The sequence below is a fragment of the Gavia stellata genome, chromosome 16 (assembly GCF_030936135.1).
Source record: "Gavia stellata isolate bGavSte3 chromosome 16, bGavSte3.hap2, whole genome shotgun sequence".
Classification (NCBI taxonomy): domain Eukaryota; kingdom Metazoa; phylum Chordata; class Aves; order Gaviiformes; family Gaviidae; genus Gavia; species Gavia stellata.
The window spans coordinates 21903656-22186591 of NC_082609.1; the positions used below are offsets into that span (position 1 = coordinate 21903656).

The following is a 282936-nucleotide window of genomic DNA, read 5'->3' on the forward strand; positions in this document are numbered from 1 at the left end:
AGTTTCCTGCCCTCAGCTGTGACTCAGTACTGGCCACATTGCACTCACACGTAAGTGTGTAGTGAACCCTGTGTGGGAGCTCACATGAACCCATTAGTTCTACATGTGTAACACCTCCAGGATGCTCCCACCGCCTCTCAACTAACTTCTGGGAATGTGCTAACACACCTGACGGAAACTGGGTGAACATACTCTCCACGTGTCCTTGCTCAGTGGGAGACCTGCCTCTTGTCATCCCAGGGAAGAGCTGGCTTGTCTTCTCTTTGTAGGAGCTAAATCCCAATTTGTTGTATGGCATTACATCCCAGCCTCATTTCCAGGGTACAGTAAAGATATCTGCACCTACAAATTAATATATAATTTCTGTTGGAGGGGTAATAAGAGCGATAAAGCCTGGTCTGCATTAATACTTGAAGTATGTGCAAACTGGGTAATAAGGAGATTAAAGTATCAAGTGTTATTTTAAGATTTTAATGAAGCCAAACAATGTTTTTCAAGCTGCTTTCTCAGTTAATGTTTAACAAGACAACGGTGTGTGCCCACTGGCACTGGAGTAAAGGACCAAGACAAGTTTAATGTCAACCAGCGGAACAATGCATATTGTGTCTGCTGCAAAGTACCTGGCTAGGCAGTATCATTTACAAATGCATATGTAAATAATATTGTAGGGCAAAGAAAGCTGCATGTGAGGGAATTGGTCTGCAGCTTTCAGGGCAGCGGAGCAGCAGCCCCTCCTCGCGCCTGCCCATGCGGTGCTTTCCCCTCGGCCCCTCCACGCCAGCTCTCCCACTCCTCACGTCCTTTGCGCGAGTCACTTGGACTCACTGGCGTGGCACAAAAAGATCCAGAGGATTTTTTGATTTGTTGTGATTTGTTAGTTTTCTCCCATTTTGTGGAATAGACTGCCTCCTGGGAGGCTCTGCCAGACGCGAGGAGGGCAGCGTGGCTGGGGCAGACGAGGCTGGGGAACGGTGGGCTGGCGATTCACACCCTGCATCCAGGGAACTGCAGCCTCCACCGGAGCAGCCAGTTGCCTGGAAAGGGCTCTCTGATGTCTCCCACACCTCCCATCAGCCAGAAGGTTTCATTTAGGATGCACTTAGGGTCGGGGTTCTTCATACAGAGCAGTGGTAACTGTGTATCTTGTTTTTCTCTTGCCGAAGAATACAGCATGTCATATAACTAGTTTAAATAATTTCTTCCTGGCTGAGCCTCATTAGGGACCCAGTATTGAACTGGCCTGATTAGATCTACTAATCGATGAAGGGGAAAAGGAAGATGATTTTGGCACGCACGGCAGCACAGGAGCAGGATCGCGCCCCTCCGCTCCCCGTGGACCACCACCGTCCCCCAGCTGCAGATGCCACCGCAGCCCCCAGCCCTACAGCCCTACCTCGCACCCGCCAGGCACAGCGCCATTCTGCGGGTGGCAACGGCCATCCCCTCGCCACCAGTCACCACCGTGAGTCACGGTCGTGTGCGAAGGGCAGGAATGGTAATTTAATGCTTTGACCTGTGTCCCTGACCTATTTTAGCTGGGCAAACCTGAGTAATTGCTTTCCCAGTCTCTGCACACGGACCTTCTCCTACGCACGTTTCCCGCTGTCAGCAGAAGGTGACGAGGCACCGCTCGCCGAGTCACGGCCTTCGTGCCCCCTTCAGCCCCAGCGCCCCAGGGAGAACGGGAAGGAGACTGGAGGCGTCTGGGGGGCTGCGGGTGCCAGGCCAGACCCCGCCGTGCCCGAGGGGCTCCCTGACAGGGAAGGGGCTCTCCGAGCCCCGCTGCTGCCGGCACTGACCCCGACCAGCCCTGTGCTGCTGCCTGCCCTGCCTGCACCCGCCCTTGGCCTCGCCGGGGGCTGAGGCTGAGCCCTCGTTCCATTCCAGGGGCTGAGCCCCCCCATTTCCACCTTCACCCCGTCTCCGCGCAGCGGCTTTGCTTCCTCTTCCCTTCTCCTGCTCTTACTCAGCCGCACTTTACTTTTTTAGTTGAGTTCCCCTTTTAAGACCTCGCTTGGCTTAACCGTCGGTAAGTCCCCACCTCGCACGGGCAGGCACCCGCTCCCTGTCCCCGCGGCTGCCGGGGCGAGCAGGGGACAGGAGCCCCGTGGCCCAGGCGGGCCCTTGTCCACCGCACGCCCCTCAGACGCGCACTCCCCCGCGGCCGCTCCCCTGGCAGGGGCAGGGGCAGGGGCAGGGGCAGGGGCAGGGGCAGGGGCCGGGGCCGGGGCCGGGGCCGGGGCCGCGGGGCAGGCGGGTGAGGGCGGCTGCGAGGCCGCACCGGGGCAGACCGCGCCGGAGAAGATCTCACCGCCCGCCGCTCCCTCACGGGCGGCGGGACGCCGTGAGGCGATCGCCGCGGCCACGCCCCCCCTCCTGGCCACGCCCCCGAGGAGGGGCGCGGGGCCCGGGACTTGAGACGTGCCCGCCCCCTCCTCATGCCCCGCCCGCCGCGAGGGGCGGGGCCTCCGCCCTCGCTGCCTGACGTCACCGCCCGCCGCGGAGTGCGCAGCAGGTGCCGGCGGCGGCGCGAGACGGGCAGCGCCTGAGGTAGCGGGAGCGGGGGGCGGCTCTGTGGGGGCCGGTGGAGCTGCGCGCGGGGCCGGGACCCCCCCCGGGTGTGCGTGAGGGGCTGGGTGAGCTGGGCGTGGGGCCGGCGGCCCCCTCCGCCTGTGTGTGGAGGCGGTGAGGGGCCGTGGGAGCTGGGCGTGGGGCCGGCGGCAGCCGGTACCCCAGCGTGGGCCGGGGGAGCTGTGGGCCTGCCGCCGGGCTGAGCCGCCCCGGCTGTGCGGCGGGGGCTGGGGGTCAAGGAGGGCCCCGTGCGGGTGGGAGAGAGCCGCGGTGCTGGGGGGCGGGGAGGGTCTGGGTCGTGGACGTGGGGCCTTTGCTGTGGGGAAGGTGCTGGTCAGCGTGGCTGCTCCGAGGAGGATGAGGAGGAAGGCGTCTCGGGGTGAAGAGAGGGACGGCGGCGGGGGTCCCCGAGGTGTCGGGCCAGGTGGACACTGCTCTGGAGCAGGAGGGGGGATCACCAGTGAGGCCCCCCCAGGCAGGCCGGGGCCACGGTGCTGCTGGCCTGGGGGGGGGGGGGGTGGGGGGTGTGTCTCTCCCAGTCTCCCAGCTTTAACGATGTGTTTGTTCTCAAAAAGTTGCTTTAAAGTCTTTCAAGCTTTCGTTGCAGGGAGCGAGGTGGCTGTGGGGTTTTACAGTCCCACCCTGTGCGTCAGGGAGGACAGTGCTGCTGGGCTGCGATTGTTTATGCAGCGTGGGGGGAGAAGGGGAAGGCAGGCATCTGTGCTTAAAGCAGATGGGCATGTTTAATACTTAGCGTAGAGCAAGAGGTATGCCAGCACTCTCTGAGTAAGAATAATAATATTGCATCGTGTATTTAAAAGTCATTATGGTTGCCCTGGATTTACATTTCCTGTTCCTATAGCTGTTGGAGACCTCATTTGGTTAATGAAATGTCACGGTGAAATAGGAGACTAAGGAAAGGAGAGTACTCACCTTCTTTCCTCTGCCACATGGATCTGGCAGCCCCTTCCAATAGCAGCAGGGAGACCCTCTCTGTCCGGGGCAGCACCAAGATCTGACCCAGTCATCCCAGATTCATATTTAGCTCTATCTGAAAGGGGGGGGAAAAAAAAAAAGTGTTTTTTGCTTTTGGCGCTTTCACCTTTGCTATGAGACCTGGGTGAGCAGAAGGTTCAACCTGATTGTCTAAATAGGGTAAGTCTCGGTAAGGTAGTAAGTGTGGGTGAGTGAAAATGACTGTGCGGAGCAGCTGCCTCCTCCTTTGTGCTATGGTAAATATAGTGGTGACGAGATACACGGTGTGGGAAGTGCTGCTGTCCCAGAAAACGGATATTTTTCTTTCAACTGCATCAGTTGCTTTAATAAAAAGACTGACTGTTCCTAGAAACATTGGGTGATAAGAATGCTGTTACTATATCAGATAGACAGAGGAGGAGGCAGAAAATGCTGAGACTTGATGCATTTCAGTGATCATATGTCAGTTCTTTTTGGGGACAGTCAGGAATTAGCGTGCGTGTTGGGTAATAAACTTCTGCACTGCGCAGGACAGTGTTTTTAGCAAGTACTGAAACTTCTTCAGCACTAAGTCTGTTACACTCTGCCTCTTATTCAGGTGCTATAAAGGCCATCTTTGTTAAAATACTGATTTGTCATTCCCCTAATGGTTTGAGAGCAGTAATTGATAATCTGCAGAGGCTGGTGGATGTCCTTGCTGCGAGGCCGAAGAGAAGAGGATGTCCTGTAAACGAGGGGCTCTGACATGGGTGGGGGGCTCTGACGTGGGCTGAGCAGACCCTGCAAGGTGGTACCCCAGCATCAGTTAGAGGAGAGGGCTCCGGTCTTTTGCTGCCATGTTTCCCCCCAGGTCCATAATACATTTAAAATTGGCAGTAGCTTGCTGCTCAAAAAAATCAGAGGTGTTCCTGTAAATGTAAGCAGCTATGTTCCTGCTCATAGCATTGCGGCGGGATGATGCAGAACTATCTGGAGGGCTGTGTTTATGATAAACAGAGGAGCTACCTGTTTTCAGGGTAGTTCTGTGCATGATCAGATTAATATGTCACTTAATTTTTTTCTAGGAGGGCAGAGCAAGCTTGTGTAACTCTGGATTTTCAATAAACAGGTCTGCATTTCTCCTGTTACCTGTTCGTGATCTCCCTGTGGCGTGGGTGTAGGCTTAGCAGGGGGCCATGAAACCTTCTAGCAGGAGTTCAAGACTTGAATGAGCAGGGTTCGGATGCCTGCCTTAGATATTGATGTTTTCTACTCTCAGTTGTGTATTGTGTCTTTCTCAACTTCCTGTTTCTGAACTGAAACCGTATGGCTCAATGAGTAGAAAATAGCACTCTTGTCATTTTTGGGAATCGGGGAAGGTAGCAAGAAGCCTGAGTCATTCAAGCAGACGGTCCGTATTGCCAGGTCTGGCATCCTGCCGGCTGCAGCTTGGCTTCCCACAAGGTGGCCTGGGAGTTCGCTCGCTCCTGGATGGGAGAGGTTGCCTTCCTCCAGACTTTGGGATGAAGTCCTTGTGTCACCCTCCGCGGTCGTATATCCCAGGGAGCGTTTCCCAGCCGGGACGTGGTTATGTGGAAGCGCGTGCGTGCATTCCTGCTGCCACCGCATTGCTTTCTTCGAGAGGGAGCTGTGCTGTGCTTCAGCGCCTGCTCACGGCCTGTCAGGGTTGCAGGGGCTTTGGGGAATGCACCTATTTGGAAACGTCTGGTCTGTTGTATTCCTTACACCAGGCACCACCACTACTAAACAAAAGCTGCTGTTTTCTTTTGCTGGCATATCAGAAAGTTGTATTTCTACGTTAGCATTATAATGCATTGTTGCAGCTTTACTCGGTCTCATGAGCTATTGAGGGCAGTGCCCTGAACTGTAATAGCTTCTCTTCAACCTCTGACAGAGTAAGGCAAAGGCTTTCTTGGTTTCTTGACAACTGGTGTCAGAGGTACTTGCTTGTGCCCTGTGACAAGCAGCCATTAAAAGATTCTTCCATATGCCCTGCAGGCAAAGTAAAGCATTGTGTTACAACTGCATGTAGAATGTGGAAAAGCAGAAAAAGTGGGGAAATGTGAGGAAGAAGAAATCTCTGTCACATTCCATTTTCCAGCCTGTCATGAAAATATCTTTCTGAGCAATGAGAGCTTAGCTGTAGAAAATGCATGTATTTCTGTCTGCATACACTGACTTTACTGTGTCTTAGAAGCTGTATGCTGCTCTTAGGTGTGTTTCCTGCTTGAGAAGGTAGAAAATAATCATGCAGTCTGGGTAGTATCTTCCACTAAATCTGTCAGTGTATCAGAGCTGGGGAGGTTATCGTGAAAGACTACTGCTGTTTCATTACTGGGATGCTGCCAGAACACCACATAAATAACACATATGAATGTATTAACTGTGCTTATTAATTTTCTTGCCAGTCATACTGTTTGTTTCACATTCTCTTCTCAGCTGGACCAGCAAAGCTTCTTTCTTTAACTGTTATTTGCAGGGTCTAGTTTACCTGGACAATCAGATGTTTTCATTGATTTTTGGTTTTGGTATTTGTTGCACCTTAAAACTGTCTTAATACAACCCTTTAAGAACAAAATATATTTACCTATTTCTGCAAGTATCTAATGTAGCACATTATACAAAGACTTGAACAAGAGCAGTGTGTGCAAAAGCATTCAAAACGTGAAACCGGGGTGTTAGTGTCCATATCTGAAGTGATTTCTGTGTCAAGGGCTTTGCTTTTTCGTACATTTTGCCGCCGGCCCTTCTGTAACTGAGCAGAATCTCAGCTGGTGTGTCAGCAGCAAGTGCCTTGGCTTATAACACCAGAGGGGCTGTCCTGTGGTACTTCCCGGCATCATAATTGTTGTCTCTGGTGTTAAATCATATGTTCTTAAAACCTTTCATCAGATGTCTGAAAAATTTGAAAAAATTTTCTCATAAGGGTGCAGTTCATGTAATAATAGCAGAGCATTGGGTTTGATTGGGTGGGGTTTTTTTTCATTAACACTTTTATTGTAGGAATTACACAGGCAGCTATTTCAGCACCATACTTCTCTTCTGCCATGCAGAATACGTAGGTGGTCAGCATATTGCAAGCAGGAAAACTAGGCAATAAGTTATGAGTAGTATTTCTGAAGAGGTTTGGTATGTTCATAACAATTGACAAGACATTGAAGCTTGTCTGCAGAAGGAAAATCCTGGCATTCAAACCTGTGTGGGAATAAGGCTGCGTTGTTAGAGAGTCCTGTGAAGACAGATGGCCAAGCTCTACAAAGGACATTGCATCTGAGGCAGATACTGTCAACATGACTACGGGTCCTTTAGAGCTGATCAAAACCCTAGGTTTTGAAACCAAAATCACCTGGAAACATGCATATCAATCATGGTTTTGCCAAGAAGGCAGGACAGACGATAGGACTGGAGAGGTGGGACAGTTTGTAGGGACACAAGCGTCAGCCTTGCACATCAAGTGCGCTCTCCGTTTGCAGAGACAGGCAGACTTCAGGCCTCTGGAGGGTAACTGGGAGGAGGGAATACCTGGCTCTGGAAGGTTAAATGCCTGTTCATCCAAACCACTGCTGTTCCCTCCACTGAGCTGCCTGATGTGGTGGCTTCAGCCACTCAGAACAGCAGCTGAGTTCTTTTGTGCAGGAAATGCCTGGCAGCCACTGGAATAAGGGTGAGGAAATGCACATCTTCCTGATGACGGTGGAGTATCCCATAGCCCTGGAGACCTCCTAAGGAAATGGGTTTGAGCAAAGCAGCGTTTTCTAGCTTTTCCTTTGATGGCAGAAGTGTAAAGCCCAGCTTTTTGCTTAGGCCTGCATTTTGGGAAATAAACCAGTTCTGAGCAGCTTTTGTCAGAAAAGGTGGGCGCAGTTCTTGTGCGGTTCTCCTTCAGCTAGTACTCTAGGCTGATGGTGCTGTTTGGTGAAGTGGGTGGGCAAACCTGGGAGGAGGCTTTTCCTGGAAGCGGACTGAGCAAGAATTTAAGAAATTAGAGTTTATCCTTAACGTACCTTTCACGCAATCACTAAATGGAGCTTGCAAAGAATCTGATAAGAGGGAAACACAGAACCAATGCCATTTAAAAGCCACTTGTGCTTTTTTCATTTGGATACTGTTCATATGAAATGTAATTTAAATTCTAGGCTGGTTGCCAGGAGTTGGATTGTTGATGTTAAATGTACTTTCCATTAGAGCTCTGTATTGGAAAACTACTTCCTAGCGCTGCAGGCATTGGAAGGGGTGGGTTACATCAGGGTGCCCCCATTGCCCTTCTCAGGATCTGTGCCTCTCACTGTGCCCTCCATCTTCATCTGTGCAACGGCCAGCTGAATCAGTATCTGACATGCCCAAAACGTGATTCCTCCTGACTAGAGGAGTATATGAGGTGCGGTGCTTGTTCTGCTGTCCTAAAAACAAACAACTTCTTGTCTTGAAATTCCTAAAATCTGCTAATTGTTTGGGGGGGGGGGGGGGGACATTGTCTAGGTGTTCGACTGCTGATCTGCTTTGTTTTTTTAACTTATTAATCCCCCATTTGTTTTCAGAGGGCTATTTCTTGCACTGTTCCCTGTGCAACAGAAGGTGTTTAGCCCTCTTTCAGTACCCAGACTAGATTGTCATCTCCCCCCACATACACAGCTTTTTATTTAATTGATTCAATTGCATAGAAGATAGCATTTGAATGATCTGACTTGCAGGCAGCTGTCTGTGGGGATTGGTATTTCTTTGCAGGTGGATTAGCAGCTGTGAACACCTACTGTGTAAAAATGCAGATGCCTCTTCTATGCATGCTCTTTTCAATTTTGCGAGATAACGAGGTGTGGTCAGTGCCAACAGGTAGAAGCAGATTCATACTGGTCTCCAGTCACTTTGAAGGCTGGAATTATGCTGACCTCAGAAGAGATGCTTGGGAGCGCCAGCTGTGTAAGTGGCCTTTTGGAGCAGGGAAAAGGGTGAAACTGGGTCGTCTTGGCAGGGTGTGAAGGCTCTTTGTTTGGGAACCCCTCGTGCTTACAGAAAAGCTTGCCTTCCATCATGCTTTCCCTTGTACTCTTCTTGGTTGTTTTCCTGCATCATGTTATCTTGTGACCAAAAGTCTTACCTGTTCAGGCCCTCATGCTGTGCTGTAGGGCTGCTCTTGTGAAGTGAGATGGTGGTCAGGTATCTAAATGAGGCTACCAATTTCTTTTTTCCTAGTTTAGGGAAAAAATAAAAACACTTCACAGTGATTCCTAAACATAGATGGACTAAAGGTAGATCTCACTTGATAATCCACCATGTGCTGATCTGTGAAAAGGGGTAAATAGGTGGCAGCTTGTGGATGATGAGACTTTCCCAGGTTGAAACTAAGGCTGTTTTCGGAGACTTGTGGAAGAGTCTGATACTGGGTCAGTGAAATGGTGGAGGAGACTGGGGCTTGGTACTTTGGTAAGCAATGTGTGTGTGAGAAGGATGACAATCCTAGCTGTACGTGTGCAGTGACTCAGAAGGATCATGCAGTTACATCTGGTACAGCGCAGCCTGAGCACTGTGTTTTGGCTTGATGTATGGCAAGAGCTGTCCTGGGAGTGCGCTAGGAAAGGGAGGGAAAGCAGATGACTGCTGTAGCACTGCACAGCAGGGCTTCATGCAGCCTGCTCGCTCACTCTCAGACAAACAGTAAAACTAAAGGCACAACAATGGGTGGCAAGAGTGACCAAGGAATAGGACAGGCTTTGTAGAAGCAGAAAGTCCTCAGCTCGGGAGAGATGCCTGGATTAAAAAAGATAATAAATTCATGAGTGTGCTGGAAGAGGAGAGTCAGGAGCAGAGACCAACTAGTTCTATAACAGCTGCATTGGTATGCTGACCTTGTATGAGGCAGTAAGTTTAAAGCAATCAGAAAAAAATAGGTATTTTCAAAGCTTAATGATGAAATTTGTTTCTCTAAGCTGTATTGGTTGCCAAAATGGCCAGGTTAAAAAAAAAAAAAAATATAGCATATACAAAGCATCATAGTTCTGTATACGTATGTGTATACAAAGCATCATAGTTCCGTACTTGCACCTTTTGCTGAGCCTTAGTCAAAGACAGGTTACAGATGTAGAGGGACTTATGTTATCTCACAGGATGGTGCTTCTTACATATTGATATCTCTGTGTGTGTCTATATGTATACATGCACATAGAGTGCCATACGTATTCTCTATATGATATATTGTGTGCGTACCCCTACTTCAGTGATTTCTTTTTTGCAGACCTTATGGGAGACGGTGCAGCCTTTTGGGGTATGGTAAGCAGCTTGTTTAAAAATAAAACCCTTCTGTTAGGGTAGGGGAAATGTTTGCTCACAGTGTGGAACAAAGGAGTTTGAAGACAGCTTAAGGGTACGTAATGATATATTAACGAACTTGCCTCTTAGCAAAAGTACTAATGGGGGGGAGAGGAAGGAATGGGAACATGTTTTGTCATTCTCTTCAGGTGGACTAGTAATTTTGCTATCGCTAACCAGCAACAGATAGGGCAAATGCTTAGTAACAGTCAAGGAAATCTCTTCGTTTGCTGGGTTTAGTGTTAAATGAAGTTTCACATCGGGTGAGACTGCGCAGTGCTGTACTGGCTCTTCCTGATGGACCTCCTGCAGTGCTGTGAAAAACAAAGGGCTCTACTGATGCGTTGGCCTCTTTCTTTTGAGCTTTGTCTTTGAGACGTGCTTATTGGGAAACCCACAGATATGAGCCCTGATGCAAGCTTATAGGAGTTGGTCTTGCTTGCAGCTCACATGGAATTACTAACTGGGGTGAGAACCCACAGCAAAGCTTGATAATATGTTTGACTAGGAGCTCAAGTATGTTTTTGAAAAGTATCTGCTTAATGATTCAAGGCTCTGCCTTGCAAACATGTAGCCAGGTGAGTAAGTAGGGCTAGTAAGCATGTAAAATCATGTATGAGTTCATAAGAATGAGGAAAATCTATATTTTCACACAGTTCAAAAAAGGGCAAGCAGGGAAGGGTATATGCATGGCAGTAACTGATAGTGGAAGTGGGAGACAAGGGAAAATTCTTCCCGAGAATGTAACTGGGGACAAAGACCATTGCAAGGCGGCTGACCTTCACAGCTGAGGTGGAGCTGGGAGGGATTGGACAGAAGCAGCACTTGGGACATCTGGAGGACCTGGTTTCCACAACCACCTCCTGGGTTTGCCGAATGCCTTGATAATTCTTCAGGAGTTTTCTCTTGTGATTCATCACAGATAAAACTCCAATACAGTTGCTGCTGAAACTGTTCTTCCTGGATGCTCTCTTTTACTTCTTGCGTAATCTCAGTTGTGTTACTTTACCCTCAACTTTTGCCCTGGTGGAATATGCCCTTCTTAATCTCATTTTTCATTCTTTCCACTCTTCTGTTGTTCTTCTGAGGTCCCTGCCCAGGCTTCTGTCTGGCTTTTAGTAGACTAGTTTTCTCCTCGGTCCCTCTCCTGCATTAACAGGCAGAAGCTCAATTACTAGCTCCACTCCAAACCTGCCGCCTCCTCAAAAACTATTTCAACATGGCTAACACGGAGCTGCTAAACAGACAAAGAGCACTGGTATTTCTTTCTTGTTCCCTATGCCACCATTTCCCTGTTTGCTCAAGCCATTGTCGGACTTAGATTTTTAACGCCTTCTGTCGGGTTTCTCAGACTTTTCTGCAGAGCTGCTGATGTGCAGTTTTCTTTACTCATCCCCCATGGCTGTTGGTTTTAGCCAGGCTCTCATCTTACCACACTCTTTTGGTGGTTTCTAAGCTTTACCAGGTTCAGCCTTGTACAGCTGATACCTCAGACCTTTCTGCAGAGATGCTTGTCTGCCTGTGTGGTTCCACCAGCGGTTGTACCAGCTCTCCCGAAGGGGTTTTGGTATGGTCCTGTGCTGGGTGCTTGTACAGAAACCAGGCAGCCACGGGATAGTGGGCAGGCTCCCTGCTTGGGTACTGAAGGGAACAGGGAAGGGAGCGAACGGCCAGCCCTGACAGTGGAGTATGGCCCCTGGGGTCCCAGCACAAGTCCCCGTGGCAAGGGAGCAGTGTGGTGGCTGAGTTTGTTACCCACTGCCTGATTTTGAGTTCACAGCCAACTGAAGAATTGCAACATCTTCTAAGCCTTGCTACAGCACAAAAATGGCAATGATATTGAATGTGGATAAATGAATTGATGCATATGAAGGGACAGAAGGGAAGACTGGACTTTACTGAACTTCACTGGAAAGGATGGGCTGAGCTGACCATCCTCTTAGGTAGGAGAGCTTTGGAAGACCAAAGTAATGAATGCGACTCTTGGCTGGAGCTTGACAATGATCACCAGAGCAAGCTGAGTCCTGGGGGTTCTTAAAAGTTTTACGAACAAAAAACATGATCTGTGGTTTGCAGCCTTTGAATGACTTGTGTGTGTTTATATATATACACACGTATATATGTATCTAGGATGCCAAATTACAGCCTAGAACAGACCTGGAGGGGCTCAGAGAAGGGGGAGGTGGGTTGGAGGGGCTGGCTCCTGCCAGAGTTGTGGACAGTGGGCTGGAGCTCTTCAGCCTGGAACAGGGGGCTCCCACATGTCTCCTCCCTGGTTTGGTGAATCCCTAAATTCAGGAGGGTGACCGCTGATCCCTGCCTCCTGCAGTCACCCCAGTGGGGCAGGAGGCAGTTTGTCACAAGGCACGCGGTAGAACTTTGGATCCCCTCGTGCGGGAGCAGGCACTGCAGCTGTACACCAGCTACGGGAGGCTGAGCGATCTTGGGGGGGAGTTCACAGGGGTCTGCTGGTTACCTGGCTTCGGGACCAAATGATTACCCTGCCATGTGCAACAGTATGTAGGTATACACATGTACTCGCTCTGGCCTTGTTCTTCCCTGGGAACTTGCTTTTGGCTGCTATTTTGGTATGATTTTCTGGGTTAGATGAATATTAGTGACCCATTATGTCCCAATTCTCTAGTTTGTTGCATTGAAGTGAGTTGTAGAACTTGCTGCCTGCCCTTCACTGGCTCTCTGAAGTGAGAATTACCTTCCTGCAGACTTGGTAGAGGCATTGTATGCAGTATGGTGGTTAATGAGCCTCAAGTTAAACGGATGTTGTGCTTGTCCATTTTAAAATAAGCAGTCTGGCTGGCCTGGCAATGAAAAAAAAAAAAATTTCTCTAATCCCTGGCATTGTTAAACAGCTAAAACTCATGTCAAAGACATTAAGAAATATAATTTGAAAGGTAACAGCACTGCCTTAGCAGTTAACTGGGACTGTGCCTAGCTTGCACAGCAAGAGGAGCGTTAGAATGAATTCAGGTGAATGACAACTGCAGGCTAGCAAGGCCTGGGAAGACCCAGCCTGCCGAGAATGAAGGGCTTCTCGGTGTCATCATGGGAGGGACGTCAGCCCTGTTCCCTTGGAGTGCACTTCTGAGTTGTTTCGAGTTGGCAATGCTCTCCTGGGCACTGTGTGTGATCATACTGGCTGTTGCTGTGGGAGTGGGATGGGGCTGCATGCATGGGAGAGCCCCGTGGTGCCTGTACAGCAGTGAGCATCGTGCTAGTGATGTTTGGGCAGGAGTAACGTGTAAATAAGCAGAGAGCCTAGGGATTCTTCCTTGGGGAGGGACAGTTGGTGCTCTCTGAGGTGATGAAATAAAGCAATAAACAAACAAAGCTCACTTCAACACTGTCAGGGACTGCGGCAGCTGAACATAGCCCCAGAGACTTCACTCGCTTGGCTTCTGCCCGGCAGATGACTGCTCTGGTTTGCTATAGAGTTACAAAGGTGAAATTCTTTAATTTGCGTCACCCCAGAGCTCAGTCTGGATGTGCTAGTGGTCTCCTCTGGACTCAGAATCTGCACGTCCCCAAGAGTGGGTGAACAGTACTGAGCATGCAGGTCAGTCTCGCCCAGCTGCTTGTCCTTTCCAGCACCATCCAAAGAGAATCCTGCTTGTCAGCCTCTCCTGCTCCATGCTGGCAGCAGTGAGCCTCCGCACAGGCAAATTACGCTGCTGGTATTTCTCCCTGAAGCCTGTGGCATGTGGGAGGAGGTGTGCAGCAAAGGGGAAATGGTGAGCTTTCTGCACCCTGTAATGGTAAAAGGAAATAGCAGAGTACAGCTACTTCAGTCAGTATGGTTCCTGAACACATGGTGTTAAGGACACTTCTGTTTCTTGAACAGGGAGAAGCTTCAGAAAACTGACGTAAGAAATGGTTTGCTTGGTCATGCTGCTCAGAGGTTAATTAAAGTTGCATTATTGTGACAGTCTTGTCTTTCGATGGCTGTACCATGAGTAATACATTAGATAGGTTTTATGAACATCAACTCCCTTTAATGTTGCTTTTTGAATAAGACTGAGCCCGAGGTCCTGATTGCTTGTGGCTGCTTAATGATTCGATTGCATATTACTGGAAGAATACGATGTGCTGGGTTACAGTGTCATCAGGAAATTATTCATATACAGTCTTGCTCCAGAGTGCTGGTCTAGATGCTTGTAACAAATAGCAGACGTGATGGACATCTGTGTTCATTCTTTCTCCTGTCAAGGCTATCAAACATGTCTGGAACAGGCTGCATTTCTGCATGTTTTTCTTTTTTAATATTGACAGAAACCTGAAGTAATCGCTTCTAAATCTCTCTTAAAAGCAATTTAATCGTGAGCGGAAGCAGAGGATTTTGCTTTGCAGTTGCAAGACTGTTAAATGTCTTAGGGTGAACAGCTGACGCGTGACTGGAAAGCAGCAAGTCACTCTGCTGCTGAGCTAAACTCATGTCACTTAAAAGAAATCACTTCAACTCAGTCTCTGCCCCTGTGATAGGGTTAAAAATAAACTCACTGCTTGACCAGGTATTTTGAGGTCTGCTTCTCACACTTAATGTAGGAGAGCAGTCTGAAATGGGAATTATATGGTCATGGATGAAGCAGACAAAAGCAAACCAGTTCTTTTGTTTTCCTTCTTCTGCAGGACAGATTCTGCATCCCACATGAACTACGAAAATCCTCCACCTTACCCTGGCCCGGGCCCGACTGCCCCTTACCCACCCTATGCACAGCAACCGGGTGGTCCTCCTGGCCCATACCCAGGCTATCCTCCCGGACCTACTGGGCCGTACCAGCCAGGCCAGCCAGGTTATCAAGGTTATCCCCAGTACGGATGGCAAAATGCACCTCCGCCTCCAGGACCAGTGTATGCAGATGGGCCTAAAAACACAGGTACGCCTAGCAGCCATGGTGCGATGTAACTGTGACCCTTTCTGCCTTGCAGATGCATGAGTACATGTTGACCTTGAAGTAATATGGTTACCAGCATCTGGCCCTAATGGGGCTGGGGGAGGTGGAGGCTTGTTTGAAGTAGCGATTCTGTTTATAGCCTGTTTTCCTGCTTTATTTTGCTGTTGTGTCTCTAACAGTTCTCTGGTTGTTGGAAGATACTGTTGAACATCCTTAATGCTGATCCCTCAAGGGAATCCTTGTGCTGAGCTTATTATACATGCTTTTTGCTGGCTTTAGATTTGCCACAACTCTCGTTGTGCCTGTCTTTTGGTTGATAAGTTTCAACCGAAGGCTGCACGGTTAAAGCTTGTAATATTCAAATGTACAGTTCCTACCGAATTAATGTGCATCAGTTTTCTTGAGCCCATCAGTATCTGTCCAAGTGATCTAATAGTGCCATTGGAATCATTCCTAGGCTTTTGTTTTTTTCTGAAGCTATTATCGTTCTGTGGAAAAAACACAGATTTCTGGGGAAGGGAAGGAGGACGGTGTAATTTACCTTGGCAGCTAGCTGATCCATCTGTGTACTGCATCCCCTCAATATGGTATGCTGGTTTACTCTGGCACCCATAGCTCTCGTGGGGCTCGCTGCAGTGCTTAGTGCAGGCTCGAATTGTCAGAGGAGGGCCGAGAAGATGATTAAGGGACCAGAGCATCTCTATCTGAGAAGCTGGGAGAGGTGGGACTGTTCAGCCTGGAGAAGAGAAGGCTGAGGGGGGCCTATCCATGTGTATAAATACCTGATGGGAGGGAATGAAGAAGAGCGAGCTGGACTCTTCTCAGTAGTGTCCAGTGACAGGACTGGAGGCAGTGAGCACAAACTGAAACACAGGAGGTTCCTTCTGAACACAAGAGGACACTTACCTACTGTGAGAGTGATCAAACACTGGCACAGGTTGCCCAGAGAAGTTGTGGAGTCTCCATCTGTGGAGATACTCAAAACCTGACTGAGCAGTGGTCCTGGGCAGCGTGCTGTAGCTGACCCTGCTTGAGCAGGGGGATTGGACTAGATGATCTCCAGAGGTGCCTTCCAACCTCAACAACTCTGGGATTCTGGCAAAGTTGGGTGTGGTCCCTGCCTTTTCCTCATTGGAAAGAGGAGGATTTAGCTTGGGGTTTTTTGGTAACTCTTGGTCTTGCTGGTCAGGACACTTGCCTAGAGGCCAAGTTTATTGTCATTGGTGTTTCACAGGCTTTGGTTGTAAAAATCTCTGCTCATACATCATGGGGGTGTACTCACCCCTTCACCATCAGCATGGGGACTCATGCCGTCATGCCAACTCCAGTGCCTTCTTTCAGGCTTCTTCAGTGATGAAGATACTCATCCAGGCTAGGAAGCCAGAAACCATCATCGCCTCTCTTCCTCTGTTGCAGTGAATATCACAAACAGACCTGAGCTGTTGAGAAGAGTCTTAAGTACCTGTAGCTGTTCTGGCTGCTTTGGGGTGGCAGAGGATGTGGCCAGAGCTACCAAAGGGGCTGTTCTGTGGGAGGGAGTGTGGGGAGCACTTCTGTAGAGGTGCTGTCCAGGCACTATGATTTAGGTGGGAGCTGCTCTCAGGAAGGAAAGGAGACTCAGGGTTTGTATGTATTGTGTGTGTCTGGCATGGTCATGGACGGACTAACCTGGGGTGGAAAGAAATGAGACTAACATGTACCTCAAATCAAAACCTAAGTCAGTGCTTTACAGCTATGCAAGACACAAGCACTTTGGGTGCTACTGCTGTAAAGACCGGCTGATAAAGTGGGTATCAAAGCTGACATCACTTGGAAAATTGTCAGGGCTCAAGACGATGCCCCCAAGGCCTTTGCCACTAGATGAAGCTGGTTTTGGCCATTGAACATTAAGGTTGTTCTCCACATACTGTTGTTGCCATGGCTTGGGACAACGTGCGCTTGGACTTGGGGCCTGCTCAGGACCGAGGTCTATACGCATTTGCTGCATCGTGAGGTAACTGCCTGCTGTGCCCCTCTACCGCTTCACGTTGCTGTGACTCAGCAGCACGCTGTGACAAAGGTCTTTTCAAAGTCCTCATTTTTTGGGAAGTTGGAGCTTGAGAAGTTCCCAGTAAGAGTTTTTCACTTCAGTGAATCCAAAGGAGACTTGACATAGATGGGTGGACAGGCTGAACTGTGGAGAGGACATTTTCAATAACTTTTTTTTTCCTGGTATTCTTAGCTAAAATGGTGGCCTACTGGACCAGTGTATGTAAAAGCATCCCTGCATTTACAGCTGATGTAAGATGTCAGGAATATTCTGGTGTGGGTCTGGCCAGAGGACCCAAATATAAGCAGCGAACAATTGGTGTGAGTGAATAAGAACCTGAATGAGTACAAGTCATGAGTTCAGCTTCCTCTGTAAAAGAGTGACAACCACAAGGGTCTCCCTTTGAGAAGGAGGCAGCAGCATGATGATGCTTCCCACCACTACCACCACATGGACCCAAAGTATAATCAGGGTTTTCCCTGGGAAGTGCACATAGTTTTGGGGTGGCTAACAGGCATTTCTGGGGGGTGGTGGGGTGGAATTCCTAGTCTCCCATGTAGAACATCTTTGGTTAGTGCAAGTGTGGCTTTGTTGCTATAGCCATGAAAAGGGATATGCTAGCAGAAGCCGAAGGGAGAGTGGGTCTGCTGCTTTGGACAGTCTGGCTTTGAGCCAGATCTGCTGCACTGGAGGCTTAAAGGATCTCATATCAGACTGGATCAGGGAACTGATGACATTGAATGTCCTCTGCTCAGATCAGGTCTCTGCTCTGTTCACAAACCTGTGGACCAGCACAAAGGAGTAGGCTGGGAAATTGGAGAGGACAAGTAGCTAAGAGTGCGTCTTTCACTGAGAGCCCAGGCTTATGCTGCAGGAGACGTGGTTTTGTTGTTAAACCTAAGCTAACGCAACTGCAGTTCCACAGAAGCAGCACCCTAACCCACAAAGCAAAGATCTTCTGGTAAGTCCTGTCTTTGAACTGCCTTCTTGTAGCCATCTGCGGTCTCTTAAACCCACCTTGGGAGCCTCCACTTTGCACTGCTTTTGCTGAAGTGGATGTAACATGCAAAAACATTTATTAATGTGTGTAAAATGAAGTCAGGGGTATACCTTCGTGTTTGTCTGCAAAAGCTTTTCCTTTTGTCTTGATTCTCCTTCTGTTAAATACCCTTTTCCCCCCTTGTTCCTTTTTGGCCAGTCCGTCAAACTGGAACCTGATCTCTGTCCTGTGACACTTTTGACAGAAGTCTTCTGAGAGAGCTTTCAATTAGCCTTTGTTTAATGATCACCTCCAATAGTGTCTAATATAGAACGGATGTCCCTAAAAGAGCTAATTTTTTAAAAATCTGTTATACTAATGCTATATATCTATTGGTGTGGCTGAACCTCTAATATAAAAAATTGACATCTAAATTTAATCAAGTCATTACAGTCTGCCTAGCTGGTCTGGCATGATTTAATGTGGCTTGTCAGTTCTTGCAGTGTTTCCAAGCAGTTGTCTGGGAAGAGCTACTGTGTGGATGTTTTCCTTTCAGAGCGGATGTTTTGCTCTCCTAGATGACTTTGCTTAATCTAATAAATTAAGCTACTCCAAGTAATGCATTAGTATTTCTGAACAAACGTGTCCACATTGAAAACTAGGAAATTTGCTATACTTTAAATTTTATGCTTTATTTTACTGTGTAGGCCAACTGCAAAGTGGGCTCTTATGTTGTGGATCATAGCTGGTGTGCTAATGTGGAGAAGTAATTATGCATCATACTTTGGTCTTGAGTGGATCACACAGATAGAAATAATTACTGTTGAGCTCTCAAAATCTGATGGTAAAGTAGCATTTCATGGTGATGGTGTTTTTTAATCTAACAATTTGCGGCCTGCCTGGAGTAGCAATGGACATAGCCTGTCCAACTGGCCCTTGGAGAAGAAAAAACCTCATATGGCTTGCTCTCTGTATTAAAAAGAAAGCTGCTTCTGAGATGTAACAGGTAAACAGCTTAAACTTAGTACTGGTTTTGTCGCCCATGCTGCAGAAGAGCTCGTGAACCAGAGCCTTGTTTCAAAGGCTGCTGTCGAAGGTCTCTTCAGGCTGAGCAGCACTGGGGTGAGTTACCCCACCCGCGTGCTGCAGCCGTGCTTCTCCCCAGCCGCAGCACCCATTCCTCCGCCTCCTCAGGAGGTGGGAGCTGTAAGCCCAGAGTGAAGAGTTCAGTCCCTCTTGTGGGGGTCATGCTTGGCAAGGGTAGGTAACATCTAGGCTGGAAAGAGACAGTTTACTGTTAAGCAAGCAATGACTGCTAGAAATCGGTGAGAGAGGGAGGATGTTGTCATCTTTTAAATATCACATTGGATAGGGGGACCTATATAAAGGCTTGTTGGAGGAAGGTGCAGTCCAGAACAGCGCTGAACAAGGAGAACAAGTGTATTCCACTCTAGACTGTCTGTGTAGGATTAGTTGGTCATGACGACAGTCTGAGTTGCAGAAATCAGCTTGCGGCTTACGCATTAAGACTTAGTGGAGTTGACCATATGACTCCCATGTATTACAGTGCTGTAGAAGAGGGAGACTGCAGCTGATGATGGCAGCTGGTGGTCCTTTGTCCCTTCTCCCAGAGTGGATGGAGTCCAGCGTGTGCAAGCTTGCAACCCCTCAGAGTCACCCTAGCTACCTCAGCACTGTTTGGTGTGAAAGACCTTGAAGCATATGTTTCCAGATGGAGGAGCAGTGACCCAGAGAGGCTAGATGACTTGCTGAGGTGGCACGGAAGACCTCATGGCCATGGTTTTCTGTTTTTGTTTTGGTTTTTTGATAGCTGGCTTTTGGGCTTACATAAGCTACGGATAGCAAAGTCTCCAAAGAAACAACACTTCTTGTGTCTCGCAAGGGCTGATAACTGACATGGCTGTTGTTCATTAGAAGTAAACAACTTGATCTTTACCTTTAGAGCTGATAATTTATATGCTGACCCTGAGGGATGTTTGCCTTAAGGGTGTCTGATTCAGCATCATAGCTCTGTGAACTGACTTGTGCTGATTTCTGTCTGCATCTTTCCTGCTGTAAAAACTGAGCACTGTCTTCATTTCTGTCCACACGAAGTCTGTCCAGTCATGAGGTCCTGGAATACTGTAGATCTGCCATTCGGTGTCACGCAATACTTCGGGTAGCTAGAGACAACTCGCCTGCACCAGAACAAAGCCGGAAAACGCACAGCAGTAGGAGTGCGGTGCGTGCATGGAGCATGGCGCAAGGAGCCGGGCCTTCTTGAGCAGCAGGGGCTTGCTTAGGAGAAAGAAAGGAGAAAATACCTCATTTCCCCACCAGTATTTTCATTATAGAGTAAGTCGGTATCAACCGGCATAAGGAAACCACAGTATCTGCTGACTGGTCAGCAGGTGCTTTCTTGGCTGTGTAAATTAGAAGTGAAATGTAATGCTGTTGATAATGGCGTGCTTTAAAAAGAAGTGAAATGAGCCAAAGTACGAAGTGACATACTAATTTTGAAAGCAGTAGCTGATGTTAGCAATTTGCCCAGCTTAATTCCCGCCCCCCCTTCCCCCCGCCCTGTTGATACATAACAGCGTAATGGATGAGGCTATTCCGTGCTGTGCCAAAGGGAACCAGGCTCTGTCAGCAGCCTTCCTTCCAATCAAAGGCAAACAAAGCTCAGTATTGCATTTGACCTATTGTACGCACAGGGTGGAAATCTTATTTCTGGAAGTTGATTACTTGTAGCAAAGCTGGCTGTGATAAGAGTAATAGTCACAGTGATGCTGCCTGCCTCCTAATGTTTGGCCAGCTGCGAGAATAAACAGGTCACCTAGATACAGTCACTGCTTTCTGCTAGATGGGTGGATTTTTCCTCTTTACGGGTCTCAGTGTGGAAAGGAGGGGATCCTAATCGCTCTGGTTAGGCTCTCTGATGCCTTTCAGTGGTTACCCCCTTCCTTCTCACAGTGCTGAGCTGAGCCTTCCCCAGCAGAAGTTTATTTGGAGGGCAGCATGTAGCAATTCCAGCAGGCTTCTTTCTGTCTGTATATTGATCCTTTCCAAGCAGTCTGTTGGTGCATTTAGTTTAACTGTTACTGTACCTTCAGGACCTGCAATTCCAGACAGCTGGTGTCCTGCCAAAAAAAATAATTAAATCTCACTTGGCAGTTGTCCTCTTATCTGCTTCTCATACTGTAGTGTGCATTAAAACCTGGTGTTCCCTCTCCCCCAAGACTGCTGTATCATACCTCCCTCCATCCCTGGCTCGTGTCAGCTGACTGCACAAATAGTGAAGGCTGTTTGCTGGCAAACAGTGCTGTCCTGGGGTTGGTGTCTGACCTTACCTTTGCTGCTTTTCACCCCCAAGGAGGGGATAATCTGAGAAAAGCCTGATGCAAAGAAAAGGATTTCCAAATTCAGGTCCTGTATCTGAAAATGTGCTTCAGACAAACTGACTAAACGAGGCTAAGGCTGGCTCCGTAGTGGACCGAATTAAATAAGGCTGCTGTTCTGGGCAGTCCTTGTCAGTTGGGCACCTAGCCTGGGTGAGAAGCAAATTGTGTAAAGCCTTTTTCCAGCACTGCAAGTGCTGCACAGATTGTGGTACTCGAGCCCTGGGGGGATTGCTGAAGGAGAGTCTCGCTACCCTGAGTGACTACTCACTGTGGCATGTTCCCTTTGCTTTAAAACTGGACTTTGTCCCTCCTGTCTGTCACCCAGAACACTCTTGCAAGACCGTTGTAAGACTGAGTTTTTGCTGTGTAGATCCCCCCAAGCCAGGTCTTGTTTAAATCTGGGACTGATGCTGATTTTTTCAATGAAAACACTGACTCAAGCTGAGGAATGTGCTGTTCTTAGCCCTGCAGTTGACTTGGTGGAAAATGCCTCCTTGCTTTAACAGTAAATTAAGATTTCACTGATTAAAAAAGAAGTTAGAGGAAGTTCTCAAATTCTGTAATTTTGGGAGGTGTCTCTGCATCTCTTGCAGTCTAGAAGAAAACTGAAGGGTCTGAAGCCCTGAATTACTGTATTTTTGAGCTGGGGGAAAGCTGATTTCTTATATGACATGTTCTCCTGTACGCTTTCTAACCTATGTCATGAGGTTTATAGTGCTTTGGAGAGCTGGTCGATGCCTGCTGACATCCTGCGGAGACTCAAGTACTTACTACAAAAGGTGTGCTTTTCTCCTACAAAAGGTGTGCTTTTCTCCTATAAGGAGTGCCTGTAGCCCTGCTTTTTAGGGATGTTGAATCCTTCCTGGGCACATCTATTTTCCATAAATGCTGATTAGTATCGCTTGAATTATCTCAAAGATCTTTGAATCCCATCCCTGTGTGCTCAGGTGAGGAAACTCACCACTTTCCCAGCCCTGAGCTCAGCTGCAAGAAAAATCTTCTGCACAGTTTATGATCAGACATAACCTGTGCTTGGAGCACATGCAGTGTGTGAGAGGAGAACAACTTTACCCTTGTGTGAAATGTGGCCAGTGCAGCCCTGGCTCTGGAAAGTGCTCACTTGGCACGCCTGCACGGTAATTTCCCTGAAATGTGTTGCCTGTTCAGCTCCCTGAAAGCTGAAACAGCTCTCTAGGGTGACCGTAAGAGCTTCTCAGACTTGCAGGAGCTGAAAAGCAGGAATTTTCCTAACCTGTTGGATATAGTCATGCAGCCATGGAAGAGGGCGGGTTTGATACCAGTGTGGGTAGTTACAGATCAGTGGCTTCTGCTTGAGTCCAGGCTGAAATCTGGGCTGGGTCAGCAGCAGCTGTCTGGTGGCAGAGGGGATTTGCAGGCGAAAATACCCGTACTTACTGGCATTTTACTGCCTTGATACTTGATTTTTTTTTGCTCAGGTGGCTTTGGCAGTAGAGCTGTTTGTGCTTGGAGCTGGAGATTGTGAAACATGCTCTGAGCGTTTTGCAGCTTTGGAAGATTTTTACTTGGAAGTAGGCTATTGTATTTTCATCTGGCTCTGACTGGTATCTGTTTCAGGAGTGTGCTAAGGTATTTCCTGAAATCTGAATATGGTGTCGGTAGAGATTGTGTGTACAGGGAAAGCCTCTGGGCAGGAAGGAGTTGGGGGGCTGGGGAATGTGATGTGACAGGCATGAAGCTGTTAAGCATGAGCAAATATCCCCAGAGAGGAGAAAGAATAATCAAATGCCTTTCTTGCCAAGGGAGTTATATCTCATCTCTGCCCAGGGTCTGCCCTGGAGGTCTTGTGGGCAAGAGAGGAGGCCTGGGGCAGAGAGGAGCCTTGTTGGCAGTTAGTATTTAGTTGAAGTCCTAGGGTCCCTGTTCCCCAGTTGTGCAATCTCTTCTGCACTTGCTGCCTGCGTGGGATTTACTCCAGGACATGTGGCTGTCTGGGAGGTCAGGTCTGGGTGTTCCTCCTGCAGTGCTGGGTCTGCAGACCTGGAGTGTGCACCCCAAAGAGCAGCTCGGAAACACTTGATTTGTAGTCACTGTCACCTCTGCACCCCTTGGCTGCCACTTAGGCCCTTGTGCTGACTTTCCCTTCTCTGGCCTCCATCCTGAACAAAAAGACTTTCAAAGGAGTTGGGCAAGAATGTTTTGAAGGTAGAACCAGATGTACAGACTGACTTGACTTAGCAGTCTGCTGCAGGCAGCACTTAATCCTGTAAGAAATTATTGTTAAAATGGTGTTGTGCAGTTTTAAGCAAGACTTCTTGCTGGCTGGACAAGAAATAGCAAAACTCTTGGTGCAGAAGTGGTTTGTGATAAAAACTACTTTATTCACATGTGGGAGAAGGCTTATTGGTCCTTTCTCTGCTGCATGCTTCCTCCCATATGAGAAGATTGTGGTATTAATTAATACTTCTGCTTTGAACAGTTGTTACTATGGCAAACAGATGTTCAGCTACCATGGGAAGAGTTTTTGGTCTGCAATAGCAGTGGTTGATAAACTGCTTGTTCCTGCTTCCTCTTGTGTGCTCCAGGCCTTGCCCTAATAGCTTACAGCAGCTAGAAGTGTAAGTAACTTGTTTGCATGCAGAGTGGGGCTGTGTGCTAGCACACAGCTGGAGCTGAAGAAGAAGTAAACTTCAAGACTTACTGCTTTTCTTGTGCTCCTAGCCCTCTCGCCTTCGGAAAAGGAAGGAGCCCCTGCAGCTGGCTGGTGCTAGGCTGGGGTGCATGCACCTCGCTTCTCCCCGGGCAGCTGACTTCTTGGCTGAGCCTGCCCTTCGGCTTGCCTTGAAGTGAGCTTTTGCTTGCTAGATGTCATACCTGAAATACCTAGATAAGGGCCAGGGCCCCCAGTGACATACAGCAAGATTTCTGGGAGGGCTTGCAGAGCTCGAGGGCTCTTGGGTGCAGTTGCTGCCTGCTTTTCAGGGGGGGTCCCCAGGTAGGTAAGTCAGTACCTTAACCGTGATGTCTGTGCCTGGGCCCTGGGACAGGATGGGCTGGTTCTGTCATCAAAGCCAGTGTCCTTGTACTGCAATCCTTGTAGGCCCAGTAAAGTACTGCGATAAGGAGCACTACAGTATAAGGTCACGATTTTAGTTTATACCAAACCGGGTGAAAAGTACTGCTCATGCCTTTCCTTCATGGAGCTAATGATTAACATATCAATTAGGTATGAGAAGAAACAAAATGTGTATGCTTAAGATAAAGCAGAGTGTATGTGAAATAACAAGGTATTGTAGTATTTGTTTTAAAAACAAAATGGGAGTTATTTGCACTGGATTGTGCAGGCTGGTACTGTGTGATTGCAAGGGAGTGCTACCATTGTCAGGGTAAGCATGATTCATTGTGATCTACACTCTTTAAGGTTGATTAGAAGATGGGAGGGTCTGCTGAGCTTACACCCTCTCCCATCCTGTTTTAGAAAAAACAATGGAAGCATCAAAACTTGAGCCTAAAACTGCATGCTGCTTAGTGCCTCTGAGAGAAATCGCCCTTGTTTCTCTTTATTGGACCACCAGTCCCAAAGTGCTAATGGGCTTCTGCTCAGTGGCAAGTACCCTGGCATGCCATAGGAGATCTTTGGAGTGCCTGACCTTGGACAAAAGAGAGGCACAAAGCAGCTAATGAAGTCCCCAGTAAGGCTCACCACAGGAAACTGGGTGGCTTTAGCTTGGAGGCATTCAGGCTTCTGACAAGAAACAAAACCAGCAGTTCCCTTAATTGACATCTTTTGGGTTGGGGTTTTGTTGGCAAAGCTATTCCAGTAGAAAACCTGATCTCTGGTAACGGAAAACTGCTGGTTGAAGTGAGGTGGGAAGACTTGCATCAGTAATGTGCTGTGCAAGGCTTCCTAACGAAATGATTTTAAAAGGTTTGAGTATGGTGCTTAGGGTTTTGCTACGCTCTTACTGTGCTGTTTACAGGGGATCCTCTACTTTTAAAGTAGTGCTAATGTGTAGGCTGGGAAGAGTGAATAAAGGTGCTACCACGCACTCTTGAATTCCTTGGGTACTTGTGTTGCTGTGTTTGTGTTAGTGCTTTGAAGCTGATGTTCGGTTGTGCAGTGTCCAAAATGAGAGGATTGGTGTACGATGTCCCCAGCTTAATGAGAGGCTTGGCTGGGAATAGCTTATCTATCCTTCCTTTGAACTGTTTTTTACCCTATGCACTTTGGTAGCTATAAGTGAATAGTTGACCAAGCTTCACCTGTTCAGCTCTTATCTTCTCCTGTGTAAGCCCCACACCCAACTGGTTGATGAGAAAAGCTTTTTAGCTTTAATGCTGTATGGCTGTGTTTAAAGTTTCTCTGGCAATTTGTCTGGTGACAGCAACAGAGCTACAACTTCTGAAGTATTGATGAAGCTTCAAAGAAAGTGATCATTAAACTCATACTGTAAGGGAGAGGTGGTTGTTATTATTTAGAGTATTGCCCAAATGCTCTCAAAGTCTGAAAACTTTAAGTGGTGGCTGTATTTCCTTTCCAGGACAAGAGGAAATGGCCTCAAGTTGTGGCAGGGGAGGTTCAGGCTGGATATTAGGAAAAATTCCTTTACTGAGAGAATGGTGAAACACTGGAATAAGGTGCCCAGGGAAGTGGTGGAGTCACCATCACTGGAGGTGTTCAAGGAACGCGTGGACGAGGCAATGTGGGACGTGGTTTAGTGGGTATGATGGTGTTAGTTGATGGTTGGACTTGATGATCTTACAGGTTTTTTCCAACCTTAGTGATTCTGTGACACTACAGCAGCAGTTGACACCAGCTCCCATGAGCTAGCAGTGGCAGAGAGCTCCCCTCTTGAGACTCTTGCTCTCTCTGGGAGAGGAACTCTGCAGTGGAAGGCAGTGACTTCTCAAATGTGTATGTCAAATGGTCGTCTTTGGGGCTTTCTTTGGACTTGGAAGGTGAATGAGTTTGGTAAAGTACTGTAACCCCCTGCATGGGGGAAATCACAGCTTTTTCTCAGAGGGTTTCTGCAGAAAGGTACTTGTGCCACAACGTGCTGCTGGTTTAAATGACTTCCAGCTCTTAGCAGAAGAGAGTGAAAGGACAGGGTCACTTTCCAGTGCTGTTTCACTGTTTCTGAGAGAAAGGCACACCCCCCAAACCCATGGCGAGTCCCGGAAAGGTCTTGATGTGGCTGCTGTCCCTTCTCCTGTCCCAGTCCTGCCCTGAATTGTTAGTGGGCAGTTGTGCCTCTGTATCAGCCAGTTCAGTGCAGACCTTTCTAGCACGAGCTGCCAGCAGCAGTGCCGCGCAGGCAGCTGAAGGTGCTGGCTGGCAGGGGAGGAGCGATGCCTGCTGCCACTGTGACCCACTTGTGCTGAGAGGCAGCATCCGATGCGAGTCAGCTGAGCAACCGTGTAGTGAACGTGCTGATCTCCCACTGCACAGGCCCAAATTTGGAAAAGCCATTTTCTTTAATATTTCAGCAAGTGTTTCATAACAGCACTTTATGCATGCTTTGAACATGCTCTGTCAGTATGTCCTCAACACTTGGCTGTAGTTTAAAACTTCTAATGGATTAATCATAAATACTTCAGACAAACTCTTCTTGTATGCCTGAGCCATGGACAGCTTACTCTAAATTGCACAGGGCAGCATCCATTTCAATTCTGCTTTGAGGTGGGGAAGGTTATACAGACCCATCCTCCAGTAGAGTAGGCAGTTAAGACTTGATTTTACGGACTTCTATGAAAGTTGCTGACGAACTAGCAAAATCCTTTACTAGTTTGTGTGCTATGATGGAGGACTTGTCAAATGATACACTAACATTAACAGCTTGTGTCTTCTGCATGCTCAAGCATTGCTCCTTGGTAGCTTAATGCTGAGCTACCAGAAAGCAGCATTGCTTTAACTCCAGCAGTAAAAGGGAATGGTGTTAGAGCTCTTCCCTGGATGATGCCTTGGCTGCGGCTACAGATACAGCTGCCTTCAACCAGGGTGAAGATGGGCTTGACTGGGGTGGCTGAAACTAGAAACTACCCTCTAGCCCGTGGTTTGTGTTGCAGTGGCATGGCCTCCTCCGGTCGGCAGATGCCCGCCGCAGGCATGCCAGAGCAGCTGGCTAGCTGGGTCTGCCTGCACTCGGTGTGAACTGTGGTACCTTAGTGCTCGGAGGAGAGGGTACCTACCCACAGGCCAGGTGATGTCAGCCTGAGAGCTCAATCCATCTCAGCTGCTCCAGCAAGGGAGCTGAGGGTAGGTGAGGCACCCCCAAAGCAGTGTAACCTTACGCTGTCTGCCAGATTTGGGAGTGTCACATGCTGCAGAGCTTTTTCTGGGACAGGGAAGGGTGTCAGGTTCCCCTGGGTTTCAGTCAGTCTGAAGCTTCAAGGACTTTGCTCTGGAGCAAATTCTGTGGTATCTGTTCTTGCTGGTGTTTTCCAGAGGTCAGAGTCGCCCTGCTGCCTTCAAACGCCCAGAACCCAGCACTTCCCTAAACATCCTGCCAGCCCCCTTCTGCTGTGCAGATCTGGATATCTCAGGGTGCAGTGGCCTGCGGTTTTGGGTATGGCAATGCTCTGGCAACAGAAATCCAGCTCTCCACTGCTCTGAAGCAGGACAGCTTGAATGGCACCTGGCAGGCGGTTACAAACCAGAGCTGCCTCAGGGCTCCAGCACAGGGAGCTGGTTTGATAGGTTCCTGAGCAGCCATGGGAAAAGCACCCTCAGCTGTTTGCTCGGAGGGATGGCAGGAGCTGGCTAGCATCCTCTCCCACCTGAGCGTAGGCAGGAGAGCATGGCTGGTACCCCACTCTGGTGAGGAGCTCTTGGCCATCTCTGCCTGTTGTGTGTGTGCTCTGCCCTGCCGAACAACTGCATGTCATCATCTTTTACAGGACTTTTGGAGCATTTGGTATGTATTTTGCCTTCACTTATTGTAACAGGACATTCTCAGAGGAAACAAAGGCACCAGAGATGTTCAGAGCTCCTGGATCCACCAGGGAAAAAAAGCCCAAAGGTTTTTCCCAGCCTGAAACACACCAGTGCCTCCTTCAGTCCTTGCAAGCTGAACTTGTTCTGCGCAGCTCTGCCCTGCTGCTCTCTCTCCTTCCCGAACAGCTCGGTCGTATGACTGGGTTTGCACAAAGGCGTTGTGTGGCACCAGGGCTCGCTTCTCGTCACAGCCCTGTGTGTTAAGCCAGACAGAAGGGCAGCTCTATCTGCTGCAGGGGAGAATGCTGCTCAGCCGAGGAGGGTAAACGGATCAAACGTCAGGGTGTCCAGCCGCTCCCAGCAGTGCCAGTCGGGGAAGGAAAGCAAAACAGTGTGGGCAGCTCTGCTAAGTCAGCTTCTCCCCTGGACAGCAAGGCACAGCTCCCTTCTTTGCCGCTGCTGAGCAGTCGGTGACCGCTGCTCCGGGGACCTGACCGGCCATTTGATGACAGCTGGCACTGCATGGAGGTGTACGGGAACGAGTGGACTTGGGTCACCTCACCAAGGAGCACAGGCAGTGAATAGAGAGCTGTCAATATAATGCTGTATAAGGTCAAACGCTAACAAATCTTCATGCTTTTGAACGTGAAGACTTTGCAAGTCGTCCGTGCACGGTTTTGAGTGCAAGTTTGGGGCTGCAAGCAGGTAGGAGGGAAGGGCCTGACCAAGTCCTGTCTGCCTTGGGACAGGTTCCCCCTTTGGATGGGATGGGTCTGTGGTCGACCCTTTCAAAGGGGTGAAATAGGCTCTCTTGGATCGCAGGAGGAGGCCAAGGTGCTGGGCTCACAAGTCATTGACGTTGTTCTGCACTTCTTGTCAGTGTGGCAGGGCTGCTGGCCCTGGGCACAGGCTGTGGGGAGGAGGTCGTGCAGCCTCCCCCACCACTGCAGCACTGCCCAAGAGCCCGCAGGGCCCTGGTCTGTGCACGGGAGAGAGGTTTCCATCAGGTCCTGGTCTGCTCCTGCCTGGAGGTGCCTGCTTTGGCTCTGCAGGGGTAAGCAGGGCCAGCAGCTCTTGGGGGGGAGGAGAGCACGTGGCACCTCTCCTGCTCCAGCGCAGCCTGTCACAGCACTGCAGCACGCTGCCACCTCCCTCTGGGGCTGTCTGGAGAAGACATATGCTTCCACCCCGACATTCCTGGAGCAAGGGCATCACATACTGTGACTGAATGCTGCCAGGCAGCTGCAAAGCGCTAGAAGGAAGGATGGACAGTGGTGCTTTGCCAGCGCCATGCAGTGGCTCCTCTGGAGCTGGGCTGTACCCGCACAGCAGATGCCTCCTCTCTGTGTTACTCCTGTTGGCAAGAGGGAGGCTGCCTGAGGCTGGGGTACAGACTGTACCTGAGGGCAGATATTTGGCGGGGTGGGGGGGTTATGGGGCCTTTCATCTCTCTGCCCCACCCTGACGGTGGCAGGATTTTGGTATCATGTAAGCTGGAGCACATCATCCTCCATCCATTGCTCTTGAGAGAACTGAAGCGGGACGGCGGGGAGTGTGAACATTTTTCTGAGCACAAAGCAAGCCTGGGGTAGGACCAGGCTGATGACATGAGCTGTCTCCTGCCCAGGCCTCTGCCTGTCAACACCACGTGTTCAGCCACTCAACTTAGAGCACCAGCTGCCTGCCTGGGTCAGACTCCCGTGTGAGGGCACGTTTCCCATGCAGGCCGTAACAAACGGACCTGAGAAAGCTTTAAGGAAGAAAGGTCATGTGCCTGCCTTCAAACTGCTGCACTTCTGGGCGTGATAGCCCAAGCTCAGTGAGGAGGAACTAAAGGTAAACTGCTAATCTGTCCCCAGTGGGCTTCAGGGGCTGGCAGAAAGAGCAGGCAGCACACTGGCCTTGGGTAGCAGACCCTGCTGGGAGAGCTCCAGCCAAACCTGGGGCTCCTGCTTGTGCTTTCAGGCAGCTGGCAATGTGCAGAAAATCCCACCAGCCTGCTGGGAGCCTCTGGACAGCCCTCGAGGGACAGAACTTAAATGGTTTATGTCCATGAGGCGATACCCTGAGTGTTTGCGGGTATGATCCAGGCATCTGCCCCTGGGCCGGTGAGGTGACCGAGGACTGCCGCCTCCTAGCCTGGTAAGAGCTGGCTGTGCCTCCGGTGCTGAGCAGACAGAGCTGGAAGTCCCCTAGCATGCAAGATAGACACGGAGCTGCAGCAAGGGCTGATCCCTGCCCTGACTTCCTAGGGGAGGAGGCAGTTATGTGCATGATAGGGCTGGAACAGTGTCAGGGAACAGCTACTTATTATAGCAAGCTGAGCTAGTGGTGTCAGGCTAAACGGACAACAAGCAGACAAACTGCAAACGCACTTGTAGCTACGGAAGCTGGCATCTCCTGGAAAACTCTGCCCTGGGTGCCTATTCAGCCTCTCCTGCCTGTGGCCCAGCCAGACCTGGCAGCAGGCAGGTTCTTGTCATCTTCACTGTGCTAAAACTGTGGTTTTTGATTGCGCACAGAAGTGACCCAAGGGCAAGGAACCCACCCGCTTGTTTTCCAAGTCAGCCTGCTGCTGATCCTGGAGCCCTCTGGACACAGGCGCTGTCAGTGTTCCTTGGCAAGAGAGGGAGGATCTGAAGGTGATGCATTCCAGCTCTGCCACAGCCTCCTCCTGCTCGCTCTCCTCACAGTGACCAGGTGGCTTTATAATCGGGTAGGAGCAGCCAGAGCTGATCCCTGCTCTTTCTGTGGGGCCTGCTGCCTGGGAAGTGCTGGCTGGTGCAAAAGCACCCTCTGCCCAATGCCCGAAATGCAGAGTGAGCCTTCTCCCCTTGACGGCAGGAGGGACGCTGCTCTGCTGCTGACCTCAGCTATTCCTGTGACTTGTCTGTACCCACCTTCCCACAGCCATTCACGCACAGTAGATGAATCTCACCTTGAGACCATCTCCTGTCCCTGGGACCTTACCTCTTTGTCCTGCCGTAAGTGGCAAGGCTCCACAACAGACTTACGCAGGACACTGCTGAGCACGTCAGCAAAGCTGGTGATGCCTCTGCAAGAACATATTTAAGAAAGGGCAGAAAATGCCAGAGAGGAGGGAACAGAAGAGTGAGAAACAGTAGAGGGTTGGAGGAGGTGCTCTGGGTATTTGCTGCAACCTGTAGAGGACCATGGAGCAGATGGCTGTTTCCAGAAGGATGTGTGGAGAGGACCCATGCTGGACCAGGTTCTCCTGGTAGGGACCCTATGTCGGTGCCCAAAGGCTGTGCCGTGTTGGAGCTCAGGCCAGCTGGGAGCTCTGCGACAGCCCCCAGCAGCGCCTGGTCTGGTCCAGGGCAGCTGCTCCCACTGCTCTCAGCACTGTTTGCTGAGAGCCTTGAGCCGCCTTCTCCATCGCCAGGTACCTAATGATCCTTCCAAAGATTAATGTTCCCAGAACACAGGTTGCTTCGGGGGGGGGGGGGCATGGGCTCTGCCAAGGCTGCAGGGAAACAGCTTCAGCCCGCAGGTGTCACCTCCCTATTTGCACACATGGTCACACAGCTCACCTCTCTCGGCAAGAGCGGCAGAGAGGAGAGGAGCTGCTGCGTACGGGCCACAGCCCCCATTCCCCATCCCCCTGTGCTGCGAGGGGGAGGAGGCAGGAGAGAAGGTGGTGTTTTAGTGTTTGTCTTTGTTCCTCATTACCCCAATCTGTTTTAATCGGTGATAAATTAATTTCATTTTCTGCAAGTTGTCCCTGTTTCGCCCATGATGGTAATAGGTGAGCAATCTCCCTGTCTTTATACGACCCACGAGCTTTCTCATCCTCTTTTCCCATCTTGCCCTGCTGAGGAGGGGCAGCAAGCGAGCAGCTGGGTGGGAGTTTGGCCCTTAGCCATGTCTGACCCACCACCCTCCTCACACGTGCTCCCTCCCCAACACCCCAAGTGCTGTAGGAGCGCAGGGTCCCCTCCAGCACCGCTGTCTGGACTGGGTACCTCCCACCCCAGGAAGGGCAGCTGTGCCGGGCCCGGAGGGCCATTGGCTTCAGCCGGGGCAGCCGTGGGCACTCGGCTCCAGGGATGTCCCACTGGCTCGGGGTTGCCAGAGGGCAGGGGAAGGCGGCGGGGCGGGCAGGGAGGCTTAGGCACCAGCGTTCCCAGGAGGGCAGCTCACATGGAGCAGACGTCCTCCAGGCTGAGCCTTTCTTGCTCAGTAACTGCATGCGGTCTAACAGAACTCCAGGCCTGGCTGACCTGCACTGGCTGATCTTAACGTTGCACAGTCTCAGCAGCCTTGGCCTGGCTGTGGAAAGAAGTGCTTCATCTGGGCACCCTTCCTGTCCAAGGGGTGCTGCAGTGATGGGGGGGGGCAGCGGGTCTTCACAGGGTGCTGCCACGGTGATGAAATTGTGGCCTGAGGGGCTATGGCACCCAGCACAGGAGCTTGTACCTCCTCTCCTGTGAGTGTTCATCCACACACCAGCTTGTCTCCAGCAAGCGTGGGCTACCCAAAGTGAGCGCTGGGGTGCAGAGGGGGCACCGCCGCTGTGCCGGGGACGGCAGATGTGGTTGGCTGCTGCGGGCATTGCTGTGCTGCTCTTTGACCGAGCTCTCCTGTCCTTGCAGTGTACGTCGTGGAGGAGCGGCGGAGGGACGACACGGGCGAGAGCGCCTGCCTGACGGCGTGCTGGACCGCGCTCTGCTGCTGCTGCCTCTGGGACATGCTGACCTGACTCCGCTGCAGCCGCCTCCCGTACCTCTCACTGAGTGCTATGCAGGCTCCCCACTCCTGTCCTGAGTTCTTTCTGTTACTGTAATCAACGCTCTGCTTTGCACAGCCAAGAGTTCCCGTCTGTCAGTCCTAGCGCCTTGTTGGGGTGGGGGGTGCACTCCTTTATTTTAGTAAAGGAAAAATCCCTTTTTAACATTTCTAAGACTTTTGTTGTAACTTTGAAGAATGTGCTAATGGTATATTTCAGCCAAAGGCATTCTGATGAAATGTATATTTATCAGTTGAAATTTTCCTAGTCCTAGAAATGGAAGACATACGCAATAATTAAAGCCAACAGTTGATTTTCTTCACTAGGTCCTGACTGTTTCAATAAATCTGTCCCGTAGAGGGTGTGCTTCCCCCGTCGCTGTCTGTTCTCAGCCTCCCTGATGCGCTGACTCTGCAGCAGCAACGATGGACTGGGCTTCAAGCAGCTTCAAGCAGCTTTGCTTGCAGAAGTTCGTGCCTCGACCCCTCGCTGGGGCCTGGGCTGGGGGTGTCTGGCCCTGCTATTACCAGCATCTGGGGAATTTTCTGCAGCAACCTGGTGTGTAAACCATGAGAGTGCAGTTGGAGCACCTGTGCCTGCCACCACCAACCCCCTGGTCCCACACAGGGCAGCTCAGTCGGGTTTTCATCCCTTTGCTTATTCAGGGCTGGACATGCAGGTCCCCTTCTGGGTCCAAGGGCCTCTCCAGCAGCTCCTGGGATAGCAGAGAGCTGGGGAAGCACATGCTGAGATGCTGCCCTTGGGGAGGACTGAGCCCACTCGGGTTCTGAGCAGTGATCCATCATCCCCCCTGCTGCAGTGTATAGGCTTGCGGGGGGGTAAATTAATGAGTAAGAAGAAACAAGACCATGGATTAATTTAGTACGGAGCATTTATAGCTGAAGCTGTTTCATGGCGTGCCTGGCCGGAAGAGTGATAAAAAGCTTTCGTCTGCAGAAAAGCGGGGAAACCTGCTGCTGGTCACCAGGGGGAATGGTTCCCATCCACCTGCCAACTGCCCCAGTTTGCTGCTGTTCTCCCTGCTTTGGGAGCAAAACCCATCCTGGTGGACTGACACACGTTGGCTTTGCTTTGTATTGCCTGAAGATCACCTAGTGATCTTGTACCCTTTTGCAGCAGGGCCTCAAAGGGCGCTGCGCTCGCCATCCCTCTGTTTGAGTATGCTGCATCCAGCCCCCCTGGGACCTGGCAGCAGGTGCCAGAGAGGGAAGGGTGGCCTGAGCTGAGCTAGATGAGGGTTGTGTTTGCCTGGACCCCCAAGGCTCTTCCTGCGCTGCAGCCGATGCAGCAGCTCTGCTCCCCTGCTCCTGCGTGGGCCCTGGTCCGGCATCCAGGCCTGAGGGAACCAATGTAGGGACAGGGCTTAGCTGCAAACTGCACGGCAGGGCCACGGCTGTGACACCGTGAGGTTTGCTCAGGCCTCGCAAGGCACCTCGCTGCGTTCCTCTGCACGTTTTCGTCTGGGAGTGCTGGCACAGCCTGGGCACTCTGTACACTTCTGCTTGGACCTTAGAAATGCAGTTTTGGGGTTCTGGTCTGGGGCAAGACAATTACTTGGTTTGGGTTGATGAGGACCCCTGGCAGCAGCCGGTCCCTGGGAGCCTTCAAGCCCCTTGCTTGGGGGGCTGCCCCCCTGCAGGCTGCAGCCCTAAGCTCAGGTCTGCTGTGGGGCTCCCTGCCCCAGGAACGGTCACTGTCACCTCCCTGCCAGCTCGGCAGCCATCGGGGCTCACCCTGCCTTGGCAGGGAGGTAAAAGTGGAGTGTTCCACTGCCCTGCGCCCATGCCTCTGCCTGCCCGGCTGCCCCCTCTCCCCTCCCTCCAGCCCCTTGTCCCAGCGCGGTGGTCAGCCTGGCCTTGGCTGCTCCCCAGAAATCACCTTGCCAGGCACGAGGGGAGCCCTCAGCGCTGCACAGTCACCTCACAGCCACAGGCTGGTTCTTGTTCTGCCGCAGGTAGGAGCAGGAGCTGGTCTGGGGCCGTTTGCCTCTGGCCCCCAGCGTGCAAAGGGGGGGGAGGACTCAGGTTTGCTGCTCTCTGCCTCCTGCTCCAGCACCCATTGCAAACACCAACAAAGTGGCTGCGGTCCTGGGCTCGTGGCCACAGCAGCACACACCCCTGCAGCACCCTGCCCTCCGTGCCACAGCGCCTGTCCTTGCGGACATGGAGGGGATGCCACATCTCCCACGCTCCATTGGGAAGGGCTGCCCCGAGTTCCAGCCACCCTGCACCATGCGGGGCACCAGCTGCCTGTGGCTATGGGGGGGGTGGGAATCGGGCTCAGGGTGCTGGAGGAGAGGGCTCTGCCAACCCCCCCCACAGTGAGCCTGGGCACCCCCTTCCCCATTCCGGTGCCAGGGCAGGGGGTGAAGCTCAGCCCAGCCTGGTGCAAGGCAGCCCCTGCAACGGGGGAGTCCCTGGCCGCTGAGCCCAGCTACGGGCTGAGCCTCCCTGCCCAGGCCAGACCTGTGCCCTGCCCCAGCACCAAGACGGGTGGACACCTAGTCCAGGACCCACCTGGTTTGCCCACCCCTGCACCTTTGCTGGATGCTGCCAAGCATGGCAGCTGGCAGATGCCAGCAAGTACCAGAGCCAAGGTTGGGAAACAGCAGTCGTGGCAGTTTGTGGCCGGTTATGGGATACAGCACCTCTGCCTCCCCACGCAGGAGCTCAGAGAGCCCCAGCAGGAGGGGAGCCCCAGTAACACCCAGCTGGGCCACTCCCAGGCCCCCCACAGGGTTTGTCAGCCCCTCACAGGCCCATCCACACGCCGGGAGGAACACGCAGGCAAGAACCCATCCCCAGGACACGCAAGGCATGGACACCTTGTCCGGGGCCTTTCCCAGGGCTGTCCCCACAGAGCCTCAGCCCCATGTCCAGGCTACGCCCAGCCCCATGGCTGACCTAGAGCAGCTCACCACCTTCCGGAATAAGGGGTTGATGCCTGGAGTTGGGATGGATACATTATTGCACGCAGCACAAAGCTGTTTGGGATTGCACAGCACTTTGCTATGGGATGTTTAGCAGAGGTCCCTAAGGTAGAGGAATAGGTGATTTTGGGAGGAACAAGCACGGAAAAATAGTAAGGTAGAGGGATGAAAGGACCAGCTGGTCAGTACATTTGTCCATCGCCTGATCAGCACAGTCTGTCCGATCTTACTAAATTCCTCTTAAACTCTGTCCCGGGTGAGGGGTCCCACTGAGTGCGCACACGTGTGTGCAGGGTGTGAGTGCACCAGAGGATCAACCCATGGGCCCCCGTGTCCGTGGGGCAGCGACTGCAGCCAGTGCAGGTGTGTGAGCACCCACGAAGATGGACCAGCCAGGGAGCAGGTGATGTGGCCTGGGAGCCCGGGGGAAGCGGGCGGTGAAGGACCAGCCCGGAGTGTGATAGTGCCTGTGTGTCTATGGCATGGGAGCACGGGGAGGGTCAGCAATGGGACCTGGAAACTCCTGCCCAGCTCCAAGGTCCCAAGGAGCTGCTGGCAGGAGAAAAGACGTCCCTGAAAGCTCCATTTCAGAAAAGCACCAAAGCCAGGAGCAGGGGAAGAAGGCTGGGCTGGTGCACTGCGAGCATGAAGCACAGGGTGGCACTGGACCTCCACGAGCTCGCTGCCGTGCTGGGGCTCTGCCAGGCCCGTGTGTACAAGGAGGGAACCAGGACCTGTCACCGCTGAGACAGAATAAATGACACCCGTCGCAGACCTGGAGGTGCCTGCGACAGCCAGCCCTGCCCTGCCAGCCTCCCTTTTTCCCCACCACAGTTTCGCCAGCCCCACTCCAGCAGAACAACGCAGCGAGCCTTCCCCCGTGCCCAGCACCGAGCGGCGCGTGGGGTCTTTCCAGAGGGCGAGGGCTACAGCTGCTTTAAAGCGAAGCAGGATTCCAGGAAGGACCCTCACCCCAAATCCCACCCCCGCCTCCTTTCTCCATCAAATCCCCCCAGGGAGAGCAGCTGCTGGGAGACACGGAGGCAGCAGGCAAAGGAAACAAGCTCAGGCTTCGCAGCAGAGTTTTATTGAAACTGCCACAGAACGGTGCTTGTGCGGCTGGGCGGTGGTGAGCAGTGCGCGCAGGCAGAGCTGCCCAGAACCACCCAGAGGGTGTCGTGGGAGTCCTGGGGGGAACCGCACAGCTACTGCGCCCTTCGGGCCATCAGCATTTCCCGGATGTTATCTTCAGCTTCCTTCACGCTCCGCTCCAGGTACGACTTCTTCTGCTGCAAGGCAGAAAACCCCGTGGAGAGTTAAGGTCCACCGCGGCAGTGACAGCATGTGCCAGGGTGCTGGGGCCAAGAGCTGCCCAGGGCAGAGCTGCAAGCAGCCTGCTGAGGGCACACACAACCCTATGGGTTTCCCAAAGTGAGGACAGCGCTTATTCATGTCCAGAGGCATGCTGGAAGCATTAATATTTAGCCTGAGCAATGTTTATACAGACTTTGAATTTTGTTCCCTCTGAAACCTTCTCCCCGGAGCTGCCGGGGCTGTTGCAACAGTAGAGCTGCAAAAAGTGGGATACATTAACCGTAGCAAGGAAAGGAAAGGAAATCAGATCCTGTAACGCTTGGAGCCTAGAGAGGAATTAACATGCTGAGGCCTCCTTACGGAGACAACAACAAAATCCTTTCGCACTTGGGTAAAAAAGGCTCTTTTTCCCAGCTGGGCCAGTTTTCTACACCCAGACCCTCCTTTCTATCAGAAATTCCCTGGCATCATCACCAAATACGTGTGTTTCCTTAATCATCATTAATTAGGCTAGGCTTGGCAGGGAAGCAGCCCGAAACGCTGCATCCCAGGATAGGAATTTAGCATGCAGCGTTTTTTCCTGCTAGTCTGGGTGCTCCTAGGTGACTGGAAAAATCAGCACTTGGCTCTTTTCAGTATTTTCTCCGGGTTTCCAAACAACATACACAACAGTCTCCGGCGGATGCCAGGCCGGCAGAAGGCGTTGCTGTTTGAGCGCAGACAGCCCTCGCTGCTGGATGCAGACCTCCTTTGGCGGCAGCAGGCAGAGCACCGCTGCAAATGCATTTCATTACGGTTGGGGGGACCCTTGAGGGGGGTCCCCAGAGCTGGGCTTGTGGAGGACCTTGGGAAGAGCCCTTGGGGGCACACGCGGGGCTCCACGGGTGGTACCTGCTGCGTGCTGGCGCCGGGCTTGCCATCCTCGCAAGGTCCTCTTAGCAAAGCCTGCTGGGGACTGCTGCGGCACGATGCTCCCGCTACCCCGTGGTGGTTACAGCCACACACCGAGCACCTTGCTGGGGGCCCGGGGGGCTCGATAGAGCTCGGTCTCCAGGCCAAGCTAGGTACCGATAAGTATTGGCAGGATTATTATTAAATTACAGGAGTCTGGGCCTCAGCCTAGAGCATCCTGCCATAGGCTCCACTAATGGTCTCCCCAGCCACAGGCAGAGGAGCCCAGTATGGCAGGAATGACCCAATCCCACCAAAAGCAAGGACAGCTAAAGTGGGACAGCGGAGGTCCTCAGCACCGCTCAGCCGCGCAGCGGGGCTTGAGGAAAGGGTAAAAACACATGCTGCTCTGGGGTGCTCCCCCAGCTGCCAGCTGGCTGGAGCAGAGCAGCACCCATGGGCGCAGGCTGCAGCAAAAGCACGGGCTGGCCTCCACTGAGCAGCGCCCTCCTGCTACAGGGGGGCAGGCCAGGGGGGCTTGTGTGCGAGCCAGAGGATACGGCCAGTGCCAGCTGGCAACAGGCAAGAACTGTGAAGTTGATGTTCCCCTGACAGCCTCCTCCTAACTCCTGCAAGCCTACGGGGAGCTGGGACCCGTAACACTGAAGGAAAATTCATTAGGGCATGGGACAGGCCTGCTGCCATCACTGCCCATCCGTCCCCTTGCAGCAGACCTGCAGCGACACTTCCGTACACGCAGCTGAAATGCCCATGCCATGAGGACATCTCTTCCAGCCCCGTTTCTAAATACTGAAGGGCTTTTGTTTAAACAGTAAAGGTTGTCAGCGACAGCTAGGGCTGTGGGTACGGCAAAGGGCTCCTTGTCGCTCTCACACGGTCCCCAGGCACGTGGGATCCCTCTCGCTTACAAGAGCTGCTTTTCAGGAAACCACTAGGAGAGGAGGCGCAGCGCGGGTTCCCACTGCCAACAGCTTGCTGACGCACGAGCGGGACTTCTGCCACTGTCGCGCCGTTCTCACGCTGCCCAGACACACGTCGAGGGATTTCGCACCTAGGGAACTGAATCTGAAGGCTGTGAGGGGAAGACAAGTCCCAGAAAACCTGCATGGGTCCGAGCTCCACCTCGGTCCGCTGACTGGAGGAGAGCGGCACCAGCAGAGCTGACTTCTATGCTTTCATTTATTACTAAAAAATGTTTTTTATGCAGTTAGTCTATGAAATGATTCTGGCTTTCTGTCCTCTCCACTCCCCCTCGTGCCCACCAGGCAGCAAGAGACATTTCCAGAGAGCAGCTCTCCATGGGCAGGCTGGCCCCAACAGTGACCTCGGGAAAGCCAGGCAGCCTTGCCGCCGCACACGGAAACCTCCACGTGCAGCCAGGAGCTGGCAGGCTGCAAACGACAGCTCTGTTCTCCTAACACAGTGGGATTTCAAACATCCCCTGGTAGGAAGCCGTGCTGGCGACCGTTTGGGCCCCACTTCAGGGACCCTGAGCACTAACGTGGCCTGATGCAGTGCAGGAGCATTCACGGCTCTCGTGGCCCACGCAGATCCATGCTGCCCGCTCCTGGGCAGCAGCAAGCTCTGCCCTCCCCAGGGGAGCAGGGGTGCTGGAGCTACACAGCTCAGGGCAAAGGGACATGGTTTAATGCCATTTCTTTACTTAAGCATCACCTGCAGTCCCAGGCAGGTGAGGATTCAGGAAACTTTTATTTCCCGCAATCACTCCAGGGCAAGAAGATCTGGGCTAGTCCTGACACTTTTACTCCTTCCTCCCAAAAGTAGCCTCCAGGGAGAGACATCCCTGAGCTCAAGGAGCATCCCTTAAGCATCAAGGGAAACGCTGCACCAGCAGCTACAGGGGCTGCAAACTTCCTGAGCTCTCCTGCAGGCCAGCAGCAGGCAGCGCTGGAGCCAGCACGGCAGCTGGCTCCCACTCCGACTAATGGTCCAAATCAAGGGGGAGCAAGGAGCCGCATTTTCCGAGATGCGTGGCAGAAGCGAGGTGTTCCTTCCCAAGGAGCTGTGGCCTGGTTTCTGCTTCGGTAATCACAGGAGAAAGAGCAGGAGCTTGCGTGCAAACCCCTCCTCACCGCGATTACTGGGGTCTAGACAGGAAACTCCGTCTTTCCCTGGTGCGCCTTCCCAGGGAGCAGCGCTGTGAGCAAGCCGGCTGACACACGCGCTGCCTAGTCACACCAGCTCTCCGAGAGCGCCGGAGACGGTCTGACAGCACAGCTCTTAAGTCACGCTGGAGGCTGTTCCAGTCCAGCCAGATCTGCCAGGCTGGTGGTATCTGCTCCCTGTGGGAGGAACAACCCCAGCCTCCCCAGGCCCACCTCCAAGCTTCCCTGAACTCACGTGCTTTCATTTGCACTTGATGTTGACATGCAGCCCTAGTTATCCCTATGTCCTCTGACCCCACGTTTTGGGCCAGCCCGTGGCTGCTAGGTTTTAGGTCATCACCCAATTAGCTGCATATATTTTCCTGGGAAGGTGTGTTTGCTGCTCCAAGTGTTAATTCTCTGTTGCCTGTGCCAAGGCAAGTGCAGCTAGCAGCAAATTTCCAGTGCAATGCCAGAACTGTACTGCTGGTTTTGGTCCCTCATAAAAATCAAAGGCCGCTGCTCTCTGTAGCCCCTGATATTAACTCTACACCAGTAACTCCAGTGCTTGCCAGTCAGGAGCCCAATGGGACATGGTAGCACGCTGGCCCCGCATGACAAGCCACTGACTTCAGAGGCTGCACAACCTATGAGCTGCAGATTCAGAGGTCCCACCTGCTCCCCGCACCAGCAGTGCCGTAAAAACTGCCCCCACCCACCCACCCACCCGGTCCTGTGGGCCTCTGGCCAGACAAGGTGGTTACTCAAAACAGTGAGAGATACCACTGCCTGAGTCACAGAGTCTCAGGGTAGGACTGAGAAAGGAGACTTGCTTTGGGAAGCCAACGGGGGCAAGGTGACACATGCCACTCAGCTCCCAGAAAAGCCCAAACTCAGAGCTTACAAACAGGGCCATGCTCTGCAGCAAGGCCGGGCAGTGCCACGAGGTGCTGGCGTCTCCCCAGCAGCTACGCAAAGAGTGTGGCAAGGCAGAGAAGGAGGAAATACAAACATCACAGCAGGGAGAGACTGGTTTGTCAGCCGATGGCTCTGGCTGCAGTGAGGGGCCAGTTCCTCCTCCTGGTTCGTGACTGCCACGTCCACTTGCTAGAGATTTATTTACCACACTGCAAAATACACTTCTTGAGTGTTATTGAAACTTATTTAAGAGGCACAGCTCCTAAACGCCTGCTCAGCCAGGACAGTGAGCGCACCCGCTCCCCTCCAGCCTCGGAGGTTTCGGAAACACCGCTTTGTTTCCATGACCCACACACAGTAACTCCCATGCAGGGAGGAATGACCTGGGGTTGCAGGTCCCATCAGCGCGTGAGAAGCCTCTCCACCGCAGAAGCAAGGAAGGGGAGCCGGAAGCCACCTTGAAGGTGGCTGAAGGCATGTGGGAAGGTAGCAGGATTTGCAGCTACAGATTTCCAGGCAGGCAGCATGTTTCGCCTGAAATCAAGCCACCTCCAGCACAGGACAAGCTCTTGCACCCTCACTTGTTCCCACCACAGGCCACCCACCAGATCTCATCCAACTCCTTATTTGCGGTGACAGCCCCTCGATCCCCCTCCTGCCCCACTCTGCCCCTGCACAGGAAGGGCACTACCACTTGCACTGGGACATGAGACCAACACACAGCTACTGCGACAGGCTAGCAAGGTCTGGGCCACGTGTAGAACAGCTGATAGGGTGCAAAACTGCAGAAGATGCCCCCAAAAAGCCAGCGCAGTCAATGCCTCCCAGCCCATAGTTTCGTAATTCCTTTAAGCTAATCCCGCTGCCAACAACAGTCAACTTCCCTAGCCAGGAAGGGCTGCAGCACTTGGGAGCAAGACAAACCACAGCCCTGATGATCTGTCTAAAAACTAGCCCAAAAGGAAATGTTCTCACCTAAATCTGCTTTCTGGAAGTAGGTTTGCCACACTAATGGCTGCCTGGCACTGAGATGGAAGGCGAGAAGAGACGGCCAAGAGCTCTTCTTTTGGCAGCAGAGCCATCCCCACCAGCTGGACCTCCCAGCACCTACCGGGGGCCCTGAGGCTCTCCTGCACCTGACCGCAAGTGGTACCACCAAGCCTGGCTCTTACTCTCCCTTCCCAGCCCTCAGGAGCCTTCCCCACTTCCAAGCCTTCCTGCAGCTTTCCTAAACCAGGTGTGTGAGATGAGGGGCTAACCTGTGTGGGGTTTCAGTACAGCTACGTAGAGTAAAAGCGCCAACTCCCACGTGATCAGAGACGCAGCCAAAAATAGGACTGGCTGCTCACGCAGCCCCCTCCGACAGGCAACGCGCGTCGATCTCCCGAGAGCCCTTCCCAGGAGGAAGGGCGGCTGCGCAGCCGACAGCCCCACAGAAGGAGCCGCATGGCCTGGCAGGGGGGGCACCACCAACCCCAGCCCTGCTCACAAGGAGGGCAGGGCAGCTGCCTCGCACGGGACCCTGTAACCCCTGCAGGGACGGTGGGCTGCAATGCCTGCTGCCAACACGCTCCGCTCTCGGGCAGCCCTGGGCAGCTGCAGGCAACGGCTCTGGGCAGCTGCTGCCAGCCCTGGTTGCCTCTTCGCTTCGCCTGCATATGAAGCACGAGCTCTTGGAAGCGCTATCTTGACTGGCCCCAGCCAGAGGCTACCTACGGCAGCACCCACAAGCCATCCCTCGCTGCGCATGCTTCTTACTGACGTGCGCCAGAGTGGCAAGCCTGTACCCTGGCACTGGTGGTTATGGCAAAAGCAATGCCATAAATACTCGCCCCTGCCATTATCCCCTAGCACGGCTCTCCCTTGCACTTCACTCCCTGTCACAGGCAACACTTGCTCCCTGACCAGCTCCGCGCTATTTGCTTTTGGCAGCAGCTGCGGAAATACTAGATCTAATGCAAATACAATTACAGTTCACACCCCAAAGAAGAAAAGGAGTTGTGGTTAACAGACATGGCCCATGGCCTTTTGACACGGCGGGAAGTCACCTCCTGCTCGAGCCTCCTACCTCCATTCCCATTGCATCACGCTGCTAGCGAGGCCGGTGCTTTGCTGGAGAAGCACAATGACGCACCCGGACCTTACATTCCTGGCAGATTAAAGAGCCAGCATCCACAGATTCCACAGCAAGAAAAAACTATTAATCAGCTCCTCTCGGATGGGCTTTTGATGATCAAAGCAACGTATTTCCCCCAGCACCGTGATTCAGACACCTCTGCCTTCAGAAAGAGCTGGTCAGCCACTGGCCAGACCCGCGTGTCTGTGGAACCTTGTCTGGAGCTGGTAGTTCAGCACAGTGTTTCACAGTGCACACACTCAACTCCAAAAGCCAAAACAGCACTTCTGCTCTCAGCAGGAAACCGATACACAGCAGCCACAGTTTATTCATGCTGCATTATGCCTCGCGCTCACAGGTGAATTTCCTGTTTCGAGTAGCGGTTTCTCATTCAATGTCTACTCCTTTTGCTCTTCAAATTCCACTTCTCTCTCTTTATCTCAGCAAGAGAAAAAGAGCTTCAACCCCTGACCTGCAAACAGAAATATGCTTAAACCCAAACAAAAACGTTTCCATGGAAATTTATGGATCTGGAACATGCCTTCTCATTTCAGCCTTTTTTTTTTTTTTTAAAAACAGTTTTTCTACAAATTTGCTTTACATCCAACTTGTGAGGACGAAACAAGCTGGCAGGTTCCTTCCCGGAGAACACCTCCCTCCCCACGTCTCCCAGCACGCTTGGCTACCAGCCGCCAGATGCTGGCATCCCACTCTCGCGCTTAGGCGGCTTTCATCAAGGAATGCTGCAGAGTCTTCAGGCATGATGCAGTGCCTCAAATAGGAGCCCTGATACAACTCATCTTGTGACACTGTCTCAATAAACCTGCTAGCCGAGAGTTTCTGTATCTCCCAAAGTTAACCCAGGTCATTTTTGGTATTCCTCGAGGGCTCTGTGTGAACACTCTTTGGGAAAGCGATCAGCAGATCCTGAGATAGAGCTGGGAGCCCACGCTCATCTGGGGAAGGATCTTCTCCGAGAGGAAAGCAAGCTGCGCTGTCTGCTGCTGGGGCCAGGCAGCAGCAGCGTGAGCTGCCTTCGCTCTTGAGGCCACCACTGCTGTTGGGGTGGTTGGGATTGCCCAAAGCCCCCTTGCCGGAGAACAGCACGCCAAGCCGTCGCCACACACACCATGGGCAAGGGAAACATTTTGGTCAGCCTGAGATCACAGGAGACTATGTGCCTAGGACGTGTGCTCTGTTTAATGGGATTTCACTTGGAACCCGTAAGCAGAAGGAGGTGGACATGCTGAACAGCACCTGGCTGCTTCTGCTTTGGGAGAAACTGAAGTAGTGGGCACCAGCAATGGGGCGGGGTGGGTCTGCAGGCAGTCCTCGCCCTGATGGGTGCACCCAGTGCCGGTCCTCACCCAGGGCAACACTGTAGCACATGTACACACTGGGAATTACCACGCTACAGCAACCACCAAATATTTAGATACACTTCCAGGCTTTCCAAGCAGAGTTATTACTCTCAGGAAGTTGCCCAGAGTTTGCTCAAGAGTGAGTGAACTGCAATAGGAAGGGAGCCCAGCTGGTTTCTGATGACAGCTGCTGACAGAAGCATGATGATGCCATTCACCTAAGAGGAGAAGTGATGATTCAGATCCCTGGGTTTTCCCTTAGCTGTTCTTTCCAGAAGGTAACGGGGACCCTCAGTCACTTCAAAACCATCTGGATTAGAGTGAAGAAGAGAAAAAATTCAGCATACAAGTGCACTTGCCAACTCAGGAGGATCTTTAGAAGCACCTGCCTCAAGAATCGCTGATGCAAATCCACCTTCATCGTGTATCGAACCTACCTACAGCACAACCGCAGGGCTTCCCCCATCGTTATCGCAGCACCTTGAAACCCTGAGGAACAGACTCTGAAAAAGCTCCTTTGGAAAAGCACCCACTGCTTTCCACGCTTGGTACCGAGGGAGGCCACATTCAAGAGAAGAAGGGGCAACGTAATGGGCAGGAAAACCTGCCTGCAGAGCAGCCTTTCTGTCCCCAAGCCCCAGCCCGCTGCAAGCACACTGACATACCTGTTGTCTCAGCCATGGGACAGCATTTTCAGTAGAGGTGGAGACAGTTGCTCTCTCTGACTGGGAAATGACGGATTATTCCAGCGAACTCCTGCATCCTAGCCTGGTGTTAACTCCTACAAAAGCAAGCCAACTAGGAACCTTTCAGTAGGTGGCAGCAGAAATATATTATCAACCCAGAGGATTCCTTTAGGGACACCTCTTCTTGGAAAAATCACCCATTTAGAGTAGTTTTCAGAGGCACGTTGTTGCTTCAGGTCAGATACTGCACCCTAACTAGGCTGACGACAGCAGAGTCAGGTCAACCACAAAGAACTTGGGGAGGGGAAACTCACCCAGATTCTGAAAATCCCCGCGTTTTGCTTTGGCGGAAGCGTCCCTCACCAAACTGCCTCTTGCAAAATGTGGTAAGTTCCCTAATTTGGTGCTTTGGTTTCTACGGTCCTGCAGAGCCAGTACGGCTCATCGGAACACCTCCTAGCAATATGACTTTTGCAAAATCATACCACACCTTTCATCTCTTGCAGTCCCGGCCAAACAAGGCCATTTTAAAAGAAAAAATTACTTCCATCAATTTCAAAGACTCAACAAATCAGCAACAAAAAGATGATGTAAACTCCCAACTAACCAGCATGCCCCCCTAATTCAGACACCCTTGAACTCGGCTGCCTCGCAGATAGAAAGCGGCCACAACCCGGCTAAGAACACATTTACAGACAGATGAGAGGAGCGACCGGGGCACGGGGCCAGCAGGAAGTCCTGACGGCCTCCCTGCATACCTGACGAGCAAGGTGTGGCTTTATAAAGCTGACTCAGGGCTGGGTCAGGTCTCCTACACGCAGGAGCACGCTTTCCAAATAATCGTTTCCTGTTCTCCCTGGGCGAGATGGTGGAGATGGGGCAGGATGGAGGTTTATCAGGCACAGATAATCCCCCTCCCCAGAGCTGCTCGGCATAAAGGACAGCGAGGAGCGACTGCATGGGCCTGGTGACTAAGGCAAGGACAGCGGCACTGGTTTTGTGACTAACTATTACTCATGCAAGGAGGAATTTGGAGAGGGACCCGCATCCAGCTTGGCTGGTTGCTTTGGATACTTCTGCAGCCATAAGCACAAAGGAGAGCTTTGACAATGAATCAGACACTGGTTTAAAATGACAAAGACAGACTTATCTACCAACTTTGTGTTAAAATGATTTCAGTGTAATCATAAAAGCAGCTTAATGCTAATCAGAGGAAACAAGCAACGTTTTCAGACCCAGATGACTGAATGTAGGCTCCTGGATGGACAAAACCATTTAGACACAGCAAAAGAAGTGGGTTTTTATTAATGCATAATGCATTTCACTTTCCCCTGAATTACAAAGGAATGCGAGCACACTGGCAAAGTTTGCTTGAAAAGCTTTTTCCATTAGATTTTTTTTTTTAAATCAGAGCAAACCCCACAAAAAAAAAAAATCCTAAAATGAGTTCTAGGATACATTTATTTTGAAAGCATCTCTTTAGCTAGCTTCTAAAGGATTTAGAAGGAAGCAATCAACACCCATGTTAATTATTCTCCTGCTTTAAAAATCTACAATTATCCACCTAAAAATAAAGGTAGGAACAGTGAAAATAAAGAGTCATCAAATTCCAGTTCTCCCTTCATGAAGCCTTTGCCCTCTCAGCTAGTTTGTGTGCTTACTTTGCAGTCTGCAGTGCAGGGAAGACTAACAAAGAATTACTAATTAAGCAGTTGCTTGCAAAAATTTGGGAGTTTGAAAACTTGTTGTGGCGAATGATTGCTCCAAATGAAAGATCCAGCCTTACAAATCCATACCCATACACATGTGATGTTATAAATACACGTCATTCCACCAAAACCAGCATCACCCACAACCACTCTTCACAAAAATGTGGTGAAATATTAAAGTTTTTATAAGCCACCTCAGGTCTAAACCAGTGGAAGACCCTTTCGGAGAGCTGGAAATCCCCTCTTAAATGCGATGATTTCTTCTTTTATGCCTCTAAGATTACGACGTCATGTTTTGCAATCAGGGACTTGTGCACTATTTAACATAGGACAAGCTTCTCAGGCAATTTTCAAAGATCAAATAGGAATATGTTTTGCTTTATCTAACAAATCTACCATAGGAATCAGAACCAGTATTTAAAAAAAAAAATACACCTCCTTTCTTGTGATCACTGAAGACCATTTGCTCCCTTTTAAAGCTCCAAGGTGCTAGCTGCACACAATCCACTTTCATTTCTCTGGGATGAGAGACGATGCGATTCAGATAATGTGTATATTATGCTGTTTCTTTTAAGTCAGGCTGTAAGAATACAATCCTTTTGCTATCCTCATTTTTGACAAATGACAATAAGGCAGGCTGCGAGGCTTTAAACATAAAGAATAAGTTAAGTCAGTGATTCATCACAGCCTTGAAAGCAAGGAATAAGGCCTCTTATTCATGTTACCATCAGCAGAGCCAGTTTAGGGGACAGAAAAAATTAGAGCAGCATTAGCTATGCCCCAGCTCCTCCAGTATTTACCTTAGATTTGTATGGCCCCAGTCCAGTGTCAGAGGGCTTCTCCATAAAGAACGATTTTGTCCTGATAGTATTAGTTCTGTGTCCATTACACTCTCAACCTTCTCACTGTTTCATTATTTTAAAGCCTATTTTTCTCATTGCTCAGAGTATTTTTCATTTCAAAAATCAGGAATGAGAATGCAGATTCTCCTCCCTGTAAGACAGCCAGACCTATAGGGAAAAAAAAAAAAAAAAAAGAGTTTTGGCTACTCCCTTCTTCAAAACAAGCATCTCTGTGGCGGGCAGACCAGTGCTGACAGCACTGCCCATGCAGGCGGTGCTCTGCTCTCCCACGGGAGTGCCTGTGGATGCTCCCCAGCTGACAGCAAGCTTAGGCAGGCAGCTGGACCACCCATGTCCTCAAAAAATAAGCTAAGCCTCCAGCTTTGCAGCCTGAAAAGCAGGAGCAAGGCCTTGGTGAAGGCACAGACTCAAGCCTGGATGACAGAAACCAGCAGAGTCAAGATTAAACACATTTCCCAGGAGTGTCACCAAGTCCTAATGTCCGTGCCCAGAAGGACCTGCCCGGACGCCTGCAGCTGCCTCAGACACCCAAAGCCATGCAGGATGAAGGCTATCGCCTGGCCTGGTCCTCACAGGGGGCCTGATGAGGCTCTGTAGCTCTTTCACACCAATCTCCATAGTTTGTGGAGCTCCCACAGCTTCCTCCTAAAAGGTCCATACAAGCCCACAGGTTAATCCTACATGTTAAGTTCACTTCCATCCTCCCCCTGTGCCCACATCAGGTGTCCAGCCTCCCTCTACAGCAAGCAGAGGGAGAAGATCACCTCTAGGAATGAGTGACCCTCTGGAAGCATTTTTTCCTCTTTCTCTTGACCGCAGAGAACATCTGCACTCCTGACTTGTAGATGGCCAGGGAGAGTTAGTGAAACTCCAAGGTGTGATTCAGGGGCCAGAAGAGAAGGAGATATCACCACTGGGAATTCCCAAACATCAGATACTGTAAAGTTGGGAGGAAAGAAGGGGAAACAAATAGCCAAAAAAAAAAAAACCCAACCCCTAACACCACCAACCCCACAACACGCCACCTTCCAGGACAAGCAAACTAAGAAAATAAAAATCAATCTACTCCCCAGCAATGCCCCAAACCTGCAAATGATCTATGCCAGAGGAGTTTTGTACATGTTTGCAAAACATGATTGCAGCTGAGCCCCCAGGTTGCATGGATGGTTCTGGCTTGGCCTCTGTACGAACAACAGCCACAGAAGCACACCAGCCTTCCTTAGAGCAGACCAAGCCATAAAGCCAACAAGGCTGAAACCAAGCCAGGGACCGACCTCGTCTATGCAGACACTTAGAAACAAGGGGCAGCTTCTGCGACAGCATGTGTTTAAAATCATGTCCTCGGTACGTGCGTGTATGCCAGCAATGGAATGAGAGAACAGCGCACTCATCCAAAGTAAAATCTGCTCCAGGCTAAAGCACAGAGGGCTATTCTTGAGGCTTCCCCTCTCCAAAGCAAACAGGAGCATTCCTTATTTTCCCCTGTTTTTTTAAAAAGCCCACCGCACATTCCTGGGCACTGGCCTATCCCGAGCCAACCATGGGTTGAGAGCTTCTACGCTGTAAATCCCAGGAAGAAACCGGTCTAACTTGGGAACGGCCTCACAATTGCTACCTTCTGATGGTTGCTTAGCGGTCTGCAAAGTGCACCACAAATCTCAAGAGACTTGTTTTCACATCGTTAAAGCCACCCTCAGAATTGGCCTCCATGCTGACGGTTTCAGCCTAAAAACCGAAGGGCCATCCAGAGAGCTGCCGCAGGAGCATGTCAGAGGCGTGCGGCCACACCGAGCAGGTCCATCCGAGCCATACCTGCTTGGAGAACATGAACTCCCAGGCTCCAGCACTTCTCCCCAGCCACACCTCGCCTGCTTAAATCTTTGCTCCCACAGGGTACGAAAACACTGTTGTGGCAACCATCAGAGACGCCCTGGTCGACTCATCAAGAAGGGGGGCACCACCATTATGCCTCAGGGCTGCAGCAAAGCCATTTTAAAGCTCCTAGAGAAAGAAGATTAGAGAAATGGAAGCCACAGCACGAGCAAGTTTGCATCCAAGCAGCACCAGGGAAGAAGTCTGTTGTTACCGCTGACGTCTGGCCACCATAAGGCATTGCATTACAGTCATTTTTAACTTTACCAGGAAGGAGCCCTGCAACACCATCTAAGCCTTCAAACGTGGAGCACAGCGGTGTTTGAGAGCAGAATGTTCATTTCTCCACTATTAACAAAAGCAAAGAAGGTTTTTGTGTGGGATAGGGCAATTGGACATGGCACTTTAGGGATCACATGAAGAATTTCTGAATTAGAAATCAAGCACTTAGGTATAGCTTTCCCGATCGTATTTTCTACTCCAAGCAGACAGAGAAGAAAACAACCAACCCTTTATCTCCGCAGCAGTAACCTTTCAGTCTCCCATACACATGTGAAAGAATTGCCTGGGAAACAAGCACACAACAATGTTGTGGTCAGAGTTTAAAACCGAAATCCAATTCAACCAGAAAACTGCAGGTTGCTTTTGCCCTTTTCACGAAGGAGCTAAATTCAGTGGCACACAGTAGACAGAGCTGCCCAGCGCAGCCTCCCCCTTATTTGTTATTTTTAGCAATTTAGTCTGACAACGCCTGACAACTAAACATGCTGAATATAGCAGGAGAGAAGGGGACTATCAGATATTATCAGAGAAAACACACAGCGATAATCACTTTCTCCACCCCTAATGAAGAATCAATTTTCCATGTCTTTATAACATCATAGAGTTTGTTCTTTTTAAAATGCCACATTTAAAAATGGAATCCATCTAGCCCTACAATGGAAACGGATAACATTTCCTGAAACAAAGCATTGTTCCACCCCTCACATATCATGTTTCCTTAAAAACAAGGGAAGAAAAACATTACTTGGTTTTTCTCCTAATACTGCACAAACATTGCTGAGCTAAAAAGAGTCTGTGCTCATCCCTTTAGAATGCTTTCAAAATAGATTTAACACATACCCCTCGTACTGTGAAACACAACAAGAATTTGATAGTATCAGGACTGGAAAAATCCAATCGCTACTGCTAAGCGGGACGCTTCCCATGCCAGCATGTGAGTGAGCCTATGCCATCAATCTCTGCAAGATTCAAGCAGGTTTTTGTAAGCCTCACTGGCACAGCCTTTAAGCAGGCATGTGTTATTTTGCCAGCAAGCCTGGGCAGTCTATTTGGATTCCAAAGGATTATATACAAGTTGTGAAGTTAAGAATGCTACATATGTTCATATATATATTTTTCACATTCATACCTTAGCGTTAACAAGAAGAGTAAAGCTACCTTGCTTTTTCTGCAGAGTAACTGACAGGCTATGCATTTGCCCCCTCGTACACATCCATACCCCTTTGGTGTTCTCAGAACACAGTTCCTCTCACTAAGAACATCCAAAGCGTATTCCAGCCAAGCCTTATTTTCACAGCCCTCTACAAAGACAGGTCTGGTTCTCCTTGCTGCCTTGCCATGCAATGAGCAGCAGGGAGGACCAAACTAGCAGTACCACATCAATTTTGTGATGCTGCCTTGAAAAAGGCAATGTACCACTTCAATAGCAGAGGAACCCAAGAGAAGGGAGTGAGGGAAAGGGAGTAACTGCAATCATACATTGCAGTGGAGACTATCAGAGGAGGGAGAAACAAAGCTTTCAAACCAGACCCGAAACCCCTCACTGTTTTCAAAGTTGACTCCGACAGCTGTGAATGTCAGGAAACCCAGCTCACATCTCTGAAGGAGGTTAAAGCCCACATTTTCACGAATAGTCAGCACTCAGGAGCCCTCCTTGCTACGCAGCTGGATGGATTTACAGAAGAGCTCAACAGCGAGCCCAGCCCTCTGCGCTGTGCTCCTCTGCACACAGCATCAAGCTAGTGGTGAGAGCATTTCTCAAATTCATGCTTGTATCAAAAATATGAATTTCACAATACATTGGCAATAGCATCGTAATAGGAAGGCATAATTGTCTCAAGCTCACGCTACATGAGTAACCAGATCAGCCACTCCGTATGGATACTGGAGGATTACTCTGACCAGCTTGATTTAACCATGCAAAGTGAGAAATGCGAGTTTAGTAATAAGGTAGTTAACAATGTAAAATATAATCCTAAGCTTTAAAATCCTTCCAGTTTTAATAATGGATGGAGGGAAGTTTTAACCTATCTTGGTTTGATATTTATTTTACAGTGATGCAGTGGAAGCACAAGGTCACAAACTTTCACATTCTTTCCTGCTTCTGTCACAACTGTTTTCAGGACAGCAAAATCCCCTACTCCTGTGATAAGTGCTCTCTGACTTGGACTCAGGTATTTCCCCTGAAATCTCAGTTTCCAGTAGTTGTCAGTCTAAGAGCTTGTCCTCTTCCATGGGGAATCCCAAGCCTAAGGAAAATCCTTTTCACAAAACTGCCAGCCAGCTGGAAGCAGAGTAGTTAAAAGACAGATTTGAATGTTCACTTAAAACAAACTGTTGAAAGCTTTGCCAACCTGAGCCCTACTATCCATGGTTAATAAGAAAAACCAACCCATGTGGCAACCACCTTTCCACTCCCAACACCTTTTGAGGCAGTCACTATTGCTGGGAACTTCAATTCAGTGACTATAACCAGAGGCTCAAGCAACAGGGAGCTATGAAGCAGAAAAACACATCTGCAAAGCAGCCAGCTCTGAGGCTTTGTGTAAGAACGGCAAAGGTTATAATTTGGGGGGAATTTCATCCATTCTGCCTAACTCAGCAATCAGAAAGTTCAGGAGGTAAGATCACTCCCCTCCAGGAACAGGAAGAAACTGAGATGCACCGCTGAAGGGCACAGTAGCCAAAAAGCTGACCACAGCCCAACGGACCTGGTAGTAAGGGACCCAATGGGCAGTTTGTAAACAGAGGCTGTCAACCACATTCCAATCGCTTCCAAATCCAGACCGTGCTGTTATGAAGTTCTCCAACCCCAGTCGCAGGGCTGTCTTTGCACAAAGCCACTGGCATCTGGGATGACTTCAGAGTAGCCAGGATACAATCACTTCTATCATATAACCATAAAAATGACCGCATTAACACCACCTTAAATATATAGCCTATCCATGGAGTACTTGTTTTCCCTGTGCAGAAAAAGTTCTCATGGCCAGAAACACAAAACTCCTTAGTATCCGGCACAGAAAACACTCCAGGCAACACAACATATGGTGATGTGCTTGCCCTAGAGCTCCGCAGGCAAGCTGAGTTTTAAGAAGGAATTAAAAAAACACAAACTCTACTTCTGCTTTAGTGTAAGTAGGAAACAATGGAGACAGAACTGCACAGGTTTGAGTAGGTTTGAGCACTGACTTCCTGCTGCTGCTTGTCTCTACTTAGCTGGTCTCCACACTCACTTTCTCCAAAACACTAACAGATGAGATAAGCAGCTTGACACAACTCAGTCTTCGCTTTCTCTGTTATTCCCCAAAAAACCAAGGAACAGGGTTTTGTATTAATTATATTTTAGGGGCATTAAGAAAAAAAATATAGTAACGGCCTTGGAAAAGTACATTTTGAACATCTCCGAAGACTGTAAGCTGTATGTGTAGCCACTAGAAGATAGTCAAGATTCACTAGATAACTTGTTTGAACACTGGGACTTGTGCAGACACTACTTTATATTTCCTAGATATTCTCCGACTTGAACGCTCCAACCAGATAAACAGAAGAACACAGAAGTGCTCTGACCACATCGTCAAAACAAAGTCCCATCTCCCCCTAGATCCGGTCTTCAACAGCAGCCACAAGTAGATGCCGAGGGCAGAGTGTAAGGACAGGGCAGGCGTATACGGTACTTCCTCCTCATACTTTCCCAGCCTCCAGACATTTTTAGCTCAGGGACTTCCTGAGCAGGATGCCATTTCTACATATTTGGTAATTCTCAATGGATTTCTCTTCCATGAATTTGTGCAATTGTCCTGAGCCAGTGTAAACTTTCAATATCCACAGCACTGGCAAAGTTTCACATCACCTATCCGCTGCAAATAACCACACAAACATCCTTTTGCTAGTTTTAAACCTTGCTCCTACTAATCTCATTTGAATCCCACACCCCCAGTTTTCATATCAGGACACGGAGCGAACAATCAAGCCCTACTGGGGTTGTAGATCTAGCAAAGAAACCAAGCGACATGAATTACTTATAGGTTACTTGTAACACCGCTATGTTTCACCTAGTTACAATCCTTCAGGATGAAAAGTACCAGATAAAAACAAGGGATGTAGCAAACAGTGTCTTGTTGAGCTTCCATGTTCTACTTTCATCATCATTACCTGCCAAAAACTTACCTCTAATTCCTTAATTTTCTCTTCGGCTATTCTCTGTTTTTCTAAGAGCTGATTATGAATCACTCCTTTAGACTGAAGAATAAACCTACAAGTGAAAAAGAAGAGACAGACAACTGTTGGATATTTTTTATATCTGTTGTACACCTAGCTGCATGCTGAGTTAAACCACAGTGACTTCTGCAAAATATTCATCCTCGATCTGCGTGTTCTGGACAGAGGCAGAAGAAATTGCTATGATGGCTCACACAAATCACCGGGCTAGCCTCAAAGGCTTGTTCACTAATCTCACCCATGATTTGGGAGGAAGAAAATGGATACCCACAGATCTCCCTCTATCATTCAGTGTCCTTGAATGATTTGAAAGCAGTTCTTGCACACAGCTAGCAAGGGGAGTCTGTCATCACAGTCCCTTCAAAGGGATCTAAATCAGTTGATGGCATATAGTCAAGGAAGCCTCTTTCAACGGATAAAAGCCATTCATTACCATCTTAGTGCTCACAAGCTAAACAAACCTGCACAATAAAAACCAGCTTTCTACAGACAAAGGCTGAGAGGGTTGGGGGTGTTCAGCCAGGAGAAGAGAAGGCTCTGGGGAGACCTTACTACGGCCTTCCAATATACAAAAGGGGCTTATAAGAAAGATGGAGAGACTTTTTACCAGGGCCTGTCGTGACGGGACAAGGGGCAACGGTTTTAAACCGAAAGAGGGCAGGGTTAGGTTGGACATAAGGAAGAAATGTTTTATGATGAGGATGGTGAGACACTGGGACAGGTTGCCCAGAGGAGTTGTGGATGCCCCATCATCGGAAGGGTTCAAGGTCAGGTTGGACGGGGCTTTGAGCAACCTCATCTAGTGGAAGACGTCCCTGCCCATGGCACGGGGGTTGGACTGGATGATCTGTGAAGGTCCCTTCCAACCCAAACCATTCTGTGATTTGATGATACAGAGCCAGGTGCTTCCACCAGAAACACAGAGACACGGTACACCTGCCTTTACTTGAGCTTTCACAACTCCCACTGCTCAGGGCTTGGCTTTAACATACACCCTCATTGACCTCCGAATTCCCATGCTTTCTACATCCAGAGGGTTTTTCTGTGGGGTGGGAAGTGGTCATTTTTAAGTGAAATTGCAGCCACTGATTTCCACTTGTTCTGTTTTTTAATTGCCAAAAGGATTTCAAAGATGCATCCATAACATCTCAGTCACAACAATCCTGCTCACCAGCATGCAAAAAGCTGCCCGACTTGCTCAGAAGAGCCTCTGAAGGAGCACCAGCATCCAAAGCAGCTCTCCAGCACGTGGCACTGGCATCCCACAAAGACATAAAGGACAACTAAGTTCAAATGAATTTTAGGAACCCTCCATAGCTGTTTTTCATCCTTCCAGACATAAAGAATGCACAAGCCGCAGATTCGCCCCTTCCTTACTTAGAAAGTCCCTCGGGGGATTTAGAAGGAGCCTCCATGGGTCATACCAACGAGGTCAAGGTCTCCTTCCAGCACCAACTAGGGTCAATGTCTTCCTGCCAGGTGACAGGAGCTCATGCTTAAACAGTTAAAATGAGCAGCTTTAGACAGGGCAGAATCAGAGTGCATTCCCCGTCTGCTACAGAAAAATCTTAAATCAGTTTTTAGTGCCATCTCCCATGACAAATGACATTATTAACGTGTTTGTTCAGGGCCTGGTAAACACAAATGTGGATCTGCCGCTTGGCTTTTAACCCAGCATACTCTGCATCAGCAACGCAACAGCCAAAAGGAAAACTACCTGCCACACGCATTCCTGAAACGCATGGGAGCAGAACTGTGGTTAATTATAACAGGTTTCCAATTAAAACCCTCTTTGGTGCTGCTATTAACTGCACTTGGCAATCGCTTCCTCCTCCTTCTCCCACTTCTCTCCCTTGTTCCGCTTCACCTCCTCTTTTCTACAGTAACTTCCGCTGTATCTTTTATGTTGCAATTTTCTCAAATCTTTCCTCCGTTCTTCCCAGCCTCAGCTCATGCTTATTACTAGTGTCATCTTTGTTCTGTATCTGCTTCTGTTCTTTACAACACAGCTCACTCATACTCTCTTTCTCCCCTCAATCCCCCCCTTTCCCTTAGGTGCCCCCACAACCCACTTTCACGCAGTGGTAATGTTTTCAGGTCCCAGCACACACCAGCCTGCTGAAATAAAATGTGGGTTTTGCTCAGTCTTGTGAAAAATCAAGGCCGTGACCACCCTTCTAGGAAAGAGAAATTATTTACATTGCTATTAGGTGCAGAGCCTGGATCCAGCCAGAGAGGAACTACTTTTCAGGACCACCAGCAATCACGTCATTGTGACGCTCTTACTTTGAGCCTGCAATACCAGAAGAAACAAACATTAGCCTTCACACACACCCCCCCTCTGCAGATTTTGGGGTGAAGATTAAAATTTTGCCTTCCTTCTGCAGTAGCTGCCATTAGTGAAAAATCAAACCTGCATGACGCCCTGAGTAAACAAAGCCAACAGTCCTTTCCCACATCACAGCTTCCCTGAGCTTGTGTGTGTATATGAACGTTTCCTTAATTATTTCCTTTTTTTGTGGGGGCAGCAAAGAAGAACAGAATACCTTCTCATTTGCTTCCCCAAATTGTATAGCAAGATCGATCACTTCGGTTTCACTGATGCCCCTGGTCTAAGAAACAAAGTTAAACACCAACACAGCTTGATCAATTGTCCCCATGCTGCAGCTGGGAAGGTCCCTGCTGGGCTACAGGCGCTGAGCGATCCCGGCTGGCTGAGAACTGCTACGGGCACTAAAACCTTTGAACAATCAAGCGGCTGACTTCACTTCTATTCTGCAAATGTCAACAGCAGTCATCGGGGAAAATATCCTCCCTCCCACCCTCCTGCAATGCTCTGGCAGACACGCGGCAGCAAATTAAAATTGGATGGCCGAAGTTAGCACTGACGAGACTTACACGGGCAGCTGGGCACAAATACAACCACCCCAATTTTATTTGCCATAAAATAGTGGGCTGGAACCTGTGTCCGTTCACACCCTGGCTCAGAAGCAGTTCAAATGTTCCTGACGTGGCCAGCAGCATCCTTCAGAAGGTCTTCACCAGTACCAGCTTCAAGCCACCCATTTTAATTCCCTGCCGCACGACCATTGAGCCCTCAGCCTAAAGCGCGCAGGTGCTGCCATGTAAGCTGTCAAAGGACAGTTTTTTGAAAGTTGAAGCTATAAATCCACATCCACAGTTAATTATTTAAATCTGTAGCTTCACTTTCCAACATAAGAAGAACTTAAAAAAACCTCATCAGTGTTTTAGCTTCTAGCTTGGGATACACACATTACGGAGATCTTGGCCAAAGGTTTTACCTAAGGAAATAATGTGGTTTATGGCAGCACTCGGAAAAAGCAGAAGCTTGTTCTGCTCATTAGGTAACAGGTGCTGCAGGGCACTCGTAATAAACTGGAGTTTAAATTTAATCTGGATTTCATTCTTCCGATTACCCTAAGTAAAACACCAAGTTGATTATTCCCCCCCCCCGCCACTTGCCAAGCTGGAGAAATAGGGCAGTGTCATTCTGCTCCCTGGTTTTAGTTAAATGTGGTCATTTTATTTATGGATTTCTAAGCTCACGAAAGAACCATGGGAAGTTCTGAGGACTTAGTTCTTCCCTGAGTAAGTTTGTGAACAAGCCTTTCAAACACATGAACTTCATTCGCTTCCTGGAGGTATACCACCAGCTTAGAACTGGCCTCACGTTAGAGTCACCATATCACAGAGCTGAGCAGCCACTTTCCACTCTGTGACATTGAGCTTGGCAGATGACGTGCCTAACACCAACCCCTCGGCCGCAGGTCAGCACCGAAGAGCTACCTCCACAGACCGCTCTGCCGCAGTCCACCATAGGAGGCTCCAGCTCTGAGAGTTTGTATGTTGAACTAGGATGGCTTTTAAGTATTGACAGTCCACAGAAGACAAGCAGCAAACCAAATCCTCTTCCAGATAACCAAGTTCACTCGTGTACACCTTCTCTCAGTGAAGCATCACAGCACAAACTAATAGATCTGTCAAACATGACACTTACACTATCAAACATGAAACTGATTCAGAAAGATGATCAGCACCGCAGTGGCAATTCCAAAGCTTAATAACAATCACCTCTTCACACAGGAACTTTTTCCACTGTTGTTATTTAACACCAGAAATATCTGGGTCAGGACAGACAAGTTCATCACATCTCAGTTGGCCACCCACTTCAAAGGGAATGGCTAGTAAAAACAGAGCAGGATTTGCCCTATTAAGGATACTTAGCAATTTTACCAATGTCCATAGATAAAGGTAAAAAACTCAAAACAAACCAAAGAAAATTAGAAAAGAAAGCTGCAGAGGAGTGGGGTCCTCAAGGACAGCAATGTTCAGCCAAACCTGGGCTGCCAACAAGAGCAGCTCTATAACAGGGTGAAGTGTTTACCGATCCACTGTACCTACGTGCTCCGGTCTCCCGGTGACTGCTGGTTCTCAAGTGCAATACGGGGAACAAAAATAGAGCACAAGGGAACTGAAAGAGAAACCTCACTCTAAATATTCCCACTTGTTTCTATTTTCCTCCCTCTGCTAGCTCCACATCGGGACTTTTGTTTCCCTAAGGCAGAGAAAGTGGTTTATATTCTCTCTCTGAGACTCACTGCTTGTTTCCTTGTGAAGGAATCTCTTATTCCTGCCCAACTATAAATTTCTAGATCTGGTGTCCATTTGTTCGGTGTTTACACAGCACTCCCTTATGCCCTGGCCAAAATGGTCTTCAGGCTGGTCCGCAATGCTGTCAACTTCATCATCTGTCTGCTCCTTTGTGTCACGCATACACACCCACAAAGTGATGTTCGTACCATGTAAGTAATTCCATAACTCAGTCTGTTTGCACCAAAATGTACTGTTTACTTGACTTTAAGACATAAATATTAGATACTGAAAGATTCATCTCTTAATAAATGAGGTTATGGAGATGTTTGTTCAGCACACACCACTCTTCATTATGACATACAAGTCATTAAAGTTATTAAAGGTGGAGTACCAGTGATGCTCACAGTTAAGGTTTTCCATTAAGAACCCCTATTTTCAATTACTTGCAACTGCAACCAACTTCAACCTTTACGTCTGAAGCTTTCGGTGGCAGGCATCTGTCCCAGACGCAAGCACTCTCTCCTCTTCCCGTTCTGTTTTGGGGACATGGTTCAGGTGTTTCTCCTGCACGGTTTGCCGGTGCAAGAGACTGTTCGTATTAAAGTTTTAAAACCAGGAGGGAAAGGAGCCACACAGTGGGCCACGGGGCTCCCTCCTGCCAGTCTGCAAAGCAACTCTTCCCACCTGGGTCCACGTAGGTCACTGCAAGAACCTGTGCAGGGTACCAGGGGAAGCCTTAGTTTTTCCCCTACCTGATACTGATCTAAATCCCTCTGCCTAATTTCAGAGAGACACAATTTTACAGGTAGGAACGCTCCAGTGCTATTTTGCCAGAATAATGGGGAATGACAGATCTAGAAGTCCATTCAGCCTTGCTCCCGGCTCACACAAAGGGCCATTATAACTTCAGCTTTACGGTTCCCATTGCATTTGGGAAACGCTCTACAAAAACTTAAGATACTGAAAAGAAAAGTAACAACTTTGTACAAAGCCTTAACATTATTTTAAGATGTTTACTGTATTTCTAAAAAAACTAACATGCCGTGCTATAACACAGCACAGTCATTTACATGGAATATCCCGCTCCTTGAAACCAAGCGTTTTCATTAGACTACTCCATGAGAAAAGTTGGGCTAAGCCCCGTCATGCCCTTATCTATTTAAAGACGCTTTTTAATTCTGAACTTGTACTGCTGTTCAAGCTTTGAGCATACTCAGTAGGGGATTACCGCATTTTAAGTACCATTCAAAGCCAATGGAAGAGAGGCTTCCAACGAGCTGATCCCAAGCAATCTAGCTTGATTGAACAGGAGCCGGCTGTGCACCAGTGCAAGGACCCAGCAGTCCCCTTCCACTCTCCAAGGGTCTGCTTATGCTTTCGTAAATGATTCCCTATGCAGTTCGTAACAGGCAGTGCTTATACCCCAGCAAATTCCAGTTTTAGTCATCCTAGATGAATTACCCAGTTCCAAACAAGACAAGGAAGCAATATTAAAAAAAAAAGGAAAATCATGACTAATTATAGTTTGTGCTGCCACCCTTCGTGTCTAAGGGTTTCACATTTTTCAGTCTGATTTTGAATTTCCCATTCAACAGATCATATGCCTTAACTAGAGCTTGCTCAGAAACAGATGGAGTTGGAACAGATGAGTTGAAGCTTTGCCTATGTTTGCTTTTACTTTACTGGTCAGTCATCTCATTGGGTCACTCTCAATATAGCTAAACCTAACTATTCCCCCCCACCAAAGCAGCACATACCTTAAAGCAAAACAAATCCTGCAGCTTATATCGGGAGGATTATATATGAATACATTCCAGGAGCAGCAGTTTATAGTTCATGTGTCATTTTACTACTGCACTCAGAGAGGTGGAAATGCACCAGGAGCTGTTTGGGAAGGAGACATGGGTTGAAGCACGCTGGCAGCATCTCTGGTGGGCAGCAGAAGCTGTGCAAACTCAGCACCGGAGCACGCACAGAGACCAGGATTAGCAGCGCTGGAAGCAGTCCAAACCGAGTCTTATGTAGGCCACAACAAGGGTAACTTTTACTCGGATTAACATTTGTAAGCCGTAAACCTATTTACGTTAAGGAGCTAAAGGAAGAGAACAAAAAGTGCCACACTGTTTGCTTCCTCAAACCTCTCCACGGACCGGCCCAACACGTCCATCCCGCCCTGCTGAGGGGCAATGGGGTTTGTTCTGCACTTCAGGCCATGTTTACATTGAGGTTTCACTTTTTTTGGGGGGGGGAATCTGTCAATAGCTACAGCATATTACGTTACCTCAAGCCAAGATAGTAACACAGCTTGCAAACAGCAGTTTCTGCATTGCCAGACACTTAACTAGATGGTAGATTTATACCATTGTTCATGCTTGGTTCTTTAAAAAAAGAAAGCAGGAATATACCTCTAAGTGTGTATTAAATATAGCACAACCCAAAATAATAAAATAGTACTCTGATCTGCTTTTAAAGAACATCATCAATTCTTTTTGAAGGCTCAATTGACATAAATTAAAGAAAGCAAATGTCTCCTCTCATACAGGAATTAATGACATTTGAGATTCAAACCATGTGGGGAAAACAGTGCGAACGTGACCGCGGTTCATGGAGGTGAAATCTCCGTGAGTAGTTTTTCCTCACTATACCCCTGGTTTAGTGGTTTTATCTTCTAATTTTGCTTTAATGTAATCTTTTACTATGTAGCAATGATGACCTGTAGCTTGTTGAAGCAAAGGAAACTTAAATGACTACAGCATGCCTACTAGCAGATGCACTTCAAATAGATTTTCTGCGTTCTAGGTTGTACCATATTTAAAAGTTGCAAGCAGCAGAAAACAGAAACAATTTTCCCCAATAATGGGAAATCAAGATCCGTTTCTAAAGTCTCCTGTATTTTTAAGAATTCCCCACAAATTCCTAAGGAAGAACATTTTAAAAAACCCCACAAAAAACGCTCCCCACAACAGCAAATGAACATGCATCTAGGAAAACACAAACAAGCAAACGTGGGTGTGAACACCCTGGTCAACCAATCCTAAAAAAAATTCTTTTAAAAAAAGGTTTTTTCTATTGGTAAATCTTCTGTGATCAGAAAGGTGAACTTTGCAGTAGTAAATGAAGTGACATGGAGATACGGCTATACTGTGACAGGCAAACTTATGTTCACCCTTCTCAGCAGCAGCCCTTCACTAAGAACCTATACAGGGAAACTAGCAAAATCAGGATACATGTCTTTGGAAAAGCAAATCCATCCACAGTTACAAGAAAGAAAAAAAAAAAAAGCTTTGTGCCTTGCCCAGGAAGAAACCTTTGAAGTGCTAAGCGAAGAAAATAACCCAACTATGGGCTTGTGGTTGTTAAATAGCACAGCCTTGGCTTCCGAACATCGCAAATCCTGCTACAACAAAGCATCAAAGAAAGCAATACAGCAAAACACCACAGAAGTGGATGTAAAGATAACCAAGTCAAAAGAATTCAAGCATAACACTAATACAGAGATATTTCTGGACGCTAGAGTTAAATTAGCTAGCACTAAAACAATCACACTGTTGTTTCCTAATCAGTAAGAATAAACTTTTTAGAATCAGCATTTGTGGACTGAAAAGGCTGGATGTTGTTTTGGAAAATCGTTTCTTCTCAGAAAGCCTGATTATTTTTTTTAATTTTTTTTTTTAAACTGGCTGAAACACTCTGTTAATTCAGCAAATAGTTTTGGAGAAAACAAAAATAAAAATTCAAGACAGCAGTTGTAGCATTCCCGAGTTCAGCACTTCGGTTCCTGCATCTCTGTATCAAACTTGTGTAAAACAGCGATCTCATCCCACAGGATTGTTTTCCTCATATTTTACTTCAGTGTTTTAATGTAGGGGTCATGAACGAAACCCTCCTTCTTTCAGGCTTTGAACAGGCAACTAGGTCAGAGGATGCTCAGATCTAGATTTCTCGATTGTATTAAGGCTGTTCCACATAAAATGTGTATATTATGTTGACACACACATACCAGCCCAGAGACTGACTTGGGACATCTCCACCCGACAGTTGCGGGCTCTGAGTGTTGGGGACCTTGTCACGTCCTGCCCTGCCAGCTAGATATTCATTGATGCCCCACCTGGAAGGGCATCCCCAGGCAAGACAGGGATACCACAGGGATTCTCCCAGTACTTCTTTGGTCCAGCGATTTGGCCGTTCTCCTCTGCCGCAGGAAAGCTAAGTGTAAGTGCCCACGCGAAACCAGAGAAACAGGCCTATATTCTGAAAGAAGCGCTCAGCATTTCCCCAGGGACTCTAACCCTTGATTCCAACATTTCCTTTAGAAAATGGGGGAAAAGGCTCAAAATACAGTACGTTAAATCCACTGAATATTAAAATAAATGGAATTTCCTTGCTGTTTCAGAACACCAGAGTGACATGTCAAATGCTTGGAGAACTTCAGAAATAAGACAGTCATGTTCCCTAATTTTTTTGCAAAGTCATTTCGCACAGCAAGCCACAAAAGCAGGAGCAGTTCAAGCTCCCCAAAACATTTAAAACTTGTCTAGCATGTATTCAAAAATAACTCTGTACCACTGAAGCAACAGATGGGTTGCATTTGCAAGAGACCCCAGATTTTCTCTTTCTGGAGGTAGGGACAAAACGAAGGTGCCTTGCTACAGCCCTCGCTCCCCACAAGAGTCTGACCTCCAAACTGCTGCCCTGCGAGTGCAAGACTTCTTGAAGGCTGTGGCATTTATGTAACAGCACATTGCCTCTGGATCACAGCAGATCAAACTGTCTCTTCTAGCTACAACAGCAGTCTGTGTGAGTAGTTTGTCTCTGCCGCTTACCTCCTCAGTTTAGATGTCATGTCTACCTTTACTCAGGTAGCTCCTTCCTCTGTGTTGTCTAGATAACAGGCAGGTAAAGAGTTAGGGATAAAGAAAAGATGAATGGAACGGATTTGTCTGAATGTCATACCCCTAGTCCCAACAGAAAAATGTTCCTAAAGAGTTAAATGTCTCCAGGCAAGGGAGAGAAACATCAAGGAAAAGCTGTATCCTAATCTATCACAATGCACATAGGGTGGGGGAACTATAACCAACAGGTTTATTTCAAGTAGGGCTAAGTAAAGCACCTATTTTTTTTTTTTAAGTCAGCTATTATTTTTATTGTAAGACCCTTTTTTCTGCTACTTATACATTTGACAAACACTGACTTACCAGACGTGTCCATTCTACACCAGTTCTCTGTCTAAAGCCGATTTTTTAAAGAAATGCAGCTGTTTCCTAGAACTGGGCAGATACACATCTTGCATGCAAGATGTGTATGGAAATCTTTTCCTTCTCTGAAGTTTCAGTATTGCATGGAGAAATTATGTAGAGCAGCAGGGCAGGAGAGCTATAACTGGACCAAGATATCCAGGAGATTACAAACGAGCAGCCCAGGGCGGCAGGAATAAGATCAAGAACTAAATGGGGGAAGGGCGGGAGGGAGCATGTTTGGGAAGCCAGAAGATGCCAAGTTGGAAAACGAGCCTGTGCCCAAGAGAACAAGCTCTCTTTCCGATCTGGAACAGAATCCAGGAGTCCAGACTCCGAGTATCCCACTATTGCCAGCAGATAACGATGAAGCCCACTGACCAGCTGTGCTCCTCTCACACTCCCGATCAGCCAGGAAGAGGATGACAACCATCTGCTGCCCCTTACTTCACTGCTCAAGTCAAAGGCACTCGTACAGACTACTACTGCGTTACCCTTGCGTGCATCGTTTTGATTTTGGCTCTCTGTGACAGCTCTCTCAAAAGATCTTGCGAACTTTTATAGACCCACTCACACATAACACTGAAAAACGTTGTTCAGGCTGCGCCAAAAGGGAGCAGTTCAAAATCGAGAAAGCCTTAAATGAAAACCAACGGGGTGTTGGAAAACCTTATGGCTTATGCACACGCGTCACACCACGTAGCCTTTGATTCCTCACGCACCATCTCCCAACAGCCCTGTGCTGTTCAACATACAGCATAAAGAGTGGTCAAGTAGCAAGCAACTGGACACCAATCTTGTTTTCTTCGCTGTTCAGCGCCTGATTGTACTTACTAGACACACCGGACTTACTGTGGAAAATAAAATCTTCCCTTTTTCAATAGCTGGACAGAGGAGCTTCAAGATTATAAACTACATATTGACCAGAGGCTGAGAGCAACGTGCTTGTCTCGGGGATTCATTTAAGCATTGCAGCACCTGTCAGCTTCCCAGCAGCTGAGCTTCAGCGCTGAACTCTGCACAAAGCCTTACCCAAGGAGATGGGTGATAGAGAAGCCACTCGGATTTCACAGACCAGCCTATAGTTAGTAACTGAACCATAGAGATTAAGCCTTGCGTGTCCTTCAGTTCCTTGGGAGTTTTCTGAAATGTGAGCGGGAAGCACAGTACAGCTACCATATTCTGAAGTGATTTGTGCTGGTAGAATCAAACACCAATCTCACACACACACACGAAATGCAAAAATGCAGCTACTGCAGCTGTATTGAGCTACGTGCCGTAGTAACTGCTGTCTTCAGGGGTTCAGGAAAGAGCTTACAATGATTTACGATGTCTCATTTTCAAACCAAACCAAGAATCACAGTAAAAGCAGGAATGCATTTAAATCCCAGGAACAATCAAGAACATTTAATCGTCCCTCAGGTTTCACTTGTGTATGGTTAACCACCAAAAATCTGAACCGCTCTTAAACAAAAAAAGTCAAAATCGTATTATTACAGCTGTCCCCATAAACTACTCTACTTGCACAAAGTCATTTTATAAGGACAGCTATAATAATATACTTGCAGAAAACCTTGAACATAAAGTTGTGCTACAATATTTGCTTGATTTCTACTTTCTTATATTTTATTTTTGTAAGTGTTCTCCCATTTGTTGTAGAAGTAAACTGATGATAAAGCATTATCAAACCAAAACTGACTATCTATTTTGGCATGGTATGAAAAACTGCAGTGGTCTCCTCATTGCGCCTAACACAAGTGCCGGACATTTTTCTTCTGTAAATAAGGATCTTGTCCAGGTTATGGGTTAAAAGAATGTAAAGGGAAAGGTCCAAAATATTCAGACAGAATTCTGAAGCTTAAACTTTCAGCATAGTTCTCAAAGCAATATGATGATATCAGTTCACAAATAGCTTAAGCAGAAGTCCAGCATAGTGGTAGTTGTCTCAGGCTACGTAACAGACCTTTCAAAAGAGTATGAAGTAACAGAACTGAAATGTATTTGGCAAGATGCCACCACTCAGATGATATCCCAGCCTCATGGATATGTACAGTACACAGCAATTCATCATCTCATACTATGTGGCACTGACATTTCTTGTGTCAAACCAAAAATAGTATAGCAAAAGTAAATGGAGCCCCGCATATTATACACACGACAATATTTACCAAAAAAAAAAAGAGACCGAGTTGAGGAACGAAAAATGGACTTTCACATTCACCAGCAGTGCGGGGAAAGCCTCTTGGAAAGGAAGGAGGCTCAAGATAGGGATTCCAAGAACAAAAACCGCACAACTGCTTTCCAAGTAGTGCAGAAGCAAGTACTGAACTACGCAAACTTCCTCCCAGGATGCAGCACATCACCACAGTTCCTCAAGCCTTCAAATTCCACGAAGACCTGAAGTATCTTATCCTACAAAAGTGTATGTACTAGCCCCCTGCACACACCCCAAACCACCAAATCTGGAGAAAAAACAGAGAAACTCTGTCAGAAGCCAGATTCTAAGTAGCAGCTTAAATGGATTAACAAAGAAAAAAAGAGGGGGGGAAAAAAAAAAAAGTTGAGCACAGGAATAGAAGCACAAAACTTAAAGAATTTAGCTATTCAAGCAAGCCATCAGAAGAGCAGCGATAATCAGACTTAACACTGATGCAGACCTCCACCCTTTCTGGATAACTGAAACCCACTAGAGCTCTAACATTTGCATCCTAGACTATGCAAAAGAAATTGAGACATCATAAATATCCCTTTGGTGGCTGAACTCCTACATCTGTGCAAGCCAATGAAGCCAACAAATTAAACAATCTGCAATTCCACTTCACAGAGCATGGCCTGTATGTCCAGAAGAACCATGATGACCACCTCCTTTGGTCTCCAGTGGAACACAAGATGCCAGACTGCCCTTGGATTTTAACTCCTGCTCAAGGGCTGCTTTAGCCTGCTTTGCTAAAAGCCCAGATTTCAGCAATAAATTCTCTACTAGGGGTTGGAGCGGGCTCCAGGAAGAGCCTCATGTCCTCGGTGCATGCATGTTCTCCACACTAGGGAGTGACACAGATCACACCAGAGCATTACTGCCAACTGGCAAGTCAGCCTTCAGCCCCACGGCCAGAACAGGCAGAGCTCACAGAAATCCCGTACTAAGCTAACGCAGGAGAAAAAAAACAAAGCATTAAAAAAAATTAAAAAGAGTGAATGAGTAGTATTCAGAAGAGCACTCTCTTAATCTATATTTGCATAGCGACTAGTACAACAAAGCCCATGAAGAGTTCAGCTTTTAAATACTATCACAACGCAAATATTTTCCTGATGGCGCCTCTGCCATCCCTGAGGAGCGAGACCAAGACATCCTGTCTGGTCACGGAAAGGTAAGCAAAAGACGACTCCTCAGAAGACTGTCACTCCCACAGCTGCTGCACACAGAGAAAACATAAATGCTTTAGGACACAAAGAAGAAAAGTGTCTCTTACTCCTAAGTGGGAGGCAGAAGCAGAAAGCAAGACAATGCATTTCAGCCAGCGCAAAAACACCATCTGCTACATGCATCTGATTTACAAGCAGGATTACTTTATGATAAGGACCAATACACTCACATTTTTAAGGTATCTTGAGGGAATTCTCCATATAGGGGAAGAATTCTGTACTTTTGGATTTTAAAAAAGCTCTAAAAAACTGCTGACTCCAGAATTATCTTCTACTCTTCGTCTGTCTAGTCTGTGACAAAACCAAACAGAAAAAACCCTTATGAGTTGTCTCATAACTACTCCAAACACAAGTGTTTGCTACACCTACAGCCTTCCCCGGTCAAATCTGTTGCCTCTTGCAAGGGACCAAAACCTATCTCCTTTTAAGGTACCAGGCACTAGCATCCCCACACAAAACCAACATTTAATTCACCTACACGGAAAAGTTTATTTACTGGGAGCCAAGAAGGGGACTCTGTCACACTGAACACCTCCATTAGCCTAGGTACAATGTCATCTGAAAACTCACAGCAAAGGGCAAACTACACACAGTTCCTGGCTTCTCAGTCCTGCCACCTCCCTTCAACTCAATCTGGAGATTGCATGGTCTGATGGATCAGGGCACTTGTAGTCTAACCTGGCTCACCGCTTGGCCCTGTGATCATCCACTTTGACACAAAGAGGTGGGGTAAACACAGGGTGGGGAAGAGGTTGATACAGTCTCCCCTTCTGGCAGCAGTCAGAGCAGATTCAGTGTTTCGCAAAACCACATCCCGAGCTGAGCAGAGTCATCACTGTTACCCAACTCACAGGAGACACAAGAGAAAAATCATAGTACTCTCAAATCAGAAACACAGAAATCCGGTGTGATATTTATCAAGTAAGCATGCATTCAGATTTGAAACCACTTTGTACGGTCTTCTATCAGAGGCTGCTGAAGTCAAACAGAATCACATTGTGGAAGTTAATCAAAACACATTACTTCTGTTTTAAGGTGTTTCTTTTGACAGCCATCCAATGTGCAGAAGCACATCTTTATGAGTGCACTGGGACTACCCATACGAGCTTTATGTTCTTTTCCAAGGGTTTAAAAAAATCCAGGCAACACCCGTTAGATCCATTCCCTATGACGATACTGCAAAGGGCATTTCCATAGAACATTTGTGCGAGCAAAGCCCTGAGCACATGAACTGTGCACAGGGGTTTTTTAAGGAGGCTGGTGTAAACTACACTGGAAATGATTGAAGCTGGACAGATTTGTGAGAACCTTCTCACAAATGCTGTCTGTCATTAGCACGCTGCTCTACTAGTCTAGATTACAAACTTCCCAGAGGTGCCAGACAAGACCATCATGGCCAGGAGCGAAGCCAGCAAGGAAAACCACACAAGCCAATAACATAACAGTCCTTTTTCAAGGCAGCTGGTAGCTAACCCCAAGAGATAAAACCCAGTAAGTCTTGCTGCATTCCCAGGCAGATTGCTGGAATTAAAATGAAAGACAATGAAAAAAATGAAACAAATGGACATGCTGAGAAAAAGCTGGCATGTTCTTTGTAAAGGGAAGAGCCTCCTGCCCAGGGCAGCAGCCTAGAGGCCTCTTACACATGAAGGCTGGGGGGTCTCCCTGTGCACAGGGCCGCGATCACTCCCCCACTCCGCTGCAGAAGCCAGGTACGCCCAAGCAGGGAGCCAGCCGCTCTCGGCACTGCAAGGCAGCCCCGGCCAGAGGCCGGGCAGGTACTCACATCCTCCCCACACCCTCGTACATGCGGGTCTCGTCCACCAGCATCATGACCTCCGTGTCGGTGAGGTGGGCGTGCTTCTTCGTCTTGCTCAGCTGCTCGATCTGGATGTCGGCCAGCTTCACCTTCTGCTGCGTGTCTATCACCTTGGCCTGCAGCTCGGTGAAGGCCTGGGGGGGGGGGGAGAGCAGCGGCGATGAGGGGCGGCCCTAACGGGCCGCAGCCTGCCTGCCCCGCGCTGCTGAGGCCGGCCGGCGGGGGGCCGAACGGGCCCCGGGCTGCAGGGGAGGAGGGGACCGGGCAGGCGCCACCCGGGACACGGAGGGAACCCGCCGCCCGCCGCGGAGGGACTTGTACCTTCTTCAGCTCCAGGTCCACGGGCGCCGCCATCTTGTCTCCGCAGGGCGCCTGCGCCGTGGGGGAAGCGCCGGCACCGCGTCCTGCTGCGCAAGCGCGGGGGCTGGGCGCGAGGGCCGCCCGCGGGGGCGGGGCGCGCCGAGGCCTGCGGGGTCCCCTCACGGGAGTGGGGCGGTGCTGCGGGGTCCCCTCACGGGTCGGGGACATCTGCTCGGGCCGCGGGGGACGAGGCTTCCCCGTTGGACCGGACCCGCGCGGGTGTCCCTGGCCCGGCCACCTCAGCGGCAGGTGGGGGCCGCGCTGGCGGCCGAGACGTGGCCTCTGTGAGGGGGACGCGCCGCGGGCGAAGCCAGGGGAGAGCCCGGCGGGCCCGGCCGTGCCCTGGGGGCCCGGGCGCGGCTTAGGCCCCCGGGCAGCCCTGGGGTGCCCTCGGAGCCCTCCGAGCCCGGCGGGCCCCAGCCGTGGGGGACACGTGCCTGCCCCGCTCCGCTGCCCGCTCTAATGCCTCCCGATGGCTGCCGCAGCCAGGCCGCCCCTGCCCGAGCTGGCGGAGCCCTGCCAGGGCTCGGGAGCCCAGCAGCCACCCCTGCCACCCACCGGCACCAACATGGGGGCCCCCAGCCGGCCCCAGGAGAGGGTCCCAGGGTCCCCAGAGCACGAGCACCAGGGGCAGGCCAAAAAGCAGTAACGGGTGCTAAAAGCAGAGCCAGAGCAGTGCTGCAAAATGCAGCCTCATCCTCCAGACCTGTGGAGATGCTGGGGGTGCCGGACACCTCAGATCCAGTGAAATGCCAAGGGGAGGTTGAAATCACAGCGTGCTTGCCGGGCAGAGGTACCGAGTGGGGTGGTGAGAGGCCCAGGGGGCTGGTGGGCTCCCCACGGAGGGGGTGGCATTGCTGCGTCTCCTGCAGCGACAGCTTTCTGCTGCCTGCTGCCCTCAGCACCCTGCGGCCTGCCTCTGCCCACAAACGAATCACCGTCACTCCCTCCAGCCCCGGAGCTTTCTTTGGAGCTTGCCCAGACAGGCTCGGGTAAAGGGTGAGATCATGATGAGGCTGTCAGATGCCTTTTGGGTGAAGGTAGCAAAAACCAAAGTGGCCAGCGTGCTGCTCTGCAGCCAGAGGCAGGCAAGGGGAACCTGCTGCAACACCCCTATTAAAAAGCAGAACGCAGGATCTGACCTTCAGGGACTTTCAGCTCTTGTTGCCACCAGCTCTCAGAGCGAGGCCATCCTTTTCAGTGCCTTCCCCAGCTCTTTCCAGCTGCTGCAGTTGCCCCCCCGCCAGCCCCCCGGCATTGCTATTCACCCAGTAGAGAGCTGGAGCTGGGGAACAGTCCCCGCTGCCTGCAAGGGCAGCTGCACACTGGTGCGAGACCTTCCGCTCTGCCCCCAACTCCGCAGGCACTCAGGGGGATTTGTGTCACCCTCTCTGCGGTGGCCGCAAACCCACGGGAGATGCCACACAGTGGCAAAGCCCATTCCAGGCTCAGGGCTTAGCGGCTGGGTGAGGAGCTGGGGAAAGCCACCAACCCCACTCAGGAGGCAAATCAGCCAAATGGAGTCACGTGCAGGGCTGCTGCCTGCTTCCGAAGGGAGGCAGCGGGGATGGTTCAGCCACTTTTGGGGTGTCTCTTTGCCTGCCTCATCCCTGCTCCAGTGAACTGCTGCCCCCTCCATCTGACCCCTGCCGCACTGTGATGGCCAAAGGCACTGAAACATGGCTGCCAGGGCGCTGGGGCTGGCAGGGGAGAATTGGTTATTAAATTGACTAATGCAATATATTGCAATCTTTCATTAAATCCACACCTGGGATTTTGGAGGTCTCCTAGCTTTGATCATCCCTCTGAAGAAGAGATTGAGAAGAAGCCGCAGGGCTCTCCTCCAAGCAAGTGGTGTCTGCGCACAGCGGGACCATGTGAGCCCAGGCAGGGGGCTGGGGGACGCACTGGGTGATGGCGTTTAGTGGCTGGGCACACGTTTTGTCACCCGTAGACAAGCCAGGCACAGGCATCAAAGGGATGTGAAGGGAGGTGCCAGAGGTCACAGTATGGAGTCAGTGTCAGAGGCAGCAAGTGGGCTTGACACCGTGGCAGTCAGGAAATGCTGCAGCTGGTGACGTGTTTGTACTCCTGGGTCCGTGCCCGGACGGGGATGAAAGGCCAGGCTGCTGAGCTGGGGCTGCTGGAGGCCACCGCCTGCCTTCACCAGGCCCCCCGCCAGTGCTCAGCTTGGCTGACTGCCGTGGTGGCCCACTCCTGTCCGGGGGGGACGGCAGGGTGGTGGAGACTGCTTTCCTGGGACCCCATTCCTGCAGCCACAGTTAGACGAGCAGCCCGGCCTCCCCCCACAGTGCATGGACATCCTGAGCAAGCAGAGTCCCAGCCGGTGAGTGCCTCTCCAGAGACCGCTCTGTCCCAGAGATGGCTATGAAGCTCCCTGCAGTGATGCTGCTGCCTGACCAGCTGCGCGGGGAGCTGCCCCGGGGGCTTCATCCCCGCCTTAGCCGGGAAGAGAGCATCCGTAGGACTGTCAGCCTTTCCCAGCCCAGTGAGGCAGAGGGAGCCAGCTCACAGACCGAGATAGTTTCCCACTCCTACATCTCCAAAATACGTTTCCCACCTCTTGACCTGTTAAATTCCCACCTGTGGGCAGCTCAGCCTGCAGAGAAGCAAAGTGGACCAGAACACGGCCTTGCAGGGGAGGAGGGCGGAGGGCAGCTGGGCTCCAGGCAGAAATTCCAGCTGCTTACAGAGAAGCCTTCCAGTGGAGCTATTCCCAGTGCCTGCCAGGGTGGCATGGAGCCCTGCGCATGTGGAACTGCCCACCATGCAAAGCAGAAAGGCAACAGCAGGGAGCAACTCCAGGAAGGGGAGCAGCAGCAGCACAGCAAGGCAGGGATACAGCCAGGCAACCTGGAGCAGAAGGGCACAGCAGCTGGAGGCATTATTTGCTTAATAGACATTGAAAAAGGCCAAAGTTTGGAGTCTCTGGTTAAACTGACACTCCCACAGCATTAAGGTTCAAGTTTGCACAAAGCAGAGCCAGTAACTTGTTTCCCTGGCTCTGGGACTCAGGCCACTGGAGCTGCTGGGGCTTTTACTCTCTAGGTGATAACACACAAGGGTGCCCATTGTCACCCACTGCTTCCCATCTGCCATAACTGTGTACTTTAGGCCTTCTATCTCAGGAAGCACTAGAAAGCCAAAATATTGCTGCATTCCCCCTTCCCACACCCCAGGTTTTGCTATCGCAAAACTCACCGGCTGTGCAAGAGGGAGGAACGTACACACTCACTTCCTAAGCAACCCCTCCCCCAGTGAGCATAAAGCTTATTTCATACTTCACCAGAGCTAAATTAGGCCAAAAAGCTCTGCAGACTACTCACGGCCCGGCTTTAGTGCACATTGTAGGAGAAGGAATGGAAAGCAGTAGCTTAGCACTCCCCTTTGAAAACTGAAATTTGACATCTGCGGAAGGGAAAGGGGCTGGAGGAAAGCAGGTTTTCTGCAGGGGGGAAGCCCTTTCTCTCTGCTTCAAGGCTCTCTACTAGAGCTGGCATCTCACCCTAATCTCGGCTCCCCTTGGGGAAGATCAGGGAAGAGGAAATAAGTGGTTTGGGGTTATTTTTACTGCAAAGTCAGGAATCAGTCCTGAACCACCATCTGAAATGATGCTCGCTGGAATGACCCCAGCCCCAGGAGCCTGCAGCCACCCAGGAACTGTTGGCATCCCCTGCAAGGGAGGTGCGAGTCCAGCTCCTGATTGTTTTAGCCAAATGCTGGCTTAAAACCAGGAATCAGTCCCATTTGGATCACACAGTGGCCAGAGTGGCTTCACTCATATCTGAGGCAGCTTTGCTTAATGAGCAGACACCCAAACATCACATCCCTCCCAGGGCATCAGCTGGCAAAGACGCAAATCTCCCAAGAAACACAGATGGGGCTGGCCTGGCTGCAGGCTCCTGCAGGACAGATCCTGCCACCACCCCCTTGCACCACGCTGCTCCCCAAGGATGGCACAAGCAGATCCAGTGACGCCCGCCGTGCACTCAGGATCTCTGCCACTGTTTGCAATACCCCGCTAGCAAGGGCATGTTGCTACATGCAGTCTTCAGAGGTCTGACTCCTTTCCACCTCCATCATTAAATTAACAAGCCAAGTGTTTGTAACAAAGTGTTATTTATTAGAATATTACATTGCACTTAAAAAATAAGGGAGGTCTGACCCTGTCATCTTGACCTACATGAAGGATGCAGGGCCAGACCTACAATAAATATAAATACTATGTACAGTTTATCTAAAATAAATATATAATTTAAAATGAAAAATATCTTGTTAAATAGCTGTTACCCTCCCACCCCTCCTGCACCTATGAAAGCCCCAAGCCCGGTCTCCTCGCCTTTCACAGTTTGTTCCTCGGCATGCACCGCAGTGGACAGAGAGCGGCTAGAGAGCCCCTCTGCCGCCGGCTGGCCAGTCCCTCCTGCCTCCGTGCAGCCACCCGGCCGGTGAGTGCCTCTCCAGAGCCCGCTCTGTCCCAGAGATGGCCATGAAGCTCCCCTGCAGTGATGCTGCTGCCTGACCAGCCCCGAAGCTGGTGCTATCCTGCTGCTCCAGCGGGTTCCTGCCATGCTGCAGGCTCCCAGGGACAGCGCTGGCTCCGCGGCTCTCGCCTCTTCCAGGAGGTAGAAGTGCGTTAGTGCCGACCCCTGCAAGAAAGCAGCAGCAGAGCTCACAACCCAGCCCTGGGATGCTCTGCCCGGGGAGCGGTTCCTGCATGGCGGGGCCAAGCTGCCCATCCCATCCAGCCTGGCAGGAGAGCCCTCGTGGCCACCGAAGCCAAGACCACAGCACTTTTCCCCCTGGACACATCCACCCCAATAATCCCCAGGGCAGACAGGATGGTGATGAAAACCTTGTGTTGAATCCCCTTTCCTAAAATTCAACTTCTATAAACTGCGAAAAATCCCACCCCCAACACTATTACCAACATTACAGAAATTCTTTGAAAGCATTACTTCATCCTCACAAAGAACAAAGATTCTTCTTTTTTAAAAAAAGAGAAGTAGCCGTAATATATATGGGCACATCTAACGTCAGGGTTTGGACCAGACCAGAGGAAGTCTGCAAGCTTTCCAGCACCCGGCCACCCCTGAGGCAGAGCACACCCCACCACCCAGCCAGAGTAACATCGCATGGGGCTGGCAGCAAGATCCCCTGTGCCCAGCTGCAATGCATTACATTGGTGCAAGCAATAAGCAGAGTGGGAGTGAAAAGGAAGGGTTTTTTTTGTATATGTATATTAATAGAGGCAATATCTAAGGAGGGGAAGTGACTCAGAGGGTCAGAGAGGGAGCAGAACAAGAGGGGAAAAAAAAAAAAACCACCCAGAAGCAGCTTCCCTGCTTGCCAAACATCCCCAAAGCGTGCAGTGACAGGGCAAAGCAGGGACTTAAGATTAGAAAGCAGGAGGTGTTGGTGACTGGGGGTGGCAGGAGCAGGGGCTTGAGCAGGAAGGGGAGAAAAGAGGGCTCGGAGCCCCACGGGGCAGCCCAGGCTTTCAGGTCAAATCCAGCAAGCTGCTTCTCCAGGCTCAAACTACCTTCAGCTCCCCCCTGGCTCTGGCACGGGATCCACGTAGCGGTCCCAGCCAGCGTGAACAAGCAGAGCCCCCAGATGCCCACTAGCCCCACTGCTGCCCCATGCCTGGCCAGGGACTCACCTCGCCAGCACCCGGCATCCTCAGTGATTCACAGTGATGCCCAGCTTGATTTTCTCTTCATTTTCTACATCGTAAACACCCCTCTTGTGACACCTGTGAGGCCAAGCAAAGAGATGCTCAGAGGATGGAGAAGCCCCTGCCACCCTCCCCTGCATGTGTTCTTCCCAGGGACACGGATCCAATGGCTCAGCCCCATCCCACTCACCTGAGCATCAGCAGGGCTGCGATGATGACAAGACACAGGGAGGACAGGACGACAGCGACCACAGCCAGTGCTGTGGTGTGGTCGTATGCGCTGGGGGGGTGCTCCACAGGCAGCAAGAGGCCGTGACATCTCTCTCCATGATATCCCGGCTGGCATCTGGGTGAGAAGAAAAGTCTTAAAGGTTGGTGGTGGCCAAGCACAGAAGGTCATTGAGTCCCTCACACCCCCATGGAAAGGAGCTGCCTCTTTGCTCAGCCTTAGCCAGCACCCTGCCCATTCCCCTTGGTCCCCCTCCCCTGACCTGGGAGGTCTGGTGTCACCATCACCTCCCTGGTACTGGTAAATTAAGTTTCTCCTGCCCCAAGCACCAAGTGAAGACTCCTAAAAAGGTTGAGCTCCCCCCAGTAGAAGGCACCAGAGTCTGTGCTCTTCCCAGTCATCCCCGGGCAGAGCCAGGCTGCCCAGACCACCTCTGGAAGTGGGAAGTCCCACGCAAGGGAGCGGAGAGGCAGCTGGACCAGAGCTCAGCACTTTCCTTGGAGCAGGCTGTCCCTGCACACCCTGCCAGCCAGAGAGGTGCCACCTCCCTGCAGACTCAAGAAGTTACTCACGTAACAGAAATAACACTCCTCAGCAGAGCTGCGAGGCTGCCAACCCTCCCCATGAGTCAAAGCGCACTGATGGGACCAGATATATATACACCTCTATACCCAGTGCCACTGACCCTCAAGCTTCTCTCCAAGACCAGCTCTCAGCCCAGCCTCCTGCCCAGCTCGCAACACCACCACGTGCCAGCGTCACCTCCCCGCCACGGCAGCGAGGCCGGGCACAAGGCAGCGGTGCAGGTCCCAGCCTGGCAGCATCCTCAACCCACCCCGCTCTCTGGGGACCAGCCCAAGGAAGGAACGATCCAGGAGACCCAGCAACACGGGCAGCCAGCCACGACCAAGTGACACCAGCCAACACGAGGCCTCATTATCGGAGGGGACTGGGGCAGTTGGCCGCTGTTCCTAAAACCCGCGATGGCTCTAGGGAGATGTCACCCAGGGATGGGCCACCAGGCTGGAGAGCCCCAGCCGGCCCCCTCCTGCTTGCCCACGTCCCAGGTCCTCCCCCAGCCCCAGGGATCTCGGAAGGGCAGGAGGCTGGGCAGGGGACACCTGGCTGTCCCAGTCCCAGGTAGGGGGTACTGCACCCCACATCGCACTGGGTCACCAGCCCAAGCTGAGCCAGCAGAGATCTCCTCTTGCTGGCAGTCCCGAGCCCCCTGTGCAAGGGCCCAACTTCATGACAGCTTCCATGCAGAGCTAAACTAAGCGGTTCAAGGAGCTATGTGGAGCCTGATCCCTGCAGATTGCCGGGCGTGCGATCTTGTGGGCACCATAAGCCAGGGAGCTATTATCTTTCCAGGCTCCAGGTGCAGGGCTAGGAGGCTCAGAGGATTGATAGCGAAGAACAAAGCCTCTTATATATCTGCCAGCTCAGCCCCTGCCCACATCAGCGGGCATCAGATATGCACTCCTGGGTATTTCCTGCAGTAGCAGTGCAGATCCAGGTGCCCTGGCAGCAGGAAAACTGTTTCTCCTCCACTTGCTTCGTCTAGTCCCTGCTCTCTACCTGCATCCCAGGGGGTGGGAGAGGGGGGGTACACAGCCCTGTCCTTCATCAGGGGCACGGCACAGCTTGGGCTTGGCTTTGGCAGACTGTCCCCAAAGCTGCTACCTCCAATCCGCCTTGCTGGTGCCACAGCACAGATACTCCTCCTGCATGCACCAGTACATCTCGACAGCCGCGGGAGCCCCGAGCTCTCAGCCAAGGCTGGCAGCAGCAAGGGAGAGGGGGACGCCGCAGGGTTACAGAGTCAGGACAGGGTCTCGCAAACCAGACCTCCAGAAGACCTTGGCTGCAAGACCCCAGCCCCTGCTCGCTGTCCTCCGAACCCCGGCGCCGCAGGTCTCCGTGCAGCAGCTCAGCTGGAGCTCACTGCGCTGGCGGGGGACGCTGGGTCTAAGTCCACGACGGATTTTGGTGGGGGATGGACATTGCTCAAGTAGTACAAGGAAGAGGCCAAGTCAGAGCCATCCCCGCACGGACAAGGGAACATGCACTAAAAATACCGCCTCCGCTCTTCCTCTGCCCGGCGCGAAGAATTGAAGGAACCATGACTAAGGCTCCCCCGGCACAGGCACAGGCCAAAAACTCACATGCAGGAGGGAGCTCCCAGCTCTCGGATGTATTTGCATTCGCCGTGAATACAGAAATCCTTGTACTTCCGCAGGCACGGGTCTCTTTTCTTCCCCAGGCCTTTGCCTTTTCTTCTTTTATTCCCATTCCCTTTTTTCTTGGGAGTAACCAAGCCTTGAGGCTTTGACAGGAAAGCAACTGGAAAACAATTTGGGAAGGAGAAAACAGCGGTCAGACCACCTCTGTGTGCCAGCCAAAGAGCAGGCAGAGCAGCAAACCTCGGGCTGCTGCAGCCGGCTCAGCCCTGGCACTCCCGCAGCCTTTTGTGCAGCGATCTGCCCCCGAGCAGAGGGGGTTTTTTTCCATTTTTTTTTTTTTTTTCAGCTTCTCACAAATATCATGGCCTTTCCGATTCATAAGAACAATTCTCAAGGAAAGGAAGGAATGGGGAGGGGGGCAGGGGGGAACAGAGCTTTAAACATCTCAAATGTGGCTATTATATGCACCAGTTTCCACTGAACACAGAAAATTGCTAATTGCCCCTTTATCTGGCTTTTATTTCCCTGATGAGCGTGCTCTTTTGTAAGACCCTATTCAGGGCTCCAATGGACTCTCCTTCCTGCGAGTACAAGGATGCCTTGCACACCCGGAGCAGGATTAAGAGAGCAAGCCTGGCTTAATTTTTGGTTTTGCAGAGCCAAAGACACAGCGAAGGCATCGTTCCCATGAATTACAAAGGTATGTTTTAATTGCGGTGCAGAGACCGGTGGCTTTTGGTGCGAGGCCAGCTCCCCGCTGGGTTGGTGGGAACCAGAGCGCTGAGCTCCTTGCCTGGACACGGACCGAAACCAGCGTTACTGGAATAGTTTTAAGACGTGCAGATGCCCAAAAGAATCAGCCCCCAGCTTGAACTCGCAAGGTGCCGAGATGCTAGAGAGCGCTCTCTGCTCTGAGAGGGGCTTTTCAGCTCCCCCCCAAACCACGGTGCTTCATAACTCCAGTGAGCCCGGGGAAATATGAACTAAGCCCTGCGCTGCTCGGGGAGGAGAGGGCGGCCGAGCCTAACCTGGCGAGTTGTAACCTGCCTAATTCCTTCTCAACCACTTCCTGACGTAACCCAGCCCGTCTCCTCCTCCCCGGCGAGCACCTCTCGTGCGGCGGCACGCTGGTTGCACGCCTCGCAAAGTTATTTTGCTATTTCGACATCCTTCACGCTACGCCTGGAGAAAACTGATACTCCAGGAAACTGTGGCTTGGAGAAACCCCCAGGATCCGGGTGAGGCCCGGGGCTCTGCCCCAGGCTGGCAGCAGAGGCTATCCCGTCCCCTCCACTGGGGGTTATCTCCCACTGGGGACACACAGCGCTGCTGACCCTCCAAGCCACCTCCACTGTCACCACCTCTCCTCCCCTGGGCTCTGTCCCTCAGGACAGCCAGAGAAGATCTGGAAGATCTCACTGGTAGGAAAACTACTCCAGCCCAGGTGGGTAGAGGGGTGCTGCCGCTCCCCTCTACTCAGGCACCCTGGGGGCTGCGGCACAGAGGAAGGTGCCTTCAATGCAAAAGGCAAATTTTTCTGACTGTAGCTCAGCTGGAGGCATTGAGAAAGTGCTCCGTGAGGCTGCAGCCTCAGTAACTAAATATCCCCCATCCCCTCAGCCTGCCCCACAGACGAGGGTCAGCCCACACCTGCCAGATCGCTCGCTCTAGGACGGGGTCCCCTCCTCAGGGGGTGCACAGAGGAGCAGGCTGGAGCATCTCCCTCCCAGCAGGAAGGGGTAACGGTGTTTCCCGGGGGCTGCGTCCCCTTGGATGTGAAGGGGTCAGCCCGGTTTTGCAGGTTGTTTTCTCACAGCCTGATGGCACAGCCAGAAAGCAAAGAAAAACACGGAAGAAAGGGAGGATGAACTGTACGGGGCAGATCGCTGTCCTCCTGGTGCCAGGTTACTTAGCTCAGCATGTCATATGTGCAAGGCAGAGGTACAGGTCACCCTTCTCGGCCTGTGACAGGCCCCCCATCCCACCCCGAGAGGCCCTGGGAGACTCTCTGGTCCCGAGCCGGGGGAGAGGAGCCAAGCATGAATGCCCAGCGAGCCTAACAGAGCGACAGTGTCCCCAACGCCCCCGTAGCCGGGACCGCCGGCTGACTAACTCTGCCTAGGTATGAGGAGCAGCCGTGTGTAGGCGGCGGGTTGAGTCACAGCCATCCCCTCGCCGGTGGCCACCATCTGGAAGGCAGCACTGGCCCACCGGCCAGGGCTGCGCACCTGCGGGCAGGGGCTGCCGTGCTCCCCAGAAGGACTCTGCCTTCCATGTGCCCAAGGAGTTGGGGGCCCGGGAAGCCCTGGGACCCCCATGCCAGCGACTTCAGGGACGCAGACAGCCCTTGGCACGAGGCGAGGAGTGCCGAAGCCCAGTTGCTCCGTGCTAGTGCCCCACACGCTGGCCCCACTCAGGGCTGCTGCCACGGGTGCTCGGTACCCCACAGACTGGGGGGGTCTCCCCAACTCCCTCCGAAGCGGAGCAGGAGCAGCCGGGGGGCTGAGCCCAGCCCGGTCCCTCCGCGACCAACCGCCCCGACCCCCCCCATCCCCACCCGGGACCTCCCGCCGCCCCGAGCGCCCCTGCAGCGGCTCCGCCCGCCCGTACCTCTCGGTAACTCGCTGAGGTCGTCCCCCGAGGCCGCTCCACCGCCCTCCTTCTCCGGGCTACCGCCGAGCAGCGGGGCCGTGGCCGGGAGCGGCGCGCCGCTGCCGCCCTTGTGCAGCACCTCGTTGTGCAGCTCGTCCCGGCCCAGCCCGCCCGCCGCCGCCGAGCACACTGCGGGGAGGGGGCACGGTCAGGCGGGGCGGGCTGGCTCTGCCCGCGACCCCCACGCGTGACCGGGACAGGGGCCGAGTTTTCCGTTTCCCCCCCACCACCACCGATGCCCGGGACCAGGACCCTCCAGCAGGGACCGGGGCCGTGCCCGCCTTGCCCGGGACTGGGACAGGGGCCGAGTTTTCCGTTTCCCCCCCACCACCCATGCCCGGGACCGGGACCTGCCGCCCGGGACCGGGGCCGTGCCCGCCTTGCCCGGGACCGTGCCCCGCCTTGCCCGGGACCGGGGCCCCCCACGCGTGACCTAGACAGGAGCCGATTTTTTCCCGTCTCCCCCCACCCATGCCCGGAACCAGGACCCTCCACCCGGGACCGTGCCCGCGTTGCCCGTTCCCATGTTGCTCGTGCCCCGCCACCCGCGACCGGAGCCGTGCCCACCACCACCCCCCATCTCCGAGACCCTCCCCACGCGTCTCCAGCACCGGGGACGCGCTGCCCGCGCCCGGGACCACCCCCCCCCCCGGTCCGTACCCGCCGCCAGCAGCGCGTGGATCAGCACCGCCCGCCCGTCCATGACCCGCGGGCACACGCGTCCCCAGTGCCGCCGAAACTCCGCTCCGCTCCGCTCCGCTCGGCCCCGCACCAGCAGCCGCTCTCCCGCCCCGCGGCCCCGCGGCGGGTAGAAGGCGGCGAGCGGAGGGGCGGGGCGGGGCGGGGCGGGGCGGGGCTGCCCGGCGGTCCCGCCCCCGGGAAGGGCTTCCCCCGCCACCCCGGGGGGGGGTCCCGCCGGGGCCGTGGGGCGGGGGGCAGCCCTCGCTGCGGGGGATGGGGGGGGGCTCATCAGCCGCCGCCGCCCCGGTGTCACCCCCTGTCCCCGTCCCCAACCCGGGGCACGCCGCGCTGCGGGCCTGGGTGCGGGGAGCCCGGGGGGGGCTGGTGTCCCCTTAGGGCTGCGCTAAGGCTGCGGAGGGGAGCGGGTGGCTATGGGGGAGCAGGCTGGAAACACTATTCCCTGGTCTCAAGCAGGGGAAAAAAGAGGGGGGGGGGGAGTGCGGTGTGCCCCATGGCATGTGGGGTGCTGCCGCAGGGCGCCCGCCAGCTTGGCGGGACTAGAGGCGAAGGTGGCCCGGGAGGTTTCGGGAGGAGGAAGCGCAACCCGCAAGAAGAGGGTCAGGCAAGAGGCAGGAGCTCACGGTTCAGAGCTAAAACCTCCCCCTGGCCTCGGTGATGGGGTGGCACCCCTGACAGGGGCCAGACTCCCAGCCACATGCCACCCTGTCCAGGCGACGGGAGAGGGGTGGCGGTGGCTGCCTGAGATGGTGGCAGAGACCCTTTTTGTCCGCGAGGCCACCTTTGTGCCCCGCTGGAGAGCCCAACTGTTTCAGTCACGGCTTCATCTCGCAATCCCCTCCTAGTCAGCCGCTGTTCTTGTCTCCTCCGTCCCAGCCCGGGGACTTTGCATTTGGGGGCTGCCAGCGCTTCTCTGTCCCCTTCACCGCGCTGGCAACTGCTTGTTGTGTTTGGCCTCGCCCTCGGCCCAGGTGATGGCCCAGAAAATGCTGCTGACGCCAGCACCAGGCGAGTGCAGAGCCTTGTCCCAGCTCACATTTGGGTTGGCCGCAGCCCATTGCTCATTCCTCGAGGTCCTGAGCCCCCAGTCCCACTGCCGGTTTGGGTTCAGCAAGGCACAATTAAATATTCCTGCTATTGTTGTTTGCGTCTCCAAGGAATACTGCCGGATTTGGCAAACCCCCCCCCTCGCTCACGCCCTCCTCCTTGCTCAGACTTGACTTTTGCAATTGTTTGCTGGATGTTTTTCCTTCCGCCTCCTCCAGCCATCAGTAGCCCAAAGGACTTTGGCAGCAGAGCGAGGCAGGTCAGTGGTGGCCCGGCCGAGGGGCTGCATCGCTGGGGAGCCCCACGCGGTGGCTCCCAGGTAGGTCCCTGTGTGGGGATGGCATTTTCCCCCCTGCCAGTTCCCCACCACCTCTCCGAGGCCCAGCGTGTGCGAGCAGCGTTTGCCGGCTGACCTGGCACCTCGGGAGAGGGAGGCACCGGCTCACGTCAGCTGCCGGGGAGGTTGTTGGCACAGCGGGCTGGCAGCGGGCAAGGGGGGGGTTGCAGGCTGCCATTCCTGCCTGCCTCCCCCTGTCTCCCTGCCTCTGCCTCGCTGTCTTCTGCCGCCTGTTCCCCTCCGCCTGCCACAGCCTCCCCTGCCTCTGCCTCCCTTCGCCTCCCACCGCCTCCGCAGCCACCCCCTGCCCACCTCCTGCACCCCACTGCCCGCCACGCACCATCCTGTGCCGGGGGCCACGCTGGGGCAGCCCCCACAGGAGGGAGAGGCGGACCCCCGGGAAGGTTTGGGTGCCCCGGGGCCTCCCTGGCTCTCCTCATATGTGGGTCCTGCTGCCAGGGGTCTCCCCGTGTCCCCACCCTGGCCAAAGGCACCCCCCCCTGCGCCACGGCCCCCACCTTGGGCACACGCTGCTATCGCAGAGCAAACAGCCTGGCGGGCACAAGGAGCGCGGCTGGGGGGGTGCGGGGAGTGCGGCTGGGGGGCCAAAGGCGGAGGGAGAGGTGGTGCCAGGATCCGGCCCTGTGGGCAGTATCGGTCCCCCGGGAGGGTGGCCCTGGGGAGCACTGTAACAGCGTTTTGGGGACAGGAGGATGGGGCACAGGGTAGGGCAGGGGCGCAGGGCAGCCCACCAAGGCCACCCCGAAGTCCCCAGGCCTCCACACGGGCGAGGGGGACTGGGGTGGGGGGGCCAGTGGCAGCCCCGAAGCTGGGGGAGGGCAGGCATGGCAGAGCCAGGGGATGGCTGGCCAGGTAGGCCCCCCCTCCGAGGTCTGCCCCCCGCCACTGTCTGACCCCCCCACACCCTGTGACCCCCTGCCATGCCATGCGATCCCCCCACCCACCACATGAGCCCCCTACTACGTGACCCCCCCATGCCATGTGAACCCCCCCACGCTGTGTGACCCCCCCCCTCCCTGCCATGTGATCCCAATGCCATCTGACCCCCCCCATCTGACCCCCACCACACTGCGACCCCTCCCCATGCCATGCGACCTCCCCCAAGTTGTGTAACTTCCAACGCAGTGTGACCCCCACCCACGGGGCCCTCCCCCCACGCCATGGACCCCCACCACACCGCAGGAATCCCCATCACGGTGTGGGAACCCCCATCACTCCATGTGACCCCCATCTCACTATGTGAGCCCGCAGACCCTCTGCTCCCCCCTACACCGTGTGACTGCCCCCATGCCCTGTGACCCCCCATGCCACGCAGCCCCCCAAGCCGTGTGTGACCCCCCCCACACCGTGTGCCCCGCCTCAGCGCACAGCCACCCCGCTCCGGGCAGGCTCCCTCCCTCCTGCATCCGCAGGGGGGAATCACACCCCAGCGAAGCAGGATCCGGGTGTTGACCCCAGCCCCGAACCCTCCCCGGACTCCCCCTGCCCCACCACCACCCTGTCCCCACCCCACACCTCTCCTGGAGGAGCTGGGGGTCTCCAAGGAGCCAGGGGTGGCCTAAGCCGAACCCCGTGCCACATGGCCCATGGCCGGGGGATGCCTCGGCACCCGGAGCGCCCTGGCATGGCTTCACCCCCACCATGCCACAGGCTGCTGCCTTCACCCCCCCACCTGCACTAAAGGGAGGGCAGGATGAGGCCAGCCCCATTGGGCAGTTGCTGGTGCTGGAGTGAAGCTTGTTGTAGGGCTGGAAGGAGCCCCAGGAGTCAGCTATGGGGCAGGGGATGGCACGGGGGAGGTTTGGTTTTACTTCGGGATAGTGGGGTTGATGGGGAGGGGTTCCCCCCCCCGCAGGGCCAGATTCAGCACCAGCAGCTCCTCAGCCTCAGCTCCCGGCCCAGCCGCTGCGCGGTGGGTACCAGCACCCCAGGGACCAGCGCGCGCCCAGCCACGCTCCTTCGAAAAGTGACTTCAGCTGTGGTGGCACCTGGCCCCGCGCTGGGCTGCTCCTGGGGCTGAATCCTGCCCAGGGCCGGTGGGTTCCAGCACAACCCGCCCGTGCTGGCCGGGTGTTTGTGTTGCCTGCCGCCGTGTTTGCACTGCACACAACCCGGCTGTTTGTTTGCACGGAGCCAAGCCCGGTGACGGTGGTGGCGGGCACGCCGCAGGCAGAGTGAGCACGGGGCGCTGCTCCCCACCAGTAGCACCGTTCCGGCTGTGCCATCTCCCCATGCCAGGCAGGGTGATGCGGCTGTGCCCGCATCCTTCCTCCCCGCACGCGCTGCAACATCCGCTCACCCACCGCAGCCCACGTAGATGCCCTCCCCACACCAGGATGGCCACAGTCCAGACGTGCTCCTGGCCCTTGCCGTGAGCCCTGCCACCGGCAGCCCTCTCTTGCCCCACTCTGGATTTCCTCAGCGGTGACGCATCCTTCCCCAGCACACGTCCCCACATCCCCTTTCCTGGGAAGAGCTGCCATGGAGCTGTGCCACCCCTCCTGCTGTGGGCATCCCTCCTGCCCCCCGGCGCAGGCACCGACACTGCCACCAGCTACCCGGGGTTGGCTTTGCTGTCCACTCGCCAAAGCCTTGTGAGGTGCGGGAGGGCTTAGGGACACACTGCTCCCTCGAGAGCCCCAGCGCAGCTTTGTCCGCATGGGTCACTAGAAGGAGGCGGGGGGTTGCCCCAGTCTCTGGCCCAGGCGGGTGGCCGGGGGAGGCAGGAGCCGGCCATGTCGGGACCAGCGGGACTGTCCCCCGTGTTTTGAGATTGTTGTTTTGGGCTCGGCTCCTGTGTACTGGTTTGTGGCCGGTTTCAACTGGTTCGCAGCTTTTATAAGCTGTGGGATGACTGGCATCCTGCGAGTGCCGGCAGCCTCGGAGGGGACCCCACGCCTGCGGCTGCTGGTGCTGGTGGCCATGCAAGCCCACGTGCCCGGGGTGGCCGGCGCAGCATTCCGGGCGGCAGACACCCGCTCGCAGCCCAGACCAGAGGGGAGCAACCCCGAAGTTCCCTACCAGGCTTTCGGCTGCAGCATCTTCCCCTCCAGCATGGCCCCACCAACAGAGCAAGCCGGTGCCTCCCTGCAGCCGGAGGAGTGGGGGGACGCCACGTGCCCGCTGCTCTTCATCCAGCTCAACCAGCTCCTCAGCACCCCGGCAGGGCTGGAGTGGAGAGAGACGGCCAGGTAGGCATGCCTGCGATGGCCAAGCTGCCTGGCGACGCTTTGGGAAGCCCAGCCTTCAAAAGCCCAGCTCTGACGGAGCCCAAGGCATCTCCGAAGGCTGATGGTTCCTCAACCTCAGCGCCAAAGCAGGGCTGCTCGCTGCCCTCTGCCCCTGCCAGCGCCCGCACTGCTTCTGCCGGGCTTAGGGTGACTCATTTCATGGGAGAGGGCAGGGTGTCAGGCAGGGTGCAGGCAGTGACCCTGCATGGGCACAGTGCCCTTGCTTCTGCTCCTGCCTTTCCCGCCTCTTCAAGGCTCCAGCGGCTGCACCAGGGCTGGGATGGTGCTTTGACACTCCCCAGATCCGGCTGCCTGGCACATCTCGGGAGGCAGCCAGGGGGGTAGGTCAGGGCAGGCTTGGCTGGGGACGATGGGGTCCAACAGAGAGGAGCTGGGGCCAGCTGGGTGGTGGTGTGGGGCAGCAGCACGGCTGGGATGTCCCCACGCCCCACACCACCCCTCTGCAGCTCAGCAGGGGCACAGGGACTTGGGTCGCGGGGGTCTGGTGGCAGCGATGGGTCTGCCCCGGGGGTCGGAGGATTTAGGGGGTGCTAAGCCACCGGGCTGTGGCTGTGAAAGCTCTCCCCAGCACCCAGCCCTCTCCTCCCCGGCATGGCTGCCCGTCGTCGGGAGCCTGCTCTGCCGGGGCACGCTCTCCCCGTGCAGCACGCCAAGCCACCCCGCAGCAGCGCGCCCACCCATGGGGACAAAGGGAAGCTCTGTCTGAGCCCGGCATTAAAATATTTGGCACGGCCTGAGCATGGCAAACAGCTCAAGCCACTTCTGTTTTGACTCCAGCAAGTGCTGCTAACGGCAGGGCAACCCCCAGTCCCAGCACAGCCTGGGGACGGGTGGGTTGGGAGCAGCCCTGCGGAGAAGGACTGGGGGATACTGGTGGGTGACAAATAGGACATGAGCCGGCACTGTGCGCTCGCAGCCCAGAAAGCCAAGTGTCTCCTGGGCTGCATCATCCGCAGCGTGGCCGGGAGGAGGAGGAGGAGGGGATGCTGCCTCTCTGCTCCGCTCTGGTGAGACCCCCCTGGGGCACTGCGTCCAGCTCTGGGGTCCCCAGCACCAGGCAGACATGGACCTGTCAGAGCGGGGCCAGAGGAGGCCACCGAAAGGGTCCGAGGGCTGGAACAGCTCTGCTGGGGAGAGAGCCTGAGAGAGTTGGGGGTGTTCAGCCTGGGGAAGGGAAGGCTCCGGGGAGACCTTACTGCGGCATCTCAATACTTAAAGGGGGCTTATAAGAAAGATGGGGACAGACTTTTTACCAGGGCCTGTCATGACGGGACAAGGGGCAACGGTTTTAAACTGAAAGAGGGCAGGGTTAGGTTGGACATAAGGAAGAAATGCTTTACGATGAGGGTGGTGAGACACTGGGACAGGTTGCCCAGAGGAGTTGTGGATGCCCCATCATCGGAAGGGTTCAAGGTCAGGTTGGACGGGGCTTTGAGCAACCTCATCTAGTGGAAGACGTCCCTGCTCATGGCAGGGGGTTGGTCAGGATGATCTGTGAGGGTCTTTTCCAACCCAAACCATTCTGTGATCCCATGACTCGTGAAATCCCCCTGATCAGGAGATCGGAGCGAGGTGTGGGTCAGCAGGAATGGGGACACGACTGCTGAGGCTGCCCACCCGCCCCTGCTCCTCAAGCCCACTGCAGCACCCTCTGAGCCCCACAAACCCCTCCCTGCCTGTGCCAGCCCCATGCCAAGCTCAGAGATGGACCCAAGCTCCAGCTCCTGCTGCCTGGCACGGGGCACGGGACTACCCTGCCCCTGACCCCGCACATCTCCCCGGGCAGGTGGATAAAGTTCGAGGAGAAGGTGGAGGATGGCGGGGAGCGCTGGAGCGCACCCCACGTCCCAGCCCTCCTGCTGCGCAGCCTCTTCCAGCTGAGGACATGCCTGCAGAAGGGGACGATGCTCCTGGATCTGGATGCCCTCAGTTTCAAGGAAATAATCGGTACGTGGGGAATGCAACGGTCACCTCCTGGGAAGGGCTGGTCACCAGAGAGGGACCAAGCCACCAGGAGGTCCCTATATAAAAGCATGACAGCCAGGTACCTGGGGTGTCTGCTGCTCCAGCAAAGTGGGCTTTTCCCTGGGCAGCTCCCCACTGCGCAGTGACCCCGGGGCACTCAGGGCTGTCCCCATCCCTGTTACAGACAAGGCACTTTCTGGGCAGCCCGAGGAAGCAGAGCTGCAGCCCGAGCTGAGGGAGCGCCTGGCAGCCCTCCTGCTCCGCCAGCCGCAGCACCAGCCCACCAAATCCCCACTGCGGCTCCTTGCTGAGCTCAGCCTCTCTCCCTGCCGAGGTAGGCGCAGCGCCCGGCCATGGCTGGTGACATGGCTGTCCCATCGGGCATCCCTCCGCTGTCACCAGCCTGGGGCAATACCCATGCTGGCTGTTTGCTTGCACACGTATTTTGCTGCTCGCTCCCTTTCTTTGCAGGGAAGGCCAAAAGCTGGTCTGAGCCCGGAGCCCAGCTCTCCGAAACGCCTCTTAAGGAGCAGGTAAGGCAGGACGGAGCTGGGCTGAGAGCAGCTGCCGCATCCTGAGTGCCCAGCCGCTGCATCCCTTTTCCTTTCAGCTGAGAAACCGATTTAAGAAGAAGGTCCCGCCAGGGGCCGAAGCAGCCCATGTTGCTGTCGGTGAAGTTGAATTCCTGGAGAAGCCCTTCACCGCCTTCATCCGCCTCAGGCAAGGGGCGGCCCTCGGCTCGCTGGCCGAAGTCGCTCTCCCCAGCAGGTAAAGGGAGCACGGCCGATGGCCCTGCCGCCCCCCTTTGTCCCTGTCTCCCCGCTCCCTCCAGCACAGGACAAGGCTTTGCCTGGCAAAAGGAAAGGGTACGGCACCCAGTGCCATGTGCAGTCCCAGAACCCTGGCTCACCGCTTGCCCTCCTGCTTTTCCCAGCTCCTTCGGAGCATGCCAGGATGGGCTGAGAGTGGAGCATCTGTTGGGCAGCCTTAGGAGGGTCTGCATGCGCTCCACTTATCGTAGGGGGGCTCGCGGCTGGGAAGGGACGTAGGTTTGCAAGAGCCTCTGGCCCTCCTTCTGCCCGCGATGCTCTCCTGAGGGGTGGGGTGGCTCTTGCAGCACTGTTGGTGTAGGTGCAAAGGAGCAGGGCAGGAGGTGTTTCTCCATGGTTGAGGAATGCATCATCTGAAGCCATCAGGGGAAATGGTCAGTGTGCCACTAGAGCTGAGGACTTCCTTATGGAGCGTGCGGAGGAGGCAGGCGGGGATCAGGAGGGACATTGCCACCTCCTGGTCACTCTGCTCAGAGCACCCGTCCTCCAGGAGCTGGGTGGAGCTGGACATCCATCCACCTCCTGCTCTCTCCTTGGTGGGAGATGGGCGGCAGGTCCCCAGGGAGACCCCGCGGGTCTTGAGGGGCTCATGATAACCCGTTGCCCTGTATTTTCCTCCCCCAAACAGGAGGGGAAGGAGAGCTTGTCCCTACCCATCCCTTTGCCCATGGTGCCATCCCCTTAGCCAGTTGCCCCGGGCTATCCCGCAGGCGCAGCTACCACCTCGGGGCTGTCTCGCACCCAGGTCCATCTCTAGGATCTTAAGGTTTTCCCATTGCCTTGATGAAGATGCCTGGGTGAAAGAAATCCCAGGTAGCTACTGTCACTTCCCAACCCCTCAGAGCAGGCTCCAGGAGTCCTCCAGCACTGATACCCCACGTAAGGGCTGCAGCAGGTTCTGTCAAGCCACCTTCAGCCCTGCTCATGCTGTCGGGGGAGTTTCCCTACCCCCTCTCTGGAGGTTTGCTCGGGGTACGATCACCAGAACAGCTGCGCAGCCTCGGGGTACCAGGACTGAACCATTTTTGCCAGTTTTGGAAAGGAGTGGAGGGCTTGGTTAAGTATTTCGATGGGCTGTCTCTCTGGAGACCTTATTATTTTGCAGCACCCTCTGTGGTGTGGGATTTTAGCCATATTTCTTTCAAGGACCCTGAGCCCTCTTTCCAACCTCCTCCCATGTCCCCGTAGTCCTATCAAACCTGCTGCCCATGCAGCTGGCAAGCTCTCCTTCCCGATACTAAGGCTCCTGCATCCTGCCTGCGAGCAACATTCCCATGAGCATGACCCCACAGACAGCCCCCGTCAAGACCTTGACCCCACAGACAGCCCCATCCTAGAGCTGGACCCCACAGACATCCCATTCCCAGAACTTGACCCCACAGACATCCCCAGTGGAGGATGTCTCCTCCTCTGTCCCACAGACCTGTCCACCCCCCTCGCCCAGCCCGGGTTTCTGCAGAGCCTGTAATCCCGCTGGGGTTCTGGTGTCCCACGGTCTCCCATGGGGTTTCCATACAGTGGGCAGCAGACACGTGTCTCGTCTTCTGCCCCTGACCCCTCATTTAGGGTGCCCACACCTTGGGGTGGCAGCAGCCCCCCAAGCCTGCCCAGCCGCCGTCCCCAGCATCCCTGCTGCACCACGGTCTCTCTCAGGAGCAGTATCCCCTGCGGAGGAGAGGGCTGCTCAGGAGATGCGCTGTCTCGCCCACAGGTTCCTCTTCATTCTGCTGGGTCCCCAAGCCAAAGTGAAAGCCTACCACGAGGTTGGCAGAGCCATGGCCACGCTGCTGACGGATGAGGTGAGCCTGGTGCAGCACCCATGGGTGGGATGGGCCTGAGATGAGGCCCAGGCTGAGGACACCGGGGCTCCTCTCCTCTGCAGGCTGCAGCGGGGGAGGCAGAGGACAGGGTGAGCTGGTGGCCTCCCTTGCCCAGGCTAAGAAAACAAAGGTTCGGGGTGGGTCTGTAGGGCATGGGTGCACCCGTCGCACTGAAGTGGATGGGTACCTTTCTTGGTGATGGCTGCAGGCTGGGAGGAAGGCTCCAAGTGGCTGAACGCAGGGACGTGGTGGCTAAACCATGGCATCTCCTTGCAGCTTTTCCAAAGGGTTGCCCGGCAGGCTGAGCACCGAGAGGACCTCATCGCAGGGATGGAGGCATTCTTGAATGAGTTGACTGTTCTTCCTCCCGGGAAATGGGACCCCAGTACCCGAATTCCTCCACCAAGCTGTCTGCCGTCTCCGCACAGGAGGTAGGCTGGAGGGAGGGCACCTGCAGCCTCTGCCATCCCCTCTGCAGGGTCCCAGGTGGAGACCTCTGCCTGTGACATTGAAATCTCCACGGGGATGAAGCCACCCAGGAGTCAATCTTTGCCAATGAGGTCCTCCCAGACAAGCCCCTCTGCTGCTCCAGCCGACGACCACAGCTCTGGTCCCTGCTGCTGTTAGTCCTGCTGTCCCACTTGGCAGGGGATGGGAAAACCGCCCCTAGTGCCCTTCAGGCAGGAGCTGCTGGGAATGCTGTTTTTCAGCACTCAGATGTGAAGCTCATCCTCCGAGCAGGACACCTCTGACTCTGCCTGGCTCCTCCACCAAAACCGATCATACTAGGGCTGGCTCCTCCACCAAAACCGATCCTACTAGGGCTGGCTCCAGGGCATGCTGGAGGAGGTCATGATTGGGTTGGAAGGGACCTTCGAAGATCATCTAGTCCAACCCCCCCATCTCTCCTCCTCCTCCTGATCTTTCTCCTCCTCATTATCAGGGGATACACAAGGTCCCCCCAGCCCCCCTTGCACCCCTGTCCCCTCTCGATCCTCCCTGTCCCCTTATAGAGTCCTCTAGATGCAGCTGGGTCCTGAGGGCTCCAACCTGAAGCCTGTTGTCTCAGGCTCTGGTCTGCCACAGGACCGCCGTGCACACGCCGGATCGGCAGTCTCATGGCAATGGCGACATGGCAGCAGCTGGGGACAGAGCCGGCCTGGGGCACGCGCGCTCCGGGGAGGAGCTGGAGAGGACGGGCAGGTGGGTGCCTGGAAGGACGAGGGCGGTGGGAGGTGCAGCGGGATGCTGAATTTGGGGCAGGGTGCTGGCTCTCCTCAGCACATGGGGCCACCACATCCAAACCACTCTGGGCTGGTGTCTCCCTGGGAAGGGACCGTCCCCTGCCTTGCAGCTCTCTCAGGGGGTGATGGCCAGCTGGGGGGGCTGCTCTGAGATCTCCCTCCCAGGCTTTTTGGGGGGCTGCTGCGAGACATCCGGAGGAAGGCTCCATGGTACGGCAGTGACTTCTCCGACGCCCTGCACCCCCAGTGCCTCTCAGCAGTGCTCTACATCTACCTGGCGACGGTCACCAATGCCATCACCTTCGGGGGCATGCTGGGGGACGCGACTGCCAACATGCAGGTCGGTGTGGCCACGGGGTGCCCCGCACCAACCCCACTTGGCCCAGCCTGCGGGTCTCCTGGGTGCCCACCTCCCACAAGCACCCGGGGAGCCAGCGGTGCCCCTGGGGCATCCTGAGCATCACCTGAATCTGTGTCCTTCCCTGGCCTGCATGGTCCCCGAGCGCTGACACTGCACCCTGCAGTGCAGGGAGGTGAGGGCAGCTGCCTGCAGCTGTGCCGCTGTGGGGGACAGGCCTGGGACCTCTGTCCCCGCCACGTGCCTAGCGCCTGGCAGCCCTCCCCTGCCTTTCAGGGGGTGCTGGAGAGCTTCCTGGGCACAGCCTTTGCTGGCTCCATCTTCTGCCTCTTTTCCGGCCAGCCCCTGACCATCCTCAGCAGCACCGGCCCCGTGCTGGTCTTCGAGCGCCTCCTCTTCTCCTTCAGCCAGTAAGTAACCTACCGGGGTGGCTCCTCGGGCCACTGTCCCCTGGCCGGGGCACAGGCCACCATCACGCCCAGGTGGGTGTCATTGTTGAAGTTTTGGGTCACCCTTCCCACCAGGGACCACAGCCTGGACTACCTGGAGTTTCGTCTCTGGATTGGGCTCTGGGTGGCCTTTTTTGGTGTGGTCTTGGTGGCCACCGAGGCCAGCCACCTGGTGCGGTACTTCACCCGCTTCACCGAGGAAGGCTTCTGCGCCCTCATCAGCTTGATATTCATCTATGACTCTCTGAAGAAGATGCTGAGCCTGGCGGATGCCTTCCCCATCAACTGGCAGTACCGGCTGGACAACGTCACCTCCTATAGCTGTGTCTGCAACTTGTCCAGCCCCGGTGAGCCCCAGCAGCTGCGGGGCTGGTGGGTAGCAGGGTTCTGCTGCCCTGGGACCCCACTGGGACCCTGCCGCCCAGCTAGATGGGGGAAGGCACTGGAGGCTGCTCAATCCCATCCTCACCACATTGGCACCTTCCTCCACTCCCCTCCGTGCCGTCTGTCCATCTGTCTCTGCCTCCTGACACTGTCCAGGCACCGGGCAGGGCAGCGCCAGGAGCAAGGAGAGCCTTTGTCCGGCTCCCGTGGCTCTGGGATGGGGGATGCTAGGGACTGGAGGTGGGCACTTGGGTGGGTTTGTCCTGCCGTTTCTAGCCTGGTCTGTAAATCAGAGGGTGTTTCCTGGGGCCTGAAGGCACATCCACGCTGATCCTGCAAATGGGACGCACGCCGTGTACCAAAAGCATCAGTGCTGCGCACAGCCTGAGGCCGATGGTGCCTCTGAGTGGCTGATGCCTCAGCCAAGCCCTTCACAGGGGCATCCCCCCTTGGTGCTCCCTGGGCATCAGCCGGTGCTGGGGCCTCAGGGGTCCCATGGGGCCTCGTCCAGCACCCTGAGCCCTTGGGGAGAGCCTGGGGAGCCACCCCGCTGGCAGCGCAGCCCCAGTCAACCCTAATGGAGTGTCCCCAAGGTGCTGGCACCCTGACCCCCCCGTTCCCTTGCAGGTCACAGCTCCGCAGGGAACAACACGCCGCTCCCCTCACCCCTGGCCCCCCCACAGGTAGAGCCCCTGCCCCTGGGTGGGTAGGCGAGGGGCTGGGGTGGGGTCGAGGTGTCCGTGTGTGACCCTTCCTTGCTGCCTGCCCTGTCCCCGCAGCCCCCCACCGCCCTGGCCAGGCTGAGCAGGTCCCAGTGCCTGGGTCGAGGTGGGCATCTCCTGGGGACCAGCTGCCAGTATGTGCCCGATGTCACCCTCGTCTCCTTCCTGCTCTTTGGGGGCACCTTCCTCTCCTGCACAGTGCTCAAGCACTTCAGGAGCAGCCGCTACTTCCCTGCAGGGGTAAGAATCCTTCGGCCACCCCGGTGGCATGGCCACCTGTCCCAGCGGCACGGGGATGGCTCCGGGTGCTGTGACCCGGGGGTGCTCCTGGGGCAGCCCCCGCCCTGGCCAGCCCAGGCCAAGCCCTCTCCATCTGCAGGTGCGGAGGCTGGTGAGCGATTTTGCCATCATCCTGGCCATCCTCGCCTCCTGCGCCGTCGACGCCGCCCTGGGCCTGGAGACCCCCAAGCTCCTCGTCCCCAGTGAGCTGAAGGTGCCAATGGGGTGGGCACAGCGCTGTCAGGGAGTGGGTCTGTGCCCCCCACAGTGGCCGTCCCACTGTGCTGCTGCTGTCCTTCCCACCACTGGGTCCAGCCCTATAGGGATGCAGGCTGCGGCCCAGCAAACAAGAAGGGGTTGAACCGCAGCCGATCTGACGCTCTGTAAATAACCTGTCTTGGTCCCGGACTAATCACGTCATGGTACAGCTCATGCTGGAGTGAGAGCCACAAGCTCAAGTCCGGGCTTGGGCTCCCCGCCCTGGGTGTGGAGTGGGGCTGGCAGCACCTCAGAGCAGCCCGTGCTCGCCACCACCTTCTTGGGTTTGCCATCATCAATGCCCAATGCCACCTCTTCCACCTGCTCCTGGGGGCGCGTGCCTGGCTCCTGGCTTGCAGTGCCCAGGAGTAACCCCCTGCTCCGCCACAGGCGGGGTGTCCTCGTGGGGGACTGGTGGGTCATGCTGCCCAGGAGCACCCCCAGGATGAGAGAGGATGCTTTTCCTCTCCCCACGTGGAGCATCCCTGGGTGCCCGCAGGGCTCCAGCCTGGGCACCCGGGGCTGGTCCCGTCACCCGGCTGCACCGCAGGTCCCACAGGCGGGTGGCGGCTGCTGTGACCCTTCTGCTCTCCGCAGCCCACGAACCCAGCGCGGGGCTGGATCGTCTTCCCCTTCGGAGCCAACCCATGGTGGGTCTGCCTGGTGTCCTCGGTGCCTGCTGTCCTCGTCACCATCCTCATTTTCATGGACCAGCAGATCACGGCCGTCATCCTTAACCGCAGGGAGTACAAGCTGCAGGTGAGCAGGGGACAGGGGATGGGCAGGACCCAGCCAACAGGGAGGACCCAGGTCCCAGCTGGACCCTGTGGGCCAGCGGGGCAGTGAGGGGAGAGCGGCAGCCCGAACCGGCCAGCGAGGTAGGCAGACCCCACTGCCACCCCTCTGATGCTGCCAGGGAGACAGCTTGCCCCCAGCCCCGCTGCCTCTCCCATTGCAGAAAGGAGCAGGCTTTCACCTGGACCTCCTCTGTGTCTCCCTCCTGATGGTTGTCACCTCTGCCACCGGCCTCCCCTGGTACGTCTCAGCCACCGTCATCTCCCTGGCACACATGGAGAGCCTGAGGAAGGAGAGTGAAACCTCGGCCCCTGGCGAGCACCCCAAGTTCCTGGGCATCAGGTACGCAATGAGCCTGAACTCCACTCAGGGGACCCCCTGCCTGTGGCTGCGGAGCCAGGGGACGGGGACATGCCCACACTGGCCATCAGACCCAGCTTTGGGGCTGCTTGTGTCTCCCCGGGGATGCCACTGGTCCCCGTGGCCACCAAAGCTGAAAAGAGCAGAGACCCTGGGGGCCGGGAGGGCAGGTGGGGGCTGTGGGCTCCCGAGGGACCCCGGGGCACCCATGACACCTGTGCTGTCACCCGCAGGGAGCAGAGGCTGACCGGCCTGGCTGTCTTCGTCCTGATGGGAGTCTCCATCTTCATGGCACCCATTCTCAAGGTAGGCAGTCTGGCTGCTGGGTTTGGCCTCTTTTCCAAGACAGGGGGGTGGCTGTATCCTGCAAGGCTGGGGGTTCCTAATGCCGCCGTCCCTCATCCCATCACAGGAAGCCTGGCTGGCAGGTAGGGAGCTGTGCACCGCGTGGGAAGGGGCTGGGCAAACGGTTTGGCTTGAGTGCCGCAGGACGGCCGGCACGCCAGTGCACTGCTGCCCGTGTCAGCTGGCCAGCGTCCCTGTGGGCATCGGGGTCCCCAAGGACACCCCACCACTACTCTCCACACTGCCACATGGTGGGCCGAGCCTGGCTGCTGTTGGCTCTTGCCTGCCGCTGCTGCCACAGTAGGCAGAGCCCCCCCCAGGGTACCCTGGCCACATCTGGATTATGTGGGGGCAGGCAGGAGGTCCCTTTTCCTCCACCTCTGTCCTCACCTCGGAGGATGGCATGTAAAGCCTTTGACATGGTCCCCCACAACATTCTTACCTCCAAATTGGAAAGATACGGGATTGACAGATAGACTGTTAGATGGATCGCGTCCAAAGAGTTACAGTCAGCGGCTCAATGTCCAAGTGGGAACCAGTTAAGAGTGGTGTCCTTCAAGGGTCGCTACTGGGATCAATACTATTTAATATCTTCATCAACAACATACATAGACAGTGGGATTGAGTGCACCCGCAGCACATTTGCAGATGACACCAAGCTGAGAGGTGCGGTTGACACACCTGAGCGAAGGGATGCCATCCAGAGGGACCTTGGAGGACATGGGCCCATGTGAACCTCATGAAATTCGACAAGGCCGGGTGCAAGGTCCTGCAGCTGGGTGGGTGCAACCCCCAGTACCAGTACAGGCTGAGGGATGAAGGGATTGAGAGCAGCCCTGTGGAGAAGGACTGGGGGATACTGGTGGGTGACAAATGGGATATGAGCCGGCACTGTGCGCTCGCAGCCCAGAAAGCCAAGTGTCTCCTGGGCTGCATCATCGGCAGCGTGGCCAGGAGGAGGAGGAGGAGGGGATGCTGCCTCTCTGCTCCTCTCTGGTGAGACCCCCCTGGGGCACTGCGTCCAGCTCTGGGGTCCCCAGCACCAGGCAGACATGGACCTGTCAGAGCGGGGCCAGAGGAAGCCACCGAAAGGGTCCGAGGGCTGGAACAGCTCTGCTGGGGAGAGAGGCTGAGAGAGTTGGGGGTGTTCAGCCTGGGGAAGGGAAGGCTCCGAGGAGACCTTACTGCGGCATCTCAATACTTAAAGGGGGCTTATAAGAAAGATGGGGACAGACTTTTTACCAGGGCCTGTCATGACGGGACAAGGGGCAATGGTTTTAAACTGAAAGAGGGCAGGGTTAGGTTGGACATAAGGAAGAAATGTTTTACGATGAGGGTGGTGAGACACTGGGACAGGTTGCCCAGAGAAGTTGTGGATGCCCCATCATCGGAAGGGTTCAAGGTCAGGTTGGACGGGGCTTTGAGCAACCTCATCTAGTGGAAGACGCCCCTGCTCATGGCAGGGGGTTGGACGGGATGATCTGTGAGGGTCTTTTCCAACCCAAACCCTCCTGTGATTTTGTGGTGGAGAAACCGGAGACCAAGCCTGCGTGGTCCTCCCTCTCCCTTTGCTGCAGGTGGCAAGATACAGGGCAGCGAGGGGTGTCTGTGGGCTTTGGGAGCCTCCCCCAAGGGCAACTCTTTTTGCCTCCCCAGCTCCAGGATGAGTCTGGCTTGGTCCTTCGTGCAAGGACCCATCTCTCCTTATAATCCCCCCTGCCACACCTGCAGCAGCCCCAGGACTAGCAGTTACGTCCTCCCTCAGGCGTGTGGGTCAATGCTTCCTCTCAAACGCCCCTTGCGTGATGCCGGGGAAGCCGACCCAGCCCCGGGCACTCCCTGTGTCTCTGGTGCGATCCGTGGGGAGCAGCAAGTGACCCCCATCTCTCCCCTTGCCTGCCTGGGCTTGGGAGAAAATCAAACCACGCTGAGCAGCACAGAGAGGAGGTAAAAAGGAAAGCGGTGTGCCGGGGAGGCAGGACTCCCCGGCATTTATAGATCCTGAGCCATAAGCCATATCTCCAAGTGGCTTGGCATCATGTTCTCCATCTCCAGCCTGGATTGCTCCCACCGCGTGCTGGAAAATAGGGCAAGAAACTCAGTGTGTGTTTCCCCTCTCTGAAAACTGCAACGTCCCCACGCGAGCAGTGTAGCTGGGAGCACATCTGGGCTTTAAAGCCCTTGAAGCCGTAAGATAAGCAAAAAGCCACGAAATAATTAAACTGGGCTGTTGGAAATGAAGGAAGCAAATGCTGCAGCCACTTGTGCAGGCTTTTACACAGGAGAGGACGCTCAGCGAGCCCAGCCCCCTCGGGGAATCGCACCCCGCTGACCCCTCGTCCCCCTGTTTTGCAGCACATCCCGATGCCGGTGCTGTACGGGGTCTTTCTGTACATGGGGGTGGCAGCGCTGAACAGCATCCAGGTGAGCGTGGGCTGCACCGGGGGTGCTCCTGGGGGCTGTTTTGGGGATGAGGAGGTTTGCTCAACACCAGCTCTCACTGCGCAGCAGAGCCTGGATTTCAGCTCTGGATGATGCGCAGCCTGGCATGGGTCTGTCCCCTGTCAGGCCCAGGACAAGGAGGGACGGAAGGACCTTTCTGGGCAGAGGAAAGGGAAAAAGGGAGGTGTCCGGGATGCTGAGGAGCACGAGTGATGGATCAGGTGGTCTGGGAGAAGTGGAGGGACAAGTGGATAACCCAGACTTGTGCTCAAAGCTGCGGGGATGTCCCCAACTGGGAGCTGCAGGCAGAGCTGGCACCTGCTGGTCCTTTGGTCCTGGCATTGCCACTGATGTGCCAGCTCTGTTCCTCTCCTGAGAAACTCACGGAGGGGAAAAAAAATCCCTACTTCGGAAATATCTACCTTTTTTTTCCCTCTAAGCAATACATTTTCTTTGCAATTACCCTGCTCCAGATGACAGGCTGGGAAACCCCCTCCCTCCCTCCTGCTGCTTGGGGAATCCGGGGTTGCACTCTGGCAAAGGCAGCAGCAGTTTCCTGCATGCAGGGAGGGGAATCAAGCGGTTGTTCTCTCTCAGTTAACCCTTTAAGACCAGATGTCTTGCTGGAAAACGCTCCCCTGGCCTGGGGCGATGGTGGTACCAGGACTCCCAGGTCTTGCAGAGAAACTTGCCCGCCGAGGCATCACACTGGCGGCCAGCGCAGACGGCGGGAGGGTAGAACTGCATAAACAATGGCGAAAACCCATCCTGCCAGCCCGGGTCCCACCGGGAGGTGGGTGAGAGCCCGCTGAAAGCTGGAGGTGTGTGACCCACGTGCCATCCTCTCGCTACAGCTCACAGACCGCGTGCGGCTGCTCTTGATGCCAGCCAAGCACCAGCCAGACCTCGCCTACCTCCGCCACGTGCCCCTGCGTCGGGTGCACCTCTTCACCGTCATCCAGCTGCTGTGCCTGGCCCTACTCTGGCTCCTCAAGTCCACTACGGCTGCTGTTATTTTCCCGGTGATGGTATGACATCCCTTTTAACCGGGCGGCACTGCTTTGGTGCCGGACTGGGTGCTGCTCACATGTGCCCGGAGTTATCGCTGGAGCCCCGGCGCTCTCCTTGGGCAAGGGATGCAGGCGCTGCCCTGGGTGGGAGCGAATGCCCTGGAAGGTGGTGTACTGGGTGCTTGGACCCCCGAGGGCTGGCGGGGTCCCTGCAGGGCCACAGCATGGCTTTGCCACCATGCTTTACCCCCCGGGTTGGGGCTGGGGGGGCCGTCACTGCTTTGCAGGCGTTGTGCAAGCATCGTCCCCTGGGAGCAAGCCAGGAGAGGTGACATGCCACCTCCCTGGCATTTACCAGGGGGACGGAGGGGCTGGGGCAGGGACCACGCTGCCTGTCGCCTGGCCCCCAGCCCCAAGCACGGTGCGATGCTGATCCATGCTTCGCCCTGGCCCCAGCTGCTGGCGCTGGTGGGGATCCGGAAGGGGCTGGAGCGCATCTTCTCCTTGCACGACCTGAGCTGGCTGGACAACCTCCTGCCCGCGCCGGCCGGGAAGGAGGCAGAGGGGAAAGAGCCCGGGAAGCAGATGGAGGAGGGAAGCAACAGCGAGGAGGTGGGTGATGTCCCGGGCGCTCCGTTCTTCCACCGCCCTCCCCGGGGACGGAGCCTGGCCTGGGCCGAGGCCGAGGCGGGCTGGGACCCAGCTGCCTGGCGGGGCTGCCTGCGCGGCCTGGGAGCGCTGCCAGTCCCGGCCCTCTCTTGCTTCTCCCGCCAGTCCGAGCTGATGCATCGCCCGGGAGCAGAGGTCAACATCTCCGTGAATTAGGGCGGCAGCGGGGCGAGGCGGGGGGCAGCGGAGGCCGGGGCAGCCCCTCAGCTCCCGCCCAGGCGGGCACCGTCGCACCTCGGGGCCGTCTGGCTCAGGCAGACCCCCGCAGCCCGGCCAGGCCAACCCCCGCGGCGGGCAGGGCCCTCTCCCCCGAGGCGCGGCTGCTCCCGGCCCCGGGCGGCCCCCGGCCTCGAGCACCCCCCGGGAGGGGGCGGCCCGGCCCAGGGCCCCCGCCCTCGCCCCGGCACGCTTCTCCCCGGGCCCGCCCCGCCCTCCGGCGGGTCGAGGCCGTCGCCCCTCGTCCGGCCCCCCCCGGCCCGCGCCCCGCCGCGGCGCGTGGCAGTGAGCGCCGCCGGCCCCGCCCCGCCCTCGGCTGCCCCCGGGCCCGGCCGGCGGCGCTGACCGAGGCCACGTGGCCGCGCCCGTGTCGTCACGGCGGGCGGAGCGGCAAGGCGAGCAGAGTGACGGCGCGTTCAGCCTATGGCGGCCCGCGCTCGGGGCGGGAGGGAGGGAAGGGAGGGGGCGGGCCGTTCGCCTCGACAGGCAGCGCCCGGCTCCAATGGCCGCTCGGGACGGGCTGGCGTGTGACGATCTCTCGCGTTGACGGAGACCTTCAGAGGGGTTTGAAGGGGAGGGGGGCCCAGGGCACGGCAGGAGCCAATCGGGCGGCGCCAGACGCCGTGCGTTGTGAGCGATGTGCCTTTCCCCCAATCGGAATCCGCGACTGCCGGATTCGCTTTGACCGACAGCCCACTCGCCCCGTCGGCGCTCGCAGCTCTGGCAAGACACATGACTGATGTTCCAGACGACCAATCAGACCCCGGGAAGTTCAGGAAGCGAGGCCGGGGGAACGGGGCGGGGCGGCGGGCTCTAACCGCCTCGGCGTGCGCTCTCAGGGCAGCATGCTGGGAGCGCGTGACGCGGCGCGGAGTGGCGGGCGCCGCGCCCAATAGCGCGCCACCTTCGGCCGAGCGCGCCCAATGGGCGCGGGCGGAGCGGCGGGTGGGCGGCGCGGCGCCCGCGGCCGGGTAGGGTGTGAGAAGTTAGTGGCGCTGCTGCGGTGCCGTGAGGGGACGGAGACGGCTGGGCTCAGCGAGCGGCGGCGGCCCCGGATCAGCGCGATGCTCACGGACGGCACCGCCGCCCCCGTCGGCGACGAGGAGATCGACTCGGTCGCTCCCCGCGCGCCGCCTGCCGCCGAGCCGCCCGCCGCGGCCGGGCCCTCCCCGCTGGGCTTGCGGGCCGTGCGCCTCTTCGGGGAGGCCGGGCCCGGCGGGCCGGGAGGCCCCGGCGCGCCCGCGGCGGGCGAGGCCGCTCTCGACTTCAAGCTGGCGGCCGCCGTGCTGCGGAGCGGGGGCGGCGGCGGCTCCGGCAGCGACGAGGACGAGGTGTCCGAGGTGAGCGATCCCGCCGGCGGGCCCGGCCCTCCCTCCCCTCCCCTCCGCCGCTTCCTGACAGGCCCGGCCGGCGGCCGGGGCCGGCGCCCGCCCTCCCGCTCGCCGCGCCGGGCCCGCCGCCGCCAGCCGGGCGCTCGGCGCCGCCCCGACCGGGCGCGGGGGTCGCGGGCCGCACCACACCCCCCTTCCTCCCCCCGCGCCCTCCCGGGCCTCCCCGCCGCCATGGGCGTGAGCGGCCGCACCGGAGCCGCGGGGGCGGGGTGCCGGCGGCCCCGCACGGGCAGGGCGGCCCAGGGCCTGCTGCTGAGACCGGGGAGGAGGGAGGGGGTCTCGGCACCGCCGCGCCTCCCGGCGGGCCCCGGGGAAAGGGGGCTGGGCGCAACGCCTGCACCCTCCTGGGGCGGCCGGGCCTTCTGCTCGCCGCTGCCTCTCTGCGTGCGGAGGGGGGGGGGAAAGATGTCTCCCGTGCTGCTGCCTCCTGACCTCTGGGAGTGGTTTCCACTTTGAACCAGGTTTGGAGGGGGAGGCGAGATCCTCCACCCAGCGGAGAACAAAGTAAAGCCTCTGGCCCCCGGTGTTGCTGCCATGGACTCGGGAGGAAGGAGATGGGATTCCCAGACTCGGCTAAATTCCTGAGATACATACATACATGCTTTTGTGCAATAGAAATATTTCTTACCCAACAAAATGGAAGAGGGCAATGGAGGTGTCGTCCTTTGATCTTCCAAACCTGCAGCGAGTTTTAAGGGGAGGGTGTGGGGGAGGGACTGGAGCCTTATCCCAACCCAAATGGAGCATTGTTGGGCCTGTAAACTTGCATCCAGTAGTGCTTTATGTAGCCTAGGGAGAGAAGATAAATGAAGGCTTTTATCTGTACCTGCTGCCCACTCATGCTACACCAAAAGGGGAATCTCATTTTCTTAGTTGCCTCTTTTGGAAAGAAGACTGGAGATCCCAGCCGCCATCGTAGCCTTTATGTAGTCTTGGTGGAAAGCAGGAGAAAGTGGCTAGCACTCGCAAGCTTGTTTGCAGTTCCAGTGTTTGGTACTTCAGTGTGCTTCTGCAGGAGGAAGAAGATGGTAGCCAAGGCGATACGTACCATTTTTTCTTCGGGGGCCAGGAGTGGGTACTTTGCTATGTGTCCACATTTCTTCTGAAGAAATGGAAGGAGGGGAGCCTGCATTCATCCTCCTGTGTCTAAATTTTTTGCCTTCCATTGATGATCCTCTTTTGTCCGGCCCTCCCGACACCCAAACTGACAGGTCTTATCTGAATAAAAAAGTGATTAAACTGATGCAGACCCCCATTTGCACTTTGCTTGCGACCACCTAACCTAAGTTAAAAATCGTGTTAACAGCAGGACATTTAACTAAATTAAAAATCTAATGATCAGGCAGATGGGCACTTGTTTGTGAATGTTCCTTGCGTGATTGGTATCCTGAACGCACGATGATATGGGATTGCGTGTTCAAGTACATACCTGTTTTGGGGAGCTGGAAGTCCTACTGTAGATAGAATAGGACACAAGTAACTTACGAGTTTCTGCTCTCTAGGATGTCTTTTGTGTCACATTTTAATGTATCTTTGAAGATACAAAGCAGTAGTTACAGAACCTGGAGAATTATGAGAAATGGGTTGTATCAGGGTGTTTGTGGCTCTTTACAAGGTGAGCAGAGTTCTGCTTTGAGAGCTTATCCCTTTTGAACCCACCCCATTATTTAAAGGATGTGAAGATTGAACAGCTGAGGTGTTTACTAAGCACTCGATTGGTCTTTTGACTAATAGCAAGTATTAAGAAAGACAGCCTATTATAAATAATGTGTCTGGGAGGTTGGCATTGAGGTCAAAAAAATAAAGGTTCCCAAACAGCTGTTAAGGTAAAATCACTCATTTGAAAAACCTGGGAAAAGCTTTCTTATTTAAAATATATAATAAAAAAAAAGTTGGAATTAAAACACTTGGCGACTTCCAGAACATGCATAGAGGAGTTGGGCTAATCTTGAAGCTGAAATTGCCTGGGGAATTCTTCTGTCTTGTGTTTCTGGTTGTGGAGAGTAACCTGGGGAAGCAGCATGGGTGGGAAGGATGTGCCTCGCATCTGGGCCGCCTTGCCAGACTATGGGGTATGGCTGGGAGGCCCAAGAGTGAATTTTTGGTTTTCAATTTTTTTTTCTTTTGTATGTGTAAGAACTAAAGAAGCACCTGTTGTCAGTGTTATTTTTTGTTGGTTTTGTCGTTTTTTTTTTTTTTTTGAACAAAGAAAAGGCAATTAAACTCTTGGGATGGAACATGGCAATTCTTGAACAGCACTGCTTTGAAAACCCGGTGACTGTTTGGACTGTGGTCTTGTGCCATGAGTCACTGATTTGGGTGTATGCCTTCAGCTATTACCAGTGAGTGGAATTAGTGAGAACTAGAAAGGAGAATTAAAATAAATAAAGTGAGTGTTTGCCATGCTACCTTCATCTGTACTCTTTTCTCTACTTTGGAAGTCATAAAAATAATGGTACAATACTCTGTAGGCTTTGCTGTGTGTCTGCAGTGGTATTTAGGTTTTGTATCCTTGTATTAGTCTGAGTTTAATATGCTAAAATAACTGGATTAGTCAAAATGGCAAATTGAGTAGAAAAGAAAATCATCAGGGAAGCACAGGATGAAAAGTGTAGTGAAGCATTTAGCTAGAGAATGAAAAGCAATATATTTTACCTTAACTTTTTTGAAAATATATTGCATTTCTTACACCAGATCTTCAAGTACTTTACAGTAGGAGTAGTGTCCCCGTTTTACAGGTGAAGAGAGTGTGCCGCGTTTATCCTGCCTTGCAGAACTGGGAGAAAAATCAAAGCTTTCTGGTTTTCTACCTCAGTGCCCACTTATGGTAGTCACCAGGCTGCTGGCTGGGAAACCAGGCGCTGAAGTATAAATGAGTTGTATCAGGTCTGCAAGGTGAAATTTAAATGCAGCTATATAGAATATTTTCTAGAATTACCAGTTAAAATTATCACATGCAAATAGAAACAATTGCAAGCTGAAGCACGCCTTTGGGCATGGAAGGACGAGGCCAGGAGGCTTTGTGCTATTTTGGTGTAAAACAGAGGGGGGAGGTCATTGTTCTCCTGGGCGTTGGAGAAACTTTCGCCACTGGTTGCAGTCTGAGAGTTGAGGTGGTTTTGGCCTTGGTGTAAGTAGTTGCTTGGTTGCCTTCTAAGCTTGGTCAGGGTTCGGACGCAGCCTGCAACTTGTTTAAAGTGAGATTTTCGTTCATTTTAAGTATATTACTACCACTCCTTGTAAATTTTCCTGGCACTTAAAGTGGTGCCAAAGGCATGAGTATTAAACAGCCTCCTCCATGCTAGTTGTGAAGCCTGTAGGTCAAGGTGAAGGTGTGCTGGCAGGGTGGTGATTAATAGCGCATGTATGTGAAGTCCATAGGGTCCTTGGTGGTTGAAGGCTTCTGGCCACAGAGCACACAGGTTCTTATCAAAAACGGTCGTGACGGAAAACTGGGCTGTAGAAATAGAGAGTTGAAGCAAGTGATAAATATGGCAGCGTTAGTGCTCGCAGGATTGTGCAGTTTGCTGATCTGTTGTAAATCAAGTAGGAGAAGCCAGCTGTGCTGACAGAAGCACCAAAGGATCTTGGAGCTCAGTTCAGTAAGTGGCTTTTGGCGGTGAGCGTCAAATGTAGCAAGTCTCTTGTGTTCTGTAATTCAGGGGTTTGGAGGCCTTCAGTGGCAACTGGAGCTCACCCACCCCTTGGCTATGGAGTCAACTCGGCTCTCGGCTTCCCTCTCCAGAGCAGGCTGCCTGCCTCCACCAGCTTGCCTTACTTAAGCCTGTACCTATTGCATAAGCCTCTGGGGATATTTACATAAAGCATAATTAAAAATCAGACATAACCTACCTCCTACAATGAGTAAAATTAATAGTCAAATGGCATGCACTCCAGATCAGTTCAGTACTTGGAGATTTTGTCTGGGGCTCAATAATTTCTTTTTTTATTTTATTTTTTTTCCCTCCAAATCTGAGGTGTCTTAGTTTTTAAACTGTTTTTTGAATTCAGAGTAAATACTTAGGTAGTTTGTTTTAAATTGGCAATGTAATCTGTTAAAGTCATTGCTATGTCAGTGAACCTTAACATGGCACTGCTTTTTAAATGGTATACGCAATATATCTTTGACTTCTGACATTAATGCTTATACGTTTTAGTTTCCTGTATTATCTGTAAAACAAGGTAAATAGCAGCATTTTCTTAACCGTAAGGAATAGAAACTCAAAGAATTGATGCACGTTAAGGTATGTAATATTAGGCAGAAAAGCCTTTTCTCTGAAAAAAATTAAGTTTCAGTTTAGCAGTTGATGTTTTTCTCATTTTGACTAGTGCTTTCAAAGTTGAGGAAGTAAGAGGTGGAATAAAATTTTCTTCAAGAATTATTCACTGATTAGAAAACACCGAGGGATAATGGGTTCAGGTTTCCAAAAGCATTGAGATCATGCTTAGGGATGCAGAGAGCTGTTTAGTAGGGTGTTCATTCATGCCCAGCGTGATGAGGCATCTAATTCTTGGAAAAATCTTGGTGTAGGTATCTCAGTAACTTTGAAAGTCTGGCCTGTGGTAGCCAGAAACAATCTGTCTAGTTATGGTTAATACTTAGTATTCAATAACACTTTAAAATGAACTGATTTCTAAAGTTTCCTGCAGAACTCTAGTTTGCCTTTAGTGCAGCTTGACCCAGTTGAGTACATGACCTAAAATAAATGTCAGCAACCGTTTTCTAATGATAGGTGTAGAAAGTAAAGATGTGAAATACTACTGTATAATTATATAAATATGCAGTGCAGCCCCTTGGTAAGGAGAGATTTACCAAATTTAGCAGAACATCTATGTTTAGTTACAAATTGGCGCATAGGTTTCACCAGTCAACTAGTTACAGTCTGGAGGGGGGAAGGGTTCGTTTGAGCATTAATGCAAGGCAAGACTACAGCTGGTGAATCACGAGTTCTTGTGTTCTGATTTAAATTGGGGCTACCCAGCTGCTCCCCAGTGGTCTTGGTATTGGGATGCTCTCCTCTCTCCTTTCCTTGTCTCAGATCATCCTGAAATACAGCTGTAAGGACAGCTGGATGATGCTGTTGCAACATCGTTCTGTGCTTAGAGCTCAAACCATCCCTGCGACCTTCACTTAAAACGAAGGGTGGGTGTGGAGGGAGGGGGAATAGAAAGGCACTTCTGTGCACACATGTGGCCTGGCCTTTAAAACTGGGAGCAGTGACTACTGAATTGGCATGCTTGTTGAAGGAGTTCAGAACTGGGGTTAGACCCTGCAGGTGAGGAGGCTGCATAGCTTCGATCTTAGTAGGTCATTTTGAGTTCTTGTAACATATATGAAGATACCTTAGAAGTATTAAGCTGTTGTTGGGGGGTAAAAGTGACTCTTGGATTTAAAACTGAGTCAAGGCTGACTTATACAGGAAAAGGAACCTTTCTTGGATTTGTTTCCCACTAAAAACTTAATGAAGCAGGAAAAGCAACTTCTCTGTCTTGTTTAAGGACTATTTGCAGAACTGGGTGTATAAGTTAAGTTCTGAAGCCTCAGTCTTCAGTAGGGTGGTTTCATTTTTCTTCTGTGGATACTTTCTTTCCTAATAGCAGCCCATGTACACCATGCAAATGCCATCTGAAGTCCTCACGTAAAGCTTATCTCCCTAATGGGAATGTCCGTGTGAGGGATACCATAAGTAAAACTTCAGAAACCAGCTGTTTGTTCAAGTACTTTTGTAAATGTAGGAAGTTTTTGAAAAGTGCCTGGCCTCAGGGGTTGTCTTAAATAGAAACTTTCTCATTGATATCTCATATGGCCTTGATCTTCTATGATGAACTGGAGATTAGTTTAACTTTCAAATGATACAAATACTGGTTTTTGTAGCAACCTTGTTACTACAGTCCGTGTTATAAAACCATGCTGCCTGTGAATAAGAGGGAAAAGATGGGTACCGGTGAATTAATATTTGGATTTAAGGGTTCATTTAGTTAGGATGATATGCTTGTCTGAGCTCTAACCTTTTGGTATACCTCATTAATACATAGTTTCTGTATTTTTTTTTTTTTCCCCTGACAACTAGCTCTCCCTGTTTGTTGTGAAGGTGCAGAGGTCTCGTTTTGCATGTTTTTGGAGGAATGCTGAGCAAGTGAAATTTATGGAAATCCATCCTATCAGAGGATAATGTCTTTCTTTTACTCTTGCAACTCATTACTTAGGAATATTTTCTTAGGTGACGTTGATTATTTGGAAGTTTTATAAAATACTAGAAATTTTTCTCAATTTTTGCAGTATTGTGCATCTTCTGTTCAAATGCACATAGAAAATACTTATTACAATAAAACAAAAATAAAAGAATTGGTCCTGTGCTGGATCCTTTTACTCCTTAATTGCTTTTCATGGGATGAGACCACTTAACTCATTTTTGCCTTTTGTTTTTAAGAGGGAGTCGCACAGATTTTTTTTTTCAAACTTCTTTTCATATTTAGCTCTCCCAAACATCCCAGAATCTGAAGGGAAGGTGTCCTAGACTGAAAGGGGTTACTCATGATTGAGTTACCATGTTGTGTTTGTCAGAATGCTGGTGGTAAGTGAGAATGGTAAGTGAGAAGGAACGTGTATGGCTGACTCTTCTGACCAGGGGAGGTTTTGAAAGCTACCTAACTGTATACCTGTCCTGCAGGAAAGATTATTTCCTATTTGTTGATTAATAAAAAATAAATGGATGTTCAGTGGGCCGACTGAAAAGCACCTCTCTGGTTGTTTTAACGTTTCATGGGCGTTAAGTTTCAGCTAGGTCCATGAGTTATTCTCATTTGCCTTCAGTAAAACATACGAGATTACTAATTAACTAAGATTTCTTCTAGGAAAATCCCTAACCCTGTTGAACTCTTCCCTTTCCAAAATCATGAATAAAACTAATAGTGTCACGTGGCGGGTAGGTAGTAAATCAGTTGTATTTCAAACCAAGGAGAAAGAGGAGATCAGCTGTCAGGGCTGAATGGTCTACTTCCAACTCATGTTCCTTGATCGTGGTGGCTTCAGAGCATCGCCTGTTCGGAGCATGTGTTCATCCACAGCGTGACAAGGTAGCCAGGGGAAAAGGGAGTCAATGAAGTGGATGCTTAACATTTAGGATTTGTTGGGATAGACTCAATACCTTATGTATATGTACATCTTTTCATTGTTTTTCTAAAATAGTTACATTTTAAAGCCCTTTTAGTGCTACATCTTGAGTTTTCAGTGGATCATATTTTAGATAGGGATGTCTGCTGTGTTATTTGTTATGATAGTTTCTTTTAAATGGCTAACTGATGGATCAGTAGTTACATTATCATTTTTGCTGGTTTTTCAGTAGTAGAGCACACACAAATCTGTTTATACAGGCCTTGGAAAAAATAGCTACCACTAGCCTCAGCTCTGAGAGTAGCAGAAAGCCCAGCATGATTTTCAGTTTGGTATAAGCCTCTAGATAACTTAATTAGTCACTTGAAATGCCGAGACTCCTCTCTGTCTGAAACATATAGGTTGGCCTGGGAACAGATTATTGAATTACTAGACTGGGCTACATTCATTGGATCCACTTGCAAGATTTTTTTGAGCACTCTGTCCCTTTGGATTGACAAGAGATATTAAAAGGTCATTCCCAAGAAGGTGGCTTAGAGTACTTGCCATCTTGGATAGGTGTGAACTTTTACATCAGCAAACAAAGGCATTTGTGCATCTTCTGTTTTGAAGTTTCCTTCACTTTGTTTTAATGCCTGGGATTTAACGCATGAGCAAGGATCCCACGCTGAAAGCCCTGGCTAAATTGATGCAACAATCCCAGTTTATATACTAATAAATCAGAATATTGAGTTACACCTGCTATTTCTTGGTTTGAGGTGAAGAAAGAAGAGGGGCTATTTCTGCAGGATTATTAGATAGAATGAACAGGGAACAGGAGGGAGTCTTAAAGCACGTGGAGAAGATGAGCACTGAAACTGTGATTTAGAGTGGACTGAGATAGAATACGTGAAACTAAGGAGTGCTTAGTGTAAGTGATGCTTATTTTAGTGAGATTTACTGGTCTCCATTCAATGGTTTTCTTCAGTATGAAGACTGTACATGTCAAGAACAGGCGCTTGATTTACTGGGATTCTTGTGAATCTTTTGAATATACTTCAGTTGTCGGTTCCAGTTCTGTAAATGGCAGCTCTTTGCTGCAAAAGATTCTCTTGTACATCAGGGAAACTTAGTCATAATTATTTTTGTTTATCAGGCATGGAATATATAATTGCTGCAGGCTGGGTTTTAACTTTTTTTTTTCAGTAGTGACTGAAATGAGTAATGCTTTTGTTTCTGCTATACAGAGAGACTTTTTAATGTTGTCAGCCTCTTGTAACCAAGGGGACTCAATCTGTGTGTTCTGTGGCTTAGTTTTTTTGAGGGTTAACTGGGGGTGCAGTTATGTCTTGGGCTTATTGTCGTGGAACAGCTTTTTAATAAAAATGAATTGGAGATTTCTTGTTTGTGGAAGAACCGTAAATCAGACAGCTCTGTCCAGAGGCATGTGATAAGGTGTAGTTTGTAGTATTCAAAACTACTTAAATTGGCATGAGGATATCTAGGGTCAGTTGGTTACTTAAAAGAGAAATTAGGTAAGTGGTTAAATTCACGTGAACCATTTGACAGACACTTGCTCATGAATGCCTGCTTATACATTTAGTATTAGTGCAAGAAAATGGAAAACCCAGGATCAACAATCTCTGGCGCAGAAGAGTGGTTTCATAAAACATTAATTCTGATTTATTGTTTTATCTGCATGTTTCAAATACTAGCCATAATTTTGAGAATTGACTAGTGACTTCGGGTGCCAGGCTTGAGATCCTTTAATGGGGCTGGAGTGAGCAGAGAGGAGCTGCCAAACAAATCTCAGGCCTGTCTCATTGCTGGTTGTCTCACCCATCGTTTTAGTCGGCTTAAGTTAATGCTGAGATCTGCCTGAGTGTGTGCTAATGCTTCAAGAACATACAGCACAGTTTTATATGTGAATGTCAGACTCTGGACCACACTCTGTGTGTGAGAGGCACTTTCCTTGTCTCCAGCAACAAAGCATAAAGTTGTGTCCATCTTTCTTTACATTGTATCTACAGCAGCATTTGCAAAATGAACCTGTGTTTTGAAATGAACTTATTGCAGCTATAGGATCTGGGTTGTTTGTTTCATGATCTGATAATTCCTTAATATTTGTTGGAATAAAGGCTGTCCTTTAGATAATCCTGCCTGAAGTTGGTCAACTTCCTATTGTAATTGGAGCTAAATAGATTCGTGCCCCTCCTCTCGCCCACCCTCCCAATCTAATTTACTGCCTACAAAACTGTTGTTGTAGACTGCCAAGCTAAGGCGGGGTGCGGGTACGAATAGCCCTGCTTAAATGTGGGGGTCAGGCGGTCAGTCGGGTTTGTAGCCTTGCAGGGAGCTGATCTGATCTAATGGCTTGCTATTCCCAGAAGAATGATGTTCCAGCTTAACAGACCCCTTTATAAGTCAATGAAATTCAGTAAAGTGGTAGAAAATTATGTGCTCTTCCCGCCCCGAGTTTTCTCCCTTGTTGATGTGTTAAATCAAGCCATGAAAGTGTCTGATAGCTGCCTGACGTGTCACAAGATGAGCAGTGACTGGAAATGATGCTTCAGATACTTTATGCTTTCTCTATTGAGGTGGCGATGTCCCTGAGCACCCTGTAACTCCCTTGGGTTGTTAGGGTACTTTGTCATCACGAGATCCATAGGGCCAGCACTGGAAGATGATCTCTTGGCGCTTCACAGCTCTTCGTGGCTTCTGTCTTCTTGGGCTGAAACTTCTTCTATTTGAAGAAACTGTCTTCAGCAATTACAGTTCAAGCCTAACAGAATGGGTATAGCCTTATATTATTAATTATGCCTGAATTATTCTTTACATTGATTGTATATTGTTCCTACGTACTGACTGAAGTACTTCTCTGAAATGTTTCTGTTCTTTCTCTAGCTTTGAAGTGCCAAGAAAGGGCAGTGTACTCTCACTGAAAGGTTTTGTGAAAATACCCGCATTTGTGTGTGGTATTTTTCTCTTCCTTTACCCCATCTCTTAAAACTGAAATGGTAACACCAGGAGGATACCTTAAGTAGGTGCAAAAATGTTTGACTGGCGTGGCTGGGCTGGGGGGGACAGTGTTGAAAAGTGCATCTTAAGGTAAATGGAAGCCGGGCCTTTTGCTGGTGTGAAGAGTCTACACCGGGATGTGGTGGTGCGCTTGTCACAGGCAGCTCCTAAGAGTGCCATGTCAGTGACAAAGTCCTTCGCTTTACTTTCTCCTTGGCAAAATTACTTTTAATAGTTTTGAAGCTGACATACTTTATATGTGGAATTTAAAGGGGTTCGATGTCAAATTTGAAATACAAACTCATTTGCAGTCTTAACGTAGCGTTATGGTATCTGATGTCCTCTCAGTATTCCCCAAAACTTCTAGAGCAGGATTACAAGTAGTAATCAGATATTGGCATTCAGTGTAAAAAACGGTATGATAACACAAACTGCCAGAGGTTGGGTTTATCAGCCAAAACGACAGTATCTTCCCAGTGTGATCCTAATATGGCGTTGCACATCTTGTTAATTACAGAATGAAAATAATTTAAATGTAGATGATCTATTTCAACTTCCAACCTGATCCCAGGCCTATATGAGCCTTAAGGAAGCCAAGGTCCCTCTGCATATATTCAGATGTATTTAGACATAAGTCCAAATGGAATTGTTATAGAAATAATTAGGAAGGGTTACCTAACACAAAGAGAAAATCAGGTAGTCGTTTATTTGTATAATAAATAGGAGTTTAGGAGTCCCAGTCAAGGGCTGGGGTCCTCATTAGTTGTAGATGCTCCCCAAACAGAGAGCAAGGAGTATTGTTACCCCAGGAAAGTGTTCACAGCTCTGGGTCCATCTAGAAAATGCAAGTTCAAGGAAACGATTTAATAGCAGCTTTCTCTTTCCTATCACCACTTCTTGTAAAGACAGTCTTCTCAGAAGTACTAGTTTGGCACAAATGGAAGGAGGTGGTAGAAAGAGCTGTCTGCTGCTGCCCTTGCCTGCAGTAGGAGGAGGAGAGAATGGTACTGGTACGGCTACAACAGGAAGCTTGTCCGTCGTCTGTGGCCTGTGTCAGTATTTGTGAGCAGGTCTGGGCTGTTCTGGGAAAAGCACTTTTTTTGCAGTAATGCAACGTAGGAAAGATCAGTTTAGACTTAATACTAAAAATATGTTTCTAGCCCTGTATGTCATTGCCCATCTTGCAAGAATTGCTAGTGTTAGTTGTGATTTTAGTGCTTGCAAATTTGCCTTTATGTACCCCTGACCTGAAGTAAACTCAATCATGGTATTAACATATAAATACTGATGTAGTTGAGTCCAAATAGCTGTGAACGTAGCTGCTATGGAGGGAGGAACCAGTGGTGTAACTGGATCTGCAGAGCTGTGAGCCTGCTGCAGTCCTTGGCAGAACTTCAGCAAAGGTCCATCATTCCTGTGGATGAGCGGGGAACAGGATGGTGTCGTTAGGTACGCTGATGTTCAGCGCCCTGTCCTCAGCTCCCGTGCAGCTAGCAGCTTTTTGTGGTTTTGACTGGGAGTTGTTCCTAGTTGCAGTTGTTTTAGCAGTTAGAATAATGTCTTGAATCCATGTGTTCCTAATGAGCCTTACTAAGTAAGATGCTTATTAACTGCCCAAAGCAGCTCGCAAAATAATCCAAAAATAGCACAGTGACTGGTTACTCTATCACTTTGCTACAGATCTGATTAGGATAGAGCAGAGTGCCTAAATTTTGCAACATGAGCAGTGTATTAAGTCTTTCAGGAATGCTAACGTGAAATCTGGTGGGTTTTGTTTGCTTTTTTAATGAAGTTTGTTTTTTGTTTTGAAAGTAAAATTTGTTTGATATATTTGGGGTAGTTTGGGATTTTAAAATTATTTTTAATATGTGATCATCGCAGGCCACTTCAGCTCACAAGAGACATCTGGTTGAATAGGTAATTTCTTACACTGCTATTAGTGATAAGGTATGCAACTGTTCATCCTCTCTAGCCTTGTCTTACTGTGTCAGAAACTGCATCGATTTACCGAAATGTCAGACGTTCTGACTTGAAAATGCATTGAAACTTGTTCTGGGAGCCTGGCAATGGTACAGCTATTTTAACATTTTGCATATGGATTTTCAGTATTTTCGCACTCAAGTTATATTTGTATTGTGGGTATGTTATTAAGCTCTTACTAAAAATCAAAACAAAACCTAAAAATTGATGCTCAACGTGTGCAGAAATAATGAAAGCAGCTGCCTTTTCTTGCTGTGATATAAAATTAAGATGAAAATACTGTATACGAAGCAAGATTTTTTGAGTGAGACTTTAAATGTGCGAGGTCTCTGGAAGAACAGTTGCAAACCTAAAGAAGAGCTGAAAGGCAGTAGGAGTTGAAAAGAGTGGTGAAAAGAACAGGCTGCACCAATACTACCCAGCTTGTACCCTAAGTAAAAGCTGTATCTGTAATTTGCTTTAATAAGTAGTGTTTGCATAATCAATGTTAAAAAGACAGACTTTTAAGAGGTTCCTGTAAGCAAAATGTACTTCCTATTGCGGGGAGAGAGAGAAGTTCCTCACAAGTTGGTAGAGAATTTGCAAATGGTGAATTAACGCTGATTTAGGTTGAAGAGGTGTATTGTTGCAGGTAAGGTCCTGTAAATATATAAAAGTGAGCTTGGGGTGGCAGCAGTCGAGGAGAAAATGGTCCATATCTTTACCGAAGTGTCAAAAAATGAAGTTTTAAAACTTGCAGTGGGACAGCTTCTGGGAGGTTGGTGCAAGGCTGATGTGCTCAACCTTGCCTGGATGTTGTCGGGCTGTTCCTGAGGCTGAGCGTTAAGGCTTGCTGGAAGGCACTTTGAATGTTTCTGCAGTATTTGTTGTTCATAAGTGTAGTTGCTTCAGTGCTGGGTAACATTTTTACCCCTTTTGGTATGTCTTCAAAAGAGAGGACTTCTGTTAAATTTAGTGGTGTAATTCAAAAAGAAAAAAAAAAGTCCATTAGCATGCAATAAAATTTCTTGTATATAGTTCTCAACTGTATATAACGAATAGTCACGTATGCACACAGTGGGATTTTCTGCCGGGCGCCAGGTCACACAAACATTGTTGGAGTAATATTTCTAATATATTGGTGAGGCAAAGTGCCTTGTGTAGTCTTGGGGGGAGAAAACAGAAAACCCTGAAGGACTCCTGTTAGATAAGGGTGACTTTTTCCAGAAGTCAGTTTTGCATCAGCGCTCATGCCAGCAGGGAGTCCTTAAGCTGGCTAGATGGACATAACCTGGAATTTGAGTTCTGCAGAGGGGAATCTTACTGTAGGGATGTGTTTTGCTGTGACTTGTAAATAGCTCTTTTGTTTGTAGTAAAAATGTATATCGCTGGTTTAGGTCGCTAATTTTCTGCTTCTTTAATGCTCAGCTCTTATTCACAGAGACAGTTCTCTTACTTTAGGATTGTTGTCTGGACTAATCTAGAAATCTTGCTTCTTCGAGCCCTAAATCATAGCCTGCTGTCTTAGCTTTAATATTTGTGCCTTGGCACACAAGATACGAAACCTGTAAGCTAGCCAATATCATGCATATCCACTGAGATGTGGAACTCATGTTCCTGTGTTCCTAAAAGCCTCTCTCTCTCCCTGGTGCCCACTGTATTCTAATGTTAAGACTGTGTTTCACTGACACCCACGTGGGGCCTTGGACACCAGGGAATAGTGTTATGGAACATTTACATATCAAAAAGAGGAAGAAATTAACACAAGTTGCTCTTGAATAGCAGTGCTTTATGTAGCTCTCCACTCACGTTAACATTCTTCACACAATAGGGCACTTCATGAGTTTCCAGATGCCCTGATTTGATTTTTTTTTTTGAAGTATATGCCCTGATTTGGTTTTTCTCGAGGTATAAACTGTCTTTTTCTTAAGGTGTTGTGGGGTGTTGTGTGGTAGGGCTGAGTATGATGGTAGTTTACCGCTGGCATGAGAAAGGCAGGGGGAAGTGTTAGGGGAAAACAGAGGAAGGAGGATGAGACTCGGGCATGAGGAGGGAAGGGGCAGCAATGGTTGTATAACGAGCATGTCTTATTTCTGCGGCATATTTGAGGCACCTATCGTGTTGAACAGATAACGTCTAATTATGAAATAGTGTTTTTATCTTAAAATATTACTGAAAATGAAATTATGTCTGAAGCTGGGACAGCTTCTGAAATGTTCTGCTCTCATTAGAGTATGAGTCAGGTATCCTCCTTGTTTACTCTGGCAAGCTGTCACAAAACTACAGTGTGTTATGTTGAGTAATTCCATGATCTTGTACTTGGAGATCATGTGGGCCACTGGTGGGACAGCATTATTGCTGCTCAGTTGGAATACCTGCTTGCTTAATTGCTCTACGTATCTGTTCTTGTCTAGAAAACATTAATGACTGGGGTAATACTAAGTGCCAGCTTGGAAACAGTTGTTTTGGTTTTGAGTTTTAGTCAACTATGGTGTTGCTACTCAAAACAAACAAAATGCTTGCGCTACATTAGTTGAAATTACTTTTGAAATAGAACCGAAAGGCATCTCGGGAAACCCTTCAGTCCCTCCCTGGCTCTCAGATAGGTTCAGCTATCGCAAAGTCATTACTGATGGCTTTTTTTAATAACAAGGTAGACAGACTTCTGGGGACAGAGATGGTATAACCTCTTGTGGCAGTCTGTTTTGGTGGTTAACTGTCCAAACGTGCATGACATTTTTCGATATTTCATCTGAGTTGCCCTTGCTACAATTTAAGATCTTGTTAATTGTAATTGTTACAATAAACTGTTTTTCATGTACAGTTTTTTCTTTTGTGATTTCAACTACCTTTTCAGTGAGTTGACCAGATGATTTTTACGGTTGTGTCCTATAATCTGTACAGTTAAAATGTGATTATGATAGTACAGTTAAATTATTTTGTGTGTTTTCTAATATTTTAGATTCAGTATAAAAATTTCAAAAATGGTAAAATTATTTTTCTAACTTGGCAAACAGGTTGAATCATTTATTTTGGACCAAGAAGATCTTGATAACCCAGTACTTAAAACTACGTCGGAGTTATTCTTATCGAGTGCTGCAGAAGGTGCGGACTTGAGAACTGTGGATCCAGAAACACAAGCAAGACTAGAAGCCTTACTGGAGGCAGCAGGTACTTTCTTTGGATAGTTGTTTTCTGAACCTAACTTGCACACAGATCTGGAAACCTGTAGTTTTTGACCCTAGTGAAATATTCACGAGTCTGGAAATTTACCGTGATGATGGGGAGCAGAACATGGAAAACAAGCTCATAATTCTTACAGGTGTTGAGGGTTGCTTGGTCCACTCTTTACGTACATATAAAGTTAGAAAAGTTAATTTGAATTAAGTGGCATTTTATTGACCGGATGAGATTACATGTGTTACCAGAGGAAGGGTTAAGGGGGGGGGGAGAATGGAAGGAAGTGGACTTGCTAAAATGATGGGGTTTTCTGCTTCTTTGGTCAATATATAAGTATTAATTCATTACTCCAGAAATTTACAGGTGAAATACTTACTTCTCTGTTTTGACTTTCACAAAAATCTTTTTCCATTCTGTAGTTCTGAGATACGACTTTTGGAAAATACGTGTTCATGTATTATGATGTCATGTATCATTATGTCAAATACATGTTCAATACATGTTTAATGTTCATGTTTCGGAACCAGACTAGATGAACATACTGCCACTCCATTTGTTAATTCTATAGTGAAAGTTGGACTAATTTACATCTTTCTAAGGTTTGTGACTCAGGCGTTTGCAATGGATTTGAAAATTATTTGTCATTTTCAAAATTCCAAGGACAAAAAGATGTAAAAACCCTCCTTTGAAACAAATCCTGTTTGATCATTATGGGTGCATACTCAGACTGGTAGTAGTGTGCTGAAATTGGAGTTTTCAGACTTTAGCTTTGAACACACTTAAAAGCTAGATAAAATAGCATTTATTTGCAGGTGTTTAGATGTAAGGTTATGTACAGTCTTAAAGGAGACCTTCATTCGGAGGAAGCGAAGGGCCAAGGGACTCAGGCTTTGGGCTCTCTTTGCATTTTGAATTTGAAAATATCCCCAGCTTACAACACAGCGTAGCTTTTGTCAGCAGAAAGTTGCAGCAGCCTAATTAAAGGTGGTCCTCTAAAAATTATTCTAACCTGATATAACTCTTGGGGACCAAACTTTGCTTTGCAGGGAAGATAGACTATTTCTGGAATACTCCGGACACTAGGAGAATTTGAATAATCTGATCCGTTTTTAAGCACTTTTTAAAATGAAAATCAGTTGCAGTTTCTCTCATACCTGATGCCTGGTGTGTCCTAAAACCTATTGCTAGCTTTATAAATTGTCGGCGGAGATGTCTGATGGCTAGTGTTAGGAGGGCAGTCAGTCTGTAAGGTATGTGCTTACATCTAGGATTGCAGTGTTAAAAATGATTTCATGGTATTTAACAAATCTAGGAGGTACCTTTGCTTCTTGTAATGCCTGTGAGAATGCTTTCTTTCGATTTCTAAGCAGTAGTTGGTCACTTGTCCCTAGGATTAGATGGTTTGTTTTTAATCTGAGGTTTCAATGCTTTGATTCCCTGAGTGCTTGGAGTAGGGATGTAGAAAATGGGCAGAACAGAAGGATTCTGGAAAGAAAAGCAAATCAAAAAGAGTGCTTTTGTTTGGGGTCTTCATCTCCCTCTTTCGAAAGACAGGACAAAATTAATGCTCTTGATGAATATGTGAGATCAAAAGACTGAAAACACTCTTGAGGAAGTCCTCTAGTTAAGCAGTACTTGTCTTTCCCACTGTGAATTTGAACACTAAAAATATCATTAGGCTAACCTAAAGGAGACACTGAGAATCTGGTAATTTATTAATAAAAGCCATAATTTGAAAGTGATTGAAAAAGAAGCTAGTGTTTCTGGGAGATGTTCTAGTATCTTCACTGGATTTCTCTGGTTGGTTTGGCTGAAAAGACCCTTTCTAACCTTAAGTGAGCCTCTAGGTTTCCATCATGACAACAAACAGGGGAGTAGTGTTGGGACTTCATATTGTTTTGCAGTTTGACAAAAGAAAGTGATTTCTCCGGCATTAAGGTTAGCTTGCAAAAGTAAATGGCAGAACTATTACTCAAACAAGTAGTTTAGCCATGGCCTTGTCTGGTACGGTGTCAGGGTAGCTTGGCCTTCCTTGTGATGATCCCCTCTCCTGTGGGAGGCTTGATCCTAACTTACAACCTAGAGGAAAATTGGTCTTGCAGTTAGTGTCTCGGATTTCTTAGGCTTTCTCACATGCAGGGTTCGTGGCTGTGTCATTAGGATCTTAATGAGTATGACTTGCAAAACTAGTTTTGCTCATTCTTCGTGAATCCTTTAGTGCTCAGATCTCACATGGACATGCTCTTTATTAATTCTGGAAGGTAAGTTCTAGCAACTGCAGCCAGATGGGATGTTCCTCTTCAAATTACTTATGCAGAAGTGTTTTTCAACCATTGCATTCTTTAAGATTTGTGGGTGTTTTGTTTTGAAGTAGCTGTCTTGATTTGAGAGCCGGTTAGGCCTGCATATGCAAGTATAGAGGGCAGAGATTAGTTGAACTGCTTAAAAATGTTTCTGTACGTTATATTTACCCATTATAAGAGTGCTGGATATTTTTTTGCAGTTCAGCTTGTTTACTCTGTTTACAAGAAGACTTAAAATATTTTTTTGGTTTTGGATGCCGAAGGTGACAGCCTTGAGGAGAATCTCTAGCAAGAGGGTTGTGCCTTGCCCCCCTTAACATAGCAGCAGGTACGCACATACGTACATATACTTGTGCACACAAACAGTGGTTAGATTCCTTAAGTTTACTAGGTCCTCTGAAAACCTGGCCGTTCAGCTTTAGTTCGGACAACCATACTTCCTTCTGTAATCTGTTTAAGCAAAGCAGAGGCACTTTGTTAATGAACAACTATCTTTAAACAACTGTCAGCGATTGTATTATTTCACAAAACAACTAGTTTTACATTCTGAAGACTGAGAGACTTCACTGTTCTATGAACGTCATTAACATGAGTTGTTTTCATCTTCAGAAATTGAAGGTAAATTAGAACAATTGAATCCTGTTCTTTGGGCAGTTATCCTAAACAAACCAAGTCTTTTGTGTACCTTTCTTCAGTTTGAGTCCTAGTAGCAAAGAAGGGATTTATAGGTAAAATAACCTATGGAAAGGGAACTATACTGTTTGGAGATGTTTCCATTTTTCAGACTGTAATTAAACAGATTCTTAGTATTTTGACAGTGGATTCATGTTCTGCGCTAGAACCATTTAACTCCACTGCTAATTAGGGTGCTGTTGATTTCTTAAAATAATACACCAGCTCTGAAGAATCGTGGTTCTTTTATGGATCTTCAGTAAGGTTGCCTATTAAATTTCTTTTTTAGGGACAGTAGTTGACTGCTGGAGGATGAGAGCTCTTTGCTGCTGTGAATGAATGGTTATAGCGTTCAGAGCTCTTGCTGGCAGGTTGCTCGATCGGTCCCTCAACACATGTTCTTAAAAGGGCAAACTCACCTCCAAAGAGCTGGGGAAAGTTTGACAGCTTAAAGCTGCTTCATTTTCTGGTCCCGCCTTTCATAGGCATCAGGAAGGGAAAATGACTTGCTTGTGTAGTGCAGTCCTCTTCTGGAGTACAGGTTGTTTCTTAAAGAGGCTAGAGAAAGGTGTTGGTTGAAGTGTGTGGTCAAATAAAAATCCCGGATGCCCGTTAAGTGTATTCTGCACCCAAAACACAGAATTCCGTAGAAAGTTGTAAAACGTCAAAATGTTAATCCCTGCAGTTAAAATACCCTGTTGGTAGTGTTTCAGTATGGTTTTGCTGAGTTTTCTAGGAAGTGACGTAGAATGTTACTGAACTGATTTTTAACGTGAGAAAATAGCTTGGGTGCCTGTATCCTTACCAGCAGATCTTTGGAGCATGTTCCTTCTCAGTCTGAATGTTGAAGCACTTTGACAATGAAGCATCAAAAAATAGATGCAGAAGAAAGTGGTAAAGAAACTCTTTGTCTAGCATTGGAGCACTTGGTATTTCTGTTGAGTATCTACAGAGGGAGGAGTTTTGTTAGCAGTGAGTTCAGAAGTCCTACTATTGGTTAAAAGAGGCTTGTGAGGAAAATCAGAGTATTTTGGAGAGGAACCATGTTCAGCCAAGAGTTTGCTTGATGTAGTCCATCCTTATGTTCAAACAGGGAGCAAAGTTATATCCATCGTTCTTTTCTGTTGAAATAAAAGGTTAAAGGTGACTAGAGACCCTCACGTAGACAGTTAGGTGTATTTGAGGCTTCCAAGTCTCAAATGATTAAGTGCAGTGTAAATGGTGAAAGAGAAATCTAGTTTTAATAACAAGTGTCTGTTAATACCTGGTGAATTTCAGTAGTTGATTCAGGCATGAGGGTCTGATACTGCTCTTTGGAAAGCTGGTAGGATGCGGTGAGGGGAATGGGTTGTGTATTCTGGAACTGGGGGAGGCAAAAAGTGGAAGTAATCACCTACTTAGTGGAAATACAGAACACAGGTCAAAATGTGAATGGGCCCAGATAAAATCTGCCTGCTTTAGGATAAACTGAAAGGATAGAGTGAGATTCAGCAATTGTAAAATTGAATGCTTTTCAGTGTGTGTATGTATCTCTCTGTATTTACCCACTTGCCAAGCTGTTGACCAAACTTGCTTTTTTTTTTGATGTGACCAAATCCATTCATTATTCACTAACAGAAAGGGTTTTTTCTTTTTTTGATAAAAATAAAATTAAGTAAATTATATTTGTTTCCCTGAACATTAGAGGGCTTGAATGTGACAAGATAGATCTGTGATCCAGCACTGCTGGGGAGTGAGCTGTGGTCTAAACAAACAGTTCAAAAGATGCACAGCTTGCTTTCATCCTGCATCGGAGAGACCCCTTGGAAAGTGTCAGAGGCTGGGCTAGATAAATTCTTTGATCACGTTGTTTATGATCAATAAGATTCATGTGTGGACCTGGTGTTTCTTTTCTTAGGGCTGATGAGTAACTAACTGGTGATTTGGATAGAGGTGGGCATCTAATCCATTAGAAACTTAACCTCTGAAGGGTTATCCAAGCTCCGCTTCAAACTGTAGAAGTTGAGGGCTGCAGAAAACGGACAATTCATGTTTGTCAATTTAATGGCTGCACCTCTGTGCTAGTGGAATGTAACAAATAATTTCTACATATGTATTGGTGTTCTTAAATAAAAAAGAAAAATAGGGTCTTTATTGGGGGGAGTCTGAGAGAGGATTGCTGGAATTTGAGCAAAGGTGGAACTGTATTGTAAAAATGTAGCAATATCAACTTTGAAGTGTGTTTAGCCACCTTCAACATGGCAAAAGTCTTACCTTAGTCCAACTATTTTGACTGATTCTTTTTTTTTCTTTTGAAGCAAGAAAGGCTTTTCGCCCTAATTTGATCTGATCTGAAATACTTGGTGTTACATGGATGCAGTATACGGCTCGAATAAGAGAAAACAGTTTTCATTAAGAAAGTTCGAATAGGCTTCATTCTAGGCGCTTCTTTAGAGATCAAAGCTGTACTACTACTAAAGTCACCACTGTCTTGTTAACTGGAAGACTTTTGCCTTTTGAGATACTGGCACATTACAGTGACTTGCTTATTTTTTTTTCTTCACCATCTAAAGATTCAGAGTGGGAAGGAATATATGGTATGTGAAATGTACGGATGTGTTGTGCTTTTGAGTAAGTTGGATAAACTGTCTGAGTTTTGTGCATGTAATTGAGTTATTTAATATTAATATTATATTTCTCTTAGGTTTTGCATGATCTAAGTATTTTTTTCTAATCTAGTAGGCTTTTAGATTAGAAAAAGTCTAGTCTAATCCTGCTCTTAGTCAAATTAACTTCCATACTTTGAAAGTGTGTTAAATGTACCAGCTTCATATTTTTTGGCTCTTTTTCAGTTGGGTTTTGCTGTGAAGAACAGTTTCATTGTTGTAACACTTAAATTGATGTAGGCATCAGACAGCTACGTTATCTTACCAGATCTGAACACTATCCTTTTGGAATTCTTTGGCAAAGATGATTATGAGATTTTAACTTCTCTTCAGTGGGGATGGGGAATGGGAAGAGACGAGACAAAAAGTTACAAGTTTTAATTTGTGAAGTGTTAAAATTGGCCAGGGTACTCCTCAATCTCTTAAGTTGTCTTCATATTTATATATATCTACTTATATATGTCATATGTATATCTTGGAGGTCATTGTTAATCATCCAGTGCTTTATGACCGTACCATAAACAAGTTGTGCAATTCTCTTTTTAATATGATTTTTTCAAAGTCCTGGATATATTTTTTTATTAACTCTAATTCTCCTTTCTATTTTACTTCTACCATATTTTATTTTTCATGCAAGTTAGATTCTTCTGCAAGATAAAATCCGCTTTGTTCTCCTGTTCCAATATGGGGATATTCCTGGTTAAAAACCTTTTTCCATTCAGTATTGTTTTTAGGACTTCTTGTTATATTAGTGCTTGGAGTAGCCTCAGCCAAAGGAGGAAAGTAGGGAGGGTTTGGGCAGGAAAGAAGAAGCAGCGCTTTATTGGCAGGCCTACGTAATGCTTGAATTGAGACGGAATTTAGTCTGCACCAAGAGGAGATCCTACTCTTTTTTTTTTTTCTTTTTTCTTTTTACATATATGCTTCCTTCATCCATCGAAGTGAAAATAATCGTGTTCAGGCTTTGCAGCAGGGTGCAGAAGCTTACACTGGGCTTTATGCTACTGCTGGCAGTCGGCTTAGAGCCGGCTGTGTGGTACTGCGGGCGGTACTGGGGAGCTGGTACCCCTTACAGGGTACAAGGGGTCTGTTGTGGGACAGATAGTAGGATGCTTGTTTGCTGTCAGTAGGTTGAAGCAAGCTTTTGTTTTGGTTGTCTTAAGGTTTGTGCTAGAGTTGGTAAATAAAGATCTTGCATAGCAATATTGCAGGTAAGCTAGTTTTGTGTGTCTGTGATATTAATCAGGGACAGAAAAAACCCCCACAGAATGTATTTAATTGAGTGTGGTATAGTATTTTTAATGTGTTCTTCTGTTTCATTCTCTCTCTAAACAGATGGCTACTGGTATGATTCTTTCATTGTGATGCCTGTGTAAGAGGGGGATCGTACATGTTAACCTTGTGAAATGAAGCAGTTATTACTTGCAAGTTTGAGTTCATCAAAATGTAACTGTTCTCCCTAAGTGACATCAGGAGAGTGAGGAAGGAGTGAGGAGGTAGAAGAGCCTGTGTCTCTTGCTTGTGTCTTCTGCAAGAAGACTCTATTAATAGTTTATTAAAACCCCTCAGTTACACAGACTTGGGGTTTAAGTTTGCATTTCTGATTGTTTTCTGCATTTGTCAGTCATGTAGTTTCCTTAGCACATGATGATAAAACCAGAGTTTTATCATCACCAGTGTTCAGAACAGAGTTTGAGTATTAAGTGAATGCTTCCTAGTGTGCAGAAGATCGGATCTGAATCTCCCCACTCAGACTTCAATTATTTTTTGATGTTCTGTAAGTTAATGGCGAAGTGTGGTGGCAGTAACTGGTGCCAGCCACTTAGCTCCATACTAGACAGACTGGTAGGTCAGGTTGGTAGTCTGAAGGTGTAGCCACCCCTTCTGGGGCTGATCGGAACTATGCTGTGAGGTGTAACGTAATGCTGTTGGAAGCAGGGCTGCTCGCTACCTGTTTATGTAACAGTTGCTTAAACTGTCTAGTTCGTGTGTGTGACGAGTGTCTCGGGACACGTGAGAGGATTTGACTGAGTTCTTGTTGGCGGACCTACAATACATTGTTCTTCTATCAGTTTTATAAAGGTATTAAATATTTGTTTTTTTGCTAAAGTGTCAGAAGCAACAGATTATACTGAGTCATTAATACTTTACAGTATGTGGTGTAACAGGTGAATCTGTTGCTTTTTTCAATTGGTAACTCACCTTTGACAAAATACTACTGTCGTATATTTAGGAAGTAATTACAATAAACAAGTTAGTAGGAAAACAAATTATAGTATAGTATATGCATAGCATAAATGATCAGATTCTGCTTGTTTCTAGAAAGTTAAGCTAGTTTTTACCAGATTAATGAATAATAAAATAACGTAAAATATACTGCCACTCATCTTTGATTCCACTTATGGAAGCAAGTGGCTTTTGCAGTGGGGCATGAACACCTTCATTGCCTGTTGCAAATTATTTTCTGCCTTTTTAAAGACCTTATTTTGAAAGCTAAGAAATTTGAAAGAACGTAACTTTGAAAGAACTTAATCTCTTGATTGAAAACAAACTGTAGTACATTAAGCATCTTGCACAAAAATGGAGTTTATACGCTTTGAGAATATGAAGTATTTAAATACTTGACGATTCAACCCATACTAGGAAACTTTAAAAAAAATAAAATTGCATTGCACAAATTTAACCTTGTATCCATCAAGAAAATACTTGCTGTGGGAACAAAAGGCACAGTGCAGTTCTGTAACGAATTTTTTCCCTGTGTAACAAAGCATTATCTCTAAAACAGCAATTACTAACTTGTCATTTAGCCATCACCTTTTCCTCCAATTCTGTACAACTTCTTAAAACTTTTTTTGAAAAATAAGGCTGAAAGAAATCTCAGTAGATCTAGTCTTATCTCCTTCTCTTCCTTCTCCCCAGGCAAATTCAGCTGTGCTTCTGCCATTCCTGACGGGTGGCTTTAAGAACTGGTTAGACAAACTCTCTCCAGTGCTGGAAGCGCCACAGCATGCTGAGCCAACTGCAGTCCTTAGGATGAGAAGGTTTTTCTGAGCATCAGTCCTCAGTGTTACATGCTGAAATACGTAACTTGGGGGCGAAGGGGGCACTGAGCTGCTTTGGAAAAGCTTCACAAGGGAAGGAAGAAAGTTGTCGTAGTAAAGCAATTGACGTTTCTTTTAGTAGAGTTGCTTCGGCTGCTTGTTTTTATGTATCAGTTCAGTGTCCCCTTTTTCATTGCAGCCATCCTTAGAACCGACTTGGAGACTGTTAACTTCCTCAGTTCCCCTTTTCTTTTTTTTAGGCTAAATAACATCAAATCGTTGTCTGCCCTTAACTCATGTTATTTAGACTTTCATCTGCTGTTGTTCTGCTCTGGAGTCTCTGTACGTGATCTCTGTTCTTCATTGCTTGTTGCCCCAAATTAGTCATATTACTCAAGTTGAGCTCTATTGATGCATGGAGAGTAGGAGTGTTATTTCATCTGTCCTGCAAGCTGTGCTTTTGTTTATACATCTCAGTTTGTTGTCTGCCTCTTTGCAAGAGAAATGTTGGTTTACAAGTTGAATTTGACTTTAAATCTACCAATATTTTTCTGAAGAACTGTTACCTGAACAAATTATTCTGTATTTGTGTAGTTGATTATTCCTCTGTGTGTGTGTGTGTGTGTATATATATATTTGCTGACGCTCCTGTTTTGGATATGTCCTTTAAAAAAACTTCTTGAATCTGAATCGTTATAAAGGCTAAAATTATGTCTTTGCTTTCAAATAATTACATGGCTTTTGAGTAACAGAGGAAGGCCACAGTGAGCAAGAATATTCTAACCAACCTGGCCTGACTTCTAGTTGGCTTTGCGGCATGTTTTGGAAGTCTCTACAGGGGAAGGAGCATGTAGGAAGGTTTAATAATGAAAAGAGGAGAAACTTGCAATGTGGCTGTGCTTTTGGCTGTTGGCCTTCTCTTACAGTGAGCACAGCCAGTGCATGATCTTCCTAGACTGTAGAGACAGAATAAGAGGTAGAACAACTTTATTTTAGTCTTTATGCAGATAAGAGCAAAGACCTGTAGAGAAATAATGGAAGAAGTTTCCTTTTGTAAAAATCTTAATTGGTGGACTTTTCTGTACTTGCTATTTTGAAGCAACTCTATCCAGAAGCTATCCATTGCATTAATACTTGTTACAATTTCTCTCTGCATTGTGCTCCAAAAAAGCTTAGTAAAACTTGTTCTCTGTGGTGCCATGTGTTGGATTCTGTGACCTCTGATGGAAAAAACACCCCGTCTCAAGAAGCAGAGCTTCAGAGACATGGACCTAGATGAAAGTGCATCTCTTGATGCACCTGTGTCCTCTTCACTGTGTGTTTTTGAACTTTAGGATGCCTAAAAAGATGTGATGGTATGAGTCCCCTGGACTGTTCTTGTAAAGCACTGTTTTTTTCCTAATACATTAACAGTAGATAGGTGTGTTCTTTCTTCAAGTTGGGTCATGGTAAAATAAATTCCTTATTTTCTTTCTGAAGACTATAGCATCCTCATACTTGCTTGTTTTGTACTCTGTAATCTACTGTGGCATTCCCAGAGATCTTATTTTCAGGATGTTTTGTTAGGCAGCGTGTATGTAATTACAATACACTGAAAGGTTGTGGATCCTCTTAGGTAGAGGAGAGATTTTATGGACAGTTTCTCAAATGTTCAGTTTGAAATATAAATTTATGTACTAGTCTGTGCTGTATACCATTAGGGTGGTTGATTTTTTTTTTTGAAGAAATGGCACACTTGGTCAGCCTCTGAAAATGGTTGAGTATTTTGGCTTGCTTTGCCATACATAATTGGCATAAACAGGGGGCTAAAAGTCCATGGACTTCTGGGTTAAGTCAATGATGTTACTGGCCCTCAAAGTTTACTCTTAGTTCTTTGCTTGAAAATGTAGAAGTATTTTTGAAATTTTTTCCCAGATAGTCACTGAGTACTGTACTGACCAAGAGCCATTTTCTGATTCAGGAAAGCAATTGCAGCCCATTTGGACTCGGTTTCTCGCTGAATGCTAGAAATTTGGAGAAAAGAGTTCAAGTGTATGTTTGCCTGTAAATAGCATTCAAAGGTTATTTGAGTTCTCTTCTTCCTGCGTCTCTATTGTGCATGGGGGTCATATGCTGGTGTTAGTCTCCATAGGGTTATGATACTTTTCCTCCGTAAGCCTTAGGTTACTCAAAAAGCAGAAAGTAATGCTACTCTTTTCTCCTTCTACCACCAAATAGTTGAGTGTGTCTGTAAAGTAACTTGTTTTCAAAGGTCAGAAGCCGTGAAGTAGATGAGACTTAAAATACTTGGCTTAGTTAGAATGCTAGAAGTCAAGAACAGAAATTTTGTGCACCTTCTTCAGCATGAATAATTTTTTTTTCTTCTCAATGTTTCTCAGGGGTATGTGGAGTTTTTCTTTGCTCCTTACCCTCCCACAGTGGATGGTACCATTTCCATGTTCTTCCTTTCCATGTTTCAGTTGCAGGCTCAGCTCTTTGAGGTGTATCTTTCAGATTCTTGGAGGCAAGCAGTTGTCAGACTTGAAATGAGGAAATACTAGTTTTTCTCTCTGATAAGGCATGAATAGAAGAACCAGGAATTAAAGAATAGAAGAACCAGGCATTAAAGAATAGAAGAACCAGGAATTAAAGAATAGTTGCCTGCTGTTAGCCTCGGTATTTTTCTGTAAAATAATTAAATCAACCTTGTAAATTTTTCCATATTTGATTGCACAAAGTAAAGCGTTTATTTTGAAGCTTTCCTTACAGAGGTCATGATTTCTGCTTCTGGATCATTTACAAAGTTGCTGCCTTTATAATTGTATGGGTAAATGTTGTAAGCACTGCAATCTCAAACCAAATAAATTCCCAAAGAGTGACTTAGGATTTTAATACTACTTTGTATAAGCAACCAGAAGCAATCTGATACTTTTTTCTCAGTCTGTAGCCCGGATGCTTCCTTGAAATACAGGAGTGTCAGAGCTGATGTCCAAAACTCTGAACTTGGAACCTAGCTCCGTTGATTCTTGCTGGGGCACTCGGTAGACGATACCAATTCCTGCATGTTCGTTTAGCACCCTACACTGTCATTACGATCCAGTTGAGTGTGCTGGTATGTATGTGTGCCCTCACGCTTCGTTTGACAGGGTGCGAGCAGGTGACTGCCCATCTCTAGGGGAGATGTGCTGAGTCTGCCGTTTGAGCGTGTGTCCGTTTGAAAGCTAAACAAAGCCAGGCAAACAATTCAGCTTGTGGCTGAAGTTTTCCCTTAGCTAATCACAGTAATACTGGCAAGCGGGATACAACCAGAAAAGCATTTGTTTTAAGTGCATAAACGTACTTGAATGCTTGCTGGTGCTGCGGCCCTGGAAAAGATGTTGCAGGAGGAGGTGGCGAGGGAGGGAAGAGAAGGCTGGCAATGGAAAAGGCATCAGGCACCCAAGTAACTTGCTGTGGTTTTGCTGCCATGGCAAATCTTTCTGGGTGTGTATCACTGGCTTTTATCTGTGTTAAGAGTAAAAAAAAAAAAAAAAAAACCTAAAAAATAATCCCTGACTTGGTGGTTCAAAAAAATTCAAAAATGAAGTGATCAGCTCCTATTTAACTATAATATTACCTCCCAGTTAATCCTAGAGAAGCACCAAAACAAATTCACATCCAGAGTAATGTAGATGTTTATAAATAGTGCTTAATCCTATCCTTGTCCTTTATAATTTGGATTAAAGTTAGCACTGTGTTTTGAATATTCCTCTCATGCAAGACCATACATTTTTCTTACAATCAAAAACAAGTTAGAAAGGAGGCCTTAGTTACTGTGGGTAAAAGTGCTTTTTTTATTAAAAAAACCCACTACAACAAACCAGAACAAACCCCCAAAATTTACTGGAGCTGGTAGAATTAGCTGTTGCTCTGTGACTTGTTCAATAAACATACCTGAGTTACTGTCAGATCTTGTATAATACTGCACTAACTAGAACTAGCTCATATACTGAGGGAAGGCAGGCAGCGTACTGTGACTTTTCGATAGGATGCCGAATTTTTTTTCTAAATATTCCAGTATAGATGCCTAGTAGACATTAGATCTTTACAGACTGAGAAAATCTGGAAGAAGAGTCGTTTGTGCTGCGGGGATCATCCCTGGCTTGACATGTGCCTTGCAACGGTTGTAGTTACTGGGTTGCAGCTGTCCCAGGGTTAGAGCAATTTCTTGATGAATAATTGTTGTGTCTAACTCCTTCCTGTTGCAGTTCTTACCTAGCAGTCCCTATGGATGTCGGTCAGGCTTTTGGTTTGGGTTTGTGTGTGTGTTTTTTGTTTGTTCTTTTTTTTCTGGGCTGGTCTTCTGCCTTTGTTCTTAACTCATAATGAGTAAACAGAAGCTTTCTCCTCCTCCAAGACCAAATTCCAATGTCTGTGCTTGCATTTGATATGTCTTGCAAGCCAAAACACAGATAGTTTGAGCAAACCTCTTTTGTAGGAATCTCTATTGCCACACATCGAAAAAGATCTAGTTTAGCTTCATCTCTTTTGCCCAGTACTTTTTCTTTTTCCTTGAAAAAGCTAGGTTCCTTGAAGAACTTTTTTCCAGCACAAAGTCTTGGGGCTGAGGAAGATGCTCCTTTCTCCCCTCCTTTCTGTCCTACCTCTCCATCTTGTTGCCTCTTGAATATGCTAGCAGAGCAGATGCTCTGGCCCGCAGGGATGCTGTGGGATCAAAGTGGGATAAATTAGCAGTTCCATGTTGATTGAAGCCTAGTTGTTAGTGGTAGGTAGAGAGTAAGAACTTCAGGGGTTCATATGTGTAACACTTGCAGTGCATACCAAGTAGTTTTTTGCCGTGGTTGGTTGTAGTGGGAATGTACTTACTAGGTTTTGGACCAAGGCTTAATTCTTCCAAAGATACTTCGAAACAAAACACACAAAGCCAACCCCAACAAAACCCCTGAAAAAAAGAAAAGGAGAGAATGAGTGAATACTCCAGACCAATCTAGACAAGTTCAGCATTAATGTGTGTTCTGTTCTTAATTGTGTTAAATTTTTGCTTCTCTGCTAGAGGAAATATGAACACTTTGTTGTACTTCAGTACAATTCTTCAGGCTTTGTGTTGAACTACAGGCCCTCTCATATTCTCCCCTGAGCTTTAGTTTGCTTTGTTTAAAGCAATTCAGCCAATGACTTGCTGTTTAAATGATGACTGAGACAGAACTGGCAATTTTTTTACTGTATTATTGCTTTTGTCCTAACTGTAGCTCCTTCTTTAAAGCACGAGGTAATCCAAGAGGCAGATGTCTCTCCCAGACGCTTATCTGCAGCGAGATGGGTGAAAAAGCCATTTGATGACGAAATGCATCTCTAACTATGACCCAGGAGTAATTCACGATGCTTCCACATTAACTACATGTAATATGTATGGGATCAAAGTGCACTTGGTTGAGTGATCAGCATGATTTTATGCACGAAGGTGATGAACGTGTCTGAAGGTCCTGGTTCCTATAAGGAATCAGCAGTGTTAAGGACTGTATCTGGGAACTTGTCACCTTCTAGTAAGGCCAATGTTTCTTTGCTAGAGATTTAATAGAAACAAGATCTTGAAAAATTGAAAGGTTGGGTTTCTTTATAAAGATATCCAATTAGGAAACATAAAAATTTGGACATTCTGAATGAGTGGCAGCAGGGGGAAGGTGTGTGAGGTGGCTGAGGTGGTTTAGTGGCTATTTGCTGTCACCATCAGGCAGGAATCTTCTGTTCCTGACTGTGCAGTTTTCTCTCCTCTTGCTAGTTCTGGTGGTGGCTAGAAAAAGACCCTTTGGTCAAATTCATCTTGCTGTGCTGGTAGGAAGCTCCCTTTTCTTCTCCCAAATGTGAGTGCAGTGGGGTTGGTGGGAGTGCCTGGGGAAACCCGGGGAGAGGAGGAGCACTGAGTCATCTTTCTGGTGGTGGCCAAATGTTAGATCCGCACAGAAGAGCTCATGTTATTTCAGCTTTAGAAAAGGTAACTCAATTTTCATACAATATGAGAAAATGGATGCCTAGTGAAAGCTTGAAAAAATTAAATTGTTAGAAAAATTTAGAGTTACGCTGTAGCAAAGTCTGTCATGGTCAAGAATTTCAATAAGATGAAGAGTAGGAGGAGATAGTTATATGGATAACTTTTCTGGTATTACTCTTTCCTATTTGAACTCTTATATGGTTACAAAACTCTGTCACAAGGTTTAAACCGATCTTTTATTTTAGTATTTTAAGTTAAAATATGTGTGGTATTGCGTATCTGTTGAATATCCGTATTCTTTCTTGCATTCTGAAAACAAAGGAAATGGGTGGATTGGGTTGGTGGAGAGGAATTAGATGAAGTTGCAGACTGTTTGGGGAGACTGGGATTTTGCTAGAAACATCTGTAAGTCTATGTAGAGCTGATTTTTCATTGCTGAATTTGCTTCCAGGGCTTCCGGGCTTTAGTAAAAGTGGAAGTTGCTGGCTAATGTTGTGAATTACCTGACTAGGTAACCTGGTGTTGAAGTAACATGAGACTAAATTGAAATCTAATGGGGAAACTCTCAAAAGAAATGTAAATGGGAATGAGTATTGGCGAGTTAAACAAGAATGCATGTTTGTGCCAAAGTATAGAAAATTAGTTTTCAGATTTGGAGATACCTGAGCACACTGATGTAAAAGCAGATGATCCCAAAAAGGATCCCTTGTCATCAAAATGTTACTAAAATAACAGTAAGAACTAACTGTAGCTGGAGAAGTACTTCCTAGCTTTGGATTCTGAAAAAAGAAAATCTCGCTGCTACAGTTGCCATACTGGAAAGCAGAGAGAAATGTCATCGAGATTTCTGGCTCCTGTTCTGACAACTACATTGTACATATGTAAATGCAAATATAATATTAAGAGTATGCAGTGTCAAGCAAGTGAAAAATTAGAAGCTGGAATTAAGGGTAATTTTCTCCAATGGCATGTGTATGCCTTTCAGTTTTTTTCCACACATCCCCTTTCGCTTGTGGACATTGTTTAGTTGGGTGAGTTCCTGTTATTTCTAGGAGTGGGGATTTGTGAAGAAAGGGATATTCTGAGGTTAAGACCATGAAATACAACCCAGGAGAATAAAAATATATTTCTGCTTTTGCCAGAAAATGCTTACCAGATGATCTGAACATGATTTTTCAGATAGCATTGAAAATGTAATTTTTGGGTGTGATGGTTTCCTGTCAGGAATCTGATTTGTAGAAATTGAAAACTCGGCTGCTCTGGAAGTCTGTGGGGAACTGTGATAGTGACATAGGAAATATTGTAAAATCCTAATTACTCAAAAAAACCCCCAACCCTGCCAAACCCCCAAGCTGTAGCTCTTGATTTCATGCTAAATGAGTTTTTTATTTAGCATGTCCAAATACTAATTGAGAAGAATAAGAATAAAAGTTACAGCCAGTGAATTCTCTTTGTGCCATGCACTCGGTGATATGGGGGAAAAAAATACAGTTTTATAGTGACAGTTTGTATCAAATATATATAAAAGGATAAATTCTTGTGTTCCGCGTAGTTGCAACAGGGATGTTAAGGGTACAGTAAGTTTTCAGTGCACTGGAGCTAAGATCAGACTATAATTTTGATGTGCAGTGGTGGAGATTACAAAGGCGTGTGCTTGACTTTGAAAAGACTGAAAGCTTCAGTGTAGTGGTTTTTTTTAGTGTTTTAGAAAACAAAGCTAAAATAAACCCTACCATATCAAATCTCTACTACTCCCTGCCTGCGACTAAGAGTCTTGGAATGATGAATTGAAAAATGGAGAAGCATTCTGGTTAATGCTTTTGTCAAAAAGAGACTATAGGCTATACCTACTACACTAAAGTAAATGTCTTCTAAATGAGAACTTTCAAAGGACCAAACACATTTTTCAGGGAGATCTAGCTAAGCAAAAAATACCATTTTTTTGGGGGGGGGGGAAAGTAAAACTTCTATGAGGTTTAGTTAGTTGTGGTCTAAATAGTTCACCATTACGTAATAAAAATGTTTATTCTCAGTCTGTGGTTGCCATCAAGAGATGTTCTTGTCTTTCCCTGGCAGGTTTTCTCTCCTAAGGGATTTGGAATTTGCCACCTTCCTCCTCTCCTTCCCCAGACAGACCAAATTTGTCTATTTTTACAAGCCTTTTGCCATGTTGAGGGCATGTTTCAGTTGTGCCAGGATTTTAAATAGTAGCGCTGCCATTAATTATCTGATTGTTTCATCCTTTTGGGTCTGAAGTTAGGCACAACATCAAGCTTCCTTTGGACAGTAATGAATGCTTTCTTTGTGCCACCGGTGTCGGCTCCTGGTGTCACATTAAGCCAGCAGAACTATTTGCAGGAGAATTCTTTTACTGTCATTTGGAAGATGGCAAAGGCTTACTCAAGGACTTAAGCCGAGCCTTTCTGCTGTCAGATTAGCACCAAGTGCCTAAGCTTTGCTGAGTTTATGGTCAGCTGCTGGTGCTGTCCCTGGGGAAGACTATTCTTTTGTCTCTACAGGTACTCTGCTTGGGAAAGTTTGAAGTTTTTCTGTAGCTGTATGAGATTTCCAGGCATACGATAGGAGTTACTGGATTGAACAACAGCCTACAGTGTAGGCTGAGGAAGACCAACTCTTCTAAAAAGAGCTAGACCTGCTGCAGAGACCTTTTGCAGTTACTCTGCACCATGTGGCCACAGCTCTTCTCGGAGATATCTGATGGGCCAACTGGCCAGGCACAGTTGCTCAAATGCATCCCAAAAGTGCCAAATGTAGTTAGTGCACATGATCCAGCTTGGATGTACCCGAGTAATAGACATGACTTCCCTGAAGCAGAGGTTATGCTGTGTGAAGATGCTTGAAGCTTTTGCCTGGATAAAGGTATGGCAGTGCAAATTACAGGGTTTGACTGCTGTGGAGCAGCCTTTTGATATGGGCTAGTTTAATAAGAAAGAATGTTACTATGCAAATACATTGGTGTAAAGGACCGAAGCATTAGGAAGGCTCATGGCTAGCTTTGGCTGCACACGAGGTGATCGGGTGATCTGCATTATTTTTTTGCCTGTATGTTTTGTTTGGAGGCATCCCATGAGACAGTAACAGCTTAGTCTGTTCTAAATGTTTTCTGGAGTGAGGTTTTTTGAGTGTGACAGTGGTGGTCTGCTCACCCACCATGTCACGTCAGAAAGATGGTTCCTTTACCTTATTGCACGATCTATTTCCAGCAAAAGTGCTGAACTTTTTTTTTTTATCTTAGGAAGGTGTTGCGAAAACTTTAAATCCAGTTCTGTATGAAAGAATCCCTTCTAGGTGGTACATTTTGTGGTGAGGAAATGAATATGACCTCTCACTGAAGTCTCTTATTTTGAGTTTGAGTTCCCCCCAAAATCTGTCCCTTGCAAGTGGGGAGGGAATAGCCAACAGAAGACTTGGCACTTGTCTGAAGATTTTTATATCTTAACTAGAAGCTGGCATCTTACTGATGCATGATTTTGAGTTATCGTGATGTTGGGGAGGGGAGTTTAACTATCTGTTCATTGGATTTTATCTTAGAGATTTTGGGGCAGAAGACAAGCTCTGTTTTTGAGATATTACATTGGCTTTGTAGTACCCTGAACTTTCATATTTTCATAGGTTTACCACTAAAACCAACAGAAAACAGCCAAGGAACCAAACCTCTGTGCAAACAAGTAAACCGAGTAAACTTCAGGGTTATCATTTCAATCTGGGAATTTCATTGAGTTGAAATCTGGTAAATACAGCAGAATACAATTAGAAGGGACATTCTCCTGCCCTGGGCTTTTGATAAGGTGTTAGATCACCTGCTGAGGAAGCTATCAAGCTGCAGCCTGCTCCGGCAAGCTGACTGTGCTCTACAAGAGGAGTTACTTGTGTTGTGAAAGTCACGGAGGAAGCCAGGACAGTAGGTGTGGTCTGAAGCACTGTGGTGGTTGCATAGATCTCAAGCCCTGCTTCCCAGGGAATGGCGCTGCCTTTAGAAGAGGTTGGTTTTTAATTGGCACGGTAATAAAGAATGTCATTAACCTTCCAGATACGTTACCGGGTGACACTAGCTGAGGGTCAAAAACTTTGGAAGGTGCTGTTGTAGAGCCTTTGGAGATCTGTATTTGTTGAAAAGGAAAAATCTTTCAGTTATGATATGGTTAGTTGTAAGACAAACCACTCGGGTACCTTATTTTGCCCCAAAATAAGGGGACTATAAGGAGCACAAAAATTAGATCTGTAAACTCAGCGTATATGCCATTTAGTCAACTTGAAAAATCTAGCCCTGCTGTATTTGAGACAATGTTGTGAATTTTAGCAGGAAGTTTAGTAATGGTCCACTGAGTTACAATTTAAGAGCAAGGGCAATGTATAGAAGCAATCGGAGAGAGCAGGTACATAATTATATTTTTTTCCTGCTACTGGCTGCTGAGGATGGGCTAGGGAACTAGTTTAATCTGAATGAGGATTGATCAGGCCTTTGAAAACATGACCGATATATGTCACCATAATTTTGATTTGCATTCACATCTGCCTTTTGGGAATAACCCTTTCTGTTAAATAGGCCTTTAGGTTTCCTATCTGTGAGTTTGAGTATTTTACAGTGCACAAAGACTGATGTAGGAAGAATCTGGAGCAGGAAGGGTGATCCAACCAATTTAGTTTATGGTATTTTTTTGTTCAAAATAATTATTGGTGTTTGAAGAGATTAATATTATCTATGAAATTGCATGCTTATTTATGCACTAATGGGTAATCTCATACATAATGGCACAGTAATGTGTGATAATCTGTTATGCAGTGATTAGAAAGGGTATTGCCAAGTGGCTTAGATATCTTTTCGAGGATGTGCCAAACCATAATCAAAGTGTTCTTGGATGGGGATGACAGGGTAAGATATTACAAGCAGGTTTGTTGCAATACAGAAGTATATGGCATTTTAAATGTCAGGAGTGAGAATTCAAAAACTTTGAAAGAGCATTTCTGTTCAAAGTTCATCTTTCTGCTGAACGATGCAAAAGATGAGGTAGAAAAAATTATGGCACAAGGGTTTTTGCTACCAATGTATTTATTAAGGGAGGTGTGTCAGGAGAGGACTTGTGTGGTATGAAATTGATGTTAAAATGTGGGTTTTCTGAAAGGCAAAGTAGAATCAGCTATTCTTGAACACGGTTTATGTCATTATACAAATAATGTTAGCAATGAAATGTAGGCAGGTAAGGCAAAGTATGGTGTCTGAAGTAACTAGTCAGGGTTTGTGTGTGGTTTTTTTTTTAATATGGATATTCCAGGTGCAGAATCTCTGCAGATTTCAGTGCAACTCTTCTTTGTGCATCCTCGGATTACAAGCTCCTGAAGGTCTCCCTTCACACATGGTCCTGGGTACTGCATTAGATGTGATTAGGGTCTGTAAATATTGTGTGAATTGTTTGAAGGCTCAACAGAATCATATGGAAATTTAAGTATGGCATGCTTAATAAAGAAGGTTTTAAAGTTTAACTGCTTTAATGAAGAAATTTGGTTTAAAGGCCAAATGGCTTATCTAAAAATCCCAATGGCTTAGCTCAGTCTACACCCGGACTTAAACCACTTATTTTCCTTACACAGCAAGTAAACCTTCCCTTGTAACTCTGCTGTTCTTTAGCTTAATGTGAATTACATTTTTTTAACAACACTTTATCTTAAAGTTTTTAACAGCATATGAATTTTAGAAAGGTGACTACGCAGGAATGAATTATTAGTATTTTTCTAATTCCTATACACAAATGGCACTATTCAACATGTGGTTTCTTCCTTGAGGACTTTAGTCTGAGCAATCAGCATACAATGAAACACATATAAATATTTCAAATATATTAAAAAAATGTAAATATAATATGTCCCTCATTCTGATGTTGTAAATTAGATATCTTGATGCAGAACCAGTGAAACTTGAAAGTGGACTGTTTTTTATAAGAAAGCAGAGCCAGCACAATCCACTCTCACTTTAGATGGGCTGAAATAATTTGTGTTACATCCTTGCTGAAATCTCTTTTGCAAGACTAAAGCCTCTCTGTCTTTCCATTGCTGTGTGGTCACGTAATCGGCGGGACCCAGGTTTGGTTTGGTGGGGTATTTTTTTTTGTAGCTGGGGTCTATTAGAAAACGGGTGAGACAAAACTCTGTTCGGTGCTTCTGCGCCCATGTCTTTCTAACCGGCAGTGGCTGTGCTGGGAGCGTCGCGCAGTTGTTGAAGCCTGACCTGGAGCGGGCGCAGTTCTGGCAGTGAGCGTGCTCTTGGCGTCTGTGCTGTGCTTGCCAGTTCCTGTTGCTTCACCGTCTGGCTGCTAACTTCAGTTACTTGTTCAAGGCAACTAGAATTTTGCAAACCTTGCTTAGGCATTAAACACGGGCAGCAGGTTAGAGCTGATTCGGCGTGTTCCTGGGTTTGCCAGAAGATCAGTGTGGGTCTTAGTGAGTGTGCTGACAACACTATACTTTGGCTTACTGGCTCTGTAAACGATGTAATATGAACCTAGTGTTTGGGAAAATATTTTGACATCATCAGAGAGGACACTTTTTTGTTAGTTACCTGGGGAATTAGAAAGTCATTTTCTGTTTAACATACACAAAGCAGGAAGTTACGACATTGCCCAGAGCAGCAGCCTGCTGTTTGGTAGATGACTGATATCATCTCTGCTTGCTTCCGCCACTGCTAGAATTCACAGAAAATAGTAGGTGGTAATTTTCTGCGGATGCTGCACTACTCCTAAGTGCTACCAGAAATAAACTTATAACATGTGGATTAAAAGGTCCTGAGAAGCCTCTCTTCTTTAGGAAATCTTCCCTTAGGTTCTACTCTTAACATGCCTGAACTGAATTCCTCCGCTGTGCTGTTAGGGGAGCCGTACCTGTGTTGAGAATTTGCGTTAAGCCACCTGAGACCTTACAGAACAGGGTATGCTCAGTCCTGCTTGTTCCCATCTTGTATTGTGGTAGCACCTCTGTGATGTGCTACAATTAATACTTTTCTGGTAGAGTTACTGCTTGTTGGCACAAGACTGTAGCAGTTGCTTTTGACAGTCTAGAACTTCTCTATTCCTCTGAATGGGGATTCCAATAAAGAAGCTAAAACAAAGTCCCCTCTTTCCTTCCCTGCATCCTCTTCACCTTGTTTGAGGTGCTACTTGTATGCCATGCTGATTAAAGCAGGTTCTTGACATACCGTTAAAAAAAAAAGGCAAATTTCTGGGCCACGATTCTCATGTCATTCTTCTTTTGAGCTTTTAAAGCTGTCCACATTTCCATCAAAACCTGCCTTTGGGGGACAAGTGATGTAAGATGTTAAGGAAACGGAGGATGCTTTTAAGCTTCTGGGACCAGCAGATGATTCCATGTGAGCTGAAGTTGAGTTAGACTTCGTGATGAATGTGAGATCATAAATTGACACGTTAGCAGGTGAATGGCCTCAAGTGTGTGTTAGAACATACGGTGTGCTGGAACTGACTGGGGAGGAACATAATCACCACTGAAACTGCATTTTTTGTGAGGATTATTGGACGTTACCTCTTATGCTTAGGTACGTTGATCTCTTTGGAACAATCTCCTTTGATGTTCAAAGCATACATTGACACCAGTTGTGTGTGGTATGAGGGACTTTACTCTGGTATGGAGCCCACAGTTATTTTCTTTTTAAGGTATTTTTAACGGTGCTAATTATGAGCTACTAGCTAGAAACTACACTTACGTATTTTCTTTATCTTTGATGTGAACTTTATCCAGTTAGGGAGGGTAGAGCAACTGATGGTCCTGTGAGAATGTTCCTGTTCTTGAAATAGAAGGGAAGGGAATGGTTGCTCGAGTGTGGGTGTCTGACTTGTTCCTTTACTGCAGTGAACTTGAAACAACTTTGGCCTAGGTTATTCACATTGTTTCTTTATGATTTATTTGTGGCTTTCAACTTCTGTGTTCAAATTGTGAAAATACACGGGCATGGTTTTCAGAGAATGAGATCTCTGATTCCTCATGGTAAAATCACGCCAGCGGTATAAGGTCCTGCACTTGCGGGTTCTCCAAAGACACAAACCTGGTTGTGTTCCAGTTTTTTCTGAGGTGATATCTGTATCTTTGACTGGTTAAACTGAGGAAGATCACACTGAGAGGTGACCAGCTCATTTCAGGTTACCTTGAAATTCTAACCTTGGTAGTTACATGGTAGGAATATCCTGGTGAGTCTGAAAGTCAACAAGGAAGCCCATGCTTCAAATCAGAGTGTTGCTTATAGGTGTGTATCTGATGAGCAAGCTTTCCCCTTGAAAGGTGAGCTTCTTGTTCTAATACACCTCTATAATCAACTTCAGGCTAATGTAAATAGTTCAGTAATATGACATTAACTTGTGGAACATCTGGCATTATCTGCCGCTAAGTTCAGTTGTGCTGTGTGCCATAGTAGCTGTAGGGGGAAAAAAAGTTCAGACTCAACCTGGTTATATAGTAGTCAGTTGTGCTGGACGTTTTGTCTCTGTTAAACTGTTGAACTGTCGAATTGTTTAAACTGGTGGAAATCCCCTTTTCAGATGCAGCCTGAATCTGTGAACCATAGAATTGGTGGTTTGTGGCCCAGTAGAAGGACTAATCTGCTTGCAGATCTTGGAATTCATACTTTTCTCTCTAATTCAGAGATCTACGGTCTGTGTGTTGACATGTTGGATGGGGAGGAGCTAGGTCATCTATTTCCAGTCAGGGGATACTATAGAATCATAAAATGGTTTTTGAGTTGGAAGAGACCTTTAAAAATCCTCCAATCCAACTCCCCTGCCATGGGCAAGGACATCTTCCACTATGTCGGGTTGCTCAAAGCCCCGTCCAACCTGGTCTTGAACGCTTCCAGGGATGGGACATCCACAACTCCTCTGGGCAGCCTGTTCCCAGGGATGGTTAAGAGCTCTCTTTTCAGTTGTTGGATAATGGTGCAAGACAAGGCAGACGAGGTGTGTCCAGCTCCCTGTCCCCTGCAGTGGGCTACCTGCGGACACTTGAGGGAACAGTAGTAAAATCACAGTGTGGGTGATAGTCTCTCTCTTTCCAGTAGTCTCTTTTTCAGGAATGTCCTTAAATAGTGACTTCCAGGACCATTGTTCTTGGTATTACTGTAAAGCCTGTGCCTTCTATGAACCTATGTCATCTATTTTTAAATTAATCTTTTTGGCCTTTGCATGGCAGCTCATGTTGTATGGAAGTAGTTCCTTTTGGTTTGCTTGTGAACATGCTCTTAATAATTTTAGTGATAAGCTGTAACTTTGCATCGGGAACATCGCCATCTCCGTATGGTTAATGACTGTAGACTGCTCTCAGGAAAAAGCAGTCCACAGTGGCTCCCATATTCTCTTTTCAGACTTACCCTGCAACAGTGATCAGCCCATGAAAAGATGATGTTGCACAACCTCTGTGGTGGCTTGTAGTCCTGAAAATGTGCCATGGCCCTGCAGGAAGCGTAGAATGTTAAACGCTGGGTTTCAGTTCAGGTAGTGTCAGGTCACTAATCAGAAACACGCTAGTGAGACTGTAATAATGTGAGAAATTGCGATCACTTGTGTGCAAGGATGAATTTGAGCAGATGAGGAGAAAGGTCTTGAGGATGCTTTCAGTATTCCGTGTGCGGGAGGAGACAAGAAGAGTTTTAGTCCAGCACCTGTGTGTAGATCAGGTTGTTGCTGTCTCTGTGTATGAGGTGTCTTAAACACCTGGGAGAGTGACACAAGAGCAAATGGGTCTGAAAAACCAATTCAATTAGAGATTAAAAAATAAGTGAGCATTACAGCAATAAGAGTCTGTCATAGTCATCCCAAATCATAGTGAAATAAAAACTGAGCAGATATTTAGATGGTACTGTGAACCTTCAAAACGGAAATAAATGAATGGGTATTTGCAGTGGTAATTCTTGTAGTCTGTCTCCCCCTTATTCCATCCAGCCTAACAGACGTCTGCTCTGATGTCTCCTGTGGCTGTTGATGAGTTTTGGCATTTGCAATATAAAAGTAGTATGAGATTAACAGCTGGGGATGGCACCTGGGTCGAGCCCTAGCTGGTGAGGTAAATAAAAAGCGTCTTCAGCTTAGACTCCGAAAGTCCTTGGTGAGGTTATAGCACCTTTTTTGGAACAAAGTAGGAAACTGTAGCGAGCTGTAAGTGCGCCTTTACTAGCTGGAAGGAAGAGCTAGTGACCTGCGGTTGGTAAGTCGTCCAGGAGACCGCCAGCAGGAATCCAGGAAAACAGATACTTTGGAGCAGGAGCTCTGCAGGTTGAAGTTTGTTTGTCTTCACAGGACACAGGACTTAGATCTGTGGTGTGACTTCTTTTGCCTTCCTAAATCCCGTGAATGAATGCTTCAACTAGCAAACTTCAGAAATGGAAGGAAGGTTCTGCTTCTCTAGGTAACCTGTCTGATCTACCACCTTAGTCATCTGAAATGATTGAGAAATCCATTTTAGTTTCAGATAGCCAGGTCATTTTGTGTGTGGTTTGTGTGCTGGGTTTTGGGGGTTTTTTTTGACTGTTTTATTTCCCGCTTCCTTTGCCAGCACTAGAGCTGTTTACCAGCTCCTTCGTGAGACCCTTCGAAGTGGAGGGAAAAACTGTTGTTGTGCTGCTCCTTGCAAGCTAACTCTAGGCGCTTTTAGCCTTTGCTCAGGGGTCATTTTTCTAAATCCTGTGGATTTCTCTCGAGTACTTTTCCACTTTGCTTACCATGGTGTTCAGCTTTGGTTGCAGTGGTCCTAGATCAGGCCTCAGTGCCAAGCTGTGAAGACTTAATTCCCTTTTTTTCCTTAGGCAGTACTTTTGTGTACACTGCAGGCTAGTGTAAGCCAGCACTGCCACCAGAAATAGCTGGTGTAAACATCTGTGTAGTTACTCTCTGAGCTGTCCTGGGGAAGTAAAAACTATCGCTTTCTCGGTGTGTTTGGTACTAGATCGATGCCCTGGCACAGTTTGCAGTGAATATCCCCCGCTGTCCCCCGTGCCGCAACAGCAGAGCCGACATGACTTACATCCCCTTTTAAACCAACAACAAATTCAGTTTACGTTAATAAGTGAGGTGTGAGCTGTGGTGTTTGAGGCGTGGTGTTTATAGCCTTGTTGTATTTAACAGCAATGGCTAGAAGGGTTATGGCCTCAGCAGTTTGGAGGTGGAAGGGAGCGTGTGGCTGGTAGCCTCTTCAAGTATGTGGAGTCAAGAAAGAGTCTGTGGCCCTACATTTCTGTGCTCTAATTGCTCCGTAGTGCACTCGACCGTCTTTGAAAACCAGATGGGTGTGGTGTGGACAGATCTCGTTGTAATTTCTCATTTTATCGCAGAGCGGGTAATTATAAATTGGTTTTCATAGCCTCTTTGACAATGCTGAAGTGATCCAGAGGTACCGTGTTGGAGCCAGGGAGGTAGTGCGCTTAGATCTGACCAAGTATCTTATGCAGCTCATCTCAACCTTCGCAGCCCGTGATCTGTTTCAGTTGGCCAAGTAAACTTCTGCACCCCATTGCAGGTGTCTGCCTTCATAGCAGGATAGGGACTCTTCATCATTTCCAGCAGCACTGAGTTTGAATACTGTAAGCCAACACTTACCAGCACTGCAGCAGTGATGTAGGGTAATGTAACAGAGTGTGCCCCACGTATGTGGGCCTAAATTGTTTTCAAGGTGGAGAAATTTGGTAAGTATTGATTCTTACATTAATGAGAAACAAATTGGATGCTCCGAAACTGGGGAAATACATTGTCTGAAGACAATGTTTGAAATGTTTGAAGTATGATTTCAGTTTTCTGTAATAATTACAAGCTGGGTTGTGGGAAACAAACATGGTGTAAATCTTGCAGAGATATGTACATACCAAATAGCAAATCTCCTGAGGTATAAGATGCGTTATTTTCAGAGGTTTATATCTAATTTGACCCTGTTTAACAGCTAAGGAATTGAAAAGTTACCGATTCATCACTAGTCAAGGTAACTAATCTATAAACCAGTAACCATTTGCTTTTTGTAGCATCTGAAATTGGGGTTTTTCGTACTGTTCATCAGTGCATTTCTTTACACTATTTGCACGTTTGTATGTGCAAATATAAGCCCTGCCTACACTGCAGAGGCAACTGTGCAGTGATGTTTGCATATGTAAAATAGGATGTGCTGAACTATATGGAGTAAAGCCTGTGTGGAGTAAAACTACACAGCTGTACCATAATTTTATATCAGCCATGTAAATGAGCGGGATAAATACCTTCTTATAGTGCCGTTCTGTATTAGCCTTCAGCTTTAGTCTTGCAGCAAAGAAACTATTTTTAAAAAGGAACTGTTACAAAAGTGCCTTGAGTCTAAACATTTCTACTGTGTAATGTTAGTGTAGAGGGGGCATTGATTTCAAGTATACTTAAACTATTTGAAATTCTATTTTATAATTTTTGTGCCTGTATCTAGAGCTGTGCGGTTTAGAATGTTAAATTATCGGGTATTTAAGCTAAGAACTTTTTAAAAGTTTTTCCTACTCTTAAAAGGTATATTAGAGCTAAGTCCACTTCATTTTGGGTGGAGTTGGGTGGAAAGGGGTAATAACTTTGCATTTTAAATTGGAAAATTCTTCCCATTCAGAAAATATTAAACCAAGCCTGTGGAATAATACCTGTTTCCCAAACTTCTGTTTTTGGGCTTGACCCCTGGCCTTATCCTTATTCCCTTGAGACATTTTTTTTTTTTAAATTCTTCAAAGGTATGAGTTGGGAATTTGGGACAGGTAAGGAAGCTGCCAGTTGAAAAATAGTTCTCTTACTGCCATATTATAGTTAATTAAATGTTCAGGTCTTAGGCAAATGTTAACAGTTACATTTAAGTAGCTGATTTTCTGGCATGTTTGCAAGTGATTTTTAACTAATAGTGCATGTGGCTGAAATCTAAAATAGTGTCTTTGCATTTCTTTTGTGTGACTTTCATACTAACCTGACTGATGAACGAACGTACACTGAAGGAATTGGTAAATTGTCCACTGCCGATGGCAAAGCCTTCGCAGATCCTGAGGTTCTCCGAAGACTGACGTCCTCTGTCAGCTGTGCACTGGATGAAGCTGCTGCTGCATTGACACGGATGAGAGCAGAGAACAATCACAATGCAGGACAAGTGGACAAGTATGTATTGATCGCTCCCCACCCCCAGTTTCCCAACTATAGCATGTAAGTTTGTATTTCTAATTTCAAATTCAGTTAATTTTATAGTTAGTACTTGGTAATGTATCTGCTCTACTATAGCAGAAGCAAAATTATTGAACCTGAAGGTGTAACTACTGTCCCGTCAGGTTATTGGCTTCAAAGTGTAAGAGAAAAGTTCAAAAAAATGTTACTTTCTAACCTGCAGCTCTTTCTGTGTACTAGACAGTTGATTTCTTTTTCAAAAACGGGTTAAATTCTTAGCTGTAGAGGAGTTGGTGGTAGTTCTCTAATTACTGCCTCAGCGTACTTTATTGGAAACTAATGAATCTAGTTCATTGTATTAAAAGTTGGAAGAGAATACTAATACTTACAGGGCAGCGATTTGCCCCGGGATCTTGCTCAGGAACTTAGGGGAAAATTAAACTATATTATCTGATAACTTTTTGTAACTGATAATTAATGAGGACGGCATTTAACTCCCATGATGACAGAACTGAGGATTTGTCCTACCTTGTCAAAAGCTTTTTTCTACATTGGTAATTTCAAAGCATCCTTAGGGGTCCTGAAAAATTTTCTACTCTGACAAGTGATGCAAATAATTCCTAAACTGTTGGGATGGTGTGACTGCATATACTGTTGAACTTCAGATCTAGGATCAAAAATTGGAAGTCTTAAATTTCCTTTCATATGGATGTCCTCTTGAAATTCATACTTGGAATTTGCAAAACAAAGTGCTTACAGTAAGGGCAGTAGTCTTGAGTCATTGCTCAAAATGTAAATACAAATATAGAACAAATATAGTTTCCTTTCCTAACTGAAGCTAGAGAAATTACTTGTGGATCAAAACATGGGGAGAGGAAAATATGCTGGGGAAGCATGCTTGAACATGAAGCATACAAGAGGTGGAAGCAGGCCAGGTGGCCCATATTCCATAGAGATAATGTCCAAGCATATGGGGACGTGGTTAGGAAAGCCAAAGCCCACCTGGAGTTGAATCTGGCAAACAAGATAAGCTAATGTATAAGCTGCAAAAGGAAGATGACGGAAGATGTGGGCCTGCCTCAGAATGTGGCAGGGGACCTAGTGATGGGGACACAGGAGAGGAGGAGGTAGTGAATGCTGCCTTTGCCTTGGGCTTTACTGGTGAGACTTGCTTTCAGGAATCCCAGGCCCCTGAGATGAGTGGGAAGGTCTGGACCAAGGAGGGCTTGCCCTTGGTTTGTATCAAGTCAGGGAGCATTTAAACAGGCTTCATGGTTCATGGTAGATGAGGAGAGCAGGGGATGCTGTTTATCTTGACTTTAGCAAGTTTTTTCACACTGTATCCCACAGCATCCTGTGGGACAAGCTGATGAAGTACAGACCAGGTAGGTGGACAGTGAGGTGGACTGAAAACTGTCTGAAATACTAGGCTCAGAGTTGTTAGTAGCACGAAGTCCAAGTGAAGCCAAGTTGCTAACGGTGTACTCCAGGGAATGGTACTGGAGCTATACTGTTGAATGTCTTCATCAATGACCTGTGTGATGGTACAGCGTGCATCCTCAGCAAGTTTGCAGATCATCTAGAATAGAATCATAGAATTGTGTAGGTTGGTAAAGACCTTTAAGATCATCAAGTCCAACCGTTAACCTAACACTCCTAAGTCCACCACTAAACCATGTCCCTAAGTGCCTCATCCACGTGTCTTTTAAATACCTCCAGGGATGGTGACTCCACCACCTCCCTGGGCAGCCTGTTCCAATGCTTGAGAACCATTTCGGTGAAGAAATTTTACTTAATATCCAATCTAAACCTCCCCTGGTGCAACTTGAGGGCATTTCCTCTTGTCTTGTCACTTGTCACCCACCTCTCTACAACCCCCTTTCAGGTAGTTGTAGAGAGCGATGAGGTCTCCCCTCAGCCTCCTCTTCTGCAGACTGAACAACCCCAGTTCCCTCAGCCACTCCTCACAAGACTTGTGCTCCAGACCCCTCACCAGCTTCGTTGCCCTTCTCTGGACATGCTCCAGCACCTCAATGTCCTTCTTGTAGTGAGGGGCCCAAAACTGAACACAGCATTCGAGGTGCAGCCTCACCAGCGCCGAGTACAGGGGCACGATCACCTCCCTGCTCCTGCTGGCCACACTGTTTCTGATACAGGCCAGGATGCCGGTGGCCTTCTTGGCCACCTGGGCACACTGCTGGCTCACATTCAGCCGGCTGTTGACCAACACCCCCAGGTCCTTTTCCAGCCACTTGTCCCCAAGCCTGTAGCGTTGCATGGGGTTGTTGTGACCCAAGTGTAGGACTTCGGCACTTGGCCTTATGAAACCGAAAGGAGCGGTTGATTGACCAGGCGGTTGTGCTGCCGTTCAGAAGGCCCTTGACAAGCTGGAGAAAGGGGCCAGCAGGAATCTCACGAAATTCAACAAAGGGAAATGCAAAGTCTTGCACCTTGTGAGGAGTATCTCTGTGCATTGGTACGGATGGGGAGGGCTGAATGGCTGGAAATCAACTTTGGAGAAAAAGACCTGAGTTTCATGGTGGGCAACAAGTGGAACATGAGCCAGCAATGCACCCTTGGAGCAAAGGTCAACAGCATCCTGTGCTGCATTTGGAAGAGCATCCCAGTGTCATTCTTGTCACTTCTACAAATTGTCTTGGAAATAGTTCAAAGGGAACCTTAGTAGAGTAAATTGGGAGACCTCTTGCGGTGCCTGGGTCAACTAGAATCAACTACTAGTCTTGTTCTTAATAGCTTTTTCCCAGAGCGTATTTGGTTTCACAGAAGTTGTGTATTATGAGATGGCTTAAGGTCATCTTCTGAGAGTAATGCATCTGTTTCAGGATTTGTCTTCCAGGTTGTGGTGTTGGGTGGCTCCCATTTCTAAATGTTAGACGATGTGTGTGCAGAAGTGCATGAATCCCCACCCTCTCCTCCCAGCTGAACGCGGGAACCCGAGCTGTAAATGCCCGGTTACGTATGGGTTGCAGCAGGGCTGTTTGACCGACTGCTTGTGCCGTGAGCACTCAGCTGTCCCTTACTACCTCCCAGGAGAAGGTGGCATGTTTGATAGTGTCCTGCAGCCTTTTAGTGGGGTGCCATTGCTTCGGTATATGGACTTGACTGTGTAGCCAAATAATAAACTGAACCAAAAGATCAGTTACTTCGCTTAAAATACTTAGTGTTTACAGTGCAAATATAAGTGATCAGATACTGGATTTTCTCTTCAGGTCAGATGTCAGCTTTTATCTAGCAGCTGCTAGCACAGTTTATTTCACTTTGGGGTATATGGCAAATGAGTTCCTTTTGAAATAGGACTTAACATAGTTTAACCATTACAGTCTTTGAACAATTGAAAATTGAAACTTAGATGCTTTCCTGAGGGAACTTCATGCTCAAATGGATATTTTCTTCATTGTAAGTGAAATTCTTTTACAGAAGAAAAGTAGAAGTTTGAGGTTTTTAATGAATCTGACTGTACTAGTTTTTGTTTAAGAAACAAGCTTCCATATCTTGCAAATAAAATACACTGTTAGGAATGCATCACATACAGTCCACTACTGTTTGTAACAGAAGGCTCTTCCTCCCTTCCCCCGCCCACCAAGCCACTAACTGTGGTTTGGTTCCCAGTGGCTGAAGGATCATGATTGCTTGCATATATTTTCTAAATAAAATTGTATCATCAGTTGGAGAAGTGTAACTGAGTTGGTACTGAGCATGACTTGTTCTTGTTTACACTTGCGTTTAGCAGTGCTTTAACAGTTGTCTTTGCTGTTTGACTTTTTTTTGTACAGAAAAAGATTTAAAGGACATGTGACTTGGCTTGAAATAAATTGAAGCCTAGCTCACCTTTTTCAACATTTGTTTAGTGTACTTCCCTAGGTCTCAGGAGAAATAGCTATTCTCTCTACCAGGTTAATGATGGTTAAAGTAGTGTTTATAGACTTCTGAGCTTTTAGATGCCAAGAACTCAGGGTTCGTCTTGTCTTTTCCTTCGAACTCTTAGCTTGTAATTACCTCTTATGGCTTTTTTTTAAGGATGAGTTAGTAGCGTTCCATGTAGGTTTTGTGTTGTTAGTGCTGTTTAAAAAATGTGCAATTGGCTTATTTCATCCATCTGAAAACTTTTGTAATATGTTTTTACTATGTTTCCTTTCACGCACTGTTAAACTTCTGTAAGGCTCCTCTCTTTTCTTCCTTTAAGATGTCGTTAGGTAAGGTAAGGATTTTTCTTTGAAATGGCTGCTTAAATTAAGAAACTAGCGTTTTCAATTGAAAGAAAAAAGCTTTGGGCTAATGCAGAGAAGGAAATAGTCCCACAAAAGGAGAGACAACGGTCAGAAGTTTGTCTTGTTGCAGTATTCACTATCAGTGGTCTCTGTGATACTAGGCTGCTCACTTTCTGGCTTTATCTTTACTAGAAATTTGCCTTGGTACCTACAGTCAGTAGTCTGTCGTGGTCATAGTGTCTGTGCATCTGGCATTCCACCGAAGCGTGAATAGCATCAGTGAGGTTTACTTCTCTGTTTTGCAAACACCACAGATTATCTAGTTTTGAGAACTCTTCTCTGCATCTAGTCTATATGAGAGCTTAGGTGAGTCAGCAACTGGTGAGGGCATGAGCTAATTTAGACATAAGCAAGGTCTTAATCTCTGTTTCACCTATGGAAATAGTGTGTATATATACTTAAAAAAAATCTGTAAGGAATATTTTCTAGGAAGGCTTAGTACTAATGTCATGAGTCTTTAAGTAAAGACTTCTTCCTTGCATAGGAAAGCTGCCCACCTATTGCAGATTTATTTTGAGCTTATTCTGTGGTAACTGATTTTTCCAGTCGCAGTTTGGCAGAAGCATGCTCAGATGGGGATGTAAATGCTGTCCGGAAGCTATTGGATGAAGGAAGAAGCGTAAATGAACATACTGAAGAAGGGGAGAGTCTCCTTTGCTTGGCCTGTTCAGCAGGATATTATGAATTGGCACAAGTAAGTAACAAATATAATCACAACTAAACCCTTGTGAGGTGTTGTCTAAGGGGCTTCTTTGATAAGTAAACATTTTAGCTATTCTGATTATAATAATGTTTTATAATCGAAACAGAATATCAATTCATACAGCTTATTGTGGGCTTCCAGTTATTGTTTGTCTTTTTAATGGAAAATGCGGTCATATATATGCCTTTAGGTTTAAGGGACTTGTCTGAGGAATGTATCTTGTGTTTTATGATGTATCTACGTTTCTGCGTTGTTCTAGATGCAGCCAAGCTGTTCTGCCAAGCAGACATTGCAAGAGGATCTAAAATCGCAGCAAAATCAAACACTACAAGTGGTTACCTTCTAAAAACTCATGTCTCTGTCACTCAATCCTTTTTTTAATCACATCTGTATCAACAGTGCATTAAATTGTGTTAATTTTTGCCTCTTATACTTGTGTATCTAAGGGCAGAATTTGTGCATCTTTGAAGATGTTCAGGTGATAGTTCTCAAAGTGGCCAGCTTCATGTTTTGGTGCCAGGCAAGAGTACAGGGAGAAAACTGTTTACCTGTAAGCTTGAACTGATGTGTGCTGTGGTCATTAGTGCAAGTTTACAGTTTCTCTGCTGTTATTCTGGTTAGTGAATTGCCTTGTGACTTTTGAAAATGTCAGTACTGCACTGTAACTTAATGTTGATTTTAGCAGATATGAACAAATGTAGAAAAACAGCATTTCCTGAAGCACAGCACAGTACAGGTAGTAATTATAGTGAGTCCTGGGGAGTGCCGTTGTGCTTCACCATTGGGGGTATTACTGCAAGAGGATGGCACAGTTGGCTTCTCACAAGCCCCTCTGAACTAAAAGCAAAATGTTGGTGTTACAATTTATTCATTAAAGTGAACTTTTTTCTCTAGGTGCTACTAGCAATGCATGCAAATGTTGAAGATCGGGGGAATAAAGGAGACATAACTCCCTTAATGGCAGCTGCCAGCGGAGGCTATGTAGATATTGTTAAACTTCTCCTTGTTCATTGTGCAGATGTCAACGCACAGTCTTCGACAGGTAACTGGAAAGCAGGAACACGAAGAATTAATGAGACTGGCACGTAAGACGTGCAACTGTTCTGAACATCTGTATTTTTGTCTGATAGTTTCATTCACAAGAAAAGATGACAGGAACTATTAAGAATAGACCAGATACAGAGCTGATATGTTTAGTGTCTTAACTGGCCATTGTTAAAGACTGTTTTTAATATAAACTGGAATGGAAGGCAGTATTTCCTGTGAAAACCACTGTGGTGTTAGATGACCAGAAAAATACATGAAGTTTAGTTTTTCCTCAGCTGTATAATCCAGAATTGCCCAGTAAGAAGACCATGGGATACATCTGGTCCAGACCAGTTATTTTGGTCTATTGCTTTTTACCAAAGAGGAGGTACAATTCTCTGAGCATTGAATTTTGTCTGCATTGCTGATGCTTGACCACAGCTTAACTAACCTTGCTGAGGGCAGTAACCTGTAGTTGGATTCTGCTAATACTAAGATAGAATTTAAACTTTATTCAAATTCTAAAAAAGTCAGGTGTCTGAACTATGAAATGTCCTTTTTATCTTGAAGTTTAGCCATAGTATGCAAAAGTTACCTTAAAATTGACTGTAGCATTTAAAACATGAGTCACATGCGATTATCTGTCACTTACAGTACCAGAGTTTTAAATTACAATTTTATTTTCATCCAGTCAGTAAAAGTTTTCCAAGGGATTACAGGATACAGCCTTTGGCAAAAAAACCCAAACACCCCTCCCAAAAAAAACTCTACAGTGAGCATGAAAATTACTTATTGATCTTTTTGTGTGTGTATTTTATCTCTCTTTGTGTGCTGAAGTAGGAAACATAATAATGAAAGAAAAAAACCCCTGATTTGTAATATTGGCTTAGCGTTAAAACTTTCACATTATAGTTGTGTTGGGATTTTATACCCAGCCTGAAATTACTGGCTGGAGTAACGTTGCTGTGAGGTAAAAGGCTGCTGCTAGTGATATACTCGGTTTTGTTCAGAGCTGCCAGAACTAATTCCCTTTCCTGTATTAGGAGTGGGTGATGGAAAGGGCTTTCATGTAAACTTCTTCTTCTCTGCAGGGAACACAGCTCTCACTTACGCTTGTGCTGGGGGCTTTGTTGACATAGTGAAGGTGCTATTGAAAGCCGGTGCTAATATAGAAGACCACAATGAGAATGGGCATACCCCCTTAATGGAAGCAGCCAGTGCAGGTCATGTTGAGGTTGCAAGAGTATTGCTGGAATATGGTGCAGGAATCAACACTCACTCCAACGAGTTCAAAGAAAGTGCACTTACACTTGCATGCTATAAAGGTATTGTCTCTTGCCTTGTTTTGTATTTTTGTTTAAATTTACTTGCTAGGATTTATCTAACTAAAGCTTCCAGCCATACTTTGAATATTTTCTTAAGGGTTTTGGAATACTGGATTTTGGTTTTAAACTTGATGTCAGGAAATGCTCATCCATGGTGTAGTGGTATTAAGCCTGTCTACTTGTGTCCAGATGTGGTGGACGTGTATTCGACATGTTGCAGATGAAAACTTGTGACTGGCTGCGTCCAAACCGTGCTTTGACACACCGCCACTCTCCTCTTCCCCCACTACCGCATTCCCTACTACATTCAGATTCCCCTCACCAACTATCTGCAAGTTCTGAAAACATCTCTGTTAGTTGTTAGGAAAATGTGAAGTTAGAACAAATCTTCCTGGAATACCTGATGGGTTGAAAATGCTAATATTATTACTGGATACTTCAGTGTAATTTTGGAGGATATCTATGAATTGTTACGTATTATGAACTTTTATGGACTTCGGACTTAATTTCTTTTGCTATTTAAAGTTTCTATATAAAGTAACTTAGTGCAATGGTAATCCAATGTGCTTCCAAGTTTTTTTTTCTTCCAAAAGTCTCCATAAAATTTCCAACGATTGTTTTTCTCCTAATAGAAGCTTTAAGGATGCGGGTTATTGTCATAGTGACTTCAGGTATTGCCCCTGTGGTTAGAATTGGAGAATACATGCAATGTATAACCCATATGAAAACTTGCTTCTGGATTTGTCATGGATTTCCTGCAGCATACAGTAGTTCCTTACAGAGAGATTTCAGTAATAGTACTCCTGGATATGCTGGAGTGGTATTCTTGTTTCTTGTGACCTAAAACTTAGAGTGATGTGATGCAAGATCTTCATTGACTAGAAATTTCCTGTATTATCTTTGGCAAGATGGTTGCGCTACCTTGTTTTCCTATCAGTTTATGTAAAACAAAGTCTTGTCTTGGAGGAGGATGCTCATTGAGAAGATAAAATGTATAACTTGTAAGGGACAAATTCTAAAATGACAGAAGCCATAACAGAGTTGAGAACAAGTATTGGTAAAGTTCAGTAGAAGCTTTTAAAAATAGTGTCAGATAACATAATATGACATAATGTGTGTATCTTAGTTCTCAGAACTATGTCTGTGAATGCTGTGATTAAAAAGCTTGAAGTTAAGTGCAGATCTACATGGACCTTTCTGTAAAAGATAATCCCCCCCAATTGTATGCTGCCTTGGAACACTGATACAGTATGTCACTGTACAGTTCAATAAGGAATAAGCACAGTCTTTCACAGCTTGAAGTCACAAGGAAAGGTTCCTGCTGTGTAAACTTGAATTAGAGAGGTCTGTCTTCATCTCATAGTTGGGCAGTATCTTTGGGAAAGACTGTCTGAAAGCTGGCTGTCCGTTTTGCATTGGTATTTTTTTAGAGTACTTGAAAAAGAGCAGGTTTGTAGAAATTGTAATAGTGAACTATGAAAATCTAAATGATTTCACAAAGTGTATTGTCTGTGCTACTAAAAGTTTACGATATTAAATGCTTATTTATTTTCATCTGTTTCATTTGAAGGCCATTTAGATATGGTTCGTTTTTTGCTTGAAGCTGGAGCTGATCAAGAACATAAAACAGATGAGATGCACACGGCGCTAATGGAGGCCTGCATGGTAAATAGCCTTTATTTGTACTGCTCCCTTTTCAATGAGAGGAATAAAAGAGATAAGTGAGCCTTTGTTAACAAGCTGTTTTGGGTCTGCAAGTGAGCGTGTGTTAGTTTTTATCGTAAGCCTTTACTATAGTTACCACAAGTGGCCAGCTTTTCAGTCTAATTGGTCATAGGGTAAAATGATGGGGAAATTTGGGGGTGGTGATGTGTTGTTTTAAATGCTCCCCATGTAAAATGTAGGGTTATCTAATCTGCAGTGCAGTAAAGTAGTAGGTTGAGCCCAAGTCACTGTTTCTTCTGCAGTGTAAGAGTTAGTTTTCCACCTTTGTCTTTATAAACAAGGTCTCTCAGATCATCATGGTGTGAGCCTTCCAGAAGTGCACTGAGCTGGATGACTAATGCATTACACTTGTCCTTTCACCACTGCAGGAAGTGTTTCGCATGTAGAGGTGGTTTGCTCTCTTCTAGGGTTCTGTAAATGGTGCTGTGAGGTTTTTCTTTTGAAAAGAAAATGGTAGATGAAAGGTAGTTTTAGTATTTAGTTCTTGGGCAACTCATATAATTTCAAAGCAGCCATTGAGGAGAAACTTCCCTTTCCAAGAGCGTCATATTAATAAAGAGTGTGCTATTGTCTCAAAGCATATCTGCAACCGTTTTTGTCCAGACCTTAGGTGGCCTTTATTGCATTCTTCAAGCTGGGGAACTTCTTTGAAGAAAGAACAGGGACCTTGTTTTCATAGGAAGCACAGCAAATGGAGGAAAACTTCATTTGCTCCCAGTAGCCTGTAATTCTTGGAAGATAGGCTGCAGTGTTCCTCCAGTCTTCTGAGAGCTGGAGGATCAAGTGTTCTTTTAGTGCAGTTGTGAGGTGATGATGCACGTGACCAAGGTCAGATTGTAATGTCTCGAGCTGTGTTGAAGTCTTCTGATAGTGAGATGGTAACAATATCCTTGAATAGTCTTTCCTGTAGGAGAGCCTAGTGCCAATAAGGAATTCAGAAGGATGCAGTTGCAGTCAGTGTATGCTGTCACCTAAAGGATATTGCAGCATGACTGCAAACTAAATCTTCTAAGCAGCCCACTGTCCTGTTTAGTTTTAGGTGTGGGGATTTTTTTTGTTTTGTGTGGGTTTTTTTTCTTTCATGGTGATACAGCCTGAGCACTGGGTTGACTTGGAGGCTATGAAGTGTCTCGCTTGGGGAAGATAAAGTTGTGTGGGTTGCCTGCACATTTTTAGCTCTTACATGTTTCAGACTAGTTTGCATTACAGAGTGTGTATTGACATTTAAAAGCAACAGAGAAGAAATTGATCCTTTAAAGTCCCAACTCCAAGTCAAATGATGGAATTTGTTCCTTGTTATCTTTCGGCTGCACCCTTGCAGAAGGGAACTGTTCCCCCAAATTATTGTGACTTTTGCCAGTCTTCACTGTTTTCCAACTAATGAATGCTGTAAATACAGGAAGCTGAGATGTCTGGTCTCTGATCACCAATTATCTTGTAAGTGCCTCTGAGTTTTAGTATGTTTTGGTCAAGACGGAGTGCCACACCTAGGATAATGCCTTTAGTTAGATGAGGTTGTTGTTGACTTTTAGCCAGCTTCTCTGAGAACAACAGCCTGTCTTTAATTTACAGACTTGATTGCTGTCAATCTCAGGTTACTTACTGCCTGTTTCGTGGTCAGGTTAAGACAAGTGTTGACAGGCGTTGTGTGTTTGATATCCCTCTTGCCCCCTTTTCTATAGCTCTGTGTTAGCTGTTTGAGTTACTGGCTGACAATTCTGGTGAGATCAGAACAGGGAACTTAATATATTAAGTTCTTAAATTTGGGGAAATAGTGGAATTCTTAGCTTTATAACTTTATAAATCACCCCTAGGTATCAGTGCCCTAGCCTGGACAGCTTTGGCTTGAACCTTGGGCAGAGAGGTCTTCTAATGTTGTCTTTTTTGTTTTTTTTTTTTTTACCCTTTAGTATTGCCCAACTTTAGATATTCTTCCAAGGACACAACGTAAAAACATCTGCTATTTGCCACTGAAATTGGCCCTTTTTGCATCGTCTTCAGGAAGAAGTATTCTTTAGTTCTCTAGCAAAATCTGTCAGCATGCATTGGGGCTAGTTTAAAGAATTAATCCAGCTTAACTTTCAAGTCCCAGGAGAACCCCTGTCAGGACACAGGGCTCTAAATCATCAAAGCTGGCTGACATTTTACTCCTTTGGGAAGAACCCCATATTTCTTTGGATGGCAAATGGAGTGGCCGAGGTGATGCGCCTAACACGTACGCACCTGCAGTATGCAAGGCAGCAAGTGGTTTTCTCTCCACTGAGAGATACAAAGAGCATGCTTCGATTCAGGTCTTTTACTTGGAGTTCCCTTTCCATCCTTAAGTTATCCTATTAATTGTGTATGCTGAAGATGAAGTGTGCTCTGATTAGACCCTCAGACCTTCTGTATCTCACTGAGCACTCTTTGCATGACTTGAACCTTCCGCCTTCATTAGGTGTAGTTTGTAATCTGTTTCAGTTTTCCAAACTATATTCTCCAAATTGTTCCACGAGTTTGGGTCCCAGTTTCTTAAGTTACGCGGGAGGAAGAAACCGCGTGAGTGTTTCTTCTTTCCTAATGTCAAAACTTCTTTATGTTTTCCCCTTTTTGGTGGTATTGTGGCTCTCTACAAACCACACCTTAGGTGAAACATGGATTTTTTGGTACTTGGTCTATCTCAAGTAACTTTGAGGAGTTTAGTAATAGTTTCTTGAGAAGCTGACAGCTGCATTTATATGCTTTGATTGGTAAGGGCTCAAACAGACTGCTCTGGCAATCCTAGTTCTCTTCCCTCTATGGTAAAGACTGCTTCACCCCAAGGCACTTTTCAGCCTCCTTTTAAGATTTATTCAAGTCTTCTCTCCTCCTGTTATCTACCTCATTGTAACCCTCTTCACTTTCTTTGAGGATATCTTTCCCAGGAGCTAGAAACTGCCAGCTGGAGCTTTTTTTGTCCATAGAAGCCATGAATCAACTACGAAGAAAGAGAGAATCTTTTTTCTGATGTTTGTTTTGGGGTTTAGTCATGGAGTGGGTTTGTTACTTATGGTACTTGTTTGCTATCTCTATTACTTTTGTGTCCCGGGTATTTTGCTGGCTATTTAAGAAAGTCTTATCCCATAACTCTTTCCCCACTCCCCCAAGAAAGGAAAAAAAAAAACCCCAACGTATATCTAGCTTTTTTTTCCCCTCATGCATTTAAACCTAACTTTGATGAAGGTGGAAACCTAAATGTCAGTTTAATCCAAGCATTACCATAACTATGTCATAAATCGAACCATCATAAGTAAAAAGACCCTGTCTTTTTAGGATGATTTTCAGACCTAGTATGATAGTGGTTGCAACTATAGCATCAAGTGACTGTTTCTGATTTTTGTGTTCACTTTTGTCTTGTAGGATGGACACGTGGAAGTGGCACGCTTGCTTTTAGACAGTGGTGCTCAAGTGAATATGCCTGCAGATTCATTTGAATCTCCACTCACTTTGGCTGCTTGTGGTGGACACGTGGAGTTAGCAGCTCTTCTGATCGAAAGGGGAGCTAACCTGGAGGAAGTTAATGATGAGGGTTATACTCCTCTAATGGAAGCTGCCCGGGAAGGCCATGAAGAGATGGTAGCCTTGCTACTGGCACAAGGTGAGATCACTGTTGTTTCTTGAGCGTTCACTGTGAAGAATGCAGTGTTGACTGTTTGCCATTAGGTATTGTGTGCAAATTCCTCTGATGGAGCATGTGGCTGTCACTGCTTGTTGCTGTAACTACAGAGCAAAGCTAAAACACCAAAACTGTGGAGGTGATGAGCGTTCACCTTCCTACCCTGTGTCTGGTCAGTTAAAATAACAGCTATTTTGTTTCCTAGGGGCAAATATAAATGCACAGACAGAAGAAACACAGGAAACAGCTCTTACTCTGGCATGTTGTGGAGGGTTTTCCGAAGTAGCTGACTTCCTTATTAAGGCAGGAGCTGATATAGAACTTGGTTGCTCAACACCTTTGATGGAAGCTGCTCAAGAGGGTCATCTTGAATTGGTGAAATACTTGCTGGCAGCAGGTATGTGTACAATGCAAGTGATCTAGCCCACAGATATTAAAGACTCAATGTTCTATATGATTTAGAAGATACCTGGGCTTGATGGTGGCAGTGTTGTAACAAGAAACCATATTCTCAGATACCTTAGCAAGAAGGAAGAAGCGTATGTTACACCTTAATATTGTTTGATACTGTTAACAGAGGAAGGTGCTTCACGGAGCACTGTATTCTGTTTCACATCTAAAAAAGATTGACATTCATTAGGAACATTGTTTCCAGCTAACTGCATTTAGTACAAAATGTTAATACAGATAATGCTTGTTTTTATATGCTACTCCTGCTTTGACTGAGCCTGATTATCTGCAGTCAGTCTCCCTGAATAACCAGTACTTTAGGAATTGTGCCCTGGGAAATAGCGTGCAAGAGAGATTCTGGAATGTGCTGAATTTCTGTGATGAATGAGTTTGACTACTACATTATACTGTAGTAAAAATTAAATCTTGCTGGAGTTGAGGGGAAATGACACTTCAGTGTTCATCTGTCAGTTTAAAGTTGGTAGAGACTAAAGTGTAGTAATACTGCTTAAAATAATAAATAAATTAAAAGGAGTTGCATTTTGGAAATCTTCCTTGTTATGGGAGGTGATTTATTTGTATGCTCTTTTCTAAGAATAAGCATAAAACTGTCTGGATTTGTAATTCTAGAAAGTAATGCTCCCTGCTCATCAAGGGACAGTAACAACTGTGTCTCTTTGTGCAGTGATACCAGCATGTGACACCCATCACCAGCTCACTTGGAACGCTGCTTGCGCTTCACTTCTGATAATGCAGAAAGTTAATAGAGGAGCCTTGTTTTGGCATCAGGGAGTCTCTAAATATATCTCACACCTTGAAAATAAGAAAATGGCTAATCACATTGGCATTTTTTTTTTTTAGAATAATATATTACATAGCAAGAGTCATGCATAGTTTTCATGTGGCTGGCATATATGAAGCTAGTCAAATTATTTTAAGAAAATGGTTTTAAAGGAAATGATTTTAAAGAGCAGGGAAGAAATGAAATTTGTAGAAGTCTTGTTATTGAATTAGTATTAATACTACATGCATTTTGTCTGGTTTTCCTTGGCATGCAGCTCCCTGTCAAATGGATAGTCTAGACAACTGTCTGGATTCACTTTTATTTGTTGTAACAACTGAAATCTTCATTGCTGTAGAGGGAATGCAGCAATAAGTGAGCTTGTAGGTTTAAGTGCTTAGATTGCCAGTCATGCTTTTTCCAAGCCTTGGCTTATCCCCTCTCCTCCGAGTATTTTTACTATGACAGCAGTTTTTACCATGAGAGCAATGCCCTTGGGCTGTGAAAGCTGTTGGTCAGTAGGATATAGCTGTTGTCAGAGATAAAGTGCCTTGATTTTTGTGATTATCTGGTATGAAATACTTGATAAGGAGATGTCCAGTAAGAAAAAACTACTGTTGTATTTCTAGGAGCTAATGTTCATGCCACCACAGCGACAGGAGATACAGCTTTGACCTATGCCTGTGAAAATGGACATACTGATGTTGCAGATGTGTTGCTTCAAGCTGGTGCTGATTTGGTAAGACTTCTGCTGCATCTTGTGGGGAAAGTACTTTGGTTTCAAACTGTATGCCAAAGCTTATATGCTTATAAAGCAGGAAGATGATTTTAGCCATTGAGACTCATATGTGTGTGTGAAAAGAAGCATGAAAGAAACTTTTTAAAAAGCCTGCATATTCTGTTTGGTCTAAAAAATAAAAATTCTTACTGAGTAATCTTTCATCCGTTAAGTGAAAAGTTTTAGATATAGCTTACACTTGTGACAGCTGATTATCTTCATTTCAGTATAATCCATAAGTTTAATTTTTTAGCAGGATATATTTCTGTGTTGCCTTTATTCATTATGCTACTTCATTATTCCCAAACTCTTGTGAGTTAGAGTTTACCTGCTCCACTGCTCTGAATTTAAAATGTTTTAGTATTAGGAGCTACTACTTCTCTATTTTAGTGTTAGTTTCTGAACACTGTGAGTCTCTTAACTTTTTAAAACTACAACACAAAAAACCCCAAACTAAGCAATGCTTTTTAAATGGCCAGCATAGTATGATCTCTTATCTTTTTGTTCCAGACCTCTTTTCTTTCTTGTAACTCTTGGTTTTAGCATATTGCTTTCACAGTGTTTATTTTCTGTAATGCATTTAATCATAACTTGTTTACATATTTACATTTAATCATAACTTGTTTACATAATTCTCTTTTTTCATATTACGTAGTGGGAGACCTAAAACTGCCTCTTCATCAGCTCCAGGGATATAATGTTTGTTTGGCTTTTAAGCAGTAAAAAGCAATTGATACGTTAGTCTTCTAAAGGAGTTTAGGAGCCTTATGTCCAATAAGGCATAAGCAGGGAAGATTGTTCTTTTGGTTGCCTTTTTGTTTTTTCTCCCGCTATTCTCCTTTCTTTTTCCGCACTCACTGTTTGTGTGGGTTTTTTGGTTTGGGGAGGGCGTTGGGGTTTCGGTTGGATATTTTAGGGTTTTTTGTTCCTTTTAAATAAGAAGAATGCCAGAAAAGTTTATCATTAAACCTGATAAATCAACATCCTAATGAAGTTACTTAAATTTCAGTCTTAAATGAAGTATTTTATTTTTTAAAGTTTATGTTTGCAAATATACATAAATTAATGCTGTCATTGTGAATTAATACTTCCACTCTTCTTTGTGCATATACTTTTTTCAGGCCTTATTAATTCTTCTGCTGGAGTATGAAAAAGCTTCTTTAGCAGTACTGTGTAAGATTATTCTTCTAGATTTCAATTTTCAGTAGTAATTTAAATGAGGTTAGATGATTTCACCAAGTTATCCCAGAAAGTCTGTGGTGGAGTTAGGGAGTTGAATAAAGATCTGGACTTGGACCTCTGGTTGGTCTGTCTTCATTTGTCTAGTAAATTTTGGTCTCCTTCTGGTGAGCACATGAAAGTACACCTCCAGTTGCTTTTCTTTCTTGCCTTTTTCATCCTGCAACTTCAGTCTTTCCTGGGATTGCTTTCACTGATGTTTTCATTGTTTTCCAGCAATCTTCTTTATACCTGAGGTTTGTATCACAGTCACTGAGAAGCTGGACGTACAACATCCTACCCTGTTGTGGAGTGGTCCTTTTTGAGGAAAATACTGGTTATGTCTTAAACAGTAAAATAAAACAGGGCTGAGGGCTGTTCTCTGACTGCAAGGACAAACGGCACCCACTGAGCACATCCGTGCTGTGCAGCACGGGGCCTGGCAGGTTACTGAGCCTTGGGCTGCGCCACTGTGTCTGTAAGAATGTCAGTGGCTACGTTGCAGCCCACCAGAGTGGGGTTTTCATAACACAGTGCTGGGAGCATACACTGGACACCCCTGGGTTGTGGGATGAGGTCTTGAAGGGGTTCTTGAGGGTGCGAGGCCTCTGAGATAAGTGGAGACTAACTTGATGTCACGTTGTCCGTGCTGCCCCTTGGGAGCAGTCCCTGGTGACCTCCTCCCCTGGGGTTTTTGACAGGGCCAGCACTGTGTCAGGGAGGCTGCAAAGGAATAAGCAGTGTGACTGACCAGTGATCCCATGCCTCAGCTTGTCTCCTGGTCCTGTGTTATTTACTTGTAGAGATGTAGCCACTGCTGGATTTTGCTGTTGTTATTTTATTGTTCTGTGAGCCTCCTGCATATTCTGTTTTCTTCCAGACCAGGAAGGCACAGGGAGCATCGTTTTTAAGGATTTTTCTTCTCTCTGATTCTAGATTGAGGAAAGAGAGTTGAACTTTCTTCCCTTAATGCTCTTGAGTTAAAGGAATAATAAACACTGGCTGTCAAGATCTTTTGCTATCGGTTCTCCCATTTATTCCCAATTCAGAGCCTTTATGCCGTGATAATGGAAAGCATATAATCTACTTCAAGACCTCAAATCTTTCTTGGCTTCTCAGGTCTCTCTTCAGTTGCCATGAGGTCAGGACTGAGTGGGATTTGAGGTGCAGATTTTGAGACTGCAGGTGTGACGAGGAGCCTCTTTCATGCTGGGTTAGCCAAATTGGCAGAGGGCAGGAGATGTTTCTGTTGGGGGGGAGCGGTCCTGATTGTGTTCATTGAAAACAGAAGTCTTCCAACTTTGAAGTTACCCAACTCACTCTACTAAACTGATTCCTGTGTGTTGCTCGTGTCCAGTTGAGGTTTTCCCAGTCTCAGAATAGAACTTTGAGCTAAAGTTTGAGCATGTTTTATGATGAGAGTGGTGAGACACTGCAACAAGTTGCCCAGAGGAGTTGTGGATGCCCCATCCCTGGAAGTGTTCAAGGCCAGGTTGGATGGGGCTTTGAGCAACCTGGTCTAGTGGAAGATGTCCCTGCCCATGGCAGGGAGGTGGACTAGATGGTCTTTGAAGGTCCCATCCAACCCAAACTGTTCTATGATCATTATATGATAAGTGATTCTAGTCCCCAGTAGAATTCTGTTTGAACTGAGAGCAATTTTTACCGCCATGTCTCAGCAAAAAAAGGCTGTTGTTCTTGCAAGTAGAAAATGGGAACACTTGCTTTTCAGGGACTGATCCTCTGGCCTAGATATCAAATACGTCCTTCAGTTCAAGAACCAGTGAAGATCTTCAGAGCTCCATTAGATTCATTAAGGAATGTGGCTTTATAAGAACCAGGAGAACTAAAAGAAAATGATGGCTGAGATGAACTTTCTTCAGTTTGTGGTTGATTTTTTTCCTTAAAACTCTGCAGTGGCAAGTTAAACTAGAAATGAACAGTGTCAGAGTACATGCGCATCTGTTTCTGTCTGCTGGAGAGCTGCTCAATCGTGTATGGTATTTTGATGAATTTGTATCTCCTTGTGACTAATTGTTTATGAAGTCTGGCTTGTTACCAATTATTCTGATGCTTTTCTGATGCCCTTCTGTAAGGGATCTGTCTTTTCCATGTCCTTACAGGGACAAAGTTGGCCTGTGAAGAATCTGTAGCAAAACTAGCTTGGCAGGCCTACACCTTTCCTTGTTAATGTATGCATTTTGAAATTGGCTTGCTTTTGCCAAGTATATGAATGACTTAATATGAGGCACATCTGAAGACTTCAGCCTGTGATCCCATCTGTGCCTTAGTTGCATTCTCATTCCTTTATCGCCTGCAGGACTAGAGACTTTCAGGGTCTTAGTCTGAGCTCCTGCCACTGGACCAAATGTAAATTTTACTTGTTTGCAAACTTCTTTTGGGGATCAAAACACCTACTTAGATTCTGTGATTAAGAGGAGTAAAATTTCAGAGTTTAGAACTCTGAAATACGATTTGATACAAGCATTTTTTTCTAAGTGGTGGTATGATTTAATAGCTTCAGGAAAAAATAACCAGCACTTCAGTAATACAGTTATTTACCTGTGTGGCAAGGATTTGTCTAATCTCAAAGGTGAGAGGAGACTTTAGTTTTTCCTGTAAGAGTTCTCTTCTCTTTTTTTTCCTTCTTTGTGCCTTTACTAGCAGTTACCTTCATCTCAAAGCTTGTATAAGGTAAGACATGCGTGATGCATGTGTATTCCCACAGGAACTAGGTTAAGGACTGTAAAGCTCACAAAGAGTATTGGTGGTATTTAATGAGAGGTAATATCCTGCTTTTAAGCTGTATACCCTTCTATAAACTAAAGTGCCTGTTTGGATGCCTGTTCCCTTTTAATGTAGAATCAGACCTGGATGAAATGCTGCCCACTGGAGATTCCAGTCTCCTTTTTTGAAAGCAAGACTGCTCTTGACAAGGTGGTTGCATCTTTGCCTGTTTCAGTGTAGCTGAAAACAAAAGAGAGATTGTTCTTTTTTGGACAGCGAGAAGATGGCAGCTTTTCTCAGATGGGAAGTACAGAAAAGAGTTTTAAACTGGGATTTTGTGATCTGGGCTGCCTTGCAGCTGTACGTGAGGCTCTGCTGCACAGGAGAGTTGATCTGTTAATGGAGTTTACCTTTCTACTACAAGATATATGGGTGCTTTTATGCTGAAATTGAGGGATGGAAGAGAAACCCTGAGGGCAGCTTCATCCTTGCATTCTTCTCATTTTACACTGTCAAGCTCTCCCCAAAGCTTTTTATACTTGTTAAAATTCCACGCGTGGCTTTCCTTAAAAGACTAAAACTGGCTACCTGGCATCCAGATAACTCCAGTTGCAAAAAAAAAATAAATAAAGGCATGCCAAGCTACCTCTTGATTCTTCCCCTGTTATGAAATATTTTTAGACAGATGTTTTTGTCATTGCAGGGATCATTGCTTTGCCTTCAGCTGGTAACATCACTCACGCTAACGTGGCTTCTTAATTAGAAAATCACTTCCCTTTATGTATATGACACACTGCGTGTTTGATGCAGTGTGCATAAGGCAGCATTTAAACATCTGCAAAAGTAGCCAGTACTTTATGGATTTGAATGAAACCATGCTGGAGATACTTACGTTGTCGTTACAGTGAGGGATCTGAGAAGCTGGCATGTTTTTCCATACTGTTTCTTGAACCATCAGGGGTAGGTCAGGGATTTTGGGTCTTTTTAGACTTGGCTCTCAGTCTTCTACAAATAAAGCAAAAGGTTGTAGGACATGTGAAGCTATTTTCTGTAGTTAACATCTTTTGGATGTTGTGTTGCAGTCTCCGGATGGTGCAAAGTACAATGAAATCCTCTCTTTTGCCAGTAGTGAACAAAAAGTCATCTTGTATTTAATGAGATGGTGTGTATGACCTTTGTGCTTGCTTCATGAATCTTGAATGGTTTGTGGTAGGAGTCTTAACTGGTGAGAGCTGCATTGCTTGGTCTTACCTTTGTGCTTGCTTGCCTAATTCCAGCAAAACAGAGCTTTCAGCTGGTGGATCTGATCCATTTAAGTTCATGTTCCAGGTCTTCATGACCAAGAACAACATTTACTTGTAGAACAAGAGCCGTGAGTTCTTCTTTTTCCTTCCGCAGGACAAGCAGGAGGACTTAAAGAAGACTATTTTGGAGGGCATAGAGCCGGGCAAGCATCAGGTGAGGTTGGCCTTTGATGCTTGTAAGCTGCAGCCTCAGGATACATGCTAATGACAAGCATGGCTTTAAGGCATCTAAATTTCTTCAAAAATACAAAGCCTCGCTGTGTAGACTAGGCACGTCATCTTTGTCCTGCATTTTCCCTTCTGTTGGGTTTTCCAAAACCTTATTTTTAAAAAAACAGTCTCTCAACCTTTACAAATGCAGCAAGTTACCTCACTGAGTCTGTTAGCACAAGTAGCCATGTTAAACCAGTTAGTACATATCTAGCTTCCTGTAAGGTTTTCCCTTTTCAGATATTTACTTTAAACTAGAGGCCTAGTTGAGTTTTTAGGTGCCTCCGAAATACTGGTTTGCTACATATCTCAGGCAGGTTATCTGGGACAATTAGGTTGGTGACTGCTAGAATACCGTATCTCTTGATAGGAGTTCAATCTTGACATTAGCAAAGTGGCATAGTGTTAAGAACTGTACTGTCTGGCTGTTGTCTTGCATCAAAAACTTTGTCTAAATCATTTTACTTAGAATAACATTTAGATTTCTGTTAAATATTCACTGTTGTCATGGATGAGAGAGGCTTGTTAGAGAATTGAAGAGAGCAGTTGGACCTTTACTTTGAAAACGCAGATTTTGTTCTAGAACTTTTAAATAACATATGACGTTGGAAAGAAACTCGAAAAAAAATGTTGTAGTGAATAATACTTGCCAACCACGAACACTTGTGAACCAAGGAGAGTAATGGGGTGCGGGGAGCCCTTATGTAGCTGATCTTGGAATTGCCTAAAACAGAGAACTCCAAATCAAGAATAAAAAAAAATAATCAATGATTGTCATAAGATGCTTCTGATGACACTGCTTTTGCTCTGCTCTCTAAAGTATTGATCTGTGTAGAAAGGAAATAATTGTTACTGACTGGATTCTCATCTCCTTTTTGAGTCCCACTGGAAAAGGTGCAGATAACGTTAACTCTTACCTGATTCGGGTAATACTCTCGCTTTCCCCTTCCTTCCTATCTAGTACCCAAACCTACAGAAAATTCTTCTCGGGCGTTCTTTCTGTTCAAGCAGAATTAGCAGGAGAGCACATGACTCAAGTGTTTAGAGAATGGCTTTTCTAGTCAAAGCTGGTATGGGTGTTCTCCTTTATACCTCTTTCCGATCATATTAACTGCAGTATTTCTCAGGATTGGCACAGTGAAGAGAGGCAGAATACTGTGGTGAGTCCTATAGCGCAGGTAGCTGGGGAAACTGTCCTTGGAGATGAGTACTCCTTGCTAGTTTTTGTTCTTACTAAATAAGCATTTGCATGTACTTCATATTAATACAAGGAAGAACGCATTGGAAAGCTGATTGGGGATGGTTTTGGACAGCTTTCATGTTCTCTGTCCTGATTTTTATTATCTACTGCAGCTAAAAAAAAAAAAAACCAACTTGAAATTTATGGCCATTCCAGGTAAAAGAAAGGATGCGAGTAGACAAAGGCACTGCACTAGCTCAGCTTCTTATTTTGGCTTGTTCTGGATGTTTTCCCTTAAAGCTTGAGTTGATGCTATCTGCTAGCCTTTATTAGGGCTAAATAGAGTGCTGAAGTCATAGAATTAATTTCCTCTTAAAATAAAATATGCATTTCTATCTTCCGATGTGAAAAATACCATCAAAATGCAGTAACTTTTGAAGATCTACAGCAGGTGGGCACACAAATGGTTTAGTTTGGCTGGCGTGATGATGTGTATGGTACTGCAAGTATTTGAAGTGTATAATAGTTGAGGATCAAGTTCTGCCTGCTTGATGAAGTGACAGTTGGTTAAACTGGGCAGAATAATTGCCTTGCATTTAAATGAGGAAGCCTCCTGACATCCGTGTTTAAGACTTCAACAGTGAAGTCTGTTAGGAAAGAGAATGATGCAAATAATGACATCTTATTGCTAGTTATCTGAAATGCTACATTTGAATGCAATACAGGATAGCTTTTCACTATCTTGAATATAGCTGAGATAACCCAAAATAGATTTTGCTTCTTGCCATCTTTGCTGTTGCATCAATGGGGACTTAGAAATGTGTATTAAATTATTTGGGCAGTAATGTTCTGGTCCTGCTCAGCGAGTGAAGTAGTGTTCAGTAGTTCTTTGCATCCATAGCTGCTTTGTGAGTGACTTGCTGGCAGTACTGGGGGTTTACTGTGCATAAGGCAAACAGCAGCATCTGGCTTTTTATGATCTATTGGCAGTGGCTGAGGAAGGAAAAACTATGCCAAATACCAGAGTAAGCATCAGAGCTCAAGGGCATGCTACTAATTCTTGCACATCATAGGGCCACATACTAACATAATTAGCTTTACATGTCCTGCAAATATTTCTGACATGCAGACAATCCAAAAGCATGCATGTATTTATCGACAGCTAAGCAGTCATTTGACCTGGGAGTGGAATCTACTTATTAAAAAAAAAAAAAAAGAGGTGACTTCAGTAGTAAATCTGTAAGGCCTCCTCTCTGCCTCTGTGCACTTTCGCGTTATACTACCAAGTAAGCAAAGAAATGAAAGCACTAATGTGGAGTTTTAACATGTGTTAAAGCGATGTACAGTAATGCAAAGTTCTTAGGAAGGTGCAGGAGCAGAGTGTTTCCGCTCTTTCCAAAGCACATAGGAGGGGGGTGGTGTAACCCCTGTTACGGCAAAGGACCGGTCTGTTTTTTCTGCGGGGGGTCAGTCTCCAATAGAAGATCCAGTCAAGAGATTTCTTCCTCGATTGTATGAGCAGAAAGCTAACTTAAGGTGTAGCTTGCAACCAAAGCAAGCCATATGTCAAAGGACATACGCAGAGTTTTCAGGAATACTGAAACTATGGGAGGGAGTTGATTAGTTCTTTTATATTTGTAAATAGCAATATCATCTATGGTCAGTACTAAATGTTGACTTTCACTGTCAGATATACATGCAATTCTAGAAGTAAATAGTGAATTTAGAGCTTGGCTTCCTGGATATTTAATTAAAAAACCCCACGGTCCTAGTATATTATTGATCAGACTGAATATTCAGAGCGCAAATACAAACTCTCCCAGGAAGATGATGTTCTCTCCCCTTGTTGCTGCGGGAGGGTTGATACGTATTAGTCAGCATTCTTTGTGGTATTGATCATGTCTACATAGCAGGCAAATTTTCTACTTCTGTAACTTCCCTAATAGAGTTGTATTCAACCACATCTTTCCAGTACTCAAACTTTTTAAATTAGAAAATTCTACTTGTCACTCATTCCTTTTTTTTTTGTTGCTTTGTTTCATCCTTTTGTCATTGTCTTGCTTTTATTCTTCAATCCTCTTGCTCAGAGACTTTTTGTGACCTACAGTGATTTGTCTGATTTTTTTATTGCTGAACCTCTTCAGCGTGTTTTAAAAATGTTGTCTGCACTTCGGATGTTATTGCGAATTTAAAGATCTGGCGTCCAGCATGTGACAGCTCTCAAAACTGTTGCACGTCAGTTCATAGTTATTTGTCTGCTTCCTGATGCTGGATGATATTTGTGTTAAATAGTTGTCCCTTTTTGAGGAGGAAATAAGACATTACTGTTCTCAAGTGTGTTATGCATTTGAACGCTAAAATAAAAAGGGGTATGTAAGTAGGGAAACTTCTTTGTGTGGTAACACTGTGGATGTGATTGTAATGCTTTTTGACAGTGTGATTCAGTATTTAAGGTAACATGAAAATTTATTCCGGTCAGTTTATATTGATTCCAGTCAGCTTATAAGATAGATCTTCTACTGCAACAGGTCATTCTGGTCCCATCACGAGATGGTTCGAAAGCTGAAACAATGGTGGTATTTTTGCCCGTTTATACATCTGTTATTTCTTCTTTACAATAGGAGCATGAATCTGAAGGTGGGAGAACCCCCCTAATGAAGGCTGCACGAGCTGGTCATTTATGCACTGTGCAATTCCTTATTAGCAAAGGTAAAATACTCGTTTAAATAACTAATTTAAAAACTTAAAATGCCACTTTACAATTCTGCATGTTTGTGATCTTTCTTCAAAATTGATCTCGTTATGTGTATGTGAGCATTTGTCAAACCGTTAAGGGTTGAATTTCATTTGGTTCATGATACGATGAATCACAAAAGATTATGTGAGTTACTTTTCCTACTCTGTTGTATAGGTTAACACATAGATTTGACGTACAGCAAATACTTTGTTTCTTAAAAAAAGCACTCCCTCCTTCAGAAAAAACACTTCCTCAAGTACTGTCTGAAACAGATAAGTGCTTAGAATGAAAATTTAGAAGTTGTGCTTTGTACACCGTAAGTGTTCCCTCTCTTACCACTTACGAGGCAGACTGTTACTGTCGTCACTGCCTTGTCTTTACAATATGAGGATGATGTGTAGAACCATCAGTTATTCAAAATCCCTTGCTTTTACCCTAGAAGTGTGTATGAATTAGGAAGATCAGAAGAGAAAAGTTTATCTCTATTCCAGAAAATACTGTATTTGTCGATACTTTTCATTTAAAACGAATTTCCTTGTGTTTAATTCTGAGATCTTCTCTTTATAGGTGCCAACGTTAACAGGGCTACAGCTAATAATGACCACACGGTGGTGTCACTGGCATGTGCAGGAGGCCACCTGGCAGTTGTTGAGCTCCTTCTGGCTCACGGTGCAGATCCTACTCATCGGCTGAAGGTATTCGCTTAAAACTATGCATTCATCATAGGGACTGAAAGAACCACGTAGTTGATTTAATGGATTAGTAAATGTGCAATTTTAAATGGTCTAATTCATATCCTACGTGCTACACCAGGTAGCAAAATTCATCTTCTGGTTTTTTATTTCCAAAATCTCACTTCAGGATGGCTCAACAATGCTCATTGAAGCCGCCAAAGGAGGACATACAAATGTTGTTTCTTACTTGCTGGATTACCCAAACAATGTTTTGTCGGTTCCTGCAGCAGACTTGTCTCAGCTCACACCTCCAACTCAGGATCAGTCTCAGGTAAGGCATAAGGAATTTTTTTTTAAAATGCACTATGAATGTTGCAAAGAAGCACTTCCTTAGTAGTTAACTCCTGAAGTTAATGTAGATGTGAACCTACACAGTGGAAAGAATTAAAGAAAGTCTACGCATTTGAAAATGGGAGAGAGTGAGAAAGTTGATTGGTATTGTCTGCACTGTTCTGAAGAGTGCATGAACTTTGTTCCCTTGTCTGCTCCTTAGACGGGATAGTCCCAAACTGAGTATCTCAAAAGAATATTATTTTCTTGGTTGAATTTGCTCAGTGTTTTGTTTCAACAGTTCTAAATCCTTGTGAAAGCACTCCTCAAATGTTGTTGCTGATTTTGGTTGTTACATGAAATAAAATATATTGTGTAAATTTAGTATTCTGCAGGCTGGAGAGGTAGCTTTGCAGTGGAGTTAGTTGATTAAAGCCTAAAGATGCTAACGGTTTCCCAGCATACACAGCCCGGTATTTAGTGAAGAGTAACATAGTTAACTTTGATGTATTATCCACAATGAAGTAGCATGTGGCAGGTCATACCAAGAGGTAGCATAGCATACACAGTTTGGGAAGAGTGGAATGGAGGTCTGCTGTAGAAATACATCTTTGTGTTAACAATTCAAGATCTGGTCCATTCAAAAGGGTTTTTTTACCTGAGTGTGTGTCTGTGGCTTTGTTTTAAGGTTCCACGTGTACCGGTGCATACACTTGCTATGGTTGTACCTCCCCAGGAACCTGACAGAACCCCTCAAGAGAACTCGCCACCTCTCTTGGGAGTGGTGAAAGGTTAGTATGTAGCCACTCGGAGAATATATGCAATTTGGAAACTGATAGGCTGGGGACAATTTTATTAGAGCTTATGCATAGTATAGCCCACTCCATCAATTCTTGAACACCTCTAATGAAGTATAACTTAAAAGTATTTCATGTAGTGCATAGTTTTTGCTTATTTTCTTGTATTCTACAGTATAGTAACACTGGTTATTCTAATTTTATTATGCTTACTCGATAATTTTTTTTTTAAGAAAATGATTGTGGTAACTGCCATAGTGCAGACTGATAAAAAAAAATTAATAAACTCTAGGAATGGTGTTAACTTTTGAATATTCTACATTGGTTGTCTAGAATAGTTGCAACTATTATCCATGAACTTGATATATCAACTTTTTTTCTGTTACTACAGTAGCAATGCAAACATGTTGGCACTGTAAAATGCCAATGCAGATCTACTTAAAAGAGAATTTTTCTTGTATTAGTAGTAGTACTCTTGTAAGTAATCATAACATCAGGGTTTTTGCATTGAACATGGGTCGAACTGACTGGTTAAAACTACTTGTAGTCATTAAATGGCGAATTTAGCAGTTCGTTTCCAGCTATGGAGTCTGTAACAAATGCTTCATGTCTGCCAAGTCAGCTCAGAAAGAGAAGCAGATTCTCAAGTGGAAAGTTACAAACTGCAGCTCCTAATGATTTACAGTTTTGGATGGGGATATTAAATATTATAGCATCCAAAGCTCTGTTAGCTAGCTTTACTTAATTCCTTTATTCTGGAAGTGCTCAGTGCTTCCTAAAGCAAACAAAAAAACCCCAGGGGAGCAAATGAAGAGAGAAAAAAATCGTGTGCCTAATGGTGTTTAAGCGTGCAGCCGTGACTCTCTCCATGCATACATGCCATGCGTGTGACTTCTCAAATGCAGCTATTGTGTCATTTTCCTAGGATGTGCAACAGTTGATATTTTGGATGTCATAAAAATGAGTACCAAACAAATGAAAAGAATATGCAACTTCTGGTTCAAATAAAACAGCAAAAAGCTATATACCAGCACGTGTGCCCTTACAATTAAATAACTATTAGTATTGCGAAGTGGGTTAGTGTTCTGGAAGTACATTTGGTGATGCATGGCAATCAATGAGAGATTAGTTGATACTGAGTCAGAAGACTGACGTTATAAGCTTAAAGTCTTATTATTTAATCAAATTATGAAAAGCAAATAGTTGATTGTCATTTAAGAAATAGCTCTCATTAAAAAAAAAAAAAGTATTGCAAATGTCAGCGCATACTTTAGGCATGTTTTTAGCAGTACCGTGTTGTTGGAATTGGCACAGGGATCTAGTTGTTCTCAGTATTTCAGGACATGCTTCATGGTGTCAGCAAAACTAATCTGTGATGCGTTGCAAGAGATGTAGCAATCCGAAATGTGTCATTGGGCTGATGAAGCATTCCTGAAAACTTTGTGTGCAAAGCTTTTGTGTATCTCAGGTCTTTAGGGGAAAAATGATATTTTTGCGATAAACACTGTGTGATCATTGTAGTGATACCACTCTGCTACTTTAACTGCGATAGAGTTCTGTTCTTTGCTGAACTTCCATTCTTAACTTGTTATACACACGTGGCTTTAATATACCAGACTTTCATCACTAGACTTCTTGGGAGATGAGGGGCAAAAGAGGGTGCGAATAAAGGCGTGTTCATTATTTCCATGGGTGGGGGGGGAAGAAGTCTTAAGTTCTTACGTAACAAATTTTTTTTTATCCTGGGGAAGACAGATTTCTTACCTTCACAGTTAGAAGTAGCCCCCTGAGTTTTTGCATAAACTTTTAACTACTTGGAGGAAGGAGGGGAGCACCTAGCCGCCTTAACCTCAGCGCAGTCTGGTTTTTAAGGACCTGTATTAGTTTTGCAAGAAATGCAATCATAACAACTTATTTCCTGACGAGTTCTTGGCAAGTCAAGTGTAAAACTAGAATACACTTCTATGTTACTGTTAAGATTCAAATACGGTGTGAGGTTTTTCAAGAGGAATTTATGGTCTAATTTTGAATTACATTATTTTATTATTCTTCAGTAAAGTAGGAAGGTGTATGGAATAGTTGCCATTTGAATAATTATTTTGGCAAAGGATTTCATATCAGTGTTTAGCAACTGAAAAGAGAAATGTTTCAGAGCTGACAGTGAATCTAGAGAGACTCAGATAAAGGTGATATGCAAAGATGGTAACCTCCTGAAGAGCTGAAGAAAAATCAGGTGAAATAAGAAGCAGAATTAGTTCACAGGACTGAATAGACCTCAACTCTTAGGCACTTAGGAAGGATTGTTTTTAGTGCACTATGTTTAGCATGTGTCTATTGTGTCCATATAAAAGTGAAATCCCAGTGAAGTTCAGCTCTTTGTGCTTTCATGGGGAGAGGCAGGAGATCCCTTCCTTGGCATTTTGTACTTGCTGCTGCCCTCGCTTGAACGCGGTCAGGATTGCTCAGCAGTGATTCTGATGCAGCAGCTCAGCACAGAGTCTTTTGGCTGGAAAAGCCACATGTGCTATTTCTGCAGGACCAGAGGGTCTCTCCTGCTTTCCGTTGCGAGGGGTGTAACGTGCGGTGGCTATGCTACAGCTTCGAGTGCCCCGCATCTGGTTCCCTGGGGCGAAGGGTCTCAGTGCCCAGTGCATGAAGCGGTCGAAAGGAATGCTGTTGGATTTCTTCAGGAAATCAGCTGGTGTGATAGTGTTGCTCTTGATAATCTGGTCTAGTTTGTAAATGCAAGCTAATGTTTAATAAGAGTGGGATCTGACGTCCCAGTGGGTTTCTGATTCTGCCTTGGTCTTCCGCAGAGCGTGCCTGCTGAGTGCAGTGCCTTGAACCCATGGCATGTTTTTAGAACGTTATTGAAAAACAACACGCTAGTGCAACAAGGCGATGCTCAGGGAATCTGTGGAAAGCAGCATGATTGTTTTCTTAGTCAAAATATTTAAACTATGTAAGGTGGTTTTTAAACATGTCAAAATTTCAAATAGTCTTATTTTTGGAGGCTGAGGTGTCAGGTATTTTGTAAGTTTTTTTCTCCAGATTTGTTTTACTTCATAGCTAATCTGAAATTGTGCTTACAAATGAACTAATTGGCCTTAACTGAGTTCTTAAAACCTATCAACATGCTGTCATTAGACTTCTCCACTGTTGTTTTTAAGTGGGCGGTAACTTGCAGCATTTCTCATTTGGCGTGCATGGTTTTGTGTTTTTTTAGAATTCCACAAGACCTAATAGCCTTTAAGTTATTCACGTGAAAGCTGCCCATATCTGCCTTTGATCCCTGGGAAGGAGACGGGAGTTCCCTTAAAGCTGAGTAGGATTTTTGGAATCTGTAAGCTTTTTAAGTTAGACCTTTGATATACAGTATCCCCTGTTATCCCTGTGCTAAATCTAACAGTCTAATGGCTTGGAGAAAGGCAAGAAAAACAAACTCCACGTAGCTTCAATAGCTACAAATTCAATAAGTATTTTTTTTACTCCAATATCTGACTTTTATGTTGAATACTGAATTATATACTGGCAGAGATCTCATACATTGTGTGATTTAATTGAAATAGGGGCCAGGTTAACAGTAGAACAAGAGAGATTATATTGTTCTCATTGAGGTGAAGGCATTAAAAAAGCAAGCTGATATTCTTTTCCATTCTGACTCCTTTCAGACTTCTCTACTGCACAGTCTAGCTGCCTGTTCGTTGTTTCATATGCTTCAACGTCTTCTGATTAACTCTTGCCTTTTCTTCCATATTTTCTGCCTGGGTCAGCGGCTGACCCAGTTATCGGGATGAGTTACCAAGTGGAATGTAGCAGTCCGTGCCTCGTGGCTTTCTAACTCACTGATACTTTCTTAGTAGACTTCAAGACTTGTTATTCTTTTATGCGAATCTTTAGCGGTGCAGGCAGATGATTTAAAAACAAGACACATCTGTAGGTCCCCAGGAGCACAAGCATATAAAAATCTTTTCATGGTGGTTTGTGAAATTCCGGTCCTTTGAAGCTTCAGTCACCTGCTTGCCACCGACTAATTTAATTACATCTTGGCAATTTTCCAGTTAGATACTGTCAAGCCACCAGAGGAAACTTGGGAAGAAGCCTGAGATTGGAAAGTAATTCAAATTTTTGAATGTCAGAAAACTAAGTTAAGTTTGGCTTGGTTTCAGCCACGTAACCATTGCCTGTTGGATATCATTGCACCTATTCCCTGCAAGTTTTCCATAGAAACAGCTGCAGGAGTGATGAAGATTGGCAAAAATACTGCATGGTTCGCAGGAGGAACGTAGTGAAAATACAAACTCATCTGGTCGTTCAGCCCTCCACAAATCGTCCTGTTCTTTTTGTAAAGAAGAATTAAATATGTATTAAAAACAATGCAGCAGATAAATTTTCTTGGGAAAAGTAGGCTATTTTTTTGTTGCCCAATTAGCCAGATAACACTATATTGTACTTTGCATTTATGTGTTTGTGGATTGACTGATTGTTTCTCCGGGTTCTTAGAGCTGAATTTCTTACTGATACGAATTACAGTTAAACACAGAATTTTCATGCAAATTCAATATTGAGCTCATCTCATTCCTGCTGATGAGGCTGGTGAATTTTAATTGCAGACTGCAAATCTAACTCTTGACTTCTGAGTGAAATCAGATTTCTAAAAAAACCCCTAAAGTGCAAGAGCAGCGGACAAGCAATTCTGTTAACAAAGCACAAAGATCTTAGTATGGATTTATGCTTCCTGACATCTGCCTTTTGTGAAGTGAGGAACAGACTGAATCTGTTTCTTTGGTTGGTTGTTTTGTGTTGGGGTTTTTTGGTGTTGTTTTTTTGGGGTTTTTATTTTTTCAGTTAAAGTTCTAGGTAATATTACCTATCAGGATGACATGGTGATTCGTACAGATTTATATACTAGGTATTAGTTCCCACAGAGAAGATGTATTTGAATGTACAAATATGTGTCGCACAGTTGTCGTCTTTTCTTGCTGTCAATTTTATGCTGCAAAGATCTTTTGGAATTTAACTGTTTAGATTTGGATCCACTCTTTTTTCTTTTTTTTTTTTTTTATTTAACAACTCTAGAAATTAAGGAGCTGTCAGCAAGGCCCAGAATTTCATCTCGTAAAAAGTAAAGTATAATATAACTGTTTCAGGTGGTGGCCAAGACGAAAACCACTGAATGAAAGGCCAGTTGTGTTGACAGAAACTTCCTGAAGACTATAATGGATTGTAAAAACAAAGCTTAGGCTTTTTAATTTTCTGAAAAGACCTTAAAAAGAAAGTAGTGATTTTTCTTAAACTTTAGTTGCTTGCTCTAAAATACAACAAACGTCTGTCCTTGCTAATTCATATGTTAGTGCTTTTAGGGTATGATCTGACCTAGGCTTTGTTTACGTAAGAAAATTACTTACCTACTTCATGTTTCTCAGACATGTTCTTAGAGTAAATACCTCAGTCCTCCGACTTGCAGAGGACAGCGCAAGTACCTGCCTGTGCTACTGCTGTCAAGTACGAGGCTGTCATTTGGGTCTTAGGAAATGTAGATGGTATATTTAATAACGTCGTTGTTGGGGTCAATAAGCTAGCTTTAGGTAGGTTGATTTTGGACCGGTAGCATGTTGCCTGTGCTGCTCTATTCATTGTGGAAGGGCATATAAATTACTACTTTCTTGGGAGAAAAGACATCCTATGGATTAGAAGTCGGGGCTAGAAGAGCAAGTTTCTCGAGAGTCGTAAGCACTCAGGGTAAAATATGGTATCAGACTTGTTGTTTATAGGCAGCAACCCTATAAAGAGTGAATGTGTTTTAAGCAAATTTAAATTAGAAGAGTTTAATCACTTAGGGGAGCCACCTGAGGACTATAAATATGAAGGTTATTTTTCCATACTCTTGCTCACAGTGTCTAGTGCAGCCAGAAGGCATTAAAAACTGGTAATGGTGTCCTGCCTGCATATTATTGGGTGCTTAAGAGACCAGTAATGGTGCTTGGGGGAGGCTCATCTGGGTGAACGGACTATTGCAACTCAGGTACTTAGATTATCTACAATGTACGGGAGAAGTACAGGAGATTTCCTTAGAAAACATTTACGTCTCATGTCCTGGAGAGAATAAGAAGTCAGAGAAATGGATGGCAAGCTGCATTTGTGCAGACTTGGTCTTGCCCCGAGTTACGTGTTGGTCAAAAAACTGGCTGAAGACATGTGCATGCTCTGCAGGAATGGTGGTGAAGGCCAGGTTGGTCAGGTTAGGGACCAGAACCTGTGGGAATACAGAAATATAAATAAAAAAGCAATTGGTGCTACTGTTCACAAAATAAATTGGGAAGTGGTTGTTTCCTTACTCTGTGGCTTTCCTTGGTGTGCCCATAACTGCTCTGGGTTTTCTGTCAACCGAACAATTCTTTGTCCTGTGATCATGATTATCTGATGGCAGGTGGTATTTGTGTAGCAACATCTGGATTTCGTTGATCCTCAGTCTTCACTTCATACTAAACAAGTCTGCTAAAAGTGGCCAAAACAGTTGCTTTAGAGGCTAGATTGACTACTTAATATTGCAAGGTTTAATTTTGTAGTGGGTTGGTTGTGTTCCATTGATTGATGTTCCACCAAAAAGATAAATGAACAAAATAAAAAAAAAGTGAAGTAATTATGATTTGGCCTATGATTGGATTTTTAAGTCTTACTGCACTTACGTATTTCAAAAGTGAGAGTATAACGTAGTGTCTTGTTCATCATTATTTACTAAAATGGGCACAGTATTTTTCAGGATATTGTAATATAGAAGAGATTTGGATGAAACAGGAAATTGCTACTTCTAAATACTTCCAGTATTATAATATTATATTACAATGCTTGCATATTCAAAGCTACCAAGAGCATCTTCTCCACCTCTGGCTTGAACTGGCTGTTCAGGTGTGCTTGTCAGGTTTAGCAGATCTTTCTTCCTACCCCTTGTCCCCTTCCGGTATCCCCAAGATTACAGGTTGCAACTATTTTCTGGCATGGAAAGGGTGATCTGGAACCTGAAAAGTGGCCCTGCTAACTAATTAGAAGCTGTTTAAAGTAAATCTCCGCACGTCTTCTGGAACTTGAGAGCCCAGCTCTTCACTTGCTGGTTTCCTAACGCCTGTCTTCAGAAACCATCCCAACTTTCTGTGGTCATTCCTGGTCTGAGCTGCTGGCTGGGGAGCGCTGCCCGCTGTGAGACCAGGTCCTCTGCCCAGTCCAGGTTTCGATACGAGGCTGTACTTCTGCCCTTTGCTTTCTCTTGTGCTTGTAGAAAAGATTTCCTAGGACAGGCTTGTTTTCTCCCCAGGTGGGACTTAATTGAGAGGGACAATGTTGGTACTTTATTATCTGGGGGCTCTTTGAACTGCGGCTTTTCTTTTCTGCAGAGTGAGGGAAGCTGTCCAGAGCTGCCACGTCATGGGAATGCTTCGTGTTAGGATGGAAATGATAGATATGGTAACCTTAGGAATGACATTAAACAGAGCAGTGCAAATGGTTCCCATCTTAGTCGTGTCTTAAAGGCAGGGTTAATTTGCAGTTAGGTTACTGTAATGTTTCTGCTACTTCATCAGTGGAGCAGCTTAGTTTCAAAACACACCAATTGACTTTTATTAGTTTCTAATAAAGATCTAGACAAGCATAGCAGAGATTTTTGCACTCACCAAAAATACTTTTTTCAAGAGTGGTCTGCAAAACTTACGTTGTAAGTCACACTTCTTAAAATGAAAGGGGAACTATATAAACCCTCAGTACACTACAAAGCCAAATAGCCAGCAGCTATAGCAGGCTTGAGCTAAATAATCCACCAGCCGGCACAAAGCAAGTTATTGCTAATGTTTAGTCAAATTCTTTATTGTCTTTGAGAAATTGTCTTGGGGCTCACTTATGGTTCGGGGACAAAACAATAGTGGTGGTTGGAATAGGTATTCAGCTGGAATTACTGACCTGTGCGAGGGCTGGAGAAGGAGCTTACTGGAGGGTGTCTACAGTGTTTGTGGGATTCTGGGGTATTTCCTGGAGTTATTAAGATTTTTGTTTGTTTGTTTGTTTCCCTTAAATGTAGATATGGTTTGCTTTCACTCCAGAGAGTCTGGTGCAGGTATTCAGCACAGAGTTGGTTCAATTCTATTTTAATACTTGTTTTTTTCTCTTTATAAGAGAAATTTCTCTTTTAAGAGAAAACGCTCACATTTGTTTTTCAATTAATTCCTCACAAAAAAGATCATTTCAGAGTGCGGTGTATGAGACTTCTGTTTTGACAGCAATGCTAAATGAAGTCACTTGTGAATTGGTATGTGGGTGAAGGAAGGCCCAGAGAGAACTAAATCGGTGTTTTAGGAAACTTAATCCTTCCAGAGCTAGTGACTGATTTGGGACTTAGTTCTTGCCTCCAGATTTTCACTTAACTGTGTGATGTTTAGGTAACTTTATGAAGCCATTGCTCAAACTGTACATAATTTTAATTCCCCTTTTAATGATTAATTATACAAGTCTGCTTTGTAAATATTCAAGTTTTCTTTTTTTTTTAAGAAAAAAGCTACATATATCACTGTTTGGGTATAGCAAATGAGTGTTCGTGCAGAAAATTATTTGATCAGGCTAAAAGCTTCCATGTTTTTAATTAAAAGTTTCTTACACTGAAGTCATAATTAAAATTGCAGCACTTAATAGATTCCTATTAGCACGATCTGACTGGAGGTTTCACAGACTTGGCTTTCAGAAAAGCAGCCTTGGGTTGCTCGAAGGCAGCGAGCGCTCAGAGAAGTGCTGCCCTGGCTTGGTGTTCCTTGCTAGATTCACGTTGAAGATTATTTTTTAAGTCTTAATAGTGAGCAGAACTGTTAAGTTGTTACTGGAGAGAGGGAGGCAAGCAAGCTGTTAATTTTGTCTCAGAACTTTTAAAAAATGTTTGTATACGTTAAGTCTGCACTGGCAGGATTCTGTTTGTAATGTAAAGGTGGAATGCTACAGTGTTTGGAGAAATAGTAGTTCCAAATACTGATCTTACTGTAGAGTTAGTCTTCTCTCAAATATAGACTACTTGTGCTTGTAACCTTGCTGTTGGAAGTTAGCCTCTGGACAATAGTCTTGCTTTAATTGCTCTGCACACCAGAACAACTTTGGGAACGCAGTAAAATATTTAAATTGCCTTGCTGCTCTTGCTGATTTCACTCCCCAGATGCATTGTCACGTATGTCAGAAACCATAAAGGTTCCTTATTCCTTAAGATAAAAATAGCTGTGTTCAAAGGCATAGTAGGATCAATATTGAAAATTCCAGCTATATGCTTTGTCCTTTCTTGTCTTAACATGGAGCGTAGGGTTTACCTTTCTGTGGTTTGACAGATGTGCAGTGTCAGTTGGTTTTCTTTTCTTTTCTTTTTTTTTTTTTTTTTTTTGGTGGGTGAGAGGGGAGGTTTGGGGTATCTTCAGCATGGCATTTTTTCAAACATTTTTCATGTGCTTAGGTGCATCCAAGCAGAAGTCAAGTTCCCTGCAGGTAGCAGATAAGGACCTACTGCCACCTTTTCACCCATACCAGCCTTTGGAATGCATAGTAGAAGAGACTGAAGGCAAGCTGAATGAACTTGGACAGAGAATTAGTGCTATTGAAAAAGCACAACTTAAATCATTGGAATTAATTCAAGGTGAACCTTTAAATAAAGATAAGATTGAAGAACTTAAAAAGAACAGAGAAGAACAAGTACAGAAGAAGAAGAAAATACTGAAGGAGCTGCAGAAGGTGGAAAGGCAGTTGCAGATGAAAACCCAACAGCAGTTTACCAAAGAATATTTGGAGACCAAAGGTCAGACAGACACATCACTTCCCCTGCAGCAGCAGTGCCCACTTCCAGGGGTCTTCCCAGAAGTGGAAGCTGATAAGGGTCTGCCAGAGGATAACTTTTCAGGGTTACCTCAGGTTGACACAATCTTGTCTAAAGATGACGAGCAACAACAGTCTCCACCACCTGCTGAACAAATAGAGTTTGTCCCTATCCAGCCTTTGCCAGCACCGCAATGTAATTTTTCTGGTAATTTAGGTTATAATGGGACAGAGTCTCTTGAACTTCAGAAAGCATTAGGGAATCAGCAGAATGTAGGACAGCAGCAGCAAATTGCTGGGCAGGGGCTCTTAGTTCAAGAACCAGACGGATTAATGGTTGCCACTCCAGCACAGACGCTTACCGACACTCTTGATGACCTAATAGCAGGTGGGTTAAGAAATATACCTATTTTTGCATTAATTTGTGTGCTCAGTTTCCCTCTCTCTCCTTCCCTCCAAAAATATCTTGGGGTTTTCCAGTTTGGGAATACTTGCTTAAGAATAAAGTTCCTGATTAGTGCTATTAATCCTAACAGTGACTTCCAATTCTAACACGAGGCTTTTAAATATCTTTTTTCCAAAGTGCAAAACTTCCTGTACTGGAGACACGTTTTAGCCCCTTTGGCCTCATCTTTTTCTGTGCTTCTTTAAAAAGCCTTATCATGAGTGATGAGTAGTGCCCCTTAGGAAACCCGAGAGTGTGACAGTTTTATATCTTCTGTAGAATTTTCTATACAGGCTTATACCTCAGTGACTTTCTTTAGTGTAGGAGCCATCTCTAGAAAAAGCCAAATTATTGTCACTTGTATGGACAAACACGTCCCTCTTCTTGCTGCTCAAGGTGTTGCTACGGTTTAAACACAACCTGGAATCTGCGCGCAACTGCTCAGTTCTGTACTGGCTTGTGTTTTCAGAATACCCTCTAAACCCTGGTTGTTGTACAGGAATATCTTCTTGTTAGATGTAACATATGGCAAAAATGTGTCCTGTTATCTGGATGAAAAGCAAAAATCCAAACATCCTTCCATTTGTTGATACCGGTGTGAAGAGGAATGGAAGTTCCCACACATTGGGTTGTGTGAGTCCCCTTGTGGAAAAAGAGGTATTGTTCTGGTTGACTTCATTTCATGGATTTGACTAGGATTGATGTTTGCTGCTGGAGGTATGTAGGATATAGCCAGTGTTGTTTGGTCTGTAGTTTGTTTTAATTTGGTGTTTTTCAACTTTTCTTTGTACCTTCCGTCTGTCCCTGAGCCCTTATTTTCCTGCTGCCGTGCCCCCCCCCAGTCACTGCCCTGTCTTCTCAAGTTCATTTCAAGGTTGTAGAAATGTGCGGTAAGACCTTTTGCCAGCCATTCCTGGGAACTTTTAGAATGGTAATTGCATCAAGCTCATGCGAGTCGAGACTACCTGCAACTTTACAACCTCCCATGGAAGCCACAGTTGGTGGAATATTGTGGTGTGTTGTACCAGCTCCTTCAGCTATACTGTGTAATTCAAAGAAATCCTCTTGCATTATAGAGAATCGGGCTGGGTTCCCCCTTTTCTAGCATGGCGTGCCTCTCTCCCCCACTCTGCGGTGCTTTTCAGAGTATTCAGCCAAGATTAAAATACAAATGCAATTGGATTATTCTTGGTTTTTATTACTTAAGATTTAGTACTGGAGTGTGTGAGGGGGGAAATTTAAACGGTTAATGCAAAACATAATCAACAAGGTCTTAATTTTTGGAGTCGTTCTTGTTGCTGACAGTTTAACATACCTAGCACAAGACCATGTAGTGTATAGCCTTTCATGGTAAGCAGCTGTGTATTACATCCAAAATATTCAGTGCACCCAAAATTAAAAATTGCTGCAGTCAGCAGAGTGTGAGAACTGTGCCGTTTGAAAAAAGATTGCAAGCAACCAGAAAAACTTTATCTTAAAAATAACTAAAAAAACCTTTGAATAGGCTCATTTTCTGAACCTGTTTGGTTTTGCTAAGTAATTAAAGACATTTTTTGCTAAGAAATTAGGTTTACTCATTTCAAAAATTGATACAAATAGCACGCTCTTCCACAACTATTAGAAACTGTATTTACAGAAATGCAACTCAAGGAAACTTTAGCTGTCCAATTCCAGAGGCTCCTGCAAAAATGTACTGATGTTGCTTTACTGAAATATATTTTCTTCTAAAATGTGTAAGTTTGTTTTACTTCCCTCCCCCCAAAAAATTGTTGGAAGAGAATTAGATATTTTGCTCACTTTTTAAATCCAGGCTGTGTAAAAGAGTGACCCCTGTGTAACTGATAATTCTACTATATCTCAAATTTATGTACATTTAAAAACAAACTGTAAATCTGCATACTCATACTCCAAACTCTTTGATCTGTATTTAAAACGCACTTGACCTTTTTCCACTAACATGCCCATTACTCCTTAATTTTGTAATGAAATTTTGAGCAATAGAAACTGTTACGAGAACTGATTTTTACATGGGCTACAGATGCCAGATAAAATTGTTAAGGGGCTTGTGCCTGGTCCGTGGGACGTCTGTCTCTTAGAGAGAAGTTGTGTCTCGCACTTGAGTGTGCTGATGAAGATCTCCCTTGATCACGGTACCGCTGGTGGAGCTGCAGTAATGGTGGTGAGTGATTCTTGGTTTAGAAGAGGTATGAACATTTTTATTCCTGCTGAGTATTCCAGTTTGTATCAGGTCTACTTAGAAGAATGGAAGTGTTAAATCAGCTTTTTGTCCTCTGCACTGAAATACCTTTTACTGCTGCTCTTCCCAGTGGCGATCTAAGAGGCAAATTTTTCAAAGCCTTGATTGAGACTAGTTGTAAGCGAGATCTTGCATTTCTGCAAAGCCTCAAATCTTTATTTTGCTGACTAACTTAATTGTGACAACATACATAAATGGAGTATTTATCTTGCCAGTCTGCTGGCGTAATTTGTCAGCTGCTAGGTGTTGAGATGGTTGATCTCAAGGTGCGAAGTGCTGGAAGTCTCGTTAGCAGTCAGTCACTGGTAGACGTGTACCTGAGTCCCCTATTTCATAATGCTACGCAGAAGTAACCGAATAACCTTTGGAAAGTCAGGTAAAACCTAAAAATGAAGCAGCTCTTTCCACTCCAGAACGTTTTGGTTGTAATGGAGTTTGTTTAGATGTGCTGAAGCAAAAATCTTACAATTAATCCTGTCTTTGAAGGTGTGACTTATGACAGTCAAAATTTTAATTGGGTTTACAAAACAGATAGAGATGTTGTGCAGTTTAGAGTGGGAAAGCAATAAATTATTTCAGATCACATCTTCCAATAGAAGAGGATGCTTTGGATCTAATTTTCTTTTCTCGGTACACACTTGGTTTCTTGAAGCATCTTGTCTTGCATAGTTGGAGTTTCATTTCAGTTCACATTATGTATTTACCGTAGTAGATTTCTTAGTTGGTAGTATCTGAATTGAGGCTTTTTTGCTGTTTTAGGGTATTCAAGATGAGGAACTTTCTTTTCTTTGTTGCTAGGTTTTGTCTCTACTTGGAATATTTTTATTCCTGTTTGCTCTACTCTGCTGGTATTTTTAGTCAGGAGGTGGCATCTCTGTGTGCTTCCGTGTGACTCTCCTCCTGCGAGCTCCCATTTGTATGCTGAAATTCCAGGCGTGTTTTGAGAAACTTCATTAACTGTTATTTGGTTCTGAAATTCTGGTTGTGGTCGGTTATACAGAATTGTGATATTTTGAAGTACTGATTTGGGAGGAGACATCTGAGTTACTGTATTTAGGATTGCTGTTTGGAGTAAAACTGGTTACTAGGATAATCTGGAGTGAGAAATGGTGACTCATAAAACGAGACACAGTTACCAATGTGCAAAAGCCTCTGTGCAGTAACACGTTACTGAGAAGCTGCGTGGACTGGCTGAAAGACTGCTCGGTCATGAAAAAGGATTGTTTACTCTGTCCTGAAAATCCCAGTTCCTTAGAGGAAAGGGACACTGAAATCCAAGTCCAGTATTCATGAGTGTCCATGCTCACAGCATGGCAATGGGTAGGTAGATGCAGTTTCAGACTACAGCTGCAATCGCATCCCGAGCTGTTTGCTCAAGGTTCTGCCAATACTTCCAGAGTCGTTCTTAGATAAAATGCCAAATTCTTGCTTCCTCTTGTTTTACTCATGTTTCCTGTAATTTTTTTTTATAACTTTGGAAAATAGTCATCCATGTCTTTGGAGACCTGTGTTTGACTTCACATTGATTCAAAGAAAGTCCCTTTGGAAGGTTGCAAGCCCTTCTTAAAATGTGGGGAACCTGGATTTTGTGTAGAATAATTATTTTTTTAAATGCAAGTCTTTTGAATATTGAAGTCTATGGAAACATCCAAAACCTATGTCACAAAATAGGTATTTTGTAAAGATCTGAGGTACGTATTGTGAAAATTTATTTTGATTTGTTTTTTAAATCAGTGACTGGCTATCAGTGTGTTTATCGGTACCCTTCCCGGTGAAAAGACAAAACGCCTGTTCAGTAGGAAGCAATCTGCATGGTGGAAAGTTTCTCCCTTCTGTTCTCAGAGGGTGAAAGCCACACATTTTTTTTTTTAGTCCATTAAAATCCTGCGGCGCAGCATAGAGATGCTGAAGGTTATCATCCCCCGGGGCTGGTTTTATGCCCTCCAGCTAGCCTTTCCCCTTGGACTTGTGGGCAGTGCTAGTGCTGTTCTCCGCTGTCATTCCTGCGTTAATGCCAATTATTGGGATGACAGTCTGGAGTGGGTATGGTGGTATTGCTCCTCAGGGAGACTGCCCATTAGCTTCTGGCGCTGTGAGTATGACCCGCCAAAGATTAGCGGTTGGCAAGACATCATCGACTTCCCTGGGGCCGGTGTCAGACCAGTGGAGCCATCCCCGAGGGCACGGCCAGGCTCCACCTGGGAGCTGGAGGCAGAAGCAGAGGTGGCTCTCCTGTTGTGTCCCATCGGTAGGATGACCTCGTCTCCCTGGATGGGGTTTGCAGGAGCAGTAGCTGTCCCACCTGCCGTGATCGAGGTTGGTAATCCAGAAACAGACTCGGGGAAATACGAGTCAACTCCAATTTCATACAAATTTATGTGAACATTTGGATGTTGGAACCATTGTTGCAAGATCATCTTCGAGTTAAAAATCTTTATGTTGTTGTGTAACTTGGGCTGAGCTAAATCAGCCCCATGAAACTGAACGTAGGAGTCCTCATATGTGTTCTGCTCCACAGAGCCTGAATTACATTGATGCTCCATTGGGCCAGCTTGCCAGCCGCACTAAGGAAATAGAAAATTACACTTTAAAAAGTCCTGCAGTTCTGTAAACTCAGTAGTTACAGAGGGGATGATTAATCAGTGGGCATTGTAGGACTATTTGTCGTTAGATTTTATTTTAAACAAGAGTTTGGGGTATCAGTACAGGGTTTATCTGCATTTCTACTGTCTTTGGTGTTCTCGCTCACATTTGACATGGTTGTTACTCTGCACGTGAAGTGCTTAGCGCACACTCATATGTTTCAAGCACATGACGTAAATCTGAAGTATGCAAGAAATAGTTGGACGTTTTCAGTCATGGTTGTGAAATGTAGAGGATTTGTGGAACCTGTAACAGCAACGCTGGATCTGTTACATTAAGGACCCTTAAACTGGCTCAAGTGGAGTCCCTCTGTGCAGCCCTGCTTTGTATGCACAGCACATGCACGTGTTTTTAGATATATCTGTAGTTGCAAGATCTGAAAGCGTTGAGCCAGTGCCTTTCATGAGGAAGGACCAGTTTAGTTTAATGTAAGTCCTTAACAGGGTGATTTGGTGTCTTGTATTTTGGAAGGAATAATCTTTAGAAATCCAATTAGTATCTTGCACCTCAGTGCATTGAGCAAGAAAACAATTGTATTGCATTAATTAATGCCCATCTGCTGCTGTAAGTGATAGTCCATAGTAAGCAGATGAAGCGTGGAAGCTTTTATATTTGAAACCTTTAACGCAAACCTGGGTTGCTCGTGAAGGTTGTAACGCGAAGCAAAAGTCAACTCTGAATTCAGATACAATACTTTGTTGCTTAAATGTGGTAGCCAAATGTTAATGCTGGTTTTTGCCTATGCGCCAAGGAGAATGCTTTCCTTAAAAAATACAGTTGAAAACTGTCACCTCCCAAAATTTCAGTGGCACCCTGCCCATGTTTCCAGAACCCAACTGAAGTGACCCATCTAAACTTGCTCCACTCTGTGTTTCCTTTGTCACGCATACGCAGTCCTATAGGCTGAAGTAGTGGTATTAGTGGCCATGTTGAGGACTTTTCTAAGACTTTTCCATCTGCACCGTTTTCCTATGAGTAATTGCTGGTGTCCAATTTGTCAATGGAATCGGGAAGGTTGAGCTGGGAAAGGTTTGCAAAAATTTCTCTAAGTCATACACAGGTTTGAGTTCATCTTTCATCTTCCCTTATCGCTTGAAACACTTGGGCAAAAGTAAAAAGCTGCTGCTTATTTCTTACCTGCAGTTGTTAGTGTTTTCCATCAGTTGCTTGTTCCAGGAATACGACAAAATACTGTGTGTTTTGGAATAACTAAAGCTAACCAGGTATTCCATCTAATGAGGCTGCATGGTATAGAAATTTGGCAATCCAGCAGTGACAATACTTGTTAAATCCAGCTGCTGTATTAGCACGGCTTACTATAGTTAAAGTGCGCTCGTAGCGAGTGTACAGGTTTGTTAGACTTTCCTGCCAAGTAATCCCAGCTGAGCCTTAGATCCCTTTGGGCTCCCCTCGGACTCTCATTTCGTTACAAAGGCAGGCAGAGGTCTTGGCCCCGTGATATATATGTGCAGGGATATTTCTCTGCTTGTTCTGGTAAAGCTTCATTTAAAACTAGTTGAATAAAATCTGATTCACAATTATAAATTTTAATTTTTTATTTTTCTTTTCTTTAAAGAAGATAAAGTTGCGTTCCGTGTGTCCCTGAGCTGCGCTAGGTCTTCAGGATGAAATCTTTTACAGGCTGTGTACCAGTCAGAATAAATTTTAGGGAGCACAGACAGTTTTCAGCTTTCTTATTTTTGTTGACTGCCCCCTCCTGTCTGCTTCTCCTCCACCCTCCCTGGGTTGTTTTAACTCTGAGACACAATTAACAGTGTAAGTTGCTGTCAGTCATCTTGCTTTGAAAACCTTCTCTGGAGACTAGGTGTGCACTAACCTTCACGTGAAAAACTTTTGAATTCCAGAATGAGACTGTACTTCCGAACATTAGGTTTGTGTTTTAGTGATAAACCATTTGCCTGCTTAAACTGAACATGTGATTGAACTCTAACAGTGAAGGTTACAATTTGAAAGGATAACTAGTAATCTTCATAATTCATACTTGTAATGCATACAGACTAATTAATAAAATTATTTTCTAACTTAACACGGTTTGGAGATGATATTTACACTGTTTAACTGCTGGAAAGCTTCTTTGCACAAGACACCAAGTCGTTTGTTTTTAGGAACACTTAAATTGTTTCCCCCCATTACTGATTTGATATTAGACCGTTGCAGTTTTACGGGACTAAATATTTTTCATATAATATGTAGCATTCCGAAGAGTGGATTAATAACATGGTGTTACTTTTCAGCTGTGAATAGCAGAGTGCCCAGTGGCTCCACCAGCTCCTCGCACGCTACCGAATCCCCTACGCCTGAGCCTTGCTCACAGGCATCGAGCAATGTGCCGTCGCAGTCGGTGCTCCCTATGTATCCTTCAGTTGACATCGATGCACATGTGAGTAATTGCAGTTGGTTTTGAGTGGATTTGCTTTCTGATAAGTTCTGAAAGGAAAAAATTTAATCTAGTGCTGTCTTAAAAATGTTAAAGTTCTCTTAAAGTATTTTTAATTTCTGAATATCTGCTTCTTTTTCTTCCCTACCGTGAAGACTGAAAGTAATCATGACACTGCTCTGACCCTTGCATGTGCGGGAGGTCATGAAGAACTTGTATCTGTACTGATAGCACGTGGTGCCAATATTGAACACAGAGACAAGAAGGGTAAGCTAAAACAGTAAAACAGTTTGACCATGAACTACAAGTTGAAACAGCAAATTTCAAATTGGGATTTGGGATTCTTTGCTTCAGAAAATTACCAAAGTTTGCAAAAATGTAGAACTGCATTCTTGCACTTCGTGTAGAAGTATTGGCCACATAAAGCCGGTGACGTTGCGTGCCTTTCTGTCTGTATTTTTGAAAGGAAGTGCATCTGAGTGGTATCTTAAGCAGATACGCGAAATGTGAAGCACTTTTGTCCTTACGATTCACCCTCTACAAAAGACCTTAGCATACTAGATGGAGTGGTTAATAGGGGTAAATATCGAATCTTGGCTGACAAAGCTAATGGGGGAGTGGTTGTCAGGTTGTGTGTCATGTTGTTCCCAATAACAGAGTTCAGCAAAATCTCAAATCTTTTAGAGCTGAGAGAACAAAACCACCATGCCTCTCTCCTTGGAATTCACGTTGACCACTGGAAATAAGCAACACGCGCAGTGCAGATGTGTTCACGTGTTGGAGCTGTATTAAATAGGAATTTAGTGGAAAGCCGTGACTTCTCTAACAAGTTGAGTTGGTCGGAACTTAATCCAAACTGATCAGTGCGAGTACTGTTTAAATTTCTTTTGAAATTATACTTTTAATTATATTTGGCTAGAATCAGAGCCTAGATGTGTCAGGGTCAGAAGAGGGCTGAGAAAGGGTCTGAGATTGTGGCCTATACCAGGAAACCCCCAGTCTGAGGAAGACGTGTCTGATCAATAGAAGTCATTGTGAATTAACCCTTTTGTGCGTTTCTGCTCCTTAATAACACTTTTGAGATTCTCAAGCTTGCTTTTAACATGATCTCTTGTTACTAGGTTTTACGCCTTTGATTCTGGCTGCAACTGCTGGACATGTTGGTGTAGTGGAAATTCTTCTAGACAAAGGTGGGGATATAGAAGCACAGTCTGAGCGCACAAAGGATACTCCACTTTCGTTGGCATGCTCTGGTGGACGCCAAGAGGTACAGACATATTTGTCCTCAAAGGGTTTGAATTGTTTTTCGTAAATAGTTTTTTGTACAGTCTTGGTGTTTTTTTTTGTTGATGGTATAATAAATAATCCTTTTTCTGGAAGGTTTTTAACCTGTGTAAGTGTAGCTAATTCAAGTCTTTTTCTTCTTTCAAGAGGAAAGGGAATTTATTCTTTTCTCCCTCGGCTATCCCAGTTTTGTTAGCTCATCGTTGCTATAGCTTGTGGTCATTCTTCTGTCGATGCGTCCTGGCAAGATAAGTACTTTTATGAGGGAGGTAGAGATTTTCAATGAATAACTTTATTCTCTGAACACTTCCCTTTATGTATCCTCCCTGCAAAACTAAAACAGCCAGTGCAGGCACACAAGGACAGAAACTAGAATTTTGTGTTGGCAGCACATGGTTTTAGTGGAAATGTGCAGGGCTGGTAAGTGCAGATGCAACACAGGGCACATTTTACTAGTCTTAAGGATGTTTCAGTTTTCTCTCAGTTTTTGTTTTGGGTTTTTTTTGTCCAAATAAGATTTGTTAAATCGTTTCTACTTTACTCATGGGCATACTAGCTTAGAAGATGGCATGGAGATGGCAAAGGGCTCTATGCCAGATACAGGCGTGGTGAGTTTTGGAACGTGTAAGGGTTAAAACAGTTGGCCAAAATTGGAGAGTTTCCACTTTGACTTTTGAATTGCAGATCTTCAACAGTAAAAGCGCTGCTCACAAATAAAAGGAGAGATCAATGTGGCCTGTGATAGCATTGCTTATTGAACTACTTAAGTCTTCTGTTCTTCCTCTTTATTTTTTTTTTCTTGTGCCAGAATCTACCTCTTGTATTTCTGGCTTAGCAGCTTGTGAGGCAGCCTTTTTTCTGGCTTACTTGAAAATCACCTAGCCAATGTTAGTAGTCAAATGAGGCCCACTAAAGTGCAGTACATATCACCAGAAATGTTTTAATTTTTCCCCCTTTTATTTCTCTTAAGCAGCTTCTGATAGAGGAGAGAAGTCCTTCCTCATGCTTGTTCCATTAACATCAGTCGGTCTGATTTTTACCATGTGTTTTGTTGGAAAGACCATATAATACAGATGGTCAAACTTGGCTCAAGTGTCATTTAAATTAAAGTTGTGGGAGTTTCTGAAAGAGACGCTCAAACAGTGTGAGACATTATGGGAGTGGGATAGATCCCTTGTTTGCAAACTTAAGATTCATAGGAAGAGCTTCACTTTAAAGCCTTGCATTTTGATTAGGTAAAATAATCTTTCTGGAAGACAAGTGCTGCACTGCTACAACCCACGCAGATTAGCTGACGTATTCATCAGTTGCTAAGTCTGTACAGCGCGTATGTAAAAGTAAAGCAGAAGAGGATAGAGGTTTTGCTGTAGAATCTTATCTATTAACAATAGAAACTGGTAGCAGGCTGGAAGGTTTGAACATGTGATAACATCCTTTCACTTCCTGGGTAATAGCGAAGGCCACAATATGTCTTTTAATACGCATGCTGTCTTTTCAGGTTGTTGATTTGCTGTTGGCCCGGGGAGCAAATAAAGAACATCGGAATGTGTCTGATTATACGCCATTAAGCCTTGCTGCATCTGGTGGCTATGTTAATATCATCAAGATTCTTCTCAATGCTGGGGCAGAAATTAATTCGAGGTAATGTACTACGTACACCAGATGAACTGCAGTATAGCACAGACACTCCGTTGTTGGCTACGTACTGAGGCATAGGTTGGAATCTCTAGTGCATTCAGACCTCCGTGCAGCCTTTCTACACTGATGTTATCTTTTATGTTCATGTTATCTTAGTGTTTTTAAATTGCCTTTAACTATCACAAACTTCGTCTCCCTTATACCAAAATTTTAAGGGGTTATTATAGTTAGCAAACCTATTCCTTCCCCTTTCCACCATTCTGGGATCTAAAGTTAAACTATTTCCGATAGAACCAGGTGAAGGAACCAACCAAAGCACTCAGGGCAACTCTGTGTCTTTGTTTGAAGGGTCTTTTCAGTAAGAGGAACGAATTTACACAGCTACGTCTCTTAAGCCTCCTCTTTATTAATTTTAAGAAAACTTAGATATACTCTATCACTAGAGAAAGTTGGAACTGCAGCTGTGCTAGAAGCATGTTTTTCTGAATGAATCAGATGCAGCTTTGATTTTTAGTATATGTAGTTTAAGGCCTATGCGTGCCTCAGCCATCTGAATGTCTAAAAGCTGAAATGTATTTTCTTTGTTTATAAATTGCAGTTTTCTAGTGCATGTAGTTACTCTGATGGTTTCTCTTAATCGATTAAAAAATGCTAGTATTTTAGGTCAGTGTCTGTATTTGTGTATGTTATATGGTCCTTTCTGGCTTACAACAAAACGTTGTGTTCCTCTTAGATACACTTATATTTCCCAGAGCATTCCTCTGGTTCTGGGAATTGCAGTTTGTTTCTTTCCCTTTAGGACTGGGAGCAAGCTAGGTATTTCTCCTCTGATGCTGGCTGCTATGAATGGCCATGTACCTGCTGTGAAACTGTTGCTTGATATGGGTTCTGATATTAACGCCCAAATTGAGACCAACCGGAATACAGCCCTCACCCTGGCCTGTTTCCAGGGCCGTGCAGAGGTGGTCAGTCTGCTTTTGGACAGGAAGGCCAATGTCGAGCACAGGGCAAAGGTAAGTGTGTGAATCACTTTTCCTTATGACTTATTTCTAACAGGTGATTTCTGAGAGTTGTCAAGTTTCTTCAAATTTTCCTGTTAACTCTGAGCCTCTCTGGGCTCCGAGGACTTATTAAATCAGAGGACTTATTAACTGTTCTGAAATAAGTTTGGTTTTTAAAAAAAATAAAAGCAGCAATGATGATGAATTTTTTGCATTAGGGAAAAGTTGACTGGTCCTTCTGAGTTCATAATGAAACTTAGATTGACTCTTGTTCTGTAGTACTGAGAAACTTCTCAGGTTTAAGCTTGACATGATACTCATTAACAGAACAGATAGATACACATATTTTTACATCTGAGTGAAGTCTAGGCAGGAAGAGAATAGTGTTGCTTATAGTGATTCTCATATAGAACAGATTTCTTGTCTACAACAGAAGTAGTGCAATCAAACTTTGTAAAGCTTTTACGTTGCTGTAGAACCCATGGCTTCAGTACTGTGACTTTCTGTGCCTCTGAAATGCTCCACAGGTCCCATCCTTTGGTACTCTGGGACAGCTTTGTGTCTCCTGCCATAAAGCAAGCTTAAAGCTTGTGTAGACAGCCAGACTGATTTCCCCAGCACAAAGGAATTTTTGGTAACTCCTAAGGCTGCTGAAATAATTGCTGTGTCTGTCTACCCCGCCTGCTTCTGGAATGACTGTGGCTGGAGAAAAGGGGATATGGATAAAAGCCAGCTCTCAAATGGTCAGTTGGGCATGTTAGCAGCTGGTATAAGTTTATTTTCTAGCCTGGCACCTAAGTTGGGCCCAGATCAGTCTCAGTGCTAAGGGAGGCTAGAGAAAAGCTATCAAGCCAGTTTCTGAGCATTTTTGTAGAAACACTTGTGCCTTCATTTGCATCTGTTCTAACCTCTGTTTTAGAGATCCTGTTGTAAACTTTGTTTTTGCTGTTGAGACAGGTATCTGGTGGTACTTAGTCAACAGTTTGCCTGGGTTTGTATGAATCAAAGTCCAAGAGTATTTGGTTTTGTTTTTTTTTTGTTTTGTTTGGGATTTTTTTTTTTTTTGAGAAGGAGGCTGTTTGAAGTTAAGCTCCTAAACTAAATATAAACAGCTAAATAAAAAAATCTGATTTTGCTGTGTAGAAGTCATTTATGTCTTATCCAAAGTATATTGTACAAATTTCACACTGTGTAACTCATTTTCTTTGGACAGACTGGTCTCACACCTCTGATGGAAGCGGCTTCAGGAGGATATGCGGAGGTTGGAAGGGTTCTCCTTGATAAAGGAGCAGATGTTAATGCTCCACCTGTGCCTTCCTCAAGAGATACAGCTTTAACAATTGCAGCAGATAAGGGTCACTACAAGTTCTGTGAGCTCCTGATTAACCGGTAAATTATTTCTGCTCATTAGCGGCACATTTGTTCTGTAGCTGTATTCTTCTGTGGCAAAGGTGCCCTTGTTTACATTGCCTTGTGCATCGGAGAGCAAAGGGAGTGGGAAGCTTTGGAAGGAGGGTGTGGTATCTGTTCCCTACTCTCCAGTGTTTTCCTGGAGTATCCTGCTACTCCAGTGTTAATTAAGCTAAGCAGGCAGCTGGGACCAGAGGTAAGCAAACAGTGTCTGGCTTGGCAGCTCTGTTGGCTGTGTATGAATCCAGCAATTCCTTTGAGCATTTCCTTGCTATCACTTGGGGGGGCAAAGCCGGGAAGTAGCTCTCAAGCTCTTCAAGTATAACTCGATGCGCTGCTAAAATCTCAAAGGGCTGCATTGTCCTGTGTCACTACATTAATGATAATGATAGTGATAATTTAAAGGACCCGTGGCTGCATAGCTGTGGTGCAGTAGGCTACATGAGGTGAGTGTTCGTTTCTGTAAGGGAGGTTTAAATAATCCCTGTATCACTACGTTGCACCTGAAACAGCAGATTTCAGGGAAAGGATTTCTCTATCTAGCCACTAGATTTCAGTAAGTTATATAGCCAATTGTACTCTGATCTTCTGTGATCTTACTTCCTGACGTCCACCTTTACTCATATCTTGTTTCACTTGATTACGCTTCTGCTTTTTTAGAGGAGCACATATTGATGTTCGTAACAAGAAAGGAAACACGCCTCTGTGGTTGGCAGCTAATGGTGGTCACTATGATGTGGTTCAGTTGCTTGTGCAAGCAGGAGCAGATGTGGATGCTGCAGATAATCGGAAAATTACACCTCTTATGTCAGCGTTTCGCAAGGTAGGAGATCAACTTAGTTTTATGTTTCAATGCTAAATGTTTTCAAAACAGAGTTTCTCATATGGTCTTAAATCTGAATGCTTGGTTTTGGAAGAATCAAATATAACACAGCAAAATTACTATTTTGATGAAACACCTGCTTCAAAGTAATCGTAATCTGTACTTCACACAGATCTAATTTTTGAGAGGTGAAAAACTTAGTTCCATAAACTATGTTAACTTTATTATTCCATCTATACACTGTCCAAAAACTTTCACTGCTGAGATTTCACTGTCTTGACATTACCATAGTCCCCTCTAAATTTCTGCAGATTATACTGCTTGTTTCAGTCCTGCTTTTGAGATGAAAGAACTACCAGTCTGTAATAAGCTGTCCTGATTCCTTTGTGCTTCTCCTGTTCCGTTCCTAATTTGTTGTTGAGTGGGACACTTTGTGTAGTCGACTCTTTTGTCACTGCCTTTTCTTCTTGGCAGGAAGAACATTGCTTTGTGATGGTTTCATCAGTTATGTTGCTGGATGCAAGGAGCATAGCTATAGCAGAAGAATTCATTAACTGTGTCTGCTTTGCCTTTAACAAAATATCAAATAAGCATACAGCTTTTTTGACAAACAGCAATAATAAGCATGCCACTGCTGTCCCTCCATTGCCTTCAAGTAACTTCAGAGGCAGCAGTTGGATACTTTCTGTGTGGTTGCTCAGTGTACCGCATCAATGCGTGCATCCAGCAGCAGGGGAATGTGTTTGCCAGGATTATATTCAGGTGGCTCAGCTCCCTGATCAGAGTTAGCTTGTAATTGAACAATCTAAGTTAGCTCCGTGGCGTGAGTGGCAAGAGAGTGGGTTGGGGTGACAGGTGGAGTCTAAAGAGGGTCTTTGTGTTTTTAGTAACAGCCAAGAACAGCTACCTCTGCCCATGGGCCTGGCTTGGTCCTTGAATTTTAAAATGAAAAAATTACTTGTGGGAGAGCTTGTCTTTGCCACTGTGATGCAGAACAGCAGACGTCCTGTCAACGCTGAGCAAACAGTAACTACCTTTCTTGCCAAACAGCAGCTTACTAGAAATGTTCTTGCTTATTTTTAGTCTTTTGCGTTGGACTAAGGGATATCAAACTTGTATTTTGATGACAAACGTTGACAATGTATACAAGAGATTAGAATTTTCTTTGCTATTCTAGGGGCATGTGAAAGTAGTTCAGTTCCTGGTGAAAGAAGTTAACCAGTTTCCTTCGGACATTGAATGCATGCGATACATAGCGACGATAACTGACAAGGTGAGTTTAACTTTGGGAAGAGACCTTGTCCCTTATTTTCAGCAAAAATAACATGAGAAATTTTTAAGTATTCAAAAACTGAATGTACATGCTTGCTCACGTACGTTTGATTGGGAAGTTTGTGCATGTTTCCTTTTTAATACAGAACTTAAATAAGCGTTTAGACTCCTGTTCTGTTGAAATAGTTTGTATGTTTATGAATACAGGGTTTATGAATACAGGGAAGCTATTCTCATATTTGGAGAGCAAGCCGTAGTCCTCAATTTTAGTTTATTATGGAGGTAGTAAGACAAGTTTGCATTCCAGGACCTGTTGAAGAAGTGCCACCAGTGTGTGGAGACGATTGTGAAAGCTAAAGACCAGCAGGCTGCAGAAGCAAATAAGAATGCAACTATATTGCTGAAGGAGCTTGACCTGGAAAAAGTGAGTAGAGAACGGCTGTCATGTAGCATAACGGTTTGAACTATGTATTAATGTATAGGCTGTATTTTCTGTTGGTGCTTCTTGGGGCAGGAGTTCTTCATGCTGTGACTGTATGTGCTTTCCTTCCTCTAATATACAAAAAGTGAAGCGTATACTGAGGGTGGCAAGTTAGAACTGACTTCTGCTTCAGCCACTCCGTTGTCCTTTGTAGGAAAGCTTGGACTTGGCAATAGTTACCTTAGGTAGTAGCTCTCTTGCATTACTTCGGCACAGATGACGTGTGAAAGGGAGGTCTTCAGTCTCAGTGGTGTGATACATGGTATGTTATATATTGTGTAAGGCGTAGTCCATAAGCATTTTATGGACTTCTACTAAGTGTTACAAAGGAGACCCTACAAGCTGCTTGATCAGCTATACGGAGTTGAGCAAATAGTGGTGAAAATCAGCTTCTGCCTGTGACTGTGATACTGTGAAGTGTCCCTGAGTAATGCAGACACTTCTTCAGCACTCTTTAGTGGGCTCCCTTAATGGAGGCTCTTACCATTTTTCACAAACAGGTTCCATATTAGTTTATTAAACTTTCCAGGTTGCTGACTTGTTAAACACCTATCAGTTGCTGTGCAAAGCTACAGTATAGCATAGTTGACTTGACTGATTCTATATATTAAAAAAAAAAAAAGTGGTTACAGTGATAGCAGTTTTTTCTGTAAAATACTCTGGGAGATCTTTTTAAGTCAAAGATGTGAATATTGCTGCAAAAATATTAATGAGGTTATTAAATGTTTTTTGAGAAAGGACTAAGATGATGAGAGGTTTTGTTGGTTTTCCAGTAAAATTATATTCTTATAATACCTCTGGTTTGGTTGTTATTTTGTTGTCATTCCTTAGAAGTTTTGGGACCAATTAGTCCTGTCGTTCCATAAGGTCTGCCCAGTTTCTGCATAATGATTCAGTATGTGACAGTCATTCTAGTTCATCATGCTCTCTCCTTTCTCCCTCCCCCCAGATTTCTAGGGAAGATCTGAATTATAAATATAATTTAGTCTGTGTGAAAATGTTTAAATATGGATCCTTTTCTCCTACATAGTCAAGAGAGGAGAGCAGAAAACAAGCTCTTGCAGCTAAAAGGGAGAAAAGAAAGGAAAAGAGAAAGAAGAAGAAAGAAGAACAAAAAAGAAAACAAGAAGAAGATGAAGAAAACAAGCCTAAAGAAACTCTGGAACTGCAAGAAGATGATGATGAAGAAGAAAATGATGATGAAGGTAAAGACCAAGTATTTCGATGAAGAATGTAGTTGTGGGGGTGCCTTTTTTTAACCATCTAGGTAAGGGAATCTGTTTGAAAGCTGGCTTCTCTGGTGCTGTGACACTGTTTCATAGCTTCTGCGCTGGTTCTTCCCTCTGCAGTCAGAGTTCCTGACAGAACTCCTTTATTCACTTTTTGGTCCCTCCTTTGTTAACTTTTTGGTGCCTCCCTTGTTCCCAAAAGTCTTTCACTCTTGGAGGATTTACAGCTGAATGCGGTGCAAATAGTCTGACAGCTCAGCAAGGAGCACAACTTCAGCTGTAGTGTCTTCAGTCAGGGCACTGATTTCTATATGTTTTTTCCTGTATGTTTTTCTTTCAGTGGAGCAAGAAGTTCCTATAGAGCCTCCTAGTGCAACTACTACAACTACAATTGGAATTTCTGCAACTTCAACTACTTTCACAAATGCCTTTGGGAAGAAGAGAGCTAATGTAGTGACTACCCCCAGCACAAATAGAAAAAATAAGAAAAATAAAACAAAAGAGACTCCTCAGAATATGCAGATAATTTTGCCAGATCAGCATATATCCCTAGCACAGCAAAAAGCAGATAAAAATAAAATAAATGGAGAGCCAAGAGGTGGTGGTGCAAGTGGGAATAGTGATTCGGATAACTTGGATAGCACAGATTGCAATAGCGAAAGTAGCAGTGGAGGTAAAAGCCAAGAGCTGAACTTCACAATGGATACAAACTCCTCTGAGCGGCGCTATGCCTCATTGCTTATCCCCTCTCAGGAAGACAAAACAAGCACCTCGGCTTCCAAAACACCAATGAGGTGAGACTGCCGTATTGCTTCCCTACTGTTTCACAGGGTTCTACCTGTGCCAATGTAAATTTTCTGTAGCTTAAGCTTTACACCAGTTGGTACGTTATTAAAGTCTTGAGAGACTTGAGTTTGCTTTATTTGCGTAGCTGTTTATATAATACTGTCAAGTTTGTTGAACGCAACCTCTTTAAAATGGTAAAGATAAGATTATTTTTTTTGGCATTACTGGCTAGTTTTTAATACTACTTTAGCAAAACAGCCAGTTTTCTCTCTGCACTACTTCAGCATCCATGTTGCATTGTCAACTTTATTAGACTAGATCTAAATTCGCAGCATATTCACTTTAAAAAAAGCAAGTGCCAGCTTTACGTCTAATCTATTTACAGAAGTGGTTTCATTACCTTTTGATTGTTTTATGGTTTCATCATTAACTCATTTGAATTGCAATCTCTTTGTTTTAAGGAGGGAAGAAGTTGATGACTCTGAGCATTTCGCCTGCCAGGTTGATGGCCAGTTTGATTTAACTTTGTCGAGCCAGAGGTGAGTGTCAAAAGAACTCGGTGAATGCACAGGGGCCATATGAATGGTTTGGAAGATCATTCAGTTGCCAGGGAATGAGCTAATAACTTTTTATAACACCACTTTCTGAATAGGTCATTGGTCTGAATCAAAACGCTTAGATCCTGTCTGAATCTGTAGTTTTTGCTTATTTTTACATACAAGTAGTATCAGTCTGATTCTCCATAGTTTTCTTTTTTCTTTTCCTGCATTAAGGGAGGGTAGAGCACGGGGGGGTTGATCTGCAGGACACCTGGCTGTCTGAGAACCCAGCTTCAATAAGAACGCAAACATTATGGGATCAAAAAGGGCAGCAAGCGAGAGGGCTGTTGCCAGACTGATTGAGGCACTTGTTTTGGGAGCAGGAAGAGAGTCGGGATTTTCTTTTTTCTTTTCTTTTTTCCCCAGATTAAAGTTAGGTGCAGAATGAGTGGATTTGTCGGCCCTAGTGGTAGGGGGTGTGTGTTTTGATTACCCTCAGGAATGTTAGAAATTGGATTTTGTCTGTGTTCAGTTTTATTGAACATAAATTGTTTCTGCCTTGGACTTTTTGTCCAAGGTCTCCTACAAAAGGCTTGGAATCCTGTGCAGTTCATTACAGCAGGACTAACTAAATGCATACTTCTAACTCCTTGTTAGAAGCGGTGCTTCTGTTAGATAAAGTATACCTAAGAAACAAGACAGTATATAAATGTCAAAAATGGGTCTAGTATATTTTATTAACTTCTGCAAGTGCTCTTTGGCTCTTGCACTAAGCAGACTTCATCTGAAAATAATTTCTAAACTTGCTCTTCCTGAATTCCTCATCTCTTTAGTCATAGGCATGCCAATGACAAGGCTACTGTAATTGAAACTTAAACTGAGGCTTCATAACGATGCTTTTTTGAAAACATACCTAGACATTTTCAGACAAAGCAGAAAAAAGCTTTTAAAGTCTACTCTGGAATCGATATTCCACAATGGACTTCATTCTTTTCTTTCACATACATTTTCTTGTTCTCTTTACCTCAATCTTACAGTTATCTGAGGACAGGTAAAGTTCTCCATAGAACTTTCAAATGCCTTGGGCAGGTGTTTTATCAGAGAGCTAGAACTTACTAAGGTAAAGAGAGAAAATGCTGCCATTTTAAAAGGCTTATTGTCTAAACGTTAACTTTTCATATAATCAGTACGCTTGGGTTACTTAAATGTGGATAGATCTCTGAAGTTTGTATAAAGTGTAGTATAAACAAACAGTTTGCCTGCAGGAAGACACAATGAACATTAAAAGCTGTAAAGAATGGGGAATAAAATGGATGAATAAAAACTTGCGTATAGTAAAGAGGAGGAGTGATGCTTAGCAGGATAGCTGAAGCATGAAAAATTTACAGTCCTCTGTAAATTTTCCAGCTATGCCATGGATTTGCTGGGTCGAATCACAGAAGGCTAGTTTTTCAATGACCCGTGAAGATTGCTGCCTGTGTTTCAGTGCTGCAGATGAACTTGAGCTCCCAGTGCTGCTTTTTTTTCACTTCCACATAGATCAGTTAGCCTAACAAGAGATGGCCTATTCTCTCTCTCTTTTTCTCTCTCACCCAAACTTTGCGTTGTTTTTATCACTAGACTATTGCTACAGCTGTATTAGTACAGGTATTGATATTTGGGCACTGGCTTCCAAATTGATGTCACTGGGACTTAAATATGCTCAAATATCTGTGCCTCACTTACCCATTCATAAAATGGGGGGTGAGGAATAGAAGCACTTTCCAGGGAGTCTGTAACAATAAGAGCTGGAAAACAGACGTTTTCAAGTACTTGGTAAAAAAGAGACATTATTAAGAAAAGGTACTTCGGTAAAAAGCCATCCAAAAAGGGGAACACAGTATAGACACATAGTCAGGATGTGCCTAAGCGACTGTGTACCGCCTGTTGTAAACTATTTCAATCTGATGTCCTTAGTGCTTCTGGTATTACTTCATTCAGTTTAGCACTCCACTTCTTGGAGGAAGGGTATAGGCTGTGGTCTAAAAGGTAAATAAAACTACCTATGAATTCACCCAGCAGTTGTTCCAGGTAGAAAATAAGAATGAAAACAGTTCATGCTAGTAGTTTTAAGCTGCAGAAATGTATACTGTAATGCTGTCATTTTTTCTGTAATTTGTAATCGGCACGTTTGTGTTCCCAGACTTGACGGTGAAGGTCACTCAAATTCTTTGTCAACTGCTTATAAGCCTGTTTCCCTGCCTCTGACCTCTCCAAATGTAAAGCTGAATCTGACTAGTCCAAAAAGAGGCCAGAAAAGAGAAGAAGGCTGGAAAGAAGTGGTTAGAAGGTAAAGACTTTAATTCTACGTTTAAAAACTGTCTGTGAGCTTTTTATCTTGCAAGTTATTCTAAAATATAGAATGCCCAGCGAGCTTATTTAATTATTTAATTGTATAATTAATTTATAGAAAATCTACCCTCCTTACTCTTCCAGTGCTGTGAAAACAAATTGCAGTCCTAATTTGTAGTAACTCCTCACTAACTTAACATTAATATGACGTGAACATTTTATTTGGCACCGAGGTTTTCTTTAGCTGTGACTTCAGGGGCGTAAAGGACGTGGGGATAAGATAAAAGGGGGAGGGAGCGGATGGCAGTGAAAAGCTCCTACAGCGGATGATTGCTTGCACATCAACTAAACGTAGGATGGATGTTAGCCGAGTAGAGGAGAGGTGGATGATCTCTTCAAGGCTAAAATTTGTTGTGCTTTGGGCAGTGACCTTAATCGCTGATTCCATGGAAAATTTTGTCACCTTAAAGTGAGTGCTAGAAGTGCAATTTGCTTTACAGAAAATTTTTAAATCTAACTTTCTCTTTGAAAACGTACTGGTGTTTATTATATGGCCATTAACACCCAAGTATCTTTTCTGTAACCTTTATGATGTCTACTACTTGTAAATAGAAATGATCATCTGGCTTTCCTTTTTTTGTTCCCTTTTATCAAAAAGGAGTACAGCATGAACATACAAGTGCCAGATGCTTTGGGTGCACTTACAATGTCCTCCTCCTGTGTTCTGCAGTGGTAGTGACGAAATATGCTCATTTGGGAGAATTATAGGCTATGTGCAAAGAACGTAATTGTAAGGAGGCTTTAATGGATTCAGATTAGTAGAAGCCACAGACTGTTCTTAATAAAGTTTAAAAAGGCAGTTTAATCTGAAAATGTAAGTGTTTAGAGAGTTGGTTCGGTCTCTGCCTCTTGTTGTGTTCGCAAATGGGGTTCTCTGCTGTGACATGGCCTTGCTAAACGTATGGTTGCAGACTGCCCACTGCTTGGTGAGTTGCGCAGGCATGAAACCGTTAAACAGGCAACTGACTTTATCAGGGCTGCGCACAGACCCCACCATTGACCCTGGAGCTGCTCCATCTCTCCTCCTGGGTCTCTTGAGTCTCATAGGCTCAACTCAACTGCTTGGTTGGGTATTGGCTGCTCTTCTGCTGGAGGTGGTGGGGTTCTAGTGATGGCATCCAAAACCCAACCTTTCCTCATCCCTGAGGAATCGGGCCTTGTGTCATAAAGAACGCATCCATAAAGTGTTCTGCACTGGTGTTTGCTGTGCCCTGACTGATCAAAGCACGCGTCCTGCCAAAGAGCTGTTTGGCGACTTTAGATGCGTATGTAAAATGCCCGGGAGCTGCGTGCCTTCCTCTCCTAAAGTCTCTCCTGGTCTCAACAAGAATTTTCCCCTCTCCCCGCGAGTAAACCCCTGGCTAGAAGGGATGTCTGTCAAAGAAGTAACCAATGAAAACATCCCTTCTGCCCTTGACAGGCAAGTAGGCAGAGTTTTGAAAGACCCTCCCCCTAGCAACACTCTGCAGCCAACACCAATTGAGCAATTTCAGCTGCAGAGAGGAGGGCGCTGCTGTTCAGGAGCAAAAAGGTACTGTTCTGGGCACTTCTCAAGGTAAAAACCGTCGAGCTTGGCGGGCAGGGAGGGAAGGCAGTGGGTGATGGGTGGGTGGGGGCCTGGGCACTGGGGTGAGCTCTCCTGGAGGAGGAGTGTCTCCATGGGTGGTGGCGGGGGGTTCCTAGTGGGCTGAGGTGGAAGCAGACCAAGGTGCGCTTAGGAGCCGGGTGAGTCATGTGGGTGCATCTGGAAAGTTAGGTGATGATGGAAGCTCTGGTTTGGGGAGGGGGTGACTGGGATGTCTAGCTTGAGAGAGGAGCCTTGGGAGTGGAGGGGGGAAGAAAAGCCCAAAGCATGCAACAGCCTTGGGCGGAGAGTGGGTGCGTGCTCTGAGGACCTGGTTTCCGGGGATGGGGAGGGTTGTAGCACACTCTCCTGGCAGGAGAGGGAGAAAGAAAAAACACCTTGGCAAGATGAGGTGATGCTTTAGAACATTTCCATGTATTTGGATGTGTTTAAAATGGGTTTCCTTTAAGTCCTATTAAGTGAGAAACAATTTCCTGAGGATCAAGTTACTTAAAAGTTTCCAAGACTGGAATGGTTAGGTGAAGCTGGCAGCCTTTTCACGGGACGGTGGTGATCTGTGCAGTGCTCAGAGGCACCTGCACTGTGATCACAGTGGTTTCTGAAACCCCTTTGAATCCCCTCTAATTGCTCAGTGTTGAACTATTGCATATCACTGGTGAGCTTGAAAGCTGTATATGGGCTTGAGAGGTCCAGCCTTTAAAGTTGGGACAGTGGTGGCCCAGAGAGATCTTGGCTGGGGCCTGGATGCAAGTATAGCTCGTGTTCAAGGACTTCCCAGTACTGTATGCCTGCACTGACCCACCAATACCATGTGAATTAGAAAAATCCTAAATTGACTTACTTTGCTGAACACATGGGTTACAATGTTGTGGCCTGACAGTGAGCCTGCTTCTGAAAATCTGTGCTGCCTTCACAGTGGCTTCCAGCAGCTCCTTAAGTCACAGAACTGCACAACTTAACCATCTGCCATCCACCGTTGCGTAGTGTTACCGATAAACTTTCAGATCTTGACGTCTGAGAGAGGTGGACACTAAAAAGGGCTGTGAAAGCAAGTGGTATTACAGAGCTGATCACTGTGAAAACACTGGAAAATCACCCTGTCTTTTCCGTAAATGATCACAGTAGCCAAGAATGGGCTTTTATATTTGAAGTAGCGCTATTTATGTAAATTTAGGTTGATAAGCTAAGGATTTGTCTCACATTGAAGGTACACAAGATAAAATCCAAAATTTTTTTCTGAGGCAGTGTGAGGGACATACCTCTGTGTTACAAAAGTAACACAGTAAATGCTTCTGGAGAATCCTCGTAAGATACTGAGGATGATGAGTAATTTGAGTGGGGGAGTTTTAGAGAGGCTCCAAAGGGTGAAGAAAATATCAGCAGAAAACCACATGCTGCCCTGAAACTTAAGAATATTGCTTCAGCCACCTGTCAGACAGCAAAGGATTTTTGTATGCCTTTAAAGTTTGAATACATTTCACAGGTTTGTGATCTTTGTGATATAGGTCAAAGAAATTATCTGTCCCAGCTTCTGTCGTATCCAGAATAATGGGAAGAGGTGGGTGCAACATCACAGCGATTCAAGATGTCACTGGTGCCCATATCGATGTTGATAAGCAAAAAGATAAGAATGGAGAGAGAATGATCACTATAAGGTACGGTATCTAGAAATGAAAGTCCTGAGTTAGTCCACAATGTCATTTATTAAGAAGTTTGCTTTTTAAGACAGGACATATTTAGCTTCTTGGTACTGGAGTAGAATATATATTACTACTGCCAAGATACGCTGAAGGTCTACTTCAAAGATAATCCTTAAGATAGGCAAAAGTCAAGAAATAACTTATTGGAGTAAAAATGCAATAGACTTGCAGATCAGTATAAAATTGAGGCTACGGAATGTTGCACAAAGTGGGGCTTCCTTTTGCAAAAGATAAATATGTTTGTATTTAATCTAGGGGTGGTACAGAGTCAACGCGATACGCAGTGCAACTCATCAATGCCCTTATTCAAGATCCTGCCAAGGAACTGGAAGACTTGATTCCTAAAACTCATATAAGAACACCTGCTTCGAGTACCAAATCAATCCATGCAAACTTTTCATCTGGAGTCAGCACTGCGACTGCTTCAAACAAGAACTCCTTTCCTCTCGGAGCACCGCCCCTGGTCACATCACAGTCATCAACACTATCTACTTTCCAGCCTACTAACAAATTAAACAAGAACGTCCCAGCGAATGTGCGCTCATCTTTTCCGGTGTCTCTTCCTCTAGCTTATTCTCACCCTCATTTTGCCTTGCTGGCTGCCCAAACTATGCAACAGATCCGGCACCCTCGCTTACCTATGGCCCAATTTGGAGGAACTTTTTCACCTTCACCGAACACTTGGGGACCATTCCCAGTGAGACCAGTTAACCCTGGCAGCACAAACAGCTCTCCAAAGCATAATAGTTCGAGTCGTGTAGGTAGTCAGAATGGAAATATTTTACAGACGGAGTCTCCTGGATTAGCTACTTCTAGTTGTCCCATTACTGTCTCTTCTGTAGCTGCTTCCACCCAACCGCTGTGTGTAACCAGTAATCGGACTCCCTCTTCGGTCAGAAAGCAGTTGTTTGCCTGCGTTCCCAAGACAAGTGCTGCAGCAACAGCAATCTCAACTGTGACGAGCACCTGTAGCACTCTGCCTTCAGCTTCCTCTGCCACCCCAAACAATGGGCAAGTGCCCACAGCATTTCTGCCATCTAATGCTCCGCAAACGCAGCATTCTGCACATAAAGCGGACTCTTTTTCAGCTGTCTCAGCACCTAAAGAGAAGGTGTCAACACCAGACCAGCCCGCTGCAAATGCATGCGCCCCATCTTCGGTTGCAAGTAGTTGCAGTATGTCAGCTAGCAGCAACTCAGGAGTCACCGAAGCTCGCCCGTCGAGCAGCCCTGCACCGCTAAATAACGTCCAAGATGAAATACTGCCAACCAGCATGTCAGAGATCAATCCTTCCATGTCGATGCCTTTTTCATCCAGCTCAGAAACTGCTCCTTTAAGCTTAGCATCACCCAGGTCAGTTGTTGCAGATAATCAGGACAACAGTAACTTACCTCAAGTAGCCGTACCAGCACCTCGAGTTACTCATAGGATGCAGTCCAGAGGTTCTTTCTATTCAGTGGTACCAAATGCAAACCTCCATCAAGATCCTCAGTCTATTTTTGTTACAAATCAAGTTCCTTTAACACCTTCTCAAGGTCCACCTGCTGCAGTGCAGCTTTCGTCAGCCATGAACGTTATGAACGGTTCTCAGATGCACATTAACCCAGCAAACAAATCATTGCCTCCTACCTTTGGGCCAGCAACGCTCTTCAATCACTTTAGTAGTCTTTTTGATAGCAACCAGGTGCCAGCTAACCAAGGATGGGGAGACTGTCCACTCTCTACCCGAGCAGCAGCTGACCCATCTTTCACTGTTCAGTCTACTTTTCTGAATAACTCTGTGCTAGGACACGTGGAAAATGTGCATCCTGACAACTCCAAGGCTCCTGGTTTCAGGCCACCTTCCCAACGGGTTTCGACTAGTCCTGTAGGTAAGTCATTAAGATCATACACTGGACAGAATTCTTTCTCCGGGTGTTACACTTTGATCATCTCAGACGGATTAAGAAGTAGTTTACGAATGACAGTTAGAGAATACTAATGTAATGATGAAGGCCTATTTTTATCGAGTGCTCTTTAAACTGTTGATGATTACTTTTTTCCTCTTTTCCTCAGCTCTTCTAGGATGTTAGGTGTTGGGAACATGGCAGATGTTGCATTGCTTGTCCTCTGTAAGACACAGGAATGCTTCCACGTGTTTGTAGTGTTCAGAGTAGCATTGATTTTAGCTTTTGGGTTGGAAATGGGACATAGGGTTGGGTGATACCAAACCTGAAACAGCGGGGCCGGGACTCTTGACAGGTTCCAGCTGCAGGAGTGACTGCATGCAGTTGTTCAATATTTTATCTTGACACTCCAGCTTGACTCAGTGATGGTGAACTCTCTACTTTTTGTCTCTCGATATGGCTCAGAGATTTTAAGAAGCCTATGTTGTGCTTTGGGAAATTCTGTGCAACTGCATGGTGTGTTTTATTAGGAAGTTTCTGTCCTGCTGTTAAGTATAGCAGTTCAAACTTACCTGCATTTATTTGAAATGGGTTAGGAACACTCACAGTGAGCTCCCTGCCCTTGCTGTGCTCTGCCTGAAGGTTTATTATCATCTTAGTGTTCAAACTATGTTGCAGGCAACTGGCTGCACCCATTTGGCTGGAAGGGACCCTCAAGAGATCTAGTCTGTGCCACCCTTCATTCTCGCCATAATGGCTTTGTGGTGCCTTGAAGCTGGGTAGCTAGTGAACCTTGCTTTGAAGTTGTTTTTACCCCCGCAGTGTATGTTAGATATTGGGGCTAACGCTTCAGGACTTGAATGCTGGATCGGGACAGGTCAAGTAGTTTGACTTTCAGACTAAAGGAGAAGGGGGCATTTGGAAAACGTGGTGGTGAGGAATGATGATTTTCAGCATTCCCGTTCCTCTCAGTTGATTTACAAATGTGCAGGACTTCTGAAAACCAGAACACTTCTCTCTGACTAGCTTTAACCACAAAACTGGGATGTTTGCTATGACTGTAGTTTTCTCAATAGTTTAATTTGGGTTGTATAGCTCTGCAGAGTGAGTGAATACCTAGAGCTCTTGAGCCACGTCCAGTCCCAGCGCAGTAAGCAGAACCAGATGTAACTAAGGCTGTGGAAGGTAAAGTAACTGGACCTTGTTCATCAGATAGGCTGCTAATAAAAGAATTGCCAAACCCTCCTCAGCAGACTGCAGAAACGCTTTATGTTGGCTCAGCTTTTGCTCTGCAGCGCTCTCAACTGGGAGATGGCTGTTGCTGGAATAACCCCCGGGGAAGGAAGCTTATGGCAAATGGGATCTGCTGATTTTTCTGATGATAGCATCCTGCATATACAAAGACAGCTGACTGGGACTTCCCATAGCAGCGAAAAATTTTGCTGTTCCCTTATGCTAAGATCATCTGTTTGTCATTGGGAAGAAGTTCTTGGTCCTTTATATATCCTTAAATGACTGTAAGTATTTAAAAGGTAGGCTAAATCTGTTTCTTCCGTCAGTTAGGAAGGTTAGGTAGATGCCAAGGAGAGCTTACGCAATTGACTTTGGGGACATAAGTGTGAAGCTCTTCTCAACTGAAGCGCAAAAATACTTGGACAGAACACACTTTTTCTGAGCTGGAATTTGAGTAGGATATTGCAAAGTGAAGAAGAACTGCAAATAGGTAGAGATGCAGCTAAAATTCTGCCTGGCAGGAGGTGACTGGTTAGTCAGGTCCTTAGTTGATTCATTTAATGTTATTCTGCTTAATACTGCTTTTGATGACCTTTGTTTCAGAATCTAAATTGTCTGTCACACAGGAGGAGGGGAGGGGTTAGGGGAGCCTGGGGTGAAGGGGGTTATTTTGAAGGTGTGATAGTGAGGAAAGGAGCGGGGACGGTATGCTGAGGACCTCTCCGATGCCTTCCCTTGGAGCCCAAGTGTGGTCCTGTGGTCTGTCCACCCATCTCATTCACCGGCTCTTCGCAGGGGAACAGACCTTTCTGCTCAGCTCAGCCTCTGAGGTGGGTTGAACTGGGGACTACCTTGGCTGTTTCCATAGGGTTCGGTGGCAGGTTTCATGAGATCTTGAGAAGGGGGGAAAAGGGCCAGTCCCTGCTGGCTTACACTTTGGCCAACAGCAGTGCGATGGACAAGGAGTGGTCTGGGCCTTGCCTGGCAATTCAGTACGCTTTTGTCTGATGAGAGGGAGTGGTAATGGCCATCAAAGCAGGTGGACACCGATCCTCTAATCTCGGCTGTGACTCTACACCTGATGGAGCAGAGGTTTGTATTCTGTGCCTGTCTTGCACAGTTGGGCTGTGGCAAATTTTTCCACAAATCAACTTCTCTTGGTGATCACCTCTAAGCTGATTTGGTGAAGATTTAATATAATTTGATTGTGCATTAAACCAGCTTTTCCTTAACAAGTTGTCACCTCAGTTTGGGTATTCTGCTTTTCTTATTCAGGGGTAAGCTCAGTTGCAGCTTGAGTTTTCTCTGATTCACTGGTTCCTTTGAGGCACAGATAAACATAAAGATCTCCTTGCTGGCTGTGGATCTGTTCTGGAAATGGCCTTTTGTCTTACTGTCTTTAGATCTCTTGTCCCAGCAGCTTGCAATTGAGGGCAGACTTAGCCCAAGTATTTGGGGAGGTTGTGGAGAAGACCAAAAGAATTCTATTTGTTACTACTTTCCTCTGCATTTTAAGAAGGGGTTTGAGACCTTGCTCATGTAGCATTAAAAGGTATCGCAAAATTGAAATATGCCAGCTTAGGAAGCGGCACATGAGTATGAAGTTGCATGAAATGGCTGGGTTTCCTGTTGTACATGGAGTGACCCAAGTGTCGTGGCTGTTTCTCTAAAAGTGAAGGTAGCCCTTGCAATAACCAATTTCTGCAGAAGTGCCTGGGGGCTTTGATAAACTGAATTTTGGAGAAAGTTTCTGTGAGATTGATACACCAGTCTTGAAAGCTCAGTTATGCTTTCAGAGCATGATGAAGAGTTTGAATTCGTGGCCCAAGTAACTGCAAAGTATGGTATTGCAAAAGGTTTTAGTATTACAAAACCTGATTTTGTTGGTAAGTACATAAATAGGAAGCTTATTACTGAAATCAGGATTCTGTAAATCATCGTTCATAGAAGCCATTTTTAATACTGAGCAAAGGGTTTTTTTATCCACTTTCACGAAAGGCAAGATAATGATAAAAAGTGTTCTGTACAACCTGAAAACTGACTACTCTGTTGAATTTGTGCATCTCTGGCTGTCACACTTCCTTCAACCTGTAGGAAATACACAGCAGTGCTGAAATGGTCTTGACTGTACAGTCATTGCACTGGGAAAGCTGTGTACCCATCCTGCCAAGCCTTCAAAAGACACGGCTGGGCATCTGTCTTCTGCAGAAGAGCTATTTTTGTCATAATCTCTGCCTTGTTCTCTGTTTAGGAAACCAGCAGTCCCCATGGGCAGCAGCAGCTCTGTTACCCCTTCTGTATGGGGCAGAGACTCGTGATCTTCGGTGGTTTGTCAGCCAGCTGGAAACCTGCTTTTGATGTGTGGTGGAATCGGTCAGCGTAGGGGCCTCTTGACTACCTCTGAGTTGACTTTTGTGGAGGGAGGGTTAGCAAGTCAGCAGCTCCGTGGCAGATGCCCAGGGAGGGCCCTCAGCTGGAGGTGTTGCAATCTGCTTACGGCTAGGCTCTGTGCTGGAGGCCGGTCTGCAGCTCTAGACAAACGCAGATCAATCAAACTACGTTTACAGGCAGCCTGCACAGGCATTAGCATCCTCCTCATAGCCACGGAGTCTCCAACTTTGCGCTGTGACAACCCCTGAAAGATTGTCCTCCCATGTTCAGGTTCCCCTCGTCTGAGCACCCCATGTTCTGTTGGTGGTGGTGATTTATTTCTCCTTGTCTGTAGTGGAGACTTCTCTTTTTTTAAACTTTGGGGTAGGGCTAGTGAGAAAAATATCTCCTTCAAATCCAGAGAGTCATTTCTGTCAATGTGAGCAGGTTGGATCTGGCACTTCTGGAAGCAGTAAATCAGGTTGACTTGGTTGATAATACTGGGGAAAAAAGACCTGGCTTTCAGGAATGTATCCAGGCAGTGAAAGGTGCTCTTCTAGTCTATGACCTAAGGTATTGCCTGTCACCACTGCTGTTTGCAGGCTGCTGTGGTGTACATAGGTACAACCTTCAACCTTGCTCTGCAGCAATATAGGCTGGTCCTGGTTGTGGTCATTTTGAAATGTTTAAATGGTTTTGAAACTAATCTTGTTTAATAGGCCCTTGAAACTAAACCCAAAACTCAGGTGAACATACGGCCATGCCCGTTTTCTGCTTTCAGGTAATAACGTGTGATAAGGGCTTTTACAACATTTTGGAAAAGTACTTAAAAGCTTTGGCTTATTAAAAAACTGTAATTCCCCCTTGCTAATAATTTTTGTGGGACTTTGAACTTTCTCTCCATCTCTCCCTTCCTCTCACGCATCCCTGTAGAAAGCAGCCCCCTCGCCTGTTGTGCTGTGTATCGTCAGCCCTGTTTCTCTGGACACAGCATGCTCTGACCGATCTATATGTGAATGTACCTATAGGATGGCAAAAACCGTACTGCAGTGAACTACTTCCCCGGTGCCGGATTCCCCTGGGACTTTTATAGAGCCCTGTATCCCTGTTTGACTTGTGTGGCTTTTTCGTAAGCAAAGATCCTTGCCACTCCCAGCTTTCCTCCTTTGCCCTCCCTGCTAAGATCATTTCCTTTCAGTGACGGAAGGGATGGCTGTTTTTGTTAAAACTTCAGGCCAAAACAGAGAGCATACAGAAATGCCTTCTGTCGGTTTCTAAGGGAGAATCGTGCACCTGTAAAATGAACTTACCCTGTGCAGATACCCCCAAAGGTGATGAGATGCTTTAATTATATTTGGAGCACTAGCTCTCTCTGGTGCTTTGAAGCAGGTTCCCAAAGAGAGATATTTAATCAAATTTATGTTTATTTCAGGCTTACCCTCTCTAGATCCATCCAACAGCTCTACAACTTCTTCTTCAGGTCCTTTGACAGGCTTTTCAGCAAACATACAAGGAGCACGGGTTTACCTTCAAGGGCCAGCGCCTGTTGGGACTCCCAGCTTTAACAGACAGCATTTTTCACCACATCCTTGGACAAGCGCAACAAATTCATGTAGGAACTTCATGGGTCTGTCTTAGTTAACTATAAATTCATAGCTATTGTCTTTAGTAGATTTTATAACTTGAGGGGACATTACCCAGTGATGCACAAAATGCTTTCCAGTTCCTTTTAGCAGCTGTGAGGATGGCATGCTAATCCCGGGCTGTACTATTTTGTGTTTTTTCCCATGCAAAATGCCATTAGTTCTGGTAGCATTACTAAAGGCATATTTGGCCAAAAAAAAAATCAGTCATCATAGGCTCTGAGAGGAGAGGGCATGAAGCTGTGGGGGAGCGGAAGTGATTATACCAAGCTAAAGATTCCCCTCCGAATAGTATAATAATAGGTGAAAATGTCATGTTTGCCATGGTTTGAAGTTATACTTGCCTTTTTTCTTTTTTTAATTGGGATTCTGGAATGATTTCGTATTACTTAAAATGTTCCAAAATCTTTAAGCATCATCTGAGGTAACAGTGGGTTTTCCTCCTAATGGGAAGAACATGGAAGTAGCTTTACAGAAAATACGGGTCTTTGATTCAGAATCTTAAGTGAAGAGGCTTTTCATGTCACTGCATGCAACTTCATTGCCACTCTGAGCTTAAGAACCAAAACGTTTAAATGAGTGCTCAAAGGAAGTTGGATTTCCTGAGAAGAGTCAGTGACGCTTCTGAAGTTGGTGGGACTTACGCTCTGATGTTACACACGTGGCTTTGGGAAGCTGTCTAATTTGTCTTCTGCTGGAAGTGGTGGATACCAAAACGAGGCTGTTTAGATATTTATGGTATTTTGGCTGATGTTTTCACCTCTTCCTGAAACTCTTCCATGTTTCTTATTCTTTCTTGTAATTAATTTAGACGTACTGCTATGTCATGAGAATATCATACGATTCTGATGGCTGAAAGCATTTGTGTTACAATGTTGATTTTAGAGTTAAAATAAACTCTAAACAGAATTTCTGTGAAAGACTTGAAGAATGCTTGCCAAAAAAGCCTTTAAAACCTTTTTTATCATTTGCTTTGAGATAATTTTGGGGGGATAGAGCGGGTAGTATTTATGCTTGCTAGCTTGTGTGCTTTGTGTGTAATTAAGCAAGAGAAATATTCTTTTCAGCAGGTGAATCTCCTATTCCATCAGTTTCCTCAGGATCATCTTCGCCCCTTTCAGCTGCTTCTGCACCTTCTAACTTGGGCCAGCCAAAAACGGGTAACGCCAATCAAGATCGAAAGGTACCCCCTCCCATCGGGACAGAAAGGCTTGCTAGAATTCGACAGGGAGGATCTGTCACTCCTACGCCCTTAGGAACCAACTTCACAGCTCCTGTCGGTCATAGCGGTATTTGGTCCTTTGGAGTTAACAGTGTATCTGGTAAGTCTGTTGTACAGCCTGGGGTAGCCTAAAGAAACTTATAGGGCCTTTTGAAAGTACTACATTTGAAAAGAAAGTTGGGAGAAGGAATAAAGTTCCACAGTCTCTAATCAACTTTCGTGTAGTACATCCTGAAGAGAAAACTGGTGGGAGAGCACGTATCAGTGAAAGGGCTGTGGTTTTCTCTCCTAACATAGGTGGTTCTCGCCCAACCTGGATTATCTGTCAGTGTACACTTGTAAACCCTGAGAACAGTTCAGAAATTTTGTATTGAATCTGTTGAATGATACAGAATTTAAAAAGTAAACAACTTCTATCTGTTAAGGGGGTCCATTTCCAAGTCTGACCCTTGACCTAAAAGGACAACTGCTTCTGTCTAAGCTTCTAGCTTGCTTTCCGTTAACATTTTAAGATGTTAGCTGTGGTGCAGCTAATGCATCCAGAAACACATAGTTGTGAATGCTGATTTTGCATTGATTTCCTTGTGACTCTTGAATAGTAGGAGGTAACTTCTGTTCCAGGCAGCCCCAGTTTCAAAAGGATGGCTTTGAAACAGCTGAAGTTTTACGTTCAATATCCTGACAGTTAGAGGTTCTTGTGGAAAGGAGGAGCTGCAGCATTTGAGGTGTAAAGGGTTTCCGTTGGTAACTTTAAAGACAAATGTTTAATAGTCCTCTATGTGTTATATTTTTCAGTGAAGCCCTCCATACTTTGGTTAACTTAGTGTCTCAGTATTGCTGTGGGTTTTTTTCAAGAAAAGCTTATATGTGCTCCCAGACAATGCTTGGACGTTTATTGGATCTTAACTGTTCTGCTGTGGACACCTGAAACTTGCAGTTCCTAGTAGTCTCCGTTATCTCCACACTTGTCTGGAGGATCAAGATGAATGTACATGCAGATGGCATGTGCCTGGCTGAACTTCCCTGGCCTCGCCAGTCTCTCTTCTTTCCCTATTTTTGCTCCTGTCCTGAGTGTGACTTTCTTCTGTGTTCCTATGGTACATGAGAGGATGTGGGAGCTGGAGGGAAAAGCAGTGTGTGTGCTCGTAGGCAGCCTTATACAGCGTTGCCTGCTGCAGCTTCCCTGTGAGAGGCCTTGACGGTACAGATAAGACTTGTGTGTTTTGCATTGTCTGTAATGGGTTATTAGCCTAAAAACTGCAGGTATCTTCCTGCTTTGCCTAGGCTGTGGAAGATCTGCCTTTGCTCAGAGCAGAGCCATAAGTACCTCTGCGGCTGCGTGTTTTCGGGGAGCCTTTGGGTGTATGTAGGTGTGTGCAGCTGCTGAATTCTACTCCAGAGTCTCTTCAATGAATTGTAATCAGCCATTTTCAATCTCCTCCTTTCCAGAAGGCTTGTCAGGTTGGTCTCAGCCTGTCATGGGAAATCATCCGATGCATCAGCAGCTGTCGGACCCGGGCACGTTTTCTCAGCATCAGCCAATGGAGAGAGATGACTCTGGAATAGTGGCTCCCTCGAATATTTTCCACCAACCTATGCCAAATAGTTTTGTGGATTTTTCTAAAGTAAGTTACAGAGGGTTGGATTTAGTCTATAAAATGACCAAGGACTTTGTGTTTCCTGTTCTGCCTTTTTACACTGTATCTGTATGCCTCTTCTACCGTTGCTTGCTGTGCCTAGTCCTGAACCTCCTTTCATCCCAGTGCTGACTAGAAAAGGTGCCCAAGCCTTTAAATGAAGGCATTTAAACAAAACCAGAATTTGTAGATTGCAGATATTCTCTTGTCTAGTAGCTGAATGCCTCCATCGCTCTCCAGCGTTTCCTTTCTCAGAGGCTCAGTTGCTCAGAAATGTTTCATAAGGCTTGCTCAGCTCTTGAGGCTGATTAAAGGTTTGCTTAATGCTTTCAGTACAAATCATGCCTGTGAATACTACGTGCCTTTCTTAAGGAGGCGGCAAGATGAGAGGACTGCTTGCAAGTTTGTGCCTTGTATGTTAATGCTGGAAAGTAGCTTGAGGCAGGTGGATGTAGCCAAGCCCTAGTCAGCCCAGCCACCAATGGAGGAACGTCGAGGGCGATGTGCTCAACAGCAGACCTGCTCACAGCACGTTTCAGGAGTGGCTGTAGCATGTGCTCTTGGGATCTTCTAAATCACAGAGCAACAGTCAGTCAAACATGGGAAAGAAATCTCAAAATTGCAAAAAGCTGCTCTGTAACTTGCTCTTCCTGAACTGGGAGAAGATTTTAGATGGCCATTAGTAATTTATAGAAAGCCTTCAACTCGGAGTCTTGCAGGCTCAAGCTATATATGGGCTTTGCTGAAGTGCAGCCCCTGACCGCAGCCCTGCATGCACCAAGGTTATTGCGTGCTGCAGAGGTGAGAGGAGGGAGCACTGAGATCACTTTGTACAGCTGCTTTGTCTGGCTTTATGGGGTCATCTGGAAGCGCTGTGCAGAGGCTGCTGCATACCGGCGAGGTGCAATTTCAGAAAAATGGGTAAACAGACTTGAGTCTCAAGCTCTGAGAAGAGTCACCATATTCCATACTCTGCCTAGGTGTGCAGCAATGCCCCATTTCCTCACAGTGCTGAGATATTTGCCAGTAGGTGAACGTTACGTATGGACGTGAACTGCCTCTGTCATCTTGGCAAACATGGTACTACAGTCGTCCTTCACAATCACTGCCGCCTTCACTGACGGTGCTTTCTCTTGTTCCCTCAGGGCCTACCGATTTCCATGTACGGCGGCACTCTAATACCTTCGCACCCTCAGCTAGCGGATGGCCCGGGAGGCCCCCTCTTTAACGGGCTCCATACTCCAGATCCCGCCTGGAATCCCATGATCAAAGTTGTCCAGAACTCGACAGAATGTACTGATGCTCAGCAGGTAGTGTGGCTGCCTTTTTCCACCTTTGCTTGCCTGGGGCTTTTTACAGTGTTGTGCTTTGTTTTGGTTTTCTTCATTTCTGGAGAGGTGCCTTTTTTTTCAGTTCTTTGACACTAGAATTGAGATCGTTTGCATGACTTTTCCCCTGCTGTGTGTGTGTGTGTGTTTATAAAAAAATACATGGCGCTATCCGTACCAAACCTTTCAGGTAAAATAAGCAGCATTTCAAGACTGCTCAGCCAGGTAATCGACTTTGTTATAAGTGAGAGGGTTTATAACCATACTCAGCATCTTGCAGGTTGTCAGTCAAACCTTGGCCAGAGCTGAAGAGGGCTCCCAGCCTTGGGACAGTCTGGTTGTGTTTTAGGGGGAAGCCTTAAGCTTGCCCTCTAGTGGTTAAACGCTCTGTTAAAGGAACCTTTATTTGTTTTCATAATAGACTTGTCTTTTTATTTCTTGCTGTAGATTTGGCCTGGCACCTGGGCACCTCACATTGGAAACATGCATCTCAAGTACGTCAACTGATTTAAGGGGGTCTGTCCTTTTTTAGCCTTGTTTGGGAATCTCTATGAGCTTGAAGAACCCTGGGGATTTTTTTAATGTGCCTAACTAAGCAATTTTCTGTGGGCTGTAACAATGGAAACTTGATTGCCCGTTGTATAAGAACAAATTGATTTACCTATACAAACTGATTCTGTTCTCCAGTTAGTTTAGCCATTTTGAACTTAAAAATCAGATGAGACTAGTGCTTTTGGCTAAACACTACTGAACGCTCCTTGTATGCAGCAGAGAACTAGCTGATTACATGATTTCAACCTTTTAGGGTGGTAAATACATGTATAATTGTTTACATACTTAAAAGGAAAAGCTGAGTAAATTTCATGTCGTATAGTGGCTCTACTTTATGTAGCCTGTATTAATGTGAAATATTTACCTGAATATTCAATAAAAGGCGAACAGTATTTATAGGTTGTGTGTGAGAATTTTGGAAGAGGCTGCATGTTGTTGTCATCGGTAGCTGCTGCCATGCCCAGTGATGCATCTTTTCAGGGTCATGTAACTAGCATGTGGATGCAGTCAGGGTTTGGGGGAGGGTTTTGATCCGCAGTCGTCTGCGATACAAGGCCTGCTGAGTCCCTGCCAGTTGTTAGCCTTTTATTTTTTTGTGTGTGAACATGGTTGCGCTTTTTTTTTTTCTTCCGGATTAGTTCTGCTGCTTCTAGCACTCTTTTTCCAGGTGGGTTGCCTGAGAGATCAGGTTTTGTTCAGGGGCTGGAAATAAGGGCTGAGTTGACAACGTGGCAACTGATGGCATCTTAATTTGCAGAAGGTAAATAGGTAGCTTGTAGGTAAATGCAGGGTTTCTTCACCTGACTTGCCGTGGCCAGCTGCCTAGAAGCAGATCTTAGGAAAGCAGAGACCACTTCCCACTAGAGAAAAACGTAATATATTCAATTCGAAGCTGCTTGTAACCCTTTAAATCTGGTAAGAGCTCCTCAAGCCCTTTCCATGAGGTGGAAGGGGATTTTTGCATACTGCTTAAGGTGAACATTCATTCTCTACTCAGGTGCAGAAGTTTTCCACTTCCTGCACTTTGGACTATGCTTATTTCTGCTTTTGCTCAGTGGCAATGCAGTAACTACAGTGAATATTTGGTCCGTTCCTCAAGCAGGTAACTCCAGTGCACGTAGCGTCCAATCTAATGGACCACTTTCGGTGGTGTCTCAGACCAGATGGAGACTTCTCCACCTTCCTCCACCTTCTCCAGACAAATCCTTACACGCAGCAGCAAGTTTCCCCAGGAAGAGCATGAGGAAGGAGTACTGAAAACCCAAAGTGCCCAAGCAATATCTGAGTACCGCAGGCAGATAAACCTCAGAAATGCTACTGGATGATATTTTCGGATATTTTTCCTAGTATTTGAGGACAAAATGCAAAAAACATTGAACTGCTGCTGCCGCCCCCCGGATAGTGCAAACGCTAAATGAGAAACACTCGTGTTAACAGTAATTGTGTTGAAAACAAATGGTGTTGCAGTGCAGTAAGTGTTTGCTCTTGGGGTGAGTTGCAGGGGAGGGGTGGGGTGGGAGAGGGGAGGGGCCTAAGGCCCCTCCCCTGTCCCTCCCCCACCCCACCCATGTGGGCTCCATGGCCGCAACAGGCACCGCCACCTCCTCCTGCCCCATCCCGGGGAGCCACCATCTCCCCATCCCGGAAGGCTACAGCTCCACGCCGGGTGGCACCGTCTACTCCACCACGCCGGGGGGTAAGACCCAGCACAGGGATGGGGTTGTCCCTTGAACGGAACGGTGGCCTCAGCCGCCCTACCCCTGCCTAATTTAGGCAGCTCCTTCCTGAGCGGGGCCCTCCCTGGGCTTTCCACCCTGCAGCTTGGTCCTTGGGGGCATGGGCATCTGCTCTGGGCACCGGATCCAGGCAGGCCCATGGGGTGGTGGCTTCCATGGCAGCCCAGAGCTGGAGTGGAAAACGGAACCCCAAAGCTTTGTATGAAGATAGTGCTGGAAGTTAGGGCCATCATTGCCCTGTGGTACCGGGGGGAGCAGGCAGAAGCAGTGCCTGGTGTTTGGACCGCTGGGGAGCAGGCTGCCGGCAGTGCCGCTGGGGTGGTGGATGCAGCGCTGGTCACTCGGGGGTAGGTCATGCCTGGGCACGGCTGGCTGGAGCTGGGGAAGGCACAGGGGCCAGGAAGTGTGCTCCCACCCGAGTTCATCAGCTCTGGGGGACGGTACGGGGTGGCACAGCTCCCTCCAGGGGTACCCGAGGCCTTTTGCCCCCCTTCAACCTCCTGGTTCAGCTGTCGAGCAGGTCCTTTTCTTTGCTGTCTGTCCTCAGGGTAGCGTGTGCCCCATCCCTGAGCTGGGCATGTTTCGGTTGAGCTGCCGGTGGCCACCCTGTGGGCGCTGGCTCCGTTGTGTGCCTCCGATAAGCTTATCTGGGGCTGGGAGCCAGGCCCAGTGCTGGCGGGGCCGCTGCAGGCACGAGTTGCGCAATGTGTTTGTGGTGCCGGGAAGGGCCCGGCCCATGCAGGAACTCTGGGCTCACTGCCGCCTTGGACTGCACCCGCTGCCGGAGGCTGGCAGGGAACCGGTGCTCGGCTGCAGGGACAGCCGGGCAGGGGAAGGCAGGCCTGGACCTGCTGCAGGGCAGCAGACATGGCTCACAGGCTGACGTGACCTCGGGGATCGATCGATGGCAGGCGCTTGGGGCACAGGGGGAGGCAGTGTGTGCCCTGGGTGGGCACTGCCCTGGGGCTGTACACCCAGCAGGCTTGCACACTGGAGGAGGTATCCCATCAAACCCAGCGCGTTGTCCTCGCGCAGGGCACAGCAGGGTGGCTTGCTGGCTGAGCTGCTGGGAACGCGTCCCCGGGTACAGCTCCCCACGGTGCCAACGGGGGAGCCCCCAGCCTTTGCTGTTCAGTAGCTGCAGGGAGCACCCCTGAGCCAGCCACCTCTGGGCAGGGTGCGCTGGGGACCTGCCCGCTGCCTGGCCACCGGGCTTGGGCTGTGTGCCCAGTGCCCCAGGGCTGGCCCTGCCTTCCAGGCAGCACAGGGGTGGCTGTGGTGTTAGATGCTGTGGGGCACCCAACTCAAGGCTGGACACCCTGCGCTGTGTCCTGGCAGAGCTCCAGGACCCTCAAGGGGAGGAACAATGTGGGGAATTGCTGCTGGGCAGGACGGGCGTCGCAGTCTGCCACGTGGGAAGCCCCACAGTGGCTCCAGAGCCAGATGTGTCCCCAAGCCATGGCCAAGCACTGGGTCCCACCCCCTGCTCCGGGCTCAGGCCATGGTGCTCGGAGATGGGGGAGGCCAGGGGCTGGCAGTGCCTGACAGCCCCCTGCTTTTGGCAGGTACCCGCATCATCTACGACCGCAAGTTCCTGCTGGAGTGCAAGAATTCACCCGTGGCCAGGACCCCTCCCTGCTGCCTGCCCCAGATCCCCGGTGTCACATCCCTGGCCCAGTCCAGCCTCGTCAAGCTGGAGGAGCTCAAGGAGCGGAATGAGAGCGAAGAAGCCATGCCAGGTGAGCAGCCCAGGCACACAGCCCCCTGCCTATGTGCTGCCTGGGGCATGGGGGTCCCGCCTGGCCGCAAGGGCAAGGGGAGATCCCGGCTCAGCCCCAGTTCCAGTTCCTGCCCCCTTTGCCTGCACGTTTCTCCCACGGCTGCCCCATCCTAACCCTTGCCCTGTATCCCTCTGTACCCTTGCAGATCAAGACCAGTTTGAGATGGACATCTGAGTTTCCAGCTCCCTGTCTCCAGGCCATGGCTGGGCCTGTTCCTGGGCCTCGTGGAGGTGCTGGCACCGTGACCAGCTGGCTGCAGCCCTCTCTGACGCTGGGGATGGACATGTGACACCTCAGGCTCTAGCACAACTGGCTGGTGCAATTGCCTAGGAGCTCATGCTTGATCAATAAACACCATGAAACCCCTGTGCTGACCTGGTGCATCTCTATGTTGGGGCTCAGCTGCGTCCTCAGAGCCCTGGGGAGGGGACCTAAAAGGAGCCGAGCAGCATCGGGAGCCCTTTGAGGGTGTGGAGGATCTCCTCCTCCTGCACCACGTCCCTGCAGGCTGGTGGGGGGGGAGCGGTGAACGCAGGGCCTCAGGGTCTGCTCCCAGGCTTGGGGTGCCACATGCAGTCTGCCCCGGCTGTGGTGCGGGCAGCTGGTGAGGCCTTCCTGCGAGCGCAGGAGGGAGTAGCGCAGTGCGGCCTGCTTGCTGTCCAGGGTACATGTTAACACCCCGGGCTTACCTGACCCGGTGGGCATCACTAACACCATGATGTTTCTCCCTGAATCTCCCTGTCCCTGAGGCCACCCAGGTCTCTCAGGTCTGAGCTGTGCCAGGATGGGCAGGAGCCCAGATGGGAGCACAGGCTGTAGCTGCAGCACAAAGCCTGGCCATGCCAGGCTGCTCTGGGCTGGAGACAGGTCGGCCTCCCCAGCCAGCCTAGAACTCCTCAGGGGTCGTCTCCTCCTGCAGAGGAGCTGGGCCATGTGCCTGCTGCTGTAGCCCCCCCCGCCCCCCAACTCCCTGCCGAAGGCAAGGCCAGAGGGGGCCAGGCTTTGCCAACCACTGCAGCAGGGAAATGCATCAGGAAAATGCATCGCTGCTCACTTAACCTGGGTGATGCTGGGGGTGCTGCCGGGGGCATTCCTTCCCTTCATGTCTTGTGGGCTGGGAACAGCCCAGAGCCTGCTTAGCCAAGCCTGAAGCTGCCGTGGCCTTGCCCAGCAGTCCCATCTCCTGCTGCTCCTGGGAGAGAACCAGGACCCCTCTGGTGCTGGCACCCCAGGGCAGGCTGCAGTCAGGGGCAGGTTAGTGCTGTTTATTAAACATCACGTTAATGAATCGCCACTAAAATGTTGCAATGATTAAAATCCCCTTTTCCTGGGTGAGGATTGGGAGGCAGAGGAGGTGCCCAGACCCCTTTGGGCAGCGGGGGCCCTCCTCCTGCCGCTGGCCCTGGGCAGAGGCTGTCCTGCTCACAGTCCTCAGCCCCGTCCCTGGCATCAGGGATCCTCCTGGCCAGGCCCAGCCTCGGTGCTGCCATCCGTCGCCGCAGCCAGGTCCGCAGCAGGCAGGCTCCTCATCTCAGCGATCAGACGCTTGACGCCCACCAGCCACTGGCTCACCTCGTTCACGTAGTCCACCATGAGTGAGCGGTGAATCTCGTCAGCTGCGTCCCAGTGCTGTTGCTGGAGCTCTGCCAGGAAAGGGGAACCCGTTAGCGGTGTGGGGTCAGCCTTTCCCGGGGGGTGCCCTGTGCTTCATGACCTGGTGCTGTCTCGAATGCAGCCCCCCCTTACCTTGCACCAGGAGGCTCATCCTTTTCCTCACTGGGGCTGACAGCTTCCCCTGAGCCCAGGAATCCCCCAGCACCGTCAGCCGCCGCCCGATGTCGTCGCACAATTGTTTCTAGAAGCAGAGATGAGCTCGAGGGGGAACCTGCCCCCCAGCAGCTCTGGGGAGCCCCCGTGGCAGCCATCCCGGGAGCAGGTACCCGCTGCCTGGCTCCTGCCCCTGCAGCGCATGAGGCAGAGGAGAAGGAAGGGGCTGGGGCCTCACCTGCACCGTCGGGCGGCAGGCGTCGAGGGCCTCCCGCAGCGGGACCAGGACCGCCTTGGCGGGCATGCTGCACTCCTCGGGGCACGCCGCAGCGCTCGGCCTCCCGCTCTCTGCCCGTGGGCCAGGGCCGAGGGGCCCGAGGCGGGGTGGCCCCAGCGCTTGGCGGGGTGGTGGGGTGGAGGCAGCAGGGGCACTGGCCGGGTCTGGAGGAGCACCTGCAGGGAAGAAGCACCGGTGCGGAGCCCCGTCAGCCTGGCCCCAGCCGCAGGGGTGTCACCCCCATCAAACAGGCCCAGCAGGAAGGGGGGGCTCAGGCCCCAGGGCCCCCCCGCCTGTGCTGCCCCTCTGCCTGCACAGGCCTGGCACCGCTGTGCCAGCATTGCCAGGCCTCTGCGCCCCAGGGCCGGCCACAAGCGCAGGTGCCACCGACTCTACTGCCCCTCAGCCACCGCCACGGGGCGGAGGGGGCAGTCCCCCCCATTCCCGCGGGATCCAAGCGGGAAGAGGGACCCGGACCCCCAAAGGGGAGAGGCAAAGAGAGGCCCCTGTGGCGCTGCCAGCCCGGGGCTGTGCTGGGCCCCGGCTGCCCCGGAGCAGGCCCTGGCTGGGCGGGGGTGAAGCAGGGTGGGCCGGGAGCTTTGGGGGTGCTGACCTGCGGGAGCCCCCGCGGGCGGAGGAGGGGCCCGGCGGGTGAGCGGGGTTCGCCTGGGCCCCCCGGCCTGCGCCTGCAGTCCGTAGGAGAACTGGGGGGGGTCGTTCCAGCCGCGCTCCTGGTTCCCTGCGGCAGGAAAGGGCACGGTGAGACCCGGGGGGGGGGGGGGGGAACCAAGGGGACCCCCCCCGGACAGGGGATCGCGGGGCCCTGTGCCAGGATGGGCCTCCCCCACCCCAGACACGGCCTTCCCGGGGTTCCCCCCACCAGACACCCCCCCCCGGCCCCCCTCACCCGGACACGGCCCCCCCCGGGCCCCCCCCGACCACGGCTTCCCCGGAGCTCCCCACGGCGGGACCCGGCACCCCCGGGGCGCCCCCCCCCCGCGTCCTCCCGGGGCTCCCCACGCTCAAACACGCCCCCCCCGACCTCCCCCCCCCCCCCGAGGCTCCCCCCGCTCCCCGCCGGACCGGAAGTTCACACCCCCCCCCCCCCGACCCGCGTCCCCTCACCCGGCTTCACGTAGAGCTCCGCCATCCCGCCACGTCACGCCCGGCCCCGCCCCTTCCGTCCGATGGGGCGGGGCGGGGCGGGGCGAGGCTGGAAGGGGCGGGGCTTCCCGTGTCCCCGCCCCGCCGGGGACACGGGAGCCGGGGCGGGGGACGGGGGCCGGGGACGGGGCCGAAGGTCCCGGCCCCGGCCCCCGTCCCCCGCCCCGGCCCCCTATGGGGTGTGGAGGAGGGCTCGCCTGAGGCGGAAGGCCTCCAGGAAGGAGAAGAGGCCCCGCTTGCGGGCACCGGCCCCCGCCGCCCCCCCGCTGCCCCCGCTCGCCTTGGCCGCCCCGCTGGCAGCGTCCCCCGAGGCCACCGGCCCCGGCCGGTCCCGGCCCGTCGCACCCTTCACCTTAGGCCCCGGTGCAGCGGCCACCAGGCACTTCTGGTACTGCACCTGCGGTGGGACAGGGGGGACAGGGCGTGGCTGGGGGGGGGGAGCAGTGTGGCGTCACCGCGGGGGGGGTCCCATGCAAGGTGGCGTGGCCGTGGGGTGGGATGCAAGACGGCATCACTGGGGGGTTGGACACAACATGGCATCACCGTGGCATTGGACACAACACGGCGTGGCCATGGGGTCACACGCAACGTGGCGTCACCGTAGGGTGGGACGCAACACGGCGTGGCCATGGGGTCACACGCAACGTGGCGTCACCGTAGGGTGGGACGCAACACGGCGTGGCCATGGGGTCACACGCAACGTGGTGTGGCCATGGGGTGGGGCACAACGTGGCATCACCGTAGGGTGGGACACAACACGGCGTGGCCATGGGGTCAGACACAACATGGTGTGGCCATGGGGTGGGGCACGACATGGCATCACCGTGGGGCCGGACACAGCCCAGCTCAGCAAGGCTCTGGGTTGGACACGGCACCGTGGGGTCAACTCCCTCCTGCCCCCGCTGTCCTCCCCAGGGCTGGGCGTCCCACGCCGGCCCCAGCTTTGTCCTCCCCCATCCCCAGGCCTTGCTTCCTCCTCCGAGTGTCCCCAGAGGAGGGCTGGGAAGCTGGGGGACTTGGGGGATGCCCCACTCCCGCTCACCATGCAGGCTGCCTGCACCGCCTCCGAGATGGTGCCGGCGTCAGGCTCGCACCAGAAGGCCGTGCACTGGAAGCGTCGCCCCGTGTCCACGATGAGTGCAAAGGTGTGGGCGTCCCGGCCCACACCCAGGAAGGTCACGTACCGCACCTGGCACTCCCAGATGTGCGCTGCCTCCTCGTCCTCCTGCGGGGACCCCGTGGGCCCATCCACCCCTGGCCACACCCCGGGCACCCCTGCCACTGCCACCAGGTCCCCTCCGCCGGGAGGCCGGACCCCCCATGGGTGTTGCCTGCCTCACCCCAGTGGCAGCAGGGCGCCCACTTCGGCTGGAGCCCCCCGTCCCCCTCCCCACCTGCGCGGGGTGCACCCTCATGGCCATGTCAGACACACGGATGAGGGAAGGCGTCCAGCACTCCCGCCCGGAGACCCTCGTCAGCTTCTCGATGGCCTCGTTCAGCACATCCATCCCTGGGGAGCAGGAGACCCCAGCCCATCAGCCCCTGCCCCAGCTGCGGGGGCTGCAGGGACTGCCTGGTGCCAGGGCATGGCTGCTTGGCTGCCCCATAGCGGGGGGTTCTCAGGCGTCCCCCAGCTGCAGTGGGGCCAGCGGTGCTTACCCATGGCCCTGGGCACGGGCATGCTGCCAATGTACAACGCCTCGTAGGTTTGCATCGACTGCCTCACCGCTTCCAGGATATCCACTGCCAGGACAGGAAAGGTGGGGGGGACCCCCCCATGTCATCCCCCTCTGTGTGCCCCCCGTGTCCCCCCCCCTCATCCCCAAGGACCCCGAGGACACCTCCGGGCAGGCCAAAGGGCTCTGGCTGCTGGGCATCCCACTGCCCGAGGGCGGACTGTGGGCAGGGGGGAGCAGCCGGCAGCACTGGGGGGACGGTACCTTGCAGCGGCAGGTCCTCGGTGGAGATGGGCTCCAGCGTGGCGGTGCATGGCAGCCCGCTGCTCGCTACAGCTCGCTCAGCCACGATCTGCAAGAGATGGGGGTCCTGGTGCCTCCCCTCACTCCGGAGGTGGCCGGGCCATGCCCACACCCACCAGGGCCCCTGCATCTCACCTTGGAGCACATCTCGTGCAGGGCCTTGGCAATGCCCTTGGCAGGCACGTTGCAGTGGAAGACGTGACACTTGAGGACGCAGGTGTCCTTGTCACTGGCCACAAAGGCAAAGTCTCTGCAAGGCCATGAGCAAGCCAGTGAGACCCCAGCAGAGGCAGCGCCCCCCTCCCCATGCTGCCCCCTGGCCTTGCGCCCCCTTACCTGTCCCTGCAGCCGCAGTGGCAGTCGGGGAGGGAGGAGAGGGGACAGGTTACTGCTGGGGTGCCTTCCCCCCACAGCGGGCAGAGCCGCCCCCAGCCCCCGGCTCTGCCCCAGGCCCGGCACCTGCCGTTGTTGCAGCCAACGCCCCAGACACGGATGTTGAGGATGGGCTGGCGGTGGATGAGGCTGCGGTCAAGGGGATCTACCAGGCTCATGGTGTCCTTCTTCAGGATCATCACCAGGTCCTGGCCCTGCACAGAGTCAGTGGCTCCCTCAGCCTGGCAGAGAGCCTGGGCGTCCCCAGCACCCAGCCCACGTGTAGGGACACCCCCATCGCCCCAGCCTCCTCAGCCCCAGGCGTGAGGACAGCCCTGTCCCACCCCCAGCCCTCCCCAGGTACCATTCCCGTGTGTGGGGACAGCTCACCCAGGCACCCCTGGCACTGTCCCCAAGGGACAACCCTGTCAGACCCACCTACCCCACACTTGGGACCATCGTGTGGATGCCGTGTGTTGCCGAGAGTTGACTCTGCCACTGCACTTGTCCCTGGCCCCGCCCCAGGCACGGTCCCCATCGGTGGGGATAGCCAGCCTCAGCAGCAGTGGCCCCGGCGTGGGACCCTGCCTGGCAGCACCGTTCCAGGCTCTCACCTCGCCCCGGTTCTCTGCAGAGCCCTGGCTCTTGCTGTTGGAGAGCTGCTGGATGCAGTTGTTGACAGCGATGCTGCTCTTGCCAGGTGCCAGGTCCTCCTCGGGGATCTCCACCCAGCCCAGCGAGCGCACAGCAAAGCACTGAGCAGAGCCACATGGGGCTTCAGTGCCCGGCCTGCACAGCCACCCCTATCCCACACCCCTCGCCGTGCCAGCGTGGTCACCTCTGCTCTTGCTCCCATCCCTGTCCCTGCCAGCTGCTGCCTGCCCCCTCCTCTGCCAGCCCCAGCCCACGACACCCCGGGGAAGCCCCCAGGTGTGGTACCTTGGAGCCAGGCTCTGCGCTGTGTTGGAAGTCGTCTCCGTGCCAGGGCAGTGAGGTCCTGCGGAGGGACAGGGCGGTGAGGGGACGGCTCCCACTCGGCAGCACAGACCTGGGGCACTCAGGGAAGCACCAGGATGCCCTGGCACCGGCAGACCCCCATGCCGCCAGCTGGGAGAAGCATCCCATGGAGGTGACCAACGTGGTCCTGCTGGCTCCAATGTGGGGGGCTGCTCTGGTGGGGGGGCACTGGGGCCCAGCACCCAGGGGCGGTAAAACGTCCGTGGTGCCCCACAAGCCAGCAGAGCGTGTGGGCAGCCCTACCTCCGGGACAGCGAAGCCATGGGGCTGGGAATGGGCCTGTCTTTTCCCGAGTGCTTCACCGTGGGGGCCTGGCAGTCCTGGGAGAGAAGAGGAAAGGGCTGAGGGGAGCAAGACAGGCTGTCGGGAGGCACCAGGTAGGAGCCCTCCCTTCCAGGACAACAGTGCCTCAGCTTGTGGGCATCCCATGCAGCCAGGATGAGGTCAACATGGGGCCTGCTGGAGCCTTCCAAGGGGCTTAAGCCTGGCCAGGAATGGGCTGAGCAGGATTTTGGGGTGACAGAAACAGGTCTGTTCCAAGGGGAGACTGGACCAGCGATGCCCAGAGGGCCCTTCAGCAGGCTCCTGCCAGGGGGCGGGATCCAGCACCAGCCCTCACCCCCCTGCCCACATTCCCTACCATTCCCTGGAGTGTCTCCTCTCCATCAGCCTCCAGGTGCCCTCCTGGGCCGGTGGTGCATGCGGGATGCTGCCACTGCGTTGTGCCAGTCGGCACATGCCAGTAGTAGGTGCCCAGAGAGTCACGGATTTTCCTCCAGCCTGGGGGGAGGTCAGGGTCTGTCTCCAGGCTCTGGTCACTCCAGAGGTTGTCTGTGCAGACAAGGGGGGAAGGTCGCCCAGCTGCAGGGCGCCCTGAGAAGTGAGCAGTTTCACCCAACAGCGAAAGGGTCCTGCGGTGGCCTCTGGGTGCACAGCTGGGCACATGGCCCAGGCGAGAAGCATGACGAGGGAAGGCTTGGCATGACGCCAGAGAGGCTGCAGTAGTGGCGGACCCCAGGCAAGTGATGAGTGCAGGCAGCTGCCTCATTGGCACCCGGAGGGATGGGATGACCCCGGCAGGGGCGCAGAGAGTACAGGCAGTCTGAGCCTGCCGGGGAAGGGACCCTGCAAGGGTGCCCAGGCAGGGCAGCATGTGGTCCCCAGCCCTCTGCCAACACCCCCAGATGCCCAAGACTGGCTTCTTCCCAGCTTGACGAGGGAAAAGGGTTGGGGACAGACCCCTGGGCTCTGGGAGGAGGAAAGCACCCTCGGAGGGTTGCAGCTAGGAGGGGTAGGTTAGCCCCTCCTCCCTGCACCCCAAGCCCTGGAGAGGTCCGGGGAGTGAGCCTGTGGTGCAGCACAGCAGCGAGCTCTGCTCCTGGGAACGCAGCCCAAAACCCGCAGGGCTCGGCGCACCCCTGGAGCTGCTCATCCCCCGGGGCTGCGCTGCCGGCGGGGGGGCCGGGCGCTGTGCGGCGGTCCACCACTCCGCCTCCCGCGCCCCGCCGGACCCCCGACCCGCGGGAGGGTGGGGACGGGGGGTGGGGGTGCCCCCCGCGACCTTGGGAGGGGTGGGGAGGCGGCGCGGGCGGGCCGGGCGTCCCCAGCACAGGCCGCCGCCGGCCCCGTTCAGCACCGCGGACAGCGCCGGGCCGCGGCCGCCGCTCCAGCCCCCGGCCCCGGCTCCGCACCCCGGGCCTTGGCCCCGGCTCCGCAGCCCAGTCCTGGACCCGGCCTCACACCCCGGCCCCGCACCCCAGTCCCCGGCCCCACACCCCGGCTCCGCACCCCAGTCTCTGGCCCCGGCCCCGCACCCCAGTCCCCGGCCCCGGCCCCGGCCCCGCACCCCGGCCCCGCACCCCAGTCCCTGGCCCCGGTCCTGCACCCCGGCTCCGCACCCCAGTCCCAGTCCCTGGCCCCGGCCCCACACCCCGGCCCCGCACCCCGGCCCCTGCCCCGCCCGCCGGCGCGGCTGACCGTCGCAGTTGACGAGGACGATGGCCAGCATGTAGTCCTTGCCCAGCATGGCCCCGGCGCGACCCCCCCGGCCCGCCGCCTCCCCAGGCCCGGACCCAGCGGCGTCTGCGGCGGGAAGGGCGGGGCGGGAGGGGCGGGGCGGGGCGGGGGGGGCGGCCCAGCAGCGGGGCGGGGGCGGGGGCGGGAGGGGCCGCCCGGGCGCGGGAAGGACCGAGGCGGGGGGTGGGTGCGAGCCGGAGCCTCCGGGCGCGGGAGGGGACGTGTCGGCGGCGTTCGGGAAGGGGAGCGGGTGTTCGGGTGCCCGGCGGGGTTACCGGAGTCCGGAGGGGCGGTGGGGGTCCTTCAGACGTTTCGGGGCAGAAAATGCTGGAGTGGGGAAGGGGCATTTGGGGGCAGGAAAGAGGCTTTTGAGTGCAGTAGCGGGTCCAGATCAGCCCCTTGCGCTCCCTTCGCCTCCATGCTCCCTTAGGTTTCCTCCGTTGCCCTCCCTTTTCCCACAGATCACCCTTACTCCTCTCCATCCACACTTATTCCAGGTTCATTCTCTTCCATGCATACTCAGGTCCTCCCATTTCCCTCTGCCTGCGGTCCAACCTTCTTCAGTCAGTACTGAAGACACCTAAGTATGTGTGCTGGTCATCTTCCCCTTCTCACCAGAGGCTGAAAGCTTTGCATCTCCAGTTTGAGACTTTTGTTTTCTGTGCTACCCTGAGCTGACATCCTGGCTGATGCTCAGTACCTGGGGACAGAAGCTCTGGAGACATTTGTTGTACACCTCAATTCCCCCATGGACCCCTGCCATGTGCTGTTAGGGACAAAGTCCTCCCAAGCTACAGGTGCCTGGTGACATATTCCAAGATGGTTTGCTATTTGTGGCATGTCTGGACAGTCCATCATGGCCTCTTAACCTTTCCTTCTCCAGAGGCAGAAGCTAGTAGTCCTGGATGTAGCCTGTGTCCTTGAGAGCCTCCCATGCCACCTCAGCTGCCCTGCTTCTTTCCACACACAGTTGTCCACAGAGCTTGCAGGTTTTGGAACTGCAAAATTAATTTTCCATGCCTGTTCCCTCGCTTTCAGCAAGGCATTGCCTCTTTGCTCGGCTTCATTCATGCACTCCGTGGGCTAACATGCCCCTAATTTTGTGAGACACCCTTCCCTCCTACCCGCATTTTAACCTTGCTCACGTCTGCTGGCCTAAGAAAGGCACCTGCTGCATAATCCAACTTCTGTTGCCCACAATCATTTCTGTATCTTCTGTTGGCATCTTTTTTGCCTACAAGCTATTTCTTCCACATCTGTCAGAGGTAGTGGCATTTTTGAGACCCCATTCAAGCACTGTGTCCTTGGGACATGTTTTGCCTAACCCTAACCCAGCCCAACCCATCCCAACACAGCAGGAGCAAAGGAGGCTCGTGGCTCCCTGCGTTCAGAGGTGTCTGAGGCAACAAGAGTCAGAAGGGGTAGCGGGCCTTACCTTGACCCCTGCTTTGCTCAGACCAAGTGATGCTTCCTCTTTTTCCAGCGCCTAGGAGGGGCCCCTGCCAGGAACAAGCTTATGGTGACTTGTAGCACCGTGGTATCCTCTGCTGTGCATGTCTCCTTGTCCTTAGTTCAACATGCATTTCACTTCCAAAAACTGAGCTTGGCTGATCAAACGGGAGGCAGCAACCCCTACACAAACTGTTCCCACTCCTCTTCCTCCTCAGCAAAGCCCACCAAGGTGACTTAACTGAAGGCAAGTCTCTCCTGGCAATGTCATGAAGCTTAAGGGCAATGATGGTCTATAGTGATACAAGACTTATGGTGGGATGCAGAGAGAGGAGAATTTGGGGATGGCACAGAGCAGAACCTGGGGATTGTATGAAACTTCATATGGGATGTTTAGGGGAATAGAGGTAGGAAGGGGAAAGGGAGGGATCAGGGGAGGAACAAGCATGGGAAAACAAAGAAAAGGGAGAAAAGAGTTCAGTGGCATGTAAGCAGTGGTAGGTATGCTTGCCTGCCTAAGCATCTTGTTTCATCACTGCAGTCTGTCCTATACTCTTATTAATCACATTTCTTCCTTGTGACTGTGCTCCCTGTTCCGAGCCTGTGTTTTTGACCAGCTGGTGAACCTCAGACTGGACGAGCTGCTCAGTAGGACAGGAGATCTTGATGCCCTGTACGGCAAAGCCATGTAGGGTCCAAGGGACCCGAGGGTCTGTGTGCTGGCCACCAGAGACCCATGCTCAGAGTCTAAGTGTGCACGCACACAGGCGTGGATGGTTGGCCATCTCCCAGATGGACCAGCCAGTGCACAGGACAGGCCAGAAGACCCTGGGCAAGGTTTCCCCAGGTGTCTCTCTGCAGAACCAGGGATGGGCCATGCATGGCCCATCCCTGGTTCCTACAGTTCACCAGACTCGGCTACCTCTAAGGTAAAACCCCTTCAACCATGGCTTAAATTGATGGTCTGCTGCTTGAGTTGTTTGCCATGTGATGTGTCCTGATTTTGTTAATGCCTGTGGGTAAGTCACAGTTGTTAAACCCACATTGAGGTCTCCATTTTAGAGGTCTCTGGTGTGTTACTTTAATGGCTGGGCTTGGGGTGGGCTGGAGAGTGTGAGGGCAAGGGTATGATCCTCTGCCTAATAAGAAACCTATTCCCAACCCCAAACAAGGAAGAAGCAAGTCCTTAGCATTGGAAAAGTATATTTTTGGATGTCAGTGTAGTGGAAAAGAGGGCTGCTGTCTCTGAGAAATCCCAATGAGTCTGTGAAGTGGGGCATTGCGCAGCTTATGTATCTCCTTGGGAATATGGCAAATGAGGCCAAATGAGCAGGATAGCCTTTCCACCAGCTTGAAGGTAAATAATACCCTAAGAATCTTTATCTTTCATTGCTAATGATTTTAATGTCTTGCTGAATTTTTTTTCAGCTCTTTGGGTGCTTCCTTGTATATTCAGTCACAGGGCTGAGGTTTGGCTAGGAGCTGTTTCTAGCTGCGTGAAGACCCACATGTACAGGGTAGGGAGGTGGCGGTGGTGGAGGGGCATGCCCATGGTTCCGTGGCTGCACTGCACAGAGCACCCCAGCATCAGCCTCGCAACTGGCTTCTCGCAGCCCCTGCTTCCCACAGGCCACCAAGCCAAATTAGCCTGGCTTGGCAATGGGACTCACCATGCTGGCTGCAGCCCTGCATCAACCCCAGCAGTGATGCTGTGCCAGGAGCTGAGCCAGGGGGTGGCGTGGAGAGGGGTTTGCTCTGCCCCTGCTTCTTCTGGGCATCATCCAATAACGTCTCTGGGTCTTGCAAGTGGGAATCTCTGGCAGGGGGGTTGGACCAGATGATCTCCAGAGGTCCCTTCCAACCCCTAACATTCTGTGATTCTGTGATTCTGTGAATCTGAAGCAGGACATACTCTACTGGAGTTTTGCCTGATCTCAGCTCTGCAAAGCCCAGACTCTTCACAGATCCCTTTATTTCTGTTTTCTCTCTGGAGTGTCGGTTCACCTCTTCAAGCAGGCATCGATTACCTACACTAACATTGTTTTGTCTGTCTTCAGGCAGCAGGCAATGCTGTGTGGCTCTGGGGCTGACAAACGCTGAATGCCAGCTGCCTGAGAGAGCCTGGGGAAGCTTTACCTTGGTTCATAGGAGGTAGTATAAGGAAATCCCTTATAGTCCTCAGGGAAAGGTATGAGACATCTAGTAATTCTACAACTCTCATAGTTTTCTGGTGTTGGCCCTGAAGATAGAGAGATCTGGGTTTGGTTTGGTTTGATTTGTGCTTGAAGAAGAAATAGGGTGGCAGGTGTCATTTTTGGTGCTGGGCTAGAGACCAGAACTCTTTTTTTCTGGCCTGAATAATGAAATCCTGGAGAAGGGGCATAAGATTTCTCCTTGACTTGATTCACAATTTTATCTTCCTAGGGCAACTATCAGCTAGATCTCTTCACAATATAAGGGGGATCTCTCAGCACTTCTCTAAATGAGAGGTAGGAACAAGTGTGGTCTTCCCTTGCTCTCAGTTGTTTCTTGCTGTTCAGATGGGGAGGAAAAAAACACTTGTGTGTATGGCACTTATTCCTTAAATGCATATAGCAGTCCCTCGCTAAGGCTGATAGGAGCCCTCTCTAGCTTGTGCATCTGTCCTAGGGTGTCCGCATGGCAGCTCTGCAGTGCACGCTCCTCTTCAAGAGGCAAGAATTGTTTTTCCTTTTTAACTGCAGTCCCTTTTGATCCAGAGCCTGAGGTTATTACTGTCCCTTCACAGCACTGACTAAAGGGCAGATTGCCTGTTTTTCCCGAGGGTGCAGGCAGTGTGATAAACCCCCCGAGGCTGGCTAGTGGGGGGGTTTCTGTGTAAGCCCCGTAAAACCAGTCTTCTGCTGCAGTAAAGCAGGAGTGAGTGTGCTCTCTGCTACACCCTTGGACGGGAGCAAGCAATAGCAAAAACAGTCCATGCAAACAGGCTGATAATCAGAGGGAAAAAGAAAAATCAAGCACTTGACATTTTTCTTGTGGGTAGTTTGTTATTGACACGATTTTTGCAGTGTGTTTTCACTAATACAGTGACACTCAGTGAGACTTATTTAGGCTGCTGCTCTCTGCAAGGGATGGGGGCTTTCTCTTTCTCTGCTTGGGCTGTGGTCATGGATCCTCAGTGAAGTGCTGGGCCCTTTCTGCTCTCCCTGCCACATGTAGCTAACCTGAGACACCTCTGGCTGGTGTCTCTTAGACCTTGGGGAGCACAGGGTCTCGGCATCCCTGAGGGATGAGGTTCTCAGCAGAAGCCTGGTGTTCCTGGTGGGAATAAATTCAACAGGTTCCATCTTGCCTGTTGTTAGGGGGGTAAATGACCCTTGAGTTATGACGATGCAATTTTGTCAGACCTCAGAAATTACTTTGCCATGGTTGCTTGTGGCGTAGATGCTGTGTGAAAGTCCCTGTTGATTGACTTCTTCCCTTAGTAAATGAAATACAGCTTTTACAGAGGCTGGGTTGAGTCAGCCCTGCTGGCAGCTGCCTAAGGCCTGATGAGCAATGTTGCCTATGGTTGGCCCTCATGTTCCTGGTAGAAGGAAACAAAAGCATTTTCAGTTTGTTACCAGATTCCACTGAAGACAAAAGGGAAAATGTTTTTCTGCTCTTCCCCTTCCTGGTCCTGTTCAGGGCACCAAGAACAAGGTGATGTGCTCCCAGCAGTATCTCACCAAAGGAAACTTCTGTCCTTCTTGTGGTGGGGGGAAGAGTTGCTGGAGCAAAGCAGATCTGTTCTCAGTACAGCAAAATAAACGATGGGCCAGTTGTTAGGGGAAACACATGTTGTAATTGACTGTACAGCTTGTTAATGTTTGCCACCAGGAGAATCAATACGGCTTGTTGTATGGGGTCTGGCTGGGATGGAGTTAGTTTTCTTCATAGCAGCTGGTATGGTGCTGTGGTTTAGATTTGTGACCAAAAGAGAGCTGATAAGACAGGGATGTTTTAGTTATGGCTGAGCAGTGCTTGCACAGCATCATGGCCTTTTCTGCTCCTCGCACCACCCCACCAGCGAGCAGGCTGGGGCTGCACAAGAGGTTGGGAAGGGACACTGCAAGATCTCACTACAAGAAAGACATTGAGTTGCTGGAGCACCTCCAGAGAAGACCACCGAAGCTGGTGAGGGGTCTAGAGAACAAGTTTTGTGAGGAGCAGCTGAGGGAACTGGGTTTGTTCAGTCTGGAGAAGAGGAGGCTGAGGGGAGATCTTATCACTCTCTACAACTACCTGAAAGGAGGTTGTAACAAGGTAGGTCTCGGTCTTTTTTCCCAGATTACAAGTGATAGGAAGAGAGGAAATGGCCTCAGGTTGCGTCAGGGGAAGTTTAGATTGGATATTAGGAAAAATGTATTCACCAAAAGGGATGTCAGACACTGGAACAGGCTGCCCAGGGAAGTGGTTAAGTCACCATCCCTGGAGGTATTTAAAAGACGTGTAGACATGGTGCTTAGGGACTTGGTTTAGTGGTGGACTTGGCAGAATTAGGTTAACGGTTGGACACAATGATCTTAAGGGTCTTTTGCAACCTCTATGATTCTATGATTCTATGACACAGCCAGGACAGCTGACCCCAACTGACCAAAGGGATATTCCATACTGCATGATGTCATGCTCAGCAATAAAAGCTGGTGAAAGAAGGAGAAAGGGGAGATGTTCGCAGTTATGACGTTTATTTTCTCAAGTCACCATTATGCGTGATGGAGCCCTGCTTTTCTGGCAATGGCTGAACACCTGCTTGCTGATGGGAAGGAATGAGTGAATTCCTTGTTTTGCTTTGTTTGCACACACAGCTTTTGCTTTGCCTATTACACTGTCTTAACCCGGTTTATCGTTATCATTCTTTTACCCTTCTGATTCTCTTGCCCATCCTGCTGCGGGGCGGGGGAATGATCGACTGGCTGGTGGTGCTGAGCTGCCCACCGAGATGAAACCACAACACTTGTCCATTGGACTTTATAAACGGTTTTCAAAGGTGAAGCAGGACAGCTTACTTCAGGTATTTCTGAATACCTTATTGAATAGGAAGGAATATTCAGGAACAGAGAGTTTGGACACTCTTTTTGTAGTCTTTCAACCTGCCTCAGTGATACACTTAAGATCTTCATTGTGGTAAGCTTGTGAAAATCATCATGTTGATGGTGACCGTTGCATTTTTTTCCATCAGTTGATGAGACAGACTGACAATAGTTTAATAAGTTGCCACATTTACAGACTTTGATTCTCTTTTTTTTAATTCTCTTGTTTCATAATTTTGGAGTTAATCATTTTCTGACACGCAAATGCGGTTTGCTCAAACCCATAGGGCTGATGGAAGTGGCTTAGTCCCTGAGAAACCTCCTGTAGTTCATCAGAACCGAAAGAATTCACTGTTAAATGGACATATTGCAAAAACTGCACATGCACTGAGTAATGCTTGTCCAGAGAAGGATGCTCCCCTTTGGGGAAGGGAAGAAGGATGTCAGACCAAAGAAGGAGCTCACTCCCTTGCTGAGAAACAGAGGGAGTAGGTGGACCTGACATGAGAGTTTTTCCGGCTGTGATAAGCTTGATTGGAGGCGATGGAGCCATTTCTATGACACCAAACTAATAGGAAGATTACACAGAAGATGAAAAAATATAGAAGAAAATGGATCACAGAAGAAAATAGGGAGACACAACTTGTATGGATAGCCAAAATGAGGACGTTTGTTGTTTGAGGTGGGTTTTTTTTCCCTTCTTTTCTTTCCTGGCTTGAAAGTGGCTTTGTAAAGCTTTTTCTAGAGTGAGAATGTACCTTAAAATTGTACTGGACAGCCACTAGTGTGCCAGGGCCATTCTTCAGTGTGGACGTAACCACACTTCTATAAAGGAACTTGATAATGGGTGGCTGGTGGCAGAAATGGAGGATGAGGAGGGTTCATTGTGCACCCTTAGGGGCTCATTATTTACCTGAAATCTGGGGTTTCACCTGAATCCTAAAAATCTTCTATGGCTGAGCACCATTTAACTGTTTATATCCAGTTAGTGTCTTTCATCGGTCTTTTCTACAAAGTTGAAGACACACAACTTTTGAAGGTGTTCTCTGCTGGCCCCTGCAGAGAGGGCTGATTGAACCAGTTCAATTACAGACTGTTTTCTTTTGTGTCCACCTTTACTGTATCAGAAATAGTGTGGCCAGCAGGACTAGGGAAGTGATCGTGCCCCTGTACTCAGCGCTGGTGCCTGTCCCTTCTGAAGAGTTTGCAGCCATTCAGTGCAGCACTCCAGTTGTGCGATTCGTCCCACCATGTTTCTGTGACGGCCACTATATCATAGTTTCCCTGCTGGACAATGGCTTCCAGGGGGTGAAAAAAATCCCATTTATAGTCTCTGTGTTGGGGAACAAAATAGCTTGTGAGCAATTCCATGTTCACAAGCAAATTGCAGGGCAAGTGCCTTTTCCTTGCTCGTGGGTTTCTAATGTACCTGACCCTTAATGAGGAGGCTTCACTTTTTCCCCTTGGAAGTGTCAAGGATCAGGATGAGGAAACCTGTGAAGCCCAGCAAGACTGAGGCAGTCTGTGTGACCTATGGTGTGGCTTGTATTTGACCAGGAGCATAAAAAAGTGACATGCGGCTGGGTTGTCTGCTTGTTGGAGAGAGATCTGGGCAAAAGGACTATTTTGCGTTAACCACTGAGGGCAGCAGTGGGAGCTGGGATGGCTTTGCAGTGGTGAAGGAGAAGTGATTTTGATAGCAGCAAGTACAGCCACGGGGAGAGATTTTTCTATCGCAGCCTGATGCGTGCATCCTTCCGTGGTGATGCTCCCTTAAATGAAACCAAGAAAAGAGACCATGCAGCTGGAAGGAAGAGAGATTTAAATTGTGGCAATGATCTTTTTTTCAGCTGAATGTGGCTTTTCCCTGCTTTAAAAGCCAGCACTATGTGGAGGAATGGCTTAGTAACAAGGGACACGATCTGATTCCCATGAGCAACCCAGTCTCTGATGAGAGGGAAGGCTCGGAGGAAACCGTTAACTGTCCTTGAAAGCCTGTTGTGATAAGAGACAGTGGAATGGTAAACAAGAAGAAGGAGCTACATCCAGGAAGAGGAGAAGTGCTCCTGTGCGTGCACAAGAGCACTGTACCAATCACACTCGCCGCCCTGGCGCGTGAACAGAGGCTGTAAGCCAATTATACAACTGTTGCGGACCCGTGTTCTTGGCATCTGTCTATATATACTCTGTAAGCTTGAATAAAGGGGAGAACGACTATACTCATATTGAGATTTCATCGTTACTCCGGGTGGTTCTCCCTCTCCAACATCTGGTAGCAGAGGATGGTTCAGTTCGACTGAGGTCTCCGAGACTGCGGTAAGCAGCTAGAGGAGGGGAGTGGGAAACCACGGCTGAGGGAGGTGCTGCTTGGGCGCAAGAAGAGCGGCAGACACCGGTGTGTGAGGTTGCTCCTCACCCCTCAGGCGCAGCAATGGAAATAGAAGCTGCGGCCACCTTGCTTGCAGGAATCCTCTCTAAGAGAGGGATTGAAGCACCTGTAAAGTGGCTGGTTAAGTTAATTAGGTTGGAACAGCTATGGGGTCATTTTTCTGACACGCACATGCTGTTTTCTGTCTCGGAATGGCAGGACTTTGGAGGGACAATGTGGCAAAATACGATCCAGGGGTATGAAAAAGATGAGAAAGAAATAAGCACGGTCTGATGAGCAGCCGGCGAAAAGAGTTGGCAGTGCTCAAGTTTCTCCAACATATACTCTCTACGAGAGGACTGAGTTATGGCCTGTCTACCTCGAAGGCGCTGGAAGGGATCCAGGGAGGCGGTCAAATTCTCCCCTGCGCGGAGGTTAAGAGGCGGCAGCGCCCACGTTTCTCCAACATATACTCTCTACGAGAGAACTTAGTTATGACCTGTCTACCTTGAAGGCGCTGGAAGGGATCCAGGGAGGCGGTCAAATTCTCCACTGCGCGGAGGTTCATCTCAGAGACTTTGACGGAAATGCAGCAGAGCGACGTGCTGCTGCTGCGGCGTTCATGACTACCAACCCTACAGGAGCGTCTTTTGGTGCGCTGCCCGCGGCACCGGCCAGCCAAACCCGGCTGGACAGACGTGGCCTCCGGCAGCGCGGCGGTGCCGGTGCGGGTGCGGGGCCAGCATGGGCCCGGCCCTCCTCGCTGGTGCGCGGCCCCGCCGCCCAGGGATGCACAATCAAACCCGCAGCACATCGATCCGCCGGCGCTCGCTGAACTGAGCGCGGTGGCTCAAAAAAAAAAAAAAAAGAGAGAGAGAGAGAAAAAAAAAGAGAGGAAAAAAAAGAAAAAGAGAGAAAAACAAAAGAGAGAGAAAAACAAAAGAGAGAAAAAAAAGAAAAAAAAAAAAAAAGGTCTGCCGCGGAACCCCTTGCAGGACGCGGAAAAAGCGGCAGTGAGCGGTTCTAAGCCAAAACGGAGAAATAATACGCATGCGGAAGTGCCTCCTCCCCAAACTCTAAGGGAGGAGGGACCCGAGCCACCTACTCAGCTCATCGATTTGGGACAAGCAAATGTTGCTCGGTCCCTCACAAAGACTTCGCAAATGTTGATGGGCTCTGCTCCTTTTGTGCATCCAACAGCTAGCGCGAAAGGCTTTACTAGGCATTTGGGAAGGAAAAACCCGCGCCAGCACATGGCGCGAAGTGGGGAGCGGGGAGGGGGTGAACATCTGTCTGCCGCAGCCCGGGCCTGGCTGTGCCGCCGCCACGCGTGCGCCCGTGCTACGTGCGCCCGGTGCCCCGCCCTCCCCCCCGCCCTCCCTCCCCCCCCCGCCCTCCCTCCCCCCCCCGGCCCCCGCCCTCCCTCCCCCGAAAAAACCCCTCAATTCAGAAGTTGCAGCATTCTCAAACCCCCCCAGTCTCTTCCGCACTCGAGAGAAGCATCACCTTAGTGCTTCTGAACACAAACAGGCAGAAGCAATAGATAAAGTTAGTTATAAAGGGTTTACCGCTCAAAATTTTATTTGACAAAATAGACTTATAGAAAGCAATTTGTATTAAGAGGTTTGAAAAGCAACTGAAGTGTTTTCTCCAGGAGAAATTAAGAACAAATCTATCAGGAGCTTATGTGAAACAAAGAATGAACCAGTCTGTCAAGTATTTATCCCAAACTTCAAGTTTTCCTACATATTTCAGACATCACAACTCTTGGTTTCTTCCAGCAACAGGTAAGAAGGACAGGCTTGGCCTGTTTCAAGGATCCACACATCCTCTAAGCTTAAGTTTAGACAGTTCCTGCTTGTGTATCATTACATGGATGATGTTTTAGTTGCGGGGAAAGATTTAGATGTTGGAAAAACATTGCAAGATTTGACAGTTACGGTAGAGAGAAAAGGTTTAAAAATTGCACCTGAAAAGGTTCAAAAGGGTCCTCCATGGCATTATTTGGGTTGGATCATCACACAAAGTATTGTGAGGCCACAGAAAATACAGCTGACCACGCAGATAACAACATTAACAGATGTGCAGAAATTATTGGGGGACATTCAGAGTAATGGCTTTTGTCTTCCCAAGTAATAGTTACGCGTGATGGAGCCCTGCTTTCCTGGAGATGGCTGAACACCTGCCTGCCGACGGGAAGTGGTGAAGGAATTCCTTGTTTTGCTTTGCTTGCCTGCACAGCTTTTGCTTTAATGCCTCTGTTAGGGACTTCTGCATCTGCTGATGCATCGAGAACTTTATCGATGCAGCAACAGCAAGCTTTGCAAAAGATAACTGAGAAATTAGTCGGCAGGGTGTCACAACGATTTATTACAGACCTACCTATACACTAATTACACTAATTCCAGTAAAAGTAGGAACCATGTTTTAGGTCTCCTAATCCAGCAATCACCAAAAAGTGTCATACTATTAGGATGGCTTTTCTTGTCGTATCAGCCTAAGACAATAGTGTGTACTAGAATAGAACTGCTTGCAAATATCATCATAAAGGGAAGGCGTCGCAGTATTGATTTAAGAGGGCAGGATCCAGAACGAATTTATATTCTTGTTAAGCAATCCTATTTAGATTGGCTTTTGTCCTCTTCTGATATTTTACAACATGCTTTTGCTGAATATACTGGTCAGATTACTAATGCTTACCCACCTACAAGACTTTTACCGTTGTTACAGGACCAAGCGTTTGAAGAATCTCTGCAATTATCAGAAACGCCTGTCCCAGGGCTTACTGTTTTTACCGATGCAGGAAAAAAGTCAAAACGAGCCGCTATTACTTGGTGTGTTCAGGGACAATGGCATTCCCAATTGCTTACAGGTTATCCGCAAGATTCGTTGCAAACGTTGGAGCTGAAGGCCGAGGTTTGGGCTTTTCAGAATTGGACAACTCAACCTGTTAACTTCGTCTCTGATTCCTTGTATGTAGTGGGTACTGTTTAAATGGATTGAGCGATCTATGGTACGTGAGGTGAAAAACCCAATATTATATCAGTTGTTGTTACAGATGTTGCATTTGTTAAATCAGCAAACCAATCCTTATTTTATTACGCATATTCGCAACCATCAGTTTGACTCTGGTCTGGCCATTGGCAATAACAGAGCAGATAACTTAGTTGCTACCACTTGGGAAATCGCCAAACTAACCTGTTTGAGCAAGCCCGGAGTTCCCATGAATTTTTTCACCAATCGGCTAAAGTTTTAGCAAGACAATTTAATCTTTCTATTTCTGATGCCGGTGGCATTGTACAATCATGTCCGGACTGCCAAATTACAGGTCTGGGATTGGGTTTAGGAGTCAATCCTCGTGGATTGCATGCTTTACAATTGTGGCACATGGACGTCACTCATATTCCTGAATTTGGGCATCAAAAATATGTTCATGTAAGCATTGACACATATTCTCTGGCTATGTGGGCAACGGCTCAGACAAGTGAAACGCCAAGACATGTGATTAGACGTATGTGCGCATCTGTCGCTGTGTTAGGTGTACCTAATGAAATTAAAACCGATAACGGTCCTGCTTATGTTTCGCAACGCTTCGCACATGTTTGTACCCAGTGGGATATCCGTAGGTCTACAGGTATTCCACATTCCCTGACGGAACAGACCATAGTAGAACGTGCTCATGCTACGCTGAAATCGCTTTTGCAAAAACAAAAAGGGGGAGACTCATCCCTGTGTCCAGCTGAACGGCTTGCAAAAGCGCTGTATGTGTTCAATTTTTTACGCTTAACGGGTGACCGCGAGTCCCCCCCAATAGTGATATATCATTTATCGCTGAAATCTGGCCTGCAGCCCTCGACACCTGTGTGGGTACAGTTCAAGGACCCAATTTCCAGGGAATGGAAAGGTCCTGCTGAAGTTAAAATGACTGGGAGAGGTTATGCTTGTATCTTAACAGATCAGGGTCCACAGTGGGTCCCAGCGTGGTGGATTAGACCATGGAGAGAACCTCCTCCTTCGATTGACCCCATCCAGTTGAATGACAACTGAATACGTGCACTGTGCCACCTGCAGACAACAAGAATTTCGTTGTCGAGGATTAGCAGGACATTGGTGTCATGACTGTTTAGAAGGACAATACCAAATTCGGTTCGCAATGCTTCTCGCATCGTGGTAGCAACAGGTCACAAGCCTGAGGCCAACTCTGACAGACTGCTCTGACAGACTGATCCAACAGACTCAGTTATGGTATACACGGATATGGCAGCAAATGAGTTCCGGGAACTCATCCACATAAGACAGCCCTTTTGAGAATTCTGATGAATATGTATGATTTGTTTATGTATATGAACTGAGGTGTTTTGCTAACCCATTGGAGCACTCATGGTGGACAAATCCCCAGTGCTGCCCAGCGCTGTATTAAAGAATGCCTGCTTAATAACAAACTAGTTGTTATTAGGTTATTCATCTCGGAAAACCGTCCTGATCGCGGGCTCGGTACCGACTTTGTTGTTTCAGTTTTAGATGGGACAATCTCTGTCTGCAGGAACCCCTGAATCGGCGACTCTCTAGGCCGGCCCTGGAGATTTCTCTGGAGGGACTCACCGATTCAGCGGATCCTCGCGGGGACAGACAAGGACCTCTGGTAAGAATAAGGCATTCATTTTTGTTAGGGACCGGTTATTTGAAGCTGCTCATAACTTGTGGTTCGTGAGAACCCCGCCTGGTGACATACAATTGCATGTATGATTTGTATTAATCACTTGGTTACTACGTTGCATGATTTGTATTGATCATTTGGTTAGTATGGTCATTTGGTTGTGCATGAATGGGAACAAACTAAATCAAAGTGTGCTGATTTGTTTAAATATAATCTCTTAATTATAATAGTTATAATTACTGTTTTAGTATGCTTAAGCTGTGCTATATCTTGTATAAAAAGGTTAATTTTGCAGCTCGCTCACCAAGCCTGGATTGCTCAAAAACAAGAAGGGGGAATTGTGGAGGAATGGCTTAGTAACAAGGGACACGATCTGATTCCCATGAGCAACCCAGTCTCTGATGAGAGGGAAGGCTCGGAGGAAACCGTTAACTGTCCTTGAAAGCCTGTTGTGATAAGAGACAGTGGAATGGTAAACAAGAAGAAGGAGCTACATCCAGGAAGAGGAGAAGTGCTCCTGTGCGTGCACAAGAGCACTGTACCAATCACACTCGCCGCCCTGGCGCGTGAACAGAGGCTGTAAGCCAATTATACAACTGTTGCGGACGCGTGTTCTTGGCATCTGTCTATATATACTCTGTAAGCTTGAATAAAGGGGAGAACGACTATACTCATATTGAGATTTCAACGTTACTCCGGGTGGTTCTCCCTCTCCAACAGCACTACTTTCACCTGTTGGGTGCTGAAACTTGTCAGCAGCTCCTCTTGAGTCAAGGGGAGGGAAGGGAAGAAAAGGGCTGATGGGCTATGGTGGCTTCAAGGCAAAGGAACATTTTCTTGCCTTTTTTTCAGATTAGGTACTAACTGAAGCCATTTGACAAGGCTTGAGATATCTACTCTTCCCACACTGGCTTGAAGGCCTTTAAAGCTCTCTGAGTAGGATAGGATAAGTGTCTGCTGCAGGCTCCCCACCCCGCCTCCCATGAAAAAAGGGATCTTGTTTTTGAAAGAGAAGGGACATCTATAGGGACAAGTTCAACATCTGTGTGTTTGCTTGGTATTCAGAGTCTGCATGGTCTTAATGATACTGCTTCCCAGATGGGGTAGTCCCTCTCCTGCCTAGTCTCTAAGAGGCATCTTTAGCTGTCCATGTTGCATTCAATTTGCTGACCTTACCTTCAGTAAACTAACGATACTCGGATGCAAATATAGTTGGAAATGTTCATGGTTTACTTTGTGGTGTAACACTGAGCTTGTACGATTTCCCACCGGTAGATTACACTTTGGCCACAACAACCCCAGGCAACGCTACAGGCTTGGGGACAAGTGGTTGGAAAGCTCCCCCGCAGAAAAGGACCTGGGGGTGTTGATTGACAGCCGGCTGAATATGAGCCAGCAGTATGCCCAGGTGGCCAAGAAGGCCAACGGCATCCTGGCCTGTATCAGAAATAGTGTGGCCAGCAGGAGCAGGGAGGTGATCGTGCCCCTGTACTCGGCTCTGGTGAGGCCGCACCTCGAATACTGTGTTCAGTTTTGGGCCCCTCACTACAAGAAGGACATTGAGGTGCTGGAGCGTGTCCAGAGAAGGGCGAAGAAGCTGGTGAGGGGTCTGGAGCACAAGTCTGATGAGGAGCGGCTGAGGGAGCTGGGATTGTTCAGTCTGGAGAAGAGGAGGCTGAGGGGAGACCTTATCGCTCTCTACAACTACCTGAAAGGGGGTTGCAGAGAGGTGGGTGTTGGTCTCTTCTCCCAAGTGACTAGTGACAGGACAAGAGGAAATGGCCTCAAGTTGCGCCAGGGGAGGTTCAGGCTAGATATTAGGAAAAAGTTCTTTACTGAAAGAGTAGTGAAACATTGGAATAGGCTGCCCAGGGAGGTGGTAGAGTCGCCCTCCCTGGAGGTATTCAAGGAGCGTGTGGATGTGGCATTGTGGGATGTGGCTTGATGGGCATGGTGCTGTGTGGTGTTGGGTGGGTTGGTTTTTGGTGTGGGGGGTTTTTTGGGTTTTTTTTGTTTTTTTTTTTTTTTAGGTTGGACTTGATGATCTTACAGGTCTTTTCCAACATTAGTGATTCTGTGATTCTGTGATTCTGTGATCTCAGTGTGCCTTCTAGTGGAGGTTCTGGCTGCTTCCCTCTTTTCCAAATAGTGAAACTGATGCAGAGCAGAAGAATGCTTGCAGGTGATGGAAGACAGTTGGAAAGGATATAATGTTAGCCCTGAGTCAACAAAGAAGGAGATGCTATTGCATGCCAGAGTATTTTATGCTAAGAGGCCCAGTGGTTTATTTGCCTTCCTTAACAGACTTGGATGTAAACATCCTGTGCTGGTTTTGGCTGGGATAGAGTTAATTCTCTTCATAGTAGCTAGTATGGGGCTAATTTTTGGATTTGTGCTAAAAACAGTGTTGATACTAGCGGGATGTTTTCGTTACTGCTGAGCAGCGCTCACACAGTGTCAAGGCCTTTTCTGCTTCTCACACCACCCCACCAGCCAGGAGGCTGGGGGGACACAAGAAGTTGGGAGGGGACACAGTCAGGACAGCTGACCCCAACTGACCAAGGGGATATTCCATACCATATGATGTCATGCTCAGCAATAAGAAGCTGGGGGAAGAAGAAGGAAGAGAGGTGTTTGCAGTTATGGTGTTTGCTTTCCCAAGTAACCATTATGCGTGATGGAGCCCTGCTTTCCTGGAGATGGTTGAACACCTGCCTGCCGATGGGAAGTAGTGAGTGAATTCCTTGGTTTGCTTTGCTTGTGTGTGCGGCTTTTGCTTTACCTATCAAACTGTCTTTATCTCAACCCACGAGTTTTCTCACTTTTACCCTTCTGATTCTCTCCCCTATCCCACTGTGGGGGGAGTGAGTGAGCAGCTGGGTGGTGCTTAATTGCTGCCTGGGGTTAAACCATGATATATCCATATTTCAGTCAGTCAAAACAGATTTTAATAGGTGCTGTTTCAGCGTAATGAGTGTGCTCAGTTGGTTTATTTCATGAACCTTTTGTCCCTGTAATCATGTGTTTTAGGCCATGGAGGGAGCGACCATTGCTACGTTTCATAAAGGCAAGCGAGATGAGATCATGAGCTGTGCCTTCGAACACCACTGCATGTGTGAGGGCATCCACAGATGCTGGTTTGCTGGTTTAATGGTGAAGCTCTGCTGGTTTAGTGGTGATGTAAAACTCGCTGCAGCACAGCGGTGTTCTCATTGAGAATATATTTTAAAATACTCCTTGACTGCATACGTAACGCTTGTTCTCCAAGTATTTCTCCTGAGGGGCTACGCGGCAGAAGGTGGACCAGTAGTGTGGCTCTCTTTAAACAGGACCTCACCTTAACATGTAGGTGAATTGTAACAACAGTTAAAAGTGGAGGAGTTTTGAGTGCAATAAATAGAAAGAGGAGGCTTTACTGAGGTGGCTTAACATATATGGAGACTCGCTGTTTTCTCTAGACCCTATGCTGGTGCCACCTGCCACCTCAGGTTGATGGGGGTCTGTCTGTGGGAGAGGGGGCACGGCGATGCAACCCTGTGCTGGAGGGGGATGTTGACAGTGATGGCTCTTTATGGATGCCAGCATCTATTCCTTTGTTTCTCTCCCTGAAAACAGGGTCCCCAGCTCGAGGCCTGCATCTCTGTCGCTGATCCCTCAGGAGATGTTTCAGCCTGGAGGTCTTTGGTCCCCATTGCTCATCACCCCAGGCCTGGGCTCCTCCTTACCACACCCCCTGCCCCACCCCTCTGCTCTCCCACGGCACCCCAACAGCTCCTCCCAGGCAGGACCATGACCTGCTGCTGTGCTGTTGTAGAAAGCAGGGTTGCACAAGCCCCACCAAGACATGACCCAGCAGAACAAGCCCAAGCAGCCCCAGCTGACAGACCTGGCAAACTCGGTGCACAGCCCATCACCTGCTACCAGCAACGGCAGGGAGGAAGGGGAAAGGACAGGGACAAGCATTTCCTTCCCACCCTCCCCTCCTCAGCAGCGGTCCTGGGGGCTGTGAGGCTGCCCCCCTGCGCACCCCAGCCCGGTAGTAGGATCTCAGCATGGCCAGCTGTGCTCGTGGGGCTCTCTGCTCAGCACTGCCAGGCAGCAGGAGGGGTCCTCAGGGTGCCTGGGGGTGACAAAGGGCAGGAGCAGGGCTGGGGAGATGGGCTATACCCAGGACACGCCTGAATGCACGGCCGGGGAAAGTCCATACTTAAGAAAAACAGCTCTCTGCCCTTCCAAACAGCGAAGTTTTCCCCTAAACGCTCTCACACCCACCTGAGATAGGGTGGGGTGACTTTTTTCTGAAGGTGGCAACAACAGATGCCATTATGAGAGGTTGCCGGCATCACTACAGAATGATCGACATCCCCAGCCCTCCTCATGGCACAGACGTGAGCAATCTGAGTGTCTGGGACACCAAGCAGAAAGCTTTAGAGAAAGTGTCTTCTGTGGAAGAGAAGTCACAGCCATCAGTTTAAGATCCCTTCCAGCACCCTATGCTGATGGTGTTACTTAATCTCTCAGTGGCACCAGATGCCTATAGCTGAGGTTGACCACCCACAGTTCCAGAACACAAGGTTTAGTCCCCAGATTTTGGGGATGGAGTTAGTGTACGGGATCACCCGGTTAAACCTGTTTCGGAGCACAAAGGCGAGATGCAGGGAGTTGTGATGCGACTCAGCTTTGTCTCACCTTGACAAATCCTTATCTATGCAGAGACGACCTGGGGGGAGCTGCGGAAACGGCTCAGCCCAGGGTTGTCTGAACACTGCCGAAACCCGAATGGAGCCTGAATGATCCCTTAACAAACAAAATGCCCTGAGTACCATTCCACCACTATTCAGTAGCTTTGTGTGCTAGACATCACTAAATTACCATATAGACTAAGGAGCCGAGCCATCAAGGCACCAGAGATAAACATTCCTGTATAAGCCTGCCCCCACCCATCAAATCAGGGAATAAAAACCGTAAGGTTTGGACAGAAAAATGGGGAGAGTCACTTTTCCAAAGATACAGCTGGCCTGTAGGAGATTCTTTCCCCCTTGTCCAGGACGCTGTACAAGGTAACTTCCCAGAGATTGAGAGGCCTTACCTGAGAGAGAGGGTAAGTGAGTAAGAAACATACGTATGGTATTTGGCATGCTTTAAGATCGTGATTAGTGCACTCTTTTTTGTAAGGTATTAATATCTAGCGTGCTTATGAATTGTGTATTTAATTGCAATAGTGCATTCCTCCATTGTATCCATAAAAGAACCTGCAACAGTGGCGTATTGGACCTGTGAGTGAAGTTCAAATAAATTGTTAATTTGAACCTGACAGTGAAGTCTTTCTCTCCGTCACAGTTAGTCAAAAGGATTTCAGCTGTTTTGGATGGGAAGGAAGAGGGGGGGACCATCCACAAGCCTGGAACCAGCCCCTCATTCCCCAGCTCCAGCACTCCTCTGAGGCCTATAAGTTACCGGAAGTGCGCTGGGGAGATGCCTGCACTGAACGTTTGCTTAAGGAAAACTAACCTGCCACCACAGTCAGCTCTTTTAGTTCAAACGGTGGAAAGGAAGCTCTGCGGGCCCAGCCTGTTGATGTGTCCTGAGAGCTCCAGAGCTTTGCATTTTTAATAGGTAATTTTTTAGATTTAAAACATAAATTCTGGAAAGAAAAGCATGCACAAGATTGAGACTTCAAGAACTGAGCGGTGAGATGAGCGGGAGCAGAGACGACCGGTCCCTCCTGCTACAGCGAGATGCTCTGGGAATTAGGATTGCATGGTCACATAATCTATAGCCACACATCAAGGTGAAGTGTTAGGAGAGACTTGAGCCAAGCTGCTGCAAGAAAAGTGCATCAGTGACTTTTCAGCTCCAGTTCACAGTGCCTTGAAGGGGCTCAGGGGTGCCCAAGTCTCCCTGAAGCAGGAATGGACATGCTTACTGAGCACAAAGGCTCGTGGTAGGAATTGGTCTAGCATTTAGGCTGTGATGGTCCTCTGTTCTCAGAGGCCATATCTAGTGCTCCAGCCTGGTCTGCTTTCTTATTCTGAACTGCCCTGTGTTTGGGGATCGAGTGTCCCCTCAGTAAGTTTGCAGATGACACAAGTCAGGCAGGTGTGTTGATCTGCTAGAGGGTAGGAAGGCTCTGCAGAGGGATCTGGACAGGCTGGATCGATGGGCCGAGGCCAATTGTATGAGGTTCAACAAGGCCAAGTGCCAGGTCCTGCACTTGGGTCACAACAACCCCCGGCAACGCTACAGGCTTGGGGACAAGTGGCTGGAAAGCTGCCTGGCAGAAAAGGACCTGGGGATGTTGATTGACAGCCGGCTGAATGTGAGCCAGCAGTGTGCCCAGGTGGCCAAGAAGGCCACCGGCATCCTGGCCTGTATCAGAAACAGTGTGGCCAGCAGGAGCAGGGAGGTGATCATGCCTCTGTACTCGGCGCTGGTGAGGCCGCACCTCAAATCCTGTGTTCAGTTTTGGGCCCCTCACTACAAGAAGGACATTGAGGTGCTGGAGCGTGTCCAGAGAAGGGCGACGAAGCTGGTGAGGTGTCTGGAACACAAGTCTTATAAGGAGCGGCTGAGGGAGCTGGGATTGTTCAGTCTGGAGAAGAGGAGGCTGAGGGGAGACCTCATCGCTCTCTACAACTACCTGAAAGGGGGTTGCAGAGAGGTGGGTGTTGGCCTCTTCTCCCAAGTTACAAGTGACCGGACAAGAGGAAATGGCCTCAAGTTGCACCAGAGGAGGTTTAGATTGGATATTAAGTAAAATTTCTTCACCAAAATGGTTCTCAAGTGTTGGAACATGCTGCCCAGGGAGGTGGTTGAGTCACCATCCCTGGAGGTATTTAAAAGACATGTGGATGAGGCACTTAGGGACATGGTTTAGTGGTGGACTTAGGAGTGTTAGGTTAACAGTTGGACTTGATGATCTTAAAGGTCTTTTCCAACCTAAATGATTCTATGATTCTATGATTCTATGATTATATGAACAACTTCACCACCATGTTTCTACTTCCTGTTGTCTTTGCTTTCTCCTTGTCCTTTCGTGCTCAGTTTAGTTTGGCCTAGAGCATCGCAGATGATTGAATGAAAGTTTTGAAAACTGGAGTGTCACCGGGCTTCGGGAAGGGAGGCTGGGCCATGCCTGCCACTGGGCAGTTCCGCAGCTAGGCACCCTCCTCACAGCTTCCCCTCCACCCAGGCAGCGCTCCTGGCAGCCCTGCGCAAGGCCCTGCACCATGTTCCTTTCTCACAGCAGAAAAGTGCTGCCTTTCTTTCTAAGCACTTGGAATCAAACATGGAAAGACTAGGACCACCCGAGGCAGCTTTTCCAACCAGTTAAGACAAATTATATCTGTGCAGCTAAGCCCATGTGTTGTCCCTAAACCGGGGCTCTTCGCCCAGTGTGCAAAACGCCAGTCAACACTGGGAGTCGAGACCCTGGTCTTTATTGCCAGTCTGCAGAGCAGGGTGCCGGGCTCTGAACATCAGCCAGCGCACCTCTGGGACACACGCGGGGTCCTTCGTACGGAACAGCGACAAAGACAGAATCACATCGCAATAACTGACTGGTCGCTCACACTAAAGTCTGTCTGCGCCTGTCTTCATTTTAATGTCACTCGTTACACTGAGGTGGACCTGTACTTGCATCTAAAATCTCCTCCGAGGGGGGCATTTTTTACTATTAAAATCACCTGAGGTTAGTTTAGGATCCCAGTCTTGATGAAATCCCAGACTCCTTCTCCACAACAACTCCCATATCCCCACACGCCATCGCACACACTCAGTAGGTTGTTGCCTACTCGAAGGCCCTCGCACAGCACCGTTGTCTTCACCAGGACGCATATCCCAGTGACCAGGGTGAGTCTCTATCACCATCCTCAGGGACACCCGAATTCCATTGCTATAATATGGTTCCATAGACAGCAGTTTCCCCCCTTTTGAGACTTATGGATATGTTTTACAATTCCCACAATTCTCAACCTCCTTAATTTCCCATTGCTTTCTGTTCTATCTTGTCAACAAAGGGGTTAATTTCTTTTTGCATCATTAAAATATTATTGGAAGGCTTTTTCTGAAGAGATGATTTCAGCCAATTAGAACATAAAGGTAAGCATTGTATCATGCAACAGCTGATCAGAGTCAAAATATTAGGAGAAGCTGCTTTAACCATCCAGAATTGGGCAACCAGGAAGTCAACCAAGAAAAATCTAAGCCTTCTCTCTCTTTGGTGTTTTCTGCTAAGTCTTTCAACTGTTGGATCTTTTCTTCTATGATCTGAGAATCGTCTGTCAAATTAAAACAACACATGCCTTTAAATTCCTCACATCCATGGTTATGTCTTAAAAGCAGAGAGTCAATAGCTGCTCGGTTTTCTGGCGTGGCTTCTCTAATTTGTGTCATCACTTCTCCCAAGGCGAGTGCCCAGGACGGAAAGTTAAGATCTTTAACCAACTAACAAGCCAATATTTAATGGTGTGATAATTCATAGCTACTCCAACCCCTGGGGCCAAGATTGCAGCTGCTGACATTTCATGGTGACTCCACAAAGTCCATTCAGAATCACACTCTGGAGACAGAGCAGAGACTTGTCTCTTCTCTCTAGCGGTTTTCTTTTCATGTGAGTCTTCCTTTTTTGGTAACATTGCTGTTAACCTTCCCATTGCGCATGGTCCTCCAGTGACGTTTGCAGGGATATAGCTATATGCTCTCTTTCCACAGAGAAGAAACCATTCTACTGGCAATTTAGTATGGGCTCAAGCATAACTCATTACTTCAGTTTTACTACATTTCAACGGGGGCTCAAATCTTGAAAGATTTTCACATTTAGACCATGGAGTGCAGTTCACAAACTGAACACAACTTTCAGCTGGAAACATGCCCTTCACTTTCACTCTTAGCACACCTTGTTCCCTGATTTTAGTTGTTCTTCCCCAACTATACATGCTGCTGTATGTCATATTGATATTAAAAGATCTTAAAACAGTATAACCTTTCAAAATTGTTGGAGGAGTAGGTACTCCTAACAGGCAGGAGGTGAAAACTTCCTCTACTGAGGTTCCACCGGCTAGACAGGAGGTGGTGGTATTTATTACTTTTCTTGCCATGCTTTCCCAAATATTTCCAGATCTGTCCCATTTTGGGAAAAACACATTCGTACCTCCAACCTGGAAAAGAAACAAAACCAGATAGCTTTTCGTTTTGCAACCCAATTAGGCAATAGTACAGTTTTCAAGGGTCCCACCAGAATGGCTCTCCACTTGTCTTCAGGTTCTGCCGGAGGAGCTGGTTTGACTCACGTGTGTAGTGGATCCAGGAGTTGTTTCCTTCTACCTTCACAGTGCTATAGGTGGTCAGTAGGGTTGTAGATGGTCCTTTACACTTCTCTCTCAGTGGGTCATCCTTCCAGGTGTGAATATAAACCAAGTCTCCAGGTTGAAAATTGTGTACTGGCGAATCCAGGGGCAAAGGAGCTCCCTGACTGAGGTACCTGTGTAAGGATGATAAAACGTGCAAAAGGGACAGCAACTAATTTCTCGACATTCCTTCCCCTGTAACATGCATTTGGTCACTTCGGTTACCTGTGCTTCTGACCGGATGGGGTTTTCCATTAATATTTCAAAAGGACTTACTCCTTCCCTTGCTTGAGGGGTAACTGTAATTCTCGTTAAAGCGATTGGTCAAACATCCACCCACTTACGCTGAGTTTCTTGACATAATTTTGAGATGTGCCTCTTAAAAGTCTGGTTCATTTTTTCTACTTTCCCACTAGACTGTGGTCTCCATGGGCTATGTAAATCCCATTTACATTGGAGAAATTCTGATACTCCCTGAACCACTTCTGAAACGAAATGAGGCCCATTGTCAGAAGATATTCCTTCAGGAATTCCAAATCTAGGGATTATTTCCTTTAATGATGCTTTAACAACCTCTCTAGCCCGATTGCTGTGGCAAGGCAAAGCTGCTGGCCATCCTGAACATGTATCTCCTAACACTAGTAGATACTTACATTGTTTATATTTTGGCAGCTCAGAGAAACCTGTTTGCCAGTGTTCCCCGGGGTTATTCCTCTTTTCACATCACCTGCAGGAGGTTTTCTTTGTATTTTGGGATTATTTACGCAACAAGTTCGGCGTCTTCTTACTAGTGCATCTGCATTTGTTTGCATCTTTGGTCCTATAGCGTATCTTTTGACGCTGCTTATCATAGCATCTGCTCCCATAGGAGTTTCTTCATGTGACTTTTTGAGGAGGGCTTCCATCAATTTGGTTGTGGTGAGGACCTGCTGATTTGGAGTTACCCACCATCCTTCCGAATTTTTTGAACACTTCAACATTTCTGTTAATCGATCATCTTTTTCAGAACACTGAGGGGGTTTCATGTCAATTTCTCTACGGGGTGTTAAGGCTCCAATTACACATCCACGTAAGGCAGCTTGCTTTGCTGTTAAATCAGCTCTTCTGTTTCCTTCAATTATTTCTCCTTGTCCTTTTTGGTGGGCTTTGCAATGGATTATTGCTACTTCTTTTGATTCTAAGACTGCCTGCAACAATTTTGGGATTTCCTGTCCATATTTTATACTGCTTCCCTGTGAATTCAGTAACCCCCGTTCTTCCCAAATAGCTCCATGAGCATGGACAATGCCAAAAGCATATTTGGAGTCTGTCTACATGTTGACTTTTAAGTCTTTTCTTATTTCCTGGGCTCTAGTCAATGCGATGATTTCTGCTTTCTGTGCTGAGGTATTTTTGGGCAGTGGTTTGGCCTCTATCTCTTTCCAAAGAGTTACCACAGCGTATCCAGCCTTTCTTTCTCCATTATGCATAAAACTGCCACCATAAGTGTCTAGTTCCAAATCCACATTTTTCAATGGTGCATCTTTTAAATCTGGTCTGATGGCATAAACTTGTTCAACTGTGGCCATGCAGTCATGCTGTAAATGTTCTTGTTCTGCTATATGGGCATCAAAGTGGCCGGATTTCAGGTGGACACCACACTCAAGGTCACATCTTCCTGATCTATCAGGATAGCTTGATATTTAGCCAACCGGCTAGGAGAAATCCAGTGGTGTCCCTTGTCATTCAAAATGGCCATTACCGCATGAGGGACCAAGACTGTTACAGGCTGTTCCAAGGCCAATTTTTGAACTTCCTGAATCAACAAGGCAGTCGCGGGTACAGCGCACAGGAATGATGGCCACCCTTTGCTTACTTCACCCAACTGCTTTGAGAAATAAGCTATGGGTCTTTTCCAACTTCCACGAACTTGGATCATCACTCCTAAGTGACAGCCACATGCTGTCTTTCAGGCACATACAATTGAAAGGGTTTTGTCATGTCTGGTAATCCCAACACCGGGGCATCCATCAGACTTTTCTTTATAATTTCAAAACTTTTCTGACACTCAGAAGCCCCTTCCAATAATTTTCCTGGTCCTTTAACGGCTTCATATAAAGGTTCGGCCATCAATCCAAAGTTAGGAATCCATATTCAACAGAATCCAGCCATCCCCCCAAATCCTCTCAATTGTTTTTTTCATTTTGGTTCTGCAATTTTACAGATTGCTTCTTTTCTTTCTATTCCCAATTCTCTTTGACCTTTTGATATTTCAAAGCCCAGATAGTGAACCTTTTCCTTTGCAACTTGAGCCTTTTTCTGCGAAACTCTGTATCCTGCTAATCCCAAATAATTCAGCACACTAACCGTGGCTTCTAAGCAGCTTTCTTTAGTGTCGTCTCCTGTTAATATGTCATCAACATATTGTAACAGGGTTATGTTGTCATATTTACGTTGCCACTGTTCCAATTCCTTTGCCAATACGTTACCAAACAGAGTAGGGCTGTTTTTAAACCCTTGAGGGAGCACAGGACAACACAGCTGCGTCTTTCTTCCTGTTGTGGGATTCTCCCGTTCAAAGGCGAAGATTGTCTGGCTTTGTTCATCTGCTGGAATACAAAAGGAAGCATCTTTAAAGTCCAAAACAGTAAAATTAGCATTTGTTTCAGGTACTGAGGCTAGCAAAGTGCAAGGATTTCGTACAGTAGGGTGTATGTCCACAGTTATTTGATTTATTGCTCTTAAATCCTGAACCAATCTATATTCTTGAGAACAAGGCTTCCTCACTGGTAGAAGAGGAGTATTAAATTCAGACTGACATTCTCTAAGCAGTCCATATTGCATGAAAGTATTTATCAAGGGTTCCAATCCTTTGTGTGCTTCCAATCTGATAGGGTATTGGCTTACCCTCACCAGGCTTACTCCTTGGTTAAGTTCAATTTTAATCAGAATTAGATTTTTTGCTTTACCTGGCTTCTTTGAGGCCCACACCAAAGGAATTACCGCGTTCGATACTGTGTCCGGGATGACGTTTTCAGGTTCCTGCAAGGTATTATCTGTCAGGAAGCAGATTTGAGCCTTCTATGCCATCTCTCGAGTGATATGCAGCCGTACAGAATTCTCAGACAAAGTTACCTGAACATTCAATTTGCAAAGTAAATCTCGTCCTAACAAAGGAAGGGGACACTCTGGCATATATAGAAATTCACGAGTCAGTTTAGTATCTCCAACTGTACATTCCATAGGTTGTAAGAATGGGTGCAAAGTTTTTCTTCCTGTTGCCCCTACAACCGGCACTGAGGTTTTACTCAAAGGTGCTTTACAACTAGTTATTACCGAATGGGCAGCCCCGCTATCAATTAAGAAATCTATTACTTCCTTCCCCAGCTTTACTGGAACCAGGGGATCTGCTGGGGAAGCTTTAATACTTTCCCCCGGTCCCTGTCAATCTTTTTCAGAATCCTCTAGCACCATCATACTGATGTTTTTGACTTCCTTTTTTTCATGCCTCTCAGGACGCTCACTTTTCCAATGTCCCTCTTGCCTGCAAATTGCACACCAATTGAATCCCCAGGGAGGACCTCTCTTGGGTCCTATTCCCCCTCTTCCTCTTCCTTGTATTCCTCCTCTACCCGCCCTGTCCCCTCTGCCTCTCCCTCTCAGTGCTCTTCTGTCCATGATTGCTGCAGTCAAAAGGGAAGCCTGTAATTTCATTTTAGTATGTTCCTTTTTTTCCTTCTTCTCTTCCCTGTTATTATACACTTTATAAGCTATTTCAGTTAATTGAGAGATGGACATACCTCCAGCCCCATCTACCTTTTGCAACTTCTTTTTCAACTCTCGTGAGAATCGACCTATAAATAGCATATTAAACATCTTCTGATTTTCCTCTTCCTTGGGGTTCAAATCAGTCCATTTCCTTGCTACTTCACATAACCTTTCATAAAATGCCGACGGGCTTTCATCAGGTTCTTGCCTGACCTCATACGGTTTGGACAAATTTTTCGGTTTAGGTACCCCATGCTGTATTCCATATAATATTAGTTGTTGATACTGTTTTAATTTTGCTTTCCCTATTCCGGTATTTGGGTCCCACTCAGGATCTTCCCTTAAAGGCAGATATTGCTCAGGGTCTTCTTCCTATTTTGTTTACTTCCCTCTTCCTTAGCTTTGTCTAACAGCATTCTTTTTTCCTCTGCAGTAAAAAAAGGTATTTAACGGAGCTTGCATATCTCCCCAGTTGGGGTTGTGAGTTAACATAACAGTCTCTAAAAGCTGGTACGTCCCCTCTGGGTTTCCTCAATATGACCCAACTGATTATTTCCAATTTAACAAATCCGATGTAGTAAATGGGACATGCACAAAACCAGGTATGCCATCAGTTCCCACTGCCTGTCTTAAAGGAGCCTGAATCACAGGTCGGGTATTCCCCCGTGTCCTACTCGAAATAGGACTAAAATTCTCTCCTCCCATCTGCCCTTTTTCTTCATCCATTCTCTGATTTTCCTGATTTGTTCCCTTTTCGGTGTTACTCAGGGGAGGGGAAGAGGGAACTAATGATTGTACATCCTCCTGTTCACCTCCTCCACAGCATATAACTCCCTGTTTTGTTTCTTTTTCTTCCAGGCATGTCATTATCAGTTCCGCCCCCCTCCAGCTTACATTTCTTTTGTACATCAGGTTTTCTATGCAATGTCATAAAAGCATCAACACATGGTACTTCATTCCATTTTCCAAGCTGGTGACAAAACAACATCAATTGCAATATACTATTAAATTGTAAAGATCCATTTTCTGGCCACCGTTCACCATCATCTACGTTGTAATTCGGCCACCATTGATTACAATCTCTCTTCATTTATCTTTAGTCATCGGATCTCCCCCAAACTTAGTTCAATTTTTTAAAATACAACCCAAAGGGCTACAGAGTGGAATCATGGATTGGCCTGACCCCATTTTTTCTTTTGCCTCTAAGTACCTCTCAGTGCCTCTGAGTGTGTGCACTCGGCTCTGACCTTAGTCAGTTCAGGTAATCTTTTCCCCCGTTACCAAGCATCTATGGGTGACTTATCTTCCGCGGAAGCAATTAAGGAATTCGCCCCCCTTTCACCCTTGCACAAATATGTCTTGGGCATTGCACCTTTGAGTTGCTCGCCATCCCGGCACCAGAGGGGATCCGGAGGAGTCCCCCATCAACAGGTCACTGCACGCTGGAGTCCTACCTGGTCCGATTCTCCACGGCCAGGGACGATCCCGGCAAGGCCTTATGGCCGTACCATCTGGGTCGCCAAAAATGTTGTCCCTAAACCAGGGCTCTTCGACCGGTGTGCAAAACGCCCATCAGCACCGGGAGCCGAGACCTCGGTCTGTATCACCGGTCTGCAGAGCGGGGTGCCGGGCACAGACCATCAGCCAGCGCACCCCTGGGACACACACGGGGTCCTTCGTACGGAACAGTGACAAAGACAGAATCACATCGCAGTCACTGACTGGTCGCTCACACCAAAGTCCGTCTGCGCCTGTCTTCATTTTAATGTCACTCGTTACACTGAGGTGGACCTGTACTTGCATCTAAAACCTCCTCCGAGGGGGGCATTTTTTACTATTAAAATCACTAACTGAGGTTAGTTTAGGATCCCAGTCTTGATGAAATCCCAGACTCCTTCTCCACAACAACTCCCACGTCCCCACACGCCATCGCACACACTCAGTAGGTTGTTGCTGTTACAGGACATGTTGAAAAACAAGGGTTTAAAGTAAGAGAGAAGAATGTAAAGAAGATACTTCATAACAACTGCACCTGGTACTTAGAAATATTAGAGGTAAAGACTGTCTCACCGACTCTCTGCTAACTAGCAATAACGATTAGCGCAAGGACGAATCGTAGAAAAACAGAATGGAATGCCAAAATAGTGCCCTAGAGTTAACCTGTCTCATTATAATCTCATTCTAATGCTAAGGAACACACCTCCTAGCTAGAAAAGCCCCAACCCAATTAAGCCCCCTACTCTCTGAGCATGTGTGGTGAATTAAAAGAGAACTGTAACTTTAAGATGAAGTAAGAAAAGTATTAACCAGGAGTTAATTAAGGGGTAGCACCAGGAGGCGTAACTAACTTTGTTAACTGTTTTAAATACCTGACATGTTTTTAACCCGGTGTGCATGTCAGGAGGAGAAATCCCCTTGCACCCGGGACCGCAATAAACCAATGTCGGCTTTACACCTCTGTGTGAGCTGTGAAGTTTGTTTCCGCGTGTCACCGCCCCCTCGAAGGCCCTCGCGCAGCACCGTCCTCTTCGCCAGGACGCGTGTCCCAGTGACCGGGGTGAGTCCCCGTCCCCGTCCCCGGGGACACCCGAACCCCCTCGCTATGGCGCGGTCCCAGACACGGCAGGAGGGGCGGCCGAGGGGGTGCGGTGCCTCCGCCCGGCAGAGTCGCGGGCGGGTCCCGCAGGAGAGAGCTGCTTCCAGCACCGCGGGAAGCTCCCCCGGAGGGGCCTGGGGCCGCTGCCCGGCTGTGGCGGAGAGGCGCGGGCCGTGGCCGGGGCGAGCTGCCCCGTAGCCGGCCCGGCCCGCAGCGGAGCGGAGCGGAGCGGAGCGGCAGGTCTGGGCGCGCCGGGCCGCGGCCGCCCCCGCGGCTCTCGACAGCGGCCGGGGCAGCGCTGGCGCCCGGAGCGGGCGAGGCCGGCGTGGCAGCCGGGAGGAGCTCGGCTGCGGTGCCCCGCCGGCAGAAAGCCGCGTCCTCTGCGCTCGCCAGGCCGGCGGCGGCAGCCGGAGAGAGCCCCCCCGAGAAGGGGCAGCCGCCCGGGCCTCGGGCTGCCGGGCGTGCCGGAGCCTGGGGCTGGTGCCGGCGGGCGGGAGCGAGAAGAGCTGCGGAGGGGTGATCCAGCGGAGCGCCTGCTCGGCCCGGTGGGAGAGCTGCGGGGGGAGGTAGGAAGGTCGGGGGGCATCGGGGGGCTGAGACGGAGCTGGGCTGGGGGAGCCGCGCGCTGGAAGGAAACAGACGGACCCGGTCTGTTAATACATGTCCCTGCGACTCGTGTCACCATCACAGTTTGGGGTTTTTTGATAATGGGAAGGCCGACACGGCACCAGGCCAGCTGGTGTCGGATGGGATTTCTCAAAGGGGGAAGAGGGTCTTTGCTGCTGAGCTAGAGGGTCTCATTGACAGAGCTTTAAACTAGACTTGGAAGGGGAGGGAGATGATATCAGGCTTGCCCTGACAAGCTGTGGGATGACACGCCAAGGTTAGCGGGACAGGGTGCTAGCGAGGGCCCTCAGCCTGTTGCTCTGAGATGTGCTGGGTACAGCGCAGCACAGGTGAAGTCTTACAGAGATGAGCCGGGGGCGCCTGAGGTAATAGGAGCCAACAGGGAAACAACAGTGAAATCACAGAATCATAGAATGTTGAGGGTTGGAAGGGACCTTTAGAGGTCATCTAGTCCAACCCCGCCCCTGCCATGAGCAGGGACATCTTCAACTAGGTCAGGTTGCTCAGAGACCCGTCAAAGCTGACCTTGACTGTTTCCAGGGATGGGGCATCTACCACCTCTCTGGACAGCCTGTGCCCGTGCCTCACCACCCTCATTGTAAAACATTTCTTCCTCATGTCTAGTCTAAATCTACCCTCTTTTAGTTTAAAGACATTACCCCTTGTCCTATCGCTACAGGCCCTGTTAGAAGTCTCTCCCCATCTTTCTTATAAGCCCCCTTTAAGTACTGAAAGGCCGCAAGAAGGTCTCCCCAGAGCCTTCTCTTCTCCAGGCTGAACAACCCCAACTCTCTCGGTCTTTCCTCATAGGAGATTTGTTCCTCTCTCTGACGATTTTTGTGGCCCTCCTCTGGACCTGCTCCAACAGGTCCGTGTCTTTCCTGTGCTGAGCACTCCAGAGCTGGATGCAGTATTCCAGTTGGGGTCTCGCCAGAGCGGAGTAGAGGGGCAGAATCACCTCCCTTGACCTGCTGCTCACGCTTCTTTTAATACCTCAAAGGAATTAATGTGTGTTCCTCTGAGGAGGTGACATGCTGAAGTGCCTCTGCACCAATGCATACAGCATGGGCAACAAACGGGAGGAGCTGGAAGCCACTGTGCTGCTAGAAAGCTACAACCTAGTTGCCATTACTTAAACCTGGTGGGAGGAACCCCATGACTGGAGTGGGGCTATGGATGGCTACAGGCTGTTCAGAAGGGACAGGCAAGGAAGGAGGGGGTGAGGGCTTGCCCTCTATGTCAAGAAATGGATAGGTTGTGAAGAGTTGTCTCTGGAGAATAGCCACGAGCAAGTTGAAAGCTTGTGGGTGAAATTAGAGACCGAAGAAACAGAGGTAACCTTATGGTTGGTGTCTACTACAGGCCGCTGCATCAAGGGGAGCCTACTGAAGAAGCCTTCTTGCTGCAGCTACAGGAAGCATCGCACTCGCAGGCTCTCGTCCCGCTGGGGGACTTCCACCACCCCGACATCTGCTGGAAAAGTAGCACGGCGAGCTGTAGGCGATGCAGGAGACTCCCAGAGAGCACTGAGGATAACTTCTTAAGCCAGGTAATGGACAGCCTGTCATGGATGGCATGATAGATGCACTTCTCTCCTAAGAGAGAAGCAGCAATCTGTTTATTGATATCAAACGTTGTTAAATCTCTGTTTCACAGTAAATGTGACAGCGGTTTAACAAGATTCGATGGCAAGGGACACTTGATTATTTACTGCATAGATGACAGGGTCAGACAGAACTGTTAGGGAGACCCTCCCGCTGACTCACGAGGTTCAGAGAGGACCCCCTTTGCATTCTAAACTCCTTCCCTCGGAGGAGTCTAGGTGCGGCTGGATCCAAACTTAGTCTTGGACTTGGTCAACGGTTTATTTCTAAAGGATTATACGTGCACAAGCAATCAAAGATATAATCTTAGTGAAGCTTACAAAGTTTAGCAAGCTATTAGTCACTTACCGAGGATCTGTTGCGGCAAGGACTCTCTCAACACCGAGGCGTAAGGGATCTCTGCGGCAGGCGTAACCTTGGGAGGCGTCCCTGCTCAAGGGGAGATCCCGTCGTGCAGCCTGCTGCCGTGCAGGAGAGCCTAAAGGGCTCCTGGGCTGCTCACTAATTATGGGGGTAAGATGACTGACTCCTAGTCGTATTTGCATACCGACCACAGAGATCTTAGTTTCTTTCTTCCAGATTTGGCTTGAGTGGGACTTTGACCAGCACTGTGGTTAGGTGGGCGCATTGCCCACATCAGCCCTTGGCTATTGTGTTGTTATCTGCCTCCCGAACCCACTTTGAGCCGGACGCAGCCATCACCACCAGACGCAGCCATCATGACTGCCACTGGTGGTTATCACTTGAGCAGAGTTAAGGGGGATAAAGGTCAGGTTGTGGAGGTGGGCGAAGCACACTGTCACACAGCCCCACCGGAGCGGGTGCGATCCTGGACCTGATGGTCACCAACGCAAGTGAGCTAATTGGTGACGTCAAGATTGGAGGCAGCCTGGACTGCGGTGATCATGCACTGGTGGAGTTCACAGTCCTGAGGGATGTGGGTCAGACAAAGAGTAAAGTTAGAACCCTGAATTTTAGGAAAGCAAACTTCCAGCTGTTCAAGGAATGAGCCAATAGGAGCCCCTGGGAAACTGCCCTCAAGGGCAAGGGAGCAGAACAGAGCTGGCCGATCTTTAAGGACACTTTCCAGAGAGTGCAAGAGCTCTCGATCTCCAGGTGTAAGAAATGAGGAAAGGAAGGCAAGAGACTGGCATGGCTGAGTCGAGACCAGCTGATCAAACTAAAGGGCAAGAAGGAAATGCACAGGCAGTGGAAGCAGGGACAGGTATCCTGGGAAGAGTATAGGGACACCGCCCAGTTGTGCGGGGATGGGTTCAGGAAGGCCAAGGCGTGGCTGGAGCTGAACTTGGCAAGGGACACAGAGAATAGTAAGAAGGGCTTCTACAGGTATGTCAGCCAGAAAAGGAAGGTCCAAGAAAGCGTACCCCCCTGATGAACACAACTGGCAAACTGGTAACAATGGATGAGGAGAAGGCTGAGGTACTCAGCAACTGTTTTGCCTCGGTCTTCACGGGCAGCTTCTCTTCCCACACCTCTTGAGTGGATGGACTGCAAGACAGGGACTGAGGGAGCAAAGTCGCTCCCACTGTAAGAGAAGATCAGGTTCGTGACCACCTGAGGAACCTGGATGTACATAAGTCTACGGGACCTGGCAAGATGCATCCCGGAGTCCTGAGGCAATGGGCTGATGTAGTTGCCAAGCCACTCTCCATGCTGTTTGAAAAGTCATGGCAGCCAGGTGAAGTCCCTGGTGACTGGGAAAAGGGGAACATTGCACCCATTTTTAAAATGGACAGGAAGGAGGATGCTGGGAACAACTGACCTGTCAGCCTCACCTGTGTGCCTGGGAAGATCATGGAGCAGATCCTCCTAGAAGCTATGCTAAGACACATGGAGGACAGGGAGGTGATTCGAGACAGCCAGCATGGCTTCACCAAGGGTAAGTCTTGCCTGACCAACCTAGTGGCCTTCTATGATGGAGTGACTACAGCAGCGGACAAGGGAAGAGCTATGGATGTCATCTACCTGGACTTCTGTAAGGCCTTTGACACAGTCCTCCACAACATCCTTCTCTCTGAATTGGAGATGGATTTGATGGATGGATTGTCCAGTGGATGAGGAATTGGTTGGATGGTCGCATCCAGAGGGCAGTGGTCAACAGCTCAATGTCTGGATGGAGATCAGTGACAAGCGGTGTCCCTCAGGGGTCCATATTGGGACCAGTACAGTTTAATATCTTCATCAATGACATAGACAGTGGGATCACCCTCGGCAAGTTTACAGATGACACCAAGCTGAGTGGTGCAGATGACACGCCTGAGGGACAGGATGCCATACAGAGGGACCTGGACAAGCTTGAGAAGTGGGCCCAAGCGAACCTCATGAGGTTCAACAAGGCCAAGTGCAAGGTCCTGCACCTGTGTCGGGGCAATGCCCGGTATCAATACAGGCTGGGGGATGAATGGATTGAGAGCAGCCCTGCAGGGGAGGTCTTGAGTGTACTGGTGGACGGAAAGCTGGACATAAGCTGGCAATGTGCGCTCACAGCCCAAAAGCCAGCTGTATCCTGGGCTAGATCAAAAGCAGCGTAGCCAGCAGGTCAAGGGAGCTGATTCTGCCCATCCACTCTGCTCTCCAAAAGAGGAAAAACCATCTTGGGTAGATTCCTTGGAGGAGTATGGGGCTGCTACCCTGGGTCTCAGATCCCTAAAACACATGTGAAAAAACTCCTGGCGATGCCTGGGAGGAGTCTTGGGCAGATCCTGGAGGAGAGAGTTTCACCCAAAGGACAAAAATATACTCTGGGTGCTTCCTTCGAGGAGTCTGGAGCTGCTACCCAGGATCTCAGGTCCTTGAAGCAGTGGTCAGAAGACTCTGGAAATTGCTTCGGAGGAGTCTGGGGTGGACCCGGAGGAGAGAACTTCCTCTAAAGAAGAAAAAACATCTCGTGAAGCTTTGTTGGAGGAGTCTGGGGCTGCTACCTGGAATCTCACATCACTACATCAGAGGTCAAAAGACTCCAGGACATGCCTGGTAGCAGTCTCGGGTGGATCGCAGAGGAGAGAGTTTCCTCCAAAAGAGGGAAAAACTTCTCGGGTATCTTCCTTGGAGGAGTCTGGGACTGCTACGTGGGATTCCACATCCCTAAATCAGAAGTCAGAACTCTCTGGGAGATATTTGGGAGGAGTCTCGGGTGCATCCCAGAGGAGAGAGTTTCCTTTAAAGGAGAGAAAAGACATCTCGGGTAGCTTCCTTGGAGGAGTCTGTGGCTGCTACCCGGGAACTAATGTCCCTAAAGCATATCTCCAAATGCTCTGGGATCTTCCTGAGAGGAGTCTTGGGTGGATCCCAGAGGAGAGATCTTCCTTTAAAAGAGAAAAATCACCTCAGGAAGCTTCCTTGGAGGAATCTGGGACTGCTACCCGGGATCTCATGTCCCTGAAGCAGAGGTCAGAAGACTCCGGGAGATACCTGGGAGGAGTCTCGGGCAGATCCCTGAGGAGAGATCTTCCTTTAAAAGAGAAAAAATATTTTGTGAATTTTCCTTGGAGGAGTCTGGGGCTACTATGTGGGGTCTCGGGTCCATAAGAAGTGGTCAAAAGCCTCAGGGACATGCCTTGGAGTAGTCTTGAGTGGATCCCGGAGGAGATATGTTCCTCTAAAGGAGAAAGAACATCTCAGGTAGCCTCCTTGGAGGAGTCTGGGATGGCTACCTGGGATCTCAGGACCCTAAAGAAGAGGTCAAAAGACTCCGGGACATGCCTGGGAGGAGTCTCACGCGTATCCCAGAGGAGAGATCTTCCTCTAAAGGAGGAAAAACATCTGAGGTAGCTTCCTTGGAGGAGTCTGGGGCTGCTACCCGGGATTCCACGTCCCTAAATCAGAAGTCAAAACTCTCTGGGAGATATTTGGGAGGAGTCTTGGGTGCATCCCAGAGGAGAGAGTTTCCTTTAAAGGAGAGAAAAGACATCTCAGGTAGCTTCCTTGGAGGAGTCTGGGGCTGCTACCTGGGATCTCATGTCTCTGAAGCAGAGGTCAAAAGACTCTGGGAGATGCCTGGAGAACTCCTGAGGAGGAGGAGGAAGATTACGATGAGTTCTGAGGAGAAGGACGAGGAGGAGGAAGAGGAGAAGAACTCCTGAGGAGGAAGAAGAGGGGGACGAGGACGAGGACACCTGAGGGCATGGAGGGCTCCAGAAAAAAAGACTAGGACTCCTGAGGCGGAAGCAGCAGATGAGGAAGAGAATGATGAGGAAGAAGATTTCTGAGGAGGAGGAAGAAAGGGAAACCTGAAGACAAGGACTCCAATAGAGGAGGAGGAGGATGGGGAAGACTCCTTAAGAGGAGGAGGAGGACTCAAGAGGAAGAGGACTGTGGAGGAGGAGGAGGATGACAACGACGGCGACTCCATAGGAGGAGAAGGACTCATGAGGAAGAGGACTCTAGAGGAGGAGGAAGAGGAGAATTGCTGAGGAGGAGGAGGAGGAGGAGGACGAGAAGGACACCTGAGGAGAAGGACTCCTATAGATGAGATGGAGGAGGACACCATAGGAGGAGGAGGACTCATGAGGAAGGGGAAAAGGAGTCTAGAGGAGGAGGAGGAGGAGGAGGAAAACTCCTGAGGAGATAGAGGAGGAAGAGGAGGAGGACTCCTGAGGAGGAGAATCTAGACAAAGAAGAGTCCTGAGGAGGAGGACTCCTGAGGAGGACGACACCTCTAGAGTAGAAGGAGCACTCATGAGGATGAGGACTCCTGAGGAGCATAAGGCCAGCTGAGGAGGAAGAGGAGGTGGACTCCTGAGGAAGAAGAGAAGGAGAACTCCTGAGGAGCGCTCCTCAGGAGGAACAGGACTCCTGAAGAGAACACTGTAGAAGGAGGCGTCATGAGTAGGAGTAGCATTCCTGAAGAGGAGGACTGCTTAGGAGGAAGAGGAGGAAGACTCCTACAGAGGAGAAGGAGTCCTCCTCTTGAGGAGGAGGTTGCCTTAGCAGGAAGAGGAGGACTCTGAGTAGGAAGAAAAGGAGGAGGACTCCTGAGGAAGTGAAAGGGAAGGAAGACTCCTGAAGAGGAGTACTCCTGAGGAGGATGAGGACTCCTGAAGAGGAGAATTCTGTACAAGGAGTCCTGAATAGGAGAAGGAGGACGATATCTGAGGAGGAGGAGGAATAAGAAGAGAATGACGAGGAAGAGGATAACTCCTGAGGAGGAGGAGGACTCCCAAGAAGGCCAATCTAGAAAAGGAGGAGTCCTGAGTAGGAGCAGGAGGAAGGCTCCTGAGGAGGCCGACTTCTATTGAGTAGAAGAAGCACTCATGAGGACAAGGGGGAGGACTCCTGAGGAGGATAAGGCCTCCTGAGGAGGAGGAGGAGAACTCTTGAGGAGAAAGAAGGAGTGGACTCCTGAGGAGGAGAATTCCTTAGGGGGAAGAGGCAAGCACCTGAGGAGGAGGTGAAGGAGGACTTCAGAGGAGGAGGCAGCAGAGGAGGAGGAAGAGGACTCCTGAGGAGGAGGAAGATAAGGAGGAGTTCTGAGGAGGAGTACTCCTGAGGAAGAGCAGGACTCCTGAGGAGGAGAACTCTGAAGAAGGAGGCATCCTGTGTAGGAGGAGGAGGCCTGAGAAGGAGGAGGAGGAGGAGGAGGAGAAAGAGGAGGACTCCTGAGGAGGAAGAGAAGGAGAAGGACTCCTGAGGATGTGAAGGAGAAATCCTGAGGAGAAGGAAGAGATGGACTCCTGAGGAGGAACAGTACTCCTGAATAGAAGGACTCCTCTAGGAGGAAGAGGAGCACTCCTGAAGAGGAGAACTCTGTTGAAGGAGGAGTCCTGAGGAGGAGGAGTCCGGAGGAGGAGAAGGAGGGGAAGACCTGATGAAGGTGTGGAAAACTCCTGAACAGGAAGAGAACTTCTGAGGACTCCTGAGGAGGAGGAAGAGAAGGAGGAGGACTCCTGAAGAGCAGGACTTCTGAGTAGGTGAAGGTGTACTCCTGAGGAGGACGAAGACTTCTGAGGAGGAGAATTCTGTGGAAGAAGGAATCCTGAGTAGTAGTAGTAGGATTCCTGAGGAGGAGGAGGATGACGACGCCTTAGGAGGAGGAGGAGGAGGAGTCCGGAGGAGGAGGAAGAGGAGGACTCCTGAGGAGGAGAATCTAGACAAGAATTCCTGAGTAGGAGGAGGAGGAAGGGTCCTGAGGAGGATGACTCATATGGAGTAGAAGGAGCACGCATGAGGACGAGCGGGAGGACTCCTGAGGAGGCTAAGGTCTCCTGAGGAGGATGAGGAGAACCCTTGAGGAGAAAGAAGGAGTGGTCTCCTGAGGAGGAAGAGAAGGAGAGGGACTCCTGAGGAGGAAGAGGAGGAGGAGGAGAACTCCTAGGTGTTGAAGGATGAATCCTGAGGAGCAGAAAGAGATGGTCTCCTGAGGAGGAGGAGGACTCCTGAATAGGAGGGCTCCTCTAGGAGGAAGAGGAGGACTCCTGAGGAGAAGAACTCTTTTGAAGGAGGAGTCCTGAGGAGGAGTGGGAGTCCTGAGGAGGAGGAGGAGGGGAAGTCCTTATGAAGAGGTGGAAAATTCCTGAATAGGAAGAGAACTTCTGAGGAGGACATAGGAGGACTCCTGAAGAGGAGGAAGAGAAGGAGGAGGACTCATGAAGAGGAGGACTTCTGAGTAGGTGAAGGAGGACTCCTGAGGAGGAGGAATAGAAGGAGGACTCCTCAAGAGGAGTTCCCCTGAGGAGGACAAGGACTCCTGAGGAGAATTCTCTACAAGAAGGAGTAGGAGGAGGATTCCTGATGATGATGAGGACGAAGATGACTCCTTAGGAGAAGAAGGAGGAGGAAGAGGAGGACTCCTGAGGAGGAGGAAGAGGAGGAGGACTCCTGAAGAGGAGGATTCCTGAGGAGGATGAGGACTCCTGAGGAGGAGAATTCTGTACAAGAAGGAGACCTGAGTAGGAGGAGGAGGAGGAATAAGAAGACTCCTTATGAGAAGAAGGGGGAAGAGGAGGAGGACTCTTAAGGAGGAGGAGGAAGAGGAGGTGTAGGAGATCAGTACGCCAGTGACCTTGAGCTGATAAACACATCTATAAACTAAGGTCATTGGAAGAAAGCCAGGAGGAAAAAGGGAACTTAACAGGGTAGAGAACAAACAAAAGAGTAAATAGCCTGTGTATCCACAGCCAATGAAATATTGTGTGATAACAGCTATAAGCCAATTAAAGAAGCAGAAGAGGCGCGTGCATCACGTATGATCAGTTGAGAAGGTATAAAAGGAAATGTTGCAAAACAACAAACGTCTCCTTTTACCATCGACTATGGAGTCCGTTTTTCATTCTGTCAAATGGTGACCCCGATACGGAGGTGGTAACGCGGAAGGAAGCGTCTGGAGGGAACCCCAGCTGAATGAATCAAGCTGGCAGCAGGACTGTGGCTTTAATCCTGGGACATCACCTCAAATGACAGGTGAGCAGCTGGGCAGAAATTATGGGAGCTAATATATCAGCCGAGGAAGAGGCTATAGTTAAGTTGTTAATGCAGCTCCTAGCGAAAAGACAATGTTAAAGTATGATGCATTCAAGATAAGATTATTGTTAAAGTTTTTACAAAAGAATGGACCTCACTCTACAGTATCTGCAGTATTTGATGTGAAAACTTGGGAGCAGGCAGGGGAGACAGTTTGGGAGGCGGCATCCAGGGGAGATGCCACCGCCGCCGAGGTGGCTTTTAACTTGAAATAACTCAGCAAGTTACCTTCCTGATAAACAATGCAAAAAATAAAAAAAAACAAACCAAAAACGTTGCTGCAGCTGTTGCCTGTCAACGCCACTTTAGTAGAGATGATAGAAGCATGTAATCGCGTCGGATCTATTGAACATAACACTGCTGCGCTGGCGGGAGCGTTTGAGGCTGCCCTCAAAATCGGGAGGAGTACCGATGGGGAAAGGCGATGTTATCAATGCCATGCCGCAGGACACCTGGCCGCTGACTGCCCGCAGCGGGGGCCGAACAGCAGCTGGGTCGCGACTACCAATACCTTCACCTTATGTTCCCGATGTGGAAAAGGGTGGCACTGGGCCAACCAGTGTCGCTCAAAATACAACGCAGAAGGACAGCCCCTGCCAGCATGGCAGGGAAACGGGAGGCGGAGCGCGGGGCGGGGCCGCGCGATGACACAAGTTCCACCGCCCCCTGGGCCGAAAGGAGTGCCTGCACAGGGTTTCTGGTCAAGGGTGATGGTGGCCGGAGGCCCGACACAAACAACAGCAGCAACAGCTCCGCAGACGTCACCACCATGGACACCCTCTCTGCCAAGACCAGAGGGAGTGCCGGATTGGATGTCTCCACAGTAGCCGATGTCACCCTTTGGGGATCTCACGTGCAGAAGATCCCATTGAATGTGAAGGGGCCCCTTGGGCAAGGGCACAGCGCCCTACTATTAGGAAGATCTAGCACTACTTTGACGGGCCTTTTTGTTTTGCCTGGAGTAATTGACTCTGATTATGAAGGCCAAATTCAAGCGATGGTTTGGACTCCTTCCCCTCCAGTATTTGTACCTAAAGGAACTAGGATTGCCCAGTTGATCCTATTTAAAACTATAGTCCCACAAACCGATGACTGCATACGGCGTGACGCGGGATTTGGGTCCACAGGATCCCCCGCAATTTTTTGGGCCGCAGAGATCATTACTGCAACACCCACGCTCACAGTGACATTACACAACTCACATGTTAATCCCTCCTGTACTCAACTGCAAGTGTTAATGGATACTGGAGCAGATGTGACCGTACTAGCCCTCAAGGACTGGCTGCGCAGCTGGCCGTTGACTGCCCCAACCGGAGAATTAATTGGGGTTGGTGGCGTATCCAGCACCTTTCAAAGCGCCAACTTGCTCAGCATGAAAACTCAAGAAGGATTCACACTTACTGTACGACCATATGTCACTAACCTACCCATGAGCCTATTGGGGAGGGATGTGATGTCTCAATGTGGTTTTACCTTGAACTGTCCCGAAAATTTTCACTAGCAGCCATTGATGAGCAACCGACAATGAAACTTACCTGGAAAAGAGAAACACCCGTCTGGGTAGATCAATGGCCGCTCTCTAGGGAAAAGGTCACCGCACTGCAAGCTCTAGTTGAAGAGCAACTTCAACAGGGACATATTACCCCTACAACCAGCGTCTGGAATTCTCCTGTATTTATCATTAGAAAGAAAAGTGGCAAATGGCGACTGCTACACGATTTGAGACAGATAAACGATGCAATGGAAGAAATGGGCCACTTCAACATGGACTCCCCTCACCGACCATGATACCGCGGAACTGGGACATAGTCATAATAGACCTGAAGGATTGTTTTTTTACCATTCCTTTGCACCCTGCAGACGCTTCTCGTTTTGCGTTTTTGGTACCGAAAGTCAATCGGGGCGAACCAATGGACCGATATCATTGGACCGTTTTGCCCCAGGGGATGAAAAATTCTCCAACAATCTGCCAAGCATATGTGGCCGAGGCCATACGACCTGTGCGGCTCAGATTTTCAGAACTCTATATTTATCACTATATGGATGACATTTTAATCGCAGGGCCTGCAAAGGACACAGTCCAAGAAGCATTACCTATCCTGAAGCATGCGTTGGAAAGCCGGGGGCTTCAAATTGCACCAGAAAAGATCCAAATGGAGGCACCCTGGAAATACCTTGGATGGAAGATCTTACAACAAAACATTCAACCACAAAATGTGACCATTTCGGCAGACATAAAAACATTGAATGATGTGCAAAAACTGCTGGGAAATATAAATTGGATCAGAACACAATGCGGCATTGATAATCGCACCCTGGCGCCGCTGTTTGAATTGTTAAAAGGGGACACCGACATTAACGCTCCTCGCCATTGGACTGCAGAAGCGAGAGTTGCACTAAGAGTTGTAAATGAAAGGCTTTCCATGCAACAATGTCATTGGTGAGCCGAAGGACTAACGATACAATTATACATTTGTAACCAGGAACAACAGCCTTTAGCTATTATCGGACAATGGGACGCCAAAGAAAAGGACCCCCTCATAATCCTGGAATGGGTGTTTTTGCGGCATCAACCTACAAAGACTCTTGCCACTCGCATTGAGATGTCTGCCACCTTGATAAGAAGGGGCCGAGGAAGAATCTTAGAAATGGCAGGAAGAGAGCCTGGTCTCATTGTTCTCCCTGTCATGAAAGACTATCTTACCTGGTGTTTACAAAACAGCCTGGAACTTCAAATGGCTCTAGCAGGGTTTGATGGGCAAATTGACACTCATCACCCCCCTCATAAAATGTTCACTTTTTATAATAATGTAAAAATCGAGAATATACCACTATATCAGTGGCACCCTGTAATAGGGCAAATGGTATTCACCGATGGATCAGGAAAAACAGGAAAAGCAGTGATCACCTGGGAAAAGGAAGGCCAATGGCACCACAAAATAGAACAAATTGAAGGTTCACCTCAAGTGGTTGAGCTGCATGCCATTACTATAGCATTTAGAGAATGGCCTCTGACCCCTCTGAATATTGTATCTGATTCACAATATGTGGTAGGAATAGTCCAACATATTGAAAGGGCACAGTTAAAACATGTCCCGAAAGAAGTTTTATTTTTGAAATTCAAAGAATTACTTTTTCTAATAGAGCAATGGAAACATCCCTATTGTGTCATCCACATTAGGAGTCATACAGATTTACCAGGGTTTTTCGCAGAGGGTAATGCCTGAGCTGATCACCTAACAAATACAGCTTTACATGCTCCGGTACCACGCACACTTACACAGGCTCAGCTATCACATCGATTTTTCCACCAATCTGCCAAAGCTCTTGCAAAACAATTCACGATATCTATGAAAGATGCAAAACTTATTGTGCAGACGTGCCCCGACTATCAGCAACAACCATCTGGTCTGTCTTTTGCAACCAACCCTAGAGGGCTCTCCCTTCTTCAGCTCTGGCAGACAGATGTGACACACGTGCCCGAGTTCGGTCGACAAAAATATGTTCACGTCTCTGTAGATACCTATTCCCATGCAGTCTGGGTGACCGCAATGACAGGTGAAACTAGCCGGCATGTCCAAAGCCACTTTCGTGCTGTGTTTGCGGCACTCGGCATCCCGAAAGAAATTAAAACAGACAATGGCCCTGCATATGTTAGCCAATCAACGCGCATATTTTTCCAAACATTGGGAATTAGCCATAAGACAGGAATACCCCACTCCCCTATGGGACAAGCTATTATAGAACGAACACACCACACATTGAAATCTCTCTTACAAAAACAAAAAGAGGGGGAGATTCAGGAACCCCCACAAAATAGGCTAGGGAAAGCTCTATATGTGATGAATCACTTATCTCTGCCTTTTCAACATGAGGACGTTTCGCCTATAGTTACACATTTTAAATCAATGGACACAGGGTTAGTGCAAATATCACAGGAAAAGGCGATGGTGATGATGAAAAATCTAAATACTGGGTGCTGGGAAGGGCCATATCAACTAATAACCTGGGGTCAAGGATATGCTTATATCTCCACAGGTCAAGGACCGCGATGGGCACCGGAGCAGGGAATTCGGCCCTGGTTAGACAGATCATCCTCCTCAGCATCACTGTTGGGCTCGGTGAGTCCTGGATGTCTGTCCAACCTCGAACCAACATGTGGGTCACTCTCGCCAACGTGACGGGGCAAGAACATATGTGTTTATCAATGGTGAGCGCCGGGAATCCATTTACCACCTGTCTGGTTGGCATCCCGCTGAGCGACGCACAGTTTGAAGAGGTAGTCAACCGTACTGATCTCCTACAATATGCTTACAAAAAATGATAAGTAAATCAATATAGGCGATCTGGCTCATAGAAACAAAAAAAGGGGGAATTGTAAGAGATCAGTACACCAGTGACCTTGAGCTGATAAGCACGTCTATAAACTAAGGTAATTGGAAGAAAGCCAGGAGGAAAAAGGGAACTTAACTGGGTAGAGAACACAGGAGTAAATAGCCTGTGTATCCACAGCCAATGAAATATTGCGTGATAAAAGCTATAAGCCAATTAAAGAAGCAGAAGAGGTGCATGCATCACGTATGATCAGTTGAGAAGGTATAAAAGGAAATGTTGCAAAACAACAAACGTCTCCTTTTACCATCGACTATGGAGTCTGATTTTCATTCCCACAAGGAGGACCCCTGTGGAAGAGAACCTAGACAAGGAGAAGTCCTGAGTAGGAGGAGGAGAAAAGGGTCCTGAGGAGGACGACTCGTACAGAGCAGAAGGAGCACTCATGAGGACAAGCGGGAGGACTCCTGAGGAGGATAAGGTCTGAGGAGGAGGAGGAGGAGGAGAAGTTTTGAGGAGAAAGAGGGAGTGGACACCTGAGGAGGACGAGGAGGAGAATTCCTTAGGGGGAAGAGGCAAGCACCTGAGGAGGAGGTGAAGGAGGACTTCTGAGGAGGAGGAAGTGGAGGAGGAAGAGGACTCCTGAGGAAGAGGAAGATAAGGAGGAGTCCTGAGGAGGAGTACTCCTGAGGAAGAGCAGGACTCTTGAGGAGGAGAGCTCTGTAGAAGGAGGCATCCTGTGTATGAGGAGGAGTCCTGAGGAGGGGGAGACCTGTGAAGGGGGAGGAGGAGAAGGAAGAGATGGATTCCTGAGGAGGAAGAGAAGGAGAAGGACTCCTGAGGATGTGAAGGAAGAATCCTGAGGAGGAGAACTCTTGAGGAGAAAGAAGGAGTGGACTCCTGAGGAAGATGAGTAGGAGAATTCCTTAGGGGGAAGAGGTAAACTCCTGAGGAGGAGGTGAAGTAGGACTTCTGAGGAGGAGGAGGTGGAGGAGGAAGAGGACTCCTGAGGGGGAAGAAGATAAGGAGGAGTTCTGAGGACGAGTACTCCAGAGGAAGAGCAGGACTCCTGAGGAGGAGAACTCTGAACAAGGAGGCACCCTGTGTAGGAGGAGAAGTCCTGAAGAGGAGGACTCCTGAGAAAGGGGAGGAGGAGAAAGAGGAGGACTCCTGAGGAGGAAGAGAAGGAGGACTCCTGAGGAGTTGAAGGAGGAATCCTGAGGAGGATGAAGAGATGGACTCCTGAGGAGGAGGACTCCTGTGGATGGAAGAGGAGGACTCCTGAAAAGCAGAACTCTGTTGAAGTCCTGAGTCCTGAGGAGAAGTCCTGAGGAGGAGGAGGAGGAGGGGAAGTCCTGATGAAGAGGTGGAGAACTTCTGAATGGGAAGAGAACTTCTGAGGAGGACATAAGAGGACTCCTGAGGGGGAGGACTGCTATAAAGGAGGAGGAGGAGCAGGACTCCTGAGGAAGGTGAGGACTCCTGAAGAGGAAGAGGAGGAAGAGGAGGACTCCTGAGCACAAGGGCTTGTGAGGAGGAGGAGGAGGAGGGCAAGGACTGCTGAGGAGGAGGAGAGGGGGCAGGAGGCATCCTGAGGAGGGGGAGGACTCTTGATAGTTACGCCGTCGATGATGCAGTCGTTACTCAGCACTCCTCTAGTGACGGGTGGCAGCGGCAGACCCGCGGCAGAGGCTGTTTCTTGGTGCCGGTCCCGCTGCCACACACGGACCCTCCTCCCTGTTGTAAATATTCTGATTTTCTAAAATAATCAAAATATGATCATATAGAAAGGTTAAATTTGATTAATAAATAAAATAATAAAATACAACGGCATAAGTTAGGATTGTTAAGTTAGTTAGAAACAATAACCATAGGAACCTCACCAGGGAGTCGCTGTTCCATACTAAGGAACTAACAGTAACGAGATGGAACGATGAAGAATTGAATAGAAAAGTTTCATCTGAGTCCGGTGACAATGTGACCTGATATGCACCAGTGATGCTGCTTGGAAAATTCCTTACCTTTCCCATCTTGATTCGAATATCAAGAATGCCAATCAATAGATATTTATAGAAACAACCATTGATTAATTTAAGTATGGCTATTCATAGACTAGTATAATCCAGAGAGCGATTAATAAAGATTAAATTTTATATATATATATATTCTGTATAAGGGTAACTAGTTATGAGCTATCTCTGATTTAATCATAAACTAGCTATGAACAATGTACCATTGTGAAGAGGTAGAATTTGCTTGTCAAGAGAATGATAAGTTGTAGGACTGGTCAGTAAACCGAGGAAAACTTAAGAAGATTCCAAGAATGGAATGTTGCAACCAACCTGAGCATGTGCAAAGATGGGGTTCGACTTCAAGGACACCATGAGGAAGACTATGGATGACCACCAGAGGACCTTAGACGACCACCTGTGTACCTGGAGGCGCATGCATCATGAGCATTTACATATATTAATGAGTTCTCGGAAATTGTATGAGTACGTTAACTATTTCTTGGAAATGTGATCAATATGTATACTTTGATTGTGTATAACTTTTGTAGCAGAGAAACTAAGCACGCACACGAGGTGGAGCGATCCCCTGTGCATCCAGTGCTGCAATTAAGAAGTGCCTGCTCACCTACGTACATTGTGTAGGTGAGTTTTTATATTACAGATTTGTAACATGTTTAATAGTCACGTAACCCAAATGCATGTTAAATAGAGAAGTTTTGCCCTTGTTGCTGATCTGTCTGGGAGATAATTCTCAGGAGATCATAAATGGTATGTTCTGCTGTGCTTTAAAATAACCTGTCGCCAGAAATATCTTCCTTAGTGCCTGCGCAGAGCAAGAACCTCCAGTAGCGAGGGCATGCTGACCCTCGGGCAGCTTCAAAGCAACGGATACTTGTAAATAGGTCAAAAATCCAGTCCCCTGGTAGCAGCGTGTCTAAGTCCACCTGACTCCACATTACTCAGCACTCAGTCAAAAGTTTTTGTGGGTAGGGGTGGATGAAATCAATATACTCTAGAGGCAGGTGCTAAAACTGGCCAGGCAGTTCATCTAAATAAATCAAAATTTACCTTTGAATGGAGTGGCATGCCTTTAGATGTGGGGGGGTGTAGTGCTTTTTCCTTCCTTGGTCTGAGCACAGCTCAGAGAGAGGTGTTTCCACCTGGGGGAGGGAAACTCATCCAACAGCCATCATCAGCCTCAGGGCTTGTGGTCCTTGATGGAGGCCTAAGTGCTTGGGATAGCTTTAGTTGTGTGGTGCTTCTCATTCTGCTCCCAGCTTTTCCCATTAATGTTTGCTCTTTGGTTAATTTGTCTGTACAGTGTTTAGTAAACATTCTCCATTCAGAGCTCTGAGTCCCCCTTTTTTTTTTTTCTTTTTTTTAAAGGCAGGTAAACTACATGTGCCTTTCTTTGAAACCCCATGAATAGCTCTGGAGTTTACCTTGGGGGCAGAGAAAACAGGGACCCTTTAGAGTAGAGAAGAGAATTTAATAGGGGAAGCACTTCAATGATATGCTGCTTGTGAGGAGGAAAGTACCTGCTTCAACTTCTTTTGGTAGCTTCTGCATTGTTTAGCAATAACTACTAAAAAGACTGATTACTTCAATGAAAGAAGAAGACATCACTTCTGATTTCTGTGTCTGACTGAAAGAACTAACCTGAACATACAGAAAACTGATGTGAAGAGCCATTTTTGGTCATTATTGGGTAAGGGCCTGTGGGTGCTCTGCTGCATGTAGGTGCAAAGGGTGTTCAGGATTTTTTGGCACCTGAATGGAAGAAGAGGAGACAGAAGGGCTCGGTGCATCCTTTACCCCCTCCTGCGGGGCCCAGACACAGTCATTCAGCACATGAGCAGTGCCTGCTCCTGTGACACAGGGTCCGGACCTAGCTCAAAACCTCACCCCTTCCACCCTGCCTGACCCTGGCTCACGTCTGGAGCTGGGTGTGCTCTTGGCAACTGTGCGTGCATGCACGCACTCACACACACAGTCTCAGTCACGGCATGTCGCTGGACCCAACCGTATGAGCAGCTGCGTGCCCTTGTGCACACAGAGGACACGGACACATTTCACACCCAACGCTTGAGTAACTCTCCCCACGTGTCTGTAGCGATGCAAGAGCAAAACCAAACACGCTCTTTGAGACCCTGAAGATGCCTTGCAGGGTGTCTGCAAGGGCTCGTGACTCCTTCCAGAGGAACCCAGTTCTCCAGGGACACTGCTCCTTGCCTCTACCCTCCTTTCCCAAAGTGCCAACCCCTTTCCCACACAGAGGACCTTCCCCCGAAGGAAGGGGTGTTTGTTTGAGCCTTTCACAGCTAGAAGCCATGGCCATGATAAAGACAAAGAGGCAGGCAGGTCCCTCGTCCCGTGGAAGATCCCAGCTTCTCCCGCGGCTGCCTACCTCTGGCCCATGGTGCAGACAGAACCTGCTCTGCGCCTGGGGAAGCAGCAAGGGGTGACCCCGCAGCCCACAGATGCAGCGCTCCCGCTGCCCGGAGCAGTCGTAGGCTCTGCAGGGACAGCACAGGGACACCCTGCCCTGGCTGTAACAGCAGTGGCCTAACGGTTGGGTGAGCTTTAGCTCGGCTGGGCGCGATCCTGTGGGCTGCCACCTGTGGCTGCCGTCACTGTGACCGACCTTTGTCAGTGGCGGACAGCCACGGAGTTAGTCTGGGCTGAGTGAGCTGCTGCTGGCCTTGGAGCCCAAATGGAGAGCAGGAGAGCCGGAGCGGAGGAGGAGACCAGGAGCCTTGAAAGTACAGGCACAGCACGAGGCCAGAGGCTCCCAGGCTACAAACAGGCAGCAACTGGTGGCTAAAGGAAGGGCACCTCGCAGGCTGGGAAACACCACAGTCGGGGAAAGCAATGAGAGCAATGAACAAGTATGCAACCTATGGAAAACTTGGTGTGCCCAGCAAAGCTCAGAGTAGGGGGAATTGGGGAGAAGTGAGGAAAGAGCAAAGTGAAGCAGGTCCCAGGGCAGGGAGGACTGACAATGACCTCGGAGGAAGGGGAGGAAGGGCAAGGTCGGTGCCTCCCAGTGCCTCACTCATGGAAAGGACCTGGACAACGGGAGACTTTGGACAAGAAGGGCTCATATCCTTGTCACCAGCTGGAGCAGACCCCAGCAGCAGTTGCTAATGCCTGTCTCAGACCATCAGTAGCCCTTCGGCTTGGCACACAGGCAGCGTTTCTTGAGCTCAAGACAACTGCACAGGGTGTCGTGCAAGAGCCAACAGGACAAAAGACAAAGTGAAATGGCAAAAAAGGTGTCCTTTACCTCCTGGAGTATTTCCTTTCTGCATTCCTCCAGGAAGACGAACACCCACGCCCGCACTGCCCTTGCACACGTGGGGGTGACATGCAGCAAGCTGTCCAGGTCGGCAGTCAGAAAGTCCGTAGCCTGGGCCGGAGGGATGCATTTGCAAACAGCCTGGAGAGAAGTCAGAAACAGGAGACCGCGTCACAGCTCTGCTCCAGTAATTCAGAAAGGAAAGGAGGAGGAGGCAATGGAGGAGGCAATTGCTTTTTCCTCCTGCTGTGCATACGGTGCTGTTTACGTCTAATGCGGCTAAGCGATTTGGACAGCTTGCTCTGGAGACTCTGGAGGGGAGCAGGGGACATGCAGGAGCCCAGGAGCTGGGCCCCCACCCCGGTCTTTTGGGGCCAGTTACCTTTGATATTTTGGTACAGGTCTCCACCGGAATCTCAGTATCTGGGCTGTTCAGCTCCTCACAAAAGCACCTGATCTCATCTGCCTGAGGCACCACCTTCATGGTTTGGCTGGAGCAAACACCAGGAGAAAAGACGAGTCACGTCTACAAAAATCCAACCGCTGGCCCTAGATACTGCTAAAGGAGAACACAAGAGGTGGCAGTGAAAGCCACAGGGAAACCCAGGGCCCTCCTGAACTCCGGTGCAGCAGGATTTCCTGAGCCCGATATATGACTGAAAAATCCCAGGCTGGAAAGTGCCCTCTCACTCCTTGAACCATTTCCTGGGGCTTCAGGGCTTCAGCAGCCTCAGCGCCTAGCAGCTGTGTTCCCTGTTGAAGCACAAGCAACCATCATCTCTGGGAGCTCCAGCGATTGCTCCTAGTGTAAAGGTGCCAGCCGTGAAAGCTGTTGCTGGTCCTCATCTCCCACTGGTAACCTCTAAAATGAACCACAAACACTTGGGCTCTGAACTTGTTTAGACACTCAAAGGTCCAGACGTATCACCGCTTCCTCTCGCTAATTCACGTCAGAGCTCAACACCGAAATTGCGAACGTGCAGCGATTGCTCCTACACTAAAGGTGCCAGCCCTGAAAGCTGTTGCCTGTCCTCCTCTTCCACTGGGAACCTCTAAAACAAACCACAAACACTTGGGCTGTGGACTTGTTCAGACAGTCTAACGTCCAGACTTGTGATTTCTTCCTCTGGCTAATCCACATCAGATCTCAACACCGATATTGCGAACGTACAGCGATTGCTCCTACTCTAAAGGTGCCAGCCCTGAAAGCCGTTGCTGGTCCTCATCTCCTACTAGGAACCTCTAAAACGAACCACAAACACTTGGGCTCTGAACTCGTTTAGACACTCAAAGGTCCAGACTTATCATCGCTTCCTCTCGCTAATTCACGTCAGAGCTCGAGACCGATATTGCGAACGTCCAGCGATTGCTCCTACACTAAAGGTGCCAGCCCTGAAAGCTCTTGCTCGTCCTCCTCTCCCACTGGGAACCTCTAAAACGAACCACAAACACTTGGGCTCTGAACTTGTTTGGGATGATAAAAGTTCCAACATACACTCTCTCTCCTGCTCACTCTGGCCAGAGCTCAAAACCGATATTGCGAACGTCCAGCGATTGCTCCTACACTAAAGGTGCCAGCCCTGAAAGCTGTTGCTGGTCCCCGTCTCCCACGGGGAACCTCTAAAACGAACCACAAACACTCGGGCTCTGAACTTGTTTGGGATGATAGAAGTTCCAACATACACTCCCTCTCCTGCTCACTCTAGCCAGAGATCAACACCGATATTGCGAACGTCCAGCGATTGCTCCTACACTAAAGGTGCCAGCCCTGAAAGCTGTTGCTGGTCCTCATCTCCCACTGGTCACCTCTAAAACGAACCACAAACACTTGGGCTCTGAACGTGTTTAGACCCTCAAAAATCCAGACCTATGATCGCTTCCTCTCGCTAATTCACGTCAGAGCTCAACACCAAAATTGCGAACGTTCAGCGATTGCTCCTAGTCTAAAGGTGCCAGCCCTGAAAGCTGTTTCTGGTCATCATCTCCTACTGGTAACATCTAAAATGAACCATAAACACTTGGGCTCTAAACTTTTGTAGGCTACTAAAACTTTCAAAGTACACTTGCTCTCCTGCTCATACTGGCCAGAGCTCAACACCGATATTGCGAATGTCCAGCGTTTGCTCCTAGTCTAAAGGTGCGAGCCCTGAAAGCTCTTGCTGGTCCTCCTCTCCCACTGGTAACCTCTAAAAAGAACTAAAAACACTTGGGCTCTGAAGTTGTTTAGATACTCAAAGGATCGCTTCCTCTCGCTAATTCACAACAGAGCTCAGCACTGAAATTGCAAACGTCAAGCGGTTGCTCCTACTCTAAAGGTGCCAGCCCCGAATGCTGTTGCTGGTCCTCCTCTCCCACTGGTAACCTCTAAAACGAACCACAAACACTTGGCCTCTGAACTTGTTTAGGCTAATAAAAGTCCAAACATACACGCGATCTCCTGCTCACTCTGGCCAGAGCTCAACACCGATATTGCGAACGTCCAGCGATTGCTCCTACTCTAAAGGTGCCAGCCCTGAAAGCTGTTGCTGGCCCTCCTCTCCCACTGGTAACCTCTAAAACGAAGCAGAAACACTTGGGGTTTGAATTTGTTTAGACACTCAAAGGTCCAGACGTATCATTGCTTCCTCTCGCTAATTCACGTCAGAGCTCAACACCGAAATTGCGAACATCCAGCGATTGCTCCTACTGTAAAGGTCCCAGCCCTGAAAACTGTTGCTCGTCCTCCTCTCCCAGTGGGAACCTCTAAAACGAACCACAAACACTTGGGCTCTGAACTTGTTTAGACACTCAAAGGTCCAGACGTATCATCGCTTCCTTTCACTAATTCACGTCAGAGCTCAACATCGATACTGCGAACATCCAGCGATTGCTCCTACACTAAAGGTGCCAGCCCAGAAAGCTGTTGCTGGTCCTCCTCTCCCACTGGGAACCTCTCAAACGAACCACAAACACTTGGGCTCTGAACATGTTTAGACACTCAAAGGTCCAGATGTCTGATCGTTTCCTCTCGCTAATTCACGTCAGAGCTCAACACCGAAATTGTGAACGTCCAGCGATTGCTCCTACACTAAAGGTGCCAGCCCTGAAAGCTGTTGCTGGTCCTCATCTCCCACTGGTAACTTCTAAAACGAACCACAAACACTTGGGCTCTGAACTCGTTTAGACACTCAAAGGTCCCGACGTATGATCGCTTCCTCTCGCTAATTCACGTCAGAGCTCAACAGCGATATTGCGAACGTCCAGCGATTGCTCCTACTCTAAAGTTGCCAGCCCTGAAAGCTGTTGCTGGTCCTCCTCTCCCAATGGGAACCTCTAAAACGAACCACAAACACTTGGGCTCTAAACTTGTGTAGGCTACTAAAAGTTCTAACATACACTCCCTCTCCTGCTCACTCTGGCCAGAGCTCAACACCTATATTGCGAACGTCCAGCGATTGCTACTGCTTTAGAGGTGCAAGTCCTGAAACCTGTTGCTGGTCCTCCTCTCCCACTGGGGACCTCTAAAACGAACCACAAACACTTGGGCTCTGAACTTCTTTAGACACTCAAGGGTCCAGATGTATGATCGCTTCCTCTTGCTAATTCATGTCAGAGCTCAGCACTGAAAGTTGAAAAGTCCAGCGATTGCTCCTACACTAAAGGTGCCAGCCCTGAAAGCTGTTGCTGGTCCTCCTCTCCCACTGGGAACCTCTAAAACGAAATACAAACACTTGGGCTCTGAACTTGTTTAAGCTGCTAAAAGATCCAACAGACACTTGCTCTCCTGTTCAATCTGGCCAGAGCTCAACACCTATATTGCGAACGTCCAGCGATGGCTCCTACTCTAATGGTACCAGCCCTGAAAGCTGTTGCTGGTCCTCGTCTCCCACTGGTAACCTCTAAAACGAACCACAAACACTTGGGCTCTGAACTTGTTTAGACACTCAATGGTCCAGACATAATCGCTTCCTCTCGCTAATTCACGACAGAGCTCAACACCGATATTGCAAACGTCCAGCGATTGCTCCTACACTAAAGGTGTGTCGTGGTTTAAGCCCAGCTGGCAACTAAGCATCAGACAGCCGCTCACTCACTCCCCCCAGGTGGGGTGGAGGAGAGAACCAGAAGAGTAAAAGTGAGAAAACTCGTGGGCTGGGATAAAAACAGTTTAATAGGTAGAGCAAAAAAAAAACACCGCGCGGAGAAGCAAAGCGAAAGAAGGAATTAATTCACCACTTCCCGTAGGCAGGCAGGTGTTCAGCTATCTGAAGGAAAGCAGGGCTCTATCACGCGAAGCGGTTGCTCGGGAAGACAAACGCCATTACTCCGAATGTCCCCACCTTCCTTCTTCCTCCCCCAGCTTTATATGCTGAGCATGATGTCATATGGTATGGAATATCCCTTTGGTCAGTTGGGGTCAGCTGTCCCGGCTGTGTTCCCTCCCAACTTCCCGTGCACCCCCAGCCCACTCACTGGTGGGGTGGGGTGAGGAGCAGAAAAGGCCTTGGTGCTGTGTGAGCCCTGCTCAGCAGTAACTAAAACATTCCTGCTTTATCAACATTGTTCCCAGCCCAAATCCAAAACACAGCCCCATACAATCCAAAACACAGCCCCATACTAGCTGCTATGAAGAAAGTTAACCCCATCCCAGCCAAAACCAGCACATTCTCCACCCCTTATTCCGTACCATTTACATCATGCTCAGGTCTCACACCATCCAAAACGTTCTCATTCCCTATCATCGCCCTTCCCATCCTTTGATATAGTACACAGATATCATTCCCTTAGTCTATGGACCACCCCTGTGAAATATTTGTTAAATGTCCATAAATGTCCATTGAGTTCATGTGGTCCATAACTTTGGGCTCCATCTGTTATGGTGGTCACTCAGGAGAGAAGAGGTGTTGTATTGCATGGAGTTATTGGGCACCACAGCTAGCTCAGGTCGGGTCACTGCTGCACTTGCACTGCTTCTTGTAGAGCTTGTCCTCCATTGGTTTAGGTGGTTCCTGCTATAGTAATTCCTGTAACATATAACTCAAATTATGGATTAGTTTCACCCAGAATTAAATCACCTTGAGGTACACACTGGACTTCCCCATTCTTCTGCATTACCCACCAAGTGCACCCAGGTCCTTGAGCAAAAACAACCCCGCGAATAGGTTTACCTTTTCCTGAGGAAGGAATAACCCAGACTGTTTTTCCCAGCAAGTTCCTTATATGTACTACGGGAATCTTATCTCCTTCCACAGTGCGCAGGGGTTTTGATTGGGCAGGGCCAGGTCGACTGGCAGAGCCTCTAGTGTTAACTAGCCAAGTGGCTTCTGCTAAATGTGTATCCCAATGCTTAAATGTCCCAGCACCCATTGCTTTCAGTGTAGTTTTTAACAGTGTGTTGTATCGTTCAATTTTCCCAGAGGCTGGTGCATGGTAGGGGATGTGATACACCCAGTCAATGCCATGCTCCTTGGCCCAGGTGTTAATGAGGTTGTTTCGGAAATGAGTCCCGTTGTCTGATTCAATTCTTTCAGGGGTGCCGTGTCGCCATAAAATTTGCTTTTCAAGGCCCAAGATAGTGTTCTGGGCAGTGGCATGGGTCACGGGGTGTGTTTCCATCCATCCGGTAGTTGCTTCCACCATTGTAAGCACATGCTGCTTCCCGTGGCGGGTTCGTGGTAGTGTGATATAATCAACCTGCCAGGCTTCCCCGTATTGATATTTCAGCCATCGCCCTCTATACCAAAAAGGCTTCAGCCGCTTAGCTTGTTTGATTATGGCACATGTTTCACATTCATGGATAACCTGTGCAATCGCATCAATAGTCAAGTCCGCCCCTCGATCACGAGCCCATTTGTATGTTGCATCCCTTCCTAAATGTCCTGATGTGTCATGGGCCCATCAAGCTATAAATAGCTCACCCTTATGTTCCCAATCCAGATCCACCTGAGCCACTTCAATTCTAGCAGCTTGGTCCACCCGCTCATTGTTTCGATGTTCTTCAGTGGCACGACTCTTGGGTATGTGAGCATCTACATGACGTACTTTTACAACCAGGTTCTCTACCCGAGCAGCAATATCTCGCCATAATTCAGCAGCCCAGATGGGCTTACCTCTGCGCTGCCAGTTGCTCTGCTTCCATTGCTGTAGCCACCCCCACAGGGCATTTGCCACCATCCATGAGTCCGTATAGAGATAAAGTACTGGCCATTTCCCTCGTTCAGCAATATCTAAAGCCAGCTGAATGGCTTTCACCTCTGCAAACTGACTTGATTCACCTTGTCCTTCAGCAGTTTCTGCAACTTGTCGCGTAGGACTCCACACAGCAGCTTTCCACCTTCGATGTTTTCCCACAATATGACAGGATCCATCTGTAAACAGGGCATATTGCTTCTCAGTCTCTGATAATTCATTATACAGAGGGGCCTCTTCAGCACGAGTCACCTCCTCTGGTGACAGTCCGAAGTTTCGGCCCTCTGGCCAGTCCATGATCACTTCCAGGATTCCCGGGCGGTCGGGGTTTCCCATCCGAGCTCGTTGCGTTATC

At 48.0% G+C, this 282936-nt stretch overlaps 8 protein-coding genes across 9 annotated transcripts; 4 read left to right on the top strand and 4 right to left on the bottom strand.

The window, feature by feature from the left end:
* Positions 1-2513: 2513 nt before the first annotated feature.
* On the top strand, positions 2514-33153 carry CYSTM1 (cysteine rich transmembrane module containing 1). Its single transcript, XM_059825531.1, has 3 exons — positions 2514-2550; positions 14494-14741; positions 32695-33153. Exons 2-3 carry the CDS (start codon positions 14513-14515, stop codon positions 32799-32801), a joined length of 336 nt encoding a protein of 111 aa, XP_059681514.1. The 5' UTR covers positions 2514-2550; positions 14494-14512; the 3' UTR covers positions 32802-33153.
* A 3690-nt stretch (positions 33154-36843) lies between these two features.
* PFDN1 (prefoldin subunit 1) lies at positions 36844-69599 on the bottom strand. The gene is made up of 4 exons (XM_059825424.1): positions 69546-69599; positions 69192-69358; positions 54084-54168; positions 36844-37067 (listed from the first exon to the last, which is right to left on the bottom strand). The coding sequence occupies exons 1-4, from the start codon at positions 69576-69578 to the stop codon at positions 36984-36986; spliced, it is 369 nt and encodes a 122-aa protein (XP_059681407.1). The 5' UTR covers positions 69579-69599; the 3' UTR covers positions 36844-36983.
* A 4406-nt stretch (positions 69600-74005) lies between these two features.
* Positions 74006-81049, bottom strand: HBEGF (heparin binding EGF like growth factor). Its single transcript, XM_059825532.1, has 6 exons — positions 81007-81049; positions 80305-80475; positions 77677-77854; positions 75473-75628; positions 75268-75360; positions 74006-74254 (listed from the first exon to the last, which is right to left on the bottom strand). The coding sequence occupies exons 1-5, from the start codon at positions 81047-81049 to the stop codon at positions 75288-75290; spliced, it is 621 nt and encodes a 206-aa protein (XP_059681515.1). The 3' UTR covers positions 74006-74254; positions 75268-75287.
* Positions 81050-85300: 4251 nt separating this feature from the next.
* SLC4A9 (solute carrier family 4 member 9) lies at positions 85301-99787 on the top strand. Its single transcript, XM_059825627.1, has 20 exons — positions 85301-85641; positions 87488-87648; positions 87851-88000; positions 88138-88199; positions 88277-88434; positions 90208-90295; positions 90593-90747; positions 91403-91519; positions 91726-91900; positions 92195-92328; positions 92443-92714; positions 93379-93434; positions 93531-93713; positions 93853-93966; positions 94608-94769; positions 94969-95147; positions 95399-95471; positions 97866-97934; positions 98807-98980; positions 99419-99787. Exons 1-20 carry the CDS (start codon positions 85301-85303, stop codon positions 99785-99787), a joined length of 3192 nt encoding a protein of 1063 aa, XP_059681610.1.
* A 1124-nt stretch (positions 99788-100911) lies between these two features.
* Positions 100912-216129, top strand: ANKHD1 (ankyrin repeat and KH domain containing 1). Its single transcript, XM_059825630.1, has 37 exons — positions 100912-101187; positions 116326-116479; positions 144109-144265; positions 149104-149251; positions 150155-150302; positions 151378-151611; positions 153182-153276; positions 156715-156952; positions 157176-157367; positions 158831-158940; positions 164323-164382; positions 168240-168327; positions 168923-169050; positions 169217-169360; positions 170048-170150; positions 179629-180372; positions 187585-187730; positions 187883-187994; positions 188849-188994; positions 190510-190652; positions 191449-191662; positions 192864-193039; positions 193721-193883; positions 195061-195156; positions 195463-195579; positions 196667-196841; positions 197206-197659; positions 198113-198190; positions 200373-200519; positions 202002-202112; positions 203672-203821; positions 204122-205737; positions 210788-210982; positions 212066-212320; positions 213670-213845; positions 215003-215167; positions 215633-216129. Exons 1-37 carry the CDS (start codon positions 100912-100914, stop codon positions 215690-215692), a joined length of 7914 nt encoding a protein of 2637 aa, XP_059681613.1. The 3' UTR covers positions 215693-216129.
* Positions 216130-217297: 1168 nt separating this feature from the next.
* EIF4EBP3 (eukaryotic translation initiation factor 4E binding protein 3) lies at positions 217298-219469 on the top strand. 2 transcript variants are annotated; one of them, XM_059825632.1, is made up of 3 exons: positions 217298-217433; positions 219039-219212; positions 219400-219469. In XM_059825632.1, exons 1-3 carry the CDS (start codon positions 217316-217318, stop codon positions 219426-219428), a joined length of 321 nt encoding a protein of 106 aa, XP_059681615.1. In that variant the 5' UTR covers positions 217298-217315; the 3' UTR covers positions 219429-219469. The 2 variants fall into 2 exon arrangements, with proteins under 2 accessions (XP_059681615.1, XP_059681614.1); XM_059825631.1 differs by lacking the exon at positions 217298-217433 and having other exon boundaries at positions 218225-219212.
* Positions 219470-220504: 1035 nt separating this feature from the next.
* On the bottom strand, positions 220505-222448 carry SRA1 (steroid receptor RNA activator 1). Its single transcript, XM_059825481.1, has 5 exons — positions 222424-222448; positions 221912-222037; positions 221260-221474; positions 221001-221109; positions 220505-220897 (listed from the first exon to the last, which is right to left on the bottom strand). Exons 1-5 carry the CDS (start codon positions 222446-222448, stop codon positions 220704-220706), a joined length of 669 nt encoding a protein of 222 aa, XP_059681464.1. The 3' UTR covers positions 220505-220703.
* A 186-nt stretch (positions 222449-222634) lies between these two features.
* APBB3 (amyloid beta precursor protein binding family B member 3) lies at positions 222635-227856 on the bottom strand. The gene is made up of 13 exons (XM_059825401.1): positions 227808-227856; positions 226471-226661; positions 226074-226150; positions 225753-225810; positions 225428-225568; positions 224901-225028; positions 224778-224783; positions 224577-224691; positions 224403-224490; positions 224122-224205; positions 223778-223972; positions 223505-223743; positions 222635-222859 (listed from the first exon to the last, which is right to left on the bottom strand). Exons 1-13 carry the CDS (start codon positions 227854-227856, stop codon positions 222635-222637), a joined length of 1596 nt encoding a protein of 531 aa, XP_059681384.1.
* Positions 227857-282936: the final 55080 nt, after the last annotated feature.

Bases quoted from the DNA above. Each gene is read 5' to 3' on its own strand.
- CYSTM1 (XM_059825531.1), top strand. From the start codon at position 14,513: ATGAACTACGAAAATCCTCCACCTTACCCTGGCCCGGGCCCGACTGCC. The intron at 14,742-32,694 runs GTACGCCTAGCA...CTGTCCTTGCAG, and splicing joins AGATGGGCCTAAAAACACAG to TGTACGTCGTGGAGGAGCGG.
- PFDN1 (XM_059825424.1), bottom strand. From the start codon at position 69,578: ATGGCGGCGCCCGTGGACCTGGAGCTGAAGAAG. The intron at 69,359-69,545 runs GTACAAGTCCCT...CCCCCCCCCCAG, and splicing joins TGGACCTGGAGCTGAAGAAG to GCCTTCACCGAGCTGCAGGC. The intron at 54,169-69,191 runs GTGAGTACCTGC...TTTCACTTGTAG, and splicing joins TACGAGGGTGTGGGGAGGAT to GTTTATTCTTCAGTCTAAAG.
- HBEGF (XM_059825532.1), bottom strand. From the start codon at position 81,049: ATGGACGGGCGGGCGGTGCTGATCCACGCGCTGCTGGCGGCGG. The intron at 75,629-77,676 runs GTGAGTTTTTGG...CTTCTCACCCAG, and splicing joins CTGGGAGCTCCCTCCTGCAT to ATGCCAGCCGGGATATCATG. The intron at 75,361-75,472 runs GTGAGTGGGATG...TTGGCCTCACAG, and splicing joins GCAGCCCTGCTGATGCTCAG to GTGTCACAAGAGGGGTGTTT.
- SLC4A9 (XM_059825627.1), top strand. From the start codon at position 85,301: ATGACTGGCATCCTGCGAGTGCCGGCAGCCTCGGAGGGGACCCCACGC. The intron at 93,967-94,607 runs GTGCCAATGGGG...TGCTCTCCGCAG, and splicing joins TCGTCCCCAGTGAGCTGAAG to CCCACGAACCCAGCGCGGGG. The intron at 95,472-97,865 runs GTAGGCAGTCTG...CCTGTTTTGCAG, and splicing joins TCATGGCACCCATTCTCAAG to CACATCCCGATGCCGGTGCT.
- ANKHD1 (XM_059825630.1), top strand. From the start codon at position 100,912: ATGCTCACGGACGGCACCGCCGCCCCCGTCGGCGACGAGGAGATCGAC. The intron at 149,252-150,154 runs GTAAGTAACAAA...TTTTTTCTCTAG, and splicing joins GATATTATGAATTGGCACAA to GTGCTACTAGCAATGCATGC. The intron at 197,660-198,112 runs GTGAGACTGCCG...CTTTGTTTTAAG, and splicing joins GCTTCCAAAACACCAATGAG to GAGGGAAGAAGTTGATGACT.
- EIF4EBP3 (XM_059825631.1), top strand. From the start codon at position 218,759: ATGCTGTGGGGCACCCAACTCAAGGCTGGACACCCTGCGCTGTGTCCT. The intron at 219,213-219,399 runs GTGAGCAGCCCA...GTACCCTTGCAG, and splicing joins GAGCGAAGAAGCCATGCCAG to ATCAAGACCAGTTTGAGATG.
- SRA1 (XM_059825481.1), bottom strand. From the start codon at position 222,448: ATGGCGGAGCTCTACGTGAAGCCGG. The intron at 221,475-221,911 runs GTCAGCACCCCC...TCTTCCCTGCAG, and splicing joins GCCCGCGGGGGCTCCCGCAG to GTGCTCCTCCAGACCCGGCC. The intron at 220,898-221,000 runs GTAAGGGGGGGC...CTTTCCTGGCAG, and splicing joins GATGAGCCTCCTGGTGCAAG to AGCTCCAGCAACAGCACTGG.
- APBB3 (XM_059825401.1), bottom strand. From the start codon at position 227,856: ATGCTGGGCAAGGACTACATGCTGGCCATCGTCCTCGTCAACTGCGAC. The intron at 225,811-226,073 runs GTAGGGCTGCCC...GTCCCTCCGCAG, and splicing joins ATGGCTTCGCTGTCCCGGAG to GACCTCACTGCCCTGGCACG. The intron at 224,491-224,576 runs GTGAGATGCAGG...CATCTCTTGCAG, and splicing joins TGCACGAGATGTGCTCCAAG to ATCGTGGCTGAGCGAGCTGT.